The sequence below is a fragment of the Psittacula echo genome (genome assembly GCF_963264785.1).
Source record: "Psittacula echo genome assembly, chromosome: 2".
NCBI classification, from domain to species: Eukaryota; Metazoa; Chordata; class Aves; order Psittaciformes; family Psittacidae; genus Psittacula; species Psittacula echo.
Window position 1 is genome coordinate 26,483,217 of NC_137737.1, and position 280,993 is coordinate 26,764,209.

General features: G+C 41.6%; 1 protein-coding gene across 1 annotated transcript; it reads left to right on the forward strand.

The window, feature by feature from the left end:
- Positions 1 to 53,994: 53,994 nt before the first annotated feature.
- Positions 53,995 to 216,968, forward strand: RAPGEF5 (Rap guanine nucleotide exchange factor 5; the record flags this gene model as incomplete). Its single annotated transcript, XM_080611916.1, has 26 exons — positions 53,995 to 54,183; positions 88,163 to 88,213; positions 89,674 to 89,780; positions 90,785 to 90,906; positions 92,747 to 92,915; positions 96,729 to 96,795; positions 105,284 to 105,332; positions 123,092 to 123,168; positions 128,297 to 128,422; positions 156,410 to 156,513; positions 156,850 to 156,938; positions 183,149 to 183,227; positions 184,834 to 184,978; positions 186,900 to 186,997; positions 187,765 to 187,795; positions 188,747 to 188,825; positions 191,172 to 191,321; positions 193,964 to 194,061; positions 195,814 to 195,936; positions 196,748 to 196,926; positions 200,181 to 200,271; positions 202,942 to 202,992; positions 204,099 to 204,186; positions 209,071 to 209,135; positions 213,494 to 213,548; positions 216,850 to 216,968. The coding sequence occupies 26 exons, from the start codon at positions 53,995 to 53,997 to the stop codon at positions 216,966 to 216,968; spliced, it is 2,601 nt and encodes an 866-aa protein (XP_080468042.1).
- Positions 216,969 to 280,993: the final 64,025 nt, after the last annotated feature.

Below are 280,993 nucleotides of genomic sequence, written 5' to 3' on the forward strand. Positions count from 1 at the left end.
CAGTATATTACTCAAACTAAAGAATGCTTCTATGCTTTACTAATAGTTCCAAAAGATAATTATTTTCCAGTTAGCCAAAAAGATAAAATCAGCTTTTCCACCACTTAGAATCTTAATTTTTATTTTTTTATGTAGTTTTGTGATTACATTCTTGAACAATTCTGCATTAATTCCAAATGGTTTATAATCCACTGGGACCGGATTTGAATACCACATGTGCCAGGGCAAAAAACACTGGTGGAGCAGAAGCCGATGAACAAGCCAGATTAGGCAGAAACTATGTGATGAAGATAGGAAAGAAATGAGGGTAGGTTGGAAAGCATAAGTGAGCTGTGGATAGGGGTTTAAGGGAATGCTTTAAGTGGCAATTTGCAATTAGAGCATGTGAAATGCTGGAATGTAGCATTATAATGTAATGTCACATAGTATACAAATCAGTTCATGTGTTATATTGCAGATTACAATTATGCAACATTATCCCAATTTTATGCATTATAATATTTTGTAATATTGCTGTAATTATATAAATGCAGCAAATTATAATGTTACATAGTATACTAATACATAAGTCATTAAGACCCTAAAGCACATGGAGCAGTGGTGCAAATACTGTTTTTTATCTTCCTGATAGGCTTCTTGGAACATTTGGGTGATCCCCATGTATCTGGGGACCAAAATCCCCAAATAAATACATTGTCACTTCACCATCTTGCAGTCCGCACTTGTGTTTCATCAGTTTCTGCTTATCTCTGGCTACATTTAGCACTAGATGTACATGCAAGAATCACCTGCAGCTGCCAGTTAAGGCCCCTGGTTACTCTCAATAGCAAAACCTCACACTTGTAATATTCACAGTCCTGAGCTCCTACCTTAAGACTGGCTCTAGGATGGCTGAAGTGGCCAGGAGGAACTGGAGGCACATTGTTTCTCTGTCCCCATTGTTATGCATAGCTGGTAATCCCTCAGCTACCAGCTCCTAGTGAGCCTCCTGCTAAGGAAGGTATGCTTTGACCCAGGCACTTAGAATGCATTAATCATTTTTACTATATGCCTTACATGAAAAATTATTATTACTTAAATCTAAGATGGCTTATTAGTAAAATCGTTCAATAAACACTGCTGCATAATTCATTGTGTGCACTGGGAGCTTTTAAGTCTAATGTGCCACATACATAATGTTCTGTGTGCCTTCAGTGGAATATGAACAGTTGTTCTTGGTTTTAGTGGTGTCAGCTAAGATGTTACAACATCACTGTCAACTGTTGTCCTAAGTTCTCTGCTCCCATTCAGTACAGTTTCCCACCTGCAGTCGCCTGCTGGGTTCTCAGATTCCTGGAGAAAATGCAGGTGGATGGCTGCAGCTCTTGGAAATGCTGCTCCAGTGCTTCCTCGTGGGGATGAGGTCCTTGGTTAGATCCTACTGCCATGTTAACTCCCCATGTTTACCACTGACATAATTTGCTCACTGTAATGGACCCTTAAGGTTATATGTTGGGCTATTTCAGGAAAGTTCAATTTTTGTTTTTTTTTTTTCTTTTACATAATTTGAGCTGTCACCCACATAATAAATGCTTGGAGATTGTTTCCATTGGGAAAGCAGATATTTCTGCTTTCTCCATGTTTTTGATGTGCTTTCAAATAATTTAATTCTTAAAGGTCAGAAGTTCCAAGGATGTGTGATTCGTGCTAGAACTCATTCTGATGTTGAGATGATGATAATAAATACTAAGAGTAGATTAAGATTTAGGTCAGCTGTGTCGCTTATGGTCACTACGATACAGCAAGATGGCATATTGCCAGGACAGAACATCCAAGGACTATGTTCAGAAAATTTAAACTCTACTAACTCGGTGGACCTAGTATCTCCTACCAGCTGTATGCCTCTATCCTTGGATCAAAGTAAAAAAGCAATGAAAATACGAGAACAACGTCCCTAAATACTTCCTCTGGGGAGAGAGAACTCAGAACTGCCAAATTCTGTGAACTGCATTTAAGCCAACAAAGCTATTAAGATAATTCAGGCATCCCAGTAGAGAATTCCTTTGGAATAACCTTCTGGTTCATGGCTTGTTTGATTTCTTCTGGCTCAGTTTTGATGTTACTTTGACAGGTTCTGGAGAGTTGCACCTAAGCCTTGCGTGGCTGGTGGTGGGGAGTCCTAAAGACAGGGACTCTGGAGGAATGCCAGGAAGGTGAAAAGGGTCAAGCTGAGTGATTTCTGTTAATTCTGCCTCTACAGAAGGAGTGCGCATAAAGGAAGAGGAAAGACTGTGTCTGAAGAGATGAAAACTAACATAATTTTTGAAGGGAATCCATGTCTGAACTGTATGTCGCTGTCTTGCTTTCTGGTCTCGTATATGTTCTCCTAAAGCTTCTGCTGACATACTATACTTCCAGTCTTAAGGTACAGATATGCTAGGTCAAGTTGCTCAGCAGCTATTGCATGTTTACTGTGTATGTGGTCACGCATCCTGCAGGTTGCAACTGCTGTGTAGTTTACCTGTGTGAGGCAAGCAACGAAGAGAACGAGCTCTTTCAGGATGTCATTAAAACCAAACTGTAAATAGCATTTGAAAAACATCTTTAGAACATTGGGATCTTGCAGTAAAGTTATAAAAAGTCTGGTCTTGGAAAACTGAGACTTAACTTTGATTAGAATTAAATGAGCAATTTTATGCTGGTGGGGTATAGGCAATGGTTATTAATTATTCATTTGATCCCCTTCAAAATGCTTTGATCCTTGCAGAAGCAGAGTTGCAGCAGTAAGGCCTCAGCCATCTATGCATTGGATATTTATAATATTCTGTTGTGTTGGGTAGTTCGGGGTTGCACTACTGAATTCTGATTTCTTAGGAGTATTGCTGCTTCAGCCAGGAAAAGAGAGACAGACTGCAGCCCTTTGTCTCTTGGTTCAAATTCCTTGATTGCCTCTTTTCACCTTTCAGAACAGTTAATGCATGGATGGTGCTTTAGCTGAATAGCTTGTATTTGAAACCTGTTTGTTATTTTGTTGTTAAAGAACCTGAGAAGTTGCTGTATTGAAAACTGGCAGTCTACATTGCAGTCAGCAGCAGTGGCCACAAGGAAATCCAGCAGTTCCACAGGGCCTCATCCAAAATGTGAGATTTGTTTAACGCTGTAGTCATGCAAGCAGGCTAGTATAGAAGGAATATATATTGTCTTCCACCACAGCAACAATGAAGGGAAAACCAAAAACTCTTCCCTTAGTGAGGCAGTGGTTCATAAATGAAGATGGCTTCCTGTACCGCATCCACCAAATACAATGCTCATTGAAAGGAGCTGTCACAGATTTGTGGATAAGATCAGTAGGCTCAGTGACAGCAGTCTGGCCGCATGACTGGAAATACTGACACCAGGATGATGGGAACTCATAAATAAAATGTTCATGGGAACTTCATGCACTGAACTGACACTCAAGGAAACACTTACATGTTGGTTCCCTGACTTCTCACATGAGGAGTCAGTGCATGGAGAGTGTTATCTGTCAGAGCCAAATTGAGACTGATTTTCCATTTTTAAGGTATCAATTTTTACTCCAAAGAAAGATACAAAAGAAGGTATGTTACCCTCTCTCACTCCTTCCACCTCCCTAAAATTATTTCTCATCACTTGCTGTTGGGAAGACAGACAGAAATAGGAAGAGAATTGTAATCCACAAAGTGATGAATTAAGATTAAGGAAACGCTGCTGCGAAGACTGGAGACATCACTGACATTGTTTATTTTGATTTTCTTTTAAAAATAAGATCCCACGATTTCAAGGAAGGCATCAAGATGACTGCATGTCACGTTAACATGTACAACAGGACCATTGTCTGAACTGGAACTACGTGTTGGGGGTTTCTGAGTTTTGAATGTGCCCACATTCTCTAGAGATGAAATGTCCTCACTAGGCTACTCTTTTTGAAAAGTAACTCATTGCCTGGTCACAGATCCTGCGAACTTCTGTATGTCATCACTCCTTCATGATGCAAAAAGCAAGCAGGGCTTCCTCTCTGGAGCTGTTCAGCAATAGCAATGGGGTTTCATCAGTTTTTCATGGAATTTTGGTAACTTTATGTTGTCTATAGTGGTAATGCACTGTGGGCTAAGATCTCTCCTACAGTATATATTTGTCATCTAAAAACACTTATAGACCATGGAGAAAAAAATGATGCAGATTTTGGAGGGAAAGTTAATATTTTTCTTAGATTGGTCGGTGAAGTTGAGAGGATTAAGAGCAAAGATTTCAGGCACATATACAAATGCTTCTTAATCTTGGCAGCATCTTGAGAGGAAGGAGAGATGAGAGCAACATGGAGAATGGTGCAGAACTGGAGCCTACAGTGGAAACACACACTGCCCTATGACGAACAAAAAGGGATGAGGTGCTCCAAAGGCAAAAAGCCATATTCAAATGCCATTTTGCTGAACAGGGACGTGGACCAATTGTTTTAGTTAATTTTCAACTGGATGAGTGTTTTAGCCTACTCCACTATGAATCATAGTGATGGCAGCAGAAAGGGCACAGTGGCATCTGAGAGCAGGAGAGTCTGACTATCATGGCTGTGCCAGTTTATGTTATCCTAAGGAGCTTGCAAGCCTGTGTCCAATGTTATGGCTGATGGCATGCTTCTGATGGTCACAGGCAAGCTAACCCTGTACTAAGTGTTGCATATACTACAGCAAGTCATTTTAGTATCTAAAAGTACATGATGGCCAGCCCTTTCCACAATTATAACAGTATAACTATAACTTTAGCAAGGTAGTAATTGAAATGAACCACCAAAAGATATAACCTTATTTTCTAAACTTCTTTTTTGACCTCTTGTGTAGAGGGGGTAATCACTTTAATCTGATATTGGTTTTTGCAGTTTTAAAGGTGTCTGACAGGCTGGAAAAGAAAATATTAATTTTCTCCCTATGCTTTCATAAACTAATTTAAGTGAGAAAACCATTTGGAGGTCAAACTTAAGACCTGGCTGACATTTTCTGACTGCTTCAGAAAATGCAAAATAACAGTTCAGGGTTTGCTGGGTTTTTTTTCCTTTGGAAATGTGTTATGCAGAAACCCTGAGAAACACCCATTATTCTATTTTGGAGGGCCAGGAAAAAAGTCTGTACTTTCAGTGCATTTTGCTTGTATGTTAATTATTACTTATTACACTCCTGTTGTAGTGCAGCATTTCCTACTGAATTCATTCTTGGCTATAGAATTTATTTAACCACAGATTTTAGGAAAGCTTTTGGACATCATTAGTCTATACTAATGACTGCTTTCAAGGTAAACATGAAATTTTTGTAGCTGGCTGAATAGTCTTTAGGGAGTCCATTATAGAGAGGTTTTATGTTTAAGAAAGGTGTTCTGTGTTCTATTAACCAGGGCAGGCTGATCTATAAGAGTTTGGCATATTTTTTTGCTGGAGGTTTCTTAAACCGCAATTCTGATATAATTCATTATTTACTTGAGATGATATTAGAATAAATTAATATTAAAATATTTAAATATAGAACAAAGAGTTTGAAAAGTTACAGAGATTGCTTACCTGTGATGCACTGCTGGTGCTTCATTAGTTGTGGCTCTGTGTGTTGTCAGGCTGAAGTACTTCTGTTTCACCTCATTAGCAATTTTTTTCTTTAATGTCGCCTGGACTGTATTCAGGCTGGTTTGTGTTCAATCTATTTAATAACGACTCCTATCAACAGCCTGTTAAGTTGGTATAGTCTTCACCTGCAAACTATAGCAATCTAAAAGTTTATAAAAATAACAACAAAATCTTCACGTGACTTGATTTTTCTCCTTTGCTGGAAGTTTGCATTTCCAGATTTCAAGGTGTTGATGACATTGTTCATTCCAACAGAAGAGGTTTTGAAAAAATTCAAGTTTTTGTGATTAGCCTAAAAGTCGGGAGTAGTGGCACCAATGGAGTGAGAGAGGAATGGCTTCCTCACTAACAAGGCCAGTATTTTTTGCCGTCATTGGTGTCAGCCTCATCTCATGCAAAGACAGAAGGTTTCTTAGGTTCTCGAGAAACTTGGCTCATGCTAAAGCAATCTGTAGTACAGCCAGCCCACCTTGTTCACAGGTCTGAGGCTGGGTAGAGAAATCCCTTCTCTCCTAGGGACACACTCCGCTCCCTGAGCAGCCTGCAGTGCTGGGGCCAGGGCAAAGGACAGGCAGGGTCAGCAGATGGCTGGAAATCCTTAATTCCAGTAATAATACTAACACAACCATATGGTCCAGAGCTGTAGCAGAAGCCATTTTTCTAATAGTAGGCAATATCCACAATTCACTTGGGGAGAGGGATGGGGGGAGAACAGAGAAGCTTTCAAGCAGTTAAGCCTTTTGCCATGTGCAGCAGTGAAGAAGACCCCTGTAGCTACTCTGAACATGTTGACATGTAGATATTCATCAGCTCAGCTACAAATTATTGTGCTTTCTGTGCTGAAATCTTGTCCATCAGCTAAACTAGGCAACATTAATCCTGTGGATAGCTGTCAGAAGGGATGAGATTTGGTGCAGGCCATGAAGGGAAGCACCCTGCTCCTGGGACATGTGAGCTGGACACTGGCACATGGGGAGCGAGAGTCCCAGGGGGACCACAGTGCCCTAATCCTTTCAAGACTGGTTTTACCTAAACTAGATACTAGCAGAAAGGGACAGAGGAGAACCAAAGCCCCTCCTTCAGCAGTGGCTAAGAGCTGCAGAGGAGGTGTCACCAAAGAGGTGACTTAACTATCCTGCAGTGTAGCAGGGGTGCAGCGTGCTTACCTGGCAAATGTTGCTCTTACAGCACTTAAAAGGAAACTCCAACTTAGGACCACAGACATAAATCTGAGCCTGGCTTTCTTCCCAAAGGCTCTTTGTAGGGGCTTTCCTCTGGAAAGTCCTCTGCTTCCCATCACCGATCCTGCCTGGCCCAGGGCCTGCAGGCACAATGCAACACAACCCTTCTGGGGCATCAGAGTTACATCTGCCAGGTCTACAGGCATGGAGCCAAATGCAGGACCATGAAGGACAGTAGCTAGCAAATGGCAGATGGAATAGGGCAGGGAAAAGTGTCTGCCACTTCCACTTGAGGCCACCTGGTGTTTCTCCAGACCTGAACTGGCAAAGGTGTTTGTCCTTGTCCGTCTCTTTCCAGCAGACAGAGGTGGTGGAGTGAAGTGGCAAAGGTAGTGGTGGCTCCTCATCTCTGAGGAGGTAAAACAGACATGCAGACATGTTAATTTGTGTTTCTTTGCCTCTCTTTCTAGGGGTTTCGTCCAGTTTTAGTTTGTGATTGCATGTGATGCTGGCTTCACCTCTGTTCTCTGTGTACTTTTAAAAAATAGAAGTTATGAAAAATACACCTACTTGTGGTTTTAAAAAGTCCTTTCTGCTTGGAGTTGTCACTCCCATTATAGTTGTTATGCCATATTTACAGTCTTTAAATCTTCAGCAGAGAATCTGAAGGGTTTGCACTTGCAGCTGCATCATGCTAATTCAAAGATAGCTTTAAAATTAACCGAGTGGATTCAATGCAGGCAGAAGACTGAGTGACTTGTTGGTGTACCCAAAGGATGTAGGTGTCAGTGACTAGGTCTGATTTTGATTGTGTGGGTATTGTGGGGTTCGTGATATGCTAAGATACAGTGCATGCTGCAACTGAGTCCTATTTTAGCTTTTGCTTGAGGTGAGATATTGAGGACGCTCAATTCCATAAACATGACAGCACAGCCCATGCAATGTGCCCACAGGCTTTCTAGTGTTCTGGAAAGTGCAATGTGCAGATGAGGCAAGCACAGCAGGTCAGGGAAGTTAGTAGATTAGTGGTTTGAGTGGTATTAAGGGTTAAGATGAAGGTGAAGGCTCCCTTCTCTGCTTATAGGCATGTGGTCTCAGATCTCAGGCTGTAGGGAAATAAACCTTCCTGGAAAGTGGAGTATCATGGGAAAAGCCTTCTGTTCCACAAAGCTCCTTGGTCTAAGGGGAACAAAGCTGAGGCTTTGGTGTAAGCTCCTGCCTAAGAAATACAGTTTGATGTTGTCTCAGTGGACTCTTATCACCCAGACATTAAAAAAAAAAAACAAATAATTTTTAAATGAGCTTTAACTTCTGTTATTCTCTCCCTTTACCCACTGGAGAAAGTTTCCTATTCCCAGACATCACTTAAGCACATGCAGAATTATCTGGGGGGTTAATGAATGCAGAAAGAGCAGCAGCATTTAGAGAAGACACCCTCGGGAGGAGGAGGAGGACCCCTGAGATGAGTGTTTCCAGGAGACAGATTACGTAAACCTTTTTGCTTTCATGAGGCAAAGCTAGCACTGGTTGCACAGGAGTGGTGGTGGAGATCACAGGAGTAGGGGGAATGAAGCAGGTTCAAAATGTGCAGCCAAAAGAAAGCTCTCTGGTGGGGAGGAGGGAGTCTTCAGATCCACCAGGTCCTCACATATGTTCCCCATCAACTCCCTGCATGAACATTATATAGTCAATAGACTCTGCATGCACTTATCTATCTTAGGTACTCAGCAGGTTAATTTGATTAAAATACTCTGCTTTTCCTCACCTCTGCAGCACAGAAAAGGTTTTTTATCCCCTTAGATGCGGCAACAAAGTTCAGAGCCATCTCCTATGTGCCCTTTCTGTACCACAGTTTCATCAAAAACTCATGGTTTGTTTGGGAGGTGTGTTAAGAAAAATTGGCAGCCCATTACTGACTAATTGTTTAATTTAAAATGGTGAAACAATGAAGCTCCAATTCAAGGCCGAGGGGCTCCCGAAGAGCTGCAGGTGTTTCCCACTGATTACTGGGTTTTTTTTCTTCTTTAAATTTATGCTAGCTGGCAGAGCTAATATCTATAGAATAAAAATCTAGTTGGTTCCTACCTTCTTTTGTTCCTCAACCCTGTACTATGCTTAATGCAGCTTTTCATAGGTTCACTGCACTGGACCCAAGTTTTCTGAGCTGGGCAGAACACGCTGTTAGAAGGAAGGAAGACCCTGGAAAAGCTGCAACTGAATGCTCTTTTTGCCTCTTCTAGTCTTTCTGCCTTTTCTTGATAAGTGTATCTGAAGTATATTGTTATTTCCCTCTTGTCATTACCTGAAATATGGGAAGTATTTTGGAATTTTTATGGAATGTCAGGTTAAAACCTTAGATACCCTTTTCCACAACTTCTGTTGGACAATGTGAGAGGGCTTCTTGGTTACTCAGGATTGGAACGGTATCCTGACAGCACTTCTAGGGAGTGTGGCAGGAAAACCAAATATGCTGTAGGATATGGAAAAGCAGGAGCATGTGGCTCATTGCAAGAAGGTTGCAGCAGAGGAACAAACTGTCTGTGGAACGAACTGTCTGCTCCTCCCCACCCAGAGACGAACATTAAGCACAGCTCCCACTGGAGTGACAGTGGCACTTTTAACAGGCAGAGTCAGGTGCTTGTTAGTGGGGTTATTATCTGTCGTGAAGAGGTGTCAGAATAGTTATTATAACTTACTGGAAGAGGTAAGTATACAGCTACTCTGAGCAGCGTACCCTTTTGCCTGCAGAGTATCTGTTCCATCGGGATCTTACCTATTGGTAGTAAATTGCTGTCTGCGTTAAAGATTATACATTTGATGTTGGGCTTCAATACTAAAATAGTTGCTTTCTAGGTTACAAACCCAAAGTGTTGGCATAATAGAATGCTTACTACTTCAGCCACAAGAAAACCTGGGAATATTTCTTTTGTGTCATGCTGATGCTGTGAATGTAACGCTTTCTTCTTGACTGGAATGGTTCCAATCTTGCCTAATGACAGACCAAATCCCTGGGATGCCCCAGGGAGGCTGCTGCTTGACAGGTGCCAGCATCGGTTGTGGGGGAACTTGGCTGCCTTCCTGTGTGGAAGCTGGAGGTTGGAAAAGCACTCATTTTGCTTAAGGGCTTGTTCTTTCTTCCCTATTTTCTTCTAAGTCTGAGGATGCTGAGTTCTGGGCCATTTTGACAGTTTCTGAGTCTCCTCTCATCCAAGACAATTTGCACACAGATGAAGTTTGGTTTTTATCTAAATCCCTCATGAAGTTTCAATGTATTTTATTTTTGCTTGGTTTGTTATCAATATAATTTTTAAGACGTACTAAAGGAAAATAATTGCCTTAATCTCTCTGTGACAGTCGCGAGAACTTTGAATAAGTTCTGAAGTATCATGTTTGTAGACTAAGTCCAATGGATCAAACAGCATCTGCTTTTCATTTTTAATCACAGGCCTGAGATAGAATTAAGGATCTCTGAGTCTTGTGTCTGTTTTCACCTGAATCTCTAGGTTGGGAAGGACCTCTGTAACCATTGCTCTACCACAGGACATAGATCAGCTTTTCAACCTTGGATTTACAGGGGATTGATTTATAGTGGCATTGGCACTGCTGGGGACCCATCTGCTCAGGAGCTGGACTCTGCTTTCAGGCCCTCTGTCTGTGGGGAACAGCATGCTTTGATCTTCTGCTGTAAGCAGGTTAATGTACGTGTTTAAATAATTGATTTATAGTTTAATTATAATTTTCATTTCCTATTGTTACTTTTACAGTTTTACCTGTAAAACCTGGACATTGTGAAGAGAATTGCACTGAGAATCTGCACAAGGTCAACAAGCGTGTTTAAGTGTGTGCTTTTAAAGGAGTTAAAGGTAAATTGAGCTTTGTACTTCGAGAAAAAAGTAGAAAATGTGTATTCTGCAGTGTCTTTTTCCAAGACAGTATCTTTTTAACAGCAAACAACATCTCACTATGCAGAGGATGTAATACTACTATTTTCTCATTGTGCAAAGAAAGCAATGAGTGCTGCCCATCAGATTGTCTGGTATGGGCTCAGTGTTTGCTGGTATCTCCTGCCACCCTTGTCTCTGCTGGGAACTCAGCTTGCATGTTCCCGGTGTGGGACCAGAGCTGGCTCAGGGTGTGGAGGAAACAAGCAGCTCTCTGGGACTGCCAGGGGTAGTTCTGCACTTGCCTCTTGCTGCAGGAGAGGATGGTCTGGAGAAGAAACGCTGGGGTTTTTAACCCATGCTTTAGAGGTGTCCTGGGTTCAGCAGCAGCAGTCATTTTTCTCCTTCTTAGTAGCTGGTGCAGTGCTGTGGTTTTGACTTTCAGTCTGGGAACAGTGCTGATAACACCAATGTTTTTAGTTGGTGCTCAGTAATGTTTACCCTGACCAAGGACTTTGTGAGTCTCATGCTCTGCCAGGGAGGACGGGAAGCCGGGAGGAAGCAGAGGCAGGACACCTGACCCAAACTAACCAAAGAGGTATTCCATACCACAGCATGTCATGCCCACTATATAAACTGGGGGCAGTTACTTGGGAGGACTAGATCACTGCTTGGTCAGGCTGGGTATCAGTCGGCGGGTGGTGAGTGGTTGTATTCTCTTACCTTGCTATTTCCCTTATCATTATTATTATCGGTGGTAGCAGCAGTGGTTTGTTATACCTTAGTTACTGGACTGTTCTTATCTCAACCTGTGGTAGTTACATTCTTTTGTTTCTCCTCCCCATTCCTCCGGGAGCTGTGGGAGGAAGATGGGGAGTGAGAGAGAGACTGTGTGGCTGAGTTTAAACCATGACAGAAGATGACAAGGGTCTGGGGTGTTTTGGTATCCTAGCTAACCACTGCCTTCCTACAAGATGTGTGTTGTCAAATACATTGTCAAATCTCATTTTGCCGTAGAAACAGCACAATTTTTTGCTGTTTTCTTTTTTTGGGGGTGGTTTTTTGTTTTTTGTTTTTTTTTTTTGAAGGGACCTTAAGTCTCATCCAGTTCCAACCCGCGTGCCATGGGCAGGGACACCTTCCACTAGACCAGGTTGCCCTGTCCAACCTGTCCTTGAACACTGCTGGGGATGGGACAGCCACAGCTTCCCTGGGCAACCTGTTTGAGTTCCTCACCATCCTCATAGTGAAGAATTTTTTACTAATGTCTAATCTAATTCTCCCCCCTTTCAGTTTAAAGCCATCCTCCTCAACTTATCACTACATGCCTTTGTAAAAATTTGACCTTCAGATTTCTTGTAGCCTCTTTAGGCATGGGAAGCTGCTCTAAGGTCTCCTCTGAGCCTTCTCTTCTCCAGGCTAAACAAGCCCAACTCTCTCAGCCTGTCTCCATAGGAGAGGTGCTCCAGCCCTTGGAACACCTTTGTGGCCTCCTCTGGACTTGTTCAAACAGCTCCACCTCCCTCTTATATTGGGGTACCAGTGCTGAACACAGTACTTCAGGTGGGGTCTCTCAAGAGCAGAGTAGAGAGGAAGAATCACATCCCTCAACCTGCCGGCTACATTCCTTTTGATGCAGCCCAGGATGTGGTTGGCTTTCTGGGTGCAAATGCATGCTGCTGGCTCATGTTTAGCTTCTCAGCAGCCAGTACCCAGAGCTTTTCTCCTGAGGGCTGCTGCCAATGCAGTCACTCCCCATCCTGTGTTCGTGCTTGGGATTGCCCTGACCTCAGTGCAAGACCTTGTATTTGGCCCTGTTGAACTTCATGAGGTTTGAGCTGGACTGTCAAGAGGCTCCTTGTGTCTAATCATGAAGAGAAAGCTCCAGGAGATCAAGCCATACAGCAACAAACCCCATGTTACAGATTAAATGAAAGTGTTTAACCCTACTTGAATGTGCTATTCTAAATTTCATAGGATGAGCTCCTTATTTGGGAAGAAAACTTACTGCATTTGGTTGAAGCAAATTTTCTGGGCTGTGTAAGAATAACAGGGACTTGGATCCTGGATCACATACAGCAAGTAAATCTATGAAGACATTTCCATCACATTTTTGATAGTTTTAATATTTGCTAGACCTATTGTGTTGAACTGTGGTTAAGAATACATTTATCATAACTTGCTTATCAAGATGCATGTCACCTGCATTGTCGTGCTTATCAGTCTGAAATAGAGCAGTTTCTCAGCTGATAATCTGCTGTGTCACAAGAAGGGCATGTTAGAAGTCAAGACTCCAGGGATTAAATTGTAGTTCCTTTGAAAAAGAGAGGTATCTTGCCAATCACTTTGGATTCTGCTCTGTTTTGCTGTTTCACATGGATTCTGTTCTTCATTCTTGCCAGCGACTTGCTGTGGGACTTCAGCAAGTTATTTAATTCTTCTAGTCTTTTACCTTCTCCAGCAGTATTTCACAACCCTTTATATAATATGTAACACAATATGAGCAACATGTAAGTATATTAAATAGATGTGTTTTTAAAACGTTCATATGACCAAACATTCCGCTGACACTCTCCTGACACTGATTTCCTGTTCAGGATTGTGGGTAGGAAAGGCCAAAGGTATTTCCTACATGGAGAAATATGACTTGTATAGGAGAATATTTTCCATTCTGTGGGTAATTTTCTGAACACTTGTTTGCATAGGTTCTGTGGGCAGCCCTGCTTTTGAGGTCTGTCAGGGTCTGACTGGAGAAAAACCCCAGTGCTGGACAGTGTTTCAGTTCATGATCCCAAGAATTAAGTTAAGACACAAATGAGGTCAAGTACTGTAATCAGACAGTTTGTTTATTACAAATTGCAGACAGAAAGTTATTATAAAAAAGAAAATTATTGTAATAAAGGAGATAGCGATAGGACAGATTGGAAAAAAGTTAGAAAATGAAGCAAGAATTCAGGGTGCAGAGAGAGAGTCATTGCTGTGGATTCAGTGGCGTCCCGGGGATCTGTTGTCATCGTCATTGGTGGTGGAAATTCTTCAGGGTTAGTAGTCTTGTAGTACTGGAGCAGAGTGTCCCCCAAGAGACCATCGGTGGGGAGTGTCCTTGTGGAGGCGTCCTTCTAGAGTCCCTTTGGAGGTACCCTGTGGAGTGTGTTTCATGGAGTTGCCCTCATGGTGATGTCTCGTGGAGGGTGTCCCTCAGGGTCTGTAGCAGTCAGTGGTGGAGAGTGTCCTCACAGAGTTGTCAGCAGCAGGGCTCTGTGAGTAGAGCCTAAGGACTTCATTTGGCACTTGATGCACAGAGCAGGATGCTGATGGGGAAGGTGTGCAGATCAAGCTGTATAGCATCATGTTTTCCCCAGGCATTGTAGGACACAGCAGGCACCACTGGTGCAGAGGGCAACAGCAGCCATGTTATTTCCCAGGAACTACAAATCTCACTTATTTCTCCAATTACACTTCTTATAAGACAATCCATCTGCTGCCTGCTGTGGAAAGGAGCATCCCTTTTCTCCTTCACACCATCTTTGGCTGCATGTCACACTGCTTCCCTAACAAGGCACCTAGTGATCATGACCTTGTGTGGTAAACTGATTGGTGTTTGAAGCCGCCAAAACTGATGTGAGGGTGGTGGTGAGCAGAACCATCCCAGTGGAGCATAATGTTAATTGTTATGAAATTATGTTCCCAGATTTATGGTAAAATTCAGCCTCTGTTTTTTAAAGTACTTGTGTGCCTGAAATCAAAGGAAACTGAGCACTTGAATACCTTTGGATACATCTATGCTGCTGGAGGCATCCGACCCCGGGAGCAATAGCTTGTTCCCAGGTGAAGGTGTGTGGAGTGGCTCACATTTAGAGAAGAGCACCAGGGAACATCTGTGGGCCCCACATAGTAACCCTGATAAGCAAGTAAAATGGGCCATGTCCTGGCCATCCCGAGGGGTTCCGCAGCTGCTGGATGAGCTCTTTCATTGGACAACAAGGTAGCCTTGACCATCTTCTCTCTTATGAACGGTGACTACATTATGGTGTCCCCTGAAGCGAGCCTGGGCATTGCCTGGAAGACACAACTTAGACAGCCTGTTGAGAATACAACGGTATGGACAGTGCTCAAGTTCACGTCCTGGCCCTGTTTAGGTCCTTAGTATCTGCATTTCTTTCATGACCCAAGATGTCATTATTTTGTGGTATCTTTGCAGTTCAGAGTGCCTGAGTGCAGTAACACAGCCTGCCAGATGCTGTTTAAGTAGCACAGGTTGTACAGCTGTTTGTATCCTGTGAAGTGGCAAGTGGACATCCGTGGGGTGTTTTCAGGTTGCAAAGCCAGCTAGGGTAGTGTTGGAAGATTCTTATAGGAGGAAGGAGCCACATTTGTAATTTGTTTCTTTTATGCTTTCAGACTGTGGGATGATTATAGTCATCTGGGCTAAGCCAGCTTTTGATGCAATTATAAGGAGTATGATTGAGCAAGGTAGGAAACTACATTATGTGCAGCAGAGATGGCCCTAGATCAGTGTTGGTAGGTCTTTCTGTGCCCTGGGATCCTGGAATGGATGGAAAGTGCTGTGTAAGTGAAGAACGGGTGAGGGCAGCAGGGCTTTTGGGGAAGCTGAAGCTTGCCCCGTGTACTGCTGTAAGGCTCCAGGTCTGCCTGTGGCTGGCTACTCACCCACCTGAGCTCTCTTTGTTTCAACTAAGCAAGAGCAGCAGAAGCGTTTCTCTGTCTTCCAGGCCCTACAGGTGGTGCTCCGCAATCCAAACTGGAGAAAGAAGTGCGCATTTACGGAAAGTCCTTTTCCCCTCCCTTTCCCTTTTAAGACTCCTGGATAAGGTGTACAATTCTTATCTGGTCTCTGCAGAGCCTTTAAGTGAGGTCATTCAGGAAGTTTAATTAATCCTGTACAATTGTTGCTACATCCTGCTAGGGCACAGCCCACTACTACAATGCATCTTACGACAACTGAACATCTGTTTAAAAACTGATTGCCAAGAAGTACTTGCTAAGCCCAGTTCTCCCTTTGGCTCTATGTATGCAGTTCAACACAATGTTGTATAACAGTGTTGAGAGAAAAAACAGAGTTTCCCCCTGCTCTTGTGATCAACTGGTAGAACAAACTAAAATTATCTGGGAAATGCTGGTTCTGAACTATCAGCGGCAGTGAAATGGGCTGGCCTATACGCATCCTGCTTGGTTTATTTCCCAGGCTGGCGCCATCCGGGGCTCTGGGCTGTGAACTGACACAGCAGGACATGGGAATTGTTGGGATGCTGCAGTGGGTGCCCCTTGGTTCACCAGGGTCTTCAGTCCCCAACCACTGCTGCTCCCCTGCCTCAGACATGGGACTGCACATCCCCATGACTGTGTGCTCTTCCACTCCTTACCCTCTTGGTCTGTGGTGAAGGACGATGTGTTTCTTCTGCTGCTCCTGTGAGCAGAGCGATGTTACACATGTATACACACAGAGATACAGTCTTAGTTCATCCCAGCCTCCCAGGACAGCCTTTTAAAAAATAACAGTGTGGAAGGGGAAGAGAAGAAGAAAGAGAATGATAATGAAGAGGCAGGGAGTGGGAAGTTGGGGGGAATTGCAAGTCCTTTGCAGGGGAGAAGGAGAATGATAGCTGCTGGGAGAAAAAGCAAGCTGGTGTGAGCACCAGCAGAAAGCAACACCCAAGGCCATAAGGACAGACTAAGATGATGGAACATCTTGAAGGCATGGTGTCAGGATGTGCCTTTATCTGACAGGATGCTAGAGAATTCTTGGAGCCTTTTATTCCTTCATTTGCTACTATTCCCTCTCTGAGTTTCCCCCAAACATCTTAGTGGTGCAAGAAGCCTAGGATAGGTGAAGAAGCCTAGGATAAATCCTACAATGAGTTGCTTTTTGTAATGGTAAGAAAGTATCAGGGCCTGAAATGGCACAACTTGTCTTTCAGGGAGAAGCAAAACTTGTCCCTGCTCCTGCAGGCAGAATATTTAATGTGCTATGCCCCAGAGCCCACTCACCTAGGATAACCACTCCTGTTTGAGAAAGGTGGAGGTGGGCTGGTGCAGTGCCTCATCCCCAGCACTCACCTTTGTGCCACACCAGCCACACTGGTCCCTGGCCACTTGCTGGCATGGTGGGTGGCTGTGGCTTGCTTAGGAATGATCTGACATGAAGACTGTTTAATTTGGCATCTGTGGTGCATAATGGATGGGGAGAGATAAAGTAGTAAAAGAAAGACCTTTTGTGTCTCCCAAGGCAATAATCCATGCTTCCAATATCCTGAGTGGTGTTTTGCCTTTTGGTTCAGTAATGAAATCTATTTTTCATAGTATGGCCTTTTTGACTTTCTGATTGGTTTCACTCTTTGCATTTGTTAAAAAAGAAAAGAAAAGAAAAGAAAAGAAAAGAAAAGAAAAGAAAAGAAAAGGAAAAAAAGGAAAAGAAAAGAAAAGAGAAAAAAGAAAAAAGAAAAGAAAAGAAAAGAAAAGAAAAGAAAAGAAAAGAAAAGAAAAGAAAAGAGAAAAAAGAATTTCTTTGAGGTTTTGCAGAGTGATTGTGCAGCTGGATGGAGAGGGAGATGTGTTTATGTGCATGTAGAATCTTCAGGATTATTAATTCCAGGATACTCAGACTTAACTCTGTACACGGGCAATCTTTTATTTTGGAATCAGCAATACTAGTTTATCTCTAAATTCCTCTTCCTCTGATATCAAGAGTGTCATTTCTTAGGGCTATGATAAAGTAGAATTTAAAACTAGCAGCATAAGAAAATTAAATTAATTAGTAAAATTTATGCACTTGTTTTGCAAATACAGACAAGTTCTAAGCAGTAAACAGCTATCATAACCTGTAATATATAAAGGTATCTTCTATAATAATGATGAGATAATATATATAATTATATATATATATAAAATTGGTAATCTCCAGAGAACTGAGATCTGTCCTGACTTCACGTACAGAAAGATGCCTGCCATGCGTTGTCTGAACAGAAATGCCAGGGGGGCTGATCTTTCCCATTGTTGTCTGTGTGCAGATGTTAAATGGATGGTTTAGGTGGTGTCCTCCTTAGATGGATTGCCAGTCTTACTACAGTGTAGAGGAGTAATTGTGTGACCAGAGACCACTATCATGACACAATGTTTGCTGGCAGTTGTTTATCTGTTCTCACCCTTAAAGCACTTTGTAGGACAAAACCATACGCAAAAGCCTGCTGTCCCTCTAGGGATGCCTCACTTGTTTTGGGTGTAAGGCCTCCTGCTTTATAGGTATACTGGAGAGCTTTACACTCAGCTTTTTGTCTAAGAAACATGTGAAGGCCAACTCAAAGGAGGGTATAAATACTAAGGAGGACTAGAGGTGTTATTTTTCTAGGAGGATATATATTTATTGACAGCTTTCTAGCCAGTATTTTTCTGCCTTGACAAAGTCCTCTCAAGTACACTTATGGGACTGCACAGCTTGCATTTTAGGGTGTTTGTCTTTTGACATTGGCACAGATGTCTAACTGATTTTTGTGCAGAACTGTTAGGAGCTAGTGTAGTCTGGGCATGCATCTTTCATAGAGTAATGAGTCCCCTGTTATCCATACCACTATTCTATAGTACTTCAGCCATTTTCATCTTCTGCATGTCTTGGAGCTGCGTGAGCTTGTGCTTCCCTCTGAATATCTTGTGCTGTTTTACAGCTTGTGTGGAAATCGTAGGTGAGGGAGAACCGCTTCCTGTGGGTGTAATACACCTCTTGTTTGTATAAGAAAAATTTGTTTTCTCTGCTTTCGCATCAAATTTAAAGTCAGGAGGAGACAGCAGATGGCAAAAGTAGCATTTTTAATGTTTAAAGGCCAAATTCTCTTCTGGTATTACATTCAGTCTTTATTCATATCTCACACTGGTGTGGTCAAGTAGAGAATATGCCCCTGAAATAAATAACAGCTGGCACTGATATACAATGCCATATTTCTTCAAAGGGCTTACCAGACATTTGCTAATTAATCTGATACTGCTTTTATTTAATGAAATCTGAGCACTGGCACGCTCATGGAAGAAGTTTATTCTCTAAGTGTTGCTCTCTGAAGAACACCACCTTTTGTTTTAAGTGCCACCGTAATAGTCTCTTATTGATTACTGGTTTTCTCCTACAGCGGCATAGGGCTTTTCTGTAGCAACATGCTGGAGAGCCAGCTTTATCTTGCATGGTGTTAGGTGCCATGACGTGGTTTGTTTGTACTTGACATTTCCATTTAAATGGTATTTACTGCTCCACAAATTCACAGAAGTGGAAGAAGGAAAGAAGTAACTAAGAAAACCATCAGTCTTAGGGAAATGTATCCTGTCTCCTGTCTCAGAATGGCTCAGTTTGCTGCAGTGTGTTGGGTATTTTAGCATAGTGGCTTAGGTGCTTGAAATACAACCTGACTGAGCTGAGCTTTGGCTCCAGGCTGAATCTTTTGTTGTTCCTGGGTGCTGCCTAGCCCTGGGAGGTTTGGTCCTGTCCCTGGCACACAGCCCCTGCATGACGCTAAGAACACCACCCTGAGGCTGCCTGCAGCGTTTTGGGGCTCAGCAACATTGTTGCTCTGCTGTTGCTGGTGTCTGAACAATCCTTGGCCTTGGCAAGAATGATGCAGCTCTGAGGGGGAGAAAACAGCCATGACCCATAGTGGGACGCCTGCCGGTGACTGTCCGACTTCAGGACTGACTTCACATCCTGCTCCAGGCAGTGGTTTCACAGCTAGGTGTGAGAGGCAGACAAGCTGCATGCAGCAAGAAAGGTGGCTCTGTAAGCATCGGGATTGCTCAGTCATGCTTTTATCTGTGCACGCAGAGCTGTGGTTATCGGACATCCAAATAACTTGAGAACAAGACAGATTTCACCAGACAAGTTAAATTGTGTCAGATGGGTTGGGATTCTGCTCATTTACCAGCTGAGATTTGGTTCATGTGGCTGCAGTGACACTGACACACCTCATGATTTATAGTTACAAAAGACCACTGAACTCCCAAACTTTTCAGAAGCTTTATAAATGTGTAACATGGGGAAGATCAGTTAAAAATATGTTTCTCGATGTAGGCACCATTACATACTCTGATTATATGTTACCAAACATATATAACATATATAATCATAATATCCTTATTTCTTCTTGCCTCTCCTAATCATAAATTTCCTAGCAGGCTTCTTTCTGGTGTATCAAATATACTGCCAGGTTTTGTCTTGGATTGAGCAGTTATATTTTCACATGATGGTTTTAGTGTTTGTCCCAGGAGCTTTAGCACCACTGTTCACAGGATGCAGCGGGTTCTACTTTCTCTCCCTAATCCCTAACTCCTTTTTGCTTGCTTTACACTGAATCTGTACTAGCTAAAGGTGGCTGGTAACAGCCTTGTATACCAGAAATTTCTGTGTATCAATATCATAATTGCTGTCAGGTTCCTCAAACTTCCATTGTTCTCAAAGCCATAACTGAAAACAGAGACAAGGAAGCAAAGGGATTTCTGTCCATTTCCCTCTTGTCCGAATTGTTCAGTCCGGGGTGTGTGTGGGACAGCAGTGAATCTATGAATTGAAGATGCCAGTGCTGGGGCCCCTCCATCTCCACTGTACTGAAATTGCCCCTTTAGTTCAAAACAGGATTGGGTTAATCTAGTTCTTCAAGTGAATGCCCCAGTCATTCAGGTGGGTTTTCACGTTCTCGGCAAGGATTAAGGTACATATTGCTCCCTGCACATCTAGATCACAGCAATTATTTCAGCTTCCTCTGAAGACAACCTGGGCCATGCCCACCAAAGACCTCCCCACTGCGAACACCAGTGAAATGCATCCCGTGAGGATGAACATGAGGCTGCATGGCTGCTCTGTGCTATAACTGCAGCCCAAAACACAGGTGTACAGATCCAGCCAAGGAAACCTAAATGCTTATGCTAAAATACAAGTAGCAGATATTGTCAGGCTGAAGGTAAAGCTTGGCCTGAAATCACCAACCTATTTCTGCTGGACTAACCTCCACATCTCCCAGCCAGCCAGGCTGCCATTTCCCTTCTCATAGTCTTCCTTATTGAGTGTGAAGCTTGTGCTTGGAATGTGGGGTTTCCAAATGAATATTTGAAGAGAAGTCAGGGGAACAAGAGGAAACAGTGAGCTGGCTTCTTGCATGTACTGGAGAGCTGTGCCTCATGCTTCTTCAAAATATGGGGACAGCTCCTGACTGCAGGGTTGGGTTTCCCTTCTGAGCACACCTTTCCCTTTCCTCTTTTGCAGGGTATTGTGCTGGGGAGGGAAAATTGCCCAAGCTGCTTAGCAGAAACACGGCAGCTCCTCCGCCACCGGGGGTTGTGGGTCCTTCATTATCTCTGTGTTGGTGGCCTTGAAAATTCTGAAAACAGCCACGGTCTTGCACTCAGTGATGGAGACCTGCCCTGCCCTGGGAAGGAAATAATCACAGTCTGCTCTGCCCTTGTCCAGTTTGGAGCCACAGATGTTGCTTCACCACAAAAGCAGAGAGGGAGAGGAAGGGGAAGTGACCTCACCCAGCTGCAACAGACAAAGGGGACAAAACTGCCGGGGACAAGCTCAGCTGCTCTGGGAACTTCCTTTCCCTGGCCTTTCTGAAGGCTCATTGGTATCTCCAAGCAATCGCCTGTCTGATGCCTTCTGCCCATGTCTACTCACCCGTCCCATCTGATGCAGTCCCTGCTTTCCCAGCACAGCCTTGCCTGGGCAGCAGGAAACCCAGACCTGTGCAATGTACCTCTCAGGCTCTCTCTCCACTGCTCCTCTTGCATGTGCTGGCACTGCCTGCCTTTGCTGGCACACGCCAGCCTTTGCTGCCCCTGCTGGTGTTCTGCCCATCTACTATTCTGGGTGTCTCCCTGGCTAGTTGTCTTGGATATGACTGAGTCTTGGACTAGTCATGAGCCAATCTTTTTCATTAGAAAGTGGAAGCTATCTTGGGGAAGGGCTGGTATAATACAGTCTTTATCACACATTCGTTACTGGAGATAAGACAGCTCCTAAAGAATTGTGATGTTCTGTGCCCCCCCCCCCCCTTTTTTTGTTTTTATTTGTCTACTGAGTAATGAATGAAAACTAAGCTTAAAACGTGCAGTTTTTAAGACCTTCCAAGCTCCTTTGATGTAGGAAAAAAAAAAAAAAAAAAAAAAGTAAAGGCTTGGTTTTGGAAAGAATAATATCAGAATAATGCACATTACATCCTAAGGAATTTGAAGCAATAGGTCAGCTACAGACACATGTACATGCTTTAGTCATGAAGGAGAGCATCCCTTTGGATATTAACTGCCTATTTTATGCCCTTGGATTTCCCTGTTTCCTTGATTATCTCAGCACATATGAATTTTGGCAGACTATCTGGTGTGTAAATACCAGAAGACAAAACCAGTTTTAACTAGGAAAACTTTGAGTGGGAAGTGATATTACTTTTTTTTTTTTTTTTTTCCTACAGTATTGAAAAGGTTTGGGTCTTATTTTACTGGAGCAAATTACCTTAGCTAATTAGTGGCTGGTTTTGTTTTGCCTTGCTTGTATATTAGTCATCTGATGGGAATAAGAGGAGAGAGCCAAGGGAGCAGAAAGACTTATCACATTCTTTTATAATATCTCAATTGGCTTATCTTTAACACATGGTATGCAAAAATGTATGACAGCAGATGTCTGAAGAAGTATGGTCAGTGATGTAAGACTCATCAGTCATTTGCAAATTGCAGTTACTAAATCTTTGGTAGTAGACAGTTTGGCTTCTCTAAATACTAACATGAATTCAAGTACACTTTCCAGGGTATTTTTATACTGTGAGATCAGCTACTGTAACTTGCAGTGTTACAGCTGGAGTGTTTTTCTCTTCCTCCATCCCTTCCTTACTGCAGAGGAAAATTCTTTTTGAAGTCTTAGGACATGGTGCTTCAAAGCAAAATTATAACCTTAAACATAAAGTTCCTGCAACTTGTATATCCCTGTGTCTCTTCAAGGTGATGAATTCTAATGCTATCATCTCTAAGAGGATGATAAAAATTAATAATGAGCTGTCAGTCTCATCAGCTTTTTTAGAGGATTGATGAGATAATTTGCAGAATGAAGCAGTTAAAAGTTGGAGCAAAAATACATATATTATCATTTTGAAATCAATGCATATTCCAGAAATGTTCAGCAATAGGCAGTGTGCTTTGAGCAAAGCACTGTGCTGATTGATTTCTGAGCCTACTGAATCAGAATTTAAATGTGAATGTGCACGTGTTGAGCTCCAGTAGGTGCCTCTAGTATCTAAAAGGGAATTAGAAAATTAATCTGCAAACATCACAAAAAATCTGTATTTTCCCAAATGCTGATCCAGATCATCTTTGTGGTTTGGTCCAGCATCAGGCGAGACTTCATCCTCTCATAAGACATCATGTAGGAAGTTAAAACAAGTATTGTAATGTATTCATTCATCAACAAAGTACCTACAAAAATATTCGGAGCACAAGAATTCTTTTCTAAGCTAAACCTATTGGTATCAGTAAGTGCTTTGAGGCTGCTGTTTCTTGATTTGTGTTCCAGCTTCTCTGTTTAGATTGTGTCAAAAGATGGAATTGTATATGGCCTTTCTCCTGGCAGCTTCTCTTTCTCCTTCACCTCACCTAATCTTCATGTAAGAATAGATATACTGGACACCAGAAAGCTAGTATTTTGCTTCCAATTTCATTTAATCCTATGCTTATGACGTTGAAAATTCACTGAAGAGATCTCTTCGGTTTCAGGCTCTACATTTACTGTTGGCATGGGAAATACACAGGAAAATGAGGTTTTTCTCTGTCATAGCAAATACCTTCCTCTGACAGCTGCAGAATCCTTTCACATCCTTTTTGGGGGATGTTATCTGTGCCTGGGTGCTGTATTTGTAGCAGGCTCCAGTGAATGATTTATTTCCTACTGACTGTCAAAGAGGAAAGATTATATCAAGATCTTGATTGCTAAACTGTCCTGATGGCTTAGTTACTGGCATTTTGGAGAGAGCTGAGAGAGAAGCATGGGTATTGGTAACCTCAGGATTACTCTTCAAACACATGTAAAAAGATAGGGGTGTGGGGTGAGAGGGATTTTCTTGCAGTGTGATAGGAATTGAGCAGTTTCCCTGGCAACGCTCTGCTGCTGAAGGTGAGTTTGCATCATCTGAAGGATCTGTGTCCTTGAGACTGGGAGGCCAGAGCTTGTTCCCAGCTCTGTCCTCAGACCAAGCTGTGTGGTGCTAGTGAAGGGCTTGGAGGACATGCAAAGCAGAAAACTCCCTTGGAAGTTCTGCTCTCTTCAGCCAACTGCATCCATACCTGTTTTTTTGCAAGCCAGGTGACCACAGTGCAATGGTCAGGCGTTTAGCACTATTGAGCTGCAGCTGAGTGCTGCAAAATATCTCTAGAGGCCTAAGTGTCCCTAAGAGAAGGCTGTTACCTGTATAGCAGGCATGACTGGAGCTCTGCTACAACACTGCAGGTGGGGAGAGGGAACGATTTTGTTGTGCCCACTGAAGGGTAAGGACTGTTTATTGTCATCCTCAGTGAGCTCAATGAATTTTTCACCTGCGTTCTGCTGAATGTGGGAATCTCCATTCTGTCAGCTCTGTGCTTAAGTGGCTTAAAATCTGCTTCTCCATGTAGGGCTGAGTTTCTCCTCAGCAAGCATGCCTGGAAATAAAAAAGCAGCCATATACCAATTTTATTCTATACTTCTTTGCAAATTAATGACATGACTTTGTGGACACTCTCCAGGTTTAATTTCTCAAGCTAAACACAGCCAGTTTTGGGGACCAGGGAATGCGTGGGCAAGACTAAGAATGGGTTCAGAAGGCAAGGTCTTCTTAGGCTGATGAAGGTGGGAGAAGAGCTGTCTAATGTCTGTAACGATGGTGGAATGGTTTCCATGACATGGGCAGTGATGGAGAGAAGAGGAGCCTGCTGGGCTTTTAACATCTATTTTGGGAACTGGCAGTAATTTCAACTGCCATCAGTGCAGCCCAGGCTGCCATCTTGCATGATCTGTGTCTTCACAACAGGAGGAAGGAATTACTCTGCCTGCTACAACATATCAAATACAAAATTTTTTCAGGGTAGCATTTTGATTAGAGGCAACCGCAACGGATGTATTGGTTTAAAAATGAAAGTGGCTGATATAGATGTAATTATTTTTCCCTTTTCTTTCATGTGAAGATCTTTAAATGTACCTCTCATCCAACTAGAACTGACCTGGAATCATTCAGGTGAGGGTTACTGTCGTGGTTTAAGCCCAGCCTGTCACTCAGAAACCATGCAGCTGTTCGCTCACTCCCCCCCTTCCTCCCCCCACTCCCAGAGGGATGGGGAGGAGAATCGAAAAATGTAACTCCCACGGGTTGAGATAAGAACAGTCCCGTAACTAAGGTATAACACAAACCACTACTGCTACCACCGATAACAATAATGATAAGGGAAATAACAAGGGGAGAGAATACAACCGCTTACCACCCGCCGACTGTTTCACAGCCTGACCGAGCAGTGATCTAGTCCTTCCAGGTAACTGCCCCCAGTTTATATACTGGGCATGACTACTGTGCTCTCGTGAGACCTCACTTGGAGTATTGTGTACAGTTCTGGTGTCCTCAACATAAAAAGGACATGGAACTGTTGGAACAAGTCCAGAGGAGGGCCACGAGGATGATCAGGGGACTGGAGCACCTCCTGTATGAAGACAGGCTGAGAAAGTTGGGGCTGTTCAGCCTGGAGAAGAGAAGGCTGCGTGGAGACCTCATAGCAGCCTTCCAGTATCTGAAGGGTGCCTACAAAGATGCTGGGGATGGACTATTCATCAGGGACTGTAGTGACAGGACAAGGGGTAACGGGTTCAAACTTAAACCGGGGAAGTTTAGATTGGATCTAAGGAAGAAATTCTTTACTGTGAGGGTGGTGAGGCACTGGAATGGGTTACCCAGGGAGATTGAGAATGCTCCATCCCTGGTGGTGTTCAAGGCCAGGTTGGATGAGGCCTTGGGTGGCATGGTTTAGTGTGGGGTGTCGCTGCCCATGGCAGGGGGGGTTGAACTAGATGATCTTAAGGTCCTTTCCAACCCTGACTATTCTATGATTCTATGATTCTATGATTCTATGACGTGCTATGGTATGGAATACCTCTTTGGTCAGTTTGGGTCAAGTGTCCTGTCTCTGCTTCCTCCCGGCTTCGCCTCCTCCCTAGCAAAGCATGAGACTCAGAAAATCCTTGAACAGACTAAACATTACTGAGCACCAACTAAAAACATCAGTGTTATCAGCGCTGTTCCCAGACTGAAAGTCAAAACCACAGCACTGCACCAGCTACTAAGAAGGATTAAAAATGACTGCTACTGCTGAACCCAGGACAGTATCCACCCCGATTCCATACCATTCACGTCATGCTCAGATCCCACATTTTCAATATACCATCACTCTTATATATATACATATATATGCATCCACAGAGAGAGAGGGAGAGAGAGAGAGATCATTCCTTAGTGCATGGACCAATCCCTGTAAAGCTGCTGAGTCTATCCGGTCCATGATGTCAGGCTCCATCTCTTGTAACAGTCTTTCAGAGCAGGAGAGGCTGTGTGCAGTGTTCACACTCATTAATAACCTGGACTGTAGTGTCCATTGCTAAGTCCACCCCTCGATCATGAGTCCATCTCTGTGTTGCATCTCTGCCCTGATGGCCTGAAGTGTCATGGGCCCACCAGGCTCAAAATAATTCACCCTCCCCTTCAGCAGTTTCTGCACCTTGTCGTTGGGGACTCCATATAGCTGCCTTCCATGTCTGACGCTTCCAAAGCACTGGAGGGGCCCAGTGGACTAGAAACTTGCCCATACTGTCCCACACACCCTGCCAATCATGACTGTCCAGCCTTATGGAAAATCTCTTGGTCCTCCTATGTCGTCGTCTAATCCTAGACAAGACCCAAACATGACTCCGCTTAACTTTCGAGATCAGATGAAATGGTCGTGGATAAAACACATTCTGTATGTGTGCCAACATAGTGATCCCCATCACAATCAGCACGTGGATCTCAAGGGTACCCAAAGGCCATTCAAAACCTTCAGAACTCTCAAATGACGCTGCTGTACTTGTCACTGGGGCTGGTGTAGCTGCTGCGCTTGGAGCTGGAGTAGCTGCTCTGTCTGCTGCGATCAGAGTTTGAGTAGCTGCTGTACTTGTCACTAGGGTGTGTGGGAATGTCTCCCTCATAGGCTGACCACCCAAGGAGGGGAAAAAGGATGTGTAATTGCTGTACAGTCCTATTATATCCCTCCCAAAGTATAGAGGTGGTGACCACACTGGGAACACAAGCCAGATCAGTTTCATGATCAATGATTCTATTGTATTACAAGTCATTACCATAAAGTACAATGAAACAAGAAACTTAGCCCAAGCCCCCCGAGCAATAAACACTAACACAGCAAATACCTGCTGTAAGTTAGGTACAACATGCTGAAACTCTCAGATCAAGAGCAACAGCTTTGAGAGCCAATAAATCAGCATTGTGATGAGTGACTATTAATCCAAAACAATGAATGCTTATCACAAATACGATTAGACACGCTCTGGTCATATCTGTTGTTATCTCAACCCTTCATGCCCCATGTGGGTGCCAAAAAGAACTGTCGTGGTTTAAGCCCAGCCTGTCACTCAGAAACCACGCAGCCGTTCTCTCACTCCCTCACTTCCTCCCCCGACTCCTGGAGGGATGGGGAGGAGAATCAAAAGAATGTAACTCCCACGGGTTGAGATAAGAACAGTCCAGTAACTAAGGTATAACAGAAACCACTGCTGCTACCACCGATAGTAATAACGATAAGGGAAATAACAAGGGGAGAGAACACAACCACTCACCACCCACTGACTGATACCCAGCCCGACTGATACCCAGCCTGACCCAGCAGAGAACTAGCCCTTCTGGGTAACTCTCAGTTTACATCCTGGGCATGATGTGCTGTGGTATGGAATACCTCTTTGGTTAGTTTGGGTCAGGTGCCCTGTCTCTGCTTCCTCCCGTCTTCCCCTCCTCCTCCCTGGCAGAGCATGAGACTCAGAAAGTCCTTGGTCAGACTAAGCATTACTGAGCACCAACTAAAAACATCGGTGTTATCAGCACTGTTCCCAGACTGAAAGTCAAAACCACAGCACTGCTCCAGCTACTAAGAAGGAGAAAAAATGACTGCTACTGCTGAACCCAGGACAGTTACTAATGTAGTGCTATCTCTAAGTCTAGCAATACCTGTAGTGACACAGCTGTGGCTCAACGTCAGCATTCTCTCTTGTTTTCAAGCATTTATGTAAATACTGTTGGAATTTCCTCTTGACTGATTGACACTTGTCAGATCTATTGAAACCATTTCACCAAATCAGGAGTAAAAAAAATTTTCTGTTGCCTAAAATGAGAATATTTGTTTTTTGTTTGTTTTGTTTGGTTGGTTTGGGTTTTATTTTTTGTTGTGTTTCTTTTCTTTTTTTTTCTAGGGAAAACTGACATCTGTTATAATTGAAGAGGTTGCCCAGAGAAGCTGCAGACCCAACTGGGCAAAGACATAAGAAACCTCAACAGGAGCTGTCTAAGTGCCTCCCAAGGTCCCTTCCCAGTGGTTCTGTGATTGTATGAACTGTGAACCTTGGCAGTGTGACGGCTATGTGCTCTTAAAAAATTGTTTTAGAAATGCAACACTGAAGATAAAAAATGCCTGCTCAAGACTGGCAGTATGTCAAAGGCTTGAGATGAGATGGGGTATTTGTTTACAATCTCCACACCATGTTGGAAGGAGCTTTTTTTTGGATGGCAGTGCTGTACATTTGTCAAAGAAATCCCACCACATTGTTTAGTGTATGTAGTGCATGTGTACATTGTAGTACATCTCTACAATATATATTCATAAAGTATGCCCTTTGAGTACTGTTGCTGTAGGCATTATTTGCACTCATACCGATGTGAGAAGCTGCTCTGTGATGCTGTGGATGTCTCTCTCCCCATCCCTCCAGCAGAGCCTGCAGGGTGCCACAGAGATGGCCAGGAAATTTTCTCAGTGGTCAAAGTTCTGCTGTTTCAGAAGAACTGTGCTCAGGTTTGCCAGGATTCAGTTTGTGAAAAGCTGTAGTAAACACTAAATGTCATGGTGGCTATTTACCAGTTAGTATGGGGAGTGAGATAGTAAAAGCCATGCACATTAAGTGAGAAGGCTGTTGTGCAAGCCAGTACACAGCAGCATATGTACCGTGTGCTGGTTAGTGATTTGGCTCAGTGAGCCTTCAGATTTCAGCTACCTCATCTCTCTCTCAAACACCTTCCTGCCAGAGTGATTTTTCACTGTCTGGTAGGAATGATGTGTGTGGAGGAAAAGCCTGTGTTTCTCTGTGCCCATATTCCCATTGCAAGGTGTCCTACAGGGTTCTTGGCTCCTGCTTCTTTGGAAAGTGTCATCTTTCTAGTGGCTGCCAGTTGCTAGTGATTGCTGCTGGAACAGTTGCTCTCCAACAACCCCTGTGACCAAGATTTCATTTTCATGCCTGTTCCTGCCACATCTGCCTATAATTATAGCTGAGCAGCCAATTAGAGTATCAGAAAAGTCTGGGAATGCCAGTGCTGCCATATTCAATTGCCTGCATGAAATGAAACAACCATTTTGAATATGTGAACCTTATTCTACAGTTTACATGACATGGCATCAGTACTGGCTTGGTTCTGCTGTTGCCTCCTAATGTGATTCTGTGCCATATGAAATTATGTCGTCAGGTCCACAGAGTACAACATCAGCAGCAGACATTAGCAAGATCGGGTCCAAACTAAACCATAAAAATTATCTTTCAATTTTTTTTGCTTCCCTTTTACATGCCTTTCCAGCTACAACTTCTTGAATGTATCTTCAGTAAGACAGGCAATGTGCTGTTCTAATATTTCTTTATTCTATTCTGGTTCTTACGCCACCCACATCAATATGGTGTCTAACTATCACATGCAGATTTGAGAGGAGAAGACTGAAAAAAATGGGGAAAACAGCCCTGCTAATTAACATTCCTGTAGTGATGGAAGGGAGAGAAATTGTTCTGTTAGCATTTAATTTTTGAAAAGCAATCAATGTAAAGGTTTTGGGAGGAACTTTCTAAATACTTTGCTTAATAAAGCAGCAATTATATGAAAATGAGACTAGACAATGATTGCAAAGAGAATGGAATGTGATTTCCAGAAGAGAAGGCTCCAGAAACACCTTACAGCAGCCTTCCAGTGCCTAAAGGGGGCTGACAAGAAATCTGGAGAGGGACTTTTTGCAAGGTCATGTAGTGATAGGACAAGGGGGAATGGCTTTAAACTGAAAAAACAGGCAAATTTACATTAGACATTAGAAAGAAGTTGTCTGTGAGGGTGGTGAGGTGCTGACACAGGTTGCCCAGAGAAGCTGTGGTTTGCCCTATCCCTGGCAGTATTTAAGGCCAGGTTGGATGGGGCTTGGAGCAGTCTGGTCTAGTGGAAGGTGTCCCTGCCTGTGGCAGGGGGGTTGGAACTAAATGATCTCTAAGGTCCCTTCCAACCCAAACCAGTCTGTAATTCTATGATAGTCACCGCCATTTTTAACAGCTTTTCTTGTGCCTTATTTTAATATTCCAAATAAATACAGACTAAAAAAGAGAGAAAACTTATTTTCTCTCATTACAAATTTCTCCCACAATTATTAGTTGCAAACCAAATAACTCTGGTAGTACCTAAAAAGCATGAATTACCTTTGATCTTAGCTCTGTACTTCAGTACAAGCCTTCAAAAAACATCCAGTACTGATACATGTTACCAGCTGCTTCTAAACAGAGAAACATGCAGAAATAAAGTAGGATACAGAATGTACAATGACATTGCAGGAAGAAATGTAGCATATTGCAACATGATGTTAAAAATATTTTTATCATAGCTGTACACCTACTTCTCAAAAAAACCCCAACAGTCCTCTACTGCAATTTCTCCTTAAATGTGTATTTAAAAAACTGATTACATTCAACAACTTCTGCTTCAGACAAAGGGAACTGGAGGGAAAAAAGCAGCATAAAAGGATAAAGGGTATTACGTAAAAGGATACAGGGTATTACATTTTCAGTTTTAATAAACTCACCGGCATCTTCAAGAAGCAACAATGAAAAATTATTCTCAGCACAGTTTATGTCTCATATCCAATGCCAGGCAAAAAAAAACAACTGAGACACTAAAATATGTTAGGTTAAAGTATAAGGAAATGAGAGCTTTTTCCAGCTCTACCCATAAGTCTATAATTGGAGTTTATACCTAAATAATACAATGAAGGGCGCATTAGAGGTAGCATCTGTATTTACACAACTCAGAAACACGTAGTGAAGGATTTTGTGCTGGAAGTGTATAGTAAAGCAAGGTCTGGCTGAACAGAGCCAGGCTTGCCTGCACAGAGATAAAAACAAATATTTGGACAACGGTACTGCAGCTTTTGTATTATTAAACATACCTACCATCTAGAAAAAAAGAAAACAACCCTCTTCCATGCTGGAGAAGTCTGTTCTTCCTAGGGAATCCAGCTGAGTTTACTTCAATGTCTTCCTTGAATCTTGTCAGGGCAGATTTTTCTGCTACTATTGTTTGCATAGAGCATGGGACGTTATGTTGTGGAGGGGGTAGATGTATGCTTTGAAGCCTCCTTTTTTGTTGTTTTTGGGCTTGAGGGGGTTGCTTTGAAGGCTGGTGCTAATATGTCTGTGAGCATGCACCGTTGTGAGCTGCACTGATCTGAGTTAGTCTTGCCTGGGCTATGTGAATGTCAGCAACTTGAGAAAAGAATGAACCAATTCTCTCAACCCTCAGATGTGTGCACAAGGGTGAAGAGCTGCAGAGATGCCTCCTATAGTATAGAGGATACTGTGCAAGAAGGAGGATTTGGGGAAACAAGGTAGTACTATTATATCCTCTGCCTCATGGTTAGTGGGGGCGACTTGTGCAGGCAAAAAAGTTGCTGGAGAGAAGGAAGGAAGGAGCATGCCTGACATCAGAGAATCTACTTCTCCATGGCTGGGAAAATTGGTGCATGTCCACGTACTATCTCATGTCAAAATTCCTGTGTCCTCAAGTCATGAGATGAGTACATTTGAGGGAATGCAGGAGCCATTCGTCTGAGGGAGACGGTTGTACCTTCCCAGGGGGACTTCCATGTGCTGCCTGTGGGAGAGTGCTGGCATGCATCTGTGTCCATGGGCAACCCAGCAATGTTGACCTTGGCCACCCTTGCTGGCTTACTTCCCACCTTGGCTTGAGATTTGGATTGCTTAACTATGCCCATGCTACCACACACCTGCTGCAGGACAGGTGATGTTGCAGGTCAGGCAACATAGCATGGGCATAAGAACTATGCAGGGACTATGCATCACTTGCAGATCTCAAGAGCTACATGTTTTCTACCCTTACAGGACTGCAGGGACCTTTGGGTCTTGTGATCCATGAGAAGACAGCATAAAGGAACCAACATCAAGTCTCTTTCCCTTCTGTAGGTCTTCTATCCCATATCCAGCCCAAACAGCAGGTACTGCAAGCAGCATTTTGCCCTAATTACAGAATTATTTCTTTCTGCTATTACAAGAAATTTTAATGCACAGCAAGCTCCACTGAAGTGCAAGTGAAGGGCTCATTTCATAAAAGATTTAGGCACCACCTCAGTACATACTTTTGATTTGTACAGTAGGGAGCTTGCACTTGGGAAGAAAAAGGCAGGGGAGAGGGCTTTGCTTTAGGTGCCAGCTTTTTCTCTTCTTCATTTTGCATTCAAAAGCCCAAATATATTTTCTCTTTCTGTAGCCTTGATTTATGATCTTATAAAAATGAGAGAGAATCAGCCCAGAAAGAAACAAAGGTTAGGGCTTCCCAAATCCCGAAGCCTTTCTGTAAGTCCCTGAAGAACAGCTGTGCAAATTATATTTGCTGCTATCAGATAAACTGGAGACAGCAGTTTTTCTAGTGGGATCTGGACAAGATTCCATTTTATTTTGTCATTTTGAATGAGGGTTTGATTTTGTTTGCTGGAAATCTCAGCCTTTAATGTTACCTTCCTAAAAATGGCTATTGCAGGAGAACTTGCATCAGTATGATATCTGTAAAGGCAGAAAGAGAAACATCCTGTTTATGTGAATGTCCCTAACAAAAGGAGTCAAGATCTAAACAGATAAAAGAGAATGCCAGTAACCATGAAACAAACTACATACCAGATGTTAGTCATGTTGCTTAGAGCACTATGAGAAGTTGATTTGATACTATGTTGATGAGTGCAGCTTATAAACCTGTAGAGAAGGGAAGCAGTAGTTGTCATTTGCATGATTAAAGGCTTGTGTAGTACTCCTACATTAAATCATAAATAATTTCATTTGATTGTATGAATTAAAAGGTTATATTTTGAGGCATTCACTTTCCTTTCTTCACAAATTTATATAAAGTGCTTTAAAGCAGAAATTAGTTTTAATTTATAGATTAAAAGAGTCACAGAATCACAAAAAATATCAGGTTGAAAGGGACTTCTGGAGGTCGTCTGGTCCTAGCTCCTGCAGAGAGCAGGGCCAGGTACAAAGTTACATCAGGCTGCTCAGATCCTTGTCTAATTTTGAATATCTCTATGGAGACCAGACAACCTCTTCTATTGCTAATCACCTTCACAGTGAAATTGTTTTCCTTCCACCCAGTCAGTTTCCCTTGATAAAGCTTGTGTCTGTTGCCTCTCATCCCTTCACTGTGCAGCTCTGAAAAGAGTCTGTGCCCATCTTCTCTGTAATGCCTCAAAGATCCTGTCACACTTCTGTTAGCTTCCCCCTGAAGCCAGGCTGAACAAGCCCAGTTCCGTCAGCCTTTCATCATGGGGCAAGTGCTCCAGCTCCAACTGTCTCCATGGCCTTCTGCTGAGCTCACTCATTTTTTTTGACCTCACTTCCATTCTGTGGGATGTAAAATTGAACACAATGGCTTAACAGAACAACAAGGAGAAAAAACTGGTGTTTTCCTTCTGCATATTGACTATACTGGTCAGATCTGTGTGATTGCTGAGGGTGTACTCCATCCCACCATCCAGGATGCTAGTGAAGATGTTTAACAGTGTCAGCATTGTATCACCATTCATAACAGATACTAATTATATTGACTGTTGAACGTGGTCTTTTGAACCCAATGGCCTACCTTCCCATTTATCTTGTATTAGTTATTTCTGAACTGTGCATAAGCTACTGCTTCTCTCCTGTGATGGAAATAACTTGGAGCAGAATATTCAGCACTTGCCAAATTTAACCAGCTGTCTGAAAAAAATCAAATTCCGGTTATTCAATCTGCTTTCCATTTTGAGACTCTCTTTGGAAAGTAGCTGTTTTCCTCAAAGACTAATAGGAGTTTATTTTTCTTGTTTAAATCTCCTTTGGGTTTCTAGAAATCTTTGAGGAAGCGGAGGGTGGGAAAGACTAAGGCCTAAAGTGAAGGGACTGAAGCCAAACCCAGCAAAGTATGGATTTGTACCTGTCCCATCACAAATATATCTGTAGCCAGCAGGTGCTATAAGCACTCTTACTACCCACTTATATGACTTCACTGTTTGAGGAGGAGTGGAGGAGACATTCCCCCTGCAGCAGTATATCCTTTTTTCAAATCAAAAATTTTCACAGAAGCCTTTGGATTTTGCTAGAACTTTTGATCAGGTTGAAAAGAATAACCTGACTTTGCTTGTTTTATCAATATAAGGCAGATTTTTCAGTAGTATGAAATAACCTGCTTTGCTAAATGAGTAAAGATTGTTTTGGATTCTGTTAAAGGATACTAGGAATATAGTAATTTTTAATGATGCTAGTAGCAGCATTATTGTAATATAAAATAACAGCGTATCTGTTTGATAAACATGCTGTGTAGTCAAAATGAAACCGTTTTGTAATGTGAACCCCAAGTCTAAGAAAAAATCCCCACAGTGTTACATTGGAGCTTTTGAAACATCAGTTTTCTGTTTCAGGCAGCTTTATAACTTGCTAAAACTGCTGAGGGCTGAGGTGGACCATATGCTTCCAAGGTTCATAATTCATGACATGTATGGTCCATGGTTTTGACCAGCCCAGCGTGGTAGACTCATTGCTCAAAGCAGCATTGATGGGTAGCTAGCTATACCAAGGTCACAGTTAAGCCTGTCCTTAGACGCAGTGCAGACTGTAAGTTGAAATAGCCACATTGAATCCTATGGACTGTTTGAGGGTGCAAGCATCTTCATGATGGTTTAAACTAACATGTTTTATTTTGCAATTGGGGCATGGTAAGAACATGCACATGGTCAATTATTGTGATTCAGCTGATGGACTGCCTGTGCAATGGAAACTCTGTTTTTAACTTACCATCTCTATCCATACCATTTCTTGTATAAACCTTTGACTAGACTGCCTTTTGAAAAAGAAAATGTTTATAATGGAGATTGATGCCAATTACATAATCCAGGTTGATGCATATATAAAAGGCAGGATGTTTATATGTTCTGTAGACAGTTTATAGAGGCAGTAATGGGTAGACTGCTCAATGATTTAGAGGTACCACTGCAAAAGATGCTTTATTAATACCATGGATATTTCTTAATAATGTGGACAGAGATGCACATAGGGGGTGTAAACATATATATATAAATAAACATAAATAAAGGGTAACATGCCAAAAAAAGAAAAAGGGAAGAATAAATAAAGTTTAACATGCTTTCAAGGTGCATATGTTGTGTGAGTATATCTGTGCATGATCAGCGTGTTCATGGCACATTTTTCTCAGTAACTTCAGCCTCAAGAGCTAAAGGGTGAAACGGAAGGTGACATTGTAGTGCAATGTGCTTTTCTAGATGCCTGTCAATGGGGGTTTAGATTTTAACTCTTCTCCCTGTTGAGACTGTCTTGAATATGAAACAGTTTCTGGTTGGGCTGTTTAAAAAATGCATAAGCAGAGTCAGATTCGTGTTGATGATTCATTTGTAAAGCTTGAGGTGAGGGAAACAACAACCTGTAAAGAATTTCCAGCAGTAAAATGTATGTGATCAAATATTGATACTATATTTATCAAAGTCTTCTGCATGGCTGAGTGTAAAAACTGTGGCAGTCACCATACACTGACTCCAATGCTGGTATTTTATGAACTGCCCTTTTGCTCATTACAGCAGGCGAATTCCGAGCACTGTGAACTGGGTTTTTTGAAAGCCAGGATGTAGAATTTAGTCTTTCAGAAAGCAAAACATCATCAACAAAAGACAGTGATTGTGCTTTACACCACCTGGGAGCGGAAAGAGAACACATGCTTAATGGGCTGAAGTTCCAGCTATGCTGCTGATTGTGTGTTATGGTAGTATGATTCTCACTACATCCACAGATGTACTCTACTTCAATGTTTGTTTGCTGTATCAAAAGTAATTATGTGAAGGTGACAAACCTGAACTGGAATATGGCTTCAGTTTATCTTAAACTAACGAAGGCAAACCATTTATTTCCATTGTGTGATTCTAATGCATCTATTTAGGTGCTCTGAGCCACGTGCTAGAATCCATATCTTTCCCTTTGGACATTCAGGGAAGTTGGGCTCTCGGGCTTACTTGTTCTGAGTCACATTTTAATTAGATGACTAAAATCTTTCTAAAAAACCCAACATTTTACTTGTGAACATAATTAAGTGTTGGAATGAATTTCAGAAGCAATTTCAATTTGTTATCACTTGCAGACTTTCAGCTGAGCATGGATGTTCATAAATATACGTTCTCCCCTGGCTTGTGTGAGATTCTTGCACTGGAGCTCTATTGCACATTCTGGCAGTGTGCTGAGCAAATTCAGTCAGGTCCGTGGTGTGCTTTACTGTGTGTTTCTCCTGAGGAAAGAACAGTGTACAACAGGATGGCTTCTTGTGGAAGCAAAGTTTGGCATGATTGTTATTGCCTGCATTTCTGAGAAGATACCAGGCAGTATTTTACAGTCATTTTACCTGCCGACATATACTGCATGCTGTAGACAGATGATGGATAATCAAAGCATGACTTACTAAAAACAGATTATAATCTGCCACGGACAAGTTTTCTAGCCAGCCAGGAATGACTGTAGATGATGCTATGCAAGGTCTGATTTCAGAAAGGTGATACAAGTTACTTTCTAAGTAATAATATGGAACTTGAGTCCTGGTTTTCCAGCTGCTGTATCTAGTGATTGTTTGTACATGTTGAACAAGAGCATTGTGAAAGTTTGTGATAAAGCTGCAGTTTTCTCTTACTACTTTTTGAGTGCCCTGCTGCAGAAAGAGTTCATTTCATATTGTTACCCTATTGCCCTACCCTTGGACATTGCCTTTTTTCTCAGGAAAAGGAACTGAGGCTCTGAGACAGCATCAAATGCTTTAGGCAGTTCCAGGACTGCAACGAAGGATGTATACTGTCCAGACACTGATGAGAGGAGATTTTACATCTACTAAAATGATTTCATATCTAAGTCCCAAATCTGAATGTAGACATGAGCCTTCAATTATACTGCGCTACACTTCATCTTTGGTTATTTTATTTGTGAGCTTGCTTATGAATAGGGTGGAGAAGAGCTCACCATAGTCAATAACAGGCTGTTACCCATGCACCCAGGACACTTTGCATGCCAAACTGTGCTTTTGAAGAGAACCTTCTTCTGTGGGTTCCATGTCAGCTACTTTTGTCAAGTGGTACCTGATTACCATGACAGAGGAAAAGCAGCTCTTGTATCCAAAGTTGTTGGTTTATGCCCTCTTCTCAGCATGTAAAACTTTGTGCTCATTGAAGGGAATGGGTACTGGGATCCCTGATGGACTGCTGAGTATGGTGGTGTCCTTTTATGGTGCCTTGCATTTCTGATGCTTGTTTGATTATAAGATCTGCCTGTTCAGAACTAATTAAATCATCTGTAAATCACAGGAAGGCTTGGGGTAAGATTTGGCAGCATCAGGAGGTGGGCAGGAAGGTTTTGTGGGAGTGTGACACAGCCTCAGCTTTTATTTCTGCTACTTGGCACTATGTCTCATGCCTTTGACAAGAGAACACATGCAGTGCCAGAAATGTAGAGGTGTATGTAGATGGTAGGAAGACAGAGACATACAGTAGTTGGTGTGCTGATTGTCCATGGTGTCAGCGGTAATGCCTTATGAGTCCCTCATGTTTTCCTCTGGGGAAAAAGACAGTTGAGTTCTAGCAAACCTTGGTGGTTGTTGAAGTCTTTGTGACCAAGTCAGAGGCTTGGACTTAGGGCTGGTGTCTTAATGAAATGATGGTTATGATGTCCATAGACATGATAGCTGGTCTGGTGAGCAGTGTCTGAGTAGCTACCTGGCCAGAGATTATCTGTGGCAGTTCTAAAGAAAAAAGAGGGAAGAATTTTGTGAGTTTACTTCAGCAGCCTCACTGCAGTGTTGTGGAAACTGCATGAACTGTCTGAATTATTTCACTATCTTCACAATATCAGTGACTTAATTTATTTTTGCTGGAGTCTGTGGCAGCATGCAAATGTATGATTTTACTCCCTATTCCCTTGCTGTTGTTCTTCTCTATTGTGCCTACCAGCTGGAGAATGCAATGAGTCCAAATGGTGTCCTCAGACTAAGTGCTGCTTATTATTATTAAGATGTAACAACACAGCCTTCAGAGAACAGGTTGAACAGCAAATGGCCTGTTTGTAATTGGCTTACCTTAAAGTTAGTGTTTTCCCTATAACTTAGATAGGACAAAGTTTTCAGACACGGAATCTGTCTTGTGGATCCTATACTTGTAGTGTGTATATATATATAATTATGTATATAAGTATATATAACTTCTTTGTAATGTAACAAAAGTTATATAGATAGCAGTAGCCCGGAGAACATTAAGAAGGACTACAGAGGCCTGGGAAAGGTGATTAGGGGCTCTGGAGCTCAGATGGTCTTTTCATCAATTCTCCAGGATAAAGGGGAGGACCTTAAAAAGACTGGGTAGATTTCCCAGGTTAATAAATGGGTAGAACAGTGGTGCCATAGTAAGGGGTTTGGGTATTTAGAACATGGGACTCAATTTAAGAGGCCAGGTCTACTGGAGGCTGGTGGAGCTGGTCTGACAATGAAGAGGAAGAGCGGTTTTGGTAGGAGGCTTGCCAGACTGGTCAAGAAAGCTTTAAACTAGATGTGTTGGGGGAGGGTGGCATCATTCCATCCCAGCACTCCCAGTCAATTGCCAGCACCTATAATAAATGCTCAGAGCAATATAGAGATATTCCAGCTGCTCCAGCCAATGAGCTGGCTTCATTTGGAGCTCTGCTCAGATGACTCTATACAAATGCCTATAGTATGGGGAACAAACAAGAGCAATTAGAGATGTGTGCATGTCTACGAGGATATGATATAATAGGTATCACAGAAACATGGTGGGATGGCTTCTATGACTGGAGTGTTGAAATGGAAGGTTACAGGCTCTTTAGAAAAGACAGGCCTGGCAGGCAGGTAGGAGGAGTTGCTATTTTATGTTACGGATAGGCTGGAGAGTATGGAACTCTGTCTGGGGGCAGGTGAGCAGTCAACAGAGAGTTTGTGGGTCAGGGTCAAAGGGAGAACAGCTATGGGGGGATCTGTTACAGACCGCCTGATCAAGAAGACTCTGTGGATGAAGCGGTCTATAGACAGGTAGGAACAGCCTCATGCTCACAGGCCCTTGTCCGCATGGGGGACTTCAACCACCCTGATATCTATTGGAGGGACGGTACGGCCCGGCACAAGCAATGCAGGAGGTTCCTCAATTGTGTGGAAGACAATTTCCTTCTGCAAGTAATAGAGGAGCCAACAAGGAGAGGTGCCATGCTTGACCTTGTGCTCACCAACAGGGAAACGGTTGCAGCTATCATGAGATGGTCGAGTTCGAGATCTTCAGGAAAGTGGGAAGAGCGTGCAGCAAGCTCACTGCCCTGGACTTCAAGAGTGCAGACTTTGGCCTCTTCACAGAATCACAGAATCCCAAGGGTTGGAAGGGACCTCAAAAGATCATCTAGTCCAACCCCCCTGCAAGAGCAGGGTAACCTAGAGTACATCACACAGGAACTTGTCCAGCTGGGCCTTGAATTTCTCCAACGTAGGAGACTCCACAACCCCCCTGGGCAACCTGTTCCAGTGCTCTGTCACTCTCACAGTAAAGAAGATTTTCCTGATGTTCACATAGAACCTCTTACGTTCCAGTTTACACCCGTTACCCCTTGTCCTATCACTGGACATCACTGAGAAAAACCTAGCTCCATCATCTTGACACTCACCCTTTACATATTTGTAAACATTGATGAGGTCACCCCTCAGTCTCCTCTTCTCCAAGCTAAAGAGACCCAGCTCCCTCAGCCTCTCCTCATAAGGGAGATGTTCCACTCCCTTAATCATCTTGGTGGCTCTGCACTGGACTCTTTCAAGCAATTCCCTGTCCTTCTTGAACTGAGGGGCCCAGAACTGGACACAATATTCCAGATGTGGCCTCACCAAGGCAGAGTAGAGGGGGAGGAGAACCTCTCTTGACCTACTAACCACACCCTTTCTCATGCACCCTAGGATGCCATTGGCCTTCTTGGCCACAAGGGCACATTGCTGGCTCATGGTCATCCTCCTATCCACCAGGACCCCCAGGTCCCTTTCCCCTTCACTACTTTCCAGCAGGAAACAGAACCAACCTGTACTGGTACATGGGGTTGTTCTTCCCCAGATGCAAGACTCTACACTTGCTCTTGTTGAATTTCATCAAGTTTCTCCCCGCCCAACTCTCCAGCCTGTCCAGGTCTTGCTGAATGGCAACACAGCCTTCTGGCGTGTCAGCCACTCCTCCCAGTTTAGTGTCATCAACGAACTTGCTGAGGGTACACTCAGTTCCCTTATCCAGGTCGTTGATGAAAATATTAAACAGCACTGGTCCCAGCACCAACCCCTGAGGGACTCCACTAGTCACAGACCTCCAGCTAGATTCTGCCCCATTGACCACAACTCTGCCTTCTTCCTTTCAACCAGTTCTTGATCCACCTCACTACCTGATCATCAAGCTCACACTTCCTTAGCTTATCTATGAGGATGCTGTGGGAGACAGTATCAAATGCCTTACTGAAATCAAGAAAAAACACATCTACCGCTCTACCATCATCCATCCACCTAGTTACTTCCTCATAGAAGGCTATAAGGTTGGTCAAACATGACTTCCCCTTGGTAAAACCATGTTGGCTACTCTTAATGACCCCCTCATCCTTGATATGTCTAGAGATGGTGTCAAGAATAAGTTGTTCCATCACCTTTCCAGGGATGGAGGTAAGGCTGACCGGTCTATAATTACCCGGGTCCTCCTTCTTGCCCTTCTTATAGACTGGCGTGACATTTGCCATCCTCCAATCCTCAGGCACCTCTCCTGTTTCCCACAACTTACCAAAGACGATGGAGAGTGGCCTAGCAATGACATCCGCCAGCTCCTTCAGCACCCGTGGGTGTATTCCATCCGGACCCATCGATTTATAGATGTCCAGACTGCTCTACCAAAGCAAACTCCTCCTTTATCCTGACTCCTGGGGCTATAGGAATCTGAGGCCCCTGGGGAGAGTCTGCAGGAGTAAAGACAGAGGCAAAGAAGGCATTCAGCACCTCTGCCTTCTTTATATCTTCTGTCTCCAGGGCACCCACCTCGTTCAGCAGTGGGCCTATATTGCCTCTTGTGTTGGTTTTATCCGTTATGTATTTGAAGAAGCCCTGTCTATTGTCCTTAACCCGACTTGCAAGATTAAGTTCCAAGGAGGCCTTAGCTGTCCTAATTGCCTCCCTACATCCTCTAACAACTGTCCTTCAGGAACCTGCTTAGTAAGGTTCCATGGGATATAGCCCTAGAGGGTAGAGGGGCCCAAGACTGTTGGTTGATATTCACTGGCTACAAGCTCAGGAGTGTTTTGTCCCAACTAGAAGGAAGTGCAGCAGGAGGGCTGGGAGACCTCCTTGGATAGATAAGGAGCTGCTGAGGAAACTTTGAGGGAAAAAAGAGGCTTATAAAAGGTGGAAGCAAGGACAAGCGGCCTGGGAGAATACAGGGATGTTGTCCAGGAAGCTAGGGACCAGGTTAGAAAAGCTAAGGCCCAGTTAGAATTAAATTTGGCTAGGGATGTGTCATGGTTTAAGCCCAGGCTGTAAATCAGAACCAGGCAGTTTCTACTTCCCCCCCCAACCTTTCTTCCCCCAGCTCCTGGAGGGACGGGGAGGAGAATCGAAAGAATGCAGCTCCCATGGGTTGAGATAAAGAACAGTCCAGTATCTAAGGTATAACACAAACCACTACTGCTACCACCAATAATAATGATAAAGGAAATAACAAGGAAGAGAATACAACCACTCACCAACTGGTACCTCACCCCCACGCTGCAGAGTTCCAGCCCTTCCGGGAACTCTCAGTTACATCCTGGGCATGATGTGCTGTGGTATGGAATACCTCTTTGGCTAGTCTGGGTCAGGTGTCCTTTCTCTGCTTCCTCCCGGCTTCCCCTTCTCCCTGGCAGAGCATGAGACTCACAAAGTCCTTGGTCAGCCTAAACATTCTGACCAGCAACTGAAAACGTTGGCTTTATCAGTATTATTCCCAGGCCGAAAGTCTGCACCAGCTACTAAGAAGGAGAAAAACTGACTGCTGCTGCTGAACCCAGGACAGGATGTGAAAGATAACAGGAAGAGATTCTATAGGTACATTGCAAATAAAAGATAGACAAGGGACAATGTGGGCCCTCTCCGGGAGCTATCAGGAGAACTGGCTACCCTGGATTTGGAGAAGGCTGAGGTTCTTAATGACTTCTTTGCCTCGGTCTTCATTGGCAAATGCTCTGACCACACCACTCAAGTCTTGGAAGGCAGACGCAGGGACTGTGAGAAGGAAGACCTAGGGTCCCAGCCCACTGTAGGAGAGGATCTGGTTCGAGACCATCTTAAAAACCTAAACGTACACAAGTCCATGGGACCTGATGAAATCCATCCGCGGGTCCTGAAGGAGCTGGCAAATGAAGTTGCTAAACCACTGGCCGTCATATTTGAAAAGTCATGGCAGTCAGGTGAAGTTCTCGATGACTGGAAAATGGGAAATATAACCCCCATTTTCAAGAAGGGGAAAGTGGATGATCCAGGGAACTACAGACCAGTCAGTCTCACCTCTGTGCCTGGCAAAATCTTGGAGCAGATTCTCCTGGAAGGCATGCTAAGGCACATGAAAAACAAGGAGGTGGTTGGTGACAGCCAGCATGGCTTCACTAAGGGGAAATCCTGCCTGACCAATTTGGTGGCCTTCTATGATGGGGCTATGAAACTGATGGACAGGGGCAGAGCAGTTGATGTCATTTACCTGGACTTGTGCAAAGCGTTTGACACTGTCTCACGCGACATCCTTGTCTCTAAATTGGAGAGACATCAATTTGATGGGTGGACCACTCGGTGGATAAAGAACTGGCTGGATGGCCGTACACAAAGAGTTGTGGTCAATGGCTCGATGTCCGGCTGGAGACCGGTAACGAGTGGTGTCCCTCAGGGATTGGTGTTGGGACTGGTCTTGTTCAACCTCTTTGTCGGTGACATGGACAGTGGGATTGAGTGCGCCCTCAGCAAGTTTGTTGATGACACCAAGCTGTGTGGTTCGGTTGATATGTTGGAGGGAAGGGATGCCATCCAGAGGGACCTTGACACGCTTGTGAGGTGGGCTGATGCCAACCTTATGAAGTTTAACCATGCCAAGTGCAAGCTCCTACACCTGGGTAGGAGCAATCCCAGGCACAGCTACAGGTTGGGCAGAGAAGAGATTCAGAGCAGCCCTGCAGAGAAGGACTTGGGGTGTTGGTCAATGAGAAAATGAACATGAGCTGGCAGTGTGCGCTCGCAGCCCAGAAAGCCAACTGCATCCTGGACTGCATCAAGAGGAGCGTGACCAGCAGGTCAAAGGAGGTGATCCTGCCCCTCTACTCTGCTCTCGTGAGACCTCACTTGGAGTATTGTGTACAGTTTTGGTGTCCTCAACATAAAAAGGTGTCCTGGGTTCAGCAGTAGCAGTCAGTTTTTCTCCTTTTTAGTAGCTGTTGCAGCACTGTGTTTTTGACTTTCAGCCTCGGAACAAAGCTGATAACAACTGATGTTTAGACTGACCAAAGACTTTGTGAGTCTCATGCTCTGCCAGGGAGGAGGAGGGGCCGGGAGGAAGCAGGGACAGGACGCCTGACCCAAACTAGCCAAAGAGGTATTCCATACCACAGCACGTCATGCCCGGGGATGTAACTGGGAGCTACCCGGAAGGGCACGTCCTCTTTTCGGTCGGGCTCTTTTCCGGCGAGCGGTATCATATTTTCTTCCCTTGTTATTTCTCTTATCATTATTATTATTGGTGGCAGCAGTAGTGATTTGTGTTATACCTGAGTTACTGGACTGTTCTTATCTCAACCCGTGGGAGTTACATTCTTTCGATTCTCCTCCCCATCCCTCTGGGGAGTGGGGGGGGGGGGGGAAGTAGACTGCGTGGTTCTAATTTACAGCCGGGGCTTAAACCACGACAAAAGGACATGGAACTGTTGGAACAAGTCCAGAGGAGGGCCACGAGGATGATCAGGGGACTGGAGCACCTCCCATATGAGGATAGATAGGCTGAGAGAGTTGGGGCTGTTCAGCCTGAAGAAGAGAAGGCTGCGTGGAGACCTCATAGCAGCCTTGCAGTAACTAAAGGGGGCCTATAAGGGTGCTGGGGAGGGACTCTTCATTAGGGACTGTAGTGATAGTACAAAGGGTAATGGGTTAAAACTTAAACAGGGGAAGTTTAGATTGGATATAAGGAGGAAGTTCTTTACTGTGAGGGTGGTGAGGCACTGGAATGGGTTACCCAGGGAGGTTGTGAATGCTCCATCCTTGGTGGTGTTCAAAGCCAGGCTGGACAGCCTTGGGTGGCATGGTTTAGTGTGAGGTGTCCCTGCCCATGGCAGGGGGATTGGAACTAGATGATCTTAAGGTCCTTTCCAACCCTAGCTATTCTATGATTCTATAAACATTTAATTAAGGCATGTAGTTGATATCCAAGACATACTTGCAGGGTATGTATGGAATACTTTTACCTGAGAGATCTGTTAACTTTGGCTGAAGTTATTCAAGTACTGTTTGGGGCTATAAACAAGCCAACAACTATCTACTGATAAACTGCCAATCACAGGTCGTGTACAACGTATATGAAATCAATAGAACTCTTGCTAGATATAACAAACTGATTCACATATGGATTTGTATTACGGAGCACTCAGTGACAAGGTAAGTACTTGAATTAGATTTTGGACTTTGCAAAGAAAAAAACTCCAGCAATATAGATGGGTTTGGCTCTTAAAAATCTGCAGCTTTTGGTAAGAACTGAATGACTGTGGAGCAGGCCTATAAAGTGCACTTTTAAAGTTCCTTGTACTGTATATGATCAATTTGCATTGCCAAGGATAATGTCAGTGTTCTCTCCTGGTTTAGTTACATTTTATGCCCATTTTACAGAGGTGTGCATGAAAACCCAGTGAAAAATTTAGGTGTCTGCAGTGCAGGTGCCTAGATTTGAGCTGCTTGCCTTAATTCACTTTATAGTCAGTGGAAACAAAAATTACTTTTGTAAGACATGCTTCACCCACAACACAGTGGCTGAATCCAAACTTACAAACTGCTGTTTCTCTCCACTGATAGGAAAAGGGGTCTGGTTGATTGGTTCCCTGTAGATGAACAAAACCCAAAGGTGAAGAATCAATATCAGGAACTGGTTCTGTTCCATTTTTCTCCATTTTGAAATGCATTTATTTGGTCTTTAATGAGACCCAATGTGCTCTGAAGTTCCCAAACAGAATACAAAGTTCTCAGCTGCTCTCCAAGTTGGCTTAGCTTTGTCAATGGAGCTTGCAGGACAAATTGTCTGAATTTACATGACCCATTTAGTTTTAATAACTCCCCATTCAGACAGCATTCTCACTTGCCAAAATAGAATTTTTAATGAATTACTTAATCAGTAATTAGCACTTACTGACTGGCAGCTTCAGTAGAGGCTGACAGGTAGATGTTCTTGGTTTGCAATAATGGCCTAATATAAATTTGGAGGGGCTCTCTGTATTTCATCCTATTTTTATCAGCCTTCTCCAGTTACTCACATTCCTTTTTTCCCAGGTGCCTTTCATTACCTTGTTGAAAAACTGTGGGAAGACACTTGAACCTTAGAAAGATTCACATCAGGAGTTAACTTTCTCCCTTTCTAACAAGTCAGAAGAACCAAACAATACCAGAAATTGACTCACTGCAAGCCAGTAAGAGTAGCTTACTAGTTCATTAGTTTATTACAATCAGAAAGCTACCTAGGTCTTAATTAAACAGCAAGTCAAACTCCCTGAGACAAATGCAGTTTGGCAAGAATTGGGAAACAGAAACTCAAATATATAATTCAATGTTTGTTTTTTTTTTTGTTTTCTTCCTTAATGTCTGTTAGGGTTAGATTTTTTTAGAATCACTGTTGAGGACAATGTTTAGAAATAAGTGTCTAGCTGTACTGTTGAGGCAGTCCCATAAGTTTGGGGCAATAATGTGTGTCTTAATTATTATCTTAAAGATTTGACTGTCAATTGCGGTGTGGGATGTTGGGCTAGCTTTCAAGTTATATTCTTCACAAATTGTATTGCAAATGAATAAAAATACTGGAAGAAAAGGGAAGAATTGCTATTGTCTAACCACAACAGTCTAGGCAGGCTGCCATAAGAGTATTATTGAAGCTGTAACTCAAAAATTAGTCTCAGCTACAAATGTATTAGTTTAGCCAAGTCCTCTAGTTGGCAGAATGTCTTAAATGTCCTTTGATACATGCTGGTTTTTGGCTGTTATCATTAGATAGTTTAGGAATTTGTCTGTAAGTTTATATTTTCAATATCAACTTGTTAATTAGATTAGTTTGGTTTGATATTTTCCTAGAAATAGCTTAATCCTTATATGACTTTAGAATTTTATTTCATTATTATTACAGATATAACATTGCTTACAATGGTAGAGTATCCAAGTTTCAGAAAACACTGTAAATATCTTGCAGACATAGTACAAAAGAGGCCCTTTTCCAGGGCTTCATTGAGAGGGAACAGTTTTTTCTCATGGGCAAAGAAAATTCATCTTATGCCTTTCTCATGCATAGGTCCAGAAAAATGCTGTGTTTTTACTGTGACTCTCCTCCAGCAGGTTTTACATGGCTGCTGATATGACGTTGTTACCTCCTTATTGCCTCTGCTGGTGCTAGTCTGGCTGTACTTGACTACCTCTATCAGAAAGAAATGTTATCCTCAATGTCCTTAACAAAAAAATGGAGCAAGGTCACTAAGCAAATCACCATCCCTTGTACATTTGAGACTCTTTTCTGAACCCCTGGACACGATTTTCCCTTCCAAATCATCTGCCTCACTGTTGCTGTCCAACAACTGTGGTGCTCTTATTTAGCGGGGCAAATCACATTCAAAACAAAACAAAACCCAGAACACAACACAAAGAAACCAAATTAAAGAAAATGTTTTAAGCCATTTTGTTACTCACAAAACGTTGTGAGATGGTTTCACGTTTAAAATGGTAATATTATTTCTGGCAACCTATCTCATGCTATTCTTTTGTTGATTTTTCCAACCTCTCAAGAAATTGGAATGAAAATATTTTACTGATGTTTTCATCCCTGGGAAAAGCTTGTCAACATGGATCCAGGTTTATGCTGAAAACTCAAAATATTTAGCATGTCATTTTGTATCTTCCCTTCATCAAAGAGATTATTCAGGGCTAAGATCCTTTCACATGGAGGCAGAGAGGGATACTGACACTGTACTTAAAACAAAAGTGATCTTTCATATCTGTGTGCAGAGATATGAAAATATCTCGTTTTGCAAATGAAATATAATCATACAAGAAAATAAGAAGTGTTGTATTACAGTAGCTCACTCATATGAAAGCTGAGTGGCCACTGTAGGGATGTCTATGATATAGAAACATCTCTCACTTCTGTAGAGGTTCTGTGAGCAGGGGGATCAATGAAGCCTGATTTTCTATGGATTTGTGTCTTGAGGTTCAGACCCCATCTGGATTTTCTAAGGTCTCATATGAAATGCTGCACTTTTTACATCAGTGAAGCACTAACTGCAGCTCTTAACTGGCTGCCTGTTTTCAGAATACTTTTAAGAACTTAATAGTTTTGAATTCCAATACCTCTGTCAAATGTGCTCGACGAGCTTAAGTGTTTGAAGATTCACAGAGAGGTCTCAGACGTACAAACAGGAAGCACATTGCCTCCTAAACCCAGTTTCTACAAAATCAGGCTAAACCATCCACACAATTATATATATGGAGAAGAAACATAAAATATGAATTAAAACAGAAAACATTAATTTAAATATAAATACAGAATTTAACGGATAAGGAGGAAAATACAGATATGCAGATTAATCATCAATTACACAGGGGACATTTTACACTGACTTTCAGTGAGAATTTCACACCTAATTGCAATTTGTCTCTTTTAAACTCTCCTATACTATCTCTTTTGTAAATGTATGTAAAGTTTTGTACATTGGACATTTTAAAAAAATTATATCATGCATATGTCCATACGCCTGGGGGTAAAGGAACTTGAATTTTGGTTGCAGCTGTCAGAAAATCTGATTCCATAGGTCCATTTATGTGCTGCTTTCTAAAATTTTTAATTAAAAGATACTGATTTGTCATTTTAAGACTTCTGTGTTTAGTAAAAAAAAAAAAGGAATACTGAACAAATTCCACTGAGGATCTTATTGGCTTTGCAGATTAATTTTGGCCTGTAACAGAAAGAGCAATAGCTCAATGACAACATTGTTTTGACAGACAAGGCCAGAAATGAGAGCTTTAAGAGTTTTAATTTCTCTGAGGGGTCATAAGGTCTCATACTTCCAAGTATGTTAAAAAGACAAATCAAACTTAAGAGTTGAGTTAGGTTCATTAGCTCCGGCAAATCACAATTACCACAGTGAATGCATTCTTCCTTGGACTTGTATGAAAGCAAAAATTTTGCTATGCACCAAACAATGGTTTTGGTTGTATTTATATTAGTTTTGCCCTTGTCATCATGGTCCAGTGATTCCTAAAAAGGACCAAATGATGAAAGAAAATATAAAAGGAGATCAAGCTAGGATTACAGCCAACCTGCTGCACACCCCCGTCCACCCGTTCTCTGACCAGTGCCATAATGCTGATTCAAACAATGGCAGTAACACACCCAGCAGCTCAGGATGCTCCTGAATTCTCTCACTTTTGAGTGCTGAAGACTCAATAGAAGGAACCATGTCCCAGTTCTCTGGATGGATCATGGGCAGGACACAGGCTGAGTTTTTAAGCCAGGAAGAAATGCTGGGACATGTGCGGCTAGCGGCTGTTAGTGAGACTAGTTATTCTCCTGTTCTCCTGTCTTTCAAGTCACACCCTGCACTGATCTCTTGCTTCCTCGTCCCCTGTTCCCATTTTGGTATCTTTCCATTGCTAAGCATATATTACATCTTGTGGGCCTCTTACGTCTTGGAAATGCTGCAACAAGTGCTTCTCAGTTTAAGTCACTGAATATTTGATGTATGTGATGATATGGTACTGAACCAACTGGAAATTTTTCTTTCAAAAAAACCCCAACAATCCAAGAAAACAAAAAAACCCTTGAGAAACTAAATCGATGGTTAACAAAAAAAAAAGTATGCATGACCCACATACATGCCCCTGATGTGTATGGCTCTGATAATCGATTTATGCTATTTATATTCACAGTAAGATGGTGATATCCATAATATCCCACTGAGATCCCAGTCTTTGGTCAGGTGGAAGGGCGCTAATGATTCAGACAAAAAGCGGATCCCTAGCAGCTCTGAGCGTCAACAGGTAGTAGTTGTTTTTGTTTGAAGTTGGATGAATCACTGAAGACTTCCCAAAAAGATGAGAGGTGTCCAGACTTCAGCTGTGCATCTCCAGCCCACACTGCAGTGCCTGAATTGTCACCTGCCACACTTGTGCAGTGGGTGAAGTGATGAGGGGCACACATGTCCCTTCTTGGGATGGGGAAATCCACCCCAAAACTCTTGTGAGGCACCGAAAGTAAGAGGATGGTGCAAAGCCTTCCCCAACCCTTCTCTTTTACAGGGTCATTGCACATAGTGCATTTAAAGCCAGAAATAAAAATCTGCAATGCCAGGCTATCCCATGTCAGGAGCTGGCTGGGTATCACAGCATGACAGAGGCAGTCAGAGATTCACATGTGTTGGGCCTGCAGTAACATTTGGCTAATTAAAATTTGTAAGATAGGATTCTCATGAGAGCTCAGGACGAGTCTTGCAGAAAGGGACCTCTTTTGACGTTCATCTGGATATGGTACAGGGAGGTGGCAGTGCACAGCTCACCTCCTTCTGCATGGCAGAAGAGGTGCTATGAAGAAAACTTGCTTGCTTGCTTTCTGAAGAGAGGGGAAGAAGAAAATCAACTCTGTTTCTGAAAGGGTAAAAAAGCATTATTGTTCCCCCCCCATCATCCCCACTCCAGCAGGACTGCCTGGGGAAGAGAAAGTGATGTTTGGCTGGTTGTACAGCAGGTGTTTCTGCTTTGGAAAAAATTGGCTTTCGTTTGAACGCCTCCTGCCAGTTCAGGGACAGCAAATAACTCAAAAAGGACTGCCACAAGCAGCTGGCTAGGATTGCTGCCTGTCAATAACTTCCTCACATATGGCACCCCAGTACTCTGAAGTTCTAACCCTGCACTACCTATCTTCATGCAGAGAAAAACAAAAGTGCATTTATCAGTTATTCCAATAGACTCAAGAACTCCTAAGACTTTAAGTTCAAAATGAGAGTTTATTATGATTTGTCAGGAAATGTCTGATTCCAGGAAATTCTTTTTTGCAATGGTCTACTTAAAAACCAATATGAAACAGATACAAGGCATGAAACAACTTGTATTGTTTGTACTGCATTTCTTTTGATTGTGTTACATCATGAAAGAAAAACAAACACATTCAAAAAACCAGACACTCCCAGGCCCCACATCTGTAAAGTTGCAGTAGATTTGCTTAGGTTTCCAGACTTCATCCTGTACCCTTTTAAACACAGACGTTCCTATATTCATATGACGTCTTTTGCAAGTGAGAGAGCCATGTCCAGGCTCTACTCAGGGATGTACCTACATTTCTTGCCAGAAGCCCCAGAGAGAATATCTCTTTGGTTTTGCTTTATATCAGACCAAATTAAAAGTGCTCAGCCTGTAGAACTGGAAGTTCCCCAGTGCCTGTACAAGGTTAGTGAATTTGATAACACTTTTGTGTTAATGCTGCTGCTCGTGAGGGGCAGGAAATACAGTCATCCAGAGGCCAAACCTATTGAGAATAGGGACCACGTTCCCTTACAGCACTGCTCTCCTTTCATTGACAGTTCACTGAAAGCAAGATGCTCTGAAAATATTTTGGGTGCAACAAACTGGTTTTGGTTTGTGTTTTTTTTTTTTTCCTGATGAGATCTATTTTTTCTCTCTCCCCCCTCCCCCAGCCCCTTTCCCTGTGAGGAAAAAGAACAAGTAGCAGATTCATTCACCAAGCTAAACTTTCTGTGACTTAGCAGAAAAAGCCATACAAGATTTAATTTTAAACAATTCTTATCACAGTCTTCTCCCAAAACTGTAATGATCCAAACAAGAAATAGCAAGGCCTAACTACTATCACTCAATTTTCCTGACAATCGTCAATCCAAATTATGCTATCTGGCAGCTATTTTAAAATGCACTGCAGAGCATATTTATTTCTCTTTTGACACTGTTCACAAGTTATACTTATCTTGCTCTGTTAAAAACTAAACAAGAAATTCTGAGTGCTGGCATAAATTTACCCTCTCTTAACATAATCAAATTACTTCTGGTTATACCCTAGTCTGTCACAGTTAAGTCACACTTTTTTGGGTTGTCTTACTGCTGTTTGTATTGTAGCAGCTCCTAAAGACTTGGACAAAGAACATGGTCCTTTTGTGAAGCCTTTACACTAAGGATCCATTATTCTTTTGGGTGTAGACACATTTCTCCTCATAATTACATCCTGAGCTGTGACAAAGTGGCTGCCAGGCAAAACAGCTGTCAAAACTACATCACTAGGCAGTTGGAGAGCACCAATCAAGGGAAATAATAGAAATGTTTGGGACACAAGGCATCACACACAACAGTGTGTACACGTTGTGTTCCTCATACCTGATGATGCAGCGATGCTTTGGCTACAGCATAATACCACTTGCCCTTGCAAAAGGGCTGGTGATGATGTTGCAACTGGGGTTCCCAGATATCTCTGCCATTTTGGGGTCTGCAGCACACTTTTCATCTAAGGGCTGTCACATTCCTGTTCCTTTTCCCTCTTTTGTGTCAGCAACAGGTATGATGCAATGGGCCATATCACTCCACTAAAGTAGCTGATTTTTTTTTACACTTAACCTTTCAGATTTGGCTCATGCAATGGACAATGATTGATGATACCACAAGGAAGGAGGTGGCAGCAGAACGTGGCTGGAGCAAACCCTGTCCTTTTCATGAGTACCTGAATTGGCCTGGTGTGCTCTGCTCTTGAAACCATTCACACAGGGTGTAGTTAAGCTGATTTAGTAACAGACAGCTGCTAAAGGAGCAGTTCTGCTTTCCCTCACTTCCAGGTTTCTCCTTTCCTCGATCCAGCATCTCTGTGGTCACAAGGTGGATCAATTCAGCTGTCTGGCCAATAGAAAATTCATTATTTTTGAGGGTGTTAATATTTCACCAGATTGATCAGCTTACTTGAGTCAGACACTTATCAGACCCCATGTAAGGGATGTGAAGGGAGTATACATCCATAAGTTGCAGGCAGGATCACCTTTTTGCACCAGCCTGCTTTTAGGTGAGTGCAGCCAAAAGGCTAGGCTGCTGCTGCTTCATTCAGGTGACATATAACCCAATGTCACACCAATGCTTGAAGGGATCTCGGCACCCTGACACAGGTTGGGCATATCTGCCTTGTTCCTTCCACTATGGGTATCTCCGTGACTCAGTGGAGGTGGTTTAGGAAGCACATCAGTGAGGAAAAAACTATTTCTTTTCTTTTTTTTTTGCAAGGCTAGGTTCATGGTTAATTCCCTGCAGGGCTGGAGGATTACTAGGGTCAGGCCCAGAAACCAGTATGTCCCCTTAGTTGGAACAAGGTGACAGCTTTCCGTAATGTGTCTGTGAGATTGGCTTGACTGTAATGTCATTTATTGAGACATTTAGGCACTGGTGAATTTAACCTGGAAGAGCAGGTCAGCCTTACTTTTTAGCAGTGAGGCAGAAGATATATGTAAGAACAGACCCACCTTACAATTAGTTCTCTGACTGAAATAGGTGAGAATAGAGTGTGGCAGAAAGGAAGTAACACCTGTACCACTGAGGTAGAAAAGGCAGACTCTGGAGACTAAGTAAAGCCCCCCTAACTCAAGGTATGGAATTTGAGTCAAGTACCTTGAAAATTTCTTTATTCCTTATACAAAGAGTAAAGGAATTGGTTTCTGGCATTGAGGGTTCCCTTCCAGGGACTACCTGCATATCTGGAAGCAAGCCATTCACCTGGGATAAACTGCTCAGTTTCTCCAGTATCAATGGTGACATGGTGGACAAAACACCTCACTGAGTCAAGAATCTACTGGGAAGGAAGCAGGAAGATCTTCTCCCCTTGCAATCATAAACAAGCCGTGGGGACCACAGGGTGGCTCGGGCAGGTGGGGACCCAGGGCAGCCTCCAACCCAGGCAGACTCAGCTCTGGGATCACATCGGGGGGCTCGGGGTTCCCACCAGTCTGGCTTCACACCCTCCAGGAGCGATCCGTGGCCGCCCAGCCCCTAGGGGAGCCTTAACCCCCCACCCTCAGCTCGGACGCGAAGCCCCTGCGAGGGCTGGTCACTGTCCGTTGTCCTCACCGTGGGTACAGAGTCCCTGCTGTGCGCAGGCCATCGGGAGAGGTAGGGACACGGCCCCGGCGGCTATCCCCGAGCGCAAAGGAGTTAACAGGACTTTCTGTCTCTTCCTGCCCTCGCTTCCTCCACCCTCCTCATTACCTGCACTTTATCGCTGCCGTAGCTGCGGCTCGGGGCGGGAGAGGTGGAGGGCCGGCACGGCTCCCTTCGCCTCCCGGGGGAAGGAGAGCAAGCGCGGCGTGCGAGGCGAATCTGCCGGGGGGTGGGAGTGGGGCTGGGGCGACGCGAGGGGGGGGCGGGCAGGCAGAGCAGAGCTGTAAGCCGCCGGCGGCAGGGAGGGATGCGGCATGGCCGTGGGCTCCGTGAAGATGCCGTCGCCGAGTGAGGGCGCGGAGCTGACCTACAGCTGGAGCCCTGGCGGCGGAGTTCAGGAAGCTCCGCCGCCGGTGCAGCTGCGGCAGAAGCTGCGAGAGCTGCCGGCGCTGCTGCGGAGCGGGCTAACGCTGCGGAGGAAGAGCGCCGTCGCCGCCGACCGGGTGAGTGACCGGGTGAGCCCGCGGGTGGTCCGGGGGCTGCCTGCCCACCGGGGCGCACCCCGCTGTGCCCTGCCGGCGGTGCCCGGGGCAGGCGAGGCGGTGTCCGCAGCGGCCCCGGCCGCCCACGGGCTCTCGGTGATGGGCCTCCGCTGGGGGCTGCCGGCAAGCAGGAGGGAAGGAAGGAGGGTGACCGCGCGGCTGCGGTTGGGCGGGGCGGCACTTCGGCAGCCCCGGGTCGTGGTACCCGCGGGCCTGTCCCTGGCTCGGCCCACTTCTGTTCGCTCTGATATCCCAGTTCTGATATTAAAGAGTAGATGCCCCTGCCCCATTCCCGGGTTCCTTGTGTAGCTCTTACATCCTTTTCCATGTGACAGACCGTGCGTGCGCTAGAGCATGCGCTCGTGTGACAGGAGGTGCTGCGCAGGTGTGCTCAGACACTTGTGCAGACCTATGTTAAAGCAACGAACTTCAGCGTGCCCTGGAACTTCTGAAGCTGGAAAGCCTTCCTAGGCACACTCGGTCCCCAGTGTTGTATGCCTCCAGACACTAAGGCTGTGGGGTCAGGTGGGCATTGTGGAAATCCACAGCCAATTGTCACTCAGTTTTAGAAAGGCTGGTGGTACGGCTTTACAGGGCAGGCAGTCCTCTGGTGAAGTACAGCAGGAAGGACACCACGGCTTATGCCTATGAAATCTCCCAGTTGTGATTGGGACACAGTGGTGGCATTGCTGTCAGGTCATGGCAAACCTTACCTGCAGGCCAAAAACTGGACAGCAACTCACAATCTGAGTAGCTGAAACGAAGGAGTGAGTTTGCCTGCATGGGGTTGGGTGTGTCTACGTGGGGAATCAAGCGAGCTTGCTGCATGGTTTTGGTGCACTGATAAATGTGCCTGTGAAGGTAGTTAGTGGGGGAGAAGTCAGCACGGTGTGTGTTTGTACCCACATCAACTTTGTAGTATTTTACCTATGTAAATAAATGCTTTGTCTGCATGGGGAAGTTGTGAAATAGAGTGGGGTGTGAATTGAATACCAAACTTCCTGGGTGAATGTTTTTGTATACAATTTTAAGAAGATGTGCACACAGGGAAGATAAGTAGGTTTGAGGTAGCATATAAATTTACAGCAGAATAGGTATTTCTGAATAATATTTTTATTCAGATTCCTATTCTAGATTAATTTCTTTCCTCAAGAAGTTTAATCCACAGGATAAAGAATTTATACATCTCTAATGTATGGAGATGCCTAATGATTTTTATCGTTCAGGTGAAATAGTAATCTACTTGACAAATTGTCCATATGAACACAGAGCTGAAGGGATTTGGTTAATTTGAAATAGCCAAGTCTTGCTCTGCCCTAACAGGGTGTTTATGACAGATACCTTCCAACGAAGATGAGTACTTTTCTGAACTGAGTTTAATTTGTTCCACATAAGAAGCATACTACCAAAGGAGTGGAGTACGTGTGCAGTGAGGAGATTAGAAGTGTGGAACTGCTGCTGGTAAAGGTGTTGCGAGTGGGTCTGAAACACAGTTTTAGCACAATTAATGAGCCTTCAGGGAGACATCATGCAGAGCAGGCTCTGTTTTATCCTCATGGTTATTCCTCAGCATTCCTGAAAGCATTTGACAAGAGAATGGTACAGCAGTTACTCTAAATATTTGAGGTGGGTGAGTTAACACGCTGGTGAGAAGCCTGGGTAGCTCCTGGGTCATGCAGCTCCTCAGTTGTGCTTCCCAAAGCCTTGGCCTTTTCCTGCTTCATACAGTCCCATCTGAGCCTTTGCCTGACTTTGCTGATGTGCCATGTCATGGACCAGCAAACATAGAGTGACAGATTTAGTGGTGGTGACATCTGTGGCTTTGCCTTCTAGTACCCTGTGGGTCAACTTGCAAAGTTTTTCTTGAACTATCTGTCCTGGCAGTTAACATGCTGGAGGGAGGATGGTGAGTTTGTAGGGTGAATCTGGAGTCAACCCAGCAGGTCTTAGATCAGTGGGTGATGCTGTGTGGAGACACTGCATGGCTCTTGCAGAACCTTCTGGCCGGTGCCTTGGTCCAGTGTGGAAAACCATACTTCTGTGCTCTGCCATCTCTGGGTTTGCAGGAGTTCTTCTAAAATGGAAATATTCTGCATTAAAAGTGCCTGGTGGGGTGTTCTGAGTTGCAGGTAGTGCTAGGAGCCCAGTAGTGACATTAATGTCACTTGTTCCCTTTGAAGGCAAAGTGGAAGCCTGGAGTACATGGTTGGTCTCTCCCACATACACAGTTCTCCAGGGAGCAGTCTGACTCTGTTGGTAGTGTCCTGTGCATATGCCTTTTCCCCCCAGCAATGGAATTTTAGGGGCATGACACTTTTCACATATTTCTATTAATGCAGAGAAGAACTTTAACCCTGAAAATGACAGTACTTGGGAGACGGAAAGGATATGTTAGAATAATAAAATGCATAATTTCTTTATACTTTCCCTTTTAAACATGATTCTTAAGAAAGGCCTTAAGTTTGTAGAAAAGTTGAGTAACACAAATATGAAACAAAGTTTCCTTTGTTTTTTACCTCAGCATTATATTCCAACTTAATTCAAAGTTAATTTTTGGAGGGTTTTGTTTGCTTACAAAATGTCTATTCGATCTAACCTTTTGAAAAACAACAACCTTAGTTTGATCTTCCTTTCCAGTGACTTTTTCTTTGTGGTTTTGTGTTTGTTCAAACACCAGGCTGAGAATCTTATTTGTCCAGCTGGTTTCAACAGGAATGTTGCTTACTTAGGTGAGCTGTTTTCAAGTAAATGCTGACCAGCTGAGATTCTGGCTTGTTTAATTTCCTAGAAAAATATTATGACCCCTGAATAGGGGGTCTGCCTCTGATTCTGACTCGCTGAGGGACTGCCTGTGATGCATTTTGCTTCCACATTTATAAAGTGGAGATAACCCATGTGTGTGAATATTCAGGGACTATGGATGATAAAATATAATGGAAGTGTTAAGGGTGCTGTAACTGCTTTAAGGATGTACCTCACTGCTTGCTGTTCAAAAACTTCCTGTGGTGAAAGGGGAGGAAAGCATTGCATTATGTAGTAGAGGGCAGTATACAACAAAAAAAAAAAAAAAAAAATCAAATACATTTTGCAAAGTAGTATGAGGTGGAATAAATTTATAAACTTTTGAAATCTGTTTGGGCCTCTCAGTCCTTGGCACTAAGCGATCTGAAAATTGTGACCAGAGATGGGGGTAATTGAAAATGTAGTGTAACAAAATAAGCATTTCCCTCCTAGTTCAGAGAACCCAAAACTGGAGTACAAGTGGGTGTATTTGGCTTTCTGTGTTGGGATATGTCCAATTTTAGTACACGTGAAGTACTTAGAGGTGGAAAAACACCTTGTAGAAAAGCTGCGGTAACTGTCCTGCTGCATGTTTGTGTGCTGTGGAACCAGGTGAATGCAATGCACTGTACTGCTTCAGTCGTTTAGATAAAACCAACCTCCAGTTCCTTGGCTAGCGAAGTCCATTAAAGCTTCTGAACTTTGAATGGGACATTGGCCTTGTCCCTAATGGTGTTTTTGCTTAAATTCATTCTTGTGGCAGGTGCAGCACAGATACCTTAGAGAGCACTGGGGGTTAGGCTGCAGTTGCACAGTGAGCTGCGAAGTGTGAATTTTACTCCTCATCCTCTGCCTGATGTGTCTTTATTTCTGCTGGATAAAACAGCAGAAATGATCCAATCTTTTGCTGTGGTAGCTGTGTGTGTGCACATGCTAGAGATTGTGCAAAGGCAGAGGAGGGATCTGTTGCAGTTGGTTACTGTGCCCTGTGGCACCATTCCTCTCTGCCGTGTGTTTTCTCAGAATCTTTGAAAACTGGGACCTTCCTGTTTCTTCCTTTGCCTGCTTGAGATATATGTTAAGCTCACATGTAGTAAGCATGAGTATTTGGTCTTTGTTGTTCTTCCTGGTTCTTGCCAAAGATATCTTTCTCTGCTCCCCTTTTTCTTATAATTAGTGATGAAATATGGGTCCCTGGCCCTGGAAGCACCAGTGGTGAGGTCCTGTAGGCACATCAGTGTATCTGTCACTCCGTCTTGCTGAAGATCCTTTTCACAACACTCAGTTGCACTCTTAATGGAGCTAATGCTGCTCCTGAGTGTGTCCTGAGAGAGCAGGGAAAAGTTCAGAAATCAGGGGAGGAATTACTGCGCATGCACGCACACGTGCGCGCGCACACACACACACACACACTTTCCTCTGCTTTCTAGCTTCACATCTATGCACAACTGGAATACTGGTTTTATATGTGAGCATGGATGTATCTCTTTGTCACAGTAGTGGAGCTGGAAAACCTTTTGGATGTTCAACCCCATTACTCTGATATTATGAAAGATCTTTCGGGCCCTCTTCAAACCATGGGACATGCATTTTGGCTTGCTGGAAGTTGAAGAGATACCATGACTATATTCTCTTCTGAGATCCTGTAACGACTTCTGTGAGGTTCCTAGAGGTCTTTGGCCAGACAAATATTCTCAGGCTGTCTTCACCTTAGCTCTGAGTGACAGCTCTGCTGTATATGTGTGTCAGGATGGAAACTGGCTGTAGGGTTACGGGTTGAAAATAAACCACAGGAGCTAGAGTATGGAAGCTAAACGTTTACATGAGTTCAGGGTGAGAATGGAGAGGTTCCAGGAAGAGAAATGCATTGAATAATCCTCATAAGGCACAGAAGGTTCCTGAGCTGAAAATAGCTGGAAGATTGGAGCATATTAGGGATATCTATCATATACTCTGGCACTAGCAGTTGTCATGCTGTTGGAGGCAACTCTTCTTTGGCAGGGGAAAAAAATTATATGCAATCTGTTTTAATTAAATGAAGTATCCAAACCTCTCACCCTACGTTTTGCTAAACTTTTATTTGTCTCTTGTAAGAAGCTTTCAGTTGCTTTTGTCATTCAAGTTACTTACCTCTAATTAATTCATCCTGAGATTGGAGAAACCATAGTGTTGTAGATGAAGGTTTCCATAGAAATTTCCATAGAAATTCCATGCTGGAAATACTCAGAATTTCCAGTCCTCCTTTCCATGGCTACCTCATGCTGATGGTTGATAGTTAAATTTTGATTAAGCCAAGAATGTAGCTCTGTCTTGAACTCAGGTAAACTTCCCACTAATGTCTGACATTTATAGCAGTCCATATCCTTGTTGGCAGCTTCTCAGCTTAGTAGTGCCCGAGTGGCCTTGTTTTTTGTGTTGCTGATTCCTTGCTTTTTTCCTGATGTTCCAATTCTTGAAGTCACCTGTTCTTCTTGTACTCTATTCTGTTTACATTTGTTTTGACAATGCCGCCAATTTTGTGCTGTCAACATATTTCACTAGCACTTTTATGCTCATTTGACCAGTGTTGCTAATGATAGGAGGAGAAAAAAAAATCAGGAGAACAATTGCTGTTGTACTGTGTTTATATATACTAGAGAGGCTTTAATTTTGGAATTTCTCCTGCATCAAAAAGATGCAGTGTTGTGGTGTGTAGATGCTGTACTGGGTGAAATCAGTGCCACAACGAAAATACTGGATTGGCTCAGTGAATTGAAAATTTAACTCTCAGAAGTATTATCAAAATAGGCTGATTGATACTGGTGGCATTTTGCTTTAAAGCCTGCCATTGAGGTTCTACTCAGTAACTTAATGCCCCTATCACTTTGGCAGTTATTATGTGACTAAAAATACTCATGGTAAGTAGTCTTGAATTTTTCCTATTGGAATCAGGCTTATTATGTATTCCCACTAAATGTATTTGATTAAGATAATTGTCTTTCACAGTATCCTTTAACTTGTCAGGTCTGTGGCTGGTGACACATAAAACATTGAGTAATGAGTAAAATAGCTTAGCAACAGTGACCATGGTAGCTACAGGGAATTTCAGTGTCTCCTGTGTTTATTTGTGTAATAATTTATTTCATAGTCAGTTTTCAGTGAATTACTAAATTGAGAATACTTCTTAATTAGCCCTTGTGTTATGACATCTGAGAAGTTTTCCTGGGTTTGATTAACTACATTTGAGTGAAATGAAAGGCAAACCCCCTCTTCTGCCCTAGGAAGTACCTAATAAGTTTTGCAGAATGTAGAGTTACTTTTCTCCCTGAGACCCAGGATTAGTCTGGTTGCCATGATGCACACTGCCTGTGGTCTTACACTGGCACTGGGTATGAGGCTGGCAATACCTGGGCTGACATCTCGGCTGCTATCTAGCATCCCTGGGAACGTCCACGTGCAGCACTAGGAGGTGAGGAAGAAGCATGAGGAAGAGGTGCCATCATGTGGCTCTTGCTCATGGAAGGTGCATAAAATTGACATCCATGCAGAAAAAGTACAGCAGCTTGCTCTAAGCTATTGGAGAGATTCTGTTCCCTTTCTCTGTTTTGGCCAGAGCATGTCCGGGTAAATCCCTCTTTGACTCACAAAATCAGCTGCTATAGCACCGGCAGCTGCTATGGTCTTATCTTTAACCCCTTGCCCACACTGCAAATAGAGCTCAAGCTGAAAACAACTTGAGTTAATTTTGCCCATGCTCATGCTCCTTTTCTGGTGTTATCATTAACAGCTTCAGTTAGGGACTTGAAAAGAAAATATCCATCAGTCCTGCTTGTTCTTTATACTTACACTATGTAACTTTGTACTTATACTGTATAAAGTATATGTTATACTGTATATTGTATAAACTTCATATTTATACTACATCGGTTACTTATTCAGTTATAGCTGAAGTGCTCCTGTCCACCCATGGTTTCTGACTTTGCCCCAGGCGGGTGCTGCGTGTAACAGCCAGTGTGCAAAGTGGTGGCGTTCAGCATGCAGTCTTTTTGGCCTGGCTCTGTTGAACTACTCAAGACCCTAGGTGGGTCTTGCCATGCTTCTGTGCCTGAACACTGGGCACCCTGATGTTGTAAGTCTGGTCACGCAGTCGTTTCCTTGGCATGTGAGCCATCCTGTGCTGGAGGTTCCTATTAATGCTTAGAAAAAGAGCCTTAGGGTTGGCTGAGGCTCAGTATGGTGCTGTAGGACTGAAAATAAAATGGGACACCTCTTAGCTCTGAACAGAGTGGGAATGCCCTGTTCTTCTGTAGTCCCTCAGGGCTGCCTTAGCTGGACCATCTATACATTGCTCTGCTCTTCATGCACAAACTCCTAAACCTCTTTTTCCCCAAATCAGGCTGCCTTGCACATCCCGTAGGGTTCATATGCATGGTTCCATTTCAGAGGAATGTTTTAGGTTTGTTTTTAATATCTGATGTATAAACTCTATGTATGACACCTTTTGATTTAAACATTTCTCATTATATTTATGTTTTTGGCAAAAGTTTAAGGTTACAAATGAAGTCATTTGGCTCTGAAGTTAAAAGCCATGGAAGCAGGATCTGACTATTTTAAGGTTTCAGGTGTAAAAGGCAGTAGCTATTCATAATTGTCACTATGTCTTTTATCTCAGGTAACTTAGGGTTTAGCTTGTGTTAGTCTGACCTTGTAAAATGATCTATTTATGGCTATTGTTTGAAGCTAGGGTCAATTATTAATATTTAAATGTTACAGTATACACTTTTCTCTGATGAATTTCTTTTTCACAAGATATTTTCCTGGAGAGGACACAGCAGACTAACTGATTAAAAATCAAAATATTTTTTTATAGTGCAAAAAGAAAATAATTCTGCTGATTGAGGTGGAAAAAAACCCTTGAGTCTATATAAATACCAGTAAAGCTGTATTCATAGCATCAGTAAGGATTTTTTTTTTTTGCCTTCAAATTTAGAACTGAATTAACCCATTAATGCTTAAAGTGCTGGATGGTTTCTAGTTTGGATTTTTTAAAGATTGATTGTGAGGGGTGCAGCTTTATTTTTTTATCTTGGTTTTGAGGGGCTGCCTTAGGGCAGTAAGGAAAGAAATTGTTCAGAGCCTCTCCAGCAGTCCTGTGGATTAATTGTTGAATGGGTTTTATAAAACCCACTCCATAATGTGTGCTTTACTGTGATCTGCTGGTAGCTTGTACTGTGACTGGCCCTTCTGAGCATCTCTTCAGGACATGTGTCAGTATCATCACTGAGACACTGAAATAAGCAGCACCAAGCAAGGGACGATGGCTGCTTGCAGTGATACCACTGGCAAAAGAAATGTATGTCAAACCAAGCCCTTCCTCATGCCATAGATGGCATGCAGTCTGCCAGTCCGTACTGAGGAGCAGTAAACCAGAGAAAGGACTGCATTTTGGGTTAAAAAAAACCCTAACTCACCTGCAACAGAAAATTGAGATCCAGACCACTTGTGAGCATCAAGAATTTATGATATAGGTACATATTATAATAGGTATATTATACATTATATATTATAGGTACATTTATGATACAGTTCTATAGGTATGTAGTGAGTAAAAGACAGACTAGGGACAGCGTAGGCCCCCTCCGGAAGATATCGGGAGAACTGGCTACCCTGGATTTGGAGGAGGCTGAGGTTCTTAATGACTTCTTTGCCTCGGTCTTCACTGGCAAATGCTCTGACCACACCACTCAAGTCTTGGAAGGCAGACGCAGGGACCGTCAGAATGAAGACCCTAAGCCCACTGTAGGAAAGGATCTGGTTCGAGACCATCTTAAAAACCTAAACGTACACAAGTCCATGGGACCTGACGAAATCCATCCGCGGGTCCTGAAGGAGCTGGCAAATGAAGTTGCTAAACCACTGGCCGTCATATTTGAAAAGTCATGGCAGTCAGGTGAAGTTCTCGATGACTGGAAAATGGGAAATATAACCCCCATTTTTAAGAAGGGAAAAAACGGATGACCCAGGGAATTACAGACCAGTCAGTCTCACCTCTGTGCCTGGCAAAATCTTGGAGCAGATTCTCCTGGAAGGCATGCTAAGGCACATGAAAAACAAGGAGGTGGTTGGTGACAGCCAGCATGGCTTCACTAAGGGGAAATCCTGCCTGACCAATTTGGTGGCCTTCTATGATGGGGCTATGAAACTGATGGACAGGGGCAGAGCAGTTGATGTCATTTACCTGGACTTGTGCAAAGCGTTTGACACTGTCTCACGCGACATCCTTGTCTCTAAATTGGAGAGACATCAATTTGATGGGTGGACCACTCGGTGGATAAAGAACTGGCTGGATGGCCGTACACAAAGAGTTGTGGTCAATGGCTCGATGTCCGGCTGGAGACCGGTAACGAGTGGTGTCCCTCAGGGATTGGTGTTGGGACTGGTCTTGTTCAACCTCTTTGTCGGTGACATGGACAGTGGGATTGAGTGCGCCCTCAGCAAGTTTGTTGATGACACCAAGCTGTGTGGTTCGGTTGATATGTTGGAGGGAAGGGATGCCATCCAGAGGGACCTTGACACGCTTGTGAGGTGGGCTGATGCCAACCTTATGAAGTTTAACCATGCCAAGTACAAGGTCCTACACCTGGGTCGGAGCAATCCCAGGCACAGCTACAGGTTGGGCAGAGAAGAGATTCAGAGCAGCCCTGCAGAGAAGGACTTGGGGTGTTGGTCAATGAGAAAATGAACATGAGCTGGCAGTGTGCGCTCGCAGCCCAGAAAGCCAACCATATCCTGGGCTGCACCAAGAGGAGCGTGACCAGCAGGTCAAAGGAGGTGATCCTGCCCCTCTACTCTGCTCTCGTGAGACCTCACTTGGAGTATTGTGTGCAGTTCTGGTGTCCTCAACATGAAAAGGACATGGAACTGTTGGAACAAGTCCAGAGGAGGGCCACGAGGATGATCAGGGGACTGGAGCACCTCCTGTATGAAGACAGGCTGAGAGAGTTGGGGCTGTTCAGCCTGAAGAAGAGAAGGCTGCATGGAGACCTCATAGCAGCCTTCCAGTATCTGAAGGAGGCCTACAAAGATGCTGGGGATGGGCTATTTATCAGGGACTGTATTGACAGGACAAGGGGTAACGGTTTAAAACTTAAACAGGGGAAGTTTAGATTGGATCTAAGGAAGAAATTCTTTACTGAGAGGGTGGTGAGGCACTGGAATGGGTTGCCCAGGGAGGTTGTGAGTGCTCCATCCTTGGTGGTGTTCAAGGCCAGGCTGGATGCCTCATCCAGCATCATGGGTGGCATGGTTTAGTGTGAGGTGTCCCTGCCCATGGCAGGGGGGTTGGAACTAGATGATCTTAAGGTCCTTTCCAACCCTAACTATTCTATGATTCTATGATTCTATACGGGCTTGGGGGAGGGAGAGCAGGTGTTTGAGTTTTGATTATTTTTATTTTAGGATGGTAAGCGTTTAATTGTGGTGTTCCTGCCAAGTTGTGGCTGAGAGAGTTAGACCGTGATCCTAAAACCCTTTGTAATTTCAGGTGGATGGGGTAATCATTTGGTGTCATAGACTGCTACTGCACACTGTTAAGCAGATGCTCCATTTCATCCCATAGGTAAATACGCTTTAGTGATGCATAAATTGATTTTTAAAATATGGAAAGGAGAGGAGAAAAACAATGTACATGCATGGTTAGCTCCGAAAGTCACAAAGCTGTTGTTTACTGGATGGCTGAAGGAATGAGCTGAAAGAATCCCTTAGATCTGGTCTGGGTCCCAGCTTGTGTACAATCCAGTGCTTTGTTGCAGTTTGTTATTTCTGCAGTGCCTGAAGCCTCTTGGCAGCGAAAGCAAATCTGAGGTGTGGGCTGCGAGTCTGCTGCTGATTCTGTGTTGCAGGATAAACAGAGATTTGTGGTCTTTAAGGCAGGCCAAATGTGGGAGATGCAAGCCCTAAGGGAACAAAAGCAGAATCTAGTGGTTAGCTGCCATAAAAGAAAGGTGAGGACACAGCGTATCCCAAGCTTAAGTGTGTTTCAACTTAAGGGTAACATCTGTCCACACTAGCACTAATTTGTGCATGGGAATATTCTACAAAGTTGTCTTCCCTAGCATTTCGTTGGAAAAAAAAAATAGTTAAGAAACAAAATATCATCCTGCTAGATGTGTTATAAACACTTTTGAAAACGTAATCGGAATTTAACTTCTGTTCACAAAGGATGGCATAATTATGTCAAAAAATGGAACTTTGATACTTTAAAAACTTATACTGTGCATACCATCCTAAAGCTATACTTTGTTAGCTCATAGTATTTACAAAAGGTTGAAAGACCTGTTCTCTTTGTTCCTCTTTATTCCTCAGTATCCACTGAGGATATGTATGAAAGAGATGGATAAACTGATCAGCCTGTTAGAGCTGTAATTCATAAATAGTGTCTTTGCAATTTTCTTTGACAGCAATTGCTGGAATAAAATATATAAAATGCAAAAATAATAGTGGCAGCTAAATGAATACCTCTTTATTTATATTTTTATTATGCATGATGCAAAGAGGAACATTCAGCAGATATTTAATTTCTGTTTTATCTCATTAAACAGATAGTCCCAAAATAAATGAGTTTCAGATTAGTTTTACTAAAGCTATTTATCCAATTATGGCTTTCACTGCACTTGAATGAATGGCTGCAAATCAATAGGTTTCTTAGGTTGCCAGGACATGCTTTAAAACTGGTGAGTCTCCAAGCTGAATAGCAGGAGTGATGTCTGTTGTTTTTTTCCACTGAGATGTCAGTCCTTGATACACGGAGAATGCATAAACTGAGAATTTATCTGAAGCTCTGCTTAAAAAAATCCCATTTTTAAGTTGACTATTTGCAATTCAATATCTATACATATTTGCATTACATTGGTAGAGGTACATTACACACACACACTCTCCCCTCCCTCACCCCAATTATTTCAGAGGAAGCTAGAATAGATAAAAAACATTGTAGTGGGTCAAGATGATGGTTCATCTAGTCCTATATCCATAATTTTTAAGGTTAATCTAACAGGTAACAGTTTTAGCCACAACTATGAAGTTTCTTGTGATTTCAAGAGTGTGTGGGCAAATGTGTTGTATAGTCTGCCTTTCACATTGATTTATTTTTTTTCTGGCTTCAAATAGTCAGAGATACCTTATACTCTGACACTTGGGGATTTTTACCATTAGTCATTCTAGTTACAGCTTTTCACATTGCACATATACAAATCCAGCGTTTTAATTAATCTGGCTAGTGTTTGGGCTTCAGACTCATCTTGGAATTCACATTTACAGAGCTTGTGTGTGGGATTTGGTGATAATGACTTTACAGGGGAAGGAAAGATACGTTGTGTTTTATTCTGTTGTTAATGAAAGCATTTCTTTTTATTAGTTTTGATTATTCCACCTTTAATTTCAGTGACCTCACCGTTGTTTCTCTGAGGCAAGGAACTTCCAACTTCCGTACAGTTAGTTTTTATATATTCTCTTTACAACTGTTTTCTAAAGCAAGAAATCCCAGCATCTCTAGATGCCTTTTTCCATGCTGTAATCATGTTTGTTACCTTGTTTTGAACTCTGTCTGGTTCTGCAGTGTCCCTTTGAACTTGTGGTGGCTTGTGCTGAATGTAATATTCTGAATGGGACTGCATCACTGATTTATATAAATCATGCAGTTTCCTCCGTCTGTCCATCGTGTAGGCTTTTCATCCTAACAATTTGCTATCTTTTTAGAGTTCCTGGTGGCATTGATTAGTTTTTCACTGAAATGTCTTCACAGCCATCCAGGTTGCTTTCTTTAAGTTGATATAGGTAATTTAAAACCATGTAGGTTGTCAGCAGTTTTCCTTCCATGGGTGTTACTTTGCATTTCATGTGGATAAACAATTTAACGCACGGAGTTGTCCATTCACTTACCAGATAGCAGACTTCAGGTCCATTTAAAGTTGTTGATAGAGTTCTGATTGTGACTAACCAAAATCATACAAGCAAAATTTGCTTATCTTGATACTGACACCACAAATACATTTTATTTAACAGCATTAGGTCTAGGTTGTAATGTTGGCACATCTTTCAAATTTTCTTTTCTTAATGAAAACTTCATTACTTCACTATTACTTAATCAACTACAATGTTTTGCCTCTCCAGGAAAGACAATTTTAGCTTCTTTTGAGGAGTTCTGTGTGCTAGGGTGAATTTATACTATCTCTGTTGAAGTTGGAGGTTCAGCTTTAGAGTATTACTGTTTAGGGGGTCTCTAAACATACAAGAAAACCAGCTTAATATCATATCAGTCTTTGCTTTGTTACAATATACTGTGTCAAAGGCTTTCCAGCTCTTGTGGGGAATATAAGAATGCTCATGACTAGTGAAGCTCCTGTTGGTGGGTGGACAACTGTTTGGAAGGATTAGTAACCAACAACTTTGTTAAATCTTTGGATGAGAGTGTTAATTTGATGAAGGATAGGGATGCTCTGCAGAGAGATCTGGACAGACTAGGTCGATGAGCTGTGGCCAGTGATATGAGGTTCAACAAGGCAAAGTGCTGAGTCCTGCCCTTGGGTCACAACAATTCCACGCAATGCTACAGGCTTGGGGATGAGTGGCTGAAAAGCTACTTAGTGCAAAAGGACCTGGGCTTGCTGTTTACAACACTGCTGTTAAATCAGGGTTGTGGTCTTACTAAAAGCAATGCAAACATGTGCTCTTTGAGAATCCATTTATTGTGGCTGTAGAAAAGGGCCTACTTCAGTTGCTTATTAATAGCAAGACATGTTACAGGAAAATTTATGGCAGGATAGTGGAAGTGGATAAGGAAACATATTCTTCCATTCTATAAATAAAAATAATTCCAAAGAAGCTATCCAAAGCCAATAATTATGTCTGGTTTATAAACCAGAGTTAAAAGCTGTCCCCTGCCACTTAAGAGCTAATGGTAAATTTTGTGAGACTTCCAAAACTGAAAACCTGACTTTTTAATCTTTTATTTGAGTAAAGCAAGAAAGCGAAGCGAATCTTCATCCCTTGCTTTAGCAATTCTCCTTGTTATCAGACTTTTAGAAAAAAAGCTAAATACTTAGGGTCTGTGAGTCATCTTTTCAGCCTGAGCCAACTCCAGTTTCAGTATGTGTATACTTGTTTCTTTATATCATGACTTTTTCCCTCCTAAGTCATTGTTATCTCTTGGCACAGTGGAGAAGTTAAAAATGTCAACAAGCATGAGGCATGCTAAAAACATGCAAACACACCTTCTATGTAATCTTCCAAACCCCAGAGTGTTCCTGTTCCCATTACTTTGTTGTTCATGAACCCATCTGATCTTTTGATGATATCCTGGTGGAGGGAGCAGGGAGGTGAATTCCAAGGCAAGGGTTTATTGACCAGGAATGGTTTCCCAGAAGCCCTCTGCAATTAATTTCTGGTGTGTCCAGTGCCTACAACAGATATTATGGCATTGCATAGAGAAAATGCAGTAAATAGATTAGCAGTGAAGAAAAATATCTTTTTGCAGGCTTTGCTTTTTGAAGAAATGTCTGTGTGTATCTACATATCAAGAAGATGGGGAACTCCATTTAATTTTGCTAAAGTTATTTTTGGCACTTGAGAGGTGACTAAATAAATATATTATCCCGTAGGCTTAGGCTGGTTTAGATGAAATAGGTGAAGCCCATGTGGTTTGTGGTGGTGGTGGTGGTGGTTCCTCTGAGACAAGGACTGGTTTAAAGTCATCCCTAGAAAGCTGATGTGGGAAAGGATGGAGCAGTGAGCAAGTTGATCAGGGTGAGAATCAACCGGTTCTTGAAGACAGTGTATCTCAAAATGAAGGTCTCTTACAGTAAGTGGTGATTTGCCATCAATCTGCTCCACTGCAAGAGTTTAACTGATGGCTCAGGTGTCCTTGCTGCTGTTGAGCTGCATGGGCCTTTGAGATTGTCATGGCGAAGGGGCTAGAAGAGTCTGAAGAGTTATTTGTACTTTGGTAGGGCATCCAGTCTTCCTTGGTTAATTGGTGAGGGCAGACTGAGCATCACAACAGACTGTTAGAATGTCACTGACATCTTGCTTTTTGTTAGTGTTTGTAGAAACACAGGTAGAGCATCTCTGCTAGTCTGACAGTCAGTCACTGTGATGGGGAATACTGCAGTATATTAATCTTCTGGATCATTTTGCTTCCCTGTTTTCAGTCTAAATTCTCTATCAAATTAGCATCTTTCATGGGTATATTGCTTGAATGAACTTTTAAAGGCAGCAGTTCCCCATTTCTCCCACCTCTCACCTCTCTCTCCCTCCTCCTGCTTTGCATAGGTCAAAAAACATTTGTTGACTTAAAGCAGTATTTATTACTGACTTTTAAATCTGGGTGGGCTGGTAACCAGGATACAGTGGGCAAGTGTAAGGAAGGTAACAGCATATTGAAGTGATCAATGTTGCAAACATTGGCTATGATGCAGAATATTAGAGAGAAAGAAAGTTAATTTTCTTTGCCCCTAGACCTGAAAAAACATGGTCAGTGTTTATCTCTGATTCTTTTATTTTGATAGGACAAAGCATACCTTCAAGAATCTTGGGATGAAGACTCAATGTGGTGAAGCAGAAGGTAGTGGCTCAATTCTGCTTTACATGGATATGTTAAGGAGGATCCTGGAAGAATCCTGCACAGTGGTGTGTGTGGTAGGGCAAGGAGGGTGCCCCAAGTAGCACAGGGAATGCATAAGCTGCTGCTTAGTCTGGTGGTCAGAAGTTCCTCAAAGGTACTTTTTTCTAGCACTGGCTGCCAGGACTGACTGTCCTCTGGTGGTGGAAATGTGACCCTGTAGAAAAGGCAGTGATGCATGAGTCTTTTCCTCTGATTGTACTATGGCATCAGCAGACCTATCTGCTGGCTTCTTTGAGGTTGCTTTGTTCAGGATAAGCTCCTATACTTTGGCTGTGAGTAATGCAGAGGCTGTTCTGCTTTTCTTTATATGCCCTAGTTCACACAACTGATAAGCATTTTTATATTCACATTGTGTCCTTCTGCTTCTCTCTTATATGTTCTAATGAACATTTCTTTAAAAACAGTTATAATGCTGTCTTCAGTGAGGGTTGAGGTACCCTTCTGGGTTGTTATTTCAGATTCTGCAGCTGCAGGCTGTGGTTACTGCATAATGCACATTTTGAAACAGCTTTAAAAAGGTCATCCACAACTTTCAAGCCAAAAGACCTCTGTTTCAAAACAAAGGCTTATGGTCAGTTGAATAGGAAGGCTGCTTAACAGAGTTTCACTGAATTGTGCCAACTACAGTTAATCCCTTAGCATGATCTTCTGATATATATTTTCTGGACTGTCCCTATATCTGGTGGACCCCTGGCCTGTTCTATGGTGAGATGAAACCCCAAACAGTCCCTGTGGAGAAGTAATCTTCATTACAGCATCTGATGTACAGAGGTCTTGTTGAAATCACAGAGAATTCAGTCTCTTTGCCAAGAGATACATTTTACACAAGCATGTATGTTCAACTTCATAACATACAATTCACCTTGGATCCTTTTCACTGCTGTAATATTATGAACTTGTTTTTCCCACTGCATGCGTGTTTCTCATGCTAATTTAGACTCTAGCACTCTTTTTTTTTTTTTTTTTTTTTCATATGACTGAATATGGTAATGAAATTGAGTAGCATACAGATGTAATATGGTAGGACTTCTGCTGGGATACAAAACTAGTTAATAGTTGCAAATGCAGTTAAAGGCTAATTAATTCAGATAATCAGATGTAAAATTAGAAAAATCTTATAATTCTTTGGCTTTCAAATTGTGAGGTTTCTTTTCTGTTTAAGGAATAGTACCTTTCTTGTAAAGGAAAATCAAAGTGGGCATTTTTGATTGTTTAAAGACTTCCTAATGTATACAAAAGATGAAAAAAATAAATGGGAACTATATGCTTTAAATACCAGGTCTAGTTTTCTGGAGGTTTTTTTTCTGAGGGCTGGGTAATTACCAGGATTCATGACTTAGGTGGGACAAATTGAAGGAAGATTTATTTATATATTTTTTTATTTAGGCTGCCTAAAACAATTTATTAATGTATGCTTTCTCCATAAAGCGTTTAGTGCAACACAGTTTAATACTTCCTGTTTCTATGAATTTGACTGGAGTATTATCACAGAGGGTGTTAGTCTCATACGAGTAGCTTGTCAAATTCTGTGGCTTTTTGCTTAAATTCAGGTTGGTCGAACATCTGAACATATTCTAAGCCAGACGTGCAGGGATCACCTGTGCAGGCCTTGTCTTACCTCATCCATGCTGTCTTGAAAAGAAATTATGAGCATGGAGAACCCTTATAAGGACCAGTTCTAGTCGTGACATTTTTGAAGGCTTCTTGTTGGAGCGATGTCCTACCCTTCAAAACTGTAGATCAAAATGAGAAAACTCCCTGGCAGCAGCTGGAAAGTCTCAAGACATAAAGAAACACCCAGCCTCACACAGGGGATTCAAACTTTCACAGCAGTAGGAAGGAGGAGTTGTAGACTTCATGGAGTTTAGAGTGAGTAAATTTACAGCATGTAAATTCAGAATAATGCAGTATAGACATGATGTGACATATCCTTGTGCTTCTGTAAAATCAAGTGTGTGCAAACAATTTTTATATGAATAGAGAATTAAAATAAAGATGTATATCAGAAGAAAGGCAGGTAATTAAATTAAATGGTAAAGAATACCAGTAAGGAAATCTGCCTCTTCAGAGTGGTAGTCTTGCCTAACTTTAGAGACTGTCTTCTGTTCATGAAGGATGTTCCTATCTAAAGATGTTTCTGTGACATTATGGGGGTGCTGAGCACATCTTTTACTTTCTTAATACCTTAATCTGCATAAGGTATGTAATTTATATTATTTGGTTATGATCTTATCATACAAAATAAAACTTGTATCTGTTATGTACTTGGCACTTGATCTGTTTCTCCGTGTCCAATAATAGACAAGACTCATCTTTGTCCTACATCTGTGATATTTTCTGATTCTGTAACTTCAGTCTAGTGAAATCTAAATTTACCCAAGCTGCTTTTTAGTGGTTGTTTGTATATTCTAAACTGTTTATGTTCTAATCCTATTCCATATCTACTGGTTACTGCACACTACTTTCCATGTTACTCCATGTGCTATGTAATCAGGATTGAATGATAAGCGTGCAGTAGTTTCTGGCACATTGGCAGAGACTTTTGAATTGCTTTGTTTTTCAAGTCCCTCTCTATCTCAGAGGTAACAAATATCCTTTGGGAGATGGAGTGCACTTGAGTTTTCATTTGTTCCTGCTTCAACAGCCAGACCAAAGGTTGTCAAGCATAGAAAAGATGTTATCAGGGTTAATGTGATCCCCTTCTGCAGACTGTTTGAAGGTGCCGGTAGCGGAGCTCCAAGTGCTGCCGAGGCTCTATCAAGATCAGCTGAGGAGTTCCTCGGCCTACTTTGCTGAGGAATTGCTTGTGTCATCCAAGGGAACAATTTTTTTTCCTTGCATATTGAATGCTTCTTAAGCTCTTTATACAGTGACGCTTTGACTGCTTCATGAAATTGAAATAGTTTAATGGTTTTCTACAAACAAGCAAACTACAGCTGTTCTGGTAGTGTTTAAGAACTCCCACTATCCAGTCCATAGTAGGTTGGCACGGGCTTATGCCAAGAGCTACTGTCAGTGAAGATAATATTGTTCCTAAGACGTCACATAACAAAGTGCTGCCAACACAAACAGCAGCACTGCAGGTTCTCAAACTGTTAAGGCTGTAATGCAAGCTTCTTAAACCAGAGCTGGTTTACCCATCCAGGAGGCCATTCCCGCTCTCTGAAAACCTCAGGAAAGCAAAAGTGAGCAGTTTCATTCATTATTTGCTGTGTTTTGAATGTCCTATAAGTATTTGTATTTAGAGCGGGGCCACCCTGGCTACCCAGCAGGGAGCTTGGGTGTTTCTATAGCTGATCTTCATCAGTAGGTTGTGGAGACATGGTTAGCAAGCAAAGGTCATGTTCCCATGTCTGAGCTTAATTAAGCAGAGATTCTGTGAAAGTGAGAAAAAACACCAGTTGTGTACAGTTGCCAGCAGTGTAAAAACCCTGGAAGTTAACCAATAGAGATAGAAGACCAGCCGGCCAACCTTGTAGCTAAAAATTGTCTGTGAACTAGGAGCAGAGACCTTGAGGGGAGGATGTGTATATGAGCAGGGGAAAATCACTGAAATGCACCTGGAATGTACCCAATGCTGTATATGCCAACCAATCACTACGGGAAGCTCTGTGTACGTGGCAGTTTGACACTATATATACCCATTATTTGAGCACAATAAACGGATCACTTTTATCAATCATATTGATTGTGCTGGTGTTCCCTCCGTGCGCGACGACATATTGGCGCCCGAACAGGGACCAACAGAGGAACCCGGGTACCCGTAGTGACTGGGAGAATTGCACACGGAGCGGGAAAGCACCGGAGAAGCAGCATCCGGAGGGCTGAAAGAAGAAAAAATGCTCGGTTTTGCTGGTCGAAGATGCCGGGCAGAGAACGGGCAGTGAAAGAAGAAAAAAGAGGCCAATCCTGAAAGAGAAGAGGAGCCTATGATAAAAAAAAAAGAATTGGACTACTAAGTAGTCCTAAGGTAAAGCCCGGAGAAGAGACAGAGGTGAATCCTGAAAGAGAATAGGAGCCTCTGAGCCTGGAGGACGAAGAGGGAGCCTCCGCCGCCCGCTGAGTTGGCCTGCTTGCTGGTGAGCTGCATTGGTACCAAAACTTAAAAAAGAGAGAGTAGTGAATAATGGAAAGACAAGCGGCCTTTGATTTATTTAAGTGCTTCTTAGAGAAGCGGGATCTAGGAAAAGGGCTTACTGCCCTCTTTGATTATGGAAGGAGACGTGGGGTGCTATTGAGAAAGTTATCTCCAGGAGAGGAGCTGCTGGAGCGGCTGCGAGACACTGAGGCGCTGCGAGTGGAGGAGCCGTGGGTGCAAGTGCGGGAGCTGTGGAGGAAGGTGCCCCAGGAGGCGCGGCCGGAGCTCTCGGGCCGCGTGGCCGAGAGGGCAGCGCTGGATCTGCAGCGCGACTGCCAGAAACCGCGGCAACGGCAACAGCAACAACGGCAGCCGCAGGAAAACGCGAATTGGAGCGTTGTGAGTCCTGGTAACACTCCCCTTTGTGCGACAAGGCGAGGGACAGGGGGGTTCCCCACAACGAGCGACAACAACCCTCAAAGCCTACCCTGGGGGAATCCTCCCTGCTGATGACAAATTGGCCCCTACAGAAAAAAGAAAAAAAAAAAAAAAAAGAGTACCTTTATAGCCTTTTGAACATGTTATATGAGTACTGTGGCAGGCTGTGGACTTGAAACCCCATATACAACTCGCTTGATAGTCTCTTTGTTATCCACATGTATTAGAAGTTGGGAAATATATATCCATGTATATTTATGTTTCTATTAGCCCTTGGAGACTTTTTAAGGATATTGCTGATCACTTCTTCCGATGTAGGCTGGCCACCTGCATCGGAACGAGTGTGCATTTTGGTCAGTGTAAAAGCCCAAGGTTCATGCGATGTGGGGAGGCAGAGCCTCTGCGGGGACACCCGCTAAAGTTGAGCCTGCAGCCTCACACTGTGATGATGCTGATTGGAGCTGATTTTTGATTGTCTTCACAGGGTCCTTAATGCCACGTTCCGTATGAGGGACCGTATAGTGGGAATAATGATTGTCTGGGTTTTGTGTTTCAAATATTGTAGTTGTATGGAGTGTGCTTGTGGGATCCCATGCGTGTGTGTGTGTGTGTTGAGGGCAGACAGTGTTCTGTGTATTTTTTGTTGTTGGGTTTGTGTAAAAGTTTTAATGGGTAGCAGATTAACATTTTGGACAAGAAAGGGTTAATGCAAAGGTGCTGTTGCTGGCAGGTATTTATGGCTGCTGCTAAGCAGGCAGGCAGCTGTAGCTTCACATTCTTTTCCCATCAGAATGTCTTTGAATCACTCTAACCCAGCTCCTTCTCAGGAGCTGATAGGGGGTATGTTTGTATCCTCCTACCTACAGATCCATGGTGGCTACCTGCAAAGTTTGTTAACCCTTACCATAAGCTGGACAGACAAGTGGAGAAACCTGATACCTCAGCTATAGGAGCTGACAGTAAATACCCCGAGCAGAATGAGATAGAGGAAGAGAAAAATAAATGATTGCAGGACATCACTTGGGGGTAACTGAAAAGTAACAACTTGAATATGTGTGCTTGTAACGTAGCTATTATTAGAGGCTGTGATTTTGTGTATAAAACCACCTGTATTTACTAGCCAGTTACTAATGAGAAACTATACCTTGTGTTGTGTGGATTTGTTACTTGTAAAAGAGCTGTTAGAGCATGCAAATTTGCAGCAGCTACTAGAAAATGCTAAGACAAAAACTAGAAGGATTGTAATACAATGGTAGTGTAGAGGGTGAAAAAAAAAAAAAAAAAAGCAAAAAAAAAAAGCTGTCTTCAACATGCTGCACAAGAAGGTGCACCAGTAGACCTGGACGAGAGCCTGAACATCTGGACTCTTATCAACCATAAACCTCGAAAGAAGTGAAAGGGACAAGTTGGGAAGAACCGGAGAAAGAACATCGGGTGGAACAGAAGAGAGAACAGCAAGATAATTTCTGAGGACTGTAAATTTGGAAACAGGAGGATGCTTAAGACATGATAAAGAATGTGTAGTCAAGGGGAAGTGAAAGTTTCGATATAATGAGTAGTGATGGCAAAGAACTATGTTTAGAAATAATTGGTCAAGCAAAAGTGCATGGACAGTAATGTGATTAGCTGAGAAAGTGCGTGATCAATAAGATTGTTTCGTGATGGAAAAGTACCAAAGGAACTAGCCCCTACTAACTGCTAGGCAGAATACTATAAAAGCCTGTAAGCTCACTCAATAAGGGATTTTGTTTGTAGCCAGAAACGGAGTCTGTGCCTTAGTTGCCACAGGATCGGGCCTGGCAGGGGGTGCTGTCCCATATAAAGTCCCATATAATTGCCCATGTACAGTAGGTATCTTAGGCATGTTTATCCCTAATAGCACTATGATAATATACAAAAGAGGATTGCGTTCTTGAAGCTGTGATGACAAAGTAAATTTTTGGAACCTGGGTGAAATAATAGCTGCCTCATTTTTAGCTCCCAAAGTAGCTAGAGCTTAAGCTTTAGCAACGTTAAATAAACCAGGCTGTTGACTTGCGAAACAGACAAATGCTACTATGCTTGCACTAAGCGGACTCTTGACTGATGTCGATAGTATTCGTCATGCCACCTTACAGAATAGAGCAGCAATCGATTTTTTGTTGTTGGCACAAGGACATGGTTGTGCAGAGTTTGAAGGGATGTGCTGTATGAATTTGTCAGATCATTCGGAGTCAATTTATAAAAGTATACACCAATTAAGAGAAGGGGTCAAGCGACTAATGAAGGATGATGGTTTGGACTGGTTGACAAAACTCTTTAAAGGATGGGGAATTTCTGGATGGCTTGAAGATTTGCTTATGCAAGGTGCAACTATACTATGTGCAGTAGTTTTATTCGTATTAATAGCAAGTTGTATGTTGCCATGTGTGATATCAATGCTTAAGAAAAGTGTAGCGTCCGTCTAACTTGCTCAAAAAGAAAAAGGGGGAATTGTGGAGACATGGTTAGCAAGCAAGCAAAGGTCATGTTCCCATGTCTGAGCTTAATTAAGCAGAGATTCTGTGAAAGTGAGAAAAAACACCAGTTGTGTACAGTTGCCAGCAGTGTAAAAACCCTGGAAGTTAACCAATAGAGATAGAAGACCAGCTGGCCTACCTTGTAGCTAAAAATTGTCTGTGAACTAGGAGCAGAGACCTTGAGGGGAGGATGTGTATATGAGCAGGGGAAAATCACTGAAATGGACCTGGAATGTACCCAATGCTGTATATGCCAACCAATCACTACGGGAAGCTGTGTGTACGTGGCAGTTTGACACTATATATACCCATTATTTGAGCACAATAAATGGATCACTTTTATCAATCATATTGATTGTGCTGGTGTTCCCTCCGTGCGCGACGACAGTAGGTCTGTAAGTGCTTTGCAGAGCAGAGTGGTCATGGTTGTTCCCATGCCATGGGAAGGGAAATGACTTGCTGAAGGTTGTGACCACACCAGGTTCAGGAATAAAACCAAGGTATGCTGCATGGCCTGATGCGTTGTCCAGTGGGTCAGTTGGTCTCAGCAAAATCAGAATATCAGTTTCTCAGGAAAAAAGAATAAAGAATTTCAACGTCTCATGTCTGAAAGGAGTAACTTTGCTCTACTTCTAGGAATAAGGTTTGGGAAATTGCCTGGTGACCTGCCTTTTGTGCCAGCAGTGGTCAGATTGGAGCTCTCTGAGAGCAGGGTGTCCTGGGTTCAGTAGCAGTAGTCAGTTTTTCTCCTTCTTAGTAGCTTTTGCAGCACTGTGTTTTTGACTTTTGGCCTGGGAATGGAGCTGATAACAGCGATGTTTAGACTGACCAAGGACTTTGTGAGTCTCATGCTCTGCCAGGGAGGAGGAGAAGCTGGGAGGAAGCAGGGACAGGACACCTGACCCAAACTAGCCAAAGAGGTATTCCATACCACAGCACGTCATGCCCAGGGTGTAGAACTGAGAGTGGCCCGGAAGGGCTGGATCATGGCAGGGTGGGGGTGAGGTACCGGTTGGTGAGCGGTTGTATTCTCTTGCTTGTTATTTCCTTTATCATTATTACTATTAGTGGTAGCAGTAGTGATTTGTGTTATACCTTAGGTATTAAACTGTTCTTATCTCAACCCGTGGGAGCTGCATTCTTTTGATTCTCCTCCCCATCCCTCCAGGAGCGGAGGGAAGAAAGGTGGGGGGGGAAGTGGACTTCGTGGTTCTTTTTTACGGCCTGGGCTTAAACCACGACACAGGGACATTGAAGAGCAGGGACATTGAAGAACAGGGACACTAAAAACGTACCTTTGTACACTTGTAAAGCAATTCATGAACTGTTTGTCCATGTAAAAAAAACCCCAACAACCCCATACCTAGAAATAGAGGCATTTGTCAAATAGTAAACTGAAGTGATGCAATTTACTGTGAGGTATTTTCATAAATCATAATCAAGTCATTGAATTTCAACTTTGTCTTTTCGTACGTGAAACATTAGATGTACTGTAGTTATTGAAGTCTATTAAACTGATTCTTTATTTACAAATTGCTTTTGAAAAACTAGTTTATAATGGATTTTGTTATTCAATAATATATATACTTTGTATTGACATTTTTAGCTATTATTGTCAGCATCATTCACAGCTGATTTGCTAAATATTTGCTGATACTTGAAGTTTTGTTCCTGTGTCTATATTCACTGAAATAGCTGCAGCACTATGGGATATTTTTTTCCCTTCTGATGCTTGTTATAGTTGTTGCAGCAGAGGTGAGCATCCTTGCATCAGGGTCATGGGGGCAGTTCACAAAAAGGCTCCTGAGCCTGTACTGGGAAAAATCAAGTAACTAACCACGCTGATTTTGCCTATCACCAGGGACGGAACATTTGAACTTGCATCTGCACGATGGATTGTCAGTAGTGATAGATGAGATGAATCACTTGTTTAATTGATAGTCTGCTTTAAAAAATTTATAATATTTAATCTCTGACAAATGTGGATTGCTGAAGGCTGATTTCTGGCGCCAGTGTTATCTCCAGGAATGTTAACGGCATAAGTACATTGGCTCCTCAGCAGTTGATACCTGGTATACTGGGTATATGTGATGGGGAGAAGTTTTGGTGAAAGACTAGCATAAAAATATGTGTTTTTTTAAAAGCCTTTTTTAAACACAGGGTGCATCTAGAAAAATGTTTCTGGTTGCTCTGTAGCTCCGCAGACTTTCTCTCCCATGTGTGGTGCAGCTGGTTGGAGGTGCAGAATTAAGTTGTTTATGGGAGTGATGGAGCAGGAGGGGATTATGGAATACTTGGGCTCGAAGGGACCTCCTGAAGATTGTCTGATCCATTCCCTGGTCTGAGCAGGGATAACTTCAAAGCCAGAGCACTTGTGCAGGACATTGTCTCGTCAAGTTATGAAAACTCCAGGAAGAAGACTGCACAGGCTGGGCAGTTGTTCATATGTTTGACACATAATTTCCCCATGAAATTTCTTTTTACTAATGTGTGCTTGTGAGTCAGGCTGCCTGGCTTGCTGAATGTCTTTGCCAAGTTGCCATCCTGCTTTCTTAATTTGGAAATGTGTTGTGAGAAGGTATTTTGCTGGCAACACAATTAATGTGCCAACAGAGGCACTTCAAATAGCTTTTAAGTGTGCAGACAATCCACGTTTTCCTACTCCTGACCTCTCTTATTGTTGTTTTGTTCATGTCTTCATTTAGATCTATCTGAAAAGACCTGTAACTTGTCAGTGGGGGCATCTTTTTAATTATAGTGTGAAATATCCAGTATGCATTCTTTGGAAAGCTCCAAACAATGATTTTTGAATTATAATTTGCATCATTAGAAATATTAATTGTTGCATAAAATTTTACTGATCACTAAAACCCCCACCCATCTGCTCTTGTGTGCTGCCCTCCAGATCAAAACCAAACCAGATGCTGATGACCAGGAAAACAATGGTAGATTACAACAATAATCTACTATATTTATTAGTTGAAGAGCTTTAAAGAGACATAAATGCAGCAATATGGATAGATTTTTATGGTGACAGTCTGTATAGTGCCTATTTTGTACTGAAAAAAAGGGAGGATATTGCTTTCCTGTGAAATGTTACTGGCAGCCAGGTGGAGTGAAATGCACTGGGAAGCTTTTAAGGTAGCATTAGGAAAGATATAGCTGAAATGGCAAACTAAAGCACAAATGTTGCAACAAAGTTATGTTAATGAAGGAGCACGAATAGTCAACTAAGTGTACTCTGCATATTTTAATGTTATGTAAAACATGATAAAAAGCAGTAAAATTCTGATTTCTTCTTCTTTTCATATTTAATGAACTCTCATTGCAAACATTGTATTAGGATATGAGTTGAAAATGTCCATAATTATTTTTGTAAGAAGGAGAAGAGAAAACTAGTTTAAGCTCTGTTTCTGTATTGTAGACTATGGCTGTAGCCCATGCAGTCTGTAATTGATATATGGAGTTAAATAAGATGGGATTTCTCTTTTACTTAAACTGTTGCAGTTATGTGAACATGAAGGTGGGAAGTAAAGTTCCCCATTACTAACAACTGTGAATTTTGTCATGTCATTTTTTGTGGGCATAGTTAACTTCCTTTTTATATGGACAAAGAAGAGACACTGAGGATTTATTAGGCATGTTTTATACCATTATTCCTTGGATAGTTTTAATTCAGCATAAACAAGTGCTTCCTCTGAGCACAGCTGTCCCTTCCTGCCTCCCTCCATGTCCCACTGCTTTCGCCTGTGCCCCTGCTGCCTACCTTGCTAACAATGGTGTTTGTATGGCTCCCTAGTGACCTGGTGGAGGGAAATGATCTGGCTTAAAATGAATCATTATTTCATAAGCCAGTTCAAAGCTATTGGTCCTTCAGCTTGGTTCAGGACATGGCTTCACAAACACATGTGGAAGCACAAAACAAAAGAGTGGTGTGATGGGAAGGTGAGGCAGGAGGTGGAGAGAGGACCCAAACTGCTTGTCAACAGCCTCCTTTTATAGTACTTTAATCTGGTTGTGGAAAATACATGATTAGCAGGAGAGTGGCCATCTCTTTTTTTAAGGAGCATGAAGTTTCTCTAACCCTGGCGTCGGCCATTTCACCACTCCTCCCTTTCTCTCAAACTGAGTTGGCTTTTGTGTCAGGATGCCCCAGCTTTGTTTGAGGCACAGGATAAGGACAGAGAGGTTCAGGCCTGTATTGGTGCCTTTCTGAAGCTGGATTTAGGCAGGGCTTTCCTGCCATGGTAAGACTGGGGAAAAGAAGGAGGAGAGCAACCAGCCAGTCGTACCGTATTGTCTTCTATGATATTCTTTCCTATACTTAACTTTTTTTTGAAAAATAAAAGGGCATTGCAAACAAAATTTGCTCTAGTGCACTAGGTTACACTCCTTGCTAGACTTTAAAAGTGGCTGGTTTATGCCAGCTTAACTAAAATAGAGCTTTGTTCAAAGCATAAACCCATTCAACAATATTTAGTTTGGTATGTACTGGAAAATATTGAAATGCTTCTAAACCCATTGCTTTCCTGACTGTTATCATCCTGGAAGTAAGTCTTTAAACCTGAAGAACACTGCTTATCTTTATAAAGAGCAGCCATTTCTTTGCAGATACCTTTCTGTTTTGAGGGAGGTGGGAGTGAACCATGAATTATGGGCTTCTCTTTTGTGAAATAACTTTGCAGGTTCATTTTATACAGAAAGGATGTGAGAATACACTCTTTAGTTTCCTTTCACTAATGATCCATTTGGGTTCCTCCAAAGACATTTGCAGGCTTACCTGGGAATCGTACATTGCAAGCTCTGCTAAGTACAGATTTTTCTTTTTATAGCTTTTTTTACCTTTTTATAGCTTTTTTTACCTTTTTATGCTACACCTAAGTATATGAAATTTAAGATTGTCAGATGAAGATAATTTAAAAAGTTTTATATTTAATTTTCAATAACAAAGAGAACTGTTCCATTGATTGTTCTTCATTACCTATGAATTCTGACAGTGGGTTTCAAGAGGAGCAGTAGGGGAAGGTTGTGTGTTACGAATATTATTTGGCAGAAAGGCATATTCTACTGTTTCATGTGAATGATATCTGCTGAAAGTCAGCTAGCTTCTGAACCATTTCTGTTTGCTGTGCCTTAGCAACCCTGAGGAAAAATCTGCTGCCACATGGAAACCAATTGGGATTCATGATAACACTCCGTATACCCAGCCACCCTTAAGCAACGGTAGCATTTCATCTACTTAACACAGCACCCATGTAATTTCTGCTTAAAACTCCTGATTTAGACAGTAGCAAGCAATGTCAAATGCAAAAATTCAAGGTGATGAAGTGATAAGCCAAATTGATCAGTAATTTTATCTCCCTTCTCCCACTCATGCCTGGCATGAGTAAGCACTGGGAATAAATGAGCATTTACTCCTCCAGAAATCCTTCTTGTGTTGCAGGTTGAGGAGGGTGTGCTGGGCAGGTACAGCCCAGCTTTGTTCCAGGATTCATGTTCAGATCAGGGCAACTAGAGGAGAAACTGTAATTATTACAGCCACTTGCTTTTAGCAACTCCAGCAAATCTTTCTGAAGACAAAACCCCACAAGGTTACATCGGTTGTAACAGTTGCAGTAGTTTCTATCATTGTTTGACGCTATCAATGTCATGGTTTGTAGTGAGAGAAAGAAATCTGTCTAAGAAAATTTACTTACTTTTTGATTTGTGCATGGAGTGGGAGAGAAGCCTGAGGGAAATTATGTAAACACCCTGGTGGTTTTCTTTAATTTTTCCTGAAGCACTGTATTGCTAGAGTCAAATGGTTGGTGAAGAGCGAAAAGCATAAACAGATGATTGGTTTTGAGAGTGAATTTGGATTCAGCTTTATTTATGATCCTTTTCTGTATGTTGTCTCTCACGGTTGGAACGTGAGAAGTTTCCAGCATGAATACTTGTGGAAGCATATTTTAGGCTTGGATGCTTAGATGCTTGTTGGAAATCTCTTTTCCTTTGTGGTCGCATTAAGCAATTTAGGATTTAGGTGTTGAGCGGTTGCTGAATCCCCCTGTCAGGGAACAGAAACAATCTCATTACCAGGTAGTCTGTGCTACATCATGTGCATTTCAAAATGAGATTTTCTTTTTTTTCCCGCTATTCATATTTAGGAAGTAAGCCCTGGTAGAGCACAACACTGAAGCACTTGGTTAATTTTAAATATGCCAAGTAATACAATTTGGAATGCACAAGTGCTATCCTGAATTTTTTAGGAACAAAGGGATGCTGCCCTGAAACTATGAATAATTGTTTTTTTATATATGTACACTAAAACATTCCTAGAACTGTTCAGCACTGTGAAGTTGAACTTGGGCATGTTTGCAAATGAAGCACTGATCAAACAGACAATATTGATGAGCATGTTGTAAACTGAAAACAGGTGAAGTTTCAGTGCACATTTAGTGAACATTAAAATAATGTAGCATAATTTTAGTAATGCAACCAGTTAGAAAACTAGTTATTTGAAAAATTTGGAGTGGAAGCTTATGCAACTTGCTGGGGGTGGGGGAAGAGCCCTGATCTTGTTTTTTCTTTCTTCTTTTATTTCTAAAACAAATTTGTCTGTAAAAGGTTTAGAAACAGGAATAATCTTGATTAATAATTATAAAAAAGTCTTATTTCTGCTGTTATGCTTTTGTTTTTGATTTTTCCCCCCCTTGTGAACTGCACAGGGATGTCAAAAGCTCTTAGAAGAAAGGCAAAACATTTGTGGCCCATATTTGAAATTATTATTTTCCTACCATTTCCACACCTGCTTCTGTAGTGCTACAGTGTAACTTCTAGCATAGACAGGTTGCTGGCTGCTGCCACTGTGCTAAATCCCAGCTGTGGAAAGCACTTGAACTGGAGCTCCAAGCACTCTTGCTTTGTTCTTTCAGAGCATAATGGTGATTAAATTGCTAGCAGATGTACGGAGCATTGCTGATGGCTACTGCGACTGCAGTGCTAGCAATGGCAGAAATATCAGCAGTTGTTGGAACAGCTTGAGCAGGAGGCAGAGCACATGCAGCTTGTAGACAAGTTATCCTCTGAAGTTGAGATGAGGCCAAAGCAAAATCCCAGATCTAAAAATGAGGAGAAAACTCAAATGCATCTCCAAAAGTTATGGCTGAAAACATGCTCTGTAGTTTCTTTAGCGCTTGATTAGAACATTGACTAGGTTGTAGTAAATGCATAGGGATTTGTTGTAGTGGAGCCAGTTCAATATTCTGCTGAGTAAACAACTAAGTTAGCATCTCCCAGTAAGATACAGCTTGATCTCTCCAATGGAGACCAAAGCATGCTTTCATTAGTGCACTTTGCTTGTGTAGCATGTTGTGAGAGAATTTCTTTACAAACCTTTAAAAAGTCAGTTTGTGCTCATATATTAAGATATTATCATCAATGTCATTGCATGCTTCTCATGCAAAGGCAGAGATTCTCAACTTTTTTAAAAGTTATTTTCCAGTTGAAGAAATACCAATTTAAACCCAGATACAGACCTTGCATAGTAATATCAACCATTGAATTAGCAACTGCTTTTAAAAAGTCTGGCTGGATTATTTGATTCTTTGGCTTCTAATTCCATGAGCTGGCCATAAGAAATATTTTCTAAGGGTTGTTTTAAATTACTTGTTGATCACTTTTTCTAATCCTCCTGTTCTTTTAACACCATTGTTCTACTCCCTGCATTTCTAGTAGTTTTAAATACCACAGTGAACTCCTTTCTATTTTTTCCCAGTTTATGTGTGGTGTATTCAAATTTGAATCCTGGCAGTCCTATTCCAAAAGTTTCTTCCTGGGGCATCTGTTCCAACTGTACTGTCCTGTCACATGCAAGTTATTACCACAAGCTAGGATGCCATTCCTGTGCCACATTCATACTTCACCCTCCTGGTTCACCCAGCAAGGATCAGCTCCCTGCCTCTAACTCTCTGCATCCCCAGCAGGGAAGCTAAAGTCATCTATGCACACCTACTCAGGTATGATGGGAAAGCCCTTCTGGAGGACACCCAGCTCTCTGGATCTGCTCCACATATGGTTTCCTGTCCCAGCAGCATATGTGCTGCCACATCCTCATCTCCTCCCTGACATATGGCTTAACAAAGCTTTTCCTCAAGCTGATGAAGAGGCACAGGGGGACACTGAGGTGGCAGTGCCTAGAAAGCAGCATTTGGCATGAGCAGCAATAGCTGTTCCAAGGTAGTTTTCATGAGTGATGAGTTGTTTGCTTGATGACTCATTCTAAGAATTATTTGCAAATGTATTTTGAATTAGTGTGTACGTTAAAATAATTTGGGAGGAGCAGCCTGTATTTACCAGATACCTTCAGGGAGGAGTAGTGTTTCTCTCCCCGTGGCAGCCTGAATTTTGGGGTTTTCAAACAAAGCCTGGAGCCCTGATCCACTCCGTCTTCATCCTGTTTCTGGAAGGGGACTGCCCAGTTTGTCCCCAGCAGCCACAGTCTGCTTGAACAGAGGTGTGCTCAGTGGTTAAATATTCATTGAGGCAAGCTAAAAAAAAACAACCCTATCATATGGTTTCAGGATTCCACAGACAGAATTCGTCCTGTCTTCCTTTTTCCCATTTCAGGGCTTGAATTCCTTCTCTATCCCCTGCACCGAAGCTGGCACTGTGTGGTTTGAAGGATAAACTAGCAAAATTTTTTCTGAACAACCCTGTTGTTCTCAGCCTGTTCTCACAGGGAAGTAGCTCCAGCCCTCTGATCATCTTTGTGGCCCTTCTCTGGACCCACTCAGGCAGGTCCATGTCTTCCTTATGTTGGAGGCCCCAGAGCTGAATGCAGTACTGCAGATGGTGTCCCACAGGAGTGGAGGGGGAGAATTACCTCCCTTGACGTGCTGGCCATGCTCCTTTGGATGCAGCCCAAATGCAGTTTGCTTTCTGGGCTGTGAACACACATTGCTGGCTCATATTCAGTTTTTCATCCGTCAGTACCCCTAAGTCCTTCTCAGGCTGCTCTTAATCCACTCATCTCTTAGCCTGTATTCATGTTTGGTATTGCCCAACCCAGGTGCAGGACCTTACACTTGGCCTTTTTGAACTTCATGAGTTTCATAGGGGCCCATTTCTGTTGCCTCTCAAGGTCCTTCTGGATGGCATCCCTCTCCTCTAGAATGTGGATCACACCACAGTCATATCACTCAGCTCGGTGTCATCTGCAGACTTGCTGAGGGTACCCTCAATCCCATTGTCCATTCCCCAACAATGTTAATTAATACTAGTCCTGAACCCCTGAGGGACACCACTCATGACTGGTCTCCATCCTGATATCAAGCCATTGACCACAACTCTTTGAGTGGGACTATCTAGCCAATTCCTTAATCCCCAAGTGGTCCCACCTGGCAAATCCATGTCTCTCCATTTTAGAGACAAGGATGCATGTGGGTCAACAGTATGAAAAGCTTTGCTCAGGTCCAGGTAGATGACATCAATGGCTCTTCCCTTATCCACCAAAAGCCATCAAATTTGTCCTTTTTGCTGAGCTTGGTCTTATGTTGTGGTGTAACTGCATCCTGCAGCAGCAACATTTTCACTGGCTGAGGCTCAGCCGTCCTCTGAATGCCAGGGACCAGGACAATGCAATGTCAGGGTCTGTAGTTCCCGCTGGCATCACTGGAATTAACTTGCTGATTACAAGTTAAATATTATCATTAGCATCTTCTTGGGAATGGAGCAGAGAGGGTGGAAATCAATATATAAGCTTTTACTGTACTGTTGCAGTGAGTGAGCCTTGTTGAATGAAAGATATGGACAGAAACCAAGTGAAGTGCTGTTATTTAAGACTGCTGCAAAACTAAGGTGTTAATGATGTGCCGGCTAGGAAAAGTAAATGGGATCTGAGGTAATGTTACACGCTTACAGCATCTTTGTTGGGTACGAGAGGGGAATTAAGCTTTTATGTTATAGTATTTCTATATGGAGCTGCTGTTACACATGTAACTACACTAACATCTGTGATGAGCATGGAAGGGTAAACAGCTTTAGATGCTTCTGTGGTTCCTTGTCACTTCTTTTGCCTGTCCAAAAATATGGTAACAGGAATATAGAGGGGGAAAAAAAGACAGGTGGCACTATGATTCTCTAATTCTTACAGGGTGTGAAGGATGTTGAGTTGTTTTTTTTTCCATGATTGCAATATACCAGGTGGGAATTGGATCCTTCTCAAAGCGAGGGATTAATTATGCTGCCTACAAGTTGGAATAATATGAGGGACCATCACACAATCCTCCTATTGTGCTGCCAGTACTCCTTCACAACGTCTTCTGTTCCACTTCCAGACTTCTTTTGGGCAATGTTTATTTGTGTCTTGTGTGGCTTGTAGTAAGATAGAAGTTGCCAGCAAGCATCACAGTAGACAATATCTTGTCTTTTAACACTGACAAGATGTGGAAGTATCATGGTGAGTAAAGGTGGAGTAACCTGGCTCTAGTAGAGATGTTTATCCTAGCTCTGTTTGCCTTCTAGAATTTTAGGTTCACTGTTAATTTCATAACTTTATAATCCCCAACCTTTATTGATCAGTGGTAATGTTTTAGCATTTGTATTTCCCTGCTGTGAAGAATTATGCGTCATTTTCCTTTCTATCTCCTCAAACATGAATCCTCTCTAATTTCATTGGGTGGTCATTTATTCTCAGTGACATAAAACAGAGCACAATGTCTGCCTTTTCATTGATTTATATAATTATATTATGTGTCTTGTAATCTCTCCTTTGTAAGGTAAATAGTTGCAGTCTTTTCTGTCTCTTCTCATATTAAAATTTATCCAGATCCTTTATTATTCCTACTATTGTTATTGTCTGAATCCCTTCTAACACTGGAGAGTCTATTTTTTGAAACGCTGCTATCAGTGCAGCGTGTGGCATGGTAGGGACAATGCTGGTCTACGTTAAAGCAGTGTTACCTTCCCGTTGGTAACCATTTTATTCCTCATTTATCTATTTTTTTTAACTTCAGTTAAGAATTTCATTTGTGAGAGTTGTCTTCCTTGAGAAGTGTTCTGTGACCCTGGGGTGTTTTTACTAAATTGATAAAGTTTGCTATAAGAGCTATTAGAGCATGTGTAATTACATTTTCTCCCTCTAGTACATGCTACTTTTAAGTTGAGCTCATCATGATATTGTCTTTTCACCCAGCTTTTTCTAGGTTTATCTTGAAATTCTTCCCTGTCATTTTTGGTCTTTCCTGACCCAAATAATTGTGTACGGTCTACAGACTTTGCTACCTCCTCTTTTTTTCCATCTCAAGAATAAATGTAGTAAAAACCCACAGAACTGAATTTACCAAACCTTTTTCCCGATGTGCAAAAAAATTACTTGGAGACTTCGGTTAGACTACTCAGATGATTTGATCAATTCTTTTTATTTAGTTTTCAATAGCTGAAAGACCTAGATTTCTGCTTCTACACAAAAATCATAACAAAACTAAAGCCTAACAAATTGTTTTACAGACTCTGTCCAGAAGAATTTCAAATCCCTACCTGGAAACTCCTTCAAACAAGGTATTTGTCAAGCTTCTTCTTAATTCTATTTCATCAAACAAGGTAGTAGGAATCGTTTTGCTTTGATTCAACCTCTTAGTTGTAGCTTTGAAGACACTTTTGATCGTGGCCTGCCATTAAATCCAGTTGACAAGTTATAATCTCTGTGTTAGAAATTGTCTTCTTCTGATATTGAATTTGCAAACTGAATTTTTGTGAATTCCAACATGCACTCACTTCACAGCCATTTAAATGATTGCCACTGCTTAGCTTACCTTTGCAATATTTAAGAGCTTTGCATTTGCATGTTACAATACTTCACTGTCTCAGGACTATTTTATATTCCTTGAAAGATTTCTAAACATAGGAATCAAAACAGAAACAAAAAAGGTGATACTGCAGCACTGGTTTTCTTTCATGTTAGTTGTTACTGATGTGTTTTACTGGGATAGGAAGGAAACATCACACATTCCTCAGAAGCCTGGGTTAAAGTGGTGTACAGAGTCCAGGTGGAGTATGGTTTTATGGAAGATAGAGTTGGGTCTCTTTTTGATAGACATATAGAATCATAGAATGGTTTTGGTTGGAAGGGACCTTAGAGATCATCTAGTTCCAACCCCACTGCCGTATGTAGGGACACCTTCCACTACATCTACAGCCTAGAGAGAGAAGGTAGAAATCAGGTGTAGGAGAAGTCAGAGTGCATCCATTCTGAAAGACCACATCTTCCTGGCGAAATACAGATGAACTGACCTGTAACTGTCATAGGACACCTCCAAAGATTCTGAACAACACCACAGAGCTATGAAATGATATCAATGTGTATTAGGGTTGTATTAAATTGCTTAACTCCAGTAAATATGGAATAATGTTTAATTTTAACTGTATTTGTGTGGTTTTGCAAATAGTGTCTGTTTGCTTTGCTAGAATAACACTTGTTCTCATTCAAATTTATATGTTCAAAGGTAAATCTGACATATAGTAAACCCCCTGCTTTCCTAAGGCAGCAAATGTACAAGTAGTCCAGCCCATGGAGGGTATTTGCAATCCATGATACAACTGAGTATGGCAGAAGCTGGGGTGCATTTCCTATGAGGCTTTCATAGATCATAGAATGGTTTGGGTTGGAAGGGAACTGAAAGATCACTTAGTTCCAACTAAATGATCCAACTAAATGATGCCATGGGCAGGAATACCTTCCACTAAACCAGGTTGCTCCAAGCCCTGTTCAACTTGGCCTTGAACACTGCCAGGGACGGGGCAGCCACTTCTCTGGACAACCTGTGCCAGTGTCTCACCACTCTCACAGAGAAGAATTTCTTCCTAGTATGTAATCTAAATCTACTTTTGACTGCTTGCTTATTATTTAGCTGGGGAGAAAGCATTGCTCAGAGAGAGGGATTGGACAGTGGCAAGGCAATTTACTACAGAAGGAATAAATCCCTGTTTTGTCACACTTTTCAATTTCTCTTTTCATTCAGATTTATGGAGAAAGTTCTTCCTGTGCTGGAAGAGCTCTCAGGAATATTTTTACTCTACAAGCATCTGACCTGATTAAAGACAGGGTGTACCTTACTGGCATTTGCAGGTAACCTGACATCATTCATTCTAATCAACTGAATGGGTTTTAATTGCATTTGTCTATGCTCCGATTTGACAACAGAGTAAATTCTAAGAGTGAGATTTTGTGTGTTACTAAGAATTGAAGCTATTTTCTAAAAAATTCTTTAAAAGCTCATGTGTTTTCATGCCTTTTCTTATGTTACTTTGTCAGTTGTCAGAAAGCAGCAGTGGCCCAATTGTATGTCCGTTAATTTAATTGCTTATGGTTTCATATAAAATTGTGCCTGTTATTTTGCTGAAAAGAAAGAGTATTAAATTCAGCCCTGTCTGGGAGTTATAAAAGAGATTAATTGGACTTCTAAGATTTAATTACACAGTGATTTTTGCATGTAATTTATGGAATATTTCTGTAATGAAGTGATTTGCCATTTGTGTTGCATTACAATATAAATGCTTCCTTCTATTTTCAATTCTGCCAAAATGTGTAGGTCTCTATTATAGCACCATTCATTCATATCCATATTTAAGAAAAAGCCATAGCTTTGTTTTTAAAAATTGAAGTTTATCAATAATATGGAAGATGAAGTACATCCTAAAGCAACACTCAAAGTCTTAACACATAGATTTTGTAGCTGTATTGCTTATGCCTGTGCTTGGAAAAGAAATAAAGTCCCGAGGTTAAAAGCTTTATTTTATTTAGCTTTTTTCCATCTTTAGATGACTGTCTGTAAGCAGCACAAATTGATAAAAATATTACATATTGTTAAGTGTGCTGCATGAGTCAGATATGCAAGGGAACTTACTTATCTAACACTAGTCCCCTCATAACTTGGAGCATCCCCTGAGGCTTGCCAAACTAATTTCTTCCCTTGAAATGAATAGGATTATAGACATTAGTAATTGAGATAAAGGGTTTTCCCTGCCGAACAAAATGATTCACTTTTAATAGCTTTAAAAAAGAGTTCTTTATTATAAAAGAGCATTTTAACATTACTGTAGTGTAAGAAGTGATGATTTGCTTATTTTCAGGAGAAGCTGTGTTGGATCAGAACTGGTAGACTGGCTTTTGGAGCAGTGCCCATTTGTTAAGTGCAGATCTACAGCAGCTGGAGTGTGGCAGCTCCTCCTGGATATGGGCATTATATTATCAGGTCAGTCTTGATAGTACTTCTAGCACGATGAAAGCTATGAATTTCTCCTGTATAGGGTAAATAAGACTCATGTTTTTGATGGAAGAGGAAGGAGGGAAACTAAAAAAATGCAGATAGATCCAATTTTCTTGCCAGTTTTTTATTTTACTATCTCTTCGGTAGGTTCACCTCTGTGGTCTTTCGTTTCATAAATACCAAAGATGAATCTCTTTAAGCTAATTTCCTTCCTTTTTCTTTTGCAAATGTAATTGCTTATTACTAACGATGTGTGTCTTTTCCATCCTAATTTTTTTTTCTCTGCAAGCTCTTTTGGGTTTTTCACAAGATAGCAGCTGTTCAGTCGCTGCAGATCATGGCTTCACTGGATGACTTCCCTAGCTATTAGTTATTTTCCCTTTGTTTCAGGTTCATAGGATTCCCATGTACAAAGACTGGACACCAAACACAATATAAACAATCAAATGCTCTAGTCTATTTATTGAGTTATTAGTGCAAAGCAAATACATATATTAATGCAAAGCAGGTTACATACATTCCAACCCCTGGTTGCATGGGGTACCGCCGAGCAGGAGAAGAAGATGGAGCATGTTGCCCGGTTGGAGAGGTGGTAAGCAGTGCGTCATCAGGGTGTCCCCTGAATCAAGATGCGCATCTGGCCTTCTCACTTGTCCATCCCTGAGTGGAAAATTACCAGTTGCAACATCAGCGCACACGTGGCCAGCATGTGAACAGAGGTTTACTGATATAAGACTCCCTTCTGCTAACAGCGGTGTTAACTCCCTTATTTTCAAGGTTATTTTCCCACAATCCATGCCAAACAATACTTCTCTGTTTTTGTGTGTTTCACCACGGACCATTATCTATTGTCAGTGACACACCCTTCTTCTCTCTGTTTCTCATAGTTTTAGATTACAATGGATTGAGAGGGGACTCAGCTCCTTGAGATGGTGGTGATGCCAAGTTCTACCCAGCTGCTCCCACCTTCCCAACCAAATTTATGGGTTTGGTGCAGCTAATGTGGTTGGCATTAATTACACCAGTAAACAACCTCTGGAAATCTGATGGACTTTACTTTGTAGCTTTGTAGCTGTAGCTACTGAGGTAGCTCAGCTCAGAGCATACCCCACCCTGGGGTCTGTGCTAGACACTTAACCTTTCTCCTTGTGAAAGGCGAGATGTTATGGAAGATTTCCTCTTATGTTCACTTTAACCTTTTCTGACATATGCTGATGGTATGTCTGATAACACAGCTTCAGCAAGGGCTGAATGACTCTCCCAGCAGGAGGTTATGCTCTTGGTTTTGGACCCCATTCTTTGATCCCAGCTCAATCCTGATTTTGCCAGGGAAGATGCTGTTGTAACAGCACATCATCTTACTCAGGTCTAGTTCACAAATCCAGCAGCCCTGAATTTGAGGAAAAGCTGGGATAATTAGTGGCTGCATCTCCATTATTGAACTTTTTTTATTAGTGCCTGGCCACTAATGAGGCCAAATTAGAAATCAATGGAATTTGAGGCTCAGAAATCTGACGAATGGAAGGTTTTTATCTTCTAATTCTGAACTGTTCTAAAATTGATTGAATACTCAGCAGTCTTAATGCTTGAATTTCAGCAGCCTGGAATTCTTCAAATTGAGGTTTTGTGGTTTTTCTTTTTGGGTGCACTGAAGTAATACTACAGGGCAAGATTGCTTCTATGCCAAGTTTATAATCCCTTTGCCCTGTATGGTGGTGCAACTCAGCATTAAGGTCAAGAGCAATACAGAATGAAGTGAGGACACAGAACCCTTACATGGTAAAGATTTACAGGCTATCTAATGTTACTATTTTTTTCCTAACAGTGGACAAACAACTCTGTTTTCGAGACACTCATGCTTTCTACCAGTTCTCAGTGGATGAATGTACCTACCTATTCTGTGAATATGAGAAAGAGGAAGGATGGAAGAACGGAGTAAAGCTCCTACTTCAACTACTGCCATTGTCTCCTGCCAGGATTGACATGTGTAATCTGTAAGTGTGCATGTACAGCTGTTTGCAACTTTTGCTGACTGTTTTGTAAGTCACTGTCTTATAATGATATTGTTTACCTCCAAACCACTGTGCAAATGAGACAACTTTCTTTTCAGGGTTGGCAAGCTTTGTAGGGATGGGCTCTGTAATTGTGGGTAGATAAACTAAGGCACTCAGCTCAGGGTTTTTGGCATATTGTGGTTCTTATGCACTAGCTTGCTGACTCTAGCTTGCTAGATTACCTGAGCAAATGGCTTTATTAATTTTTTTTGTGTCTCCTCTTACATTCAGAAGTTTGGCATGAATTTAGCAGCAGCCATGCTGTGGAGCTGATTGACTGGTAGACCAGATTCCCTTGCGCTGTGTCAGGATCAGCCATCAGATGGATAGAGGGAATGGGTAGAAATGTGGTAGCTGATTTTTGCCAGCTACTGCACGTTTGCCAGAGCTCTGTTATCTCACATCACTATTCCTTTTTCAGAATCCACCTTTTGAGAGTTTCACTTCCTACATGTCTCCTCTTTTGCCTGATATTGGATGTTATCATACCTTCTGTGCTGATACAGCTGCACTCTAATGTTGCCTATTTAGAGCAGCTAGAATGAAATCAAAGTTATCTCTGCCACAGTAAGAGGCCAAAATATAGGAAAAAGGTCTTGGTGAGAGGTCTGGAGGCTCGTGATCTCTCATGCGTTAAGAAATCTGTAGGAGCTGGCCTGGGTAGGCAAGTTGGGTTAAATTCCTTCATTGTCCCTAGCACGATGAATCCTCAAACCCAGTACTTATACTGTGAAGAACTATTACTCTGCCAGTGCTAGGATTTATTCTCTTTGATGTCAAGACAAATCTTTCTTCTATACGTACTTTCCTTCTCTACAGGTTAGATTTTTAAAACACATTCTCTCAAATAAATGTCCAATGGAAATATTTTAAAGGAGCACCAAAGTCCCTGTAAGCTGTCTGAAGCCCAGCTTCTTAAGTTCAGACATATTGAGCTGGTGGAACAAAATCTCAGTAATTTCTCTGCATGGCTGAGGGTGGAAACTTGATTTTTTTTCTAAGCAGACGATGCATATGAGAGAAAAACTTTGAATTTTTTTTTTGCAAATAGAAATTCTTGTCTTCCAGCCTATGCTGGTGCTAAGCAGTCTGGCTGTCCCTTAAATATGAGGGTGATTTTGTCCCTTAAATATGAGGGAATTGAGTTTTTCTCCGTATCACTGCAAATCAGTCCACTTTTCATGGTTTATGACTTCTCGTGCAAAGACTTTGAATCAAAAAGACAGAGCAGATAGGTTATATTGATGTGATACGTGAAGGATGCTGGATAGGAAAATCCACTGAAAACTTTTTAGGTCTGAGTTTACTGTCTGCCTTTCAGTTTTATCATTCCAGTGCAACTGTCATTTCTACTGGAGGATGATCCCTGTCACATGAATTGAACAATTATTCATTAATGTACATTTCCAGCTCCTTTTGCTCACATTATTCATATTTTCATAGAAGTTGTATTCGCTTTGGGAACATTGTCACTGAAGAACTATTTTATGGTGGTTTTACCTGTCAGATTGTGAGGGTGCTTTTTAAAAAATATAATACATATATAAATATATATATAAAAATACATATACATATATAAAATATGCATATACAAGAACTGAATTTTAAATAATGGCATACTCTTGAAGGACAGTAATATTAAAGGGAAAGGAGGCTTTACGGGTTCAAAATTCTCCATTCTCAATGCAAATAATACACTGCTAGTGCACAAGCTGGAAGGGAAAAGATGTGATGAGGTGTTTGTTGAAGTTATCTGACCACCTTAAATAAACCTATATACTCTTTGTATATATATGTATGAAGAAGGAGGGCAATTCTTAAACTCTTGTTGCAATGAGTGTTTGTCCTTTCTCAAATGTGTAAGCTGTTTTTCATATCACTAGAAGCATTGTGTTTCTTCTGGTTGTTTTTTTTTTATTTATTTTTCTGTCTTAGTTTTTCTCATAGTCTGTATTGAAGGCATTAATTTTGTGTATACATAGAGATGAAGAAATATACTTTGTTAATTGGATTGCCTGCTTTTGATTAAATCAGAAGCGACTGCCTGCTTGTGCACCAAAAGGCTATGCTGAACATCTCCTGGTGGTCCCAGGAGCCAAATGAGCTCTGTCTCCTCCACAGCAGCCTTGTGCTTGCCTGGACTGCCGACTGCGTCAGTGGGTCTCTGTGGTGTACCATGGATCTGCTTTCCATGAAGGAGTCTGTAGGCCTGAGTAGGCAGTAGCAGCTCTGGGAAATTCCTTCAGAATTTCTTCTGGAAACCCTGTTAAATAAATGTGGCCTGGTCTCAACTTGCTGCACAGATCTGTGATGTATTTGCATTTGCTTCTGGTCAGTATTAGCAGTGTTACTATATAGTACTATAGTAAGTTCTACAATGAAAATAGCCTTCTGAAGCCTGAGATGTGCTTGCAGTTCCTGAATAAATGTTGCCTTTTGACTTTGGCAGATTCCCTACACACTAAAGCCGCTCATGCTAAGCTGAAGGCTGATGTTGTTATGTGTATTCCACAGGACTGAGCCCCTGTAAATGTCAAATGAGATGGGACTGATGCAGAGGCCTCTTGGGGTAATTAAACACCCTGTTAATCACAGGGTTATTCTGTTATTCACAGAAAAGTATTGAATATTGTAGTAACCTGTGTTTCAGATTTTATTTTTTTATCAGGGAAAGAAATTTTTGGACATGGGATGTAAGAACCACAATATACCAGCTGCATATTCCAGACATACTGTCAGCTCTCCCCCTAAACACGTCAAGGCATATGAGCAACTATTTAATTTAGTCAAAGATAGAAGCTTCTGCTAATACCTGGGATTTACAGCAGCTGCAGTTTTGTGTATTTGCTTGGTTTGCTGGCATGCCATGCTTCTTGAATACCATGAAAAGTAAAGATCTCAAGGGCATTTTCTTTTTCTTCTTCTCATAGTAATAACCCCATCATATTGGTATCTATCTTATGACTGCCTTCTGAAAGGCTCATAGATATTTTAATGATGGGAATTAAACTGTTTTAAAGAAAAGCACAGAAACACAGTCCTATCGCATGCACTGTCCACAGCAGCTTTTGTGTGGCTTTTTCCATATGGCCAGACTTCCGTGACAGTTTTCAGAAGGGTTCTTCTTGCACTGTCCCACTTCTGCAAGACGCATTAAGTCTGTCTTGTGATAACTGTCAAGATAACCTAATAGTGTTCTCAACCATTGCTTTAATTTGCTAATTTATGGCTTCTTGATATGTTCTTTTTATGTTCACATTGTTATTTATTTATTTAATATCAAACTTCATGTGTCATATAATGATTTTGATGTTGTCTGCTTTTATCTATGTGAGCTTGCATTCCATAAGTGTTACTCCACACTTTAGCTGAGAGGGGGACAAATGGAAAACTCTTTGGTCTGTTGATGGAGTGTTTTTTAGCAGAGCAAAATATGCACTCAAATAAGCAACTCTGAGCTAAGAGTGTCCTGCAATCTTCAGTTATTCATCACATTTTTATAACTGAAGATTTCTCTCACTGTTTTATGTTAGTCCAGTCAAAAGAGTTCTTGACAGCAGAGGACAAAGGGTATACTCTTGTCGTTACTGACACAATTAATTATTGTCATGTTGCAGTCAGCATTTTGATGTGGAATGTCAAAAGCCCTTTTAAGGTAGTGCCTGTGGCTACACAGTTCCTTGCTTTCCAGGAATCAAAAGATGTTGAAACAGAATGAAAGAAATAATAAAATCTTATTTTTATTTTTTTAAGGCCTGATCACAAAATAGAAGATACGGCAGAAACCAATGCCGAGATTCTTGCTTGTCTCAGTTCTGCGGTAAGGTCACTGCATCAAAGTTTGTACTGATCATGTTTGAAATATTGTCATGTTTTGGATCCTTTCAAATTAACGACTTGGTCTTAGGGAGCAGGTGTTTGTAATGCAAACTACCTTTTTGTATCTGAAAGGAGGAAGCTTTATTGAGTTCTCACTGTGCAATTCTAAAGCTATTATAATCAGTCCAAACAAGATCTGTTGCAGCCTGATCTCTTGTAAACCATGCTATTCATGGTCCAGGAGATACCAGTTTGGAGAATCATTGTGATTTTTCTGCCAGGTAGCTTACACTCAGGTCCTCTTGGTCAACTGACATCAGTATAAAGACCATGATGGCATGGGGATAAAAGGAAGAGAAAGCCTCAGCAGTGCTGGCATAGATTATCATAAGCTTCTGAGGAGACCCACCCAGGAAGCCTGGGTATCTGTCTTCTCAGCTGTATTTAGCCTCAATGAACAACCTCATAATAAACAGCAGCTTATCCTGTCTGTGTTAGAATTTGATGCATCTTGTTTATCTTGTTGTAAGATCCTTGTTCTAATAAGCAGACAGAAATGACTTCAGAAGGTTAAGCTAGATTCAATCGATCTGATGTAATCTGCATGATGGTACAGAATGCACTCTCAGCAAGTTTCCAGGTGATGCAGAACTGGAAGAAATGGTTGATATACCAGATTTGCCATTCAGAGGGTCCTTGACAGGCTAGAGAGATGGGCCAACAGGAATCTCATTTATTTCAGCTAAGGGCAATGCAATGTCCTGCATCTGGGAAAAATGACCTCATGCTCCTCTACAGGCTAGGGACTATCTGAAAGCAGCTTTGCAGAAAAGGACCTGGGGGTCTTGGTAGACACAGGGTTGAATGTGAGCCAGAAATGTGCCCTTGTGGCAAAGAAAACCAACTGCCTTCTGTAAGGCCATTGTCCTCTGGCTGAGGAAGGTGATTATTCTCCCCTGCTCAGCACTGATGTGACACACCTGTAGTGTTGAGGCCAATTCTGAACTCCCAGTGCAAGAGACATGTGGAGCTACTGGGTTGTATGTGAGTAACCATGGAGATGATTAAGGGAGTAGAGTATCTGACTTGCAAGGAGAGGCTGAGAGAACTGGGAATTAAATGTGGAGAGCAGAAGGTTATTGGAGGATCTCATCAGTGTATATAAATACCGGATGGAAGGGAATAAAGAAGGCAAAGCCAGGTTCTTGTTGGTGGCATCTTGTGACAAGACAAGAAACAGTGGCACAAACAAGAAATTCTACTTAAACATGAGAAAAACCTTATTTACTTTGAGGGTGATTGAACAGTAGAACAGGTTACCCAGAGAGGTAGTGGTCTCCCTCCTTGGAGGTATCAGAACTCAACTGGACATGGTCCTGAGCAACATTCTGTAGCTGACCTTGCTTTTGAGCAGGGGTTTGGATAAGGTGACTTGCAGAGAAGTATGGCATTGTATGGTTCGGCAAACATCATACCTAAATCATGCTATCAGCAAAACGTGGAATTAGTGCAAGTTCTGCCTTGGATGTGTGAGAAGGTACAGAGATGAAATTGAACCAAGTGGGGTAACGCCGCCATGAAAAAGGCATGAGGGAGGATAAAAGATATCTTAAGTAAAATGAATAAAGTATTATCTTGAAATAGCTGAAAAATGGAAGGGAAGGAGAATTTGTGCTCTCTCTTATCTCTCCAGAATATTGCTTTCCCTCCATATAGTAGACAGGAATCTAAAGTACTCACTGTGAGTTTATGGAAAGCCTTTATGTGTTTAATGTATAAGGGAATTTGACCACTCAGCTTGCACCACTCAGCAGAGGGCTGAACTCACCAGGAGACAGGTTCTCACTTTTTGTTTTTTCCTGTCAGCTTCAGAAGTTGTATGGAAAAAAGGGTTCTGTGAGCAAAGGCTGGAAACCAAAAGTGAAGGTATTAGCCTGCAGTGTTCACACTGTCTTGATTTTTGGCTCACATGTATTTTGTACAGAATCAAGCCAGTCTTCCTTGAAGAATTCAAAATTCAGAGTCCTGTTCATAATACTCATCAGACTAGTTTTTCAGAAGTGAAAAAAACCCCACCCCAAACCTTATTTCCATCCCAGCACTAAAGCAGTCAGAGATTAGTGTAGACTTTTTTGTGTATTTCTAGGTTTGACTGTTCAAATCCTTTTGGTGTCGATAACACCACCGTATCTTTCATTTTTCTTGTTGCTTTCCTTGTAATGGAATAAAACATTCCATGGCAGGTCAGCAGGATGCTTCTGTGTCACCTTTTCTTTTTTTGGAACTAAATTTTCAAACCTAAACTGATGTGAAGATCCAGCCCAAGCAACACTGGAGGAATCTGTGTGCCTAAATGAAAAATCACCATTTTAGTATCTGAAAGTGCAGGGAAAAACTGTAAGCACACATGCATGTACAGTCTAATTATATATTTCTGTAACTCTCTAAAATCTGCTGTTCTAGAGGGTAGAACTAACCTAAATATAAGTAGCCATATGGCAAGCATATACATCTGAGCTAGCTTCCCAGGCACTCCTTACAGGCAGGGAGGAGTAACAGGCACTTTTAGGATGCTGAATATATGATTCATGTTGAAAGTCTACTTTAGGGAAAAAACAGTTATACCTTAAATTCCATTTGTAAGGTATGTGCTTGCTATGAAGGCATTATGGAGTGACTAGCACAGACACAGGCATCTGTACAAGTTTGGTGAATTCCTCTCTCCACCTTTTTTTCTTTACTGTACCTTGGCTTTCTTTGTTGGCCTTTCTTTTATTACTTATTTCCTACTGCTTTTCATTACAAGGTGGTGTTTCCCTTGTTCTTTTCATATTCAATGCACAATTTATTATTTTTTTAATATTTTTTTATTATTTTTATTATTTTTTATGATTTGGCTGGTCTACAGGTGATTAGTTAGGGAAATGCACTCTTGGTTTTAGACAAAGGTTATGGAGATTGTAGAAGATAATAGCAATAGTTGCATGAATGATGCGAAGTCAGAAGGACAGCAGGGAAAAAACTGCAGGTTTCTTTATCATCTTAACTTGTGCCTAATGTATGGAATACACCTCTTTTAAGAGCAGAATCAGATACAAAAGATAAGTAGCTTGCTGAGGGTCTCGCTTTTTCTTTATGCTTTATTCTACAGTGGAAGAAGCAGAGTCAGCCAAGATAACTGAATGGAGGCTATTGAATTATATGCTCATATCGTCCTCTCCATTACAATGAGGCACTGACAACACGGTTAAACTTAAATTGCAAAGGTAGCTGACACGCAGGCGGTGCAAAGTGCCATTTGAAATATGTTTGCATTGGATAATCTTTTTGGTAATGAATTTTTAAGAAAATGTAGTGATTACTCCTGTGTTTAAAGAAGCGTTTCACAGCTGTCATGAATCCAGTGTCATGTCCCAAAGAGCAGCTTCAGTGTCTTGTCTGCTAAAACCAGAGCATAGTGGGATGGCTATGAGTGTTTGCACTGCAAAGCTCTTAACTTATCTAGTGATGGGACAGAAGAAAAAAATCAGGATGCAGTGAATCTGGGAAATACAGTTTTCTGGTACTTAAAGAGGTCAGCCAATACCACTTTTTTTTTGAGTCCATCAAACTATCATTACTTGACATGCAAAAATGTGAACTAGACTCTCTTTTCTTAAACCGCTGCTGTTTAGACCTTTCTGTTGCAGGATTTAATTTTGAGCTTCTGAAGGGTTTACCACTTTGTCTCTACATCTGAAGTCCTATTTGGCATCTAGAATAGTATCTAGAATACTGTTTCACAAAAGACTGGTATCAGCAGAAAAAAGAGAGGAGGAGAAAAGCAGAGGTGGTATGAACTGTCTACTAGAGGTAAAGCTATGCCTTCTATGATAAAATTACCGGATTCATGGATAACAGAAAGACAGAAGTTGTCATTTACTTTTGAAAAATCTTTCTCTGTCCTTTGTGTCCTGGGTTCAGCAGCAGCAGTCACTTTTTCTCCTTCTTAGTAGCTGGTGCAGCGCTGTGGTTTTGACTTTCAGCCTTGGAATAATACTGATAAAGCCAATGTTTTCAGTTGCTGGTCAGAATGTTTACCCTGACCAAGGACTTTGTGAGTCTCATGCTCTGCCAGGGAGGAGGAGAAGCCGGGAGGAAGCAGGGACAGGACACCTGACTCAAATTAGCCAAAGAGGTATTCCATACCACAGCACGTCATGCCCGGGGATGTAACTGGGAGTTCTCCGGAAGGGCACGTCCTCTTCTCTGTCGGGCTCATTTCCGGCGGGCGGTATCGTATTCTCTTCCCTTGTTATTTCTCTTATCATTATTGGTGGTAGCAGTAGTGATTTGTGTTATACCTTAGTTACTGGGCTGGTTTTATCTCAACCCATGGGAGTTACATTCTTTCGATTCTCCTCCCCATCCCTCTGGGGTGGGGGGGGGGAGTAGAAACTGCGTGGCTGACTTGCCGACTGGCTTAAACCACGACAGCTCTTTTTGGCGCCCAACATGGGGCACAAAGGGTTGAGATAACAACAGATCTGACAGGAGTGTGTCTAATCGTATTTGTGATAAGCATTCAGTGTTTTGGATTAATAGTCACTCGTCACAATGCTGATTTATTGGCTCTCAAAGTTGTTGTTTTTGATCTCACAGTTTCAATATGCCGTAGCTTACTTAGAGCCGGTATTTGCTGTGTTAGTGTTTTTCAAGTGTGGTGCTTGGGCTAAGGTTATTGTCTCATTGTATTTTATGGTAATGACTTGTAATACAATAGAATCATGGATCATGAAACTGATCTGGCTTATGTTCCCAGTCTGGTCACCACCTTTATACTTTGGGAAGTATATAATACAAGTGCTTAGCAATTACACATCTTTTTTTCTCCTTCCTGGGTGGTCAACCTATGAAGGAGACATTTCCCCCCCCACCCCCAGAGGGATGGGGAGGAGAATCGAAAGAAGGTAACTCCCACGGGTTGAGATAAAACCAGCCCAGTAACTAAGGTATAACACAAATCACTACTGCCACCACCAATAATAATAATGATAAGAGAAATAACAAGGGAAGAGAATACGTTACTGCCCGCCGGAAATAAGCCTGACAGAGAAGAGGACATGCCCTTCCGGGGAACTCCCAGTTACATCCCCGGGCATGATGTGCTGTGGTATGGAATACCTCTTTGGCTAATTTGAGTCAGGTGTCCTGTCCCTGCTTCCTCCTGGCTTCTCCTCCTCCCTGGCAGAGCATGAGACTCACAAAGTCCTTGGTCAGGGTAAACATTCTGACCAGCAACTGAAAACATTGGCTTTATCAGTATTATTCCAAGGCTGAAAGTCAAAACCACAGCACTGCACCAGCTACTAAGAAGGAGAAAAAGTGACTGCTGCTGCTGAACCCAGGACAATTTGAAGATGAGAAAATTCACTCTATAAATATGCCATTTGTATTTAATCTAGCAGAAGTATATGTGGGTACCAGTCTGTATGCACACTCTTGCTCTTTCATACTGCAAAAATAAACTGATTAAGATGTGGTAATATGCCAGCAACACACTAAAAATGTTCTCTTGCAGACACATAATATTTCTGTAAATAACATGTGGTAAGCAGGCCTTTAAACTGAATCAGTTTTGATATCTGCAATGCTACTTAAAATAGGATACTATTTAGATAATGTAGCTTTGTAGTGACAAGCTATATGTATAAGCCAATTTTTTGTATTTAATATCTCAATGTGGTAGGCATAGCTCCTCTTTGAATCTGTATTTTACTTTGAGTCCACATTATTATCTTCAATGTGATGTGCAACTATTGATTTTGTCAAACAGGCAGTAGCTGAAATCCTATTAGGAAGAAGTATGATAATGGGTAGCATGTGTGCAGTGAAGAATGAATGTTGTACATGGATTTCCATCGGTGTAATGATGCATAGGAATTGCATGTCCAGCTGAGATGTCAAGTGCATTTACGCTAAAGTAGACAAAATCATATAGATTATGAAATCTAGGGACACTGGGAAGATCGAAAGGATGCTCAGCAGTACCAATTCATTGTGATTTCAGTGAGTCCTGTGAGAGGGAGCTCAGAGTGTCAGGATGAAACCCTCTGATGAAAGAACATTTAGTTAATATTAAAACTAGAGGAGCATTCTTTTCTCTTGCTTTAATTGAAGGATTTTGTTCAGATTAAATAATATGCCAGGTGCATTTCTGGCACATTGCAAACAATTAGATATTTTGCATAACATAGACAAAATACAGAAAAATAGCCTGTGATGTTAGCACTGTCTTTCAAACCTGGAAAGTACTACCTAATAAGCAAAAGTAATATTGCAGATATAACCACAGGATGCCACAATGCTGCTTCTTCTTCTGAGAAGATGGGCTTTTCTTTACAGTCACTGGGAGATTTGCATTTTTCAGTTGTTTGGGTTAATTGGCATAGTTTACAACTGTTGCAGATTGTAGTGTTTCTTCAGGCTAATCTTGAAGACAATGTATTTATTAAATGCTAAAAGATAAATTTGAGACTTTAGTGCACTGTTTCTTACTGTCATAACCTGTGAGAATAGACCAGGATCAGGGCATTGACATTGCTGAGGTTAATGAACACAGAGGGTCAGATCAATTTAGCCATGAAAAGTTATTCAGAAACAACTTGGGCTTTTATTGAAAATCCTGCTCTAACTCTGGGTAGCTTGTCTGTGTTGTTACTAGTGTGCATTAATTGCTGCAAGCAATCAGGCACACAAGTTATTTTTCCACAGAAGTGTTCTTCCCATCTTACTTGCAGTTTATGCTTACATTAGCCATGATTAACAGTTCTCCAGACATGGGAATGAGTGTACAGGAAGGAAGGAAGGGAAGGTAATACTGCCAGCTTGCACAATTGTTCTGGAAATGGAACAACATTTAAGAAAACTGTGGCACTGCATTCATATTTTCCTGCTTGGAGTGGCAGAAAGCTGTCCCTCTCAGTGGGGCAGCATCAAGGAGTAGAAAAGATCCTTGTACCTTGCAAGGACAGCAAAAAAAACTCCTTCGTCCTTTGACACAAGGGAGGGAAGGATGTAAGCAGAGGAAGGATGTGACCTGTGTTATGACTGCCTTCTGCTACATGTAGAGTGTACTGCTGTGTGGCTGTTGAGTGCCTGATCAGTGGATGCTGGATTTACCACTGTAGTGAGATGTCCTGGCCGATTTTGTCTGTCTTTCGGCTCAGACAAATATTATCTTAACTATCCTTGTTTCACATTTTCAAACTTTTCTTCAGAGTCATGAGAGTGAGATGTTGACAGTGAGATGTTGACAGTTGTTAGTAATTTTATTACTTTGGGGATCCTCCATGGGCTTTGTGCCTTATTGTGACCATACCACGTCTTGTGAATGATGTTTTGAATTTCACATGCTCTCAGAAACTGGATGCAAAACTTCCACTGTAAAGTAGCCTTGAGCTTTGCATAGGTCTGTTAGACAAGAGGGTTAGTATACACTACAGGAGACTTTGTACAGAGAAGTAAGGTAGAAAAATAGTTGGAATCTCCTGTATTTGTTGTCAATACTAAAGACAGGCTGCCTTAGGAAAATGAAGAAAATTGAGAGGAGCTTTGAGGTGTGTGAAAGAGTCTGAGAACATGGATGAAGCAGAGGAAAGGAAGAACTGAGGTTAATGCAGGAGAGTGTTTGGGGTGCTGTGGGGTACAATGGGACAGGAGATGGCAGTGAGGAAATATGAAGCATAAAAATAATGCTTACTACAGAATTTTACTGTTAGAAAAAGGAACAAACCTATGGAGAGAAGTGGGTGTAGAGTTGAGTTGGCTATAGGTGATCATGCAGAGATTATAGGGAAAATACGACGAATGCAGAGACAAGAGGCTGAGGAAGGGAGCTGGCTAGCATGTCAGAGCTGTTTCATCACAGGCTAAGTGAAATAGCCTGTAAATCTGGAAATCAGATTACTTCTGCATGTTCATCTCAAGCTAAACTTTAGTCCTGAAATGCTCAGCCATGCTATTAGGAGAGGTTGTTTCCTCCTGACAGCTTCAAAACCTGAATGTCACTTATAGATGTGAACCTCAGCCAAACCCCATCATGGAGAACTCTCTTATCCTGGAGTCACACATAAATCCAGCCTTACAGGGTGCTCAGCAGAGGCAAAACAAACATTTAACAGGGAAAGGAAGAAGCTTCAAGTGTGTGCTTGTGAAAGAGATATGCTGTGCAAACAAATTAGAGGTTGGGCTACTGAATTACCCATTCTCTAATGTCATGGGAATTCAAGGAATGTGCAATATTTACCTGAAATTAAAGTTGTCGTAGAATTCCTAGCTGAAGACTTGCTAGGAAAAGTGACTGTAGTTTCGAAACCAAGTACCTACGTAATTCCATATGCAGTTGACTGCTCCAAAGAATTGATAGCCGGTATCTTACCAGTGTTGCATTTTGTTTCATTTGACTGTGCTAGTAACTATAATTATCCTTTCCTTTCCTGGTATTTTAGGTGCAGAGAGAACTGGCTGCTGTCATTGCCTTGAAAGCAAGGAAGTCAGGTAAGTCAGGCTGGACCTGAGAGGGGGTTTTAGAATGCTGTTCCCTTCTGTTGTTTATTAAAGTATTTGATTTGTCACTGTTGTCTTATTAATATGGGGAAGCAAAGGGAGCAGACCTTGTTCCTCTCTCCGTGAAGAATCTATATATATATACATATAGCACAATGCAATTACTGCCAAGCTTTGCTTCTCCTAGCTCATCAAATCTAATGGACTGGCTGATCAAATCAGAGTGTTAGAGTTGAATGTCAACTTGGGTCTCCTCCTTGCCCAAATCACTATTTTGTCTGGGCTTGCACTTTATAAAAGAAGGCTGTCTTTCTTTGACTTACATTTAAGACAAGTAAGTTGATAATTTTCCTATGTTTTCTTTTATGGCCCAATATCTTGTGCCATCTTTGCTGTGTTTAACCTGCCCAGTCGGCAGGACAACCGCAAAAGGACAACGTTGTGCATGAAGGTGTTCTTTCCTGAGGACTTGTCTGTATATCTGTATTGCTGTTGAGGGAAGTTTCTCTTATCATGGCAGTAAAAGGGGAAAGGCAAATGGATGATTGAAAATATTTGGCAGTATAAGCATTTAGAGTAAATGCTGTTGATACAGTGCAAAGGCTCAGCTCCATCAGTGTTTTATAGCACAGCCATTTTCAGAAGATATCATCCTTCCTGAGCTGGAGTGGAAGCAAGAGAACTGTTTTCCAGGCACTGCAAGGGAACTAACAAGACCTACTTGGACAGACCTGACTCTACACAGAGTTAACTCCCTGATGTCTTCATGTACAGTGCCGCAAGGTCAAACTGTGTATGGTGAAGTGAGAGCTGAATGTATTTCCGGAGTAAAACAGAGATGGAGTTGCCTGAAATTATTGGCATGTTCCCAAAGCCCCTGAGGTCTCTGGGAGCATTTTCACTGACCATCTCTTGTTATCTTTGGTGACTTTGCTAGAAATTGAGATCATGTATCCTGCATTTTTTGAGCTATTATCTGACCTGCTAATAATATTGTGTCATAATATCTGTATCTGTCTATCTGCGGCTTAAAAGTACAGCACAAAAGTTATTACAACATGCACATGACACATAACATGATATTATAAACTTGAGATACCAAAAAGATGTGGCTGGCATAGCTGCAGATACGTCCTTGTGAAAATGTAAGTATTACAGATATATTCTAGACACACTTTGATGCATTTTTGTCTGCAAATAGATGTACCCTTAGGTCATATCCACAGTCATCTGTAAATGTAAATCTGCAGAAAGTAAACAAAAATCTACGTGTGAATTCAGACCTAAATTGCTTCTGTGTAATAGCTTTGCATCTGAAACTGCTGTTGTATATGATGTTAAAACCCTTCAGCTGCTTGCCCTTACCTTGTGTAATCTCTGTCCCACCTGAATTATAATGGGTGAACATGGAAATGCTTCTGCTGTCGTTTAGTGCAGGAAAACACAGGCAATTTTAAGGAAGAGCTCAAGGTAACATTTTGTTTTTCTGTAAAATAAGAGTATGGTGCTGGGTACCTTTTTTTAGTGCTCATACAGTTTTAGGAAATCTCCTTCCTTGCTTTTTGGCAGTTGTGTTGGCAAATATTACTACTGTTACTGGCAATAAATAAAATTCCATTCCCCAAAAGAATTGATTTTAACCTGAATTAACCTCTCGTTTCCTTTCAGTAAATGGTTACATAAATGGTTGTGTCAGTAGAAAATGGAAGGGGAGTTAGATTAGGAATGAGCTGGAGGAGATGAAAATAGAAAGGAGGGTAGCTCTTGGAGCCTACTTTATACTAGTGTAATTGCAACCCACATTGAGCAGTTATAAAGTTAAAAATCAGGTTTTAGTTAAAAATCACAGCTTTAAATAAACAAAGTTCCCTATAGAGCTTTGAAGTGCTGACCAGCCTTTCCTGATACATTAGTGTAAACACTGAAAATATCAGTTTAGATCTGAACAAAAGATACCTCTTTAGTCAGTTTAACTAGTGCATGCTTGTTGAAATTTGCATTTCTTTATGCCTCATCTTGGATGACTGTAAAAAATGTCTACATGATCAGGCAAAACTGTAAGGTCTAATTTAAGTTAATGCCTTTAGTACAGTAGGAGCAGAGTAGATTAGGGTGGTTGATTATGCTGTTTTGTTTTATTGCTGACGGTTACATTCACAGCATAGCAGTTACTGTTAGCAATCAAGCTATGATGCTGTGCCTGGTGAAGAGAGGTGTATTTCAGAGGAAGTACTACTGGAGCTAAAAGCCACAGTATCTTTCGAATATACTGTTCTTCTAACCCTCTCCAAGACTCCATATAATTCCAGGAAATAAAGATCAGACAAAGGGTTTATTTTGGCCTGAAAAGAATGGAACATCGGGCCAGCTGCCCTGGGTGGCTTCCAGGCTGGTGGGAACAGAGTGGGTGCCTGGCTCATTTGCCCTAGTATACGTGAGAGGGGAGTGCAGGTGATGGGCACAATCCTAACCTGCTGTCTGGAACCTTCCTGCAGTGGGTAATCGCTTCATTAACTGAAAGCCTTCCTAGAGATCGGCAGCCTTAAAACCAAAGCTGTTGTGTAGAACTTCCTGCGCTGTTCTTGATGGCTTGGTGGTTTTTAAATTAGAGTGTTGCAAAGTATTTCCTCTAGATAGCTGGTTAGCGCTGTGTCCTGGGTTCAGCAGTAGCAGTCATTTTTCTCCTTCTTAGTAGCTGGCAGTGCTGTTTTTTTGACTTTCAGCCTGGGAACAACCTGATAACACCAATATTTTTAGTTGTTGCTAAGTAATGTTTACTCTGACCAAGGACTTTCTGAGTCTCATGCTCTGCCAGGGAGGAGGGGAAGTCAGGGGGAAGCAGAGACAGGACACCTGACCCAAACTAACCGAAGAGGTATTCCATACCTCAGCGCATCATGCCCAGTATATAAACTGGGGGCAGTTACTTGGAAGGGCTAGATCACTGCACTGGTCGGGCTGGATATTGGTCGGCAGGTGGTGAGCGGTTGTATTCTCTTCCCTTGTTATTTCCCTTCTCATTATTATTGGTGGCAGCAGTAGTGGTTTCTGTTATACCTTAGTTACTGGACTGTTCTTATCTCAACCTGTGGGAGTTACATTTTTTTGATTCTCCTCCCCATCCCTCTGGGAAAGGGGGGAGGAAAGCAGGGGGGAGTGAGTGAGCCGCTGCGTGGTTCTGAGTTACCAGCTGAGCTTAAACCATGACAGTTCTTTGCTTTTAAGCATAGAGAGGATTTTTATAGGTGACATCATATTTTTGGCACAGTATCACGTAACAATAATTTCCAAACATCTGTTTTCAAAAGGCTTTCTCCACATCACCAGTTTCTTTCAACTGTCAGCCACTTATCACAGAAAAGGTGAGCAAATTTGGAACACTTATCTTCTAGTGAAAGAAAAATGCATAAATCATCTTTGAGTTTGAAAATCCTTCAATGCACTTTGCCATGAGATAACTGGTGAACCTGTGTGTGGTACAAAATATTTTTATTGTCACTGCCCACCTCATAGTACTGCTTAAAGGTAATCTTGATATAAAATTAACCACACTGATGACAGCTTCTAGCACCTTGTACACTTCTGGCTCTAACTTGTTTGATTCAATAGGTTACCTATGAACAGCACAGCTTTTTAATTTAATTTGGTGCAATTTCTGCAAGCTTACCCATGAATCCTCTTGTTGCTGGGGTTGGTGTAGTTGCTGTACTTGCAGTTGGTGTAGCTGCGTTATCTGTTGCTGTCAGAGTTTGAGTAGCTGCTGTACTTGTCACTAGGGTTGGTGTAGTTGCTGTATTTGGAGTTGAAGTAACTGCGTTGTCTGTTGCGGTCAGAGTTTGAGTAGCTGCTGTACTTGTCACTTTTGCCACTTCCTCCCAGTCAGGCTGATTTCAGCCTCTAGTACAGTCAACTCTTGGGATCCTCCTGTCACTCCAGAAATATAAATGGGTTCCACCCCTTGACAGCTTGATGGCATCAGGGTACACTGTGCACCCATATCTACTAGAGCCTTATACTTCTGTGGGACTGATGTGCCAGGCCATCTGATCCACACAGAAGTGAGCGTATACTTACAAGCGTGTACTTATAAGAAGTATAAGAAGGGGAGTGAGCGAGTGGCTGTGTGGTTCTGAGTTACTGGCTGGGCTTAAACCACAACATGCTACCAGTAAGAGCAAAATGTATTTTTGCTTAATGTGAAGACTATATAACTTTTCCTGAATTACTTTAATTTCTGGATGTACCTCTGCCCTTAGAGAGGCACTCCACAATCGTTTAAATGTACTTGAAAAACTGGCTGATTAAAGCTTCCATATTACTTGTCTAGGACTGTTGTAGTAATCACTGGGTTATATTGCATGGAAAGAGCTGTACAAGCACATAAACACCACAAGCACATAAACACCACAGCTCCCTCTGCAAGAGGGGAAGAGGCTCCAGCTAGACAGGTTTGCTATGCTTGGAGGGGGGAAAACATTGCCTTTGGTTACCTGGGTGAAACAGTTTCATTTTGTTTACATGAAGCTTGGATCTGCTACCTAGTGTATATATATAAAGAGTAGTAATTATAACTATTTCAGTTCTTGGGCCAGAATTGATGTTAAAGAGATTTAAACACTGTTTCTACTGACAAAATGCTTTGAAAACCACGGCAGAGACCTGAGCCTGTGAGGTAGGGCAGAGGATCAAATTCTTGCTAGTGCAGGATCTGACTTGATGGAGAATGGTGGCTATCAGAAAATAAGCCAGCAGGGTGAGAATGCCTTATCCCAAGATGTGTTCTTATGTTTTTACTGTAGGGTGGAAGAATAGGAAAAACACATAAAACTGACAGGTGGCTGAAGGAAAAATGCAGAACCTGAAAATTGAAAAACTTCTGCACTGTCGAGAAAAGCTCTATTTTCATATTTCAGACGTGTATTGCAGGAATACCACTCTGATAGTGTGATAGTGAGGCATAAGGTAATAGAGAGGTAATTGAGAGCTGTCATGCAGAGGTTTCTTTGCAAATAAAACCACAAAAGAAAAAAAAAAGTTTAAATGAATGTCTATAATCCTGAGGCTTTGATGGACCTCAGTAACACTGTTGACTAGAAAGCACATTTATATTTCATTAGAATAAAGCTCTCATTATAAAGGTGACCTAAGAGAGGGAAATGACCTTATGCACTTCTCTGTGGCTTATAAAAATGCATAAAGAAATGTTCTTACTTAACCTTAGAAATAAATAGATTAAATGCTGTCTTCCTTGGTTTGGTAAAAGGTCTTTGGGAAGCAAGTAACTGGAGCAGAAGAGAACTTTGCTTTTAATTGTAGGCACTTGGCATTAGAATTGTGTGTATTTATACCTTGCTGACTTCTGATGGCTTCTGCAAATGTGCTGAAATGTATCAGAAATGCAGCCTCTCATAGGAAAGTTTACAAGGGTTGGCATTTATCTCAATTGCTTGTCATGGCTCATGGCATGTTTCTTATGAGTTAGAGATGGTAGCTAAAACAAAGATAAAAAGCAACAAATAGCCTAAGGCTGGAGTCTTTAGCCAGTGGCATAGCTACAGAGGTACATCTGAACTGATCAAAATCTGTCAGGGAGATGCTCTGAACTGGTGCTAATACCCTCCCCTCCCAAACAAGGCACTTTGCATTTCTGAGCATGAACCTAGATGCACCCTGTGGCATCACTCATTAACTTTATGTCTAAAGGAATTTCTATAACTTTATTCATGCAAAGGACCGTTAGTAAGAGCATGGTTCTGGTCCTTGTGTTTCTGAATATACAGCCTAATTAAGATAACAGCTGAGATATCAATGATACCTCATTGGAAGAGGATGATTGCAGTTTCTCTTCAGGCATTGCAGGAGCAGCAGCAAGGCTGTGGGTGCTTCTCCCTTCCCTGTGAAGGGCAGGGCAGCCAAAAAAGCCCTAGCACGTGTGGTTTTGCTCCCTCTTAAGAATGGTATTCAGGTTTCCACAATATAGTTAGATACTTTTTAGTCAGGCCATTCTTAAATTGACAAGCTGTATTGATTTTTTTTAAATGGGTTATTTACATTTATTGATAATAATATAACTTCTGTAATGTATTAACTTTATATTTGAGACCTTCCGGATTACCTCCACCCTATTCTGACATCTATGTATGCATATCCACCCTTCTCCTTTTCTTTTGTATTGCTTCTGTCAGGACGTAACTGCTTATGTGATTTGCTTAGTATTTTTATTTTAGATGATTCAATAAGAAGCAGTCACTGGGGCTTAGACTTTGCTGACATGAATGAAAATCAAGCTGTGAACAGCTGTTCCTTTCCCCAGCCACTGCACCACCTCTACAGCGCTCTGTCAGAGCTGATTGCTGACTCAACTCGAACACACTCCAGGCAATGTCAGCCCAGTTAAAAACATGAGAACACCCAGGTTGAGTCAGGTTAAAAGTCCATCCATCTGCAGTCCTACTGTGAGTGATGAGTACGGGATGCTTAGAATAGAGAAACAGAGCAAGTACAGTCCTTCTTACAGTCCTTCTTCTGATGTGCGTACTCAGCATCTACCAGTCTGTGCTAGAGGGATTTTGCTGTACCCACACTGCTGTGTTAGCTTTTCTGGACCTTTTCTCCATTAATTCATTGAATTGCTTTTTAAGTTTGCTTATACTCCTGACCTTCATCATTTCTTGTGGTGGCAAGGCCCACAATTCATGTGTGCGGTATGTGAAAGCATGTTTTTCACTTGTTTTAAATACATTCCCCACAACCCTCATTCCCTTGTGATACAGCTCTCTGGTGATGGAAAATGGTGAATAATCCATGCCTAGTTCAACATTGTACTATTCTGGATTTTGTGTAGCTCTGTCACGCCCCAGTCAGTTGTCTCATTTCCAGGCTAAATCACTACTCATTCATCATACCAATTCTATTCCATTAAATCTGATCATCTTTGCCACATCTATTACATTAGGGGCAGCAGCATGTGCTAGAGTTGGCACAAAGTGAGGGTGGCAGGGTGGGGAGGTGGGGGGATATGGCAAGGAGTACAGTAAAACCCTTTTGGCAGCATTAAGCTCTTTTATCAGCTTAGTTAACTCAGGGAACTGCATCTTTACCATTCAGCCCTTTTCCTCAAGTAGCACAAATCCTTGTGAGACTTCTTGACAATTTTGCTTCACAATAATTAGCAAAAACTTTGTCATTTGGAACAATATGAATGTCCTATGTTATGTCGTTAGTTTTATTTACTTGTAGAGCAGAGTTGTTACATAGACAATGGAAATAATTAGGAATTTGAATTAGATTTGTATACATAGTTAAAAAATGATCAAACATCACTCAAGAATGGAGCAATTCAATGTTGTGTTTAAATCTCGAACATATTAAGTAGCCTTTGAATGTACAGGTTTTGTAAACAAGCAGATATATTTCTGGTGTACAGTGTGCACAGTTTATTATCATATATTTTCTGCTACTGAAAAAGGGCATAAAGAGGGATGAAAAAACTTGACCCTTTCTACAGAATAAAGTGGCAATTATGTCAGAGAGGTGTGCATTTTCCTTTGTTGAAAAATTGAAAGGTTGAAGAGTGGGAGAAGGTTTATATCAGTAGAATCTCACTGTTTTCTGTGTCCCATTATGTCTCTTCAGTGGGTTTATTTACCTGAGTAAGACATTTCATTACAACTTCAATTCCTCCAAGCATCCCCTTCTTTAAAGCAAGATGTCCTGGGTTCAGCAGTAGCAGTCATTTTTCTCCTTCTTAGTAGCTGGTGCAGTGCTGTGTTTTTGACTTTCAGCCTGGGAACAATGGTGATAACACCAATGTTTTTAGTTGTTGCTTGGTTTACTCTGACTAAGGACTTTCTGAGTCTCATGCTCTGCCAGGGAGGAGGGGAAGTCAGGAGGAAGCAGAAAGAGGACATCTGACCCAAACTAACCAAAGGGGTATGCCATACCACAGCACGTCATGCCCAGTATGTAAACTGGGGGCAGCTACCTAGAAGGGCCAGATCACTGCTCCAGTCGGGCTGGGTGTTGATTGGTGGGTGGTGAGCAGTTTTATTCTCTTCCCTTGTTATTTCCCTTTTCATTATTATTATTGGTTGTAGCAGTAGTGGTTTGTGTTATACCTTAGTTACTGGACTGTTCTAGTCTCAGCCCATGGGAGTTACATTCTTTTGATTCTCCTTCCCATCCCTCTGGGAGTGGGGGGAAGAAGGGGGAAGTGTGCAAGTGGCTGCATGGTTCTAAGTTACTAGCTGGGCTTAAACCATGACAGAAGAGTAAAACTTAACAAAAGGTGTGGAATAAAAGTTCTTTTGCAAATGTTACTCATAGCATTCATTCTGGAGAAATAACCAATCAAAGTAAAGGCGCAGGAGTGTCATGCTGGTGGTTGGTCTCAGTAGCTTTGTGTTTACTTTTCCTTTGCCTGTTGAAATGTGGTTCAAAATAAAAGTTCCATGTGAAAACATAGCTAGGAATATTTTAAAAGTTATATTGTGCCTTAAGGATTTCGTGCCTTGAAGTAAGGGAGGTACTTGTGTGTCTTCTTTAAGAGATCCTGTTTAAACATTTTATGCCTTATTGAAGGGAATGCCCACCAATGTCTTGCTTCATCCCATGAGACTCTTCCATTACTTCTGAGATCAGGCGTCCCAGTAAACTAGCAATGCTTGAGAAGTATAAGATCAGACTGCTTCTGGCCCTGGGGAATGGTGCTCATTGTGTTGACCAGTCAGGAATACTATGTATGTCACACACACACACAGTTGTGCTGTTCCGTGACTGCATCGGCAACCACTTGCTTTGTGCCCACTCTGAGCAATGCCAGGATTAGGAAGTGCCCTGGACAACATCAGTGAACAGACTACACAGTTGTGCTCACCAGCCTTTGTGTATTCAACAGCTGATGTAAAGCAGAATGGACTCTGAGTCTTGGAAGAAGAAGGAAAATAGCTCCCAAGAGCTCTCTGGTGGCAATTACACTGAGAGGGATTATGGCAGTGTAAAGTCTGGTTTTTGCAGTTGTTGCAGAACTTCAGGCATAGTTCTTTCTCTGTAATCTATAAGGCACTTGCACAGAAGAGGTGAGCCATGCAGAATAGCTGTGTAGGTGACTGATATTTTGCACAAAAAGAGATTGCTTGGCAAAGTCAGAAAGACAGCAATTGTACCAAAAAAACCCAATTCCCAGGTGAATGTTTTGTTTCCAGTGCTTTGGGAGAGGCACTTCCAGAGAGTTGAAAGAATTTATTTGTTCAGTGTCTTCTTTGTTTCCTGCTCCTTTCCCACCCATGCCCAGAGGACGTTTCTATGGAATAGAGTGGTCTTCTTTACACCAGCCTCCTCAGTGACTGTCTGTACCTCATTGTTTGATCAGTTCTCAGCAATCATTCTCCCCATGCCTGCTGATCATATAATGGGCTCTTCTACACCCTTTCATCATCGTGTTTCAGGCAACACTGCTATAGATACATTCACTGCCACTTTATTTTTTTTTATTTTTTTTTTTAATTTTAAATACCATTTGCATGAGAATGAATATCTAAAAGAACTGGGTAGCAGTTAAGGCTTTCTGCATTCAGCCACCAAATGGTTTTCCTTGAGCTGCTATTGCTACAAAAAACATTGATTTTGTCTGTCCCTGTAGTGATCCTGTAGTGTTTGCAACTTGTTTTCCCTTTTTTTCTGCATGATAAAAAATCATGTAAGTTTGCATGTTCATAGAGTGAGTGTAAAATGTGGCTTTTCCTTTGTATGTATCACAAGGTGCCAGGCATTGAAAATCAAACCTCCCCAGGCCACATGAATTTACAGTAGTTGATTATCTATTAAAAAATACCTCTCTTGTTTAGCCAGAGGTGTTTTACAAATTATGTATTTCTAATGCACCACAACCTTGAATGAAATATGGGCCTTCAAACCCAGATGAAATGCTTCAATTCTGAGAACAAAATAAACAGAACTACCTAACAAAGCCAGTTGAATGATAATGTGAAAAGAATAGCAGCAAAAGCTCCTGACCATAATCTGAGTTGTGAAATATTGGTAGCTTTACTTGGTATGCTCATTTTTTAATTTACAATGACTATATAATGTAGGTGGGTCTGAGTCTCATTTAAACTGAGGTTTGTCCTTCCTCTGGTCATTCAGATGCAGTGGAAAGGAACAGCGCCTTAATGGTGTGCGGATGAGGAAGATCAAATCTATGTCTGTCAGCCTTCTTTTTTACCACACTGGCTCTGCTCTGTTTAGATTGCAGATTCCTACCCTTGCTCTGTTCCTTTTGATAAACTCTGCAATGAGAGGAAATGTCTTTGCATCGTTTTTGGGAGTCCTGTTTCCTATTTGAGATCTGAGAAATGGCTTGGAGCACTAGGACCCTTGGGAACTTATTTTTCTGTGTGGAAACCAGACCAGCAAAATGAGTACCCTCTGTGCAAATTCAATATTAGTTCTAGATCTAAGGTCAAGCAGAAGTTAATGACCATTTTTTACGTACAAATCACTTATGAAACCAACATTATATTTCACGCTTTTGTTATTTTAAAATGAAATGAAATGTTGGAGTAATTTATATTAAATTGACTTAAACTACAAAGGATAAATATCATGAATCCCAGATTCATGTTTGAGAGAAAATGGCATTGTCACTTGCACCGTAGTTCATTCCCCAATTTACAAGCACCTTTATTCCATCCTATACTTGCTGTGCTTTTGTAGATACAGAACAATCCTGTAAGTGGGAGAGTCTGTCTTTAATAATTTTTGCATTTTCTTTGTTTCTTTGATTATCTGATTTACTCAGCTGATTGCACAGCTGTCTGAGCAACACCCCCAAGGGATCTGCCAACTGTTTCAGAGATATGTATTGCACTCAGTGAAGGGAAGTCTGTACAGGAATTTGCATATGTATATATATATGCAGAAATAGTGGGAATGAATGAGAAAGCTCAAAGGCAATTTTTGTATTGCTAATAAAAGGAGACATGTTAATGATGAGCTTAAAAAGCTTTCTCTTTTCAGTAATTTCTGGGAAAAGATTACAGTTTTGTGATAAATAAGGAAAAGTTCTCAGTTGGAGGGTTTTATTCTTGGGATTATCACTGTCTTTTATATTGAGTTTTTGGGGATTCAGAAATATTCAGTGCTGACTGGTTTTCCCCCTTTAATTTGGAAATAGGACTTGAAAAACACGGGAGTACGTATGAAGACCTCGTCTGGCTTAAAAAGCGTCCCCAAATCTGAGGCTGGTAAAACATTTACTTGCCTTACATAACCTACGGGATCTGGCTTTTAGTTTTCCCAGTAGTATTAGTATGATCTATTAGATGTTTTTTCATTCTCATAAATTAGTAAGTATCATCAAACATTATAATACTTAGACCTGCCATAGTAACCACCATCTCTAGAACTCTGTGTATAACCTCCACAAAGAATGATAGGATACCACAAGCACCATTGCTCAAAATAACAAAGAAGTTTTCAAAAATCATGAAATTAGCTTAGAATTATGTGATTAAAAAAAAAAAATAAAAAAGCTTTTCTGCTGTTTGTTTCTGAAAAGCTTCATGCTAGCAACTTCCTTTATAAAAAAGCCAGAAAAGAAACATGCATCTCAAAACAATGGATATAAGAAGAATGCTAGAAGTTGTGAGCTTCCCAGCAGCTAACAATAAATCAACTGGTGCGGGCTGTTGGCAATTCAGAGCACTGGAGCTTTCCTCAGGGGAATATTCTTGCAGATTCCTGAGGTCTTTTCAACAGTGATGGTTTGACAGGGGCAGAAAAACAGGCTATAACCATCCAGCAGGGATGAGACATGAAAATCTGTTGGCTTGTCAAATAAACAAAGTTCTTCTGTTCAGAAGTAGGCTCTTTACTACTTCCAAGGTGGTATGTGTCTTCTATCTGTAGAGAGCATATAGGTGCCTCTTGCTTACTAGCTAAAGAGATGCATGCATGAATTTTGGTCACAAAGTACTGAAAGGATTGCAGTCTTACAAAGAGTAGAGTAGTTTCATGTTCTAGTGTCCTGGGTTCAGCAGTAGCAGTCATTTTTTCTCCTGCTTAGTAGCTGGTGCAGCGCTGTGGTTTTAACTTTCAGCCTGGGCCCAGTGCTGATAACACCAACGTTTTTAGTTGCTGGTCAGAATGTTTAGTCTGACCAAGGACTTTCTGAGTCTCATGCTCTGCCAGGGAGGAGGAGGGGAAGACGGGAGGAAGCAGAGACAGGACACCTGACCCAAACTAGCCAAAGAGGTATTCCATACCACAGCACGTCATGTCCAGGATGTAACTGAGAGTTACCTGGAAGGGCTAGTTCACTGCTGGGTGGGGGTGAGGTATCGGTCGACGGGTCGTGAGGTGTTGTATTCTCTTCCCTTGTTATTTCCTTTATCATTATTATTGTTGATGGTAGCAGTAGTTATTTGTGTTATACCTTAGTTACTAAACTGTTCTTATCTCAACCTGTGGGAGTTACATTCTTTTGATTCTCCTCCCCATCTCTCCAGGAGTGGGGGGAAGAAGGGAGGGAGTAAGTGAACAAGCTGTGGGGTTGGGTTTAAACCACAACAGTTCTTTTTGGCACCCAATGTGGGGCACGAAGGGTTGAGATAACGACAGATCTGACCGGAGTGTGTCTAATCGTATTTGTGAAAAGCACTTGTCACAATGCTGATTTATTGGCTCTCAAAGCTGTTTCTCTTGATCTCACAGTTTCAGTATGTCATAGCTTACTTAGAGCCGGTATTTGCTGTGTTTATCAAGTGTGGGCCTTGGTCTAAGGTTCTTGTCTCATTGTAGTTTATGGTAATGACTTGTACTATGGGAGAGCTCTGGCAGCAGGATGGGATGGACATGGCCGTGAACTTGTACCTGGCCGCCCCGCTGCTCTTCACCGTCCTGGCCCTAGACTTTGCCTCAGTCTTTGAGAGGCTGCAGGAAGCCGAGGGGGAGTAGCCCTGGGAGCCGGCGGTGGCCGAAGTGGCACGGGAGAGCAGCCCTGGGGACCAAGAGGCAGCAGGAGCGGGGCTGGAGGCCGGGAGGGAGCGGCTTCCAGTGGAGCAGGTCGGGGCGGTCGAGGAGGGGAAGGAGGCAGCTGCCGAGCAACGGGAGGAGGCGGCGGAGACGCCGAGCCCCGCGGCTGAGCCCAGCCCCGCGGAAAGCATCCCCCAGCAGCCGCCCACCGAGCCCCATGAGCCTGAGCCCCAGGAGGATGCAGGAGACCACACAGCACTTTCCAGCAAGGCAGAGGAGGAAGATCTGGACTCAGAAAAAGAGAAGCTGGTGGTGAGAGAGCCTTCAAGCACAGCAGCTACACCAGCCCCAGTGACAAGTACAGCAGCAGCATTTGAGAATTCTGAAGGGTTTGAATGGCCTTTGGGTACCCTTGGGACCTGCCTGCTGATTGTGATGGGGATCACTGTGTTGGCACACATACAGAGTGTGTTCTACCCATGACCATTTTGTCCGATCTCAAAAGTTAAGCAGAGTCGGGTTTGAGTCTTGTCTGGGTTAGACAACGACATAGGAGGGCCAAGAGGTTTTCCTCAGGGCTGGACAGTCATGAGTGGCAGGGTGTGTGGGACAGTATGGGCAAGTATCTAGTCCACTGGGCCCCTCCAGTGCTTTGGAAGCATCAGAGATGGAAGGCAGCTATATGGAGTCCCCAGCGACAAGTTGCAGAAACTGCTGAAGGGGAGGGTGAATTATTTGAGCCTGGTTGGCCCATGACACTTCAGGCCATCAGGGCAGAGATGCAGCATAGAGATGGACTCGTGATCAAGGTGTGGACTTAACAATGGACACTATTGCCCAGGTTATTCACGAGTGTGAACACTGCACACAGCCTCTCCTGCTCTGAAAGACTGTTACAAGAGATGGAGCCCGACATCATGGACTGAATGGACTCAGCAGCTTTATAGGGATTGATCCATGATCTAAGATAAGAATGCACTGAGATGAGAATGATGGTATATTGAAAATGTGTGATCTAAGCATGACGTGAATGGTATGGAATCGGGGTGGATACTGTCCTGGGTTCAGCAGTAGCAGTCATTTTTTTCTCCTTCTTAGTAGCTGGTGCAGCGCTATGTTTTTTACTTTCGGTCTGGGGACAGTACTGATAACACCAATGTTTATAGTTACTGCTCAAATGTTTAGTCTGTCCAAGGATTTTCTGAGTCTTATGCTCTGCCAGGGAGGAGGGGAAGATGGGAAGAAGCAGGGACAGGACACCTGACCCAAACTAGCCGAAGGGGTATTCCATACCACAGCACGTCATGCCCGGGAGGTAACTGAGAGTTACCCGGAAGAGCACTCTCTGCTCGGTCGGGCTCGTTTCGACGGGTGGTATCATATTCTCTTCCCTTGTTATTTCTCTTATCATTATTATTATTCGTGGCAGCAGTAGTGATTTGTGTTATACCTTAGTTACTGGACTGTTCTTATCTCAAGGATGTGGTGGATCCAGTTTGAGTGATGGTTATGTTCCCTTTCCCTTCAAACCCCCATGATTCTGCTGATTCTGCTGTGGTAGCTAGTACAAAATTATTTACTTTTGTTTCTTATTTTGTTGTTATTTTTCTGCTAATTTAATGAACTGAAATAGGATTTCTAAAGGACAAGGCTCTCCCCCACAAGAATGCTTTGTTCCAACATTAGTTTACAGAAGCATCTGCTAGGAAAATCTCAGCTCTGGTCTGTGGAGGCACAAGCAACTTGAATCAGATGATGGCCCTTGTGATCTCTAAGTGACCATAAAATGTCAACATCCTGAATCCCTAGGCTTATTTGCAAATGGGCACATTTGAACTGCACATTAGCAAACTCATTTAACATCTTTTTCTTTCATTCATGGTGATCTGCCCTCCAAAGGAGGAGAAAAGATGCAGGTAGGAAAGAGAATGGGTCAGTCTATGTTTGTTTGCATTTTTTTTTTTAATTGTCTCTGGTCTTAACCCTGAACCCAAACATGGAATCACAAAATGGGTTTGAATTGGAAGGAACCTTAAAGCTCATCCAGTTCCAACCTCTGCTATGGGCAGGGACACCTTCCAGTAGACCAGGTTGCTCCAAGCCCCATCCAGCCCAGCCTTGAACACTGCTAGGAATGGGGCAGCCACATCTTCTCTGGGCAACTTGTGCCAGTGCCTCACAACCCTCACAGGGAAGAATTTTTTCCTAATGTCTCATCTAAATCTTCTCTTTTCATTTAAAGCATTCCCCCTTGTCCTGTGCCTACAGGCCCTTGTAAGAAGTCCCTCTCCAGATTTCTTGTAGGCCCCTTTTAGGCACTGGAAGTTGCTCTAAGGTCTCCTCTGAGCTTTCTGTTCCCCAGGCTGAATAAGTCCAACTCTCTCAGCCTGTCTTCATAGCAAAAGTGTTCCAGCCCTCTAAGCATCTAAGCCCTCTAACCCTCCTCTGGACTCATCCAAACAAGTCCATGTCCCTCTTGTGTTGGGAGCCCCAGAGCCAAACACAGTACTACAGGTGAGGTCTCAACATGACATTAAATAGATACATATAGATCAGGGTAAACCACCTTTGCATTTCCTTGGTATTGCTGCTTTGTAAGATGTGCTACGGCATTTGTATCAGGGAGCAAAGCCAGTTTATGCTGGCAGAGGAAGAAGGGTTTGGCCCAGCTCTGAAGTTCACAACTTTTTTGTATGTACATGTAAAGGTTTTAGGTAACTGTCCCAGAATCAGTGATTGCATGGGAAATAGTTTCCCATCCCACCCTAACCTTCCATTCACTTTTCCTATGGCTGTATTTGCAATTTCAAGCTTTTTTATTAAGAAATAACCAGCCAACTGACTGTAAGTGGGAAATTCTTATTGAATTATTACATTTTGTGAAAGAATTGTATTGTGTGCACAGGAGCTCATGAGTGCCTGGAACAATTCTGACAACAGTTTTATTCTTATGTGTGTGTGATGATCCCCTGTAACATAGATTTCTGAATACTATTCTGAAATATTTTAAGAAATCCTAATTTTTTTCTGTATTTTATAGACAAATATGTAGTAACTTTTTCATAGAGAAAACAAGAAAATGTAATTAAGGATTGTTATTTGTCTGTGTGGCCACTTCAGCCTTCAAGGAACTATGTTCCTGTGATGAAAAAATTGTATGAGGTGGCGTGTTTCCTTGAGTATTGCTCCCTGGGTGTAGTTAAATCGTTCAGCTGTGATTGGTTCTCAGGGCTTTGGGTAAGAGGCAGAGAGGACACAAAACTTAAGTTTGTGATGGAAATTTGATGAAAAAGAGGCCAACTGCTCCCTCTGTCCCAAGAGGGCTGCGAGAATGTAAGTGTGAGGTCTGGGACTTTTTTTCCTTTAAGAAAATATTTACTGGTTCTTTTCTACATTACTTACATAGTCTAAACAACATTGAAGCCAAGGACAGCTGGGTTTGGATTATGAACTTTTTAATCTTTTTTAGAGTTGAGCTGTGAAATTGCTGATAAAAATAGCTTTTCCATTTCTTCTTTCTTTTTTTTTCGGTCATTGACAACATGTCTAAACTGAGATAATTTTCTCATGATCTTTAAAATTTCTCATGTTAAAATTGTTCAGCACCCAAGGATACCTGTATCCATTGCATTGTGGACATATACCCTCTTTCCCATTGTGCCAGGCAAGAGATATTACAGTTTGTTTGCTGCTTGTCACTAGCTCCCCAGCCAGATACCATCCCCTCTCTAATCTGCTAGCCCAGCCCAACAGCATGCTGCTCCTTGAAGGCCCATCTGTTTGATTTGTTTGAGGACGCTCTTGGGTGCTTGCTCTGGCAGTGAGCAGTGAAGGGGACACTTGTAATAGGGGCCAGTGACAAGAAGCCGGTTGGCAGCCGCTTACCTTTTCCCCTGGCGCAGCTGTTTGTGGAGCATCCATCTGCTCAGGCTTGTTGGAAAAGCTGGCTGGATCAATGCAAATCGCTTAAACCTGGATCCGTGGTCTTGTTAGTAGCTAGGTGCCACTTCTTTAAATGCTGTGATTAATAGCCAGCATCTGTGGGGATATTTTGCCTATCAGTGGCTACAGCAAATTGATTTTAGAAGAAATCGGAAAATTGAAAGGAGAGTTGGGGAAATGTGTTTCTGCTAATGCAGCCACAGGCTTTAGAAATTTGCAATTGCTCAAACAACCATTTTTTACCATTCAGTAAAGCCTTCTGGCATTGCAATGTTCCCATCTCATGCTGATCTGACTAGTGTTCAGCAAATGGATGTCCTGAATGTTTTGAGTCTCCTGCAGTGACAGTGGGTAGAATGTGGTCATGCACATGTGACAGTGTGCAGGAGGATGAGGCAGCTCTTGAGGTGGAAGGCTAAGAGGTGGGTTACAAGGAAAGAGGCTGCACAAAGCCCCCATCCTGGTTGGATGGAGTAAGTTGCTTTAGGAAACCCTAACCTACACTAGGAAAGCAGGGAAGTCTGATTTTCTTTATTCTCTATGACTTATCAGGTCTTGTTATAATGTATGCAAAAGTGGCATTTCCTTAAGCATCACTTTTTTATCAGGACTAACAGTAGCGGGAATATAACCAATTAGTACTGCATTTTACTGCCTGGGAAGAATAAGGTACACCTTATAGTATTTGTCCACTCAAGGAGTTAACTAGAAAGCTAAACTTGGAATGAGGCTTCTTGAATGGTCATCCTATCTGATCTAAACTGGGCCGTGATGCTTTGCTGCTTCTTGTGATTTAAACTTCCTGTTTCCAATACATTCCCTCTTCCTTATTTTAGTAATTCATCAAAATGAAGAAAACGGCAGTCAAGACATAAGAGGACTAGAAGAGCTCAAGGATACCTCTGATACTCAGGTAATTGTGTAAGATTAATGGTGTCTTGGGAACTTTTTTGGATCTACAAGTTGAAGGATCTGCTTCCAGTAGCTCTGGAAAATGGATTTTCCTCAATGTTCTGGCTGTAGGAAGGAGAATGTCTGCTGAATCTTGTCTTGTGTGAATATTTAGAATAAGATTGATGATTATTCTGGAATTAAACCCATGATGTTGCAATTGGACAGCATTTTTCAGCTATCTTTCTGCTCTTTTTAGATAATACATATAGCGAGTACCAGATGTGAAAATAAAATGAGATGTATTTTAGAAAGCAAGAGCATGTGCCATTTTGATTGAATTTTAATCACTGTAAGTAGACATGCAGTGAAATGAAGATACTTATTAGTCACTGAAGTGTAAGCAACAACCTTTTTCTTTCCTTCCCTAACTGGCCTCATTTACAACCAAATCATACTTCTAGATATTGCTCAGAAGAAACTTAACTGCCTCTAAGAGTGTTTTATTGTGGAATTGGTTACCCTTTTTAATTCTGTGAATCTTTTTTGATTACTCTCCAGTTCATTTAATCATTCTGTTCATGCATTCAAACTGTGCAAGCGTAACTATACTGCTCATTGTAATGGTGCTGATTATTGCTTTTAATTTAAAATTGATTTTCCTAGTCTTGGCTATTTTTTTTTTCTCTCTGTTCCTCTTGCAAATCTTGCATTTCCCACCAGTTGCCACCCTTTCTCCTTCCTGAATATGCAACTTGCAGTTCCTGTCTCTGATTTATCTCCTAACACCTTGCTTGCTAAAAAGCTGTGTGCAAGAAAGACAGGATTTGTAGCAGTGTCTGTGAGCAAACCCAGCTGAAGGTGTACAAGCCATGTAGCTATGTGAGCAGCACCTATATCTTTCTAAAGGTAGGGGCTGTCTCAACCACAGTGAGCCCAGGAGGAGCTGTAGCAGACCTGGAACATGGCAGACACCTGGAGAGTGCAGGCAGAAGCTGGGGACCATTCAGGTATGCCTACTGCATCAGTGTGTATCTGGCCTTTTCTATCTAATGCTCAAGCAACATGTTTGGGAATGGCCTGCTCTTTTCTTAACTGCACAAAGTTTCAAATCTATTAAAAAAAAAAAAAAGTAGTAGGAGCCCTAGTATGTGAAAATTTTGTTACCTGACTGATTCCTAATTCACCTGAGCATGGAGTTGAGAAGCAGGCTTCTAGAGCTATAGAAAAGACCCAGGGGGAAATACAGACCTCTGTTTCCTTTTTCAGGTTTTATATTACTCAGTTCTACTTGATTATTGTTGTGATTATTATTTTTTGAAAATGTTTGTTCATGTTTATATCAGAGATGTAAAAAGAAAGGCTATGACGTGTGTGCTCAAAGCTCCTAAGTAGCCAGCTAATAAGATTACATGGGCAGATTATAAAACCCATGAGAATTTATTATTGGGATATTGATTTGCTCAGCTTTTATTTGCCTGGAAACCATCTTCTAAAATTTGAAAGAATCTGAAACACATTTAAAATTAAACATTCATTAAGTAAGCGGTTAAAAAACCTGACCATGTGCCCAACCAGGAGGAGAGTGAGAGTGTTATCCAAGCAGCTGTTGCTCCAATTTGTTTGTCAGTGCCATGAAAATGACATCCTGTGATCACCCAGTACAGTTTGGTTTATGGGTGTGAATGATTTTTTCAATCTAGTGAGGCTGGGCATGTGACTGGAGCAAAGCAACTGATCTTTCGAGGCAGTGACATATGTTTTTAAGTTGTCAGGTTGGTCAAAGGTGAAGCCTGTAATAATTACGTCGTTTTCACCAGACACAGGAAACAGAGGTGCAGTGTTAAAAAGCCAAGCCACCGCAAACCCCTTGTGTTAGCAGAGCTGAAGGGTGTGGTGCCTGCTCTGAACGCCGCTTTGCACGACAAGAGGCTTCACTTACATGGGAATTAGTTGACAAAACTGTTACAAGTGTGGAAAGAATTCAGTACCGGGGTTTTTAAAAGGAAGCATGCTGTAAACAATGTAAATAATGTAAATAAAAAATCCCATCCTATCTGCCTACGGATGTCTTAATTCACCTCCGTGTCACTGCTAGCATATTCATTTATGGCCTTTGCAGGGGGAGTATTTTCCAATGGATGTGCTGAAACAGAAAATGTGTTGTCAGCATCTCTGCTTTTTCAACCTTAGTAGTGACTAATTTACTCCTTCTCATTAAACATTTTATTTCATTTCAATATTGCATAAACACATTTAATTATAGTAATTTGGGGCCAGGATTAAAAGTGATTAATATTTTTCTTCTTAATTATGAAAAAGCATTTGTGTTTCAAGTGCATTATTTACTGCCAGAGACAAGCATGTACAATTAATTTGGTAATACCTTAGCCCTCCCAGAAATGTTTTAGTTGACCTTTTGTCCTCTGAACACGCAATAAAATAAATACATTTTTTTATGTTCTTTACAATTCTTTAAATTAAAAAATAGTTGGGGGAGGAGGGCACATGTTAAAATATAAGATTTCTTTCTTATTTGAAATGGGACAATATGATTCTTTAATGTAATTGCCAGTTTGAATACAGACCATACTTGTGGCAAGGCTAATGGGTTTGTATCTAGAGTAACTTCTTCCCTGGGGTGCTCATCCATGCAGAAAGCAATAATATCCTCTGTCAGTACACAGGCAAAGGGCAAGGAGTGAAAAAGAGTGAGGCCCATGTGTTCAAAAAATTGTCTTTCTCTGGGATGTTTCTTCTATTTGAGCAAACTGAAGCCAGCTGTTATCCCAGAACTGAAGTCCCCTTCCTCATCTTAGCATAAGTGGTTTTAACCACTGGGCTTTGCTTCATACACTGAAGATCAATAAGTATTTGTTCAGCAGAGTGAACACTGCATTGTTGATGTCCATGTGACATTTGAAGTACAGGAACTCATAGCCATCTATGTCACTCATGGTCTGACTTGTCTGGGCACAACAAGAAGGGTGAAAAGTGCCTCTGCAGTACTAAGGTCCCATAACCAAAGAGACTATAAATCTTTATAGTCCCAAAATCCTAATAAGCTGTAACACTTTGAGTTGTCCTTAGCCTACAAGCCTGGGGCTTGTTATACTCTGTGCTAGAAGCATCCCAAAGCCATGAAATAAGCAAGTTTGGCTGTATCCCCAGCTATGAAGTGTGGACATCAGACCTCAGCAAAGTCTGTGAGGATTACCTACATTCTGTGTATAAATTACTGGAGAAAAAGGAGAATGCTATGAAACAACTCATCTGATAATTTTTAAATATCTACTGTAGAGTAAAATATTTTTCTGTTTACAAGTTTGGACAACTAGTTCAGTATATTCTTCCACATTTGATAAAATCAGTCTCACTCCTGATCTGCAGGTCATAATGGTGTGTCAGAACTGCTTTATAAATCTGTCTTTTATAGGTGTGTGCTTAGGGATATGGTTAGTACTAGACTTGGCAGTGCTAAGTTAATGGTGGGACTCAAGGATCTTAAAGGTCTTTTCCAACCTAAACAATTCCGTGGTTCGATAATTTAAAGATAAGGAGCTAATCTCATGGAAGATGTAAGGACTTTTGGGTTAGGCACTGAAATTCCTTATTTTCTATGTGGATTTCTGATCTTCAGACCAGTGTGTAGGTTACTTATGTGGGAAAGTTGAGTTCCCCAGGAGTCTGGGCACTAAGCATAGGACATGCAAACCACAGACTGCATCTTAAATTCTTCTGCAGAACACAAGTGCCTGATGTAAGTTTGTGAGGAGATGCCTTCATCTAGACTGGATCAATGTAGGCATGTAAAAATGTCTTTCAAGTAATTTGGTAAGGATGACTCTTTGGACTCAGTCATGGAACCTGTTTTTTTTCCATCAGTGTTAAAGTGCTTATTTCGAAAGCAGATTCGTTCTCCTCCTCAGCTGAAGAAACCTTAACCCACGTTTCCTTTGTCTTGGTAGAGAAACCAGCACACAGTAGGATGGTTCAGGTGAGCAGTCTTACACCTTCAGCTGTCATGAGCAGGAGTTTCTCAAGGCCAAAGGATTTGAGCCTGCATAGCACTATTGGTTAGCAGTAAGGTATCTCTGGCTTTTGGTCCTGACTCACTAGATGTTTTGTGAATTTTGGAGTAGATACTAATTCAGGTAAACTCAGGATGAATAATAGAAAGAAAAGGGTGGAGGAAGTAGGGAAAAAGGTTTATTTGCAGATTGTCTTTAAAGTAATTTAGCAATACCCTGGCCATGCCACATTGCCAGGCTCTCCCAAGGCATACGCTGTCCCATCTGGTCTAATAAAAGCTGTTTGGCTTCATTGAGCCAGGTCTTGGTTACACAGAGGCTATATAAATGACCAGATCATGGAGGGTGGTGTTAGCCACTGATGTTGCAGGGAACAATTTAGCCCTCATCAACTAACTTTGTGATGTGTCTGGTGTGCCTGTGTGCAAGTGTGAATCCATCTTTATGTATATACATGGTTTCTTTATAAAACAACCAGTGCTGAATGTTTTGATGAAACACTGTCAGCATAGTTTGGGTAACTTGGCAGAATATTAGCAAAAAACCATAGTTCTAATATAGATTTTAAAGCAAATCTAATTTTGTTCCCGAAACAAAATCAGAAGATACTGCTATGTTATTTACAGAATAAATAAACATGGTGTAACTCTCTTCTAACTCTTGAGGCTTGCATACGTGAAAAATGTTTGGAGCGGGAGCTGATGGAGTTATTTTTAGGAGTGACCTGTTTTGCGCTTCATTCTTTTTCCAGGGCTGCTCCTGGCTAACTTTCCCATGAGTTTTTAACCTCTTGCTCTTTTTCTCTTATGTAACAGGAAACAGGCTGACAAGAATAAGTAAAACACAGGGTATCTAATAGTCACACTCAGAGGAACGGTTGATTTAGTTAGCCCTGCCTTCGTTCCTCCAAAGTAGATACATTTAGAGATTCAGATTTGCCTCAGCTCATCTCCAGTTGTTTCCCAGGAAGCAGTGATTTGTTTGTGTTCAGCAAGCGGCACCAAACTACCGCAAATATGAGAAAACAGATGCATTTCTTTTAAGGTTGAAATCTGTGGCAGTGTCATGTCTTGGGACTGTGGATTTAAGTATCTCTTTGCTCTTTCTCCCACCCTTAAGGCAGGGGTTTTGTGCAAGCTCCAGGGAAGAGATGACATCGGACGGATTGAGCTGGTCCAGAAGCTGGCAAGAGAAAACTGCCAGTTTTTGCAGGCGGATAGAAAACCACTGAAGAAGGCAGAGCAAGTAAGACATTTCTTGTTTGGGTTTTTGGTTTGTTTCTGGTAGGAAAGGGAGATTCAGGTTACAGAACTGAAATAGCAAATCTGATGGTCAGAATCCAGGGCACACATTAGTCGTGAAGATGTAGCTGCTGTTCTCTGGCATTTGCATTTCTCTGAAGTGCATTCAGTTCAATAATTGTCAAAACACTTAAATTATTATCTTGTCACTAACTGTCAGTTACTGTTATTAATGTCATGTACACATAGGAAATAGTGGATGATTTCAGGATGCTTTCTACCAAATTGTTTTTAGTGATTATGAAATACTTGGGGTTTGGGAAGTATTTAAATAATGTATAAGGTGTATGAGTGCTTCAAGTACTTTAAATTGTCTTAAAATTACTTTGCTGCTGGTATATTTGGATGCAAATATTGGCTGGCACTTTTCAGTGGGAATTAAAAAGAATGGTGTGGGTAGGCAGTTCAGCAGTTTCTTTTAAAAAATTGTGTTTTCAACCAAAAGTTACATTGAAGAAGGCAGCATTCTGTTTAATGCGTCTGAAAGCACTCATTCAGATGTTAATAACTGGATTGAGCATGCAGTAAAACTTCACAGCTTCACTTATAGCACAATGTATTGTGATTTTGTTCTCCTAGTAAAGATTTCTATTCTGATTGCATATTCATCTAAAGATGCCCAGGATAATAACTGCAAGAAACAACAAAAGTCCCACGTAGTCCGCATATGCCTTGTTATTATGCATATGTAATTTATTCCATTTGCTGCTCACTGGACAGTAGAAAAAAAGCATGTATTTTAGAAAAGATTTTTCAGCTCATCTGCAGGCTTATTCCTACTGAAATAAGGTTGTGCAAAGGAAAAGAGAAAGATGAAATCTTATTTCAGAACTTCATGCTGTTCTGTTTGGTAGCATTTAAGGTCTAGTCTGGTGTAATTAAATATGTAATTATATCAGTAGGTGTGCAGGAGGGAGGAAGGTAATTAGCCAGGCTCAGATCCCTGAGATTGAATTGTTCCTAAGCTGACCCACTAGCCGTGGACATCTGGCAGAATTTCCATGTGTCTTTAAACTGTATCTGCAAAGTGCAATTAAAAGTTTAGGTGCTTAAGTAAAGATTTTAAGCCAGGGAAGGTTTCTATTGTGTTTCAGAGTTTGGAAGTAAGATTACAGATGCTGTGGGCATAAGGGAGAGGGGAATGTTGAGACTGATACTCCAAAAACTCAGTGGATACTTTTGCTGCTTACTTCAGTTATTGCAAAGGGTGCTGTGGTGTCAGCTGCAGCTCTGTAGCTGCACAGATTACAGTATAGTTCCAAAAATGGACATGAAAGAAGTATGCAGCTTTTCTTCTTTGAAAAGTATGGTACTTAGCAATTGCTGCTATTTGGGAGATAAGTGACTTCAGTTTAGTGGGAGCTAGAGCAAGCTGCTCATATCCTTACTGAGCAGTATTAACACAGCAGTTACTGCTCTTGGGCAAGGATGTGCCTTTACACTTAGGAGGTGACAGAAAAATGTTGCCTGAGACTGCAGAAGACCAGGTCATTCCTCATATGCCCTTTATTTCTGGGGAGGGAATATGTTACAGCTCGATCTGGCAATTACAAATTATGGTTGCTTCTCTCCTCTTCCTCCCCCATTCTATAAGGTGAGGCTGACGTGGAATTTCCTGATGGTCCAGGCAGCCCTTGCCCACATGTAAGGCAGACTTGCAGTCCTCAGGGTGTATTTGCTAAGCCCACAGTCAGTCTAGTGATTTCATTAGGAATAGTCACCCAGAAGGCATTACTAAACATGGGAAAGGTCTGTCATAGGGTTCTGAGTTTAGCTGACTCTGGTAATTTACTTTCACTGGAAAAAAAATAGGCTTTACTGTGGTGGGGGCGGGTCGTATACATTCAGGAAGCTGTGAGCTTCTATCCCTTCCTCTCCTCCCTTCCTGCCTTGTGGTCTAAGAGCTGCCCTGGTGCATGTGCAGGTGGCAGGATTTGGCTGGCTGGGCAGAGTTCACTGCTCCAGGGAGCTGTTCCATCTCTTCTTCAAGGAGAAAAGCAGCAGGCTGGGTTGTAGTAAGTACCACTCAAATGGAGGCTTTCAGACCTTCCCATCTCATCCTGCTGCTATGAAAGTGATGGCAGATTCATTGGCATCGGCTTACTGCCCAGTCCTTTGTGCCTGCTGTAAATGTTAGAGGAACAGCATCTTCAGGCTGTGGTGTCCTTACAGAATTATGTGTAGCATGCCCATCTTTCTTCTTAAAAAAAAAAAAAAAAAATCATAATTAAAAGCATATCTCACTCTTATATTAGTTTCTTAGAGAATAATGAGCACTTGATCTAGGCAGTAAAATGGAGCGGCTCTGTGTGTTCTCCACAGGACCTTCATTTCTCAGCAAGTATCCCTGCCCTAAAGCTTTCACCAGCTTTCCCTCCTGGGGCTCAAACTGTGCTTTCACGGTGGATCTGCCTTCCTCAAAGGGAATGGCGTTTGGTCTGTAAATGAGATGCCTGAACATCCTGCCAGGCTCCTTTCCCTGCACTTGGACAGCTGGCGAGCTGGGCTGGCCTCTTGACAGCCCATCTCAAAGCAGAAATGCTGCTGGTTTGTAGTGTGTGTGTCAGTCAGCCCAGGGCGGTGTTGCTGTTTGGGGCTGGGGACATCGTAACCCACTTGGAAGTGAAGCTGCTCTTTCCAAAATGGCCAAGGGGGAATTTTTGCTGAAAGCAGAGCTCTAGTTCGTTCTCCTTTAGGAATACACAACTTCCCTCCCCAACTTGAACACAGGATTATAATTGTGCATATGTGTAATTCCTCCCTGCATGTACTGTATCCCATGCACATAATAGGAATTGGAGTTGGGGCTCCCCTGATGCTATCCACTGTGTTTCTAAAGCAGCTCTCTTCAGATTAGTATAACCTCACGTTTTCCAACATTAGCAGCAAACACAAGCATAGTATGATTGGGCTTTGCTGATTCTTGTAATTTCCTTTGAAGTAAGAAGAAGCTCTGAGGCTAATTGAAGAATTTGGTACCCACTGAACCCAATAACTTTTTTCTTGTACAGTGAATGAGGTGTGGAGTATGACAGAGATCTAGGCTGTGAGGAAGACTGGTGAGCCCTCCTATCATTCAAATAAAAAATCACCATCTTTGTCTGAGTTTGAGGACAGAACGTAGTGACTACCATAGGAAAGGTAGATGACATGGATGCACAAGTCTGGTCTTCCAGAGGTTTTTGGGCAGATAATGTACCTAAAGATGTTCTTCAATGTGTGGTGTTGGAGGTCTGTGGCCCACAATGGGCAGGTGAAGCATGGATTGGTTTGGGTTGCTGGTTTGGAAGGAGATGAAATGTAATTATTATTTCTCAGAAAAAAAAACAGATGATGTAGAAGAGGGAAAATACATGACAGCTGGGTGGTTCACTGAAGGAAAGCTCTGTTTGGAACTGTGGTGGGAGAGAGAAGGTATTGCTTCAGTTTGGATGTGTTCTGGAGGGTGTAAAATTAGGGTATGTATATATGATGATTTTGTACATGGCTACATTTTTACTTGGTACTTTTAGTACCCAAGTCAGAAAGTCCATACTGCTTTTGTTTCAGGTTTCTAGTATGTTATCATTCTTTTCAGATTTATGGTCTGGATTAAAAAAGTGTTCCCAAAAGTCCTGTAATTTATAAAGTTTTGTGCTCTGATTCTATGTGAGCTGCTTATTTGTTTTGGTACTGCAAGCTTGCTGTGACTGGGTTAGACTGGTATATAGGAATTGGTGTTCTGTGGCACTCTGCCAATTTCCTCTTTCATGAATATAGTGTTTGCAGAATGCTCTAACTCTAATGTTGCTCACAGACTTATAGAGGAAAACAAAAACTAAATTAGAGTGATTCTTTTTTCCCCAATCCCACTTGCTAATGTGTTAGAATGAGGTTCTTAATTAAGGCACTGAACCTACCATATGTGTTAGGTTTCCTAAAACTTCAGTTTTGCTAATGGGTAGAAAGTAAATAGTAATAAATAAGCTTCTAAATAGGCAGATAAGTTTCTTCTCTGTACTGTTGCATTCCTACAATTATATTCAATGTATTGATAAATAAATAAAATGAAATGGTTGTCTAAAGTCCACAGAAATTATTTTAATATCAAATGTGGGCTAGAGTAAAAATAACTGTGCAAGCTTGCAGTTCTAATTTTATCATTACGTGCAAATCACACTTATAAGCATAGGGAAATGTAAAACTGGATATTTGTATTTTTATGTTATTTAAATGTTTCATTCCCTTAAACCAATTGCTTTGACAGAAAATAGATGAAAAATCTGTATTGAAATATTCTGTTATGAAATGAGCCTGCTGTTTTGAAAAGTTTGCTTACTGTTAGCATTAAGTAAAATGTAGAAAGCAACTTCTGTCTGTAGTCATTTGAAGTAATTTGTCATAGCTGTTTTGCTGAGGCATGCATTTGAGATGCATTTGAAGCACATTTGCACTCAATTGCATTTTTTTAATTCTTTTTAAGCAACTACAGCTTAATTAAATTAAGCCTTTGTAACAGATGTGATAGTTTGTACAGTGTTTCCAGATATTATTTCAATGAAGCATTGCACTCATTAATTAAATCACATCTGTTTATAGTTTTATTGTCTTAGCAAACTTGTAAAAGTGCCTTTCAACTCAGCAACAGAGGGAAAATATTCTTCAGATTATATGTAGTACCATTTCCATAGTCAAATCAACTGAATAAATTTCTACAAATTTACACTAATGTTCAAATAAAATTTAAGATTCTCTAATGTGTTCATTAGAAAGCAAAAGAATATGAATTTCTTTATTCAACTATACAAATAATACTCTATGCTGGGGGTCTTCTGGTACTTCTGTGCATCAATGGGGAGGGAAATGTTTCCTAAAGCCACCTTGTAATACCTTTACAGATTAATATATGTATTAGAGTTATGAACTGTTTAAAAGTGAGTACATATAGCTTGAATGTACTGATTCTGTGACTTAGCTAGTTAAAAATGAAAGAGATACAGGGGTGGCAGGTATGTTTTCAGAAGGACAACAGACACTGAAGAATAGTTCTGCTAATTTACTTTTTTAATCAGTGTTCTCATGAAGAAGACGGATGATTTGCTCATTGAAGCAGGTTAGCGGTGGGGCTGAAGTTGTTAAAAGGCTTACAAAAGAAGATTAACAGTTTAGATTACTCACAACAGAGGAACTTCTTGAGGAAATTCCTGCCATGACACATCAAGGTTATTTTAGGGTGCACCTACTTGTCCAGCTGGACACCTGCAAGGAGACAAGAACTAACGTCAGGACATGTCCAGAGCTGCAGTTTTTGTTAGCTTGACAAAACTGTGGCCTTGCACTGATGTACTATTGAATTCATGATCAGTAATTAGGGCTCCGGTAAAATGCTGACATCAAATGTCTGAAATCTGTGCTTTTCTTTTTAAGAAAATCTTCACTGCTTTTGCTGTATCTGCTCTGCCTGGGACAGATCTATTGGGTAGCTTGACATCAGATTCACTGCTTTTGGCTTTTGGAGCCTATATTGCATCTCTTGCAGAAACAACATGAACCTAGCAACTATAATCAAGTGAACCTAATGACTATAGCACACTAAAATTTTTTGCAGATACTTTTGTGGCTGTGAGGTGGAATAGATGTCTGAAGTCAGTGAAACAGAATGGATTTAGCACAACAGCGCAGGAGTTTGCTGTTTCCCTTCATACCTCTTAGATCCACCAACATTAGCAGAGAGCTCTACCAGGATGAGAACAGTTTGCAATTTTTGACTTTGTCTTCAACTACAAGCGAAGAAAAAATTGAGTCTATCAATGAGGTTGTCGGTTTATAGCTTCATGTTGAGTAAGAGCAAGTAATTAAGAGGTAGGTACATGGTTGCAGTAGAGGTAACCTGAAGTTCAAGTCTTTGGACCGAATCAGGAGGAACAGAACTTGAATCTAGTTCTGTCATGTTCTGAAGAGAGTGTCCTATTCCAGACGGTTGATCTTTCATCTGCTGGAATGAATGCATAGCCCCAGGTGATCACCTGTTCTTCATAAGACAACTTCTTTATCTTCTAAGAAAAAAAGTCTTCTTCAGGTCCTAGGATATTTTTTATTTTTTTTTTCCTTCAGCGCAGAACAGGCACAGGCATCTTTTTGAAGTGGAAAACATTTGCCAGAGATAAGGACTGGGATCATCTGGCTGCTAGGAAAAGCTTTGTTCCAGTCTCTTGTAACGAGTTTGTTAAAATAATAAGAAAAGTATGTTTATTTACTATGTACTTTTAAGAGGACTTACTATTCCTTTTGTTGAGTCTATTTAATGTGGCCAAAATTTTCAAGGTGTACGCCCTCTTGCCAGGAGTGCAAAATAGCAGTGAAATTACATGATCCATCTTTCTGTAAAAATAAAGCACTTGAGAGGAGTCATGCCTGTTCTCCCATGATTTGCTGTGAGCATAGTATAGGAACATGTCAAGCTGGAAGCTCACTAGTTTCCTTTGAGTTATGTTACACATTCCCATAATACTTTCTTTCCTCCAGATGTTCTGCCTACAGTTTGAAAGAAAAGAAAACCTAATTTGCCCCTCTTTGCTTTATTCTGTAACACTAAACTGCTTTGTATAGAAGGAAATTCCTCATACACAATTTGCATGCTGGGCTTTCTTTAGTGTGAAACAGTGACTCATTCTTGTATGGGACAATACCTTAGCTACTGGGCTAAAAGGGGTAAAAAGGGCACATGGTATTTAGCAGGCTCAAAACTGGGAGCCAGAATACTGAATTTTTATTTTTGACTCCATCAGTTATTTAATAAGTAACCTCCAAAATATGTCACTTCCCTGCATCTTTGTCTACCCAGGTATAAAATGGGGTCTTAAATATGTAGGACCTTGAAGGGTGCTATAAAACTGCAGTGGTTAATGAATGTTGATAAATTGCTTGGGGATCCCAGAAAGCTGGAAGTGGGCTGGACTTTGAACTGCTGGGGGCAAAGGGGTTATTTTATAAAAGCTAGAGCATAGCTGAGGCCAGGCAGTCACTGCACAGCCTCTGGGTCCTTGGGAATCACTTCCGTGGCTGTGCCATTGGCAGCATCTCTGCCCCAACTGCTTATCCCCAGCCCTGGGCTGCTCTGAGAAGAGACACAGGGAATAATTCAGCTGAAAAATAAAATAAATACACATTTATTGTGGGGTTGTTTTCCAATTGGATCAGTTTCTTTTCTAGTATGGGGATACGGATATGGGGTGAGAATGAGACATGGTATCAGAGACTGTTGTTGGTAAAAGCTACTCTGCTGCTCATGGTGAAACACAGCCTTCCTCCTTCATTTGCCAGAACCTTGTGACTTAACCAAATCCAGAAACTGAACTGGGTCAAATTAAATGTCCTTGCAAGTTTTTGGTTGTCATGATTTTAATCTGGACCCTGTACTTCACCATGTGGCTTCATGAGGCTTACATGCACAAAGAAGGGGGTGAATGATGAGTGGGGATCAACATCATCCAGGAGCAGAGAGAGGACAGTAGTGATGTTTTCGTAGGCAGTGGAACTACGCAGTTCTTGGTAGCACCAACACTGGAAACATGGTTCCTTGATTCTGTCTTCTGCTCCATTTATCAGTTTGAAAAAGCAGAGAAACTCTCTAAACGCTGTCATCTGCAGGTTGTCACTGTCCTCTGCTTCTGTATTTCTCTCCACATTCTGAACAACTTACCTGCTTATGTTTCTAGACTGTCCAGAGGCTTACATAGAATTGATCTATCATTTTCTTCCTTTAGAGAAGTAGAAATTTTAATGGTTTACATTTACTGTCTGCCCCTCTCTTTGTGTGATCAATACATTGGATGACATTCTGAATGTTCTTTTCTCCATTTTTCTGATTTATGACATCAATAAACTCCTAGTTATGCTGATAAAACAGTGAATGTATCCTGCTATCTGCTTCCACAGAGTTACTTCTACACTTGTCCTGGGAACTCTGAATAAGTTCCTGGATCTCTCTGTCAAGTTAGGGAACTTATTATCTAAATTCAGTAAGACTAAAAAGAAAAGTTGATAATGCTTTGAATATGTACCATGCAAACTTAAGTCAGAATTTCCAAGCAATTTCTGAAATTCAAGAGAAGTAATTTTGTTCTTCACCTTTCAGTGGTGCAGATCTTGTAAGTAATTCATTGTTTTACTAGACTTTTCTCTTGGAATTGAAACCAATCAAGGATATCTGGCTTTGGTTTATAGCATGGACCTGGCTAAGAAGAAACAGTCGAGATAACTGGAAAACCTTGTTGATGAGCCAGAATCTGATGGGTGTCCACCACATCATCCTCTTTGAAAGCTGTCTAAGATTTGGTAGCCTGTCCAGAGATCAGTCATGTAAAAAGGATTCAGTGCTTCAAGTGTCCTTTTTTTTTAAGTTTAGGAAGAATCTTCAGTTTCATTGAAGTGGAGATTTGGGCCGGTAATGCAGCAGATACATGGCTAGTGTCATTAAACAGGTGAAAACGTTTCTGCAAGTCAAGGTTTACTCCTGTTTGAAGTAGAAACTGCACAAGAGCAAATTGTGTAGTACAATCTGTACTCTATGCTAGGGTCAGTGTGGTTCCAGTGGCAGGATGCTCTGGAGACAGTGATTTCAGTGCTGCAGGCTGGCAGCACAGTCCTCCCCAACTGCCAGGGCACTTAGCTTTCTGCAGAGGTCTGACAGTCTGGGTCAGGATTTCACTGACGTAAATGCTACCAGCATTTGTTGGCACTTCTTGCTGCAGGCAGGCTCTGGAGACCACCTGGAGCATGTTGATGTGGAGTCTCAGACTTTTCCATGCACTCAGCTGCCTCCCCTGTGTCAGAGTCAGGCTATATGTACTGGAGGCTTTCTAGAAAAAGGGGAGCTGTAAAGGGGAGCAGGAGCTACCTCCTGCTGAAGCCTCCTCCACAGCAAGAAAGTAAGGACAACTTGACCTTCTATATTTCTGTAGGCTTACGTTTCCCCAGGATTCATTTATTTTAATCATGAGACATCCCTAAAAACTCCAAAGCTTGTCTGTTTGCTATGGCCATTTTGTCACTCACTCTACCTGCATTTTAAAGCTTAATTCAGTGCTTGCTGATGTTAATAGGTATATTTTGGTGAAAGCAGGGTATAGCCCTTAGGGTCTAATGCTTTCATTGCACTGTAGACTTGCAAGGCGGTGGCATTTTGCACGATGTGCTTGACACATGGTCACCTGTGGAGAATCCTGATTTGGTAGCAGTTAATACACCACTTGCATTCATTTTTCTTGGTTGTATGTGGCAGCTCAAAGAGCAAAGGAATGAAAACCCAGTGGTATTTTTGCTGTCTTCCTCTAAATCAAGGCAGGTATTCTCCTCTCCTGCCTTGATTAGTGTTCCTACTGCTGTGTGCAGCACCTCCTGTATTCTAATTCACAGCACCTGAAAATGAGAGCTCAAGTGCATATGCACTCTAGCTATTAACTAACCAGTGCAAAGTTTTAATTAGATGTTTCATGTGGATGTTCATGTGGAAAATGTTTCATGTGGATGTTCATGTGGAAACATGAAACAGGGTTGGAAATTAGCAGTGACTTTGTGGCCTTCCTCGAATACATTTTCTGATACCATGTGGCAGGCAGTTCCCAGCTTTTTTTGTCACTGGCTGGAACGTGCACATCCGAGGGAAGGCTCTGACATGTGGGAGCAGCAACAGTTGGTTGCAGGAAAAAGTACTTTAGCCTCATTTGGTGACTTGTAAATTAATAGAATGACCTAACTCAGGAAGAGCATGAATAGCAGCTGGTATTTTCTATAATAGCTTGCTGAAGATCAAATCTTGGATGGATTTCCAAGCTCTGAACAAGGGTAAGCCCTGAATAGGGGGTGACACAACTACACAGCCCTGTTTGATCAAGGGAAAGGCATATAGCTCACATCCCTTTATTGGCTGCTCTGCATCAGTTCTGTCCCCTGCCAGCCTGGCTGACACTGCTGTCTCACCTGGAGTGACTGGACTGAGAGCACCATCTCTTAATTCATCTCCATTTTCTCTGGGACGTGAGGGGAGTGTACTGTCAGCAAGTTTGCTGATGACACTAAGCTGGGAGGAGTGGCTGACACGCCAGAAGGCTGTGCTGCCATCCAGCGGGACCTGGACAGGCTGGAGAGTTGGGCAGGGAGAAACTTGATGAAATATAACAAGGGAAAGTGTAGAGTCCTGCATCTGGGCAGGAACAACCCCAGGTTCCAGTATAGGTTGGGGAACGACCTGTTAGAGAGTAGTGTAGGGGAGAGGGACCTGGGGGTCCTAGTGGACAGCAGGATGACCATGAGCCAACACTGTGCCCTTGTGGCCAGGAAGGCCAATGGCATCCTGGGGTGTATTAGAAGGGGGGTGGTCAGTAGGTCGAGAGAGGTCCTCCTTCCCCTCTACTCGGCCCTGGTGAGACCGCATCTGGAATATTGTGTCCAGTTCTGGGCCCCTCAGTTCAAGAAGGACAGGGACCTGCTGGAGAGAGTCCAGCGCAGGGCGACTAAGATGATTAAGGGAGTGGAGCATCTCCCTTATGAGGAAAGGCTGAGGGAGCTGGGTCTCTATAGTTTGGAGAAGAGGAGACTGCGGGGGGACCTTATTAGTGTATATAAATATATAAAGGGGGAGTGTCATGAGGATGGAGCCAGGCTCTTCTCAATGGCAAACTATGATAAGACAAGGGGTAATGGGTATAAACTGGAACACAAGAGGTTCCACTTAAACTTGAGAAGAAACTTCTTCTCAGTGAGGGTGACAGAACACTGGAACGGGCTGCCCAGGGAGGTTGTGGAGTCTCCTTCTTTGGAGACATTCAAAACCCGCCTGGACACATTCCTGTGTAACTTTATCTAGGTGTTCCTGCTCTGGCAGGGGGATTGGACTAGATGATCTCTTGAGGTCCCTTCCAATCTCTAACATACTGTGATACTGTGTGATACCTATACATGCTTTATCAGAAGCAGCATTCCAGCCCAGTGCTGGGAGGAACAAGGGAGAACCTGTTCTTTCAGTAGAGTAGGAGACAAGCACAGAGTGCAAATATGCACCACTTTTTGATTTAGTTGCAATATCACAGTGTCTCTTCCCTTTTTATAGGCACTAGTATTTGTTCAATGAATACGATATCAGTTTAGGCCATTTCATAAAATACTTTTGACGTTGCAAGTAGGGGATTATCCACCACAGGAACCTTTAAAACATATATGTGGATACAAATGCAACTGTTAAATTGATTTACTGTTTGCAGGTTATGCTGTTTGGCCATATTTAGCAGATTAATAGAGAAAATTGATGTGGTCAGCATCAGAGAGGAAGATGCTAATCTGAGCTAGCTGCAGTAAAGAGGCCAGAGTTTCAGTTCTCATATGTAAAACCTGTTTGTTCAGGCTTTGAACTAAAAACCAGATACATTCAGGCCTGGGTTTCCTTGTGTGGATGGTAGTTAGCTGGAAAGCGTACTGACAGTCAAGCTTTGTCTTGTCATATGTGAAACCTGAATCTTTTCAGTAGAGTGAACATTTATTCAGTCTGTCTAAATTATCTGTCAGTCTGTACACAGTACCTGTAGCGAGCTAATCATTCGGCTATATTGATTTCTTTTTTGTTTCATAGATTTGATGAACTTGTGTAAAAGAAGCATGTGGCTTAGAATCATAGAATCATAGAATAGTTAGGGTTGGAAAGGACCTTAAGATCATCTAGTTCCAACCCCCCTGCCATGGGCAGGGACACCTCACACTAAACCATGCCACCCAAGGACTCATCCAGCCTGGCCTTGAACACCACCAAGGATGGAGCACTCACAACCTCCCTGGGCAACCCATTCCAGTGCCTCACCACCCTCTCAGTAAAGAATTTCTTCCTTAGATCCAATCTAAACTTCCCCTGTTTAAGTTTTAAACCGTTACCCCTTGTCCTGTCAATACAGTCCCTGATAAATAGCCCATCCCCAGCATCTTTGTAGGCCTCCTTCAGATACTGGAAGGCTGCTATGAGGTCTCCACGCAGCCTTCTCTTCTTCAGGCTGAACAGCCCCAACTTTCTCAGCCTATCTTCATACGGGAGGTGCTCCAGTCCCCTGATCATCCTCATGGCCCTCCTCTGGACTTGTTCCAACAGTTCCATGTCCTTTTTATGTTGAGGACACCAGAACTGTACACAATACTCCAAGTGACGTCTCACGAGAGCAGAGTAGAGGGGCAGGATCACCTCCTTTGACCTGCTGGTCACGCTCCTCTTGATGCAGTCCAGGATGCGGTTGGCTTTCTGGGCTGCGAGCGCACACTGCCAGCTCATGTTCATTTTCTCATTGACCAACACCCCAAGTCCTTCTCTGCAGGGCTGCTCTGAATCTCTTCTCTGCCCAACCTGTAGCTGTGCCTGGGATTGCTCCAAGCCAGGTGTAGGACCTTGTACTTGGCATGGTTAAACTTCATAAGGTTGGCATCAGCCCGCCTCACAAGCGTGTCAAGGTCCCTCTGGATGGCATCCCTTCCCTCCAACATATCAACTGAACCACACAGCTTGGTGTCATCAACAAACTTGCTGAGGGCGCACTCAATCCCACTGTCCATGTCACCAACAAAGATGTTGAACAAGACCAGTCCCAACACCGATCCCTGAGGGACACCACTCGTTACCGGTCTCCAGCCAGACGTCGAGCCATTGACCACAACTCTTTGCGTGCGGCCATCCAGCCAGTTCTTTATCCACCGAGTGGTCCACCCATCAAATTGATGTCTCTCCAATTTAGAGACAAGGATGTCGCGTGAGACAGTGTCAAACGCTTTGCACAAGTCCAGGTAGATGACATCAACTGCTCCGCCCCGTCCATCAGTTTCATAGCCCCATCATAGAAGGCCACCAAATTGGTCAGGCAGGATTTCCCCTTAGTGAAGCCATGCTGGCTGTCACCAACCACCTCCTTGTTTTTCATGTGCCTTAGCATGCCTTCCAGGAGAATTTGCTCCAAGATTTTGCCAGGCACAGAGGTGAGACTGACTGGTCTGTAATTCCCCGGGTCATCCGTTTTTCCCTTCTTAAAAATAGGGGTTATATTTCCCTTTTTCCAGTCATCAAGAACTTCACCTGACTGCCATGATTTTTCAAATATGATGGCCAGTGGTTTAGCAACTTCATTTGCCAGCTCCTTCAGGACCCGCGGATGGATTTCATCAGGTCCCATGGACTTGTGTACGTTTAGGTTTTTAAGATGGTCTCGAACCAGATCCTCTCCTACAGTGGGCCTAGGGTCTTCATTCTGACAGTCCCTGCATCCGCCTTCCAAGACTTGAGTGGTGCAGTCAGAGCCTTTGCCAATGAAGACCGAGGCAAAGAAATCATTAAGAACCTCAGCCTTCTCCAAATCCAGGGTAGCCAGTTCTCCCCCTATCTTCCGGAGGGGGCCTACATTGTCCCTAGGCTGTCTTTTATTTGCTACGTACCTATAGAATCCCTTCCTGTTATCTTTAACATCCCTAGCCAAGTTTAATTCTAACTGAGCCTTAGCTTTCCTCACCTGGTCCCTAGCTTCCCAGACAACATCCCTGTATTCTTCCCAGGCTGCCTGTCCCTGCTTCCACCTTCTATAAGCCTCTTTTTTCCTTTGAATTTTCCTGAGCAGCTCCTTATTCATCCAAGGAGGTCTCCTGGCCCTCCTGCTGCACTTCCTTCTGATTGGGATGCAACACTCATGAGCTTGTAGCAGGTGATCCTTGAATAACAACCAACAGTCTTGGGCCCCCCTGCCCTCTAGGGCTATATCCCATGGAACCTTACTAAGCAGGTTCCTGAAGAGGCCAAAGTCTGCACTCTCGAAATCCAGGGCAGTGAGCTTGCTGCACGCTCTTCTCATTGTCCTGAGGATCTCGAATTCGACCATCTTGTGGTCGCTGCAACCAAGGCTGCCCTGGAGTGTCACATTTCCAACCAGCCCTTCCCTGTTGGTGAGCACGAGGTCAAGGGTGGCACCTCTCCTTGTCGGCTCCTCTATTACTTGCAGAAGGAAGTTGTCTTCCACACAATCGAGGAACCTCCTGGATGAAACAATGCCACCCTCCCTCAACACATCTAGTTTAAAGAAACCTTGACCAGCCTGGCAAGCCTCCTACCAAAACCACTCTTCTTTGCCAGACTAGCTCCACCAGCCCCCAGTAGAGCTGGCCTACTAACTTGGGCCCCATGTTCCAGACACCCAAACCACTGACTATGACACCACCCTTTTAACCATTTATTAACCTGGCCAATCCTCCTAGCTTTTTTAAGGGCCTCCCCTGTATTCTGGAGAACTGACGAAAAGAAAATCTGAGCTCCAGAGCCCCTAACCACCTCTCCCAGGGCTCTCTAGTCCTTCTTTATCTTCTTCAGGCTACTTCTATCAACATCACTAGCACCCACATGGATCACTAGAAGTGGGTAGTAGTCCATGGGACTCACTAAAGCAGGCAGCCTCTCTGCCGCATCCCTGATCCATGCCCCAGGTAGGCAACACACCTCCCTCAAGATCGGGTCAGGCCGACAGATGAGTGGTTCTGTCCCTTAGTGCTTCTAAACAAAACCTCCTTTGCAGTGAGTTATTTACTTCTATTCTCGCAAAGGCAGAAGTAGTAAATTAAGCCTGGGTGGAGGATTATCCTACCTGCTTTATTACTAACATTGAAAGACTTTCCAGAGGAGTTTGAGCAGTTCCCAGTGCCCCACTGCGGACTCATCAAATCCTGCACATTGCAGGTAATGGCATCTGATCACCAAGGATATGACAGAATCCCCCTCAACCAAGGAATTTGGGGTGCTCCTTCTTTAGAAGGAGCTCCTATGTGTGAATGTGCTGTGCATATTTATTCATTAAACAGTCTGAAAACCTTGCTAAAAGCCAAGTTAATTTCTTACAGGGACTACTTATTAAACCTTTTTTCACATTCTAGAAATAACCACCCCTTTACACAGTTTTGTTAACATAAAAAAGCTGATTTCTCCTGGTGACCCATTTGTTCTGGCACTCCTCTCATCCTCTTCAGATTGCATCGGGTTTTCATCTAGGAGTTTCTGAAAAGTTTCAACGTCCTTTTCAGTTCTTCAGATCAATACCTGAACCTCAGGTATTGCATTTGAGACCTGTACAAGCTTCTGTGTCCCTACCTTGGGCACATCAGGACTGTGAATGTCAGTGAATTTCTACTGCTCACAGAAAAAAATATAGATCCAGGCTGTTTCTTCATTGGGTTATCTTGCAGATAACTCTTTGTAGGTACATGTTACCATAGATGTCTCCCTGGAGAAGAAGGGGGATGGTGGAGTCAGGGTGTCAGATGGGGACTCAGGAGTTCCCTGTCCTATGCAGGCTTTCTCTGAGACCTTGGTGAATGACCAAACCTCTCTGTCTCAGACCCTCATTCATACATGAAGTGCTGCTTCCCTACTTTCAGGAGCATTGTGAACGGAGGCTCTCAGGATGCTCTTCCACACTGATGTGGTGTTTGAGTAGTTAGGATGCACTGGCTGGATGATGGATGCCATAGATAAGTTGAAGCAGCTTCCCTTTCAAAGTCTGAAAAGGTTGCTTCAGGTGATGGATTTTTAGTGGGGAACCCCAATATCAGGTATTTTCTTAAACGATTTTAAAAATCTATTTATTTATTTATTTATCTATTTATTTATTTATCTAAAGAGGGCTAGCTATAGCCTTCATTTCAGGAGACGCCTAAAAATGGTTTCATTTTAGACATGACCTTGTAGGAACATACTCAGGAACTGAAGGAGCATATTGCAATTTTACAACAGAGTTGTGAGTATCTGTGCTAATTTGTGGGGAATCTCAGCCATCCATAGAATGGAGTTGCTCTGTTCTTGCACTGGGTGGCTGAATGCTCCCTGTAATTTGTCTGTTCTCATTCTCCCACCCTCAGCTGTCACACAGATGCACTACATATATGTGCAGATACAACTATCTCTTCCCTGGTGCAAAACTTAGTTTTGTACTATGTAGGGAAAAAGACTACAATTCCACTACACCGTTTTCCTTCTCAGCTGCTGTAGCAATGCACATAAATTCTGTCTAATATTTACTAGTTAATCAATTTACACATACTGTTTTCATTGCAGTGACATGTAAATAGTAAATATTTGTATTAGACAAAAGCTATACAATAAATCATGTGTATAACTGCTATTTTAAAATGCTATTAGTTTTTAATTTGTGTGATGTTCAATATGCATTAAGGATCCTCTAAGAACAGAAACAGTAAAAAAATCAGCAATTTACTCATTTAATTATGATAGAATTTCATGTCTTACCTGCTGCAAGAAGAAATAAAGGTTTAGCATTCCAGCAGAAATATCAAGATGCTGTGAAAGTTGCTTGACCATTATAATGTGAAAATTAACTATAAAAATCATAGTAATTTGCAATTTTACTTGTAATTCATTTATGCTGCAGTTTCCAGTATTCCAGTGCTCTCTTGCATGGGAAAGATCTGCATCAAATGGTTGGGTACCCAGCCAGCTTGAAAAAAATCCTACTGATGAAGATCTAATAATACTTCCCATTCTGGGGTTTCTTCATTTGAGCAATTTTGCTAATATAGCACAACATGTAATATCAATATGCCCGTATCAGTTTTGCTTTTATAACAATTTGTTCCAAGCCTTTTACCTTTTTTTTTCCCCTTCTGATTTGCTATGCACTTGTCAAGTGCTTGCTACAGCAAACCTTCTTTGCTTTCCTACCTCAGACAATCTGTTTAATGAACTTTATCTGTACTGAATAAGGGCAAGGAGGTAGCAGCTAGCTCTAAATAGGCTAGCGCTTTTATGAAAATGAAAAGCCCCATAGAGTTGCTTCATCATGGGAAATCACTGCCAAATGTTGTGTGAGCTCTTTCTTTCCTGGCACACAAAATGTAGAGAAGCATTTTCATTTTTAGCATCTTGACATTCAGCTTCTTCTACTGCTTTAACACTTTTTATTATATGAATATTTTCCATTAAAATGGATTGTTATGCATTTGCTTATATTGAAACAGCAACTGAGATAATATAGAAATATAGATAATTAGAGGCTTACATCATGCTGTACAGAAACATCTTAATAAGATCAAATTAAAACCTGCATTTTATTTTTAGCATCATCTAATGTTTAATAAGCTAAATCTTAAAATCTGATGGATTCACAACGATTTTGTGATTTGATATTCAGAAAGAATATGTCCTGAATACCAAATGAATTAAAGTTATTGTGAATTACCATTGCTGCATTTTTTATTTTGACTTTAGAAACTGTGTTTGTTTCGTGTTTTTCACATTGCTAACCTTGAAACACAGTAATTTGAAGAACAGTGCTGAAGGCTAGCAATGCTTTCACTTCAGTCATCAGGGGCAACAGTCTGGAGTTTATGGGGGTTGAGGGGAATTGTCTCTAAGATCTTCAAATAACCTGAAAGTTCTAGTGATGACACTTTATCATTATCCTAAAAATGTCCTTTTGTGCCAGTGAAGTCTCACATACCTAAAGGGGAAGGTGACTGGGGAAGGGAGTTTAGTGTCAGGAGGATGGAGATGCTTGAGAAGCTGCTAATCAAACCCTTTTGTTGCTGTGCAAACATATACTCCTGTTCTTCACAAAATATCTTTTGGCACAGCATTGTTTTGATAGGTCAGGTGAGTAGTATGTGTAAAGGTTATACTTCTTATGTCAAGTAAATGCTCATGAGCCTAAGGTCTTGTCTCCCTCTTTGCTGGTTGTTAACAGGTAGCGACTGCACCAGTACAGATTAAAGGTAGATGAAGAAACATGCTTTGCACAGGGAGAGTTTCCTCTGGAATAGGTAGCCATGTAAGGCAAAGGCGACAGGGTTTCTTTGTCTTTACTGGGTGGATAGTTGCATTGTAAACTGCACATTCATTACTTATACTGGAAAAAAATCCTAACAGAGATCTTTGGGAACATTAAATTGTCATCACTTGCATTTTAAAGGAGCAAAGGAAAATGTAAACAACTTCTACTTAGAAACATCTGAAAATATCATTAATTTTATTAAAAATCTAACAGAAGCCTAGTGTTTTAGATGCCTAGGATTTAAAGACTTCATCTTCATCCCCCACCCCTCCACCTTCCCACCTCAATCAAATCATTGTGCTTTCTCCTTGCAGTCTCCTAATCCTCCAATGCCTGTGTTAAAATTCGAGGTATCCATAAGGCACACATCCTCCTGACCTAGTGCTGTAGTTATGATGATGCATAAAATAAATCATTACAATTACTGAGGCAGTCTTGAGCACTTAGTAACTCAGGCAATTGCTTCTTGAAACATGACTGAACTGAAGGAAGGATCATTAGTTATTTCCCTGGAGTACTTCGGTATTGTAACTCTCTCCCCAGGGTTCTGTCAGGGAGTTAAGACCTGGTCATTTGTTCACACTTCTCATTTTGTCTTTCTTTTACTCAAATGCTCTGTGACAGCTGATGAATTCCAGATTGTGTCTCTTCTTCAACCACAGCATCTCCTTACCTGCCAAAGTTCAGCTCAAATAGCAAATGAACAACCAGGTGGGAAGGAAGAGCCCAGCAATGACAAAAGAAACAGATTGAAGAAGTCATTATTGGAAGGACTTATGAGATAAAATAACTTTCTGAGACATACGACTAAAAAATGTATTTCCTGAATAAGGAGGAGGTTGGTTAGATGAGATCCCAAAGTTCTACACAAAAAGAGTATCAACCTGTAAAAGCTATATAACATGTATAAAGCTATGCAAGTCAGGCAGGAATTGAAGCCAGAAATGGGGTCTGGATCAGAAATGGAGGTCAGGATCATGAGGGTTTTGATATTTATTGGGTGACATCGTAGGTTTTGGGAGTGTCTGAGTAGTCTGTACTATGCTATCTGATGGTAATGGGATGTGGTGTGAGGAAGAGAATGGGATCAGGAGAATATAGGTGTCAGTGGGCATTTTCATCCCCAGGTGAAGACCTTGCTGGCTGAAGAAACCAGTGTGCATACAGCGTGATACCAGAAGCTGGCAAGTGGTGTCACAAAGTGGCTCTCTCTCTCTCCCTGTAGATAACATCACTCACTTTGCTCAGGAGGTGAAGGAGGAGATGTTTTGAGGGAGGAGAAAGGGATTGATCCAAGGGAGATTAACTTGGGAATCTGATGTCAATGCTGCTCCTAAGGATGAATTAAAAGGATAGGGAAGGAGCCTTGTGTGGGCATGATAGTGGCTGAAAAAGAAGAGCTAGAAAAGCGCTGCAGGGAAGTACAGTCGAAGCCTAGCGACTGATGGATATTTAATGCTTTATGAATGGGACTGGTAGTAGAGCAGTATGGGGATTGTTCTGGAGAGAGTTATATTGTTAAGAGCAGGGAAGAGAGGAGGCCCTCTTAGGGAGAGGTTGTACATTAGCTGATGATAACATCAGAGCCCAGCAAGACATGCAGCAGCCTGGTTCAGGGCTGATTCAAGGATAGATCAGATGTCCTTGTTTTGAGGGTGGCAGCACCCATCAGAAGGGTGGGGAAGACGGCTGGAGGCAGTAACAGCTCCAGCTGCCCCAGTGCAATGTGCTGCTGTACATGTGGCAGCTCTTCATACTGTCGGGAAGACTTTTTTTAATCTACTGCTGTTGTGAACAGTCTTCTGATGCCAGGGTAATGAGTTTGAGAGCTACACTGTCATTTATAAGGTTTCACGGTCCTGACTGAGGCGAATTAGGATTCAAAAACATTCAGTATTTGATCTTTTCAGTATTTCTTCTTACTGTAATGATAGATCACCCCATGCAAAAATAACATATTGGATTGCCTCTATCAAGTTTTTTAGAATAGACAGTGAAATCTGGACTGTGTCACACTCCTGTGCATCTTGCTCCACAAAGGAGGAAAAAAATTCTGTGTGGAGGAGGCCACGCAAGCACACGGATACCTTTACTCAAGATGCTTTGCATCTCATTGTGGATATCATGTGATTTAACAGTTGCCATGGTAACAATGCATTTGTTCATTCCATAACTTGAATAAATGTTGAGATTGCCTTTGGTGTAACTAACTTACCTCCTTCCTGAAGTTGGGCATGATTGTATTATCCGCAGAAAGCAGAGAGGAATCTCTCAGTATTCATACTGAAATAAATTTTTAAAGCGCGTAGCTAGTCAAGAAGTAGGTAAATGATTCCATGTGGAATAAAATAAAATATGTGATTACTTAAAGTCACAAAATGAAAGAAATATAAAAAGTTACTTCATAATGTGGTGACTAGCACTGTATAACTGTAATTTTTATTGTGTGTGACACTTTAGTTTTCTTCAGTACATGAAAATTTTATTTATCATTTTATAGTATTCTTACATAGGCATGCAAGAAAGCACTTCTTTTCCTTGTTGTAATATTGCAACAAAATTTCTTTATTTCTTGTGTTAATTTGTTCCCGTGCATGTAACATTAGAAAATATAATTTTCTTCATTGACATCAGTGAGCATTTTATCCTACACAGCAGACACAGAGTCAAATCTCCTGCTATTAGGCAGAAGGAGTGAGTTTTATTTTTCTTTCTAACTCCTTTTATTTTCATTCTGGCGTGTTATTGCATGTTCTATGCATTCGTGTCTACTTAGGATACATTATCAAGTCTGTGAGTGATTAGTGGCTTATCTATTTTTGAGTGGTTTAGATGCATGAAATAACTAACAAGAAAAGAGCCATTAGGAAGCATTAGTAAAAAGGCTGGTCATTTCAGGCTATTTTGGAGGGAATTAAAATCATCATTCAAACCCAAGAAAATTGTAGTTGTAGTGATTTATGCTTTTCTCTAAAGAAAAATCACCACATTATATCTAACTTAGTTGAAAACAACCACCAAACCATAGGGTATAAACTCTACTTTGTCATGTCTACTGTTGGGCTAGAAGTTAGATAAATTTGTTTTATTTTAAACAAGAACTTTGGATTATTTTTTTCTTGCTCCTTTACTCAGTGCTTTTTCACACTTGCTGTTTGAAGAATTAGTTTAAATGTCAGTACATTTGAGAAAGTTTGATTCTGGAGTTCCTGAACTTGGGATTTGTATAGTATTCTCTGGTTTATAGATCATCTTAAACCTTTTGGGAGGCCAGAACCACCTCCTGCCTTTGCTGAGTACTCTCTCATGAAAAATCAGCTGCATTCTTCTGTAAGCATAATGAATCCATTAAAAGATATATTCCTTACAGTGATAAATGTAATGAACAGCACCTCAGTTTAATAGACAAATTTCAGTCTTTCTAGTTGGAATTCTGGTTTGTAATGTGGATAGTGTATATATTTAATTGTATTTTATTTTTATTAGAGTAATGGGATTGGCAGCATTCAGAGGTGTTATGGACATAAGGCAAGAGACAAAGGTTTCTTTGGTAGACACTAAGTGGCTAAGCCAGGTTTTTTAAATAATATTTTACTTCATACCAGGTATAAACTGGAATGAAAGGCAAAGAAAGGGATCAGCAATCTTGTCTGTTTGACTTAGAAGTTGTATGTGTCCAGCACTAGTAACTAGACCAATATAAGGCTGACAGTGTTGTATATTTACTGCCATCTCTCCTCCATTCCTTCAGGAGACCTTATTTGTTGCTACTTCCATTATAACGGTTGTAAGGCTTTGGTAAACGTGTCCTTACCAAGGTGAATATTAGACTACATTAATAAATTAAATCCACTAATATTAGTGAGCTACCTTCTGCAGCTTTTATTCTTATGTGAATGCTGTATGGGGGCTGCCATGGAAGCCAAGTTCCACCCCTGTTGAATGTTAGTCAAGTTGTTATCTAGTTCCTCTCGTATCTCAGTAATTTCTAGAATTTCCTCCTTCTGATGTTAAGATTATTCTGAAGTATAAATTCTGTATATCCAGTTAAACATCTTCCATTTTTCTTTTCCTGAGGCATATGGTAATAGTAGTACGTGTTATCAGTCATGGGCTATCTGGGTTAAGTGTGCAGTCCTCCTTGAATCCTTGGCATTCCTCCTCCCTTCATGGCTCAGACATAAGTCCTGCAGTTCTTGTATCATTTTCCTCATACTTTTCACTGCAGCTAAGGCTTGGTCTGCTTCCACTGACATCACTGGAAGACAATCTTTGGTGGCTGAAGGGATTTAACTGTTGCTTCATGTACCTGTCCTGTCCTGTCCTGTTTTTCTACAAATACACATGCTCTAGGCCTGCAATTCTTCCATATCCCAGTATTTTTGAAGTGCTGCCTTGCCAGCTGTGAGAGAATGATAACAGTGTTAATACCATCCTCACTTCTTTTGTCTCTCTCTCCACGCTTCCCCCTCTCTTTCTTTTTCCCCTCCTCTTTTGTGCAGTTACAGAGAGAAGTTCTCCTAAGTTGTCCTTGCCAAGGTGGGAGCTCTCTGTCTGGCTGTCAATCTTACCTCCTAATAGCTGTGAAGAATGTGTGCTCCAAGAAGGGAAAAACTGAAATTCATAGCCTTCAGTTGTCTTAAGAAGACATTTTTCATTATCTGACAAAGAGTTGTGGAGTGTTAAGGTTATGATATCATTACATCAGTGGTTGTGACACCAGTAATGATTTTTTTTCATGCTATTTTAGAAGATGTGCCCTTTGCTGTGTGTTAGACGTGTCGCTTCTTTTCATTAAAGCCCTATCCATAAAAGTACTCTCAACTTAAATGAAGATATTTGGAAGTAACTGGGGGCTAATCAGGGGTATGAGCAATTTGATCTTGATATAGGGCATTTCGTGATACTAAACTGCTGTGAAATGCCGCATGAGGCTCCTCTTTTCCTGCTCCTTTTGCCTTTCTTGACCCACACAGATTTTTTCATGTTTTGTTATGTGGCCTGTGCAATAAAACCCCAGCCTCATTTGCAATGGGATCACCACTTGGGAGTGTTGCACGACTGAGCTTTTTCTTTTTGCCCTAGGACTTAATCACAGCCTTTCTGCTCACATGAAGACTCTCGTTTAGCAGTGCCCTATTCCCATGAGCGGTTTCTTTCTTCTTAGTAATAGGGCAGGTAGAAATAATCCTACTCTCAGCAGTTTGGGGATTACAGGCAGAAATTGAGTTCCTTGATATATGACTGTGTAGGGATATTGATCTTTTCCTTGAAGCTTGTTGTCTGTCATCTCTTACCAGCACTGTCCTTTTGACTCCTCTACAAGGATAACTTGTTATTAACATTGCCTTTGTTGCAGATACTCGGTATGTAGATGGCAGCCCCAACAGTTTTTCTAAAAGGGCTTGTTCTGTGCATTATCAGATGTGATACTTGGAATTTGCTTCAGCAACAAAAGATTTTGGTGTATTTTTTTCCCATGATGTGGCTCATGCTCATTTTACCACTATTTGCAAAGCTGACAAATTCAGAGGAGATTGTTTTGAGCCAAATGTCAGCCCTTTGTTTTGCATCTCCAAGACAGATAGCTTAGCATGAGACCACTGGGAAGTTTTGATGGGATCCCTGAGTGCCCTTTGGTGGCAGATGTGGTAGTTGAATCATTTAAAGCATTTTATGGTTTTATAGACTGGTCAGAAGTCACTGAGAGCCAAAACAACATCACTGCGTAAGGCATTTTAATATCATTAGTGGATTTCTGTTTCTCACAGTATACTGTCAATTAGTACATGTTTATGAAAGTAGATTGAATGACTGAAGAGAGAAACAGAGATAGAATAAGTGGAGAAAGTTCATGAGATGATAAAAATAATAAATATGTATATGCTATGAGCTGTATTTTATAATGAAATAAAATAATAGAGTCTTATGTAAGAATTTTTTGATTCTTAAGAATTACCACATGAAAAGCTGCAGTTGATGTTCCTGCAGTCCTGTAAAGTAATTTTTCCCCTGAAATTTGGAAAAAGTGATGATCATGCAACTGACTGCAAAATAGGAAATCCGATTGAAAATGTTTTGTGCTGTGATATTTTAAATACAGGTAGAATAGTAGGTATGTTTATTTTTGTCTTTCTAGAATAAAGAGAGGGTAACCACTGCAGAAAAAAAGACCAGTCTCCTTACATAGCTGGGTTAAGCCATGCTGGTGACTTTGAAATGCTTTTCTCCTGCTGTAGTTGATAGTGAATCAAACCTCTTAATGTAGATTTTGGTCTCGCTCAAAACTCTGTGAAATACAGCAACATTTTCTGAGATGGATTATCCAGAGAGGTCAGAGATATTGTTGTCCATCTGCACTTTAATTTTCATGTGTTCATTTCCATTTCCTTGTCAAATAAAAAGGAATAGCCTGTAAAGAATAATTTTTGTACTTCAGTTTGTACTTTGGTGACTTTAAAAACTGCAGTCTGCACAATAGCAGATTCCAAGGAAAAACATAGTGAAGTGTAAGCAGGCAATCATCATTAATCTTTGATAGATGCTGCCTGAAAGATTGTTTCTTACAGGAGGAGCTGTTAATAAAATGTTGGGTTTTTTTTCTTTCTTTCATGTTTGTAATATAAATATATTTCTATTTTACAGCCAGGGCTCATCTCACTGTCTACTATTAGCACTGGCAAATGCATCATACTGTAAGACTTCTTCTTCTATTGTTTCTAAGAGTTGTTGCATCTTATCTACTTATTCTGAAAGGTGTCTACCCCTGCCTATTTAATTTTTTAATGAAAGATGCAGTCAACTTGGTTCAGAAGCTGCTAAGAGTAAGGTTAGGCATAAATACTGTTTTGCTATGTTAAAAAGAATTCTGGCAGTAGTTTTCCGGAAAGCTCTTGTGCCATTGTACTTCTAAAGTGGGATCTGAAATCCCTCTGGGAAAGAGTCTTTGGGTTTTTGCCATCTTCATAATGTCTGCCCAAATCTGGCCCAAGTTAGAGGCCAAAAAATGCAGTTTGTACATGCTCTGTGAAGAGTTTCTAGAGCTCTGCAGGTTAGTATTTGAAGGCTCGCTAAGCTCTGAGCATGCTACAGCCTGAGATGTGAAGGCTTTTCTTTATAGCTGTATCTCCCAGCTGTTACGATGTAGGATGTAGTGAGCCTGGATGGAGCTCTGAGGTAAAACAGCTGTACCTCTATAACTTTTGCTGTGTCCAGGCTAGTTCTCAGTGGGCAGGTTTGAGGACTTCAGTGTCCCACTCAGGAGACAGGTGCTTCCAGCCTTCGCAGTGGGTACAGCAGGGTCCCCACAGACAAGGACCTTTTGTCTCTGCCTGGACCCAGTCCCAAAGCAAGGTCTCAACGTATGCTGACCTGAAGGTAGAGCTATATGCATTCATATGCATATGAAGGTAGAGCTGTAGGGATGGAGCTAAATTAAAGAATATCTGTCAGTGTTTCCCAGTGTTCAGCCTTGACCTTTCTGTCTTAATAGTGTCCTTGTCCTTCATTTGCTAATATATGCCAGGAATTCATTATAATAGCCAAGCAAAAAGATACCTGCCCAGGAAAACAATTAGTCTTCTGAAATGAGGAACTTTTTATTTTGTGGCTTTTGTCCTGCTCTCTCACCTATTCGAGCGTGTTCCCTGTGCTGCAGTGGCAGCACCTCCACACTTGTGCTTCTCAGCCCCTTCCTGCCTCAGCTTTTATATTTCACACCTCTTACATGGAAATATTCCCATGTGTGAGGGGAAGCTCCAGGAATTCACTGAGGGGAGCAGTCTTGTCTCCAGAACACAGAGGCAGCAATCCTTCATGTACGCCTTTTCCCCTACCTCTCAAGGGCATGCCCTAGCACCAGCATCAGAAGACATAGAGGCAGAAGTGATAGGCATTATCTGATTGTGCTGAATTAGTTTTACCAAATTATGCTATGGAAACAAAATTTTCCTGCCCTTTGTAACTCCTAGAGGAGGCAATTTCTTTGTTACTTAATGTGATTTCAAAGCAGATAGCCTGTGTAAAGTTTGCTTTGTTGCGTGTTGCCCAAAGAGTCTCTTTGCCTTTGCTTGGTCGGCAGCAGGAAAATCTGTCTGCAGACTGGATTTTCCATGCTCTCTTAGGTCTATAGGTGCCTTATAGGTTATCTTTTAATAGCTGTATTGCTTCTTTACCCATAGAAACCATCAATGTGAGAGTCTCTCTGGATCTGGGGTTTGCTGGAGTAGGTCTGGGTCTGGTCTCTTTCTTAACAAAAAAGCAGGTGGAGAGATGTTGAAGAAGAGTTCTGTCATTGGGAAGTGCATAGTTTGTATTGGTAGCTAGCAGTGTCCCAACCTAACAGGTGCTTCAGTACTGGTAAGATAAGTAAATAAATCTTTGCAGAGGTGTCCTGGCCTGTGGAGGAATGATGTGAAAATGCAATTTCTATTCAGTGAAGCCAGCTTCTGAATATAGTATGTCCATTGCAGAGCATGGTTTTTTTTCTGTTAGAAAGCAGAGCAACTTTCCTATTTCTAGCAGTGGGTGTTTCTCACAGGAAGAGGAGAGGCAGCAGATTCTGAGTGTTGGTTCCTCTTTTAATTAACTAGAAGGCCAAACTTTGTTTTTGAGAAAGGTTTTTGAGAATGTGTCTGCTTGGTGAGATGCTGAAGGGGGAACACCGTCTTCCGGAACAACCGTTGTTAATGTTCTTTCAGTATGAGACAGCTTTCACACTCCCAGTGCTCCCAGTTGACTTGCTGCCAGCTGCTCGAGTATGTAATGTATGTATGGGTACACTTAAAATCCATTCCCATATATGTGGAAAGAGATGGCTTGTACAAATACATCACATACATGCCCCATATGTGCTGCAGTTGGGAATCTCAGAGGGCACAAGGAAATAAGGCTGCTCAGTAATGTCCACTGGGAGTGTTACAAGGAATATCTGACATTAATTGGCTCAGTACCTGTATGTCTGACCTTGCAAAAATTTGATAGATCAATTCTACATGTTGTTTACTGATAAAAGAAAACTTATTCAGGGCAAGGGCTGCACCTTTGGACATACCTGCACCCCTGTGGCAACCAGAAGCAGCAATCAGACTCACTGGTTTTGGAATAAGAAATAAAATAATAGAAAGAGGGGCCATAAAGTGGTTTCTCTCCCTTGTTTTGCCAAGCTCTGTTCCTCAGCAATTTCTACCTCTCTTGAAGTCTTTGTTAGTGCCAGATACTCTACACTTGATGCATGAATGCTGGTTTTTCTCCTTTGAGTAGTACATGCATTGCCTCCATACGTGTGTTTAACATACTGAACAATATAACTAAACCAGGTCAGAATTAGAGGAACAGCAACTACTGGATGTACTTGTGTAGAAACACAACTCTTTTGTGTCACTCACCCTCCGGTGACTGAAACTGCCGGGAGGGTCTCGCAGGGGGCTGCGAGCCACTCTTCGGCGATCTTCATGTGTCAATGTGCCCTGCTCAGTCAGCAGCAAACCCTCATCTCCTGCGATGCTCAGTCAGCTGGCATTAACAGCTCTGTGGATGTGGGCTGCGTGCGCAGAAATGGATGATTGTTCAGCTCCCTTCCCTTTCAGGAAGCCGAGGGGGAGAAGGTCAGTGTCCAAATCCCAGTTTAGCTGAGATTCACACACCGGGTCGTCACTGGGCTTAACTTTCTGTGGGGTGCTTGTTTTCGAAGTTTAAAAGTTGTTCGTAGGGATTCGTACACGGATTATTTAAAGAGATGCTCACACATTGTATGCCTATCCTACTAGGTTTATTGCCTTTGTTGGAGTACAGGAGAGATACTTTACAGAATGTGTGCTCTGCCTCTGTATTACTGGACTGCTGGAAGCGCTTGCTGCTTTCTGACTATTGCTACTTGTCCCTCGCTTTATTTGATCGGCTGGGCATTAAACAAGTCATCACCTCGGTGACATGGAAACCCGCACCCCAAACCCGGCTCTTGCGAGTTAAAATCCAGCGCAAGCTGCCGAGTACCGCTCCCAAAGGGGAGCCTGTTCCTCCCCTCTGCCCCGCAGATACCTGAGGTGTGAGGCGGCCCTGGGCAATGACCGCTGTCTCTGTATTGCTCTTCCCCCTGCGCACGGAAGGCGGACGATGGAGGCGGCGGCGAGCGGGCGCGCGAGGAGGCCGGCGCAGCGCTGGTGCTGCGGAAGGTGTGGTCACGCAGCCCGGCCCCCGAGCGGCGCGGGAGGTAAGGCTTCCGCGGCTCCGGGAGCTCGGGGCTTGGCTGGTCGGGCCGGGCTCCTCGGCGGCGGTGGCGGTGGGGCGGGAGGGCTGCGGCCCCCGGCTGGGCGATGGCTCCCGCGGGGCGCGCCTGAGGGGGGCGGTGCGGCGGGAGCGGGACCATGGGGAGCGGCAGGGTGCGGGTGCCCGAGGCGCTGGCGGGCCGCGGCGGGGAGCGGCCGCTGCCCACCTTCGACGTGCCTTACTTCAAGTACATCGACGAAGAGGATGAGGAGGACGAGTGGAGCAGCCGCTCGCAGTCCTCCACCGAGGATGACTCCGGGGACTCTCTGCTTTCTGACAGATACGTGGTGGTGTCGGGGACGCCGGAGAAGATTTTGGAGCATCTGCTCAGCGACCTACACCTGGAAGCCGCCCAGGACAAAGAGACCGGTAAGGAGCGACCCCACGGGGAGGCGGCGGCCGGCGAAGAGCCCGGCCCTGGGCGGGAGAGGGGAAGAGGACCCGGTGCCGGCAGAGGGGGTCTGCGCGGGGGTCGCTCCCAGGCACCGTCGGCCGAGAGCCGGCTGCCAGCCTGGTGTTCAGCCTGGGGCAATGTGAGGAGGAAACCGCGAGCGTGTGGCAACCGGGAGGTGGCCAAGCGGGGTGCCCGGGGCAGGGAGGCCGGCGGTAAGCAGGGCCGCTCCCCAGCCTCACACTTAGCGCAACTTGAGCCTCTTTTACCTCGGTCTGTCGTTGCCGCCGGCTGCGGCCTGCCTTGCACTGCACCCGTGTCTCCTCAGGCGGAGGCTGGCATTCCTCGCAGCCTGTAGCTATGATTATTTTGATCAGAATATTCGTTCTGCGCTTCAGTCTCCTGTCCAACTACTCGTTTTGCCACCACCCCAGTACTTTGGCACACCTTCTGTTTCACAAGCTCGGCTTAGAAATTTCCTTATAACCCAGGGCACAGTGTACAGCTGGATGCTGTACTTCTCTGTCTTCAACCAGAGACTGTAGTTTGTTCCAGCCTAAAGCAATTATTATGATCCGGCTGCTTGCATTGTGGTTTAATTTTCAGGTGGATCTCTTGGCTGTATGCACCAAGATGTATGTATGTATGTATTGTCACCAAGAGCTCCAGGAGTTGTTTATCACAAGTGCCTGCAACCTGCAGTTTGTATAAATAGTTTTAATAAAAGCGGCCAGGCTGGTCAGACTTTCAGAGTTCCCCAGTATTGACAAGAAGAAGGCAGCTGGCTCTAAATGGTGCTGTGCATTTGATCGTTCCCAACAGGGTTAAAATGTATGCTGCTGCTGCCTGTGTATATCTCTGTCTACAAATGAGATTACTGAGAATAAACACACTTTAATCCTTTTAAGTGACTGAAAATATAAATAACATCTGCGATTCCCAGAGGAACATCTTGGAACAAGTTGTTAGTTTAATGTGGGACAATAGGCATAGTCGTAGTGCTGATGTGTGAATGCTCCGAAGAAGCGTATAGGGTGTCTGTTGGTGGTATTATTAAGGTATTCCTAGTGCTGCTTTTGTCTGCCTAGACATTAATATTTAGTGCAGAAAGAAGGTGTGATCTTTTTCCTTCCACAGATGCCCTCAGACTGGTTCTGGGAGCAATTTACTTGAGCCAGATCTCAGGCAGTGCAGTGAGGGTCCTCCCCTGGCCCTTTAAGGTCAAATGTTGGATCCAGAATAAGTTTCCCATTAATGTTTATGAAACGCGAATTGAGGGACATTAGCTGCCTGCCTTCCTGGTCTGCTTCATCTTTTTTCTTTATAAGCTCACAACCTTGCTGGAAAATAATGTGATTTTCGCTAGCAATATGCATTATATTTTAGCGTTTGTAAATAAAAAAGATTCCTTACATGAAGCATTAGATGTTGTATGCATCCACAGGTGTACTACCTTTTCTTTTTCTCTTTGCTGCCCTCCCTCCCATCACCAGGAGACTGTTCATAAGCCTGTTCTCATTGTTGCAGAGAGGGGCTGCTAAACTGCCTTCAAAACAAATGCTAAACCACTACTTGGCCTAGTTGTTAGGAGATGGTAATGTATTTGAAGGTTGATTGGCTTCCCTTCACCTCTTCTGCCTTATCCTAAGACCTTTTAGAAAGAAGCAATTAGCTCTGCCCTGTAGCCAGGGTTAACTGGATCCCAGGGGCAGAAAAAGTAGATGTGGCTTCAGTTTTTTGCCGTCACAAAGAAGTGTGCCAAACCTTGCCCAGCAGCCTTCCACTTCCTCAAGGGTAGTTCCTCACTTACTGTTTTTTTCTGACTTTATTAAGCTGGTAATATAGAACTTTGTCAAACTGGAAGATTTAGGGAATTCTGTTTCACAATGTGTTAGATGCCCCTGTAACATTTTTTACCAGTTTGTTTTGCAGACCTAGTGGCATTTGGCATGAGGAAGTATGGGATATTGACTGTATACGTGTACCTCTTTGTGTGTGCACCTGAAGGCATCCTTCTGCTGATTGTGTGTTTGATTTTGCTCTTCTTTGCATTTTCTGTAGTTCCAGTCTGGCCCATCTCAGAGAACGGTCATGTTGCAGAGTCCTGCAGACTTGTGTTTTAGCAGGCATAGCTTTGCAGAACATACAAAGACAATGCTGTTGTACCCAGCTGCTGCTCCTGTTGTCAGTTTGCCAGTTCCAGGATGAATTCCTTGGACTCCTGCTTTTCCTGCAGTCCCCAACCTGTTTTGCTTATTTGTGTCTATAAAGAACATGAGAAGGAGCTGTTCTTACATATGCTGGTGATTGGGAGGCTGTTGTTCTTTTTGACCCTTTACACTGCTTCCCAAAGAGGGATTCTCTGCGTGTTTTCATTCCCGGTCTTTGCATAATAAATCATAACTGCAACTTTCTATGGTCATTAAAAAAAAAAAAAGTAAAATCCACTATCTCCTGAGTCTAGTGTGGTAATGGAACACTGCTTCTTATAAATACTGACAGTGGCTGAATGATGCACCATGTATTACTTCCAGCCATCCTCCACTTTCCAGCTCAAGTCAGCAGGTACCGCTTGCAGATGGGAGAGTGAAAGGGAAGTTTTGGATCTGGTCTAGCATAAATGTAACTGGAGTCCAGCCCAGACCTCAAGGCTCCCTTCAGCTCTGCTAAACCTATGGCAAGATATCTTGAGAACTCTGCTGTGGCATCCTCTGCTATAATAAATAGGTGGGGACCTGGACTGAAGAGTTGTCCCATTGTCTGTGATGTTACAGCAACTGAGGACACTAAAGAGGACACTGTGGTGTGCATAGCTAGACTATATTGCTCAGATGACTTCTGTAGGCAAGGATGTCTTGAAAGCCTGAGGTTTCTAAGACTCTTTGAACTTAGCATACTTAATACTGTTTAGTTACTGAGGTTGAGTTTTTTTTTTTTGGTGGTGACTATGTCAGGGAGTATATGTGAGTTCTTGTGACACCATCTTAAATTTGGGCTTGCCAGTAACAAAGGCTTGCCAGCCATCCATCTCAGAGAGAGAAAGTTTTCATCTCCTGAGTTATTATAACCTGCAGTGTCCCAACCCCCAATAAGATTGTTCCTGTTTCCTACCATGACATAGATGGAAATTTTAAATTTCTCTAACCAACAGCTTTTCTGAGTCATCTCTAAGGTTGTTGGAATCACTGGGGAATCTCTGCTGAGTGTGTACTTTAGAGGGCAATTTGAAGTTTTCAGAGTTGAACAGACTAAGACACTTCAAATATGTCAGTATCCAGGCAGAAAATGCAAGGCATACCTCCTGAGCTAATCCTCATCAAGGATGGGGATTTGAACAATTAATCTCCAAGAAGCCAAATCTTAGTGTCTTAGAATCTCTAATCTCTTTCCATTGACTACAACATTTCTTTCAGGATTGTTGTCCTTCTCTGCAAAAGCTTTTATTTCTTGGGCACTAACACAATTTTCTTCTCTAGATATTATTCTGATCTAGTCTTTGTAATATCCTTGGGCTAGCTTTTATTCAAGCATGCCATCTTGCCTCGTGGTGATTGCATTCAAAGTTTGGCAGCCTCTGGAATGACACAGTGGTTATCACGTCCACTCCTATTTCTATGGACTTCCCTGGATCCCTCAGACCACTTCCTTCAGGCCACTGAGCCACCTCTCTCAGGCAGCTTAAGCAGAATACTCGGAAGCACAACATAATCTCCATCATCACATGTGATGACACTACCTGTCTTTTACCTCCCTACTGTGATATTAATTTTAGGAAATGAGTAAGGAGAAGAGACTGATTTGTGAAGGTCTTTGAGAGCAGGAAGTGGTGGGAAGTGGATATCTGGAGAAAGCATATAAGTGAGGAATGGTATGACTGGAACAATATGATGTTGTTGGTCTTAACTGATGTATCTTGCTAGTGGACTGGGTGAAAATGATTGTAGCAAAGGGGAGGCATGATACTTTTGTTAGGCTATCATGGAAGTTAGGATGGCAAGTGATGAAATGCATCATTTGAGCTTGCCAGTAACAAAGGCTTGCCAGCCTTCCATCTCAAAGGGAGAAAGTTTTCCTCTCACAGAGCTATTCTAACCCGCAATGTACCAAGCCCCAAGAAGACTGAAGGAACAGAAAAAGAGGAGGAATTCTAATGATGTAGCTAAATCATGCAGAAAGGTGTAAGTATGGTCTGGATTTCTTAGGAATAGGAAAATGAAGGAATAATGACCTTCGTACCATACTGTGTCACCTTAGCTGGGACAATGCATGATCCTTGAATTAGTGGGAATTCTCCTCTCTTACATAGAAGCAGTTTTAGCTTTAGGATCTAGAAGGGGCCTTCAAACCATGTCTGTCCTAGAGGTGTTGTGGAGTGAGGGTTACTTTTGTTTAATCCTTTCTACCCTTGCACCAATGACACTATGTTGATGTGGGGTAGTGGCATCCTCTGCAGAACTTTATGTGACCTTTTAGAGGAATGGTACTGCCTTGCATCAGCTGATTGTAGTCAGCTGCTAAATGATGTTGTGAGCTTGGCCTTTTCTAGGTGTGTCTTTTGTTTCATAATCCAAGAAAAATTAATCTCATTGCTTTTTGATATTTTTGGGGTTTTTTTGTTTCTTAGCTATAAGTGATATTGTTAGGAGTTTTGCTCACTGTGCTTTATTACTGATGAGTAAAAGGTGTTAGAAAATGTACTCGTGTGATTGCCACACAACTTGATGCATGTGGACTGATGCCAAAAAGAATAAATATTTGCCCCACGCTTCATGATCATATCTTCCAGCTTTTAGGATGGAGGGAATAAATGCCTGCTAGCCCTTCCTCTTACTAGTCCTTTTTAATAAAATGTTGCCTGTCATCCTTTTGAGGGATTTTTTAAACTTTTCCCCAAAGTCTTAGGAAAACTGGGTGAACTGAGTGGGCTAAATGCATATTACTGATATAATATAACTATGATATATATAATGATATATAAATAATGATATAATGCATATAACTGATAGCCTATAGGAGAGGAATAAGAGTTTAGCAGACTGCATGGGCCAACACCATCTAAGAATAGCAGAAAAGCTAAAATAATCATTTATCTCAGTGTTCAGTGTGAGAGAACCTGGGAAGGTTCTTGTGCGGAACCATTGCTTCATTAAGCATGAGTCTAAGCTGTCTCAAATTGGACAGCGAGTAGAAGTAGGTTTAGAATAAATCAGTAAAATGGATCGTAACAAATCACCAAGATCAGATGTTACTCCCCAAAGGCTTCTAAAATAGCTCAAATATGAAATTGCTGAACTCCTAACAGTAGTTTGTAATCCATCATCATCTTGAACAGCAGAGGAAGGTGAAAAATGTGATGCCAATTAAAAGTAGTGATTCTGTTTGGGGAACATCTAAGCAATAAGGTTGTCATTTTACCAATACATTTTTCCAGCATAAAGTGGCACTATAGTCAAAAGAAGTAGCTCAGCCTTCTCTGACCACTCATTTCTGTTGCTGCACCGGTCCCTTGGTGCCTCTACAGCCTGTCATGTGATTCTGTAGCAGAATGAGCACGGAGCTGGTCCTAGTTGATACTAATGTAGGAAATGCCAAATTTTTAGTTTGAAGACAGATCAGCTTCCTGATCCTCTCTATCTGTCAGTGTCACAAAGTTTGTCCTGATACAGGGAGAAGGTGGCAGGAATGGGAGGTGTGCAGGTTGAGGACAGCAGGAGAGAAGGACTCCTGCCTTCAGAAGCTGGACTTGCTTGCAGGAGTTTGATTAGATGCAAAACTGCAGTATAAAGCTATGCCTTTGTGCTAGTAAATTGGCAGTAGAGTAAAAGCAGAAGGGAGAAATGCATGCAGAAATATTGTACCAAGGGAAGGGAAATGTGGTGTTTGGGTTTTTTTGGAGATAAGTCAGATTTTGTGTAGCCTGTAGAGCTGTTAAAGATTTGAAGGAGTGTGAGGGTATATATGGTCTGGTGTGCCTGTATCTTATATTTGTATTTCCACATTGCTTTTGATAAAGTCCCTTGCCAAAAATCCTAAAAGAATTTTAAGGATCCTTTTAATAAGGAAGAAGATGCTTTTCAGGACTGATGATGACTTAAAAGAGAGAAAATGAAAAGTAAGAGTAAATTGTCAGTGTTTAAAATGGAGAGAAGCTGCCATTGAAGACTGGGTGCTGTTGAGTGTGGGATGAAAACTGAGGTAATGGTATCTGCCAATAATATTAAATGGCTAGGGGTCTTGTAGTAAGTAAAGCCGTAGTAAATTGGTGGCCATGCAAGAGTATGTTGTTGTACACCCTGTTATCCCACCTCTGACTGCCTGTTTGAGCTGTTGTGTTGTCCTGTTACCATATTGACAAACTTAGGTTGTCTCTGCAAAGTGAGTTAGATTAGGAAGTGGATCTAACTCAAAAATGGAAGCAGTAAGGACAGGGCAGTCTAGGACTGGGAAGATACTTTAGGAGTTAGGAGTGGTCCCTCTCAAACCAGCCCTGTGCCTGAAGAAAGATGAAAGGAATAAAAATCTGCGTGGCTGTGTGATAAAATTGCAGATGAGATCCAAATTTAAAAAATGCAAGTAATGCATTTTCTAACCCAGAGAAAGGAAATCCTTATTATACATATTCAGCAGAGGTGCTGAATTGGCTAATATCATGCAGAAAATAGGTCTTTGGAGATAGAGTAGATAGTTCTTGGAAATTTTTGATCATCATTGATTAAAAAAAAAAAAACTATTTGAGACAATTAGGACAAGCAAGAACCACAGTTATACAATTGTATAACTGTGTAATATAGTATGTATAATATGGTTCCTTCTAAACCCGCAGTTCAAAAAGGTTGTAAATGAACTAAAGAAAGCTTGAAAAGGGCAGCAAGGGTAATTAGAAGTATAGATGAAATACATCTAAGAATGAATAGTGTAGGTTTTGTCATCTTAGAAAAATAGTTTCTGTAAAGGAGGCATATAGTGAGCTATGGGACTATGAATTGCATGGGGAAGGTGAATATGGAAAACTTATTCATTGTTTCTCATAATGTGGGAAGTGTTTTTTTTAGCATAGTGAAATTTCTCGGGTTATAACTAATAAAAAGGAGTTCTTTTCTGATATGGTGCACAGCTAAATTATGAAACTCATTATTGTGAGGATTTTGTGGTAACCAAAGATTGGAAGGGTTCAAAAACAAATCAGGCAAAATCCTTGCAGAAACTCCATTGCTGCAGTGATGTTGATACAACTTCCTGTTTGGAAAGTCTCCACTGCCAGTTGCTGGAAGCTAGGACAGTGTATCAGAGAATGATAACTCTGTATTTGTCTTTTTCTTATTTTATTTCTTTCCCTGGGCATCTTCTGTTGGCCTCTTACCAAACATCTGGTTCTATTGTATGGGGATCTTTGAGCTTACCCAGTGTACTGCATGAAGCCCATTGCAATTTGGAAGCAATTGATCGGAATCTGAAGTTAAAATATGGTACTAGTGACTTCCTGTGTTAGTTATCAGTTCAGTTGCCAGCAGAGAGCAAACAGTTTTCTGCTGATAGGCTTTGCAAATGTCATAGTGGGGGCTGGAGCTAGGACAAGAGAAGCAGGAGCTTCTTTCTGTCACATTAGTGAGCTGAATCAGCTTGCAGACTGAGTGCTATGCCTGGGATTCACTACAGTGAGCGTGTCACACGCTGTGGTGCCTAAACTGATGGGAAATGCCAGCAAGGGGAATATGTCTGAGATACTGTCTCCTGCCAGGCACTCAGGCAGTTATTTCTGAGATATTAGGACTCAGAACCTGAAAAAGGGTTGGGTTTTTTTTGCATTTGGGCATTAAGGCTTGTTAGGGCAAACTTCAGAAAGGCAGAGTTTGGAAATGCTGCTCCTGGATTGTCTCACTGTTATATTAAGTGACTGGGAAACTAGAGGCAGCATGGGGAATGATGAACATCCTAGTGATCAGGGCTCCATCTGCATTATCAGGGCTCTGTAGATACTGAGGGTATTTTTTCAGTTCACCACCACAAATACTTCTCATGGTGTAAGGACGCCTAGCAAAGCAGGCCCTTTCAAGGAGGAAAAGGTACTGAGTTATCCATCAGACAAACACATGGTTTCAGTATGCCCAGGAATGCCCAGGCACCTTTGGGCACCTCAGCCACCTGAAAAGATTTCTTTTACACCCTGTGGAAGAATGTGTTGAGGTGATGACGGAAGGGCCCCAAGTGTTTAAAGTGGTTTGTGTTTGAGTCAAATTTGCAGAAGAAAAAGCTACCATTATAGTAAATTAGTATTCTTAGTTCCTCAATCTTTTCTTTGTAATTATGAGGATCATTATAGCTAGTTGTCACTTTTTGCTATGTGAGAAAGTGATAGGGAGCCATCAGGAAAGCCTAGTGTGAAACCATTTATTATGAAGATGTGCACTGTAGACAATATGTGGGTGTTTGATGATCTTAGTGGCTTAAACAGGAAAGAATTGGGAAGCACACTTCTAGCAGGAGAACGTTTTTAGGGGTGAAGATCAATAATTTTCTTTTGTCAGTGAAAAAAGCTTTTCATTTTTTTATTTTTTTAAAGTAATAAAAGGCAGAGTGTGTTAATTTGTTGTACTGCAAAATAGACCTGAGTGATATAAAAAATTTGGTAAAACATTTGGAAGACAAGTTGTTTTGATACTGGGAATTTGGTAAGGTTTCTGGAAAGCTAATGTGACCCTAAAGCATCATAAACACTTATTTGTAAAATCACTTTTGCCCTAATGACATTGGAAGTCTAGATGATACGAATTATCAAACCAATGTAGTTAAGTATTTCAAATATATGAAAGGATATATGGTCATATATATCTTTAAATTAACAGATACAATAAGTAGCTGAGATTATAAAGAGACGTATTAGTGTATTTGAGAAATTTTTCTGTGGAACTTTTTTCAGAATGTTGTTTTTGACATTTCCTGATTTTCCTGTGGTGTTAAGCCAGGAATCGAGTATGGAAGGGATTAAAAAATGCTTCCAGGTTTTTTTTTTATAAAAATGCTTGTGTTTTGGAGATAAAAAGAGTAGCAGAGGTTGTCTTTTAGTTTCTGCCTTTTGCTTTTCTAATTGCTTGAGTGTGGCTGGTCAGCGTCAAATCTAGCAGAAATAACTCGTGTTCCAGGGTCAGAAGGCTGGGACTGAGGGCCATAAAGGCAACAAGGAAAACTGAGTCACTGCACAGTGGTGATGCCAAAGAGATCTCTCTTGACAAAGGAGATGTTGTCTTAGAAGTACACCAGCCACTTGGGTTGATTCCCTGTCTGGCTTAAACACTACACTGGTGGCTGAGTCAGTTTCATGGCTGCAGGTCTGGAGATGAAGCAGGCCAGGCCTATTCTGTTGCAACCAGTGAGATATTGGTTCCAGTGAGCCATAAGAATGTCAAAGGCAAAGGCAGCCAACATCATCTTAGCAAAAAGTCATAGCCAAATTCTGCTGTGGTTTGTGTTATCTTGCTAGGTTTCCATTCTAATGGGTGAGTCAGGAGATTGGCTGTTAGATGTAGGAGTAGATGGTTGTAGTAGGAATATTTTTATGAGAGCAGAGGGAACTGTCTAAAAAGGAGATAATGGAGCAGATTGTGCTTGGCATAAATTCAGAAGCTTCATGCATTAACTGCAATCAGTAAGCCTGTAATACAGGCTTTAAATTGCTGTCACTTTTTTCAGAAAGGAAGGCTTGATCCACTTTAGTTTCAGTTAGGGTATATAAGACCTTTTAGGAGAGTTGTTGTGCCTACATGTGGTTGGCATTGGAGACAATCCTGGTTGATTTTTTAAAGTCAATTTTGATCCTTTCAGAGATTGAAATACAAGTAGAATTACAGCACTTTGACAGCCAGAGGTTTCTTGTGAGATGTCAGTTACCTTCATGAAGTATAGCTGGTTCTGTCAGAAAGAGCTTTTCGGAATAGCATCAGTTACTGCAATAAAGTAAATTGCTTGTCCCATCTTTTAGGCAAGGTGAGAAATACTGATGTGAGTTGTAGCTGTGGCAGCAGCTCACATCACTGTCTCCTGAGCCAGGCTGAGATCATGAGATGACCTTGTCTCAGTTCAGAAAAGCTTGTGAGATCCTTCTGAAACCAAATCAGTACTCTCTCTGAAGGAAAATATGATGGCTTGTTTTCAAGGACACTGAGCTCAAAAACATTCTGGGGTGGGAGGGCAGGGAAAATAGATCAATGTAAATAAAGTGACAGTGTTGATGGATCTAATTTTGATGCAAGCTAATAATAAAAACCTTTGACTTTCTTTTGACAGCAATAGGGATGAACTGTGATTTTATTCCTGTGCTTGAACTTGAGCTTTGATGGAAATATAAATTGCCAGAATCAGGGATGTAATCATGGAGAAATCATGCTGTCTGACCTGGGAGTGCTGGAGGCATTTATACTTCACCTTCCATTGCTTTTCAATTCATTTTCTTTTTTTCTGCACCCTGAATCCACCTCCTGCCATTATCCCTTCTCCCACCCACAAGGGTCTACCAATTGCCCAAGCAGCCTTTCTTTAACCCTTCCCACCTCCACTTCTTAGGATTTAGGTCTAGTTGAACTCTCTTAAGAACCACCACAGCTAAAATCAGAAAGCCAGATACTGCCTTTGTTCTTTCCCTGTTGTGAATTCAGAGCCCCGGAATCAATACAATAATGAAACCCTTGTTGGCTTTCATTTCCCTCCCTGACAGAAGCCTTGTCCATGGGATTTTGTTTGTTGTTACTGCTAGTACATCATAGGGGATGCACAGCAACAAGCTGGAAGTAAACAAACAACAGTGAAAAACAACCACGAACAAATGGCATTTGTCAGATCCCATTTGTCAAGAGGTTTTTCATTCAGTCTTAAAGCAGCAGTGAGTATGCAGCACTGCCCCAAATCATGGAAACCACCAGTAACTAGCAAATGCAAACATTTTGCCTATTAAGGCAACTACAGATTCTTCTCTTATGACAGGCAAACAGATGCAGACCTCTGGCCTGCTCGAGCCCAGCCTGACTGTGAGGAAGCAGCCCGGGCAGTGCTGCAGGCTCCTCACAGTCCTCTTCCTCCAACCCAGAGAAGGAATGTCCACCCCGAGCAGAGCCTGGGAAGCAAAGAGAAGCTGCCTGCTCACCTTGCTCTCTTTGTGACAGCCATGTAGGGCTATTGGGCCATACACAGGTTGCAAATGCTTTGAAGGTGGTGTCTATGCCTGCGTTTTGTGCTCTGCCCAGCGGGGCTTCTTGGTGATTAGGGAGTCCTTCCCCAGGGCAGTGTGAGACCTTGAGGGGCTCACATTTCCATCACTTTGCCATTGTGGGGCCCCCTGGACCCCTGAGGTTTGCTGTGACAGAAGTCCCAAAACACACACAAGATATTGGGATATGGACGGTTGGGAAACCTTGGCGTGTTGGGCAAAAAAAAAAAAAAAAAAGTCTAAACCTTTAGGCTGGGGAGGGTCTCTGCCAGCTGAAGCTTGGTCTCTCCCATATGTTCTCCAAATCTTCAGTACTCTCCCAGATATTTCTTTTCTGTTGCAAAGCAGCAAGAAAGCATTTTCCTGAGGTCTATCCTGGGGTGGTGTCAGTGGGTTGAGGCAATGTCTCCAGTGTGATGTGTTTTGGTACATCTGATGGGTTGCTTGTGCAGCTTATGTAAATGTTTTGAACATTTATTTTTCTTTGATGTGTACATACAGATTGTGTTAGTATTAATGGCAATCTGATCTACTCAGATGAGGGTTTTGACATGCAGATGGGCTACAAGGCATTTGATTTAACATCTCAGGTCAGAGGACTGAAAATTTGTTCAGGGAGTCAAGGTTAGTAAGACACAATTTCGGAAGTTACAACTATGTTTGTGATTACAAAGAACGCTAAATTTTTCATAGCAGATTTGTAAAAGTGTCTGAAATACATGAAAATGCCATCAGCTTTGCAAGAAATGGCAGTATTGGGTTTCCTTGATAGATGGAGAGCATCGAGATCCTCCTAGAGGGGACAGTCATGTAGGTCTGTGATGAGAGATTTTACAGCAAAGGGCAGAAACAGCTACCCAAAGTGCTGCTATTTGTAGTGTTAGCAAAAAGGCTAGCTCCTCTTCTGAATCCCTGTGACTTAGGGGAGCCCTAGGTATGAAGGCAGAGAGATTACCAAAGTCTGTCATTAGGCCATGTACAAGCTCTGCTGAAGTTCAGTATTTGACAGCATTAGGATTGTGTTCTGTACTGTGGGGAATGGCAGATCTGTATGACCAAGTTCCAAACTAAACAAAAAAGGGCACATTTTGAACTACGCTAAGATAATTAGATGTTGTTAATAGTTTTTGGATGATCTCATTTCAAACGGAAGGTGAATGCACCACTTCCCATGCAAATCTGTGAATCCAGAAATGCACAGCATTTGGCTTGGCTACTCATGATTTATTTACATTTTAAAATGCAGATGTAGGCATATGTGTGATGATTTATTTCTTGTAATTGGATACAGTGATTAAATGAGCTTGAATATTATACTTCATTGTTCTTCTGAGATGTGGGCTGTTGTATCTTTAAAACAGCAGCTCCTAATGGAATCAATTCCAGCTTCTATATATTTACTGTAATCGGTGATGTGTTTCTAAAAACCGATTTGGAAAATTGCTTTTAAATACATGTTCATATATAGGGAATGTCTAGCTAACTGAAGGCTGGGATGTTATCCTTGAAGTCTTCCTTTAAAGATGCTTTTCTACCTTCTCTGACAGGCATTCTTTAGTAAAAATAAATACAGGTTTACAATTTTGTAACCTGAAAGAAGCTATAGAAAGTGTTGCACCAGCAGAAGTGTCTACCAATCTGCAGCCATGGACTGCCAAGTGATTGCAGTTTGAGACTGTCATCATGTAATTGATAATTTTCTATAGACTAGCCAGGCCTGATACAGAAAGGATAATGCTTCTTAGTCAGAAAAAAAATTAAAAATGGGTTTTTGTAGTTGGCCTTAATGACTTACTGAATAAGCAAAACAGTTTAATGAAAAAAATACCCAAACCCTTGTTTGCATAAACAAATGTGGAAAGATAATGAGTTCTCATTTTACCTATATAGAGGCATTCAGAAGCCACAATGTGTGACTGGTGATACACAAACACAAAGTAAGAGACATTGCTCTGCCCTAGAATTTGAAGGGTCCACTAAGGGAAGACCCAGCAACCTGGAACAACAGAGACACAGGAGCAGCAGTGGCAGGAAGGCCTTGTTAGAGAAACGGGGTATGGACAGAGTCTGCAGAATTTTAAATAAGGAGGATATCTCAGTGATGCTAGTAGTTCCAGTGTTTAAGATTGTATCTTTTAATAAAAAAAACCCCTATACCTACAAGCAGCAGTTTGAGGCACTGTCTCTGCATCTCCTTTGGCTAAGCTATTTCAGGTCTACAAACGTAGCTTTGCTTAATGGCAGTGTCTTCAGTGAGACAATAATTTCTCTCTCATCACCTACAGATGCCCTTATTCCTATTATTTATAGGAATATAGTGCCTGAGAATTTGCGGCGCTGTCTCAAATGTGCTTGAAATTTGTCAACAGATTCAAAGGTTACTGGGCTAAAGGGGAGGAAGATTGATAGACAGTTGGACAGATGGTTCAGTTGCAAAAGCGATCTTCCTTTGGGGAACAAGAAAAAAGAAGAAATTCTGAAGTAGAAAGTATGCTGCTGTTAGCTTATTTAATTTGAAGAGGGTTTGGCAATTTGATAGGGAAGGGTGATTCACAGTAGGATCACCATCTGAATCTCACATTTGATGGTGTTTGCCTCACTGTCAGGAGGCCAAATGTACTGGTATTATCTGCATGGGGCTGTGGAGATATGAGCAGAATGGGAGTGAGGACACTGAGTTTGTAGTCTCAGTCCTGGCAGGTACCTTCTGCCTCTGATGAGCCTGTGTTTCCTCTTTATCTGTACACTGGGAAAATAAAGCATGTATTATAAAAGCTGTGCTGGCACTTATGGCCTAAAAGAGCCATAGAAATGAAAGATGGCAGCAAGTGCTAGTCACAGCTGGATGTTTTTATGTGTAGTGGTGAAACATCATCATGGAGTAGATGAGCCAAGAGGCCCAGTTCAATACCGCATCCTATCTGTTACTGCACTTCGTGATTTTTTTTTTTTTACCTTTATCCTGAATACTGCATCAAATTCGTGTATGCTTGTGCAGAAAGGTAGGATTTACGTCTCAACCAAGGAGATTCCTCTGTGCCTGCAAAACTGAACAAACACTTTTTACGAGATAGAGAATGCATCTATTGCATTAGATGCTTTCCAGTGTGTGCATGAAAGATACAGTATCTCATAAGACTTGGGAAACAAAGATACAAATGAAGAAAGCTGGATTATGCCAGTCCAAAGTTATACCTATCAGACAGTTCTATTCTGCATGTATTTTGGTCACTAAATCAATAAATAACACTAAATAATGCCAAAAGTGAATATATACCTTTAGAAAATTACCCCACTGAGCTTTCAGCCAGTAATTGCTTAATGCCTCCACTTTATTTAACTGAAATAAGCTAGGCCATCAAATAAAATCCCTGAGTAATTATGGTACAGCTGAATCAAGGATCTAATGCTGAGCTCCCCAATGAGAGAGAATGGTTTGAAAATTATCAAAATAAAGGTGTTCTTTCTCAAAAGCATAATGTGGACCTACTGTGTATTGCAAGCAGTCAAAGGTCCTTGCACAAGAACATGGTTCTGCTGCCACAGGGAAATATGCCACAGGGAAATATGCCCATGCAGATATTTTAATACTCACGAGCATTATCCAGGTCTGGATAATGTCTGTTCTTCATGTTTTACCCGTGTATGACCTTTAAGCTGTGCAAGGAGGAGCCTTTGTTATTTCTTTCATTCTGCTGTCAATGCAGGGTTGTACTGACAAACCAAATAGTTTGAAGTTGTTAGATGTTCTTAATACATATACAGACTATGTATTGCTGTCTTTCATTAAGTTGTAATAATGAGAAAAGCTGCCTATAATTACTTTAATTACTTGTTAATCTGTCATTGGAATGATTTGGGTGTCTCAGTATAGCAAGTACAATTTTGGGCTCATAATTTAAGGACATACATCATGTAAATAAGTCTACAATTAATGTAACATTGTGTTTTAACACCACCATCACGAAACTCAGCAGGTTTTTTTTGGAACCCATTCACCACATGGGGAAGCAAAATGCAGCTGCCTTACGAGTGCTCTGATGCCCATTGTTTTGGTTTTATGCAATGAAGCTGTGCTTTACTGTCCCAGCGAGCAGGGAGGAAGGCAAGTGTGGAAATGTCGAATGCAGATATGGCCCTATTTGGTTTTTGGGTTCTTTTGGGTGCTGTGTCTCCTCTGCCAGTACAAGGAGGTCTCTGCTGTGCATGTTAGGTGTTCAGGTACTGCATAAATTAAATAGCTCAGAGAGGTTTGAGAAGTGTGTGCCCATCAGCTTCAAGTACTGTACACCCCTGGGCAAAATACTGGAACTGGCATCCTTAAGCACTGCAGTGGCATTGCAGTATGCTAATGCCTGTCTGAGTCTCCTGTGGGGTTTGCAAGATGTATTCCCTCCTCCTCCTTGCCCCCTGGCCAGTGTAGCTTGTAACACATTGCAGCCATGCAGCACCTTTGCTGGGCCTTTTGCCTCCATATGTCAGAAGATGCTGGCAATTGAGTCACTGCTTCTGCGGTTACATGGCAATGGGCCACAGCTGCATATGCAAGACACTAGCCTAGTCTGTGCAACCCAATGCACCAAAAGTATGTTACCACTTGACCCGGTGCATTTCTCTTCTGTGTGCTGGATGAAGTGCGTGGTCTGTACGTTAGTCTAGTGCATGTTATTGCCATCTTATGCTGAGATTTGGACCATATCCAACAGTTCTTGCTCAGATGAAAATGCCATCATTCCCTTTGTAGGCAGTTCTGCCAAATCTGCAGAAGCCAGGAGTGTTTCGCCAGTGAATGCTTTGTTGTGCTAGGCTTCCCTGAAGAGCCTCTCTGGTGTTTACTGCACATGCTCCAGTGCCACATGTTGGGGAGCTTGCACTGCTTAGCATAGTTATGATAATTTGGTTCCCAGGGGCAAGCAACATTCTTCTTATATCTCCTTCCCTGGGCCGAAGCACAAAGAAATTTCCCCTTGCTGCTTCATAGGGAAAAATAATAAATCAAAGCTTCTTGCTAAACACTTTTCAAAATACACGGTGCAGATCTGTACATTTCTGTTCCCTTAAGGGACCTATCCCTCTGCGTGATATGGAAAGCAGTTAGCAGCAGGTGATGGGGATAACACTGCACACTGAAGTCTAGGCATTGCACCTGACCTGCAGAGCTTTCGATGTGGCATTGCCACATGTAGTTTGACCTGTTCTTCATCCATATTATGTACCAGTGTGGAATGTATTCTGGTCACTGTACTGCAGTTATCATAATCTGCTGGACTGGATGTTGTCCAAATACAGTGGATTTTGGAGCCTGTCATTAGGTACCGAAGTTAAAACTTTTGTGGCTAATAGTCTTAATTTATTTGAAAATAATGCCAATTAAGGTTTATTATATGTATAAATATGCATGATATTTTGGGGTTGTAAACAGAAAATTTTAGTTCATGTTCTCAGAAATGTCACTAAAAAGTAGGCTTTTTTAAAGTATCTCAAGTTGAAGACCCAGAAATTAGTAACTCAAAATGTTGTTTTGAAGATACAATGATATTTTTATATTTAAATACAATATTAGATTTGAAGATTATTGTTTCTTAGGGATAGATATTCCAATTCAGCAGCGAGAAAGACATGCTGAACTTGAAACTTGGTTCTTCTTCAATGCCAGTTCCTCTCTAACGAGCGTTGGACAGCAAAGATGCAAAGAATGAAGATTCAGTACATCTTCCTTTACATTAACTTTCTGAAAGTCGAATGTCTAATGTATTTTTAAAGACTCTAGTTTATGCTGAGCTATGGACCTGAGAAAAGGCTTGAGCAGCTGTGAGCACCCAGTTGGTAGGACCAGGCTTGCAGTGGGAGAGGGGCAGGTGATGCAGCCCCTTTTTATGTGCTGCTGTCTGTTGCTGAAGGATGGCTGTGCATGACGACTGTGCTGCCACCAGGCAACAAAAGATCTTACTGGTCCTGCTGATGCAGTGACAGCTCTTGGTGGCACCTGGAAGTCATGTCATTGAGGGGTCCAGGCTGGAGAGCATTGCATCTGTTTGGGTGCCTGCAGAAGAGGGTGATGGCAGGGATGCAAAGAAGTCCATCCAGGTGCAAGACAGAAGCAGAAAAGTAGAAACTTGCCTTGCACTTGCTCATACAGTTTTGACACACTAGTGACTGGAGTGCCAGGGGGTGTGCATGCTGGAGGTGAAAACCCATGAGGCCAGACCAGCAGCAGACCCTTACTGCTGCATGGCCATGTTTTCTGCCCCATAACACAGCTGGACCTCAGGGCAGAAGGATGAAAGGGAACCATTAAATCTTTTATCTTTTGTCCTGCTGCTCCTGGCAATCCTGGCTTGGCTGGCTTATTTTAAGCAATCAATGGAAAGGGAGGGTGGGTTTTTCTCCTAAAGTACTTTGAGAGATGTCTGATGCGAACAAAAGAGTGGCTGCCTCTTGCAGTGAGGCTTGTGTGAGGACTTCATGTGTGTGTTAGAATACCTCAGTTTACTGTCAAGCAAGGTTTCACTGCATGGAAAGCTTGAGTGTTTTATTTGCAGTAGTCCAGGGCTTTTTTTTTTTTTTTAACAAAAAGTCACAAAATCTTAGGGTGACTGCTATAGGCAATATTTCTGATACTTCAAAATGTATAAGACATAGTGGATTTGTCCAATAATTTCAAATAACCCCAACCATTATAGCTGCACATTAATCACCAGGGCTCCCTCATACCTGGAGGAAAAAAAAAAAAGCTTCAAATTTCTGTGTGGAAAAATTAGTGCCTCATTAAAGCTTGAAAAGTTTGACATTTTCTCTCTGCCTGTGGTTTGTCAGGGCTTTCTGTCCCTCAAATGAAATAAGGAACTGCTCCAATACATGTGATAGCAGCAACTGGAATGCACCTTTAGAAGGATCTTTGACCTTACCAGACAGAATGTGTTTGATTCGTTCTACAGATGTAAAAATTCTGCCAGAAATTTCTGGGAGATGACCTTAGAAATTATTCCTAGTTTTGACTTTTATGCTCTAATAAGAAATCTGGTTGTACAGGTTAAATATCTTGCCCTTACATTTTGAATTTTTCTAGCCTAATGCCTTGCTCTTTATTCTTTTGTGCATTGATTTCTCAGTGCTTCGGTGGTTAGATGACATAAGTACTGTAATTGTTTTAATACATTAGCAGAACATTATTTATTGATATTCTTTTTTCCATTGACCTTCTTTCTCAGTGTAATTTTTTTTTTCTTTCCCTTCATGCTGTGTCAATGGTGGCATAGCATTATTATATGATTTGATATTGAATTAAGGGCTAATCCTGCAAGGTCCTGAGGGCCATTGCCATCTGCTGAATGCAAGGGAGATCTGGGGCCACTCAGCACTCTCTCAGACATGAGCAATACCTTGCTAGATCGGATAGTAATGACAGCAATCTGCATTTACTGTTTGTACTCAAAGACATCCTGACATTTTTAGTAAATGACTGTGGAATTACAGATTGTTGAGGAACTCCTATCTTTGAAAACAGTTGCCCTCAAATAATTTTTCCATTTCTGCAGAACAAGCAGTTTTCCCATTACAACTACAACTCTCTAGACCTGCGTTTGCATTCCTGAAAGGTTTCAGAGCATTGCATAGTAATATGTGAATCAAAACATGCAAGAAATCTACATGTAGCATTGTCTGCCTTGAGGTGTGATTATAATTTTTCTCATTTTACAGAAAGGAGTAAGAGAGGTGACAAGAATTTATCAAGCTTAAGAGCTTTCAGCACTGAGAGGCTGAAAAACTTGATAATGCTTTGCTTTAGCCCTCACTTAGTTTAATTTGAATGCAGTGAGTGAGTATTTAAAGTAGAAGAAAATGTCTATTCCCTATAGAATAGTAAGTAATGAGCATCCATTTTACTCAGGCACAGGGAGCTCATCTGTCAGTTTACCCAGCTGTAACCCCATCTCATAGGGCTGCTTTTCTTGATGACTGTGAGCAAGTTTTAACTATTTCTGAGCAGTCAGTTGCTAACCCCATCAGTGAATACTGTCTTTAAAAAAATCATTTCCCGTGTGTGCTTTGAAGTCACAAAGTACATTACCATTATTGACCCTAGTTTTTCAGTCATATGCAGGAAGATAAAAACCCCAAAGGATTCAGTTGGGTTTTGGGTATTTTTTTCCTCCCAAAATTACTCTGGACAATGAGCCTCACTAAATGTTAGAGAGAAGTGGCTGGTCCTGCAAGGTAGGGATGATGCAGTGAATGTAAATGAGAGCAAATTTTGAAGGTATTGGTGATTTTTAAATTTCGAATTCTGGCTAATGCTGGTAAGTGTATTAACATAAGGGGATGTCAGGAGCTGACCATATGGTCACCCTGTTGTCTTTGCCATAATCACAAAAGGGGAATGGTGTAGCTAAAGAATTTTAGAATTTATTTGATGTTGTCTAAAATACGTCTATTTCTCAGACTTGTTCTTTCTCAACCCCTTCCCCTTCTTTGGTAACCCTAAAGAGATCTCATTAAGATGCAAACCTCAGATTTTGCATTGATGTTTGAAAAATGTGTGTCTAACCCTCGTTCACATTTCATGCTGCTGGAGTTCCTACATGCTGCCTACCAGTAGGTTATGCTCAGGTTCTAACATGCTTTAGGATGAAGAAGATCTTATGATCTCCTCCTATTTGGTATGTTTCTGAAAGATAAGTGAGCAGTAGCTTGGAAAACAGAGTTTAGAGAGTAGTATTTTTATTTCAATACATGAATTTTCATCCTTTTACTCAGTTTAATTCTCTCATGGTGAAAACAACAACTCTTGTGTAGCATGAGTGAGGGTTGCCAAACTGACACTACAAAATTGCCGTAAGAGTAGTTTTAACTTATGAGTTAATTGTGAATTCCAGTGGCTTGTTCATTCAGGCAATCTTACTTCCCCCTCCCCCCCCCCTTTTTTTTTTTTCAATCTCTATACAGGTTTGTCCTTCTCCAGCAAATTTCTGGAGAAAGCTGAACAGCTACTTTGCATAAAGTGGAAAAAGACTTGCATTCCAGTACTTTATCTATATTTTCATATAATCCAATTTAGTGTGGAATACAAGCCTGAAACCCCCTTAAATCTTTCTGTAATTCTTACACAGCCATTCATAATGGGTTTGTACTGTGCAGAGTGGAAGAGATTTGGGTTCAGAATGGTGATAAGTTTGGAAAACCCAAACAGATTAGTTCTTTTTCTTTGCAATTTAACAGATTTCACTATCAGTACCCTCTCCCCAGCTCACAGTATGTGACATAGAAGATCTGTAAATTAAGGAATATAGAGTCTGTATTTTTCTACTCCTCTGTATAAAGGAAGTTATCTTTTGTAAACCATGTAATTATAGGAAAAAATATTGATGCACTGCATATTTAAAACCCTGGTTGCAAAAGCTATTCAGGATGTAACAGGGTGATCAGAAAACCAGGACAAACTGGAATTTGTCTTCAGGTTATCTCTTCTTGTGAGTATAAAGGGATTAATGACTCAAGACTGGCATTAGGAATACTTATATCTGGCTTAGCTGGACAGGGTGTCTAATATTAGCAATAGAGCAATAGGTATGTTCTGAATACAATTTGATCCATTGAACATCTTTGTAATGTAAATGTGTATACAGTGTTGCTTTAGCTATGATGGTTTAAAGACACTGATTGGTGAATGTACATACCAGTATATAATATGTGGACATACAAATTGCCTGGTGGGTAGTTAGATATATCTCTCTGTAACATTGGAATATTTACCTATTTTTCATTCTTTGCTCATTCTATGTGATAGCTAAACTGAAATACTTGTTTTTAAAAAACTGCCCTCAAATATATTTAATAAAAAGAATTTTTTACTCCATTTGACAAAGGCATTTTGTTTAGATTAAGTCTCTTTTCATGTTTATATAAGAAGTTATTAATGTGAAACTGCTACACTGATGCCTTTGTACCACTGTGGTAGTTTAAGAAAATGCTCAAGTTTGAGAAGAGCTCATAGGTGTTAGACTTGGCAGTACCATGAAGTGTACTGCCTGTCCCAATTTGTTAAATGTGCATCATGGACAATTTCTCTCTACAGATCTGTATTCATTTATATCCCAAGGCTTGGTAATTGATACCCTGTTTAGAGAAAAGAGTGGAGAAGAGAGAAAAGAAACTACTGAAAAATCAAATTTGGTATATAATTCCGTGTAAGAAACACATTCTGCCCTCCTGGCATTTACAATTGTGCCATCATATTGAGCCAATATTTGCATAGTTGCCCTCAGAGAAAGGGTATGAACTGGTTAGAGAGGTAAATGGGCACATGGAAAGCAGCAGGGAATCCTCTGGATTTTTGAAGTACATGGACATATATGGTATGTTGTTTATCCAAATATATGACCATTTACTGTCTCTGGGACTCTAGATCCCTCTTCCCCACCAAATACATGCATTATTGCTGTTTGCTGTCATCATCATCACCTTACACATGCAATACACTTGCAACCTCTCATGCAGACAAATGCTGGGTCATAGAATGGTCTGGGTTGGAAGAGACCTTAAAGACTGTCTAGTTCCAACCCCCCCGCCATGGACACCTTCCACTAGACCAAGTTGCTCAAAGCCCCATCCAACCTGACCTTGAACACTTCCAGGGATGGGGCAGCCACAGCTTCTCCGAGCAACCTGTTCCAGTGTCTCACCACCCTCATAGTGAAGAACTTCTTCCTGATATCTAATCTAAATCTATCCTCTTTTAGGGTCTTTTAGTTACCAGTTGAAAACAGATGTTCCCTGGGAAATTCATGTGTGTGAGAACATCCCATGTATATATATTCTCTTTCCAACCCTCAGCCACCCTGAATGGTAGAAGGACTTGTACATGGCAGAAAAATGGGATGAGCTGTACTCAGCTGCTCCCAGTAAAGCTGGTGTCCATGCTGCCTTATTTCACCTGGTGAAAGGAGGGGAAACACACAGCCCATGAGAAACTGTCTCAGCAGAACCTGGCACGAATTGATTATTTAATGACAAACAAGCACAGTGCCTGCCTTTTTATTATTTTTATGCCTGTGGTACTTGTAAACATACAGCGTGGTGAGATTACTGCCTAGGGCTGCCCCCAAAATGCTGCAAGAACAAGAGCCCATTGGACTCATGATGGTTCTGTTGCATGTCTTTATGAAGCTTTAAAATGCTTGAAATTGTCTTTGAAATTAAATATCCCATAGCTGCAAGCTAACTGCATACTTTGTAATAATTGCTTAGCCAAATAAAAGAAAATTGTGAGGAGTAAAGAAAAATTAGATTGATGGCTAGAAGAAAATTATTAAATAAAAAATTCATGAAGGGGAGGAATTAAAAATATAGCATAACTTAACAGGCTTTTGCAGACTTCCCTTCCAGTGAGAGCTTTTCTTTTCCAACTATTACTATGCATTTTATTCTCCCTGTTTGCTACAAAGAGAAAAGAAAGTTTTTCTATGGAAATAATGGGGAAGATGGTTGCAAGTTAATGCAGAAACTGGGGCACAGTGATATTTAAAAGCAGGGGTAGGTATGTATTTCACTGCCATTCTGGGGGTATGGTGCACTGTAAATAATTAATGATTTGAGTGGAATTGCCTGGTTTTCTTCCTTAATTCTTAAATCAACTGTGACTAAACAGAAAAACCCTGTAAAGACTTGTGTTCATAATTATCAGCCCAACTTGTACACTTAGAGCCCTTCCTCATTCAAATTTTCTGCTCTTAGTGGCCGTTAGTAGCAGAGTGAATAATTTGCTGTGCACAAATTCTCTCATGCTTTGCCTTTCTCTCTCTTTGCAGGTTAAAACCAGCAAATCACTATTTGTGGACATGCATTCATGTCCAAAAGTATCTGAGAAGTATCCAGTTGTTTGTTTTGAACAAATTCCTTTTGAAGAATCACTGCACCCTCAGGTTTTGTGTCCTTTCTATGGCATGAAAAACCATTCTGGAATGATTTTAAATTACAGTGCATTTAGGAAGAAAATGCAGAAGATAGTTACAGTGAACAGTAGCACTTCAGGGAAATACCTACAAGCTAGTGTAGGCATTTGAAAATATGAATATTATTGTAAAGTCTTTAGGTAAATATATATATAAAAATTGCATTTTATGTATTATATATAAATATATAAATTATATATAAATTATATGATTTATATAAATTAATCTATATAAATCATATAATTTATATATAAGTATATAAATCTCCTTGTGTATATATATAAATCTCCTTGTAATACATATTTAATCTAGCAAAAGCACTTTCGTTGCTTACTTGTTAAAGTAATTTAACAGGTGAGTGATGATATTAATGGACCATATGTAGAATTCAGACTTTTTTTTTGTTCCAAACGTTCCATCATGGTTTAAATTTCTAAGCAAGTTCAGGGACAAGTTGAAGGGATCTAGCCCATATACAAGCTACAGGAATCATAATTTATGAACTTTTCTTCTTAACATTTCTTCTGCATTTAGAAGAAAAAAGAAATCAGTTGCAGAAGTTCATTGATAAGTATTGCAGTTTTGCTTCATCTGTACTCAGTTTCTTTTCTGAACATATGGCTATGTATTTCTGAAACTCAAATATCACCTATACAGAAAGTTGAGGAAATAATCTGTTGTAAATATCTCTGACTTCATGAGGATCACTGCACAGTCATATTTTAGTGAAGAACTAAAATGTGGTTGTTGACTCCAAGATCAGTGATTTCCAAAGAAATGTTTGTGAAACTTCCAACTTTAATAGCTGCATTGTATCATCCAAAAGATGTGCAACACAATGAACAGATGACCTTTCAGATAGAGAACAAGCTGTTCACAATGTCTTTTCATTTACTGAGACAAAATATTATTTTTATGCGGAGCTAATACTTTCCACCATTTTTTAACAATGTTGGTGAAATATAAAGAATTTTAATTGTTTTGATCCTGAATGTAAAGGGGTTTAGGTGTTTGTCTTTGGGTCAGGACTCTTTCTAGATCAGCTGATACATTGATCTAGCTAGATTTATTTTTCTTTTAAGGTCAGTGGAGGTATTTTGAATCCCATGCTCGCAGGGTGGGATGTCATTAGCTATCTATCCATGTGATATCCCTGTAATATCTGGTTTTGAATGATGTGCAGATGAATTCTTATTGCCATCCTACACTGCAGCTATGAGGTCAATAATTCACTGACAAAGACGTACAAGGCAGCTGTAACTGAAATTGGTCAAAATTATTGTCAAATTGCAGCCTTGGCATGAAAAGCTCCTGGGATGCTCTCAGTTGCACGCTTGTACACGAGGACTAGCTTCGACTGGAACAGATTGCAAAGAAATAGTGAGAAACCAGGATACGAAAATCAGGGCTCAACCTTATCTTTCTCATTTGAGGTATTGTTTGTAGTTGTAGTCTTCACATTTGTAAAGCACCACTTAAATCACAACTGAGTAATTGATACTAACTACTAACGACTAGTTATACTGGTAAAGCATTTTTTGCTCTGCTATATAACTGGAATAAGTTCTGCTATTATTCAGCCTCTGTTCCTGTTCTTATCTGAGAAAGCAGGTGTTGCAAACCTGTTTTCTTGTTAAAGGGAACACAATATATCTGCTGGAATTCAAAGAAATACAGTGAGCAGGAACTCCACAAAACTTGAGGAAAATATTACCATGTTGGGAAGAAAAAAATACAAACACAAACATTCTTGTTTTGGAGTTAAAAAGAACAATATAATTCACTTGCTTGTTTGAAGAAAAGTAAAGATTTTGTTGTTTGTGAACCAAATACAAATTCATTCCTAGATCATACATCATATGTGAATAGTTTAATAAAATTGAAAGCAAACTTGTTCAACAATTGTAGAATAATTTCCTTGGAAGGGATCTGTGAAGGCATCTGGTCCAAACTCTGCTCAAAACAGGTCTAATAAGATCAAGATGCTCAGAGCCTTACCCAGGCAATCCCTGAATATACCTGATGTTGGAGATTTTGCAGTCTGTCTAGGCAACCTGACCTGGTGGTTGACCTTCCTCACAGGAGGTAAACACCCCAAACCCTGTATTTAGACAAATTTTCCTTTGGTGCAATTTCTGGTGGTTGGCCCTTATCATTTTGCTGCACACCTGCAGGAAAAGTCTGTCTTATTTCTACTCTGCCACTGGGTTGTTAAGATCACTGTAAGATTACCCGAGCCCTTCATCCTAGAGCAAACCTAGTCTTCCAGCCTCCTGCTATGTGCAGTAAAGATTTGGAAAAATCCCAAAACTGGTCTAGCAAAGGAATGAGGAATGAGAAAGTTACACAGGGTTCCAAATTGATGGTGCTTTTTCTCCTGACAACCTGAGGTGCTACAATTGCAGTGAGTAGCAATGGTCTGTTCATGAATATCGTCAGCCCGTTCTTGTAACACTTATAGAAACCAGGTGGAGGAAAACACCTCCCATAATGTAATTAAATAAATCTTAAAGAAAACTTATCAGCACTTAATAGTGATTCCCACAAGACTAACCAGCTGAAGATTTCAGTCTATTTATTTCGTGGTTCTCAACTACTGTGTGTAGATGTTAATCACAGTACCTGGCTATCATGGTTTTCTCTCTTTCCTATTACTAAAAGCTTTTCTTCTGAATTTCGAGAACAACTTAGTTGGTGGCAAAGTTGCTTTGCATGCAGCAGAGCCAAGTGGTGTTTGTGATAAGGACTCTTTCTCTGGACTGTGATTCCCAAACTGTAGATTATTGTGTGCATAGTTGTGCTTGTTGGTTCTTTGAGAAGTGGGGATGTGCTTGTTAAATCAAGGATCTGATCTCTCCAGTGGTAACATACTGCTGATTGTTTGAAACTTGAAGTTTGAAGTATTCTGTATGCTCTGGACCTTTTTGGTTTTGGGAGGGAGGGAGGAAGAGGTGTCCTATCGCTGCCAAGCATGCTAACAAGAGCAGATACTCTGTTCTTCCCCTCACTGTCCCTTGGGCTTTTTTGTCTTCCTCTGCAGAAACTCTCCTGGATGACTTCCTTCTCACGTACACAGTCTTTATGACGACCGATGACTTGTGTCAGGCACTTCTGAGGCAATATCCTTTTATTAAGGGTTGCATTAACGGGTCACACGCTTAGAACTAGGCTTATCTATTGTCAAACCTTATATCAAATGTGAATTGCATGCCTGGGATACTTAGTTTTGCTCTTTGAATGTTGATGTTATTGAAATACAACCCATTTAATTATTTTTGAGATTGTGTGTAAAAGTGGTGAGAAAAGAGAACAATTGTCAAATAATGACTATGGCATGCTTAGAAGTTGGACTGCACCTGAGATTTTGGCATCAAACCCCAAGAAATGCATGAAAAGGAGACATTTCAGGAGAGCAATTGGAATTACCAGTATCCTAGAGAAAAAGACCTACAAAGAAGGATTGAAAGAATTGGGATTGTTTTACTGGAAAAAAAGGAACTATAAACTGGACAGTTTTCAGGTACCTAAGGAGAAAGGAAAGGAAGAGAAGGATCTGTTCTCGTATTGATGTCACCACCATGATAGGTGGTGAGATTAAATTGCTGTAAAACAGTTTTGTGTTAGATATGAGGAAACATACAAAGCTAAAGGTGCCTCTGAATAAACCTGCATCCAAAACACACAGATTTGTGTATGTGCATACTTAACATTACAAGAATGCTTGAAAAATGTGTTGAAAGAGACACCTAACTCATAGCAACAATGCAATCTTGTGTCTGCTGTATTTGTTTAAAGATAAATAAACTTTTATAACTGTTAAAGAGTAACATTTAAAGTGGGGTTAAAACTTATCCAGACGTATATGTTAATTCTTAGAACGCCTATATTTGTGTAATACATTCCAGAATATGTGAAGAAAAAAAATGGAGAATAAGTATTTTACAATCTCTGCTCCTTTTATCATGTGATGCAGTATATAAGTCTTAGGTCATTCTGAGATAAAAGATTTTTTTTTTCTTGTATTTCCAATTACTTCCATACACTGTGGAGCATTGCTTGAATGAACTTGTAGCTTTAAAATGAATTTCTTTTTCTTTTCTTTTTTTCAGCTTTACCTTTTGTAGTGAAAACACCATCTTTTGACCTAACAAAAGAAAAAGTAGCAAAGGAACAGGAACAATGTACAAAGTGGATATCTTCTATCATTTGGTGCTACTGCTTTGTGAATAGAGAACATCGATAGAAATGGATTCATTCATTTCTTCCTTTAAATTATTTTAATAGTGTCATTTCTTCAGATAGTATAATTTGTGCAGGGAAAAAGAAATTGACTTCCTCTGCCTGGGATTTTTGTTGTTGTTAATGATGCTCTCCATCCCACAGACATTCATGTTGGCACCGGTCTGCAGGCCAAAGGTTCATTCCCAGTTCTGCAGAAAAGATATGACTCAACATTGTATACTTCCTGTTGAATTTATTTTATTTTTATAGGCTTGCCTCTCTAATCTATAAAGGAGAAAAATCCTGTTGGCACAGAAGATGAACTGACATTTCTGTCAGAGTTTCATTCCAAAAAGTTGATGAAACTCCTAAAGCTGAGCAATGTAGTAAAAAAAAGAAAAAAAAAAATCTTTCACTAGCAAGTGAGATGATTGCAAAGTCTTTTTACCACTTATTTCTTAACTTTCAGTGAGACCTTATTATTTGTTCCTTAACCTTCGGTACCTATTGTGCCAAGAACCACCAAGGTACAGAAGATGGCTCTGATGTGTCCTGTAGGAAACGAAAAGTCTTGCATTTGGTGTCACAGTGGACTTCTCTCTACAAAGACTGGTTACATGAAGATGAGCATTTAAAACAATTTTTAAAGGTAATGAAATACTTTATGATGCATTTCAGCACTGTTTAATTAACATACTGTGTCTAAAAAGCTGCAGCAGCCAAATCTATAATTTTTCATACTTAAATTTTATACACAAAATCTAGAATATGAAATTATTTACCTGTGCCTTCCTTGAATGCCTTACAGATAGTCAGTTTGAACAGAAGATCTATAATGTCAATACACTCAATGTCAAAAACATTGCTTTCAGCTATGAAACTTATAGAACTCCATGCTTTCTAGAAAATTGGAAAAGTTAGTGAAGGTAAGAAATAAAACCACAAAGATGTGGAGGTTCCTTGGACAAAGTGGTTGTGTCTGCCAAAAGAGGGGCTACAGTCAGCATGCAGAGGATAGTGGATGAAGAGAAGGTCTTGAGGTCCTTGTAAGAGATGCTACTTTGAGGAGTGAAATGCTATTCCACAGTGTTTGTTGGGTGTAGACGAAGAGGAGCAAAGCTTTATGTATTTCTAATAAATGAAATTATGTCCTTACTTCATAGAGAGGATTTTCTGATCTTTCTGAATGAGCTCCAAAAGCTTTTATGATTCTGCTGTAAATTTGCAAATAGCCATGCACCTATTGCATGGCAAATAGCCATGCACAGGATCCACCTGGTTGGAGTTTTTTGGTTGGTTTTTTTGCATTGTTTGTTTTCCCCTTGCTGCTTGAAAGATGAAAGTATTTGAGGAGACTATGCAGAGTCTTCCACCTTTCCCAATGAAATTCTTTGTCTGAACCTGTTCTTTTTAATCTTTCACTCAAGACAAAGGGATGAAATATTGAACTGAATTTGGAGAAAGTCTTGTTCTTTGTTTTTTTAGGTATTGTTTTGGTTTTGGAATAGGACACACTGCATATGGAAGCAGAGACATTTGGATTTTTTTGCTATTTGGCACTAGTGTTGTACTGGAAAGTGGACATCATTCCAGCCATCAGTTAAGGTTATGGGGCTTGTCTTTTCTGGCCATGTGTATTCTCACACAGTTTCTCTGTTTGAGGCTTCTGTGCAATATTTAATAGCAGTAATGTTAATGATAGTTGAAGTTAGACGTGCAAAAACAATATGTAGGACTGTAAGCCAGAATCATTCATGCTGAACTTTATGAATGTAGGCGTGTTAATTGGACCAAACAAACCTGATGACTCAGCTCATACATATGATCCTCATTTTCTTGGAAGGGAAGGAGAAGGATCTATGCACAGATTCTGAAAAAGTATAGAGAAAATACTTCCTACAATTTCAATCATAAAAACTTATTCAGTTTATTTACCTTTTGTCTGAGGTAGTGCCTTTCATGTTTGAGTGAGGTTCCTGACTGATGGCATTCAGACTATACCTCACCCTAAAATAAGTATTTATTTATAATATTAAATAATAAATGAGTTTATTTATTTATTTATTGGCTTACAACTAGGATTATGTTGTTAGTTGTTCCTGAGAGACATCAACTAAATTTAAAATGCATGCAAACATGAGGAAAAGTGAAGGAGAAAATTCTCCACTTTAAAAATCTTAATAAAATAACCTGTTTGTTATAATTTTGGATAGATGATCATGGTGTGGTCTGTTCTCAAGCTTCAGAATGTTTTCTTCTGACCTAACCTAGATTACCTGTAACAGCCACAAGTTGTTTTAAATCTTTGTGTGTGTAGTCAAAAGTGTTAACATTTTGCCTTCTTGCTTGGTGATCTTAAATATATTGTTTGTCTAAAGGCAAGCTGAATATGAATCAGTCTAGAAATTTTAACAGGAACATTCTGTCCTTATAGCCCTTGTATAAATATAGTGATGAAATTAGCTTTAGCAAGCTAGTGGCTGAATTGATTTGTGCTACTGTACTTGATGTGATGCCTTAGATTTATATTTGAATTATCAGATGTTTGCAGATACTGTTTTATTTTGTAGACGATATACAGGAATGTGTTAGATGATGTGTATGAATATCCAATTCTTGAGAAGGACCTGAAAGAATTTCAGAAGATTCTGGGGGTGCATCGTCGTCAGTGAGTATTGATTATATTTGTGATCAAGTCTCCTTTTACTTAGAGTGTAGTTTATTTTTGTTGTCATTTTACTATAATTCAGTAAAGCTAGTACTATATTCATTTTTACAAACAATCTCTTCTTTAAACTAAAGCTAGATTATTCAATCTTCTCTGATGTTTGTTGGGTGGTGTGTGTTTCAACAGTCACTTCTATCTATTTTGGTTGGGATGACTTGCAAGTAGAGTGATACTTTGAGGAAAAGATGGCAAAATTTCCCTCAGAAGCTGAGTCTGTGACTTCAGATGGTACCTTCATTCTCATTTTCTCTCTGCAGTCTGTGGTACTGAGAAGCAAATCTCTTGCAATAGTCGTCCTGGGGTTATTATTTTACTAACAGTGATGGGTTTTGTAAAAGATATTTCCTTGGCAATTTTTGCAAACAAATGGAGTTTGTTTCCATGGTTTGTCATTGGGGAAGTGGAAAGAGCCATGTCCCTGAGGGTGACCCTGACTGCTTACCCCGGCGGCCTGAGCTGCCTCCATGTTCTCCAGCAGCTCACAGGCCGGCAGGATTGCTCTTCACTACATCCATTGTGCAAGTCACAGAAAAGTTTTCTGGCTAAGCCAGACACCCTTAGCTTTCCCTGAAGGAGCTCTGCAGCCAGTCTGTGGTGACTATTTAATAATAAAAGCTTTCTGATGTTGTAAATTTTATAATAGCTAAAACTTCATTTTCCTAAGCTTTGGCTAGAGAGAATAATCTGGCTTTTCCTTTTTGTTTCAGCACTGTAGATGAGTATTCACCTCACCGAAAGGTAATGCAAACCTGATTGTTGCTGGTTGAAAGATAATTTACTATCACACTGTCTTCCCCTCTGCCCACTTCCCTCTCTTTTCTTGGCTTCTCCACTGAGAATGACAGGTGGCCAAAAATATGACAGGATACATCAGTGAGGTTATACCTGCAATATTGCATAAGGAATGTTTATTTCCTGCCATTGGAGGCTGGATATCAGCTATGTGAGCTAACCTATGACAGTTTAGCATCTTAACATGATGCTCTGAGATGTCAGAATTCAGGTGAGGCCTGGGAGTGAGTTCCCCACTGGGCTGGAGAGATGTGGCAATCTGAACAAACCAGGCTGAGCATAGATATCGACATGGATGTCAAGTAGACAGAGCAAAGGGGGGATATGTTGTGACAGGGAAAGAGAAAGAAAGAGAGGAACATAAATCTGTCTATTTAACTGGAGGGAGAAAATGCAGAAGGAGAAAGTTGGTGTACAAACTGCACAGAAGTGAATTGCTGTGCTCATAAAATTTACAGGGCTGAAGCTGAAGTGTGTAACAAGCTTAAAATGTTGCTGCTGAAATGTAGATTGTAGCGAAATGTAGGTTGTAGGAAATGTAGATTGTAGTGAAATTGCTAAATAGGCTGATTGGTACATAGAAAAGGTATGTAAGTGTATATAAGAAACGGGCTTTGAACATGACTACAGAGAGCCTTGAATTATGCCTGCTGCTTAGCCTTGGCTTGTCCTGCTTCCTCCAAAACAAAATCCCACCTTGGCCATTATTTAGTTAGGCAACTCCCAGTTTACTGATCCAAGAAAGGGTGGGTGGATTTCCTATACAGAAACCTTTTAGGCCAGACATATAGACTGAATACTGTGTTCTGTGAATTACTGCTTTGTAGGGCAGGAATGCAAAGAGTCAATGTTGTCTCTTTTTTTTTTTTTTTTTCCCTCTCTCCCACTCCCTTACAGAATAAAACCTTTTTCCACCAGTTCAGTCTAAAGGAGAACTGGCTGCAGCACAGAGGAACCATGAATGAAACAGAAGAAAGTAAGTGTGATTGAAAGAGTGGAGAAAAAACTCCAAAACTGGGCAATTGTTTCTCAAGGGCTGCCCATTATGTAATTTTTTTTTAACTGCCTCGCAACTTCTGAACAGCACCTTAAGGCTACAGAAGATGATTTGACTGTGTAGAGTTAGCTTCCTGCTTCCTACTTTGCAGGGGTTTGACAATGATGTGGCATCTCAAGGGGGTTTTGCCCTGTCTGGTTCTTCCAGCAGACCTATAGCTGAAATGTGTGCTTCCCAGGAGTGCTGGCAGCCCATCCAGCTGTTAAATATCCATATCCATATCCATACCCATGTTAAACCAAGGATATAAATGAACATCGCTGTCATCATTCCCTCCCAAATGATAGAGAGGAGGAGATTTCAGTCAAACTCACTGTAAGCAAGTTGTGTTGCACACGGCACATGGAGTCTGAATATTCCTGTCAGTGTTCTTAAAATTAATTTTTCTACCTAGTAATTTAGTGTGCAGTTTGATGTCTCTATCTTTTCATGAGTTATAACCATTCTGAAGAGAGAATATGCCATAGGATGAGCATCTGATTTACTGTCTGACAGCAGAGGCAGGTTAAGAAAACATTATAAAATCAAATTACTTTTCTTCCCCAAGGCCATATGTTAAGTTCCTTCTTCCTTATCATCTGCATTTCTTCTTTACGACAAAACAAAAAAGAAAGATATTCTTGAGGATAGAGTTCTTAACTGCTTCTGGCATGGTCTCAATTAATGGAAGTGCCCTGAAGCCGTGAAGATTTGTAGGACAAGCACAGAACTACATACATCTGTCAATAAAAATAGTTTAAACCCCAGCACTTTTGGAGAAGAAAAGTTTTGTCTTATACCTGTAGAGTACCAGCTTTATTGCAGTAAGAAGTGCTAGAGTAGAAAGAAATTTAAAGTTTAATTAAGCAATGAAGTAAGTATGAAATCAAAAGTTCTGGAAATTCTTATTATGAAATATAATATTTGAATTATTTATGTAAGTCTGCAGCCGTGTTTCTTCCCTTTTAATTATGTGTCGTGGTTTAAACCCAGTCAGCCACACAGTCTGTCTCTCTCATTCCCCCCACTTCTTCCCTCCCCCAGCTCCTGGAGGGATGGGGAGGAGAATCAAAAGAATGTTAACTCCCACGGGTTGAGATAAGAACAGTTTAATAACTAAGGTATAACACAAACCACTACTGCTACCATCAATAATAATAATGATAAGGGAAATAACAAGGGAAGAGAATACAACCGCTCACCACCCACTGATACCCAGTCCGACCGATACCTTGCCCGACCCAGCAGAGAACTAGGCCTTCCGGATAACTCTCAGTTTACATCCTGGGCATGATGTGCTGCGGTATGGAATACCTCTTTGGCTAGTTTGGGTCAAGTGTCCTGGTTCTGCTTTCTCCCGGCTTCCGCTCCTCCCTGGCAGAGCAAGAGACTCCTTGGTCAGACTAAACATTTGAGCAGTAACTAAAAACATTGGTGTTATCAGCACTGTTCCCAGGCCGAAAGTCAAAACCACAGCACTGCACCAGCTACTAAGAAGGAGAAAAAATCACTGCTACTGCTGAACCCAGGACATTATGGCAGCTGTATTTCAAAGAACTGGCTAAAGCAAACTCAGCAAAAAGTGTAAACCCAAAATTCTGGCAAGCAGAGAGAGCGTACATCCTTTTTGTAACAGAAACAATGTACTAGCTGAGCTGACCACAGCATTGCTGCTGGGAATCTCCCTTCCAGAGCCTAACCTACTCGTGCTCTTCAGTGGAAGTGATGAACCCAGAGAATTTCTTCAAACCAGTTTCTTTTATATGTGCTGCAAGTAATACAGGGAAAGAGTTGTCAGAACTAATTGAATTGCTGTTTGGGCAGCCTCTACTGGTGCTAAAATACACTGGCAATGAAAGTAGTTTAGATGTCTAGCCAGATAAGGTAGCAGGAGCAGTTGAAAATTGGGGAGGTTGAAAATGAGGGAGAGTGGTTCTTGTGAAACCTCTTGTTCCAGGTGGAAGTGGAGGTCTAAAATAATTTCTGCAGCAGATATGAAATGTATTGAAAGGATGGTGATTTATCTGAACCTAAAAGGAAGGGAGAAAATATGGCAACAGCTGGGTTTGGAAAGATGATAGGCAGTAGAGGAGGGTGTCCGTAACAGATCCTCATGGTATTGCTGTGGGGTCTCCATTTCCATTTGCTTGCCTCTCTCATTCCCCAGGGTGAGGAGCTGCAGCAGCCAGGCAGCCGAGGCATTGCCATGGTTGGGTCTGCAAGATTCGACCTGCTCTATCAGATGTCTCTGTCTAATGCTGAATGCGTCTTTCTTCCTTTGTGCAGTTTTCTGCCGTGTGTATATAACAGAGCACTCCTATGTCAGTGTGAAAGCTCAAGTATCCACTTCAGCTCTAGACATACTGAAGATTGTAGCAGAAAAGATCCAATACGCGGAGGAAGAGCTGGTGCTAGTGACAGTCACATTCTCTGGTGGTAAATAACCCCCTTTCATCTGATTACTTACCTTTTAGTGCATCACGTAGGGGAGGGGTGACATTTTCTTTTGCAAGGATAATACAGCTGTTCCTGTGCAGGCCCACAGCTGGATGACCACGGGAACAATGAAGAGCTGCTTCCTAGAGAGTCGTTTCCATGGCAACAGCTCATTCTCTGGTACCATTGGATACAGCATCTCCTTGCTCGGAAGGGAGTGCAGAGGACTTTCAGTCTCCAGCAGTATTGCAAGATTTTATTCGTTCCCCACAGATAAATCTCCTACTTCCATATTTAAATTAATTTGGAAGGCGATGAGGCATGGTTTGCTTTAAAACTGCAAAAGGGAATAGCAAATACTATATGTGTGTCTGTTTACTCATTTACAGTATGGGTAATGAATATTCCTAGCAGAAAGGAGGGAGACATTTATTTGCACAGTTGAGATACTAAGAGCAATCTAATCAATATTTTGTAAGCAGTTTTGCTTACAACTGGCATTTTTTGCTTATTATTTTAGTGTTTCTCATTGAACAGAAAGGCTTATTGTCTTTTTTAGGGAAAACCAGACTGATCTTAGGCTGATACTAAGAACCAGCCAAACCCCCAAGTATTTCCTTGGGGTCTGGCAGGTCTCAAGCTCTTTGAAATTGTTTTGCTCATTGTGGTATCTTTTGGCTCTTAGATTATATAAATAAAGCAATTTAACTAGGCACATAGAAATGAGAAGCTGAGTCTACAAAAAGGGGCTAAGAGTGTAGAATACTTGACCATCTTCTCAGATAACATTGGTGTCAATCCCCTGGGGCAAAAGATGCACCTTTGCTACTTCTTAGTCAGTCTAGTTAACTATACACAAATGCTGGCTTGTACTGTGTATTTATTTGATTCAGAAGTGGAAGGTCACATTTTTCTCCCCCACACTGAGCTCAATAAAATAACCATTTTTTTGCAGGGCACCAGTGTGGGTGGCAGGAAAATGGTGCCCTGCTCTGGCTATGGAGAGGCCTGACACGGAGCAGTCACAGAGGAACATTACATGTAGATGTTCTGGCCAGCTGAGCAACATCATTTACAGACCTACCCTTTTTACCTTTGTGTGTGCCCATTCCAGTGCGGTTTACAGCACTGCAAAATCACTGGGCTGCTGTTGTTTTTCAGATCTTGTGCTCCTGTTCAAAAGCAGAGCTAGTTTTGCTCTGATAGCAATAAATCTGGTGCTAACTGCCTACTTAGCTGAAGAAAACCAACTATTCATAAATAATGAAACACACTATTATCTTTAGATCACACTGATTCCCAAGAAAGCTACAGAATAGAAGTGGTTGCCATTTGGCTGTTCAATAAGAAATAATTATTAAAATGCAGGTACGGTAGGATTTTCATTTGTTCATGACCACTGTAACCTTAAAATGTTAAGTCATGTTGCCTGAATTAGAGATAACACAATTTTGGTGTCTTTGTTTTTAGCATTGTCAGTCCTGTGCTGCAAGCGATAATACATGAGTCTGCCATGCTTTTCTCTTTTTTCCTTGGTATTTTTGTTGTGTTTGCATGACTCAGAACTGTCATCTGCCATCCACTTGGAGGGCAGCAGTGTGAGCACTGGAGAACAGATTTTTATTGTACTCCTGAAATGAACAAGCAAGCTCTTTTTGTTCAAAATTACCTTGAAAAAGCATACTGGTAGTTCAGCATAAATGTATCTGGTGTCAGTGTGAACATGGATAAGAGGCAAAACAGTCTGAAATGATGTTTGGCTTTCAGACTCTTCCTGGTCCTACTCTTCTGTCATGGGCAATGTGAAGTCCAAGGTAGCTGTCAACATGATTGTAGTGATTTTGGATCTCCATAATACAGTCACTGTAATCAAATCTCATGAGTCAGGTCTTGGAGCCTGCAGGAAGAGGCAGTTTTCCTAGGGCAGATTTTAGCTGTGTTCTGCTTTACTTTTTTGCTTTCTTTCCCCAACACCTTTCTCTGGTGCATCCAAGATTGCCCAGAACTGAACCACTACTCTGAAGTGGAGGAGTCTTTTCTCTTTGCTACCAGTTTGGTATGTCCTACTCTTTTACTTAGGTGTTTCCTAACTGAATTACTCCATGCCTAAAGGAAGTTTTGTAAATACTGTACTATAAAGGACTCTTCAGCCCTGCTCCATGCGGTGAGTTTCATGGTGCTGAGATCCTTTAAAGTTCTTTTCCCGTCAAATGACTGTGGCTGCATCTCCACTCCTGCTCTTGTCTGCTAATCATACACAACAGCTCAGTCTCTGGAGGCCAAAACAGTTTGTTGCAACAAAAGTCTCTACATGTGCAGTAGCTACACTGGCTTGAAATTGAATGTTCTGTAATGTATAGGAGGTTAGAATGGATGGTTCAAGGGTTTCTTTCTGTTCTATCCGATGTGAAGTACACTTTGAAAGCAGATGCTGGAAGGTTTTGTGCTGTAGTCCAGCATCAGAGACATCTTTCATTTATTGTGCCTAAAATAGTGTGGAGATGGTGGTCCCCACAGGGAGTGGATCTGATGCGTAGTTACATTTTAAGAACTTGTGTGGCTGCACAAATACATTTGTAATGTTTTTCTCATATTTATATGCAGCTTTTACACCTTTTGTGTTTTATTTTCTGTTTTTATAGAAAAACATGAACTACAGCCAAATGACTTGGCTATCTCAAAATCTTTGGAGTCATCCAGTCGTATGTTTGTCTACCGGAAAGATCTGACTGATTCTTTGGTAAGAATCTGTATTGTTTACCTCCCAATTTTTGTCTAACTCAAGAAGGCTTTTTCAATGCAGAATTTATTTTTTGCTTCCTTAGTAAAGCTTAGTGAGCTGCTCTATAAAAAGTATCATGCATTAACAGCACTTATTTGATGTAACAGTAATGGAATTTGTTTATCAATTTCATGTAGACCAAAGATTCTGTACAGCTTAAATCTTTCAATCTACATCAGCCTGGAAAAGTTTACCTGTGCTTGTACAGAAATGGATGAGATGAGGATTATTCAGGGCCTGTATGACTTTTTTTTCTTTCTTTCCTTCCTAACCCCCAACTCTCCTTTGTGCCTTTGTAACACTTAAAGTGGCCAGTACATAATCATACAAGGTGATGGACAAACTCCATGGAAATACTATTTGTAAATATGGTTGTTGTGTGAGTTTTACCAAAATTACTGGACATCAGTGCCACCCCAGTGCTGTGGCAGCCACATGGTCAGTCAGTGGCTGGCATATATCACTGGTGGTATGTCCTCTTCCCTTCCTTCTGTCTATCTTGTCTTCCCATCCTCCCACGGGTGCTGGGGAGGGGAGCAGATTGAAGGGAGCAGGTCTCTCTCATTCTCTCTGTCCTCAGAAACCAGGATTGCATATTCTCTCTGACCATGATTTTCCAAAACCTCAGTGAGGCAGGAGCAGTCAGGCACTCAAACAATTACTCTTTCTATAGTTTTCTGCTAGTTATGCAGATGTTCCAAGGAAAGTGCAGGGATGGTATTGCAGCTGACTTCTGTGTTGTCAGTACCACTAAGATTCTGTGCATTTATCCTAGGGATGAGAAGTGTCTACTTACATTTTGTTGGATCAATGTGCCCTGAAGAGCTGACGTGCTGCTATCATTGTAATCTGTCATCCCCATTATCTCCGGCATTCTAGCCACCTCCAAAAAGGAGGATAGCAAGGGAAGGTTTCCAGCACAGATGGGTGACAGCCAATCTAGTTTCATTAGTTACATTATAAAATTCACAAAACTTGTAACTGTCAGACATATAGCATCAAAGTAATGGCTTGACTGGTAAGAATAATCTTTTATCATGGCAGATGGTTCATGTGCCAAGTTTTAGCCAAACGAGGTAAAAAAAAAAAAAAAAGCAAGAGAAATGCAAACTTTTGAAAATCCAAGAAAATAAAGGAAATGTCAAATGATCCTTAACACTGGCAGTGCCAGTGCACTTCACAGTAGTATGCTAAGTAACTTTAATGAATCCGGACCCACAGTGCTTTATTGTTTGGTGATTACATTTGGAGTAGATTAATCTTAAAATGTATGTATTTATGTTATTTGTAAAGGTGGATTGGCAGGCAAGTTGTGTGTATTTATTCTAAATCCAGTGTGTTTGTAGAATGATTCCTTTATCTTACAATACAAAAATTTCCTGGTGTCTTAATTCAGATTTTGTTTTCTGAATGTTTTGGGGATTTGATTTTCATTATGCTGTCTGCTTGGTCAGTGTTTTATATTCAAGGTTTAGAGAGGGAGGGAGAAGGCCTAATCCAGTAGCAAATCATTGATCCTATTGACCCATTTTCTGTTTCAAGCTATTTATTAAATAGGCTATAACTCTTGATTTTGATTAGTTTGGGGAAAATCCCTCAGAGTGCACTTAGAGAAGATTACTTACTCAGCTCTGGTTTGTACCTTGGTCCTGTAGCTCTTTCATTGCAGAACTTTTAGAATTTGCTAAGGATTCTTTGCTCTTGATTTAGCACCCATTTGGTGAAAATGAGGAATTGCAGCAAAGGTCTGTAAGAATTTTGGGAATCAACACCTGGGATCTTGCCTTAGAACTAACAAACTTTGACTGGAGCCTCTTCAATGCTATTCATGAGGTAAGAAATGCCTCCAGGTATATTACTGTCATGCAGCATTGTGGTGCATTTTGGAGCACTGGTATTCCTTGATGTTCAGTTCACCATCATGACAGAATGATTTGGCAGCTCTAAGTAGTAGCGGTATTGAGTCAGGTCCAAGAGATGTGTCGCAATCCATGACACTGAAAAGAAAAAAACTGTGAAAAGTTTGTAACTTCCATGTACTGGGGCATCTCTTATGTTCCCTGTATATCTGGTGGGTTTTATTGAGATTTGCCCAAAGAGGGTAGAACAACACAGTTATTCTCTAAAACTGGTCTGTATGAATATGTTGTATATGCCAATTGTCTTTTGCACTGGATAATGTTCCAGTAAATATAGGACTCCACAAATAGGTGTACTTGATATCACATTAACCACAAAAAAAAAAAAAAATAAAATCACCATTTGAGCAATTTAGATGGTCACATTATTATTCTTGTTAGGCTTCAGTGAGATAAAAAATACTGGGTAGGCTTTATAAAATGGGATAATGGCCCACTTCAGTGCCCAGTGGGTTGTTTCGATGACTTTTATAGGTTCTGGCATGAGCTGCTGAGTAAAATACACAGTTAGCAGCACAAAAGGTCACTTAAAAATACCATTCACTGAAAAGCATGTTGGCTTTCTGAGAAAATGAAGGGGATATTCCCTTGCTTCTCATCATATGCTTTCCTTGATCACCATTTATACCCAAGTCTTGTTTCAAAAACATAGTTCTAAATAATTTGTAATTAATTTACATTTAATTCTTTTTTATATCCATAATAATGTTGTCAATGTCTTCCAGCAAGAGCTGATATACTTCACATTCAGCAGACAGGGCAGTACTGAAAACACTGAGAATCTCAGTCTTCTGCTTCAAAGATGTAACGAGGTCCAGCTTTGGGTTGCCACTGAGATACTCCTCTGCAGCCAGCTCTGCAAACGTGTACAGCTAGTCAAAAAGTTCATCAAGATTGCTGCTCAGTAAGTTACTAACATTGCAAAGCAACAAAAATCCTTGAATTCACATCCTTTTTTTGGTGGGAGTAGGTGCAAAAGCAAAGAAAGCAAACTAATTTGTCACCTTGTGTTTTAATAGTGTTGTAAGCACACCTAGATAAAACAGTCCATAAATAACAACAAATACTGGCCAAAACTAGACATGGCAGAATATATGCTGCTCAGGTCTTCCCCAGCAACTTAGCCACTGTATCTGCAGGATCAACTGCAAAATCCCTGGTGGTGCAGATATCTTTTTTCTTAGCAGAGATAACCTGAGGACCATATTACAAAACTATTTGAGCGGCAACACTGTTATTCACCAAAGACTACATGGAAACCAAAAATACTCTGTTAGAGAAAACTAGCTACAATAAGCTGTTGCCCTATGCAGTCCTCTCTGGACTACTCATTAATTTACTGGAGGTGAGGGGTTTTATTAATTAGGTTTGATAGTATATTCTTGTGCTGCTACTAAATAGTACTGGCGTTTCTTCTATGCCTTGGAACAGAATAAAAATATATACTATATACAGAGAGTTCTTTTCTCTGTAATCACTCTTATTTTAGTAATCAGGGAAATGGTGCAGTTTAAATATGTGCAACCATTCTCCTTGCCTCTCTTTCCACTTGCAGGTCTTCTGCAGTATTTGAATGTGCATGTTCATTGAAAATGTATAATTTGTTCCCTTCATCGACTGGATTGATTTAATTTGCAAGGCAGTTACATACGAAAGACTGCTCTCTGCTGAAGCAGTGCCTTTGGTGAAATAATTCTTCTAATCTAGTGTAACTCATAAATGTGATTTGATTTAGTTTGCAAGCTGTATGGTATCCATATGGTTCATTTTCTGCCTTATCAGTGGACAAGTTTGGTCAAATTATGTCAACATTGGTTGGTTCTGTGTGTCTTGCACCACAGTAGCGTTAATTTGCATTCCAGGAAAAGTTTCATGTCTGTTCCACATGAATAGGGATATACTCGTTACCAGACTAAAATGTTGCTTTATTTGAATCCCATCTCTGTTAAGTGAAAAGCCAAAGCTATGGAGACTAAATACAGTTGTCAATAAACAACAGACTGGCTTTCCCAGTGCATTGCATCGTTGTAGCCCATAGATGATGAAATAATGGATACACAAATAAGTGAGTATGTGGTTTGCTTGGGATCTTTTGTAATCAGAAAAGCAGCTTTCTAAAAGAAGACATTATCACATCTTATCAATTCTGGAAGAGTTGATAAAAGAGGAACAATTAGAGTAGAAGGTGGTGTGCTTAACACAGGACTCTCATCATGAACACAAGCTAAGAAGCCCTGCTATTTTGGTTTTGGCTAAGGCAGAGAAATAGGGATCTGTGAGCAGCTCTGGCTGCTTCCTGTTCTCTGCTCCCAGATTTGGCCAGGAATCATTGTCTATAACTCTCAGCTTGTCAGAAAAGCACCTCATGTTGAATGTTTGTGTACTTTACTGCTGAAGAATATGTGAAGAAGATGAAGGCTTTTACGCAAGTGTATCAGTACATAAAAGGGAGATGGAGTTTTTGAAACATAGATGCATACTGTTCTGTTGATGAGCTAGTCTAAAATAGAAAACAAGTGATTTAATAAAGAAAATGAATCAGCATGTTGTTAGAAATTAACATTTTGAGGAGTTACAGAAACAGGTCATGAAGGGTTAGAATAAATGGATTATAACAGCAGCCTTCTCGCTCTCCAAGCGGTGGCTGACTTGAAAAGACGTGCCTTCTCTCTACAGTTGTTTGTGTGAAATGGGCCCACCCAACAGACAGTTTATTTGAGTTGTGTTGGACACCTTTCTTGTTTTAAAATGAATTACATTTGGGAGCTGTCTGACTTGAATGATAGAAGGAGTCTGAGCAAAAACATTATGATTAACTTTAAGACAGCTGAATTGAGGTGAGAAATACAGTCTTGAGATAGTACACAGCAATGAGTGCAATCTTTATAAAACTTGTAAGAAGTGCTGGAAAATTTCCCAACTAAGGCATGTGCTTTTCTCTGATAAATCCCAGTGAAGGCAGTGGATTCATTTGTATGTAAAATTATCTTCAAAGAGAATTCTCACTCACACACACATGCACACATATGTTTATTGTGGTCTTCAAGAATCTCAAGAGAAAGGGGGATCTTGTTTGAAAAGGACTCAATATTTCAGGATTTCAAATATCTTAATTATTTAGAAATAAGCAGGGTCTGATTGTATATAGTAAAATGTCAAAGCATAGAGGTATCAAGCAAATTCTGTAGGGACCTGTATTGGAACCAGTACTAACTGCAACTGATTTATAGGGATATGTAAATTGAACATTAATCAAATTTTTAGACAATAGAAGTGATGAGGGATTGCAAATGCTGTGGAGAATAGGAAAAAAAAAAGAATGATCTGAGGAGTCTAGTGGCATGTGCAAACAACAGTAGGGTAAGATTTAATTTAGATAGATGCAAAGTAATTCAGCTAGGGAATGCTAATACTGAGCTGAAGAAATAAATGCATGATGGTAAAGAACAGTACTGTGACAGAGGTCCTTGGGTGATAATAGACGACAAATTAAAGGCAAGGACAAAGTGTGATGCTGTTCCAAATAAATAATTTGCTATTTGTTTTACACTTACACAGAAGAAAGGTGTGAGAACTTAGAGCCAAACTAGTAATTATGTTTCTCCTTCTCTCCCCACTGTCTCACTACATCTCCTTGGTAAGAAGGAAACACATGGAAGAAAAGCTAAAATAAATTACAAGAATTCAATGAAAGATAATAACAATACGGAAAAGTAGATTGCAGGCCATGACCACAGAGAGAATTGAAGGAACTGATGATGTGCACTTTATAGAGAAGATGAAAAAGGGGATGAAAATATTTATAATACAACAGAATAGAGGTCAATTATTCTGTATGGTAAAGGACAGCTGAGAGTAACTTGAACATTGAAAAGGGAAAATTACTTTTGACAACAAAGGGAAAAAATAACCTGCCAACAACAGGTTTGATGAGACAGTAGAACGTTTGCTAAAAAACGTTCTTCTTAAAAACCCCATCACCTAGACTGCAGGTGATCATGAGAGGACATTTAATGAGTTCATTATGTGGAAGATGATTGTATGTTAGTGCTGAGGGTTGAAATGAGACTCAGTAACCTAGGATACCTGTACTTTCCACTTATCTCTAATTCTGAGTACAAAAAATCAGAATACAACGTTCATATATTTATTCCACAGCTGTAAAGCCCAAAGAAATCTGAATTCATTCTTTGCTATTGTTATGGGTCTCAATACTGCATCCGTCAGCCGGCTGTCTCAGACCTGGGAGGTAAGATGCATCTTTGTATCTTTTTAGATCCTGTTAAAACCACTTCTCACAAAGTTTGTATACTGGTGAAATGCCCTTTCTGTCTATTTATTGGGGTTTTTCATGCTGAAATCAAACATGGAGTGAGTGTTAGCAGAGAAACTTCTTTGTGACCTGAAACTTCAGATACACAGTTATTCAGATAAAACTGTCCTTCCAGAGCTTTTAAGTAAGAACAAAGCAAGGAGATCTTACTCTCTGAAAGATGAAATGAAAATCCTAGCATTTTAAGTAGATGTCAGAACAGAAAGTCTCATAAAGGTGGCTCCAAACAAGAAATCATGGAATAATTTCATTTTAAACCCAAACCAACCAACCAACCAACCAACTGAAACCCACAAAGTAGAAATAAACCCTCTTTTATTCTCCTTTATCAGCTCTTTTGCAGCTGCTCATCTTGACAGCAAAGTTAGGAAATGGGTCATGAATAAGGAGCATACTGGAGCACAGACATTATCTGCTAAAGAAGCTACTGGTGCCTAGACAGAGCATGGGATATTTAGAGGAGGGTCCCACTGGGATCTGTGCTTACATTGTGGATTTAATTTTTTTCTATCCAAGTAAATTATTGAGTGTTAGTGTCTGCAATCTTACTATATCTGCTGATGAACTGAAAATTAGGGAAGGAGCAATTTAGTGTGATGGGGTGAAGCCCTGTCCCTCCCCAATGTCCCCAACACCACAAGTGGGCAGTACTCAAAAATACTAATCTGTAATACAACGTGACAGAGAATGGCTGTGAACTCTTGCCTGGGAGATATTTGTGAGCACCAGCAGCTGAAGACAAATGGCCTTCAGAGACTTACAAAACCACCTACGAATGTCCCGGCAAAGCCTTCCTCCTTAGCTGAAATCATGCATATGGAAACATTGCTGTGTAAGTCAGTGGCTTTGGCACACGGAGAAACAAGGGCAGTGACTGCTTCTGCAGGGAGGATTTTACAGGGACTTAGATAGGCAAGGAGGAGCAAACTTTAAATAACAGGTGAAGCAAAAATGTTAGAGAAAATACACACCTGAGGACAACGATACAGAAACCACTTGTCTTTCCTGTTTCTAAAATGCCTCTCTAGGGGACATCTGCCCTTGCCTGCTCTTACAGATTGCCTTCATCCCATTTCTCTGGGCTTTGGTAGGAGAGTGGAAGGTTTTAAGTAGCGTCTCAAAAGCACCCAGTGGCAATGATGTAGATCTGTCTCGCAGAGAAACATGTAGAACTCTGCTGTGTGAGGAGACCTCTGGAGATCATGTGCTGCTGGTGGAGTTCTCTCAGGAAGAGTAGAATATATTGCTTCTCAGAACAATGAGTGCATATGCATACATATTGTTTAAAATATGTCATGGTTCTGTGTGTAAAATATTTATGAAAACACATGCATTTAAAAAAAAAAAACCCACAACTTTATTGCACTGGAAATTTCGAAGGCAGAAGGTTATTTGTGTTAGTAATGTGACTTCTAGGAAGTAGAGCAATGTTTATAAATTAATTATAATTACTTACACTTGTAAATGAAACAACCTAAATTTAAGCAACCTTTTAGACCGTAAACTACATTGACACTGCACCTGAATTCTTAAACAAGTAGTATTCTCCCAAACTCCCTCTTCTACCTTTTTTTTTCTATGATACTATGCAGTGTTTTAATGAGCCTAACTTTCCCTGATTGAAGATGTTAAAAATGTGCAATTGCAATTCCATGCTCTATTATTTTAGCATTTTAATCGTACAGCACATCCATTTAGTTGTTCTAAGTCTCTTTTCTCTTAGTATCACTGTGGCTGTCGGATTCTGAGTACAGACAAGATAAGATTTGTAGTAAGAGAGGATATCTTTTACTAGACTAACTAGTATGGTTGGAAGAAAATAGGCTTGAAGGGTCCACACACCCTACTTCAAGTCTGAAATAATAGCAGCAAAATTCAAGTTGGAGAAGAACAATTGCTTTGAGTACAGTAAGGTGAATCCATTAAAGCATCTTAGAGATAAAGGAAGCGGATGCTTGTGGAGTAGAGCAGGTGTCAGCATGTAAGGCAAGAAGGTAGTTTGTGTCTGACCTCTCTTGGAAGGTGCTCTGTGCACTTCCCTGTAGGATTAGGATGAGATATTGAAGCTGGATTAATCGTTTGTTAAGGAAATATCTCTCTCTGGCACAAGCATGTGCCAGCACTAGCACTGGTCAGCACTAGGGGTGGTGTATCAAACAGCATCAAATGTGATGGCTATTAATTTCTAGAACCCTTGTTTTAAGGGAAGATTGATAACAATAAATAATTTAACCTGGATGTGATCACAGTATCTGAATTCTCAGCCTGTGTTACTGCTTCTGTCTTGATATGGATATTAAGGTAAACACAGCAGACATAGAAGCTAAGGAAGAAAATGAAAACAGCTGCTAACAAGCAGTTTCCATCAGAGAAGGATGCAGATCCCTGAGGTGAGGCTGTAGGCTCCAGAGCCTCACTGGCATCGAACATAACATGGTCTGTAATTAGGGCTCCTTGGAGCTGAGGAGCCTGTTGGTACTTTCAGCAGGCACTTCAACCATGGCAGTCTCATGGCATAAAAATACATCAGCATTTTTCTGCCTAAATCAACTTTCCTTTTTCTCCTCTCTGTTTTCCCCACTTCAGAAAATTCCTGGGAAGTTCAAGAAACTTTTCACTGAGCTTGAAAGTTTGACAGTAAGTACAGTATTGGGAGCAGACCAGCATTGCTTGCCTTTACCTGTCTTTCTTCTGCCTAATGTATTTGGAGGCTGCCTGTTGTTGTCTGGAGCTGGAGCTTGTCATGTCAGATCTGTGATTTACCGAAGGCCACACAGCTCTCCAGAGCTCAGAGGTGGTCTCCAAACACACAAAAAGAAAGAAGCTGCATTTGTGACAGCTGGAAGAACGGCAGAGAGGTGAATGTAGTGTTGGTTCCCCAGCATCAATTTGGAAGCTGTTCTTTTACTCTGGTGGTTAATCGGCCTTTATCTGAAGCAACATGCTGCGGATCAGGAGAAAAGCAGAACAGCTGACATTGGAAAAAAAAGAATCAAAATCCAAGGCTAAGGGTCGTTGTCAGCATTATCAAAGCTGACTAAACAAGTGTTTCCTCTGGCGGTCATGAAAGTGGGTGCCTGGTGAGATCGCTGCCTGGTGCGGGGAACATGAGACCTAGCCTTCCAATGGCTGTCCATGCTTCTGTACTTAAGAGTCTTTTATAAATGAATGTGTTTTCAAGATTGTGTGAGCTTGTGTACAAAAATGTTTGTTTATATGGGAAATGGACATGCCTTTTTGAATTACTTACACAACACCACTGAAACATACTCTCTTACTTTCTTTTAAAATCTCTAATATGCTCCACTGATCTGAGACCAGTTTTTGTTGGGATTTTCTTGTTGTTGTTCGGTGATGTTTGTTGTTGGTTTTGTCTTTTTTCAAAGATAAAATTGATCAGCAATACTTTCAGAGATACATTTTATGCTAGATAGCAAGCACAAGAGATTTTGCTAACAGGAATTTGTGGGGAAATTACAGAGCAATGCAAGTGAATCTATTCTGCGGCTTACTCCCGTTTTAGAATTGCTTCATCTAGAGAAATGTAATTGGTTTTGTTCCTTTCACTGTTTATGTTTCCTGTTCAGTTTAGTAAGTCACCTATCTAGTCACTTTATCTACCTCGTTTCCGAAGAAACCTTTTGCATTTAAATCATGTTCAGATCAGAAGCCCTTAATGGATTTAGAATTGCTCTTCTTATAGCATATTGATTCTTCTCTCTATTACCCAAATGGTTTTGTAGGACCCTTCTTTGAATCACAAAGCTTACAGAGATGCATTCAAGAAAATGAAATCACCGAAAATCCCCTTCATGCCCTTACTTCTGAAAGGTAATGTTAAAGCTTGGCTGCTCTTATTCGTTGTGGTTAAATAAAACAAGCACAAGGTAATCTTTCCTTCAGGTGGCCTTATGATAACCATGTGGCGCATGTAGTGGTATCTACAAAGTAGCACTTGGTCTGGATAATAAACATCTGCCTTTTACTAATACAGGGGGAAGATGGCAATTTTCACACAGGTTTTCAGTATCTTCCTGTCAGTTGTGGATACAGCAGTGTGCCATTGCTTTGGCCACATCCTCTTCAGTGGAGCAGTGAGACCTTGCAACCCCTAAATGGGGCTGCCCAGCTGTGCTGACTGCACCCATGGAAGCAGCCTCAGTCATGCTGCTTTTCTGTGATACTTGCTCTGTCTTGACAGGGTGAACCTACCCTGTGTCACCCTGAAGGCAGAACCTGCCCTGTCTTTCTGCCCTGAGAGCAAGGGTTTTTCAAGTCTTTTCAAGTCTGAAGAGATAAATAAAATATTACTATTTAAAAGAAAATATTTTTACAAAATTATTAAAATAAGACACAGCTATGTACTTAATGCAGTGAGCTGGGCAGCTAGTTAAATGGCAGGCATTTCAAATATTCTGTTGTCTTGGAATCATTAATTATTAATTGCTTTGTCTTTGAACATGGCAAATCTGTTTGATTATTCCTGTATTCTGAAAGTGCTCTCTTAGGCTGTTTATTCCAACCTGCTGCTGCTGCTATGAGTTTTAGATGTCTGAAGACAGTTCTCCAGATCAGTCGGTGACAGCTCAGGAGCCATCAGGCACTTCCACTCTTTGCACATGTCAAAGGAGGTGGCATTAATTCAGATGGATACAATTATCAAGGCTTCAAAATCAATATTTTTTTAAGTGTTCTCGAGTAGGTCATGCCTGCAAACAAAAAGCAGCAAACATAAGTAACTTGTAGCAATGATGTTTGCACAGCAGTACAATATGGTGTATAAAAACATGCACGTAAGCAGCATTTATGTCTCTTAAAATGTATTGGAAATAACAAGGAGACTTTGCAAATTAATACAGTAATTTTCTTCAGTACTGTCCTGGGTTCAGCAGTAGCAGTCATTTTTTGTCCTTCTTAGTAGCTGGTGCAGCGCTGTGTTTTTCTCAGCCTATGGGAGTTACGTTCTTTCGAGCCCCGGGAGCGGGGTGAGGAGGAAGGGGGAGAGTGAGCGAGTGAGCTGCGTGGGTCTGAGTTACTGACTGCACTTAAACCACGACAGTTCTTTTTGGCACTCAGCGTGGGGCACAAAGGGTTTAGATAAGAACAGTCCAGTAACTAAGGTATAACACAAACCACTACTGCTACCACCAATAATAATAATGATAAGGGAAATAACAAGGGAAGAGAACACAATCGCTCACCACCTGCTAATACTCAGCCCTACTGAGGAGTGAACTAGCCCTTCCGGGTAACTCTCAATTTACATCCTGGGCATGACGTGCTGTGGTATGGAATACCAATTTGGCTAGTTTGGGTCAGGTGTCCTGGCTCTACTTCCTTCTGGCTTCCCCTCCTCCCTAGCAGAGCATGAGACTCACAAAGTCCTTGGTCAGACTTTTGATACTGTCCCCCATAACATACTCCTAGAAAAGCTAGCAGCTCACGGCTTGGACAGGAGCACTCTTTGCTGGGTCAGTAACTGGCTGGATGGCCGGGCCCAGAGGGTGATGGTGAACGGTGTTGCATCCAGCTGGCAACCAGTCAGCAGTGGTGTCCCTCAGGGGTCTGTGCTGGCACCGGTGTTGTTCAATATTTTTATTGATGACATGGATTGAGGGTATTGAGTCCTTCATCAGTAAGTTTGCAGATGACACTAAGCTGGGAGCTTGTGTCGATCTTTTGGAAGGAAGGAGGGCTCTGCAGAGAGACCTGGATAGGTTGGATAGACGGGCAGAATCCAATAAGATGAAATTTAATAAGTCTAAGTGCCGAGTCCTACATTTTGGCCATAAAAACCCCTTGCAATGTTACAAGTTGGGGACAGTGTGGCTGGATAGTGTCCAGGCAGAAAGGGATTTGGGGGTATTGGTGGATGGCCAGCTGAATATGAGCCGGCAGTGTGCCCTGGTGGCCAAGAAGGCCAATGGCATCCTAGCCTGCATTAGGAATGGTGTGGCCAGCAGAAACAGGGAGGTTATTCTTCCCCTGTACTCAGCACTGGTGAGGCCGCACCTTGAGTACTGTGTCCAGTTCTGGGCTCCTCAGTTTAAGAAGGACGTGGAAATGACTGAGCGCGTCCAAAGGAGGGCAATGAGGCTGGTGAGGGGCTTGGACCACAAGCCCTAAGAGGAGCGATTGAGAGAGTTGGAGTTGTTTAGCCTGGAGAAAAGGAGACTCAGAGGTGACCTTATCACTCTCTACAACTTCCTGAAAGGAGGTTGTAGACAGGTGGGGGTTGGTCTCTTTCCCCAGGCAGCAACTGACGGAACGAGAGGACAGAGTCTCAAACTGCGCCAAGGAAGGTACAGGTTGGATATTAGGAAGAAATTTTTCACAGAAAGAATAATAAAATATTGGAACGGTCTGCCCAGGGTGGTGGTGGAGTCACCATCCCTGGATGTGTTTAAAAAGAGATTGGATGTGGCACTTGGTGACATGGTTTAGTCGAGGTGTAGGGCATGGGTTGGACTCGATGATCTGGAAGGTCCCTTCCAACCTGGTAATTCTGATTCTGATTCAGGCTAAACATTTGAGTAGTAACTAAAAACGTTGGTGTTATCAGCACTGTTCCCAGGCCAAAAGTCAAAACCACAGCGCTGCACCAGCTACTAAGAAGGAGAAAAAATGACTGCTACTGCTGAACCCAGGACAAGTACAGTGATCTATAAGGAGATATTGCCAAGATTGATAGTTCCCAAAGTATCACATAGCACCTAGGACTTTATTCCATGTCAAGCATATTTGTATTAACATTATTTCCAAGACCAATAAAATAAGCATGGGTAGCAGAGAAGTCATTATTAACTCAACAAATTACTGCATTTCAACACAAGACAAACAAAAGTAGCTTCAAGAAAAACCTGAAAATCGTGAATAATATTTCTTTGATTATGAAAAATAACTTTAGAGTGTTCTTTTAAAGTTAATTAGATTTAAATGCAGAGCTCTCTCACAGCTTTGGAAAATCAGGCAGATTTTTCAAATGTGTAATAAAGTACTGTGATGTTCTCTTATAACCAAGATCAGATGCAATTTTCTGCTCCACTGAATTTACCTAGACTGTCAGTTGTGGCCGCAAAGCAAATTTCTGTTCCTTCCACTGTCAGAGATATGCATGTTGCTGTTACTGACTTAAAAAGCTCTGTGGAAATTTCTGCTTCCGGTGTAAGTATTTTTGTTAAAAGAGGTGGACAGTTTTTAACTGCAGTGATATAGAGACAAGTAATGCATGTGTCCTGAATCTGTGTCCTTTCTCTATCCCTTTCCCTGGCTGCCTCAAAGCAGCCCAGCAGAGGAGGTGTAGAGGGCCCCACTTCCTCCTTTCTCCCTGCTTAGTGCTTGCCCCACTTGCTCAGGAGTTGGAGCTAGACTTGGGGTGCCCATGCTGGCATCCTGCCTGCCTGAGGCAGACCCCAGCCCATCTGCCCTGGGGGCACAGGAACTCTCCATCACCTTTCACAGAGCTCTGCCTTATGTGTCCAAGCCCCTGGTTTCCACCAGCAGATGAAGCCACTAACATTTCCATTCTGAGCAGTTACAGAATGCCCCTCAGACCCAGAGTGAGTCTTTGAAACAAAAGGAAATAAGTCAGGTTGGCTGTTATGAGGGAGGATGAAGGTGGTTGAGGGGTTACAAAGCAAACCCCAGCATCAGCTGCAGGGGTGCTCTAAAGTCCCATGAAACTAGGAGGATGAAGTGGGCATCAGAGGGAGTCCTAGAGATGAGGTTGGCACCTCTGATGAGATGTTTCCCATTTACTATGTGCCATTTGTCAGCTGGCAGACACAGCTGTGACTTTTAAGAAGCAATGGTATTAGAGTATTGTCACATTACAGTAGTGCTGTCTCCTCCTGGTACTCCTGGAGACTTGCACATCCAGGAGAGAGCTGATAGGGACATGACAGGCGATGCTCGTAGTACGGAGCAGTACTTGAGTATTGATACTCCTAGTATCCAAGTATTTTCAGTAACCAGGAGGGTGCATTACTGGGGTCAAAGCAGCTTCAGTCCCCATGGGGAGTCTATCCGTGTCCTTGGTACTTCATGTCCAAGATAGGTCTCACTTTGTGTCCTAAGTGGAGAAAATGACCCAAAGCTACTGTTTTAATTATAATCTTAATTTAGCAACATTTGTTTTGTTTTGCCTGTTATTCCTTCCCCTCTGCCCTCCCCAGTTCATTACACTGTGTTCATCTGCCTTCCAGGAGCCAAACATAAACCTTTTCCTCTCACTGACCTTTTTGCTGCCTTTGCAAAATCTCTCCTACAACACTATGTAAAAGCTTTTTTCCCTAGCCATAAAGCTTATTTCAAAGCTTTGAACTTCAGTTCAGTGGCTTGTGTTTAACCTCCGTCTGGCTGCTGCAGTAGCCCTTTGTCTCTGGGGAGAACTTCAGAATCATTGTGCCCACAGAGGGAGATGAAGGGGTGTCAGAGTCTGCTCCAGCATCTGATAGCTATGCCCCCATGGAGCTCTGGGCTCAGGGACTGTCCAGTCCCTGCTGGGGCTATACATACATAATGTTGTTATCTAATAATCTCTTCATGTCATCATTATACCAGGCTTTTGTTCCATTGTTATAAGACATTGTGTCAGTCCTTAATGGGATACTTTCCTCTTAATTTTTTTTTTGTTGCTATTTATTAATTTTATTTCTTTGTATTAAACAACAAAGCCATGAAAAGTAATTCGTTTTCCTTTATTTTTTTTTCCAGATGTAACATTCATCCATGAAGGAAATAAAACTTTTCTGGATAACCTCGTTAACTTTGAGAAGCTGGTAAGCAAATTTTGGCCTTCCTGTTTTTCAAAGAGATTCATGTTCCTTTTTCCTTTTCCCTTCCTTATCTTGTAAGACTAAAAAGGCTTTCTTCTGGATGAATCAGGGATACAAAAGAACAATCAGGATATAACAGCCAGCACTATCTTCCTGCCCTTTTCCTCTGCTCTTCTCACTTTGCACTCCTTCCTCCCCTACTTTTGTGTAAATAGGTAAGCCAGTAATGGCCAGCATCACTGCCACACACTCCAGCCATTTCTTTTCCCAGTGTTATCTACTCCTTTTCACCACCTCATAGACTATTTCTCCTCAGTTGAGTTCTCCTGCTTTAGCTTTCCTTGAATTGGGTTTCCCTTTTTTCCCCCCTCAAGACACTGAAGAAAAGTTTTTTCTAGTTTAAGCACTTGCTCCTGGTATGGTAATTCCAGGGATCTTAAATGAAAATAAAATTATTGATCTGGGTTAGTTGATGAAGAAAATAATGCCTAAAATATGAATTAAGCTGACTATAAATACCATTATACTATATGTAGAAGGGCACTTACTGACATTGTATCTTTAACCACATCCCCTCTGGACATCAGATGACACCTACTCTGGCTTATTACAGATAGAGGTTTGATTTCTCTAGCTTTCATATTTCATTTCTTTGTTGATAACATTTTCATAGCACTGAAATCCACAGTTTGCATATCTGAACAATGGAGGAGAGGAGAAACTTCAAATATTTTTTTTTTTTTTGTTGGCCTGGAGTATTTGAACAAGAAATATTCTTCCCAATTGCTCTATATGTGCCACGGGACTGTTGTCCAGATGGCTATGCCTCATGAATCGTTCCCAACTATTTTCTCTATGTGCTTACACTTGTTTGAAAATGAACATGCAAACATGGGCTTATTCATGAATCAGATGTTGAACTTATTTTCACATCCTGTCATACTGTATGTTGTCTTTCAACTTGCAAACAGATGTAGACTTTTGAACCTGAGCTTCTTTTTTTTGTATTTTCTGTTTTATTTCTGTACCTTTTCTTGTTGCAGAGTTACCAAGAACAAGCATTTGCATTTAATGAAAGGTTTTCTGGTCCCAGGTCCATTAACTGTTTGACCTTTAGGTGTTTGCATAAAACGCATTAGCATATTCTTCTTCATTGCCTCTTGGAAGTACATCCAATTAACATGTGAATTAAACTACCCCTTAATATACAGTAATTGTTACTAAAATCCCCCCACTAGCTCATCTATTTATTTAGTGAATACGTAGGATCTGATTCTTGTTCCATTCTTAGTCAGACCTTGTTTGTTTGTTTGTTTGTTTGTTGTTTAATCATTTATGTGTTTAATGTATGCTGGGCTTGCTGGCTAAGATTTCCCATCCTTTCTGTCACCACTGTGTCTCCAGAGGCAGCTTTGCTAATTGACTTCAGTGAGCCAGGATTTCACCTTTTCCATGCAAATAGATAATGGGCATTTTAAATGGCAGGGGGGAGAGTCTGAGGTGATGGTGCTGGGATTAGGGTTGTTCAGATTGACACTTCCTCCATATTATTAGTCAGATCACACCCTCAGGAACATGCTGTCTCATAGAGCTCTGAATATGTATGAATATGTATGTATGAATACAGTGCAAGCTTAGGAGGTAGGAGTTTAGAAGAGATTTAAATGTGAGTGTAGTGGAAACTCAGGCAGTACCTGTATTAAGCTGGTTCATTTGGATGCTAAGGCATTTAGTCAATGAGCATGAATTTAGTAACAAGATGCATCACACATAGTCATGTATACATCAGTTTATGTTTCTTTTCTCATTATAAGGGCTTTGTAGCAAGGAAGAATGTCTTCCTTGGTGTTCTGTACTGGGTGCTGAGCACTTTCTGGCCTCTGCTGAGAAAAATTAGGATTGATACCGGCTCCTGCTTGGTTTGGATCAAACTCACCTGCAAATTTGCTGTTGCAGAAAAAGAGGAAAGGAATTATTCTACCATAGCGGGTTACTGCTTAGGGGCAGAAACTTATTGTCATAAATGCATATGCTTTCTACTTACAGATTTCAAAGCAAAGATGGTTTCTTGTGTCTTTATTTGGATCAGTATTTGGAAATATTTAACTTCTCATTAAGCATCTCACCCGAAGGACACTTTTTTAGTCTGAACCATTGTTTTTTTCCTGCTGTATCAGCTGGTTTAATACAAGAAATTCTCTCTCCCTACAATTCCTGTTTTTTTTTTTTTTTATGGTCTTAGATCATCATGGCCTCAACAGTCCTATGTGACTGAACTTGATTTGGCATGACCTGTTGCAGTGAAGAGAAAGTTAATTCAAAATATAAAGAGGGAATTTGGAAAGAGAAGAAAGTGAAACAATCTTTTGTCTTAGGAATATTGCCTAATTTTAACAAAAGTTTAAGGGATTGCAATGGTTTATTTAACTCCATGTTGGGTAAACTCTAGTCTAGATAGTGTTAGATCAATATACAGTACCATACTCACTTCCTCAACTAAATCTGAGGGAATAAATGAAAATATGGTATTATACTGTTGCATCTGAAGGTATTTCCAGTATATTTACTGAGCTGATTCACTGAAATGTGGCTTCTTCAGGTTTTTTCTCCAGTCAGCCATCACCCATATCCTAGCAATGACATGTCTTAGCCACACTCCAGCAAACTTGAATACAGGTCAATAGCCATTAGCGGCTTCGGTAACACCTTCTTACCTAGGGCCTTCAGCTCTAAGGACTGTGTATATGCAGCTGAAGGCTCTCAAGCCCCATCCTTCAAATATCCGTGCAACTCCCAAACCTGAGTTTTTGCTCTCCTCAGTTGAAGGAGTGCTAATGATCCTAGGTAGCTGGTAGGCTGAAAGGCCACAAGAAATGTGTGTTACTCATCACACTAAAGGTATGCAAGCACCTGCTCAAACAGTCAAAAAGTAGCATTTGTTTTGCAATTGGAATTGGCTGATTTTCTGTATTACAGTTGGATCCCAGTGAGTTGAAAACATAGAGAAATGCCTAATTAGGCTACTAAAGCCAGGAGTTCTGCTTTAAGAGAGTGTTACACAAAGAGATTCTTCCATTGCCAGAGCATCACCTTCAGGTGATGTATCGCCACACTTACTACAATGGAGAAACAGCAAAAAATGACTGTGTGCAATATTGGAATCTCTATTACTTCTAAAAGCCAAATGCAAAGCGTAACAGCTGGAAAACATCATAGCAGCAGCTCTCGTGGAAGTTTAGTTCTCCTAATACAGTATTGATCGTGAAATCTAGATCTCATTAGAACTTTATTATAATCAGTTCAAGGACATCAGCACAAAAGATTGCACAATATCATGGCAAGTGAAGCACAGCAAGTAACAAGAAAAATTATTTTTATTCACTGATTAAAGCACTATGAAGTTTCTGGTAAACTTGATAAGTTTTTCTGTGGAGGAGCCTTGTAAGCCACTTCCAGGGTGTCGGCAGGGCTGTTTTGTGTCATTCTGGTCTTAAACATACTCTGCTCAAGACATTTAATCCTTTCCTCCTCTGATTATTTTTGAGAGAGTTGTGAAAAAAGCATCATCAGCTGTTTACATGAGCTATTAAATCATTCCTGCTAACTGCAAATTGCTTAAATTACTCGATTGGTGAAGAGTTGCCACAGAAAATAGTCAAATAAAGAAAAAAAGTAATGCCTCATGAATTTTATGAGCGACATCTAGTGAAAATTAGCACACTGCACTGATTTATAGTGAGCAATTCCAGTTCTCGTAAGTTTAAGACCTTAGCCTAAACAAGAAACCAAACTTAAACCTTTTATTTCCTCTGCTTAATCTATGTGAACATTCATTATCTGTGTTAGCGCCAGCTTTTTTTAACATGGTATACATACAGAAGAGTCTTATGTGGTACATGCCTGCAGAGGTGTCAGGGTATTTGCTCTGCAGTATTTAGGCTATGGGCTGGGGAATTTTTTGTGTTGGTTATCATATTGCAGAAAACTGCCTAGCTGATACTGGTGCCTGATTGTGCAAGGCATTATACAAGTATGCCGCTGTAGGCTTTCAGTTTAATAAAAGTCACAGGAACAAAAATAGGCAATTGGTTGGCAGTTTTTCATTACCGCTTTCTATGGGCTCTTAGGGAGTTGTTCTCATAATCTGTGTGATATCAGTAAGGACCTTCTAAACTAACCCTTTTTCATCGTATATTATCACTAAGACAAGGAGCAAAGTCTCTTTCCTGCTGTCTTCATTTTCTACCTTACTACTGTTGGGTTTTGCTGTACAGTGTAGGCAAGGAGATTTTTTTCCAGGTTTTTCTAGTGGCAAAATCCGTGTCAGATTTTTGCACTGATGTTTTATATCTTGTTTGCAGCACATGATTGCAGATACTGTTCGGTCACTGAGACAGTGCAGAAACAACCAGCTTGGTGAGTAGGCAAAGTTTGCTACTTTGTTTGCCTTTGTACAGCCTTGAGGTTTTGTGGGGGTTTTTTTCTCTGCTTTGTTTCCACTTGTTCAGGTTTACTACGGCAGGAAAATGTGGTCAACAATTATTTAACAAGTTGGCAAGAGGGGGCATCATTGTTGGAAGGTCCTCATAGCAGAAACCACAGTTGGATAGTTTTACTTTACAAAATATTTGTAGAAACAGCTTCCAAATTCTTCACAAATTATTTTCCTGCAAAAATTATCACCTTTTCAAAATACCATGTTAAGATCTGTGACAGCTGCTCTTAATCATGAAGGCCTGTGATGTATGCTTTGTTTTTCACTTTTCCAGTCATAACTGAGTTACCTCAGTCCCCTGCTAGGGTGTTTTGGTAAGGGATTCACAGCTGTCTTGGCTTCCAGTAGCTAAAAGATGGTATTTGTCACCACAGCTTTTCACTTGGCTTTCCACCAAGAGCAATTGTTTGCTTAGTTTGGGTTCTTAAGGACATTTCGCAAAATGTCTTGAAGATACAAAAATCTTGTGGGTTTCATCAAAGTAGCTGACTGGGTAGAAAAGAGGGAGTCGTGTTAGTACCTCTGCTAATAGAGCTCTGCCTGCTTTAGACACTGGAGGATCTACGTTTTTAGGAATGTCCTCAAGTGCATCAGCTTCACAAAAGACTCCTTTTTTTCTGTGTTTCCACCTCCTAAGCCACCAGAGAATCCAGCCCTAAGGGACCATGCCAGAAGACCCCAGCTCACTTTGTTCTGCTGCTCACAGAAGAGAAACCTTGTTTTGTTCCATCTCAGCATTTCTTATTCTCTGCAGAGAGGTTAAACACAGGAAAGGGGCAAACACAACACTGCTTTAGGAAGTGGTTAGTTTTTGAGCTAAACCCACTAAACATGTCATTTGTTGAGGCTACTAAAACTTCTTTTCCAAAGAGAAGTTCAGAACTGTGCTGTAACCTTGGGAGGAAATAAAAAGGGTTTGAATTGCTTCTTTTTTTTTTGAGTTGAATTTTCAGCAGCTCTCAACATGGACTCCCACAAAAAGAATAATGATAATAATACTTTTGTATATAAATTCATGTACCTTGGAGAATGACAAGCACTGTTAAGAGCTTTGCTGAACATTTGTTCAGAATTACCATATGTCTGTACCACCTATTTTTCAAACAAAGGCTGTTTAATATTATGGTTCTTGTATTATTTTGAGATACATATGTATAAGAGAGGGAAAAGGAGAAGGACATACCTTTTGGTTTTATTCTGTTAAACAAGATAGTGAAGGAAATAGTGACTAATTCAAACAATGCCTCTGTAAGTTAGAATGTCTCTTATTTGGTGTTATAAAATGTAGCATTGTTTCCTTTTAATGATGTGAATTTTTTTGCAGCTTCTCTGCAAATCTTTCATCCCATTTTTGCCCTTTTTTTTCCCCAAGTGGTTTTGTAAGTGTTGCAGCATAAATCTAAGGTTAATACCTGAGATTTATCATATAATCTGATAGTTTGAAGTACCTGATTGTTGTTTTATTTTACCACAGACTTGATTTACTGTAAAGCTGGCATTTAAAAAGCAGCTTATACAGACATCCCTGTAGGCACTTTTTTTTTCTTAAATTCATTTAGGCATGAAATTAATTCACTGAATATTTATTGAGACTTTATGGACAGTTGCCTTTTCTAGTGGGCTTATTTTGCCCTCAGGAATGTGAATCTTTCTACTGCATCAATTTCCAGATTGGTCTAAGAACAAGAGGTCTCACTGTAGGAAAGAATTCAAACAAAACTAAGCAAGGAATTATTATTATTGTTTATGGACTGTATCATGTGTATTAAGCTTAAGAAACTGGTTTGGTTCCAAGCAAGACTGAAACGCCTTTTTAACAGAAATAACACTTTTATACCCTAAATCCTGAAAACAAACAATAGCATTTCCAAAAACAGGCAAAGCAGCCTGAGAAAATAATATAATTCAAGCTTTTGTTATTTCAGGTGTTAATGAGAAATACGAATGTTTTTCAGTACATTCAGCACAGCTGCTGGGATTCTATTCCCTCAAAACAAAAAGGTCATCTCTGTATCCCAGCACAAATTAATCATGTCCTGTTCTCTCCTACATTTCTCAAGTTAGATAGCTGCTCAGAAATAACTCTTAAAAATAGCTGCCCAGGAGCCCCGTTAGCAGCTGCACACAGAACTGGCAGCATTGATGTCCCACATTACCCATGCAGCATCATACAGCTCTCATCAGAAAGGGATGGTCAGTTTCTGGAAAGCTTCTCGTGTAGCTGGAGAGTGTGGAGAAATGGATGATAATATAAAAAAGGAGAGGGAGGGAGTGTGGGAATTAAGCTGATTGGTTTGGGAAATTTTGAGGGGTTTTCTTCTTTAATTTAGGATGATATTATTTAAAATTGCTTGAGGACATGGACTAGGATGGAGCTCTCCAACCTTCACTTGTTTGTCACCAGTCAGCAATGTGTGGGAAACACTACCTTGTCTGCCTGTCTTGATGGGTCTGGTGGCCATGGTTTTAGCTTTTCTTTTTGCACTTCTGCTGGTCACCAGCCATGCTGGAGGGTTTCACAGCTGGCAAGTTCCCACAAGCCAATGTCAGGCATAAAACTTATAAGAGAAAACATCTGCTATCCCAGCCACCGTTCAATTTGTCTGTTACACAGCTAATTCCTCTTTCCGTGTAAACTCCCATGAAATGACAGCATGACTCTCATCTCTGTTACTATATCAGAAATCAAAAGCAGAATAGATCAAAAGGCAGGGGCCTGTCAGAGCAGCTTTGAACAGATTTCATATCTATCTGCTCCACTGTCACCTTTCACCTGCTCTGAAGGAAGTTACCCAGGGCCTGCTGTCTTGTGTACTTGTGCTAAGGTTGTTTAAAAGTTACAGGCTGGGCCACCCACCCCTGCTGAATGTCCTGTTGTGCTGCTAGAGCAGCACAAAGAAAACTTTTAACCACCCGTACAGGAGATGGGAGGAGTAAATCTTCCACTTGGGAAGAGTCAGCTTCTTGCTGTCCACTTGTCCCTCCTTTGTGCACACTGGCTGCCCAGCATTGCTGCTTGCTTTCTTTCTTCTCCCCTTCTCTGTATCTAGCTGTTTCCTCAGGAATTGCACTTAAAACAGCAGGTCTCTTGAATTACTGCCTGTCTTTCTTGTGACTGTCTAGCACCTGACAGTTTGGCACACCAGGGATTTTGTAATGCACAGGACAGAGAAGCGGGCAAGGCATGGCTTTCTGATCCATCCCCTTTCTCCTGTCTTGCAGGCAATGAAGTTCCTTCAAAAGAGCATCAAGAGCTGAAGCCATACATCCATCACCTGCATGTCATTGACAACCAGCAAGCCCTGTTTGAGCTTTCTCACAGGATAGAGCCGAGAGTGTGAGCGTACACAGCTTCATATAACTCCAGCACTTTGAATTAAGTGAATGTTTATGCCAAGCATGTTGCTTCCCTGTATAAGAACAGTTTACTGAGTTTTATCAGTAGCTCACACAACATGAGCAGGAAAATCAGGCAAGAGCCAGCAAAGGAGCTGCTCACAGAGTTGCAGGGTGAGATTGGTGCCATCCCCATTGGTCACTAGCACCAGAGGGAGTGGAGCAGCATCCTTTGAGCTCAGAAGCTTGGTTTCTGTGAAAATAATTGTTTGGTCCAGTGTAGCTTTCAATGCAGATTCTGCCAGTATTAGAATGAAAGGAATGGTCATATCACAGCAGCAAAACATTTCAGCAAGCAACATGCCACAAGGGGATTGATTGTCAGTTCACCACAGTATGTACTTCACTAATTCAAGGCTGCCAAAGTATTGTTGCCAAAAGTACTGGGCAATCTGTGCAGCTCCCCAGAGTCCACTGGAGCATCTTATTTGAGATAAGTGCTGACAACCAAGAATGAGAATATAAAAAGACAGCACACCAGATGAAACTCAAGAGTGCGTTGTGAAAGTCAGCAGTAAACAACAGTTCACACTGTTATGGCCCATTAAGAATCTGCTTTATAAAACACACTGAAAGAGCCAATCCACTTTTGTTGCAATTTATGGACACAATTGTTTGTACACTGAAAAGATGTTATTTTCTTCCTTTTCAGTTATCTGAGATTTAGCACCAGCTCCTGCAGTTAATGTTTTGTAAATTATGGTAGCGGGAGCTTTGTTTTCTGCTTGGATTACAGCTTCCTTGGTGTCTACTCAGACACAATGCCTAGGTCCACCTACATTCCTAATTCACCTCCTAGAAATACTACTTCAGCAGGTAAAACTTCAGCAGGTAAAACTTCACCTAACTTGCACATGCTTCTAGTATTTAAAGAACTAAAGGGTACACCTTACAGGGTTCTGGTGTAATTACCTGCATACACACTGGGCTCTCAGTTCAGAGTCATTTTACTGCTTCCGTCCCTCTCACACCCCTCCCCATGCCAATTCTCATGTAGCTAAAAGTACTACTTCTGGGCATGTACTGAGGCAGCATTTCTAAAGTCTTGTCTACAGCTGACCTACATCTAAGCACCACCGTCACCACCGTAGCTCTGGTTTTCAGTGCTAAGAAGTTGCCCTGAAATAATCTAGTATCAGATCAGAATCAGAATCAGAATTACCAGGTTGGAAGGGACCTTCAAGATCATCGAGTCCAACCCATGCCCTACACCTCGACTAAACCATGTCACCAAGTGCCACATCCAATCTCTTTTTAAACACATCCAGGGATGGTGACTCCACCACCACCCTGGGCAGACCGTTCCAATATTTTATTATTCTTTCTGTGAAAAATTTCTTCCTAATATCCAACCTGTACCTTCCTTGGCGCAGTTTGAGACTCTGTCCTCTCGTTCCGTCAGTTGCTGCCTGGGGAAAGAGACCAACCCCCTTTCAGGAAGTTGTAGAGAGTGATAAGGTCACCTCTGAGTCTCCTTTTCTCCAGGCTAAACAACTCCAACTCTCTCAATCGCTCCTCTTAGGGCTTGTGGTCCAAGCCCCTCACCAGCCTCGTTGCCCTCCTTTGGATGCACTCAATCATTTCCACGTCCTTCTTAAACTGAGGAGCCCAGAACTGGACACAGTACTCAAGGTGCGGCCTCACCAGTGCTGAGTACAGGGGAAGAATAACCTCCCTGTTTCTGCTGGCCACACCATTCCTAATGCAGGCTAGGATGCCATTGGCCTTCTTGGCCACCAGGGCACACTGCCGGCTCATATTCAGCTGGCCATCCACCAATACCCCCAAATCCCTTTCTGCCTGGACACTATCCAGCCACACTGTCCCCAACTTGTAACATTGCAAGGGGTTTTTATGGCCAAAATGTAGGACTCGGCACTTAGACTTATTAAATTTCATCTTATTGGATTCTGCCCGTCTATCCAACCTATCCAGGTCTCTCTGCAGAGCCCTCCTTCCTTCCAAAAGATCGACACAAGCTCCCAGCTTAGTGTCATCTGCAAACTTACTGATGGACTCAGTACCCTCATCCATGTCATCAATAAAAATATTGAACAACACCGGTGCCAGCACAGACCCCTGAGGGACACCACTGCTGACTGATTGCCAGCTGGATGCAACACCGTTCACCATCACCCTCTGGGCCCGGCCATCCAGCCAGTTACTGACCCAGCAAAGAGTGCTCCAGTCCAAGCCGTGAGCTGCTAGCTTTTCCAGGAGTATGTTATGGGGGACAGTATCAAAAGCCTTGCTGAAATCCAAATAGACAACATCCACAGCCCTTCCCACATCCACCAGGCGGGTCACCTGATCATAAAAGGAAATCAGGTTGGTCAAGCATGACCTGCCCTTCATAAACCCATGCTGGCTGGGTCTAATACCCTGGCCATTTTTTAAGTGCTGCTTAATAGCACTCAGTATGAACTTTTCCATTAACTTTCCCAGCACTGAGGTCAGACTAACTGGCCTGTAATTACCAGGATCCTCCCTCCTACCCTTTTTATAAATGGGCATCACATTGGTCAGCTTCCAATCATCTGGAACCTCACCAGTGAGCCACGACTGTTGGTAAATGATGGAGAGCGGCTTTGCAAGCTCATCCGCCATCTCCCTCATCACCCTGGGATGGATCCCATCTGGTCCCATTGATTTGTAAATGTTCAGGTGCCTCAACAGTTCTCTAACTTCCTCTTCTTGAATAACAAGAGGACCATTCTGCTCCCTAACACCACCTACCAACCTCAAAGTACAGTTATCTTGAGGGCAAGGTGTCTTCCTACTGAAAACTGAGGCAAAAAAGGCATTAAGCACTTCTGCTTTCTCCTCATCTTTAGTTACTAAGTTTCCTGCCTCATCCAATAAGTAGCAAAGATCCGTCTTACCCTTTCTTTTACCATTGTGAATGCCACGGGCAATGTGTTATGCAGTCTGGCATGCATTTGTACACTGACTTACGGCAACAGTCCCTTTGCAGAGCAGGGAGAATACATTGCACTGCTTGCCCATCTCTATTGTATGTTTTCCACATGAGGAAGACTTTCAAGAAAATGCTCCTTTACTGAAATGTGGGAATACTGAAGCAGCATGCTCTTCATAATTGTGTTATCTCTGGTTTAAAGGGATTAAAAAAGAAACAGCTTTAACAAGTAGTCTCTGGGAATCTGTAGAATGCATTTGGTTTTCCCATCTGTGAAATACTGTATAGATCTATTGTATAGGAAACAGATGTTTCAGAAATGTATTTGCTTGTACTTTGTTATTATCAAATACTATATGATTTTTTTTTTTTTTAGGGAAAAAAAAAATCTTTTTACCCAGTAAAAAAAACGAATAAACTCTTGCTGGCCATGGAGTAAAAATTTCCTGTGTTTTTCTGTAGATGTGACTGCACATATTGTAAATAACTCTTTTGTGCAAACAGACCAGAACTGTTCAGATGAGGATGCTAGCTGTGGCGGGCTCCTTTTTGCAGTGTGAGAACACAAACCAGATGCAATTTGCTGCTTATGTTATTGGAGTTCTTCTGGCTACAGCACTCACCTGGATGGTTTGCTTGTTTTTGAGCTCCCCCTTGTGAAATCTTTTTTTTTTACTGTGGCATTATTTTTTGGAGCCTGTATGTAGACCAGCCTGCATGCTTCAGCTCATATGGTGTAACACTGTAGTGCACAAGTTGTTCTTCATCTAATTGAAGATGTCCCTGCTCATTGCAGGGGTGTTGAACTAGATGAGCTTTGAGATCATCCTTCCAACCTGAAATACCCTATGACTCTATGATTTTCTTGAAATCCGTAGGAGAGGAAGCATAGGAAGGCATTCAGAGTGAGAAAGTGGTGCTGTTTCTCAGTTCACTGCATTTGGCTTTGTGATAGTTTTGGTAGTTATCACTGATAAACCAGCAGCACTGCCGGAGAAGAATGAAAGACAAGGAAATGAAAGAAGGTGAAAAAAAGAAAGAGAAAAATGAAAGAAGAAAAATTACTTTGTGCTCCGGCTTTGATTTGAAAATGTGCTAGAGACCCCTTGAAGGCTCCTTGTTGCCAGTTTGGATTAAGTGGTTTAAGTAACGGTATGGTAATGGTTTAGGTAAGTGGATGGGTAGTTGTACCAGTAGTCTTTGAGCCAGCTGAGGTAGTGGCTATCTGCATTGCTGCAACTTTTATACTAAATCAGGTGTTTTCAACCCGTTGCAGCTGGCATAAAACCAGTTTGAAGGCACATAGCCAGCATTAAGCTCACTGTATGTGTTGTGGTTTCTTAGACTACTGTCTAAAACTTTACAAACTAGTTTTCGTAGGGGCTTGTATAACTCTGATATTAATTTTTGGTCTGAGGGGCTAACATGGGTGCATCAGTTTCACATTGAAAATATGGACCTCATAATTTTTACCATGAAGGAAAGGCAAATAGACCGAATCTGTAGCTATGTCTAAAAGAAAAAAAAAAAAAAGAAAAAAAAAAAGCCTGTTGTTTAACAGGTGAAGAATTAAAGAGCTGGGCTGCAGACTGGCAAGCAGTTTGAAGATGTCGTAGTTAGGAGGAAGACCAAAAGTAAGCCCTGTGAAAGGGAAGGAGGACATTATACAGCCTCTGCCAGGGTCCAGCACTGGTGATATTGTGTGATTTTTTTTTTTCAAACCTTCAATAGTGCAGTAGCTTACATAGGATAAAATCCATTGATCTTGTAAGTTCAGTTTATCGCAGTCACACCTGTGGTTAAATACTCTGCATATTTTATTTAGTAGCTAGGAGGAGTAATTAGACAGAACAAAGGAAAAAGCTTGGTCACTTTATACCTCTTTGATGTGGGATTTTTTTGCATCAAATTTAGATGTTTTGATGACATAACTTTTTGATTCCAGCCCCATCTTGGATAGCAATAAATTACATTTGCATGACAGTGGCAAAAAAGAAAAGGTGTTAGCAGAAATAATAAGACATGCTGCTGTAAAATTACAGAGAAAGATGTATATACTGAACATTTTAGCAGAGTAATATTTGTTTGCATAGCCTATATATTATCATCTTATACACTGTTAAATACTGAAATGAAGGCAATGAGCTGAGGTAAGACCACCTGCCTGTTTGTTCTTTCTGACTGCGATAACGCTGTCAGCTTGCATTAAAAGTAATAAAATAGAAACCCCCAAATCAAGGTAGTTACGTAACTTCTCAGGGACTACAGCTGGTAGTTATCCACCATTACGAGACATGGTATGTATGAAATAATCTGATTTACCAGAATCGATGTTGCCAATGTTTTCCTTTTCATATTTCATGGTTGTCTGCCTCTGTACATATTATTGTTGTGCATTTATGAGAGCTAGTAAGCAATAATTTATATGTCAAAATGGCCAAGCAATACAAGGTTAAAACTTGTAGAAGCAACTGTTACATTTGTCTTGTATTTTCCAGTGTTTTTTAATATTGCTTTTCAAAATATAAAAACTACTTTAATGAAATCTGGGCTCTGTGCCTTCATGCCTATCACATGTACTAATTGTTCCTAATGTTCTTATTGTTCCTAACTGGAATATTTTACTTCCAGTCATTCAGTTCTGTGAACCCTTGCTGCACTTACAAGGTGGATGTAAACTCATGTGGAGGCTTAGGAGCCTAACCCCATTCAGAGCTATCATCTGTCTCCAGTCAGTGGGACTTGTTGGTACCAATGTTTCAGAAGCAGGTATGATGGTAATGGGATCTCACCTGTGCCCTATCATTACAACAGTCTAAGAGTGGCCTGGAGCCACCACAAGAAGTCCCAGTGGGAGAGGGGAGGATTAAGTCTATCTTATCTATTTTTGTATACCCTGGAGTCTGCTTATCAGCACTTGATCCTCTTACTGAGGACAGCAAATGCTTTTGCCTGTCATCAGACATCCCTGCTGGTTTCCTCTGTCTTCTCTCCACTAGTCTGCAGCAGGGAAGGCAGAGTTCGTGATGTATCACATTGTAATGCAGCTGAGGCTTGTCCTGTACTTCCACCCTTGCCACTTGCAAACCCTGGGAACCACTAAGTCAAACTATCTGGCTATTTCACACAGGAATAACACTTGATATTTACAGCCTGACATCTGATCAAAGTGCTTTACAAATAGGCAGTACTTAACCCTCTATGCACCCATACCCTCAATAGTTTTAAGGATGACCTACAAAGCATTTGTGCCAGTGTTAATGTACAGGTAGGGTGAATTTTAACTGTAATAATTAAAACAGTAGAAGCCCAAATTGTTGACACAGCTGTATAAGGATATTTAAAGATACCTTGCAGCCAGGCATCCTTTTCCAGATTCAGCTGTGCAAGCTGAAGAACTTCCAGTCCCAGCTTTTCATCACCGTCCCTTACTGGAGATCACTGCTCCCCACAATGTAGCCCAGAAGCAGACCTGGGGAGTATCTCCTAACCTGTTGCAGTTAGCTGGATTACTTCCAGCTACATGTGGCTGAATGCAAGCAGCTCACTTTGCACCAAAGTCCATCACCTTTGCTGGGAGGTTGTCATGAGAAGCTAGAGTGATGATAGCGTTAAGACAATTTGCAAATGGGAAGGGTAGAGGTGAGGATAGCTGTCTTACAGCTCTAGCTATGCTAGATGAGCCACAAGAAGAGGCTGCTGCACTGCAGATGTTGTCCCTTCAGACCATTTTGATGAACTATTCAGAGAAGGACCCCTCTTTGCAGTCAACCAAAAAGAGCTTTATTGGCAAAGACCTTCAATTTGAGCTGCTCAATGGACTTTAGTTTTAACTGAAGTGACTAGAGAGGCCTGTGAGTAGTAGTGTGAAGGTGATGTGTGAAGGTCATAGGTAGCAGGTGGGTGCAGTTTGCTTTGGGGTCAGCATAACTCTCTGTGGAGAGTGGGACTGACCTGTATGGGAAAAACCGCTTTACTCTACATAGAGGTGATTCCCTCTTTTCGCTGGGAAAAGCCCCGCTCAGCCTGAAAAATGATCTTCACATACCAGCAGGCTTTTACTGGTGCCATGCAGAGCCCTGCCCTGCAGTCCTGCTCTTTTCTGCCATGGGGGTTGCAGCTGAGTTATTCAACAAAATCCAAAGAAGGTAAGTCTTCCTCTGGCTTTAAGTGCTGTCTACCTCTACACCTACAATAACCACCATTCCATGCTGGAGAGTTGTGTGATGGCACCCCTACATACATGGCTACAGTAATACCATGAAGTACTTCTGGTTGTATCAGAGTTAAAAGAATCATGCAGTGCAGTTAATATGATCTGGAGAACTATGGAGGCCTGCAAAAGTGGGCCAAATGAATAATTTTTGGAACAGGGAGAGAAGTTTTCTCCTCTACATTCCCTCTTGTCTGGAAGGAGATCAGTGGATTTCCTAAGATCCTTGTATAGGTCCAGAAAGCCTAGCAGAAGTGAGCTTGAGCAGCAGCCTCAGAGCCTTTAAGAGGTCAAAGAATGGCAATGATTCAGTCTGCACAATTTTAATTTTCATTGTCCATGCAGTGCTAAGCAGTTGGAGCTGGTTTTCTCCCCAGAAGCTCTGTACTGCCACTTACTTGCAGAAGCACCGAGATCTTTGCAAGTCCGCACATTTTGGGAACTCTCTGGGCTTCAGTATGGTTTTTTTTTCTTATCACTTTCCTATCCCAGGGAGACTATGGGAGGAGGGAAAGGGGCATCATCTTGAAATTCTTCAAATCTCCCTTTGCTCTGTCCTGGGTTCAGCAGTAGCAGTCATTTTTCTTCTTAGTAGCTGGTGCAGCGCTGTGTTTTTGACTTTCAGCCTGGGAACAACGCTGATAACACCAATGCTTTTAATTGTTGCTAAGTAACGTTTACTCTGGTCAAGGACTTTCTGAGTCTCATGCTCTGCCAGGGAGGAGGGGAATTCAAGAGGAAGCAGAGCCAGGACACCTGACCCAAACCAGTCAAAGAAGTGTTCCATACAACAGCACGTCATGCCCAGTATATGAACTGGGGGCAGTTACCTGGAAGTTCCAGATCACTGCTCCAGTCAGGCTGGATATTGGTTGGCGAGTGGTGAGCGATTGTATTCTCTCCCCTTGTTATTTCCCTTTTCATTATTATTATTGGTGGTAGCAGCAGTGGTTTGTGTTATACCTTAGTTACTTGACTGTTCTTACCTCAACCCGTGGGAGTTACATTCTTTTGATTCCCCATCCCATTCCTCCAGGAGTCGGGGGAGGAAGCGGGGGTGGGGAGTGAGCGGGTGGCTGCATGGTTCTGAGTTACCAGCTGGGCTTAAACCACAACAGTTCTTTTTGGCACCCAACGTGGGGCTCAAAGGGTTGAGGTAACGACAGATCTGACCAGAGTGTGTCTAATTGTATTTGTGATAAGCATTCATTTTTTCGGATTAATAGTCACTCGTCACAATGCTGATTTGTTGGCTCTCAAAGTTGTTGCTCTTGATCTCAGAGTTTCAGCATGTTGTACCTTTCAGCCAGTATTTGCTGTTCTAGTGTTTGTCGGCTGGGGGGCCTGGGCTAAGATTCTTGTTTCGCTGTACTTTATGGTAATGACTTGTAATACAATAGACTCATTGATCATGAAACTGATCTGGCTTCTGTACCTAATGTGGTCATCACCTCTATACTTTGGGAGGTATATAATGGAAGTGTTCAGCAATTACACATCTCTTTTTTCCTCCTTGGGTGGTCAACCTATGAAGGAGACATTCCCTCACACCCCCAGCTTCCCCACCAGACTATTTACAGCATCATTTGAGAGTTCTGAAGGTTTTGAATGGCTTTGGATACCCTTGAGACCTGCCTCCTGACTGTGATGGCAATCAGCATGTTGGCACACATGCAGAGTGTGTTTTACCCCCTACCATTTTGTCTGATCTTGAAAGTTAAGCAGAGTTGGGTTTGGGTCTTGTCTAGGATTAGACGATGGTATAGGAGGAGCAAGAGATTTTCCCCGAGGTTGGACAGCCATGAGTGGCAGGGTGTGTGGGACAGTATGGGCAAGTATCTAGGTCAGTGGACCCCTTCAGTGCTTTGGAACTTCACCACTGAACAAGTGCAAAATCCAGAAAAATTAGTCAAACACTTAAATGAGGTATGTTGTCATCCTTGTCATACTAGAGAGGGACAAATCATGTCAACATGCTGGGGCTTGGCCTATGCTTACAGAGCCCTGTTCAACACAGTCCAGCACCTTCAAAGGGGAAAAAATGTCTCTGGATCTGATGGCAAAGCAACACACGACACAGCTACTCCATCTCCAAATACAGCAGCTACACCAACCCTGGTGACATGTACAGCAGCTACTCAAACTCTGACAGCAACAGACAGCACAGCTACTCCAGCTCCAAGCACAGCAGCTACACCAGCCCCAGTGACAAGTACAGCAGCTACTCAGACTCTGACTACAACAGACAATGCAGCTAATCCAATTCCAGGCACGGCAGTTACACCAACCCCAGCAACAAGTACCGCAGCTACACAAACCCCGACAGCAACAGACAGCACAGCTGCTGGTGCTACTCAAATTGCAAACACAGTGGCTGCACCAACCCCGACAATAGATACTGCAGCCACTCTATCCACAGTGATAATCACTGCAGCTAAACCAGAAGACCAATTCGTGCCAATATTGGTTGCCCCTGTACGCAAGGGGAAAAGCAAAGAAGAGGCACGAAGAGAAACCCATACAGTGAAGAAAGATGAAGAACCAATGCACTTACTACACGGGACAGCATCTGAACAGGAGTTATTATTATGTAAATCAGAGGAAGAGGAAGAAGAGGTGACTCCTTGACCCTGAACCTCAACCAAGCTACGGAATATGCAAAAAGATTTTACCCATCAATCAGGAGAGCACATCATCACCTGGTTGCTCTGATGCTGGGACAAGGGGGCCGACTGTCACAAACTAGAAGGTAGAGAAGCCAAGCAGCTGGGATCACTTGCTAGGGAAGGGGAAATTTACAAAGTGATTGCAAAAGAGAAATGGTCCCTCAGCCTTTGGAGGCGGCTCTTGGCAGCTCTGAAAGAAAGGTTCCCATACAAGGACAATGTTATGAGTAGTTCGGCCAACTGGACCACAGTGGAGAAAGCCATCTAATCTCTGAGGGAATCAGCCATTGTAGAGATGATCTATCTCAGGCCAGATGCCAGGAATGCACCCATAGATCCAGAGGAAGTCAAATGTACACGACCCATGTGGTGAAAATTTACACGGAGTTCACCATCATCATATGCCCACTCATTGGCAGCAATAACCTGGAATGACATAGTACCACCAACAGTGGATGAAATGATTCATCAACTCCGAGAGTTAGAAGACAATCTCACCCCTTCCATCATTTCAGCTGTGGAAAAACTGTCAAACAATTGAGAGATGATCGATCTATTCAGCTCCGCACGTGTACCAACCCATGTCTCAGCTATTAACAAAAGGCATCCTACTGCTTGAGAGAGGAGATATAGGAGGTACACACCATGGGCCACTATATCGTTTTACCTGCAGGATCATGGAGAAGACATGAGAAAGTGGGACGGAAAACCTACCTCAGCTCTGGAGGAACGGGTGTGTGAATTGAAAAGGAGAACAAGGGTCAAGGCTGATCATCCCATGAAAGCTGCAGCTTCAGCCTCTGGTGAGCAGGTTCCCAGATAGAGTAGAAGAGTTGATTTTTCTCCAGCTCCTCTGATAAAGACTAATCCCTATCTACAAGACGTAAGTGACCAATGTGATGACTATTAGAGGGGCCCTGCCTCCAGCCAGGTGGAGGTAGGGGACAATCAGGTTTAATGGACTGTGTGGGTCAGATGGCCTGGCACATCAGTCCCACAGAAGTATAAGGCTCTAGTAGATATGGGTGCACAGTGTACCCTGATGCCATCAAGCTGTCAAGGGAGGAACCCATCTATATTTCTGGAGTGACAGGAGGATCCCAAGAGTTGACTGTACTGGAGGCTGAAATCAGCCTGACTGGGAGGAAATGGCAAAAGCACCCTATTGTGACTGGTCCAGAGGCTCCATGCATCCTTGGCATAGACTACCTCAGGAAGAGGGTACTTCAAAGACCCAGAAGGGTACCGATGGGGTTTTGGTGTTGCTGCTTTGGAGACTGAGGATATTGAGCAGCTGTCCACCTTGCCTGGTCTCTCAGAGGATCCTTCTCTTGTGGGGTTGCTGAAGGTCGAAGAACAACAAGTGCCAATCGCGACCACAACAGTGCACCGGCGGCAATATTGCACCAACCGAGACTCCCTGATTCCCATCCGTAAGCTGATCCGTAGTCTGGAGAGTCAGGGAGTGATCAGCAGGACCTGCTCACCCTTTAATTACCTCATGTGGCCAGTGCAAAAATCTAATGGAGAGTGGAGACTAACAGTAGACTATTGTGGCCTGAAAGAAGTCACATCACCATTGAGCGCTGCCTTACCAGACATGGTAGAACTTCAATATGAACTGAAGTCAAAGGCAGCCAAGTGGTATGCCACGACTGATATTGCCAACGCATTCTTCTCAATTCCTTTGGCAGCAGAGTGCAGGCCACAGTTTGCTTTTACTTGGAGGGGCGTCCAGTACACTTGGAACCGACTGCTCCAGGGGTGAAAACACAGCCCTACCATCTGCCATGGACTGATCCAGAATGCACTGGAACAGGGGCAAGCTCCAGAACACCTGCAATACATTGATGACATTATTGTGTGGGGTGATACAGTGGAAGTAGTTTCTGAGAAAGAGAGGAAAATAATACAAATCCTGCTGAAAGCTGGTTTTGCCATAAAATGTAGTAAGGTCAAGGGACCTGCACAGGAGATTCAATTTTTGGGAATAAAACGGCAAGATGGATGTCACCAGATCCCTACAGATGTGATCAACAAGATAACAGCAATGTCTCCACCAACTAATAAGAAAGAAACACAAGCTGTCTTGGGTGCCGTGGGGTTCTGGAGAATGCCCATCCCAAATTACAGTTCGATTGTAAGCCCTCTCTACCACGTGACCCGGAAGAAGAATGATTTTAAATGGGGCCCTGAGCAACCACAAGCCTTTGAACAAATTAAACGTGAGATAGTTCATGCAGTGGCCCTTGGACCAGTCCGGAATGGGCCAGATGTAAAAAATGTACTGTACACCACAGCTGGGGAGAATGGTCCTACCTGGAGCCTCTGGCAGAAAGCTCCAGGGAAGACTCAAGGTCAACCCCTCGACTTTTGGAGTCGGGGATACAAACGATCTGAGGCCAGCTATACCCCAACTGAGAAAGAGATACTGGCAGCCTATGAAGGGGTTCGAGCTGTTTCAGAGGTGATTGGCACTGAAGCACAACTCCTCCTGGCACCCAGCTGCCCATGCTGGGCTGGATGTTCAAAGGCAGGGTCTCCTGTACACATAATGCAACCAATGCTGCACGGAGTAAATGGGCTGCACTAATTACACAACAATCTCAAATAGGAAATTCCAGTCGTCCAGGCATTCTAGAAGTCATCATGGACTGGCCAGAGGGCAAAGATTTTGGAATGTCACCAGAGGAGGAGGTGATGCGTGCTGAAGAGGCCCCACCATAAAATAAACTGTCAGAAAGTGAAAAGCAGTATGCCTTGTTTACTGATGGGTCCTGCCGAATTGTGGGAAAGCATCGGAGATGGAAGGCAACCGTATGGAGTCCCCTGCGACAAATTGCAGAAACTGCTGAAGGAGAGGGTGAATCGAGTCAGTTTGCCGAGGTGAAAGCCATCCAGCTGGCCCTGGACATTGCTGAACGAGAAAAGTGGCCAGTACTTTATCTCTATACTGACTCACGGATGGTGGCAAATGCCCTGTGGGGGTGGTTGCAGCAATGGAAGCAGAGCAACTGGCAACGCAGAGGTAAACCCATCTGGGCTGCTGCACTGTGGCAAGATATCGCTGCCCGGGTGCAGAACCTGGTGGTGAAGGTACGCCATGTAGACGCCCATGTACCCAAGAGTCGGGCCACTGAGGAACACCAGAACAACCAACAAGTGGATAAAGCTGCTAAGGTTAAAGTGGCTCAGATGGACTTAGATTGGCAACATAAAGGTGAATTATTTTTGTCCCGGTGGGCCCATGACACTTCAGGCCATCAGGGCAGAGATGCAACATATAGATGGGCCCGTGATCGAGGGGTGGACTTAACAATGGACACTATTGTCCAGGTTATTCATGAGTGTGAAACATGTGCTGCAATTAAACAAGCCAAACTGCTAAAGCCTCTTTGGTACGGAGGACGATGGCTGAAGTATAAATATGGGGAGGCCTGGCAGATTGACTATATCACACTCCCACCAACCCGCCAAGGCAAGAGCCATGTCCTTACCATGGTGGAAGCAACCACCGGATGGCTGGAAACATACACTGTGCCCCAACTGTGCCCCACGCCACTGCCCGGCACACTATCCTGGGCCTTGAGAAACAGATTTTGTGGCAACATGGCACCGCAGAGAGAATTGAATCAGTCAATGCGACTCATTTCCTGAACAACCTTATAGACACTTGGGCCAAAGACCATGGCATTGAGTGGGTATATCACATCCTCTACCATGCACCAGCCTCTGGGAAAATTGAACGGTACAATGGGCTGTTAAAATCTACACTGAGAGCAATGGGTGGTGGGACTTCCAAACAGTGGGATACACACTTACCAAAGGCCACCTGGTTGGTCAACACCAGAGGATCTGCCAACGGGGCTGGCCCAGCCCAGTCAGAACTTTTACATATTGTAGAGGGGGACAAAGTTCCTGTGGTGCGCATAAAGAATTTGCTGGGGAAGACAGTCTGGGTTATTCCTGCTTCAGGTAAAGGCAAACCCACTTGTGGGATTGCTTTTGCTCAGGGACCTAGATGTGCTTGGTGAGTAATGTGGGAAGATGGCGAAGTCCAATGTGTACCTCAAGGGGACTTTGTTTTAGGGGAAAACAGCCAATGAACGCAATTATATGCCGTTGCCTGCTATGTAGTACTTTTATAGCCCACCAACTAGAAGTCTGCAGGGTACCAGCGACTGGCCCTGAATTCCCTCCGACCATCATCCCAATAAAGAATGCACTTTGAAGAAAGCAGACGAGCTCAGCAGTGACCAGATGAGTTCCGTGATGTCATCAGCAGGCAACGATCCAACACTGCACACTGTATCTCCTGTTCCGGAAGACTGTTACAAGAGATGGAGCCCAACATCATGGACTGGATGCACTCAGCAGCTTTATAGGGATTGGTCCATGGACTAAGGAATGATATCTCTCTCTTTGTGTATGTATATATATATATATAAGACAAGAGTGATGGTATATTGAAAAATGTGGGATCTGAGCATGACATGAATGGTATGGAATAAGGGGTGGATACTGTCCTGGGTTCAGCAGTAGCAGTCATTTTTCTTAGTAGCTGGTGCAGTGCTGTGTTTTTGACTTTCATCCTGGGAACAACGTTGGTAACACTGATGTTTTTAGTTGCTGCTAAGTAATGTTTAGTCTGACCAAGGACTTTCTGAGTCTCATGCTCTGCTCCTCATGGAAGGAGGGGAAGTTGGAAGGAAGCAGAGTGTCCTGGTTTAGCAGTAGCAGTCATAAAAATGAATCATAAAAATAAGCAATCATAAAAATACTACTTCTTAGTAGCTGGTGCAGTGCTGTGTTTTGACTTTCGGCCTGGGGATAATACTGATAAAACCGTTGTTTTCAGTTGCTGGTCAGAATGTTTACTCTAACCAAGGACTTTGTGAGTCTCATGCTCTGCCAGGGAGGAGAGAAAGCCGGAAGGTAGAAGAGACAGGACACGTGACCCAAACTAGCCAAAGAGGTATTCCATACCACAGCACGTCATGCCCGGGATGTAGAACTGAGAGTTCCCGGAAGGGCTAAATCGCTGTGGGGTGGGGTCGAGGTACCGGTCTTGTATTCTCTTCGCTTGTTATTTCCCTTATCATTATTATTATTGGTGGTAGCAGCAGTGGTTTGTGTTATACCTTAGTTATTAAACTGTTCTTATCTCAAACCGTGGGAGCTGCATTCTTTTGATTCTCCTCCCCATCCCTCCAGAAGCGGAGGGAAGAAAGATGGGTGGGGGGGAAGTAGACTGTGTGGTTCGGATTTATGGCCTGGACTTAAACTACGACACAGAGCCAGGACACCTGACCCAAAGCAGTCAAAGGGGTATTCCATACCACAGCACGTCATGCCCAGTATATAAACTGGGGGCAGTTACCTGGAAGTTCCAGATCACTGCTCCAGTCGGGCTGGATATCGATCGGTGGGTGGTGAGTGGTTGTATTCTCTTCCCTTGTTATTTCCCTTATCATTATTATTATTGGTGGTAACAGTAGTGGTTTGTGTTATACCTTAGCTACTGGACTGTTCTTACCTCAACCCGTGGGAGTTACATTCTTTCGATTCTCCTTCTCATTCCTCCGGAAGTGGGGGAAGAAATGTGGGGGGGAGTGAGCAAGCAGCTACATGGTTCTGAGTTACCAGCTGGGCTTAAACCACGACAGCTCAAAGAGTCCTGCTGACCATTTTCAGGTCCCACTTCCCCAGGGGTAATCCTCAGGGTAGAGACAATCTTTTCCTTTCCTCCCCATTGAGAAAAACACAGCAATCCTAGAGAAACAAGGCAGTTAGAACCCAGGAGAAAACCTCATTTGGTGGTCAGGAAAGAGAAGATCCATACAGGGGGTCATATAAACCCAGCAGCTGAAAAGGAAACTCTTCCTTTGGGTTCTCTCTGGGTCTGATCAATTGCACTTGGATATTTGGCTGTTTAATTTGCTCGAAGAGGTGGATAGTGCTGGATTTGTGTGTAAGTAGGACTCTTTCCTAACAAAGATCTTAGTGGGCTGGTTTTAGTGCTCTTTATGGTCCTGATGCCATTAGTTCCTCTTTGTAAGTTTTTTCCTCTCATTGCTGTAATAAGAAGTCAGAGCAATCCTTTGGGGTTATAAGAAACAGTGCATCAGTATAGTTTAGAACAAAATTCAATTGGAAACCAAACTTACTTTACCCTTTTTAGCATGAAAATGTGGATTCAGTGGTCTAAGTTCAGAGAAGCACATGGGCAAGACAGGAAGATGTCTTTAAGTAGAACCAGTTGAGCTAAACCACACTGAAGGACAGTTCACTGGAGTAGCCTGCCTTGAGTAGATGGATCTTAAATGATGGTTTATGCAAGGAGGTGGGTTTTAGGTTGCCTGGTTTTCAAACAGATTTTCCTGCAGAAAGTTGTCAGCGCTTCTAAAACTTGCAGCTTTTTGGTTTTGTTTCCCACTCCCCTCCCTCTCCCCCAAAAAAACCAAAAACCAAAAAAAACAGAAAGAAAAATCCTGACCCTGCTGAGTGCAGATCTGCTTTGCAGGAAAATGGGTTAGACGGGGGCATTACTTAGCAGGGGGAAGTGGCACCGGCAGAACTAGCCCATTTAACCTAAATGGCTGAGAAAGTTGGGGCTCTTCAGCTCAAAGAAGGGAAGGCTGTGTGGAGACCTCATAGCAGCCTTCCAGTATCTGAAGGGGGGCTATAGGGATGCTGGGAATGGACTATTCGTTAGGAACTGTAGTGATAGCACAAAGGGTAATGGGTTCGAATTTAAACAGGGGGAGTTCAGGTTAGATATAAGGAAGAAGTTATTTACTGTGAGGGTGGTGAGGCACTGGAATGGGTTGCTCAGGGAAGTTATGAATGCTCCATCCCTGGCTGTGTTCAAGGCCAGGTTGGATGGAGTCTTGGGTGAAATGGTTTAGTGTGTGGTGTCTCTGTGCATGGCATAGGAGTTGGAATTAGATGATCTTAAGATCCTTTCCAACCCCGACCATTCTATGATTCTAAGTACCCCTCCAGAGAGGCACTGCCAGCTGGGACAGATGGCTTGAAACACAGAGCTGTGCTCTGCTGGAGAAGAATTTGCCAGGCGTTGTAAACAAGGGTGATTCACTCCTAAAAATGACAAAGAATGGTGTGGATCCAATCCCAGATCAAGCATCTCCCTAGTAAGTTATACAGACTTTGACAAATGCTTGTGAGAGCTCACTGTAATGCTAGGAGAAGGTTTGTGCTGCTTCATAAGCAATGAAGCTGCTGCTGAGGCCACATGGGCCTAATCACTGTTTGGGCTTCCTCCCAGCCAAGTGTGCCTCTTGGAAGCAGTGACTGCGGTACAGACAAGTGTCTACTGAGGAACTCAGCTCAGCAGCTCCAGATGACTGTCCTTCGGCCATAAATCTCTCAAAAGTTTGAAGTCTTCAAGTTATGGAAAAACTCCCATCAAAACAAGGCCAGCTGCTGGCATAGGGGTGTTTCTCATTCAGAAAGTCTCTGTGAAGTCAAGTTGACCTACTGGTTCCTGCTGGGTTTTAAAAACTCTGAATGCTAAAATATCTTCTGTAAGGCTGAGTGAGCCCTTGGGTACGATACAAAACCAAATGTACTCTCTGAATCCAATCCGAAACACTTCAAAGCAGCAAATAACTGCGAACTGCTTTATGTGCTACTGATGCTGGCCTTCATACAAGGCCAGCACGTCTGGTCTTGATGTAGTTCAGGAAGGGGACCAGGCAGAGCTGCTGGGTGTTGGTTGCCCTGTCATGCTCACACAGATGAAAACTGTTGTGGCTGATGCCAGTTGTCAGCACTGACCTTAGTTCAAGGCTATAGCTATATGCTCCAGCTTCAGGGTGTGCTGTTGGTTGGAAGCCACTTTTTCAGTCCAAGTAGATGATGATGTGCTCATAGGAGCTAGCAGGGAGGTGTAAAACAGGACTGGGAATGAATTGAACAAATCCAGCATAGCAGAGGCAGAACAGGGGAGGACTGTTAGGGAAAAATAATATCCAAATCTGAAGAAAATTCACGTGTGTCTGAAATTTATTTAGACACTCTTTTTTAGTGCTTATTTGATGAGGTTTTCTTCATTTTAAGTGAGGTAATTTACTTTTAAATAAGAGTTTCTTCTGAAAAATACAACATAGTTTAGCCAATCAAACTTAATTTTTTGCTTTTCGCTAACTTGGTTTATTCTCAGAGCAATTTGAGTGACTCCAGGGAACTTGGTCTCGCTTTGTACAAATGCAAATGAGGAAAAACTTAGGTTAAATGTTAAGGTTTTCAGAGGACACTGAGAGATAGTAATGTGGCAAAACTAGGTATCATTTTCCAGAAATAACTAGACAAGAAACTGCTGGAGCCATGCGTTACTAAATGGCAGGGTTCTTATGGGGAGTGTCTCTGCAAAGAGCACACCACCATTTTGACTAAGTAAAAGGCTTGGTGGACTGATAGGTTGCAGCAAAATCTGCTACTAGCTAGAACAAACTTTACCAGTAGTTTAGCCTGCACTTAGCAATAGCTTCCTTTTCAAAAGCTTAGATAGCATTGACATCTAGTGGTGCAATCGTGTGCCCAGAGAGCCAGTTTATCGCATCAAACAGCCTGTGCGACCTCAAGGGACTGCAGGACATAATGCAGCAGTGAGAGGCTCCTCTGTCATCTGAGTAGTTTACTGACCCCAGTTTATTAGATTCGTTGACTCAGATTCCCATTTAAGTGGACTGATGGGATTATCTCTTCAGCCTTTTTGTGCACATTTCCCCATGGATTTAGTTTTCAGGCGTTGTGATGAGAGTGCACTTTCACTTAGGGCAGATGCTAATGGGAATAAAGACTGCTGCCTTCTCATCTGTCAGAAGCCCCTGGAGTCAGCGTCTCATCCAAAGCTGTTGTCTGCAGTGTGAGCATTTGGTCGGAGGCAGCTTCTCCAAATGCACTGCAGAGTTGTCTGGGTGTGTTTGACAAAAGCAAGCAAATCCCCTACCTGCTGAGTTAATGGTGTGAGTAGAATTCACTGTTTAATTAAAGGAGCGGTTTTGTGAGGCCAAGGAGTGAGTTTTTTTTCTGAAAGGTGCTGTTGTACACATGGTCCTGGCAGTCTTGGTGATACTCTGTGGCTGTGTTCACCCAACCTTTGATAAAGAGGAGAGCTGAGCAACTGAAACTGCTTTGCATAGTGGTGCTGGGTTTTGATCCCAAATCCTATGTGCTGCAAATGAATTGCACTATAAAAGATTGTTCCTGACTTCAGAACTCTTAAATGCTGCTGTCACCAAGGTGTGTGATGAGGCTGTGCTGGCCTGTGTACCCTGGACTAGGTGCAGGGCACTGTGCTGCAACTGGGAAAAGGATTTGGGCGCTGGTCTGCTCTCCCTGTGCCATCATGAGTCACATCCTCTTTACTCTGGGCAAACCACCGCAAATTACCCATATCTGCAGTATTCCCATGAACACAGCTGGGGCCAGCCAGCTGGAATTGCCACATGGTGTCACATGAAAGCTGCATATAGGTGACAGGGGAAGCATCTGGGAGTCAGTTGTGTTGTGAGTTGCAGGTTGATAAGCCAGAGACTGCTAAAATGGAAACAATTCAGAAAGCCTAAACATGGAATCACAGAATTGTTAGGGTTGGGAAGGACCTTAAGATCACCTAATTCCAATCCCCTGCCATGGGCAGGAACACCTTTCACTAGACCAGGTTGCTCCAAGCCCTGTCTAACCTGGCCTTGAGCACTGCCAGTGATGAGGCAGCCACAGCTTCTCTGGGTGATCTGTGCCAGGGCCTCACCATCCTCATAGTGAAGAATTTCTTCTCAACACCTAATCTAAACCTACTCTCTGTCAGTTTAAAGCCCTCCTCCCTGTCTTATCCCTACATGTCCTTGTAAAAAGCACCTCTCCAACTTCTGAGACACCCTGTTGTTGGCCAGGGGCAGCTGCAGGTAGTAGGGACTCTAGTAAAAGTAAAGACTAATCAGATTTTGTTGTGACTTGGCAAGTACAAGGACTGTAAAATTGTTACACATATAGTTAAGAAGCATTCAAAAGAGTAAAAAATATTTGTTTAAGCTGTAGCTGTTTGATAAATTGTGCAAAGGTCTCCAAACAACTAATACAGAAGTGCTTTAGGAAATACACACATGATGAGCTGACTTCATCTGTGAGGTGGGACTAGGATGATCCCCAGTCAGTATTCCCACTGTTGCGCTGATGCAGCTGTTCCTAAGCCTGCACATCAAGCCAAATCATGAACCTGGGAAATGGTAGCATCCAAGGCAAAACTCCTCTATGTCATAAACCTCATATCCGAGATACAGACACAACTTGGTAATTGTACTTCACCACTGGGCCTAATGTGTGCAGCTCTAGGGGACTCTCCAGAGACTAGTTGCTCTGATATGGTGACTATGGTCACAGTAACAGTCACTTATCAGCCTGCGGTGATAACAGGAACTGTTAACAGTTCCCTGGACTCAGGAAGAAGGGTGCTTATGAACAGCAGCTGAAAGAAATGTAAAACTTGTTCATTTAGTGCCAATCAGAGGGTTCTGAAAGCAAATAGAAATGTTGACCTGCTAAAGTCAGCACGAGGCAGACAGGAATTGCTGTTCCTTTTTCACAGATGAAAAAGAGGCAGAAAAAGAAAGAAAGAGGCAGAAAAGCTTGGCCAGGGTCACACATAGCTGGGACACTGCCCAGATTGCTTTTCACCCATCTTTGAGTGCTTCCAGACCATTGGCACGTCTCCTGTGCTTGCTCACTAAGCCAACTATACACTGAAAAAAGTCAACGAAGACAAAAAAGGTAAGAACCCAGCGGAGACAACTGGGAGCTGGAGCATGGCACAGCACTGCCTCCTCCCAGCTGGCAGCACACAGCCTCCCCATCTCTAGACAATTGCCCAATTTTCTGCTAGGCACAGCAGCCCTGTAGTTGCTTGTGCAGGCTGTTAGCTCACTTAGAGGATTTTTGTGCTTTCTTTTGAGGAAACTGATGTGACTTGGAAAATCTTCCCCTCTGGATTAGAAACCCCCTTCCTAGCCAGTGAACTTTCCATAGCTTCTCCTCTGCAGCCTTTTCTATTCTCCATGGCTGGCTGATGGCTGCTTAGAATGCGTGTAATACTGAAGTTGGTTTATGAGTAGGGAAGGTAACTTACATGGAGCTAAATGATACAGTCCACAATTGCAGGCACGGAGAGAGTGTTTTAGAAGCTGGAGAAAGGTGCAGCACCTTTCTCAGTCTCCTTGGGGCACAGAGTCCTCTCATTATGGTGGCTGTTCCCACTGTGGGAGCATCTTTGCTCCCTGCAGGTACGCATGTCTCCAGTCAGACCCTTGATATCTTTCTCTACGTCTTGCATTAGCAGTAGTTATTCTCTGGGTCTCTTACCCTGCCAAAATAGCAACCAGCTCTTAATGTTTTGGGCTTTAGCAATATTTTGTATATTGTTTTATTTTTTCAATTATTACCTTCATTGAAAAAGGGGATTACTTTTGCATTCCTAGCCTGCAGTATCCCAAGCTGAATGCCTGAAAACAAGAGCATACTGTGACCAAAGACCAGGTAACTTGACCTAGAAAACTATGCCTTGTCTTGTGCACAGGTTTGCACCCTCTGTTGATTGACAAATGAGGGAATTACAAGACTAAATTCTGCTCCTGAGCTTTGTTCTCCTTTATGCCAGCAGTCACTTCTGGGGTAACAGGCAGTACTTGTGGGAGCAAGAATTTGCCACTGATACAATTGAGGGGAAAGAAGAAGTAGTTTTAACCTAGATTCTAAAGAAAAATGTCTCATTTGCTACCCTGTCTTACCGCTTTTTAGCTTTCTAGGTACTTGATACATTTTCCTCCAAATGCGGAAGTGTTGTGAAAGGCCCAGAAATAATTATATGCCTATGAGGGAACTCAGAGGGCACCTGGGAGAGATGAGAGGGAGTCAAACAGGAGGGTGCAGCACTGTTCTTCATGCCTGTGGTGCTCTGTGGCCAGCAGCAAGCCAGCTCTTGTCTGATGTATTTTGACTCTTGTCCAGGAGAAATTTTGCTGGTTGTAGGAATCAGCATGTGGGCCCATTTGAGCAAGGCACCATTTGTACACTTTGTTTTGCGTCTTGAAGATTAATGTCTGGTAGTGCTAGCAAGGCATTGATCCAGGGTCATAATCTTGTTCCTGCTTTTACCACCCTAGGCAAGTAATTTCTGCTAATGTTCATTTGTTCCACATCATAGTCCTTTCTTCCTGCCTTTTTCCAGTCCTGCCTTTTTGTTCACCCTGCAAAAAAGGTGAATTGTCTCTTACTGTCACTGGCAGGAGACTCTGACTATTTGAGAGCTCTGAATATGACACTGATATCCTAGTGTTACTGCTGCCTTGTTCCTCACTGATTACTACCAGTGAAACAGTATCATCATTTTTAATATTTAATTGGGGGTGGGAGAGAGTAATTTTTGCTTTCTTCCTTGCTTGTTATGTCTTCAGCCATAGTATGAAGACAGCAGCTCAGGGAAATACAAATTGAGTATTAGTCCTATTTCTATTCTGGATATTTTCCAAAATGCTTGACTACCTTACAGCATCTTTTCTGAAGCTTACTTAAGGAGTATAGGCAAAGTGCTTTACGACTCTCAAAAAGAAGGAGCCATGGAGGTCCTAAATGGTATTTGGCCAAGCAAGACAACTTGAATATACCAGAATGGCAGCAACTTGAGAAAGAACTGCTGTTACACAAAGTAGATAATAGTACAAGTGTACTTCATGGCAAAGACATATTGTCTTGGCTTCTAGCGATAAAGAGATGTTTCTAGCTGGAGCAAGTTGGGAAGAAATTGGAACAGGTCTCCTATTTTGATTTCAAATATGTAACATGGAAGTGAGCTCAAGTCACGTTTGAGTAGTGGTTGGGGCTTTTGGGATGTGCTTTCTTTTGTACAAAATAAAAAAAACAGGCAGAAAATATACACTCTCAGGTCAGCATTGGCGAGTGGAAGTGGAGTCTCGCAGTGCCACCTAGGGACTTCTGTGCTTGAGAGAGGACTACATACACTGAAGTTCTCACTAGCTGGGAGCTGACAATGCATATTAACTGGTCTTACGTTGGCAAGAGCAGTCCCAAACAATGGAGGATACCTGTTCATTATACCCTTTCATATGGGACAGAGCCATACAATATTATAGAGAAAGCTGTCAAAAGGTATAGGCACATATGTCTAGTCCCTGGGAGATCTCAGGTGAGTTCCGTATCTGAAAACCACGTGGATTCATATTTACTATTTCCTTAATCTGACTGCAAACAAGAAAAGAGTAATCTTAGTTCTGGCAATGAACTGGATCGGACTTTTTTCTTTCTCCACTCAGTTGCAGGGTCTTGTTATTGAATGGTCCATTTCTCTCCAGGAAAGGTGGTTCTTGCCTCATTCTGCTCATGTTTCTATGGCCTGGCTTCATATTTGCTTTGCTGAAAGCACATGGGGAGTCAAGAATAATTTGTCGGTGAGGTGAGTGTCTATGGCAGGATTCGATTTGGGGAAGTGTCCTCATGATAATCTTAGTTTGTTTGAAGCAAAAGTGCTAAAACAAAGGTATCGTATCAAACACAATTACAGCAATACTAGTGGCAGGGATGACTCTGGGTTCTGATGATTTAACCAGAAATGTTTAACATCACAGTAAGACACAGGCATTTGGCATCCTGGGTCATTCTCAGCAACCATAGCAGAAGCTATTTTAGGCTTTTGTTATTTTTATACAGTAATGATTTTCCCTGCTCTAATACTGTGAGCAAAAAGTAGGGCATTCTTCACAGAGACATGGTATGTGGTGTATTTGTGACAACTGGTGTGATGTGTCTGAACAGGGGGAGTCCAGCAGGTTCCTTATTGCTGCTAGAAACATTCATGGGATCACGTTTGTTCTCAAGACCCTCTTCACTCCCAGTGCCTGTGTCACAATTAAAGCATTTCCAAGCACAGACCTGCTGGACATGGCAAGAGTTCAGATAACATGCTATAATGAGTGTTACACTCTTCCAACATGCTTTTATTGACATCTGGTTAAACGAGGAATTTCCTTTTACTATGAGAAATGCATTAGATTCTGTGAGATTACACATGCTTTATTAATCTTCTTTACAAGGAAATGGAGAAGTAGCCTGTGATATTTGTCTATATGTATAGTTAAATTCTGTGAGAGGAAATATTTGATCTTGAGCTTAATATGCAATAGACTGTAGCTGAATGAGAAAAAAGATTCATTTTCTAAAGTGACTTGTACCATGCTGAATGCTGGTGAGGAATTTGTCAAACAGAGCAGCCCAACAATGACACCTTCTGTAAAACACTAGAAATGTCGTGTCTTTTTGGCCTCTGATCTTGGAAATTTCTAATCTATATGCTGTCAGAAAGCTGAAGCAGGCATCTCTGCAGAGAATCGGTTTCCCTACTGGGCTGTGCAAATGCATCCCAGGCTGAGAGGTCCCAAGCTTGACAGTAATAGGAAGCCTTCTGCAAAAAGATTAGGAGTGTAAAAACGCTTTTGGCAATCCTAATCCACCTTTTTTCCTGTCTAAAATCATGCTTAGCCAAATGAGTGGGAAGCTGAGTTCCTTATCAGAACAGCTTCAAATTCATAGCAGCATGCATAAGGGCCCCCGCCATATGTTGGTGGCACTTTCAAGCTACCTTTTAATAATATTCCACTGCATCATATTTTCTAAATTAATTTGTTTTAAAGAGAGAGCACAAGAGGGAGCCAGACTCTGCATCCTGGTAAGGCTCTTGCCTGTATGTTGGGAAGGGGCCAGGGAAGCCTGGTCCCCGCACTCTGGGCTCTTTCTGTGTTTCTTCAGTGACTCTCGCCTGAGGTGCACGAAGTCCTGTGGACCCCAGGTTGAACCTCCAGGGCTCCCCAGTCCCCATCGGTGCCCCAGGACCTGGATGGCAAAGTCACATCTCATATCATTCCCTCTGACATTAACGGAAGTGGCAAAGGAACTTCCCACTTAGGCCAGTCAAGCTGAAAGGAGGTAGCAGGTATGGCTTTGATATCCTTCCTGCTGAGGAGGAAACGCAGACCAAATTTCCTATTTTGTCCCTCCATCACTATATTCTCATGGTGGAGGTGCAAGGTGGAGAACACTGGCAGGACCAGGTTGATTAATTTGAAAGAAGTAGATCTGAGATGTCAGTGGCGCTTGTTCTTTAGCAGGGTGCCTGAGAGCTGCTGGTGTGAGTCCTCTGCCTCCTGGTCTGCATATGGTCAGCATCCACACTGCTGAGGAGCTGCCCTTCTTACTGTCTGGTGCTCTCAGTCAGTCCTTTGGCTGCCATGCTGCATCCTGAAATAATCCTCTGCAGTCTATGTTGTCTGGAAAGGCATAAAGCAAGCTCTTATCAGCCACTTAACCACTTGCTGGTTTACTGAAAAGAGCATGTCGGCAGTGGTGGCTGCTGTCTGAAATTCAATATTGTGTTAGCTTTAAGTACCAATCTATATAAATTTGTGTTGGTGAGTTAAGTTGCTGATCAAGTCTCTGTTGACATCAGTGACATATTTGCATTTTGGTGCCTTTTGGATTTTATCCTTTCATTGCAAACATTTAGTTTTTCAAACTTAGCCTCTTCCCACCCCCTGGATGCACAGCCAGACTGTGCATCATCAGACTGTGGCCTCTTTGCCTATGAAGTGCCTAGCTTCCCATGGCCAGCAGTGCATGCCAGACCAGCCCTGAGGGCAGGCAAGGTACTGTGCGGGGAGGTCTCACACCCACTTGACCTCAGGCAGCAGCCTGAAGGCTTTACCAGCACCTTCTGTTCATTTTGTTTTCATGTGGTGGTGACCCTTGTTGAGAAACATTGGCAACATTGCATGCTGCCTTGCAGACAAGAATCAAAATCTGTTTGGGGCTGAGCAATGTCTATCACATTCTGAAATTTCCTTGAGACACACTGTATTTAAACCTAGATGTATATCTCCTCCCACTCCTAATCTGGCACACACAGGCGCTTGCACATCTCTTATCCTAATAAAGAAAGGATGAGTTATTCATACAGGCCCAGCTGGGTCAGACACTGGTGCTTTTTGTTGGTGCTCTGTGGGGTGCCTCATTGCTTGGCAGGGGTAGGCATCCACTCAGTCAAGCAACCTATAGTGTGCAGTGTCACCTAAAAAAGAGCATTAATTGAAGGGTGTCAGAACAGGGGAAAAAATAAATAGAGGGTATTTTTTTTTTTTTTAGAGGAGGGGGAGAACAAAGGAAAAATATTTTTTTAAGGAGAAGGAAATAAAAAAATACTTTGCTGACAACTCTTATTTTTGGAGGGAATTTTCCTTTTAGAACTGTATGTCAAACTTTCCACCCATTTCCATGCAATTTGGCAGAGCAGTGTGTGTGGACAGCACTGCAAATTGAACTGCTTCTTCTGGTTTATTTTCCATACTTCATACAGCACAAATCCTGTTATGTGCTTTCAGATCCAACCTGCTGCTCTCTACAAATGTCATGCATCAGCAGTAGATGCTGCATTATTTTAGGTAAAATTATGGCTGTTTTTAGCAGAGACATTTGATTTTTTTTTTTAAATTAGATGCTATGAATCAAAAATCTGAATTTCATATATATGCACATATATGTGCAATATATACAGATGTATACATCTTCCAGGGAAAAAAGAACAAAATTAAACAAGTGCTTGTTCTTTTGGAAGTGCCAGGAACTGATTTGTTACATAACACAGCAAGTTTGCCAAAGAACAATATAAATTCTATAAATTAGATTATCTACTAGTAAACCAGAAAGTCAAAATTCCTGGGATAAACTAGCCCTTTGAGCAGTGACAAGTAAATGGTAGCACAGCCGCTAACTTTACCTGAAGCTTCTGCATGAGGATTTAGTTTCCTTAATAAATGTGGCTGCAAATTTCAGTGCTGCCAACAAGGCTAAATTAAGGTTTACTTTAGCAAAATAGATTTTTTTTTTTTTGGTAAAATTCACTTCTTTCTGTTTCCACTCAACCCATTTTATAAAACACTGAGATGTTGAATACTCATTTCTTTGTTAAACACATTGTTCTGTGAACAGTGAAATTAATGACCTGCTTTTTAGTTAATTAAATTGGCAGTTTCCATGTTAATTTCTAAACTTTCAATCCCTTCATGTCCACTACAACAGAGCCTACTGCTTCCTCCATGTCGCATTTTATTGTCAACCTCCCTTCCCTCTCTCATTGGCCAGAATTCTCCCTCCCAAGGGCTCAGCAACCTCAGCTCTTTGCTGATTGCCATCAGACTACAACCATCACAATTCATCCTTAGGTGGGCATGTGCTGGCCTGGCTGGACTCTGGCAAGGACAAAATTAATGGACAATGGAGTGCAGCTCACTCGAGGTTTTTAGGGAAAAAGGGAAGATTGCTAGCCTAGGTCTCTACTTTCTTCAGCTGCAACTTTTAAGAAAATTTCTAAAAGCATGTTCAGAGCCTTTCAATTTCATGTAGTGATTCACAAGGAAAATGTAAAACGATAAAGCTCCATATGGAGGTCATGGAAGTGCATTTGTGCAGCCATTCCTTTTTTCTCCTCAAATGGCAGCCGTGGTTAAAGCATATCTCTTGTATACAGCACTGAGCTTTTTGTTAGTGGCTTAGAAATATGATGGTGAAGCAACTGGCACAGCAAGAGAATGGAAGAAATGAGAGCTGTAAGTCAGACAGTGGCAGCCTCTTCCTGGGATTTGAGTCTCTGCTGGATTATTTCTGCCTTTCCATTTTGTTGCTTTCCCTATGAGGTGTCTGGGATCAGGGGGCTCCTTGGGTGGGAATTTTGGCTGTATCAGCTGGCTGAGAGGAATTCACACAAACAGCTGGCCCTTCAGAGCTCTGCTAGGAAAATCCCAGCTTTTCAGTGTTTTTGTTGGTTGGTTGGGTTTTTTGTGTGAAATGGCCGCAAACAGGAGTGTAAACAAAGCAGAATAGATGGTGCTTTCATGGTGGAAAACATAAATGAAGATGGACTGTGTTAGATAGTTGACAGACTCATGTTCAAGTGCCACTGGCCTCAAAACTGCAGCCTATGATCTAAGTGAGGAATTGGGTAGAACTAATGGAGGTTTTCATAGAATCACATAACCATAGAATAGTTAGGGTTGGAAAGGACCTTAAGATCATCTAGTTCCAACCCCCTGCCATGGGCAGGGACACCCCACACTAAACCATGTCATCCAAGGCTTCATCCAACCTGGCCTTGAACACCGCCAAGGATGGAGCATTCACAACCTCCCTGGGTAACCCATTCCAGTGCCTCACCACCCTCACAGTAAAGAATTTCTTCCTTAGATCCAATCTAAACTTCCCCGGTTTAAGTTTGAACCTGTTACCCCTTGTCCTGTCACTACAGTCCCTGATGAAGAGTCCCTCCCCAGCATCCTTGTAGGCCCCCTTCAGATACTGGAAGGCTGCTATGAGGTCTCCACACAGCCTTCTCTTCTCCATGCTGAACAGCCCCAGCTTTCTCAGTCTGTCTTCATATGGGAGGTGCTCCAGCCCCCTGATCATCCTCATAGCCCTCCTCTGGACTTGTTCCAACAGTTCCATGTCCTTTTTATGTTGAGGACACCAGAACTCCAAGTGAGGTCTCATGAGAGCAGAGTAGAGGGGCAGGATCACCTCCTTTGACCTGCTGGTCATGCTCCTTTTGATGCAGCCCATGATGTGGTTGGCTTTCTGGGCTGCAAGCAGTTACTGCCAGCTCGTGTTAAGTTTCTCATTGACCAACACCCTCAAGTCCTTCTTTGCAGGGCTGCTCTGAATCTCTTCCCAATCTATAGCTGTGCCTGGGATTGCTCTGACCGGGTGTAGGACCTTGTATGTGGCATCATTAAACTTCATAAAGTTGGCATCTTCCATTTCCACTGACAATTTGGGGACATTTTTGTAAAATCCTTCCTAGCATTGCTAGCATGTCCTGTTTATGATGATTCTTGGGAAGACATATTTTCATCCAAGCACTTTTTTTGACTGGCTTGAGGAGGCATATGACAAGTTCCCTGTTGAACTCAACATAATAGGAAAATAGATTTATGTTGACCAAGCTAACTTTCATCCTTGAACCTCCTTGCATAGACAGACAGCATATAGTAAGAGAGGTGAATGAAATAACCTGTGACTTCAGCTTTTATCCTGTTTTGCAGGATTAGTGCATTAGTAACTCTATGACAAACTCTATGACTTTGAAAAGTATCAGCAATTCAAAATGGACAGGAGCAGTGCAACTGGAAAGGCTGAAAGTTTTACTACTAAAAGGCCCATTTATTATTCACCTACACAACTTGATGTTACTAGGGCTTTCCCAGAAAATATTTCTTTAAACCCTAAAACCCCTAAATATTTCATATGATGTGTGTTTGTTAGTAATTAAAAAACCAAGAAAGTGTGGCAGACGTCTTTATACAGATAATTATGTAGCAACTTTCCTGAATTTCCAAATCTAATCTGCATAGATACAAAGATCACAGAACAATCTGAAGACTTATTCTTTAACCAGAGAGGGAAAAAATAACAAAGGGAGTAATTAAACCGCAAAAAATATATACAAATAAGATAGTATCTGACAGAAAGCCATGGGGAGCATCTTCCTTTGTAATTCTTTTTTTTAATGGTAATGTTTAAAAGCAAAGAGAGAAAGAAACAAAAGTCAGTAAGAAATAATTGAGCATTGATTTTTAGTTTGCAATAGCTAGGGAGGGTTTTAAAATTATTTTTACCTTGTGTTGTCCGTTTTACCATAATCTCTTTTTTAGCTCTACTCTGTAAAAGACTAAAAAGATTATTCAGAGCTTTCCAGATATGGAAAAGATACATAATTAATGTGTCCTTCAACTTCTGTCATACTCTGTAAATTTTTACTAGGTATCAATAAGTGCCAGGATAAACATGTACTCATAAGTACTAAATTATATTGAATGGCACGTGGCTCCCTGTGAAATCCCATGTTTGTTGAAACTGTGATATTCACACCTTTATTTTCTCTGTAGAGAAAGGACCTCAGTGAGGCATCCTATGCAAGAAGTTTCTGGGTTATGGCATAACAAGGGAAAAAAAAGAAACCAGAAGAAACAGGTAATGTATTTTTTTTCCCCTTTGTTGCAATGACTTAAACAATGAACAGCAACCCTGGGGGAAAAAAACTATTGCATAAATGTTTGATTCTTGAAAGGCATTTTTGCAAACTGTAGCACTAGCTAGACAACATATGGAAATGGAAGTACTAGAGTGACATTAAAAACAGGACCAAATCAGTACATCTTTAGCTCATGTGGAGACTACTGATGTAATAATAATGCAGTAAACCACAATATGATATACACAAAGAAGTCTTTTCCTACTCATAGGCATGCAATAATTTATGCTACTAAAAGCATAGTCTTTTAAATTTCTGTATAATCGTAGAAAAGTATCTCACAACTGTAAACTTAATGAAAACATCATTGTCTGGATTTTGTATTGTTTCTACCAGACGTCTGGAACAGGACATGGTGTACTGGTTGCCTAGACAGTCCTCTGAACTAGAATGAGTTTTTGCAGAATCAGTTACTTAAATTGATGTAAGATTTGTTAGTGGTCCACAATTCTCGTTACATCATTCCAATTGTTCATTATCCCAACTGTCAAGTCCATACTGTAAATGTGTTGAGCTTCCACTTTCAGCTTTTAGATCCCATTACTGTCTTTGACTACTAGTTTATTACCACTGTTCTACAGGGCATAGGCCATGTTTGTGAGAGAGAAAACCATGGATGATTGTTAAATGCATAGAAACATCATGAGACCCAGAAAACTCCTTGAACTAAAATTTTTTTGGGGGGATAGGATATTTTAGAGGGAGGTATCATAAATTTCCTCTGTCCTCATATGCTCTTTCCAGACATCCACATCTGGTGCTGTGGAGAGGTGATATCTAGCTGAACTGATATTTGTTTTCATCTGTTCTGGCTCTTTTTGTAGTTCTACAGGTATTTACAAGTCTTTTTAAGTAACATTACGTTTTTATCTGTTTTGGTCTTTGAATATGTAGATGGTGATTTCTGACAGATTTGACTGCAGGGCATTTTTTTGACCATTGTGAATGCATCAATGCAGCTCTCAAACTGTAAAAGAACTGTAGGAAGTGTTTCAATAAGAAAAACAGAATATAACTTCTCTACAGCTATGTGATAGCCCTTTCTCGGTATGCACAGAGGTCACGTTAGCCTTTTGTCAAAAGTAGTATGCTGAGAAGACATGCACCTTCTCATTGTTCACCAGGACTTTTACTTTTACCTTAAGTTACCTTTTTGCTGGAGCAGATCCCCATTCAGTAAAGATATGCTGCATATTTTGTTTCTAGATTTGTAAACACAAATGCATATTCCTTGGTTGTGCCCTCAAACTGCGCTGTCTCCGTGAGCACAACTTTGTTCTGTCTTTGTCACAGAAGGATGCTATGGAAGGTGGTCATCCACTATGACATGCAAAAGGTACTACCTGCTCCCAGCTTATGTTTTTGTCTGTCAGGTGATTGATCTATAAGTAATCATGATCCTCTGCTTCTGAATTGTCAATGACTCAGAAACCTGTAAACTTACTTTGACACACAAGGGCAAAAGAAGGTCCCCTTTGACTGTTTGATCCTCATTAAGAATTGGTTTTCACATTCTAATGATGCAAATATTTCCCTAAGGTTTGAGAAATACCTGTGGGGTGACATTTAGGCTGGGAGATAAATTAATCAGGTTCTTTCTTATCTAGGCTTCTAACATTGATATGTGAGCAAATGAAGACATTCTTCTTGTGTCTCCTTGTTAACTATGATTGTAACTTCTCAAAATTTCAACTGTGGCAAGTTAATGCATCTATCTTTTACCTTTTGTCATGTTTTTGTTTTTTCTTCATTTATTTACTTTATAAAAAATTAGAGTGGTTTGAGATCTTTTTATTCCTGTGGGGTTTTCTGGCTCCAAAACATAGTTTTGAGCAAAGACAGAAAGAACACCCTCTTTTAGGACAGAGGCCTCTTCATTCTCATGCTGAAGAAATTAACTTAATTTCTGAGCTCAGAAGTTTGTTGGGGCTTTTTTTTGTTTGTTTGTTGGTTTGGGTTTTTGTTTTTTTTTTTTTTTTTTTTTTGTTTGTTTGTTTGTTTGGTTTTTTTTTACCTTCTCAATGAGTTACAAACAGCATGGAACTCCGAGCTAGCATATAAACAGAGAAAAGTGAAACAGCTAAACTAGCCAGTTAGGAAATGGCTTTAGATGCTCAGGGCCTTTTATTTACTACTAGCAAAATTCTAGTGATAACAGATGAAATTATTTTGTACCTTTGACTTTGTTGAGGATAGGCAGCTAATTTTTATAATATTTTTTTAATGCAAGTAGGAAATATTTTAAATATTAATGTTAGTATTACTGAGAAAAATGTCTCATCAAAATCAAGGAAAGAGATTTTAGGCACAGATTAAAAGACAGATTTAAGTTCTACTTTTCATATGTGTGTCTTCTCACTATAGCTATTAGAAATAATTTTGCTTAGATTTACATAAAACATTAATATTTGGAGAACCCGAGTTAAAGAGCTGTGTATTCTGTCTTGAAAAGCACTGTGTATGCTGTGTATGTTTTGGGCTTGGTAATCCAGCAGTCATTTCAGTGATACAAACAAAATACCCAAACCAATAAGGTAACTAAACCTTTAATTACTGTAATGTATGTACGGAGCATTTCTCCTCCCTACTTCCCTTCGCCCAAATCATCCTTAGTTCCCTTGGGCATCATCTACCAGCTAAAGCATCTAATCTGTCACAGCGCACTTAAACGGCTCCAAGAAATTTGTTTTACAAGGCTGGTTTTAACTGAACTACCTGCTGCGCACCACATTGCTACTGTTTGTGAAATGAATGATGGGAAAAGCGAGTCAGTGATTTCATTTGTTCAGACCGATTAGTCACACGTTGCATATGGTATCATTTGCTTGTCACTTAATGACTGACCAGCCTGCCTGAATCATTAGAGCGGCAGTGCAATGAAAGGAAGACATAAACATAATGATGAGCTCAAGCAAGTGGAGTGCTGTTTTACCTAAACGAAATGGTGCACAGAAATCCAGAACAGCTGCAGGTGCTCTGACGACAATGTGGGAAGCAGTTAGCTTCCAATTTAGCAGAAAATTAAGAGTGAAAAAACTGTTATTTGTGAGAGAAGATACTCATGGCAAGCAATCATCTATGCTCTATGTCCACAAGATGAGCATTCAGCTGTCTTTGTCGTGACTTAAAACAATTGGTATCTTGGGCTGCATTCAACACCAGATTGGTGCTTATTATCTGCAGTTTATTCTTTCTTGGGATATTTTGTAACACCCGCCCTCTCCCCCCTCTTTATTTTATGGTTAATTTGCTTGATTGAATGTAAAGCCATTTAAGCTGAAAAATCTGGATTGTGGTTCATAATTGTGCCAGTGCTCTGAGCTGTGTGATGCAACATAATTGGCAATTTTCAAATTCATAATCCATTTTGTTTCATGCATCCACACATGCATGCATACACCCCCTGCCACCCCATCTCTTCAAACTGGTAAAAAAGCAAGATCAGAGCATGTGGATTCCTTCAGTCAAATAACAGGAATCAACAAGAGGCAAGTTTTTACAAAGTTAAATAATGAAATTCCATGGGGCAAGAGAACATAATTCCCAAAGAAGTACTACTTTTATCTTCCAAAATCTTAGAAGAATTCATGGATCCAGAGGATCCTTCTTCTTAGCTAGCCAAAGCTTCTGCCAGCTTCAGCAGAGCTTCATGTTGCCGCAAAATACTGGAAAATCTGAAGATTTTTTTATTATGTCACATTAAGTGATTCTGGTAGCAGGCTACTGAGAAAAAACATGTTGGAGGGAGGGACAGGAACTTTGCATTGAAAAGGAAAATACAATCATTTCTTAAGTGAGTGTTTAAACCTTTAATTACTGTGCCGATGCACATTGTTATTTGTTCAGTAGAATTTAAAATTCACTTTTTGTAGCTGGTGATAAAATGCAAACCACGGAAAATTCAGGCTCAGTGTAATGCTTCTGTAAAAGCATTTTGGTTTCCTCTCATGTTTCATGTCTGGCGTTTGTTCCTGGAGAAGTTTTCACTTCTCTACTCTTGCTTACAGGACTTGGAGGCCAAGGGATTTTTTGTGTCTTACCATCTTACCATAACAGCACTAGCAGGGTTGCTTATTTTTTTACAGGTTTATTGCTTCAAAAGTGACATGTGTTTAGACAACAAACTCTGTCTTGCCTGAGCTTATGATTTTGCTACTTCCTTGTGCTCTCTTTCTATTCTCACCAGCTGGCCACAGCCAATACTCAGCTCCACTCTATTTCCCCCTGGCTAATGGCCAGCTGCCTTGCCTGCCAACTCCACCTGCGATCTGCCTACTCCTCTCCACCCATTTCCAATGCTCATGTCACTTGCAGCCTCTATGTCATTAAGTATACCCTCTGGTTTTTCACTAATGGAGGATTCTTTACAATGCTGGGACAGAAACGGTCTTGGTCCACCAACCCTAGAGCAGTAGACACCAGATTTCCAGTATTTGCCAGGTTTCATGTGCTTGGGAGAAGATCCCACTGAACTATTTTCCTAGTAGATCTCTGCATGTTCACCCCAGTATGCAAACCTTTACATCTGAGGAGGTTAATTTCATCTGCAGTTGATAATGGCACTATAAACTTTGAGTAAAAGTTTTTCAGTGGGTAATTGTAGATCCCTTGTTTGAAGACTTATGGGATTTTTCTATTCCACTCAGTTCAAATTCACTAGGCCTGTGTACTCCGAGTTTCTCTGTTTTCTGTCAATCCACAAATCTGTTCTTCAGTTGGAAGGTGCTGCAACATCTAGATGAGTGACTTTATGTGAAAAAAGGTTACAAATACTAGTTCAACAGCTGAGAACCTGGAAAACAAATGGAAATTTGGCAATTACTAGGAAAGGGACTGCAAACAAGATGGAAACCACCAGGAGGTGGCTAGTCTCTTTTCCCAAAGAGCAAGTGATAGGACAAGAGGTAATGGCCTCAAGCTGTACAAGGGAAGGTTTAGACTATTAGGAAAAACGCCTTCACCGAAAGTTTGGTCAAGCATTGGAACAGGCTGCCCAGGGCGGTGGTGGAGTCATCATCTCGAAGAATTCCAAAACCATGTAGATGAGGCCTTTAGTGACATGGTTTTGTGGTGAAGTTGGCAGTCCTGGGGTAATGGTTGGACTCGATGAGCTTGAAGGTCTTTTCCAACCTAGATGATTCTATGGTTTTGCTGCTCTATAAACTAGAGATGTGCTGTGCCTTATCCAATGTTTGGCTATCTAGTTGGTCCACCATAGACAGGTCAATAGAAGGTGTATGTAGAAAAGGGCTGCAGAAATCCTAGGCTTAGGACCAGGATTTCCATCTAGGAAAAGAGATATCAGGGTAGAAAAAAAGAGACCCTTATGTTCATAAACAGTGCAAGTTACTCTGAATTCCTCATCAAACAGAAGCAATGTCAGACAGCACTTTTGAAAAATAAATAGATGAATAAAAGGCAGTGCATCATGGCTCTCCTAGTGCATTTCAGCTTCTGGGTTTAAGAAGTTTTGCATAACCTTCTGCATATGGTTGTAACTGGTTGTGTCTCTGACTAGCAGTGGAGCAGCATCTCAGCAGCACAGTGTCATGACAGGAAAAGTTGTTATCCAAATTTAAGGGAAAAAATCACATTACAACAATGTTGAAAGTCTGTCTCTGAGACAGGTATTCATTAGTACTGCAAGGTGAATTCTGTAAAGGCTGGCTAACTGAGCAGTTGTTTAGCCTAAATGTTATAACTGTAAAAGTTGTAAAATATTTAATAGGAGCTGGCTCATGTTGAGTTTGTGCTATTCATGTATTCAGATGGTGAGGTGCAATCTCTGCATCCTAATTGAGAGCAACAAACTCTTGCTGACAGCTGCCTGTGTATAATGACTCATATTTAAGAAGTGTTTTTATGGTTGATTTATTTACTCATTGAATTTAGAATATCTCCAGTGGTAGAGTTCTTTTTTAAAAAATAGTTTCTTAAAAAGAAGAGTTCTTAACTCACTTTTTAACTCACCAGTTTCTTAAAAAGGAGTAGACTAAACAAAGAAAACATTGCAGAATTTACAGAGCATCTTCAAAATCCTCACAAGAGACCTGTCTGGCCTCCTCCACCACTTTTTATGGTCACCTAAATTCAGGTAGAAAGCAACCAAAGCTATCTGCAAACTCATCACAAAAAAAAAAAAAAAAAAAAAAAAAAAAAAAAGAAAAAAAAAGAAAAAAAAAGAAATGGAATCAAAGAGAAAAAAAAAAACAACTCAACAGTTCAAGCAAAAGTATTTTGATATTCTTGTTTCAAACTTTATTCAGAAAAGAATCTGAATTTAATTCACAGTAAGTCAGTGCACCATCCCTACCTTTCAAGATTAACTGTACTCAAAATATTCCTGGTTTTTTTTTTAGTTCAGTTTGAACTGTCCAGTATTCAAATTGGAATTTCTTTTTCTAAATATTTCTGTATCAGTCTCTGGTTCAGCCTACAGAGTCCATATCTATATCATTAAAATTTTTTACGGCCAACGCATGAGGAACTATTTGCTTCTCTCTAGTGCTCAAGCCCTGGCTTTCCAGGTATACTAGACTCAAACATCTGCCATGCCATACAGTTCCACATGGATACAAAAAATAGCCAGAAGTCCTAATGATGATCAAATTCTGTTCATATGTCAGTCAGGCAAATAGCCATGGCTGTTTGGTTTCCTATAATCCAAGAGTATTTACAAATGAATCTCCTCCCCTCATCCCTGTCTTCAGCCTCATACATGTGGCACTAGGGCAGCCAGCAAAATAAAGTGACCACACATATGACAGTTTTACATCTAATATTCTATAAAATGCTGCAATCATAATTTTTTAAGGGCTTGTTATTTCAATTACCTTTAATTATTCTGCTTTTAAAAGAAAGTAATTAAGACTTGCCAATAATGTAACACTTGAAGAGTGTGTCAAGGGAAGTAAATTATTGGTGTTAGAAACACCACCTTCTGGTTAGATAGGCTAGCTCTAAAGTAAGCTGTAAAATTCAGACATATATTTCTGGAGTTGGATTACAGGACAGAGCTTCTGAAATTGAGACATATTAATGTAGACACAGTCACATTGGAACTAACTGATGTTTTCAGCTCAGTTTCTCAGGAATTGTAAAGAAAAGAAAACCTGCATATATCAAATTTAAACTGATAAAAAATAATTAATTAGATTTTGAGGTTCATACTAAATAGGACAGAAAAAGGTTTTTGAAAAGAAAGATTGGAGTGGATGAAGAAATGGAAAGCAAGAGATGGGTGAAGGAAAAAACACACCTCTAACTAAGTAGTGAAACATAATTTCTCTTAATTTCAGTTGCTGTGAATGAAACAGTGAAAAGCCATACTCTTGTTTACCAAAATGAAAATGATGTCAGCCCAGGTTTTGCTGAATGCTATCTGTTGTAAAAGAAAGTATTCTTTTAATATGGTTTTAAACTTGCTTTTACTTTTCTAACCAAGGAACTGTGAATGATGTTCTTTTTCCACACCAGCAAGTAGTAGCAAAATAGCTTCAGACCAGCTTTCAGTATATCACATACCATTCCATAACCCATCCTCCTCTCACATTTAGACAAAGAAACAAGTAAAATTAGTGTGTCCATCCAGAGCCTTGTTTTTCTTTTATTTACTTGAATTCAGAAAAAAGTCATACAGAGATTAACATTGTGAGCCAGCATGCGAACCAAACAGAAACTGGAAAAAACCAATTATACTGCTGCTGCTGCTGGCACTCCTGTACAATACTCAAATTGCATAATTGTCAGTGTTTCCTGCCACATTTTATTTTGCATAAGCCACTTTTGTCTTCAGCTAAAAGCATTAGTGTATTTTGTATCTCTTCTGTATTCTGTACCTTTGTAACTGAAATCTTTTTTTAAAAAAAAATTAAAGATATTTTATTTGAATAAAACTCCTAAGCATTGAGAGTATAATACAATAGGAACTCATTACACACATTACTTCTATGTCCAGTACAATTCTATAGCTACATGGATATATTCTACTGGGTAGTTCAGGAAATTCTGAGTCTGCTAGACACTGGGTAAAACACCAGCACTGCTGAAGCTATTCACTCTATAAGGTTGCTGAGAGAAACTGTGGATGCTCTATCCCTATAAGCGTTCAAGGCCAGGTTGGATGGGGTTTTGCACAAAAACCTGTCACAAAACAGCAGAAGTGTGTGATGCTCTGCCCCAGTGTCCTTTCCTGTGTGATTGGACAACTGTATCTCAGTGCCTGCTCTCCAGCAGGCAGGTGACAAGAAAGACTGACTACACCTCTGTTGCAGGTCACACTAAAATATGCCTTAATGTTCCTGGTAATAACATGAAACAACCACAACCTTCAGAAAAAAAATCAACCCCAAGCCACGAATCTCCTGCTCCTTCAAACTGCGCAGCCTTAGGCCACCCATAATGGAACTGGAAACTAAATCAACTGTTGTCATTGTTTTGCTCATACAATTTTTTTTAAAATTCATTTTTTAAATTTAAAAATTGAACTGTATTTTTACAAAATGGTACAAAATGTGGGGAAGTTGGAATGCTTCCAGAATCTCTATGGCATAGTTGTTAAGGCACAAGGATGAGAGAGGAGGGGGAAAATCCCAGAGAGATGAGAAGGGATGTAAACTCCAGTTTCCTTTATTCTTGGGTTAGTGCACCAGTGACTGAACTGAGAAAACAGGAGATAATGTTTCTTCTTCTTTTGTGAATCCAGCTCTTCTTTTTCTCAGGAGCACCAAAGGTGTTTCATTAAGTGCTGAAAGGAATGTTTGCAGGCAAGTGAATTTTTGGTTTGTTTGTTTCAGTGAACAGAAAAGAAGAAAGTTTAATCCAAGCAGAAATGATCTATTTGCATAGCCTCAATCCTGCCTTTTTTTCAGATGAATTAGTTTACCTTTCTTCTCTTTCCAGTGTCTCCAGGAGTCAGCCTACACACCCACCATGGTGAAAAACACTTTTTAGTTTGGTTTAGTGGCAGAAAAGAAAATTCAGTCAGTACAGGAACACTTTCTGTGCTGCAGAGTGAGAGCATCTCTATGGCCTCCTCTGCAGGCACATTCTCTCTATTTTCACAGAGTTTCAGTGAAGAAACTGAGAGGAAAAAAGTTGGCCCTGCTGTGGCAATGAAAAGTTAAAAAAGGCTCTTGGAAAGAACAGTAGGTCCAAGAGGAGGATTTTCCCCACAGAGTAAATTGTTTGCAGGAATCCCGTGGCTTCATTGTAATAGTCCCCAAGGCAGCACTCTTCCTGTTAGATTGCTGTTGTGGTAAGCCTAGCAGGAAAGTGAGCCTTGCAAGGAGCTAAGCAGTCATTAAACTTTTGAACTTTCATCCATTAGTTAGAGCTATGCTGATTTGACAAGACCTTCTTCTGTAGCTAAATTCTCACCTTTAAGAATCTGTTGAAAGAAAACTCTTCCTCCCTCCTTCTTCCTAAGGTGGCTTTAAAGTCACAAAATATATATAAAAAAAGTCTTTATGCTGCTCTAATATAGCTGTCTTGTGCAGTGCCAGTATTGATTTTAATACCAGAGTGTCCACATATCCTGCTTGGCAAGAGTCTGATTCTACCTGCACTCAGGAATATAAATTCAAACTAGCTTTTACATCTGTGATCCAGATTTAAAGTAGGGCCTTTAGAGAAGATCAGCTCTTTTATTCTCTCCTGCAGAGCCTAAGGGACGAGCTGCAAGCTTTGTGTAGGGCAAGGTGTCCTACTGACGTATGGTTAGGGCTTGGGAAACCTCAATTCTGCGCATAGTTCTGTCACCGGCCTCCCTGGCATCTGCTTAGTGCACTCTCAATGTGGCACTGCTTGCAGAAATACAACATCTCTTCTCCGAGGAGTCTGGAGGTCTAGATAGCATATTATGCAGGTGTTCCTAAAGGTATGTGAAATTAGGTGGATAATGTGAATTTTGTTAGTGAGAAGTTCAGCATAAATGCTGGTTTCTCTCTGTTTTTACCCTTCATGTCAGATGCCAAAATGGAAGAAGAAAAGCAAATTAACTAATCTATTACATGAATTAAATTTAATTTACCTACATACTTAGTTATAGTTCCATATCTATCACATATAGAATCTAACTAAATAGATATCTATTTAGTTATATATCTACTATTACACTGCTTCAGTGGTCTACAATAGCAACAATATTGTTTCAGGATGCTATTAACTGGCATACTGCATGGCTTTCTATGGAAAAACACATCTGATATCAATGACATAAAAGAAACAAAGTGTTTTATGCAAAGTCCTTACCTGGAGATTTTGATTGCAAAAATAATATTAGATAATGTGTCTAATATATGTTATGCAGCAGGAATGTAAGGAATTAGATATAACAGGATTTAAAAATAACTTAAAAGTGAGTTGTCTTCCATTTGACTGGATGAAAACATCTGAAAGTTGCACTGAACTGAAACAAGTATTAGTAAAGTTGTTAAAACTTCTAAGGACAGCAAAGGATGAGGATGTCTGTGTACTGCAAATGATCATTTGAAATTGATATTGATACATCAAACACTATGTGTTGTAACAGATGGCACACTAGATTTGTTTGATGTGAATGTAGGGTTAATTACAGTACTTGAAAAAGCATTTGGACACCCATTTTTGGCATTGCATTACAATGAGCATCAACAAGTACTGGGGATGAAAATAAGCAAACTTGAAGAAATGAGAAAATTGCCACAAAAATAGGAAACTTAAGTATCTCACGTGCACCAAGAAATCACCATTTCCAAATACACTGGAAATAATTGATTTACTGTATTACAGATCGGTGAATAACAGTATGTGGTGGTCTAGCTACTGGTGTGGAGCTTGATATGGCATTTATTGTTTGGAGAAAGAGAGATTGCACACAGCCTACAAAGTTAAGAATACTCCACAACTGCCTCATTAGCACAGACTCGAGACCTAATGGTTTTGTTTATTTTGATTTGCATTTGAAACACATTCTAAACTCCTCAAGAACATAGTGGATTTCTGGGTGCTGATGTACTTTTCAATACCCAAGCTGCATTTAGGAAGCACAGAGTATTTCAGGACAGTATTAATACTAATGGAAAAATTTAAAGATAGCAGATTCTTTAATTCAGCCTCTTACAATGGATTAACAAGTTTTGAAAGCAAATAATCTAGTTTACTAAAATCTAAACATAGTTGACTCAAAACATTTCAGAGCTTAGTGTCTTCAGCTGTAAGACAAATTCAGTTTAGAAAACAAAATAATCCAGTTCAGCATACAAAACTGAGGGACCTGAGAACTTGGTTAGTTGGCATCACCCAGCTCCCACCCAGTAAAATCATCAGAGAGAAAGACCTTTCAGCTGGAGCTGCATTCACTCAAGTCCTGTGAAATGAGTCGCCCATCTTGGGAAGGGTTTTCAGATCCTACAGAGCAGCAGAGAAAGCAGGGATGCTGCAGAGTGCAGATGTGGGGAAGGCAAAGCCCATTCATCTACGCTATACAGCTGAGCACAGTAATTACAGATGTGGTTTGCAGTATGTTTGTTTATTTCCTGCTTTCTATCCATTCTGCCCCTAATTTGGTCTTAATTAAGGTTATGCCTTTACCTGGGTAAACAGCCCAAAAAGATGAGAAGGGTGGATGGAATAAATAAATAAATAATGCAGTACTTTAAGCCAATACCTCAAGTGGTATCAGTCAAACTCCTCATACATCTAAAACTTTTGAGTGGCAATGAAAGAAAATTGAGTTTAGTAGGATTTTGCTTTTGGTATGGTATTGAATCAGTCTGATTCTTAACCCAGTTAAAGTAATGCTCCTGGCAGCAGAGCACAGGTAGGCAAAGGTGTGTGTACACAGACCTCTTGGTGCCTTATAACTTAGCCTGACTTCAAACAGTTGTCTGTTTCTTGAAGATGCTGCTACTTATTTTAGATCATGCAGAAATGGATTTACAGCAAAAATCAGGTATCAGAGAGTAATTCCCAGATGTTGAACACGTGTTTGTAGCTTTCTGGTGGGTGATGAATAAATGAAGAAAGGCAGCGCAGATTGAGACTCACAAACTGAAGCAATCTCAGACTTAATGTCTATGGCCCTGAAGTCATCCAAGGCTTCATCTTTGATGATGTTTTTTTTTTCTTAGGTGACAAAATTATCAAAAGGATATAAATGCTTAAAAAAAAAAAAAAAAAAAAAGGATAGGTCTTCTTTAGCCACAGCAATGACTCCTCAACTTAAAGGAAATAAAAAAACCACAATGAAATAACCCGGTGCATGTTCATGCGAATATGTTTATACAATTCATTTTGCAGCATGGGATAATTTGTACCTGAGGGGCTGGTTTGGCTTCCAGGCAAGCAGAGTAAGCCAACACTCATTTCAGCTTGGTGGGGCAACGAGGAAATGTTTCAGACAGATATTTGGCTAGATCACGTTTTCCAGAAAAGTGAAAGACTCTAAGATATTTCTTTGTCCCAAAGTCTCTACTTTATTTGGGGGGATAATAATGATGTGTCAGTTTGTAACTATGGATAGAAGAAGGTGTTGTATCATAGAAAGAGCGTCATGTCATGCACTGCTCTACTCTCTTCTTAGTGTAGTCTCAGCCATAGCTATGGGACAATGCAGCTCTGCTGTGACTGGTGACCATGTAGTCACTACATGTGGCTTTGTGACTCTACCTAATGCTGGGAACAGGTATAGGACTCACCAGCTGGGTATTCTGACAGTGGAAATCTGCATGAAGCAAGAGATCTTGGAAAACCTCTACCTCCAAGTATTTTGCTTTTCCAGTGGTCTTTGTCTTATTTCCTTTATATCACTGTTTCCTTTCCATAGTGAGAGTCAGAGGCACATAACCTGTCATTATGTTTTGAGGCCGTTAAAGCAATACCAGTAGTATTAGGCAAATCTACTTACAAACAGTGACTTTATTTACCAGAAAAATGGTTTCTAGGGAAACCTCTTCCCTGTTCAGAAGAGAGAAGAAAAATATGCTGTTCATTAGAATGGCTCCCAGCAGATCTGCTGCAGGAGAGGGTCTCCTGTGCCTCTCCTATACCACCTTCCTTCTCTGGTGGAAAAAATGGAGCCTTTCCAAAGACTGTGCATGGTTCAGAGGTCTAATCCTCAGCTGAGGTGTGCTTCCTGATGGATGTTTAAAGAGATGCCATCCTCAACGTAACACTGACAGATTTTTAATATACATCTTTTCAACACTGATGAAAGAGAATTAAAAAGGAAAAACCAAAAGCAGCATACACCCATTTATAAAGGATTTGACAGTGAATTCAGTAACTACCTTCAGGCATTTAAATAGTTCCTACTTGGACGGCTAATCAAGATTTCAAAGGAATAGGATAACATATTCTCCCTTCTGCTTCCTTCGCAGGTTCCTCAACACCCTTTTCAGTCAAACAGCTTTCTCTGTGTATCGTGTCCTCAAGGGAAGGCACAGTGGGATGAGCAGTACTTTGTGCCCAGGTATCCCTAGGACTTGGGCACACTGCTGATGCTTTGTGAGTGCTGCTGGATATGTCTAGTACTGTCTGCTTCTGGGTGTATGCCAGTATTGTAGATTCTACGAGAGTTCATGCTACACCTTTGCAGAGAGTCTAGCATGACAGCACTGGCCTTAGTAGTCCTCAGGGCCATCCTAATGGTAGTAATTCCTAATTACAAGCTCCACACAAGATCCACAAGTACAGTGAGGTTATGGGGCAGCTCCTGGCAAGTCTGTGGGGCTTCACAGCCAGGCTGGATTAAGGCAGATCTCAAACCTCCTAAATGCAGAAAGGCTACAGGTTTGCTAGAAGGTGGCAGAAATCAGTGACCCACAAAGTCCTTCCCAGACCCAGGGTGTCCCCCCCATCTCAGAAACCTGAAAGCCCTGGGGCTGCATAGCCAGGTTTAACTTAGAGGACTGCTAAGCAATCCCTGCTCTATATAGCTAGAGAGAGATTAAATTATGTTTCCCAATTAATTTTAATGTATTTAATGTTTATTTCTATATGTGCATGAGTACTTAATTATAATTAAGCATAATTATTAGATGAATTGCAGCTAACATTACAAGAAAATTGTAACTTGTCATAAAACAAGTGGGCCATATTGTAACAGAGCTGTTACCATGTAGAAATGCTCTGCTAGAATAGCTTAATAACACAAATAAATCCATACTTCCCAGCATGATAATTCTTCAGGGTTATGATTAATTGTTAGGAAGCAAAATGGCTAACAAAGTAGTATATATAAAAATATCTTCTCACATCAATAAGATTGTAAATTTTAACTCTATTACGTGACAGCAAGTGTAAGCAAGAATTACACACAATGCAATGAGCTGAATGAATTGATATGCTTAGGGCCTTTTTTGCTAGAAATACTTCATGTTATAATCAGACATTGTAACTCCGCTCAGCTGCAATTTAGGTTTCTCCTCACAGTTTAGTAAGTGAAAGACAAGAGTTTGTGTCAACCAAAGCTTCCAAAAATGTGCATCTTCACAGCTTTCCCCAGGTGTCTAAGGCTTGACGTTCAGGATCCAGTGTCTTTTCCATGGCTTAGGTAGCTCTGGAAGCAGTTGTTGCTTTCACCTCTCTTCCAGTCCGCATCCCCACCTGCTGCTGCCCAGTCCTGGTTGTCCTTAGCCCCTGTGGTGCTACTAAGCACCATTTAACCACACAGCTACATCACCTCATGGAGTCTAAGTCACCTAGCAGGAATGGAACATGAAAGGGCATATTGCTGCTTTGACTCCTAAATCAACATGTGCTGGTGTGAATTTTGTGCAACTACACAGGCTGTGTCTTTCCAGGTGGATTATGATTCAAATCAACCCAGGGCATAAGTGACAAAGATCTGTTATAAAATGGTCATTTATTCAAAGCGTCAAGGGAATTCAGTCACTATAGAATAGACGGGCCTGTGAAAGTTAAGGAGATAACCAGAGCATGCAAACAGTTCACTTGACTGGCTGCTAAGAATTACTTTTAGCAATAGGATAATTTTTCTTAACTCTCTAAATGTAGCACTGACTAAAAAATTTGCCATCAAATGTTCAAAAAACCAATCCTCAGCCACCAAAAATCATTACCTTGGTTTAAAAGTTATGAATTTAGAAACAAAATATCTTCTTTCATGTTTCTTTTTTGCTTAGAAAATGTGGATTTAATTTAGGCAAAGCTTCAATATTTTCTCCCCAGAAAGGAGGGTTGGAAGTTTACTTTTTTGTCTAATTAAGTGTTTTGCAGTGCAACCACATTAAGCTATTGAGCTGCTACATGAAGCAGATTTCTGTTATGGCATAAACACTGAAATACCCACAAAAACAAAATAAGAATTTATGGAACAGGCATGAGTTGCACACTGCAACTTCTTGCTGTCACCAATATGACTGTAGGTATGCTGCTTCTTTTGAATTCTTTCTCTTTGACTGATGATTGTCACCATTAGTTGAAATGGGGTAAGCACAAAAAAACCCTGTGCTTTTTGCCAGGACACTTGCAAAAAAGTCTCCAACACCTTTCCCAGAATAACAGTTGGATCATATACAGTAGCCACCCAAATTTGCACTGCGGGGTGCAGCTCTCTGTGGACTGCAATTGTGCTCCTGAAGTTCCTGCAGACTGGGGTGCCATGGAGTCATTAGACCCTGTTGTGGTTTAAGCCAGTCAGCAAGTCAGCCACTCAGTTTCTGCTCCCCTCACCACCCCCCCCAGAGGGATGGGGAGGAGAATTGAAAGAATGTAACTCCCATGGGTTGAGATAAAAACAGTCCAGTAACTAAGGTATAACACAAATCACTGCTGCTACCACCAATAATAATAATGATAAGGGAAATAACAAGGGAAGAGAATACGATACCACCCGCCGGAAATGAGCCCGACAGAGAAGAGGATGTGCCCTTCCGGGAAACTCCCAGTTGCATCCCCGGGCATGACGCACTGTGGTATGGAATACCTCTTTGGCCAGTTTGAGTCAGGTGTCCTGTCCCTGCTTCCTCCCGGCTTCTCCTCCTCCCTGGCAGAGCATGAGACTCACAAAGTCCTTGCTCAGGGTAAACATTCTGACCAGCAACTGAAAACATTGGCTTTATCAACATTGTTCCAGGCCGAAAGTCAAAACCACAGCGCTGCACCAGCTACTAAGAAGGAGAAAAACGGACTGCTCCTGCTGAACCCAGGACAGACCCAGACATTTGTCCAAGCCATGGAGGATGTCAGCACTCTGCTTTGGCAATCTGTTGCATGAGCATCTGGTCCTAATGTTGCTAAGTGGCTGATTTCACCAGGCCAGTCGTGTGTCTCCACATCATTCATTTAGCCCAGAAGTGAAGAAGGATAAGAAAAGTATTTTATAGCCAAAAAAAAAATATTACTATTATGGGAAACACAATCTCCTCATTCAGAAGCCTTTGTGTTAATGTAGGCAAGTCAACTATGTGATTAAAGAGATATTTTAAATTAGTTACATTTTATTTCCTACACCTCTGCTATTAGGATTTTTGTCTCTATATGTCTAACCAAAGTTGCTGGAAATCACATTCTATGAATGGCTCTCCAGCTCCATTCCATGAATGCTTGATTTTGTACCCAAGGTGAAAAAACCACTGAGACACACACTGAATTTCACCTTTATGTTGTGGATGCATACACAAGATTAATGCTGCATGTGTCAGTCTTCAGACAGCAGGTTTAATGAAATGGCTGCTTAAGCTGACTCCTTCTACTGCAGCTGTGCTTTTTGCTCCAGCTAGCCTTGGGATACAGCAATGCCCAGTACAACAGTATCGTATTCAGTCTTCATAGAAATGTGCTTGAGTAAGTGTTAATGGAGTTATCAGAATCTGAAGCACAGCCTTTGGGCACTATGCATGGGCTGAAGCTTCATGGGTTTTGCTGGTCATGTGTCTCAGATCTAGCTCATGTTCAAAGGAATGGATTATACCTCTTTGGACACTTGCGGACTTGCAGAAGCTGCAGATGAGAATTGAGGCCTGGCAGAAACAGTTGGAGTATGACACAATCTGTTCTATACCATCAATCCTGGGAAAAGAAGGACTCAAGTTAAATCCAGACTGTGAGAACATCCAGAGAAAAATATTTTGGTCTTATTCTCTGAGCTAGAAGGATATCAGACCAATTTACGCTAAAGCAGCAACTTTTGCTATAGCAATGATAAGGGACATTCCAGAACTGTCTTAATTAAAAGAAAATACATGATACTGTGATGTAATTTTAGGAGTTTATGTTACACCTCAGAGACTGTATCATACATTTAAGCTAGGCTCTTTGATAAAGAAGAAACAATAACCCAAACCCCCAAAGGTTTCAGCATCCTCCCAGGAAGATCCTGCTATGGTAAAAACGAAGAGCTAATGCAGCACAAACGCTGCTGTATGTACATAAAAGTACAGGTGGTGAGTGAAATGAGGTAACCAAATGTATCTGCAGCTTTGTTCGGTGTGAGGAAGGAGACAGGTTTCATGTGCCAAAATTACCACCCAAGCAAATACAGTTTGACTAATACAGAAGCATGTGCAAACTAAGCCTGAACTAACCGCATAGGTACAGATTTTCTGCTTCAATAATTTTTAAAGGCAAAACCAAAACCCAAGCCTTAGGCTGTCCTTTTGCCTCAGGTTCTCTGCACTACTGTTTTCTCCCTGCCATTACACTGATCTGCCTTTTTCTGGTCCCTCACTACCAGTCTGCATCAAAAAGATTATCTGGTTTCCCTTCACTGAGCTTTCATAGTTTCAGGTGTCTGTAAGACACGCTCTGGCTGTTGCTAGGCTGAGTGAAGAGGCCCTAGGTATAGAAAAATATACCCTCAAGGCCCTTGAAGACCTCTGCTCTTAGAAGAAGTTAGACCGAAACAGGATGTTTGTCTGGTCTCAGGGTGTACTGGCAGCAGCGATCACTGTCTCGTTCACAAAGCATGCCCTGAAACTGTACTGAGATGAGCTGGGCTAAAGGCAGGAGAAGAATCTGTCCCCAGTAATGAAGAGCTGAATAGACAGAAGAGTGAGAGATATGTTTTGAACGTGGTGAAGAGAGAAAGACGAAAGAAAACTTCTACCCAGATTTTAAAAGCCCTTCTGACTCCAGATGAGTTTTATTCATATAGAAAGTGTGTCCTGCCCTACAATTTTAATTCTTTCAGTTGACAGTGGTTTACTCATGAGTGCAGAGATGTTCATGATGACTTCAGGGAAACTCAGCCCAGGTCTAACCAGACCCATCAGCTTCTGTCTGAGACTGCTGTGTAAATGCCACAGTGCTATTGCTGAAGCCAGCAGTCACCTGCAATTGTATGGCATCAAACCCAAGGTAAGAAGCTTTGCCACTGCTTGTGCCTGGCAGGGCAGCTCAGCACTGGCTGGTCTGGACCCACGTGCCCATCACCAGTCCTCAAGTCCTGCTTCTGAGAGCGGCCTTTCACCTGGGGTCAGTGCAGAAAGCATGCAGGTCAGCTGGTTCTGGACCTCTGCTGATGCTGTGCCCATACCAAAAAAGCATAAGTTGTGTGGGAGAGGATGGGGAGAATCACCCAAGCTGCCATAGCAGTGGCTCAGGTCTGTTGTATCATCCAGGTTACCTGATTTTTCTGACTCCCTCATTTTCCCAGAGATGTAACAGAAAGTTAACCTGATCAATCTGAGATACTGCTCTCTGGGCTGCTCAGTTTTATTCCTGTTTTCCCCCAACCTTCCTACCCTTCTTTTTTTTCTCTTCTGCTCACTGTTTGCTCAAAGAAAGGAGTCTTTGCTGAAGCCATCTTTGAAAAGCTAGTGGCAACCTGCTTTTGCTTTGACCTTAAATGAGCAAATGAATAATACAGTTACACAAGGCTGGCCGGGTGCCATCAGTCACACACAGTAGCATGGTTGTCTGGCACCCTGCAGAATTGGCAGCGGTGACTGCAAAAAAAAAAAATAATAACATTCATATTTTTATTATGGAGAGATCAACTGAATAGCAGGATATACCAGGGTATGGTACATCCTGGTGATGTACCATAATGCCTTGGCAGTCAGAGAAACTCAGAAAGGTCTAGACTCCAACGAAAAAGAATTAAAGCACGTTAATATTCAGCAACCAGGGTGATACTGAAGCAACCAAACAAAAGATATCTAGACCTTTAAGATATGACCCTTTCGCTTGCTTTTTTCAATATTAATTTCTTCCTTGACTGTCCCAGTTGTTACCTGCAGCAATAGTGGAGCAGAGCATTCCTTGTTTTGCTTTGGTCACTTAAGCGCTGAATTCTTCATCACATGCCAATAGCTAAAACCATATATAGCATGCAAAGCATGAAGTTAAAGACTGTTCTGTGCCATCGTATTCAAACTGGAGATATTTCAGAGCAGGAAGACATTCAGGCTCAGGTTTTTAAAAACAAATCCCGTTTGAGGTAAAATTAATTCAAAAAGGCCCTGAGGCTCCTTGGAGTGGAATGATGTGTAGTCTCAGATGAGCTGTGATTGCCCTCAGAAGAGCCAGAATTCAGATTTATGAATCCTTTATCAGAAAGAGTCCCCTGGGTTTTCCAAGCTGAAGTGCCAGGGCTCCAGCTGCTGCATTCCCCAAACAGGGCACTGTTGTGCACCTTGTTAGCTATATGCTGCCTCCCCTCTCCCTTCCTAAGGAAGGAGAGGGATGGTGGCAGAGGTGGGTTCTTTTTGCTACTGGAACTTCATCCTTTTTCCAGCAGTTTGAAAGTGGACACAAAACCCCACTCTCCAAAGTATGGACATGGGGTCTGCTTCTAGGGCTTCTCTGCTGAGGAGATGTACCCTGCATCACGCTTTCCTGCTAAAGGTCCCGGTCTTGGTACACACCTCAACATTCAGAGATCCTACAGTTTGGGCAGCATATGGGCTGGGGCATCACCCACCTGGATCCATTATTCCTCTTTATAAGGTGGCTGTAAGGCAACTGGTGAAATACAAGGTCAGGCTGAGGGAATGAAATGAAGGGGAGGAAGGAATGGTAATTGACAAGCTTTGTGTTTTTATTATGTTGTGCAGCTGTTGCTCTTTGTCTTCTTAATGCTGTTGATCTGCCTTTGTCTTTTTAAATTGCAAATTCTTCAAAGCAGGGCTTATTCTTTATTCTCTGTGTGTAAAGGGAATACTTACTGCGTCTAAATAGCATGTACGATCAAGGAATCTGCATTTCTGTAAATAATATTATCTGCATTTCTGTAAAACAGAATGATCCCCATTTCTTGTCCTAAGCTGTAGATTTGTCCTACTCATTTTGTTCCAGAACTTACCTTAGACATCACTGCATTTGTATATATAAACATTTTGTAGGTTACAAAATGTCAACTTCTGCGTTTTTAAAATCTCTCCTGGGAAGTAAAAGTTCCCTATGCTACCTGGGAGTGCACAGAAACCTCTACCTTGGGCCCCACTCCCCAAAACAGAATTAGGCTTGATGCTGAAAAACTGAAAAGTGCATGGGGAAAGCTAAATCAGAACAGACAGGAAGAAAGAGTTAATCGCCAAGAAGACCAGCATAATCCTGACTGCATTGATTGCAGTAAGGTTTTCATTAGCAAATGATTAGCAACACTTACACCAAATAAAATTAATTTCTAAACAAAAGGTAGTAATAATAAAATACATTCCTCAGCCAAGAGTCATTAGAAGGTAGAGAAGAATTATCCATTAAAGAGAGGATTAGAAAAAAAGAGAAACCCCTGATGTAGCAAAGGGAGCCCCAGCAGGCCAGCAGGCCAGATTGAGGTAATAATCTTGCATTTCTTCAAAGAAATAAATAAATTAAAAAGAAATATCAAAGCCAATAAAAGAACACCTTCACATGATACACTGTGCTATGGATAAATGAATGTGCCTTTTTAACAACTGTTTCTAACAGGCAAACAAAGAAGAATCAGCAGTAGGGTTCAGTAATATTTAGAGATCCGGGAACTGATAATGCTGGGTTTATACCTGTGTAACTCCACTGGCTCCTTGACTTAAACCAATGTAGGAGGAGAATCCAGACCCACACAGTACAGTATGCTATAGGACAAACTGTTGCTCACTATTTCTCTGAGTGCTGGGGACAGATAGCATGCACTAATAGGTCTCTTCAGTTTTCTGGGATTTTTATTTTTTTCCTTAGATATGTTTTTGATCCCAGTGATGTTCTTGCCTTAGTAGGAATCATTGTTCCCTTTTCTTAGTGCTGGGAAGAACAGACTCGAAGTTTGCCTAGTCTGACTTGTTACTGGCAGGTTTTCAGTCGCTTCCTGAAGCAGTATTGCTATGGGAACAGGGAACATGGAAAGGAGGGAGAAGTAGTTTAGGGACCAGAGGCCAGGTATGAGGGACCTCTTTCCTCTGTAACTAAAGTCCTCAGCCCCAGCTGGGATGGCTTAGCCAGATTTTCAGAGTGATAAATTACACACCAGTGGTCTGCTCTGGCCTACCTCATCACTCAGTTTGTGAAACTAACCCATTCTAGGAAAAATTATGAAAAAATAGGAAAATATTAGGAAAAATGTCTTTATAGAAAGAATTCCTTCACCGAGAGGGTGAACAGGCATTGGAACAGGCTGCTCAGGGAATGGTGGAATCACTGTTGCTGGAAGTGTTGAAAAACGTGTAGATGAGGCCCTCAGTGACATGGTTTAGCAGTGGACTTGGCAGTCCTGCAGTAAAGGTTGGACTTGATGATCCTAAAGGTCTTTTCCAACCTGGTTGATTCTATGACTCTAAGAAACCCTAGGGATTTACACCAGCTAGCAGTGGAGGCTTTCAGCTGTGCTGGGTTTTCAGGGGAGCATCTCAGATCCAAGGCTGTTTTATAGGAGCTTCAGCAATGGTTCAGGCTGGTGAACCCAGCCTGCCTCCCCTCGGATGTGCCTTGGCTAACATTTTCCTTGTTCCTCCCTCCGGGTTCTGCAAGCTGCCGTTTCCACTGAGCCCCAGCAGCCGCCGGGCCCCCCGGTCTCTAGTAGGCCAGTTCTCTTCCGCGCACCGAGCTCTGTGGCAGCGAGGACAACCCCTGGGCCACCCACTCCCCTCCCGAAACCTGGGGCAGACCCTGCTGTTCATATTTCCTCCAGGAGATGGCACCATTGCAGCACCCAACGGCGGCGGAGGGACAGCACGCAAGCAAGAGAGGGATGCCAGGGACATCTCTCGTCTTTTTCATCCTCCCTGGGAGTCTTTCTTCAGGTGAGTCTGAAGCAAAAAAAACAAAGGCAGTCACTAGGAAATCTCGCCCTATCAGCGGGGTGAGGGCAAGTTTTACCGGGGTCTACCTGAGATGGAGGTTTAATGGGGAAAAGGTTAAGTAATGTCTGCGGAAAAAGAAGTTGAATCTTCCGGGATTTGTACTACACACCCCACACTCCCTCCCCCTGCAATGTGTGGCTTTGACCTAGAAGAACAAATTTGCATCTGACATAGATGACTCCACAAGGTACAGGGAGAACGAATGGATTATCTCCCGCCCCATGATATCCTGTCCACAACCCCAACTTTGCTTGCCTAGGCTGCTTTCCATAGTGTCCTCAATCACATGGCTGTGCACAAGACAGCAGAAACAGCTTAAGGCATTGTCTCTGCCTGCTTGTTACTGCATTGCTGCTGGAGGTTGTCATCCCAGCAGCCACCACTGTAGAGCCTGTGTGTGCTCCCGCCCAGGCCCAAGGCAGAGCCATGTCACAGTCTGCAGCAGTTATGGGAGCTGGCATGGATTGTAGATATTCCAGCAGCTCACCTGTGGGGAAACAACTTCTGGATCAAAGGTGGGAAATGAAAAGCTACCAACAAAGCCACTCAATGCATCCACCTGCAAGTCAGTGCCACACTGCACCCTGTGTCTGCTGCTCATAGCACTAACTCTGCATAATATACTCAGAAATAGGAAAACATCTTCCATATTCCTTCAGCTTCTACCATACTGAAGTTGAAGGAGACTTTGAGCTTTACCTGCTCTCACAGCTCTACTTTACAATGAGGAACTAAATTAATAAAAAGTGCTAGTGAGAACAAGTCACTCAGATGCACTGAGTTGATCTGCAGCACAGAGAACCACAGAACTGTGCTTTAGAAGCGGGCAGGTTACTAACACTAAAGTCAAAATAGGGTCCCTATCCTACCATAGCACTTGGTTCATGGCTCCAGAGTCAAGAGGATGCACTGCACAGCTGTCAAGCTCCATGACTCCTGCAAAGAAGAACCGATATTGCTGTAGTAGTGATGCTGTGCTTCAAACTTGTAATATCTGCATGCCCAGTGAGCCATAAGCACAACAGCCATGCCAAGAAGAGCCCACATATCCTCTCCTGGCCCACCTGAGACTGAAAACTCTTCTAGGTGGGGTGTCATTTTACACCCCATTCACATGCATGGGAGGAGTGGGCAACCTGGGGAATGAGCAATTCCACCCTCAGGCAAAAGCTTAGGCACAGTTTCAACAAGGCAAAACTTTCTGGAGATTTCCTCCCACTCTGCCCCCTCCTATGATTCTGCTGGAGGAGGGGGCAACAAGACCCATTATTTATTTAACACCAGATTGTTCAAAAAGAGGTTTGAGCTGGCTGCATAAAGTAGGTTTCATTACCTATAGCGCTTTGCATTTCAGAGAAGCTTGTATTGTTACACAGTTTGAATTGTTTGACAATATAATTATTATTATTAGTCCATAATGTACACTAACAGGTCTGGTGGTGAAAGGCTGTATATTAATGCACAGTAACTATGGTTCTCTGGAGGGGGTTAAACAAAACTGTAACTAGGGTCAAAGCTATACCTTTGACTCCATCTGCTAGAAAGCAGACATACTTGCTTAAATTTTAATTACAAATTAATCAAACAAAAATATGGTACATTTTGCACTGGAGGGGTAAATGCTAATTTGGCAGCTAACAAAAAAGTATCTAGGATGGAAACACCGTAATGGTAAAAGTTACTGTAGTTTGCATTTGAAAATATACCTGATAAGATCCTTGAATTGGAATTAAACAGTAAAAATCAGGACAGAATGGCATAGCCCAGTGAACTAATTTTTACAACTTCTCTCCTTCTGAAGGTTCGGACAATTTCCTGGCAAGAGATGTTAAACCCATATTTTTTTCTTAGTGAAGACTGACAAGTTTCTGGAGCTCTTCTAAAGCTGCATGAGTTTCTGGAAAGGAGAGATAAGCTTTTTCCTATTTGCCAAGTAATGATGGCAAACAAAGCAGTACTTTACAGGCAGCAAAAGGCTTTTAAAAAATGGGGTTTATTTGTCTGGCTCAAGGTAGATGCCTGCTAGACTGAGCAAACATGCATTTCACACTTATTTCTCTATAACCCATGCTCCAGTACAAAGTACAGGTATCAAAGTACAGGCATCAAAGTACAGGTACAGAACTGGTTTCAGGATGACTGGTCTGTTTTTTTTTCACAGGAGAAGGTTTGTGTGGTAATAATATTACAGGTACAGCACACTAAGAAAAGCCTTGAAGGCATTCTTCCTACCTTAGCCCCCTGCCAGGGGAGCGGCTTACAAAATGGGCATCTGTTGGGAGATGCAACAGCTGGTGAACATGACTGCAATGCACCATCCCTTCTTCTGGGTATCAAAAGCACATAAAACACCATGCTTCCTGAAAAGAAGCAGTACCCTTCAGCAAACTAGTTAAATCCATCCAGAAATGGGCAGAAGGTGGAAGATGGAGATGGTGGCTAGAGTATGTGAGTCAAGTAGATGGCCAGTCAGATTAGACTCTTGAAGGATACTAATGAAACTTCACTTTTAGCAACATGTTTATGTTTAGACCAAAACAAATCTTCATACCTTCTTATCTATTCAATATCCTGCTAAAAGAATCTTTTGCTTCCCTGCATTTGGCAGGTTGTACACACACAGTTCAGGTCCAGCAGAGCTGGAACTTGTGCTGCTTTGGACTGTACTGAACATCTTAGGCAGCCATGACATGATTTGTCACTGGAGAGCACCTTGTGCCCTCACTGCTCAACAAGCTTTGCTGTAAAAAATGCACCTTAGAACTGCAAAAGGCAGAGGGAAAATGTATACATTAGTGACAGTTGGCCCATCACCCAGTTATCTTTAGGGTATCTTCCTTCCTGACAAGTTCTCCTGTGAGGAAAGACAACCCCAGTAGACAAATTTGAGTTTCCTCAGATCTCCAGTTTGTTGGAGAGGTATTACTTCTGCTGTGGCTGTTGCCACCTCCTCTTCGCTGGGATGTGAGAACTCAGGTTCTTCTCAGTCTGCCAAAGTCTCATTTTCCCAGTCCAGCTGTTACCCTCCTGATGATGGAAGGAGAATTGCTGCCAAGAACCCATGAGAGAAGAAGGGGAAAGGGCACTAGTCTGATGTGTTACTGCAGTGTGAAGGTGATCAGTGGAGAAAGGGAGGCAAAACCAGCAAGGCCAGGCCAGCCCCAACTTCCTTCACATCCTACCCAGGGAGAAAGCTAGTGTCCTCTCATCCTCATAGAGGAGGGCAAGCCAAGCTGGAATCAGACCAAAACTGCCTAGGGAAAGGTCAGTAAGGCAGAGAGCTAGGGCTCATGCAAACCTGTCCCCATTCTTGCATTCTCTATGTGACTACAGGGAAATAGTTTTTTCTTTGCCTTCCTGGCTGTTTTCAAGGGAGGTAATATTTTGAGAGTAAACATTTAATATCGACCAAGTGTTTGGGTTCCAAAAAGAGAGTAAAAGTGTTTGTTCCTCAGCCACCACCTGAGTTCTCCCTTTCTTTGAGCAGAGTAGGTGCAAAGCCTGTCCTGGAGATCAGCCAGGCCACGCATTAGCACCGTTTTCATAGCATGCTTCCCCCTGGAAAAATCTCAGGCTTTCACTGCTGTTCACTGTGGCATGTTAGCAAAGGGCTCATCTTCTGTCCTGAGGGATTTAGTGGATTCAGTGACTTATTTGCCACTTTATAACAGGACCTTCCCAAAAGAAATCTAAGCACAGTGATCTGTCTCTCCACATTCTGTCAATCAACCTGGATATAAGGTTTTTACTGTGTTGCCACTTGCCTTGAGGCCTTATCTTGTTAAGCGCTGTTTAAACCTGACATATGTAATCCTATAACATGTAGTCAAAGCATGAGTTAACCACTGAGGATATATAACTGTTCTTTTTGGCTTTTTGCTTGTGTCGTAACTTCTCCCAAACTGTTCTCCTTCCTGTCTGTTCATCTCTATACAAGACTCTGCCAGGACCTGCTGCCTTATGAACTGATAAAAAAATTAATTCAGTGTAATGTGTGTGCGTATGGGAAAGGGGCATCTGGGGACAATTGAAGGTTATTAATTTTGGAACAAGATAGGCAGAATCAAAAGGGTTCCCCTGTTCCCCTGTACATCCTTTGTTCCTGTGGGGAAAACTTTGTGGTTTGAGAGCATAAAGTTCATGATCTGTCTTGAATCTGCAAATCTGGCAGATTGCAGCTCTTACTTGTGTCTCCTCCACAGAAAAGAATGTAGTGTTTTTCAAACTGTGGGTGACAGCTACTTCTCAGAAGACACTAGAAAGGGGGGATGCTAGAACAGCACATGGAGTCTTGGAGCATCCAGCAGTCTGCAAAAGCTTCTGTCTGTTTGTGGGAGCCATGGCCTTTCCCTCAGCAATCTTTTGAACTCCACTTTTGGTGAGGCAGGTGAGAGGTGTGTATAATTCACTTAACTAATACCTTACCATCCTCCAAAGTATGGAGCAAACTTTATCTCTTTGGTAGTACAAACTGTATGGTAGTTACAAACTGTATCATAGTACAAGCCTACCACTCTCTAATAGATATAACTGTAAGTCTTTGGACTAATGGAGTACCTTTCTTAAAAGAGTCCAATCCAGAGAATCTTTGCACTGAAACAATGGAGAGGATAGTTCATAAAAATAGAAAGAAGAAGGGCTATTCCTACACTAGACTCTATTTTTATATTCTTGACTTTCTTGAGCCACAGTGCAATACTGATGGGCTAGCAAAATATTTTTTAAACACAACAAATTATGGTGAGTTTGTTTTTGTGCTTTATAACACAAGGTGAAGAATCGTACTGCACTCTCTTGTTTTGGTCAAAGGCGGCACTCATGAATTTTTCCATAGGATCTTGCCCACCAGTAAAGTCAACAGTGTGAACAGCAGTTGTGCCCCCGGTTACCGGGATCAAAAGAAAGGCAGATGAAATGTGATAGACATATGCAATGATTCCCCTTGCACCACACATCCTCTCCTTGCCCCTAAAAGAAGATCATGGTAGTCCGAGAGTGCAAATGCAAACAGGACATCTTTTGAATCTCTGACTCTTCCTCTCATTCTCAGTTATTGATTACTTATACCTTCCCTTAGACTGTGAGGGACAGAATTACCCCTTTGCACCCAGCACCAGCTACTGATTAGGTACCATGCGGGCTCTTGCAGGGGTGTTAGTATCATTCAGAACTTACTCCTAAAACATTGTTAGAATAACAAACAACTTCAATATTGTTTTGTAAGAGAGTTTTGATTTCACTTTAAAGTGATTTGAAGTGACCACTGGACGCATTTACAGCAACATGGGCTGGATTTAAGCTGGTTTAAATTAATTTGTATAGTAAGCACCTTTTACCAGGCAAATTCTCTTGACCTATGCAACCTTTAAATGCAAAGGATAAAATGCTCTAACATGGCCTGGGAGGCAGGTATTTCTTTCTGTGAAAGCTATGAAATTTTGAAACTCTTCTAGGAAGACGGTGTTGAAAATTCTGTCATGGTGGAGTTCAATCAGCATATTATGACATGGTTAACTATAAAAGCAGGAAACTGGACACCTACTTTCCAAAACTTTCGTTTCTAATGAATGCACTGCTTCTTGATATTTTTTCCCATGTGTTGTGAAAAGACTTATCTGCTCCTTTGGAAGCCAAAGGGTAGATAAAACCCACCAAAAAATGGTCATTCAATTCAGCTAAATCTATTGAGGCACTCTCTAGTCCTGTGTTTACAATCTGTGCTCTAGTCAGTGACAAAACACAGATAAACCCAACACAGGCAGTTGTGTCTACCAGATGCTGAGCACTGGCACAAGCCTCGTTCCTCGTTCTTTCTAGGGATAAGGCACAAGAGATGATGGCAAACACTTTTTCAGGGCTGTGGCTCCAGAGAACTCTTCCTGAGGGAAGGTGTGTGGTTCCTTGATGAGATAGAGATTGTAGGCAACACTCCTTGCTGATGAGAAAGACTATCACACAACAGTCACAAACTGCACCCTTAGCAAGAGTCATGATGTCAGGCAATGAGCCTAGACATTTTGCATGAATAGATGGTACTTCTGGGGCTGAGTGAGGTGCTCGTTTTGCCCCACAGAGTTCTAATAAACTCAGGTGAAAAGTGCCAGAAGTAGGAGCAGCTGGGCCAGACTTTACTGGTCCTTTGATAATCAGTTTTGAAGTGGAAAGTCACACACTAATCCTGTAGTTACAGATGCTTGCTGAGGGGTGTTGTTGTCCTGGTTCATTTTCGGGTGGCAAAAGAAGGGCAGTGTTCCCAAATATTTGCAGGCTTTCAGTGAGCTGCAATAGGGGCAGAGAGGGCACACAGGTCTGCTTCTCTCTGGAGTATGACAGCCAGAAAGGACTTTGCTCTGGTGCTGTACCAGTGTTGGCAGAGGGCTGAGAGAAGACACTTACTCATCAGCAGCTTCCAAGTGCCAAGAAATAATACCTGACACACAGCTTCTTTGTGTGTTTCTACCACCTAATTCTTTGGGACATAATGAACAGCTTGAATTGCAGATGTCCAGACGATGGATTTATACCAGGCAAATTTCAGTGAGTCTGTAGTTTGCTAACAATGATGATCTTCAGCAGGATTTACAGAACTGAAAAGTCAGCCTCAGAAAGAAATTAAAAGGATGATATAGGAGAAAGAATTGGGAAATGAACCACCTAGAGTATATGGATGAAATGGGGCATTGCTGCATGTTCCTAGCCTCTTTTTAATCCATGGAAAGCAGAAGGAGAAAGGTCAGATGATCCTACTTCATCAGATATAAACCAAAACTTCCTTAGAAAGGAAAATCCAAAGCTCACTTCTCTGAAACAGTAAGACTTATTTGTCCCAGATGAATGGCTGGGAAGGTAGGGTAGAAAAGAGCATTTCCTGTATCAGAGTGAAATGGCCCAGCTCTGCTGATGCTGCAGAATTTACCCATGGAGGAATTAGCTAAATCTAACACAGCTCCCTCACAAGCAGTTTGGAAGCAGTCATCCATCAGAGTGGGCTGAAATGCAGCTAAGAATTAATAAAACCACATGACACATCCAAATATCAACAAGGAATTTTAGGATTAATTAATTAGCAAAGGACATGACTGTTCACCTTGACCTGAGACTTGCAGAATCAGATCAAGAAAAGGATGCCAAGTATCCTCTCACAAATTTGGAGTGTGGATTTTTTGCTGTAGCAGTAGTGTAATAGAAAGGAGAACACCTCTGAGGAAGCTGTGAGCTGGTGTTCACCCACCTTGTAAGTACAACTTGCTGTATAATGAGTGTAATAGAAAGGGGGAGGGGACATTAATCCTGGTTCATCTACTTTATAAATGACTGGAAACAAAGTATTAGTTTGCAATGTGAAACAAGAAAATGAAATTTTCAGAAATGCAAACTTTATTGGTAACCCCACCACTCATTACAGCTCTTTCAAGGGAAATGTGAGAGAGCACAGGGAAGGCTCTCTTGGGCAGCATTCAGGCTACTATTGCAAGAGATTAACCGGAGGCCTCATTTTCAGTTGGTAGTGTAAAATCACTCAAATTTCGCCCTCAGCCTCACCTGCAAGCCAATTTGTGGCAACTAGCTCTACCACGTGTGAGAAAATGTTCTGAGATGGGTGGGTGGAAATCAAGGTAGCAGGAACATCTTTGCTTTTGTTGTTGTCTCGGGCACTACTGACACCTCACCCTTGGAGCGCAAACCTTCACCACCACCAGTATCTTTGGCACTGGCTTTTGAAAACAGTCTCCAAATTGACTTTAGGCAGTTTGAAAAAACACTGGGTTTTGTATATAAGTTAAAATTATGTTTCTGGGGTTTGTTAACAGAATACGTAATAGTAAAAACTTGGTTCCAGTTAAGGCAATTTAGTATCTGTAGCTTTTTGTAGATATCTTCCAGAGAAGCATTTTGAGCATCATAGAATCATAGAATAGTTAGGGTTGGAAAGGACCTTAAGATCATCTAGTTCCAACCCACCTGCCATGGGCAGGGACACCTCACACTAAACCATGTCACCCACGGCTTCGTCCAACCTGGCCTTGAACACCGCCAGCGATGGAGCATTCACAACCTCCCTGGGCAACCCATTCCAGTGCCTCACCACCCTCTCAGTAAAGAATTTCTTCCTTATATCCAATCTAAACTCCCTCTGTTTAAGTTTTAACCCGTTACCCTTTGTCCTGTCACTACAGTCCCTGATGAATCATCCATCCCCAGCATGCCTTCCAGGGGAATCTGCTCCAAGATTTTGCAGGCATGGAGATGAGACTGACTGGTCTGTAGTTCCCCAGGTCATCCATTTTCCCCTTCTTGAGAATGGTGGTTATATTTCCCTTTTTCCAGTCATCGGGAACTTCACCTGACTGCCATGATTTTTCAAATATAATGGACAGTGGCTTAGCAACTTCATTTGCCAGCTCCTTCAGGACCCATGGATGGATTTCATCAGGTCCCATGGACTTGTGTACGTTCAGGTTTTTAAGATGGTTTCGAACCAGATCCTCTGCTACAGTGGGCCTAGGCTCATCATTCTCACAGTTCCTGCATCTGCCTTTCAAGACTTGGGTGGTTTAATGCTAACTGGGCCTTAGCTTTCCTAACCTGGTCCCTCGCTTCCCGGACAACATCATTCATGTAACAATTGAGTGTGGTTCATACAGCTATTAGAAACCAAACCAGAATATATCAAAGCAGCAGAAATAGTGATGGAATATGCCAATGAGTTAATAGTCAGGGACAGAGCTCCTGGATAAGCATGACCACAAGTAAATTTTAGATTTGTTGTTTTCTTCTGTACCTTCTGAGATGGTGATTTGCCCTGCACAGCAGAACACATCTTGGCCTTTGTTTTTCACTTACTAGAGGATTTGCAGAGCAGGAAAAGAGGATTACAATTCCTCTCAGCAGAAAGCAATCCTTTTATGTTAGGTATGTCAGCATTCATTGAGAAGTGTGGGAAAGTGCGTGCTACTTAAAATACTTGACAGGTCTCAGAGAAACATGGTGGCAGGAAGATGGGAGCAAAGCCCCCAGTCATCATTACAATGGCCCCCAAATTAGAGACTGTTGGAGGGAGCAGTGAGTGAGGGAGCTCAGGACTGAGGACTGATTTTAATATTTATCCAGCTTGGTCAATTCAGTGTTAAAGTCCAGAATTATAACCTAGAGTGGTATTTGTTCATTCAAAACTAATAGCAAACAAATGTTGACTTTACAAGGTCATTTCAGAGAGATGGTGGTCCTGTCTTGTAATTTTACTGTGCATCACTAGCATGGTAGTGAGGTGGCCCCCATAAACTGATGGATCTGCTATACCTGATACATATTCTGAGCAGCATATAGTTCCTTCAGTACAGATCTGTTCTGTTCAGAAAGTTATAATCTGATTATAATGGTCACACCAACCCAAGATAGAATTTATTAATGAGTTTCATTGTATAGTTTTGGAGTCTGAGGACCTGGACGGAGACATTATCAGCACCTTTATCATCATGGGATGATGAGTAAGTGTAGTTTCTCGCTACCCGTGTGGTGAGGGACGGAAGCACTAGTTCCCTCCGAACTAGGGTCAAGACATAGAGCATTCACTGAATGCGGGTCAACAACAATTTACTGCGCAGTTACAATTCCTTATATCTGTTGCCTAAGCACCTCCCCAGAGTCAGCTGGTTCCTGTCCCTCCTGGCAACTTCCCGTCACATCATGTGATCTTCCGTGCACCAATCCCTACAAGTAAGGTTAGAAACTATTCTAGACTCGATTGTTAAAAAATAATTCAGGATTAATATATTAGGATGAAGTTGAAAAGTACCTGGAATCTGGATGAACCTCACCTGAGCAGCTGATGAGATCCTACAGAGAAGGCAATGACACAAAAACTATTGGGGTTTAAAAAACCCTTTGAAGTCATATGAAAAAAGGTAAAGAAAATGGGCAGGAATTCAGTGATGGAAAATCCACACTGAGAAGTATTTGAGGTACAGCTGCAGACAAATTAAATAAATGAAATTTACCCCCCCAAAACATTTCTAATAAAGCAACATAAAGAGCAATAGCTGACACAAAGGGCTTGAAAACACTGCGAAAGAGAACAATTGTGAAAATACAAAATTAAGTGGAAAGTTAACAGAAGAAGAGAAACAAAGCAACAAATTGCATAAAAGAGCTGAAGATATTATTGGGCAGTTTCTAGTGTATGTGTAACAGCATAATAGCCGCATATCTATTGTAATGGAATGCAATTTTATTCACTCTGATTTAGCACAGGACAGTCAACACAGTCATTTTAAATCTGTTGTTCGCTATCCAAGATAGCATCTTGACAGCTATTAACAAAGTGTTTCATAATGCAGACTGCTGGGGACAACTGAAAGAACCAAACCCAGGGTCAGCAGTGGAATACATAAAATACACTTCTTTCAGGAATGTTTCGCACAAGATATCTTTATTCTTTCATATTTTAAAAGTCTGCATTTCAGTTTTGCTGATATTATACATAATTCCCCCATTTTGTTTTCTACTGAGTTCCCTCCTCCCCACCTCATTCTCAAAGCTTATTTCTGCAGCCTGAGTGACAACTGCAGGTGCCTCTATAGTGGTTATTGCAGTGCAAACCAGTATTTAAATGGCCTGCTTCAGCTAAATGGTTCTTTGTTTGCATGTAACTACTTTCCTCATGTTCCCTCCTAAAAAATACTGTCCATATGGCTGGAATAGAAAGGCTGCTTACATGGGTAAGTACTTACTGAGGCTCAGATCCCAGAATACTTGGAGAGGCTCTTCTATGTTTTAGGGTGGCTGTTCAGAGAGGGGCAGAAGACAACCATTTCTCATATGTCTCCACTTTCCTACAAAAACATTACATTTCTCTGACTTTTATTTTAGGTCAATATTTAAAGCACGGTAGTAAAAATAGCCAGTCAAACCTGGAAACTTATCACTGTAGGCAGACTGCATTTTGCAAACACTGAAGCTACTTCACTGCCAATCCCAAGAGGTCTCTCTGTGAGCCACCTGCAGAGGCCATCCTGTTGAGATGGATGGTGCACTTATGAGGGAGAAACATTCAGATGCAGGAATGGGAAAAAGGAAGGGAACTTTATCAAGTGCACCTTAATCATGAGAGTTAATTACAACTGTATTGGAGAGCACACCACTCCATTACCACAGTGTCAGCAGGGAAATACCATCTCAACAGGTTTCTGCCAGATCTGCTTCACATTGCGTTGGACAAAGGAAGATTGACAGTGCCAGCAGCACAGGGGGAAGCTGTGCATGGACCTCTCCCTCAACCAATCACCCATCTCTGTGAGCACATCTCTGCTCAAAGGGCTTATTTTCTCACTGAACTACTCAGTATTCATAAAATAAAGTGCCTAATCTAGTAACACCCTCTTGATTAATAAAGGGACACATAGAATCATAGGATGGTCCTGGTTGGAAGGAACCTTAAATATCATCTAGTTCCAACCCTATTATATTGTTAGGTTTAGAATAAAAAATAAAATTCTTAATAGAGGAATACAAGTTATTCACAGGAAACCAGAAAAATAGTTTCCACGTCTTTATTTTCATTGTTCTTCCTTCCAGCTGAAGAGTGGAAGAATACAACATAATAGGAAATTGCTTGGAGGAAAAATGCTTTAAAAATTATATATTATATTTTTTTCAATTAATTTTCTGTAATTTGATTTACTTTCCACTCTTGCTGTTGAAAGAAACCAGCTTTGCTTCCCTCACTTCCACCTTTAGAAGCTGCAGCTGCCTCAACCCTAGCAGTATTCAAGTTGGATGAGGGTTTGA